At 40.9% G+C, this 251,155-nt stretch overlaps 7 protein-coding genes and 1 long non-coding RNA gene across 21 annotated transcripts in view; 4 read left to right on the forward strand and 4 right to left on the reverse strand.

The window, feature by feature from the left end:
• The window catches only part of igsf9a (immunoglobulin superfamily, member 9a), a 22,578-nt gene extending 7,490 nt beyond the window's left edge, over positions 1-15,088 (forward strand). The window contains exons 4-21 of one of the 2 annotated variants that reach the window (XM_088391634.1): positions 674-820; positions 895-1,043; positions 1,126-1,237; positions 2,601-2,742; positions 3,950-4,095; positions 4,476-4,618; positions 5,296-5,436; positions 6,119-6,235; positions 6,794-6,944; positions 7,603-7,714; positions 8,769-8,959; positions 9,154-9,374; positions 9,683-9,767; positions 10,160-10,327; positions 10,432-10,468; positions 10,712-12,748; positions 12,871-12,944; positions 13,563-15,088. In XM_088391634.1, the coding sequence (XP_088247760.1) occupies positions 674-820; positions 895-1,043; positions 1,126-1,237; positions 2,601-2,742; positions 3,950-4,095; positions 4,476-4,618; positions 5,296-5,436; positions 6,119-6,235; positions 6,794-6,944; positions 7,603-7,714; positions 8,769-8,959; positions 9,154-9,374; positions 9,683-9,767; positions 10,160-10,327; positions 10,432-10,468; positions 10,712-12,748; positions 12,871-12,944; positions 13,563-13,726 (4,337 nt within the window). In that variant the 3' untranslated portion in view covers positions 13,727-15,088. The remainder of the gene's footprint in view (positions 1-673; positions 821-894; positions 1,044-1,125; positions 1,238-2,600; positions 2,743-3,949; positions 4,096-4,475; positions 4,619-5,295; positions 5,437-6,118; positions 6,236-6,793; positions 6,945-7,602; positions 7,715-8,768; positions 8,960-9,153; positions 9,375-9,682; positions 9,768-10,159; positions 10,328-10,431; positions 10,469-10,711; positions 12,749-12,870; positions 12,945-13,562) is intronic. The other variant, XM_088391635.1, reaches the window with a different exon arrangement.
• A 13,359-nt stretch (positions 15,089-28,447) lies between these two features.
• Positions 28,448-47,046, forward strand: lrrtm4l1 (leucine rich repeat transmembrane neuronal 4 like 1). Of its 2 annotated transcripts, none has more exons than XR_015861864.1 (3): positions 28,448-28,871; positions 35,761-37,450; positions 45,509-47,046. XR_015861864.1 is itself a non-coding variant. In XM_088392646.1 (3 exons), the coding sequence occupies exons 1-3, from the start codon at positions 28,868-28,870 to the stop codon at positions 45,572-45,574; spliced, it is 1,695 nt and encodes a 564-aa protein (XP_088248772.1). In that variant the 5' UTR covers positions 28,448-28,867; the 3' UTR covers positions 45,575-47,046. The 2 variants fall into 2 exon arrangements, 1 of the variants encoding a protein (XP_088248772.1); XM_088392646.1 differs by having other exon boundaries at positions 35,761-37,385.
• Positions 47,047-65,560: 18,514 nt separating this feature from the next.
• On the reverse strand, positions 65,561-130,812 carry vav2 (vav guanine nucleotide exchange factor 2). Of its 9 annotated transcripts, none has more exons than XM_088391468.1 (30): positions 129,700-130,812; positions 111,498-111,614; positions 85,121-85,179; positions 81,431-81,499; positions 79,306-79,411; positions 79,195-79,209; positions 78,708-78,806; positions 77,980-78,048; positions 77,685-77,785; positions 75,167-75,266; positions 74,547-74,642; positions 73,429-73,497; positions 73,274-73,360; positions 72,761-72,849; positions 72,567-72,699; positions 72,299-72,313; positions 71,975-72,084; positions 71,803-71,904; positions 71,154-71,242; positions 71,043-71,056; positions 70,917-70,935; positions 70,659-70,786; positions 70,413-70,484; positions 70,278-70,339; positions 69,927-70,043; positions 69,714-69,801; positions 69,512-69,635; positions 68,999-69,085; positions 68,447-68,601; positions 65,561-66,829 (listed from the first exon to the last, which is right to left on the reverse strand). In XM_088391468.1, exons 1-30 carry the CDS (start codon positions 129,901-129,903, stop codon positions 66,818-66,820), a joined length of 2,607 nt encoding a protein of 868 aa, XP_088247594.1. In that variant the 5' UTR covers positions 129,904-130,812; the 3' UTR covers positions 65,561-66,817. The 9 variants fall into 9 exon arrangements, with proteins under 9 accessions (XP_088247594.1, XP_088247589.1, XP_088247588.1 ...); XM_088391463.1 differs by having other exon boundaries at positions 65,561-67,381; positions 72,761-72,846; positions 129,700-130,811; XM_088391462.1 differs by having other exon boundaries at positions 65,561-67,381; positions 129,700-130,811.
• Positions 130,813-133,537: 2,725 nt separating this feature from the next.
• On the reverse strand, positions 133,538-137,216 carry LOC148389457 (bromodomain-containing protein 3-like). Its single transcript, XM_088391471.1, has 10 exons — positions 137,058-137,216; positions 136,387-136,700; positions 136,188-136,325; positions 135,985-136,117; positions 135,869-135,912; positions 135,477-135,785; positions 135,027-135,155; positions 134,791-134,946; positions 134,348-134,606; positions 133,538-134,253 (listed from the first exon to the last, which is right to left on the reverse strand). Exons 2-10 carry the CDS (start codon positions 136,585-136,587, stop codon positions 134,147-134,149), a joined length of 1,476 nt encoding a protein of 491 aa, XP_088247597.1. The 5' UTR covers positions 136,588-136,700; positions 137,058-137,216; the 3' UTR covers positions 133,538-134,146.
• A 356-nt stretch (positions 137,217-137,572) lies between these two features.
• LOC148389458 (uncharacterized) lies at positions 137,573-140,745 on the forward strand. 2 transcript variants are annotated; one of them, XM_088391474.1, is made up of 9 exons: positions 137,573-137,771; positions 138,501-138,882; positions 139,083-139,144; positions 139,214-139,282; positions 139,374-139,442; positions 139,594-139,750; positions 139,823-139,930; positions 140,002-140,047; positions 140,112-140,745. In XM_088391474.1, the coding sequence occupies exons 2-9, from the start codon at positions 138,577-138,579 to the stop codon at positions 140,210-140,212; spliced, it is 918 nt and encodes a 305-aa protein (XP_088247600.1). In that variant the 5' UTR covers positions 137,573-137,771; positions 138,501-138,576; the 3' UTR covers positions 140,213-140,745. The 2 variants fall into 2 exon arrangements, with proteins under 2 accessions (XP_088247600.1, XP_088247598.1); XM_088391472.1 differs by having other exon boundaries at positions 137,577-137,771; positions 139,591-139,750.
• A 478-nt stretch (positions 140,746-141,223) lies between these two features.
• Positions 141,224-144,402, forward strand: wdr5 (WD repeat domain 5). The gene is made up of 14 exons (XM_088392710.1): positions 141,224-141,426; positions 141,953-142,054; positions 142,122-142,230; positions 142,308-142,381; positions 142,457-142,546; positions 142,615-142,704; positions 142,775-142,858; positions 142,968-143,023; positions 143,087-143,133; positions 143,216-143,291; positions 143,379-143,412; positions 143,487-143,561; positions 143,635-143,722; positions 143,798-144,402. The coding sequence occupies exons 2-14, from the start codon at positions 141,980-141,982 to the stop codon at positions 143,896-143,898; spliced, it is 999 nt and encodes a 332-aa protein (XP_088248836.1). The 5' UTR covers positions 141,224-141,426; positions 141,953-141,979; the 3' UTR covers positions 143,899-144,402.
• Positions 144,403-144,523: 121 nt separating this feature from the next.
• rxraa (retinoid X receptor, alpha a) lies at positions 144,524-241,303 on the reverse strand. 3 transcript variants are annotated; one of them, XM_088391695.1, is made up of 16 exons: positions 241,173-241,303; positions 238,420-238,480; positions 213,573-213,704; positions 213,434-213,499; positions 193,036-193,183; positions 192,823-192,980; positions 182,039-182,152; positions 166,021-166,259; positions 158,529-158,679; positions 158,214-158,393; positions 155,769-155,953; positions 151,605-151,734; positions 150,158-150,290; positions 149,102-149,193; positions 148,261-148,366; positions 144,524-148,170 (listed from the first exon to the last, which is right to left on the reverse strand). In XM_088391695.1, the coding sequence occupies exons 6-16, from the start codon at positions 192,848-192,850 to the stop codon at positions 148,023-148,025; spliced, it is 1,506 nt and encodes a 501-aa protein (XP_088247821.1). In that variant the 5' UTR covers positions 192,851-192,980; positions 193,036-193,183; positions 213,434-213,499; positions 213,573-213,704; positions 238,420-238,480; positions 241,173-241,303; the 3' UTR covers positions 144,524-148,022. The 3 variants fall into 3 exon arrangements, with proteins under 3 accessions (XP_088247821.1, XP_088247822.1, XP_088247820.1); XM_088391696.1 differs by having other exon boundaries at positions 155,769-155,938; positions 192,823-193,183; XM_088391694.1 differs by having other exon boundaries at positions 192,823-193,183.
• Positions 241,304-248,012: 6,709 nt separating this feature from the next.
• Positions 248,013-251,155, reverse strand: part of LOC148389461 (uncharacterized) — a 28,867-nt gene continuing 25,724 nt past the window's right edge. The window contains exon 3 of the long non-coding RNA XR_015861721.1: positions 248,013-248,984. This is a non-coding gene — a long non-coding RNA (uncharacterized LOC148389461). The remainder of the gene's footprint in view (positions 248,985-251,155) is intronic.

Raw genomic sequence — 251,155 nt, forward strand, 5'->3', positions numbered from 1 at the left:
TAAATGCGCTAGATGACTCCATTTGTTAAACTGACTTTTCAGTTAGTAGCTTGACTGTATCTTATGTTCTTTCACTTCTTTTATCAGTCACCTTTGTTGCCCCGGCCCAACCTTTCCACCCGTGGTACTACAGTGACCTATTTACCGCACCGACAAGTAAACATGAGAGGACTCAAGTGGCATGTGCCCAAGGTTGCATTTTGAAATCCTGCCTGGAATGAGAGTGTATTTTACCCTGATTGTAACTCCACCCTGTCTACCATTCCCTGTGGACTTAGTTGCCTTTGGCAGCCTGGAAAAGTAAATAGGGTGTGTTATCGTCAATGACATAGCTAACATCCACTTCCTGCTTTTCTCTAAATGGTCAGGATCAACACTTTCTGCAAAACTTTGAATCTGGTTTTAAGCATCTCACACAAGGATATCTTTGTAATCTTTGTTTTAAGAGATGGAGGACGATGTGTCCTTTATGTTTTGTTCAAATGGACAATTTCACTTCTTGCTTTCTATCCCACTGCGCATGAGGAAAAAAAAAAAGCTAACATGTCAAGGGAGCTATCACCTGGCAACTGTGAGATTAGATTTCTGAGGGTGTACTATGTGCATGTGTTATTTATATATACACATATAAATATATGCATAATGTTGTAAGCTGCTGTTTATGTTTTTGTAGGGCGGGTTTCTTTGTTGGACATCAGCACTTTAAGGTTGGAAACTCTGAAACTGGAGGACCAGGGCTCGTACGAGTGCCGGATCCTTTTATTAGATAAACCCACAGAGGAGCTTCAGAACGGCACCTGGATTATGCTTTCTGTCATTGGTGAGGCAATTTAGGTGTTCATTTGATTTATTTTCCATTTTCAATAATGAACTTAAGCTTGTTTTCTTCTCCAGCGGCCCCTAGCTTCACCAAAACCCCGCCTCCTCTCCTGGAGAGTGTGGTCGGAGGTCACCTCTCTCTTCCCTGTGTTGCCGTTGGCAACCCTGTTCCAACCATCACCTGGTTGAAGGATGGAAGTGTGATTCAAATAGGGAATGATCAAGTATGGTTGGACACAACAAATATCTCTCAATATGTAGTTTTACATTCCCACCTTTTTGTATCTGTCAAATCTTGTTTACCAGGAAGAAGGCTTATCTCTGACAGCAGTGAACGTGCACTCAACTGGACAGTATACCTGTCACGCTTCCAACTCGGAGGGAAACGCAACTCTCCAAACAAAAGTCAAGATAAAAGGTCAGTAAGCGGCTGTCTTTCGATCTGTTCTGCCGCCTGTCAATCTGTCTGCCTCCATGTTTCCTTTGGGATGCCTCATGTCTGCACTTGCGCGGCTGAGAGCCGATGCAATTTTTTTTGTTTCCCTCTCTTGCATCATCATAGGGAAGGACTCTCAAGATGAACACTATTATTAGCACTTGACATTGATACCGCCAAGCTGTCATCAGTGACTCCCAAAAAATCTCAAATTTAGTTATATTAGCAAGAAATTACAAATAAAAAGGTTTTCAAATTGCGCTTAGCCGCTATAGTCTATAGGTGGTCAGGTTCAGTCAGTGCAGCCTCCCATCCAACAATTGTTTGAGAACATAGGAAGGCCAATTTGGCTCATCAAGCGTTATGGTAGCTCTGTGCTTCCATGTGGAATCCTGTCGCGGCTGCTCAAGATACTTTCCTCAACTCTGACTTCCTGCCAAACGGTCTTCTCTAATGTTTCCGATTTGCAATAACACAGTAGCTTTGAGAACATTTTCACCAGAACATTTTACGGTGCATAGTGATGTGCAAGCGCCTCTAATTGGATTACACTCCACTGCATAAAATGTTCTGAAAATGCAAACTTTAGAAATTCTTTATGGTCCTTGTTAGGGAAATTCCCCTCCAGGCACGCACGGAACAACACAAATGTTTAAATGGGATTTCATGGGCCTGCATGAATTTTTCAACAAGTATCATAATATACTGCACATTAGCAGTAATGTCATGTAAAATATCAGCCTCATCAGAATTTTTTTTAACCATCATTTTATCCATTATTTGTTGAAAAGCTCACCTATTTGCTCTTTCCTATAGTTGCATTGCTTTGGCGCCATCTTGTGGCTTCTATTGGCAATTATAATACCATCGTCACTCATGTACATTTATCAAGCATTAAATGACTTAACTCAATGTACATATTTAAAAAGATAGGATGAGTCGGACCTCCTATATAGACGCTAAATAATACACACGATCGAGTTTAGAGCTTTGTTCCCTTCATTTAAATGGAGCCATTGCGCAACAGATTTCTTTACTGTTCCCAGCTCCTCTATTTTCATGCTACCGGAGGATTGTAAACCCTTGGGAAGTTTTCACATTGTCGTCCTCAATTCATTTATATCATTATTATCTCTCTTAGTATTCAGATTGAACTTTCAAGGGTACAGTTTGGAGCTTTAATCCCACTGTAGCTTCTTAACATGATGATACTGTGATTTATCAGTCTAATTAAGTCCAAGTGTAGCCACAAATGGATATAACGCATGACTCGGTTTGAAAAAGGGCTTTAAGTACAACTGTGACAACTTTCTTAAGTGATATAATGTCTTTGCTTTTCCTCCAGGGCCCCCAGTTATCGTGGTGCCTCCCAAAAGTAGCTCTCTAAATGCATCCCAGGATGCACTTCTTCACTGTCAGGCTGTGGCTGACCCTTCAAACATGACCTATGTGTGGCTGAAAGGAGGAGACAACGTCTACCACCTCGAGTCAGTTCTAAAATTAATTTAAGTGTGCAGCTTTACTTTTTACTCTCTGTTTTCTTTGTAGTATTATTAAGAGTAAAAAAAATAAAAATAATTTAAAATAATAAATAAATGAAAAATTAATAAATAAATATTATTTGTAATAATACAAAATTGACTGGTGCAAGCACATGAATTGTTTTTACACTATCACAAATTTCAAGTTTTTTTTAAATTTATTTTTGTCATACAAGTACGCAATCCATATTTTATATTTTTCTTTCAGCGACGTGTGCGTGTCAACTCGTACATATATCATCAGACACTTGTGTTCCATTGCGTGTATGTCAAGCTTGTTGTAGATAAGTACACACAGTGGGAATAAGTGTGACAAGTCGGCACTCCCACAAAACGCTCTCTGACAATATAAAACGTGTTTGGCTCACGTCACATCCAAAAACTTAAAACAAAATTGTCTTAAAATCACAGAGGGCAAAAATACACATAGGAAAGCGTTTTACCATATAAGTGGTGGAAAAAAAAAATCGTTGCAGTTCTGCATGATTGTCAGCGCACCACCCGCCCACCACTTTTCACAAAGTGATTGCTGGGAACAAATCCGGAGAGCAGAAAGACTTTTTTTTCATGGACCTGATTTTTGTTTGGAAAGCGTTGTTTTTTTAACTCAATTAATGAGAAACACACCTTGTTTCTCCAAATTTGAAAATATATAACAGCTACGTAAACGTCCCAATTTTCTTTCATTATATTTTCCTGTGTGGCTGCATTGAAGCGCTTTGCTCAGCGGGAGTTTATCAGAGATTATGTGGTGGAAACAGATGTCTGCCGCTCGATAGCATTTTAATGTGAGCACCGAGACTGAATCATACATTTATTTGGTGGCAAAATGAGGCTAAAAAGCTGCTTACAGCCACTGAGTTGGCGGTAAATCTCTGCGTGTTCACAGCAAGGACTAACCGCTTCACATTAGTCATTTGATTCATTGCTCGTATGGGAAAAAAAAAAAAAAACGGTGCGCTCACAGCAGTATTCAGTCACCGGTTAAGGTCCACATCAAAGCAAGCGTGTGTTATTAGAAAAACAACAAAACATAAAAACTCCCACAATGTTTTACGGCCTTGGCCCGCGAATGAAAGTTGAATTTCTTGGTGTTATGATTCTGAAGTGGCTGGTTTGTTCTTTGCGTGTTGAAGAGTTATTTTGTTCGAAGGTCGCTGAAGTCACGCGTGAAGATCATAGTTGATGGAACCCTCCTCATCTCGAGACTCATCCCGGAGGATTCTGGGAACTACACTTGCGCGCCCACAAATGGCCTGCTGACACCACCCACTGCCTCTGCTGTCCTCACAGTCATGCGTATGTATATATATATTTATATATACCGTATTTTCCGCACTATAAGGCGCACTGGATTATAAGGCGCACCTTCAATGAATGGCCCATTTGAAAACTTTGTCCATATATAAGGCGGCTTTTGAGAAAATTGGAGGTTTTTAGGTGCGCCTTATAGTGCGGAAAATACGGTATATATTTTCTTTTCATGGAGAATTGTTAAACCCTCCTGTGGGAAGTTCCTTTCACACTTGTAAAATGTAATACGACTAAACAATCTGTTCTCCAAATTAATCAGCGGTCAGTATGCGATCGCACCAGCATGTGAGACTTCCTGTGTGGATGGAATCATCTGCTGTGCTTATTAAAAAATCATTTCAATTATTATTTTTTTCCTTTCTCAGATCCAGCCCAGGCTCTTGGAATGCCTCGGGAAACGTATCTTCCTACAGGCATGACCGGCATGGTTAACTGCTCCTTAATAGCTCAGCCTCCCCTCCTGCGTGTGGATTGGACCAAGGATGGAGAGCCACTTGACCTGTCCTTGGTGAGTAAAACCACATGAGAGCTCTCTTCCGACAGTCTTCTTGCAAATGATGTCAAATTTTAAACTGTGGGGACTCTGTGCAAGAACCATAAAGAGCCATGACAGCCTGGCACATCCTCCTTACCCTGGTCACACACTGCTGTGAGATGATGACACTGTGCTCCTCAAACAAGCCACGCCAATATGTGTTGGTCAGACAACTCCATTTTTTTCTTTTGCTACTCCAAAATTCAAGTTTCTTTTACATCAGCTTCATTTGCAGTCGCAATGAAGTTTGCGACAATTTTTTTTTTGCATGCACAAACTTTGATTAAATTAGTCCCATGTTTTGCCCGGTGGACGAGACATGCCGCACGAAATGTGATATATTTCCCGCGGTGTGACACAAAGGCATGCGGAGTCACACTGTCGCCAATTATTTCACTTCCAACACCGCTGTCAGAAACGTTCACGGTCACAGTAACACACATGTCAAAAACATGATGACACTGTGACGCCAATGAGAACTTAACACAAGTCACTGACACGATGAAAGGAAAGTTGAAGCCCTTATATATATATATATATAACCGATACTTCTTCTAAGAATTTAGCTGTTCAGATATACTATGATGAATAAATTCACATTAAGTAACCGAGGTAGCATTACGGGATTTCTTTTCACCTTTCTCGCACAGTATCCAGGATGGAGTGTGACACAAGAAGGCAATTTGCTGATGGCCACCGTCAATGACGATGCAACGGGAGTTTATACTTGCACCCCGTTCAACAACTATGGCAGCACGGGACGATCCGGACCGACCCAGGTCATTCTCCAGGTACAAGTTATTTATCATTTATATCAGTGTGAGAAATATTTTCACGGACCGGCCTTTATATAAATAAATAATGAATTAATATTCATTTATAATAAATATATAAATACAACGGAATAAAATGATGCAACTGGCATAAAAACAAGTATAAACAACATAATTTTATTTATTAGTAATTATTTATTTATCATTTATTAAATTTGACGAATAAAACTCACCATTATGTTGAATTGGTGGGAGCACTGAGCTTGTTTCTCAGAAACGAGACGGTCCCATTTAGGCGTAATCGGAAACAATGACACCCGAAGTGGTTAAGGTTTATCTTTTAATGCTTGGTCTCCATGTGATTATGTCATACTTGGATTTTCTAAAAAGATATAAAAGTACAATGAATGTGCCCCTGTACTTTTACAAATAGGTCCTTGTTGACCACTTGATTGTAATCAACCTAAATGGCATCTGTCACACCGAATCAAGAACGACATTTCATTGACCTTTTCACGTCGACGTCGGTGCCCTTTGGCATTAATGAGAGCCGGCTCTGAATCACAACAATAGTTGTGTAATTAGTCGCTTAATTGTGTGGCTAATCCTTTTGTTATTAAGATAATCTTGTCCGAAGAGAGCCATTAATTCGGTTTAAGTAGTGCAAACGATTGCCATGTTTTGCTTTGACGATTCGCAGGACCCCCCATCGTTCATTATCGCTCCGGAGAAGCAGTATAAGCAGAAGGTTGGGAGAACCTTGCTCATCCCGTGTCAAGGCAACGACGACGCCACGGTCCAAGTCAGATGGACTAAGGTAAATTGAACGGACCCCCTCACCCAGTTTACAACAAATCCTCGCTACCTGACATTCAGCTATCGAAATAGAAACTCACAATAGAAGCGGTCGTTAAATGTTATGTAACGGCGGCGCCAAAATCTCCCGCCCGCAGACAGAAACAGGCAGATGAAACACTAACTGGATTGTTTAATTTCCCACTTGATGGGTGGGCAGGCACTCAGAGACCCAAATATTTGTGCATCAAGAATTAAAAAGCCAATTTGCCATAATAGAAATCAGAACATTACAAGCAACTCGACATTCCACTTTCCCCGCAATCTGCCTGGCGCTAATTAACACATGCTATGGGGACCTGGCGTTCTAACACAGTGATCATAATAGAATTTATTGCGTAGAGAAGAAGGCTTTGTATGATAGTGATCACTTATGACCCAATTTTCAATCCAGTCCGCTATTCATTGTAAAATCAGATAGCCGACTCTACGTATCGCTACCGAGTTGGCGGAATTAACGTAGTTCCTCGAGGATAACGCACACTTCAAATTAAAGATAGGATATTCTTTTTTTTCCAAGGTTGGCCTGACTCGCCCTCTGGCTTATTCCGTCACGCCCAACGGCTCACTGTGGCTGAGGCCCCTCACTAAGGACCATCACGGCATTTGGGAATGCAGTGTTTCTAACCGTGTCGCCCTTGTAAAAGCCTTCACTCAAATCTTTGTCTTGGGTGAGTGCTATTTTTATTTATTTATTTGTTTTTTTACGACATAGTGCTGTTGTTTCTTATCGTGTTGACGATAAATGATCCCTTCCGACGTAATGGAATCCAGTTCGGCATCGCTGCAGACTGCAAGCTCAATAATATAGTTTAATGGGCAAAATGTGCAAGAATGGCAGGAAGCTCAAAGAAGAAAAGTTTTTTTTTTACGTTTGTTTTCTCAAATCAACTCCTAGATTTATTTTAGGCCCCAAGTATATACAGTGGAGCCAATAAAATAATCTGTGATCTGTGTTTTAGAATATATGTCAAAACAAACGAACGAACGAACGAACAAACTAAACTAAAAAATTGTATGTGGTTAGTTTTTTGGATGATTGCTGAACTAAGCTTTTGCAAAGTATTCTGTATGCGTGATGGCAATTTAAATTCCCCCTCTGGGTTTTGTGAGACTTTGAGATGTATTTTTCTTGTACAACCTCAGGGACTTTTGACTTATAGGTTCCGCTGTATTAGGTATAATGACGTTTTTTTTTGTGAGGGCGCATGCTTATGAGAGCACCGCTCAAGCCTGGATTCTGCCTCCGGATGGTAAACACGGTCCAGTCTGAGCCGGGTTTTTTTTTTCTCCTCAATTTACATGAACTCTCTGTTCTTCCCTTTACAGGAACCAGCCCCCATGTAGCGACGTCCCTTTCCGTCTCCCCAGGGGTGAAGCGGGCCAACATCTCCTGGGAAGCAGGCTTTGATGGCGGTTCAGCACAGACGTTTTCAGTTTGGTAGGTGCTAAGTCTCCCGATTTGTGCTCGGGCCGTAACCATGGCAACCATTGACGGCGCCGATATTACACTATTGATCTTCGGGATGAGGAATTCATTTACCCATTATAAAGTCACGGCAGCTACTAAACAATGTGACGGCGGAGTTTTATAACTCAGTGGTCACACTATCGCAATGTTAAGTGGTTATTGACAAGACGATGTTACTCCACGTATAGGATCGTATGAATCAGAACTTTATCACTGGTGCGGAAATTCATGCATGAGCTAAAAAGTCTGTTATGGTAATATTGACTTAAAAGGGGATTAGAGCGATCGATCGGTTACCAACCAGCCGAGTCGTATACAAAATGGATGTTCGGGTAAATATAAGTACCGTATTTTTTTTGGAGCACGAAAAAAAAATCAAATATCGGCAGTGCGCCTTATAATCAAGTGCGCCTTATATGTATGGATGTCAAATTGAAGTTGAAAAAAATGGGTCGCTTTAGAAGCTGAAAGTACGGTAAGACTATAATACAAAAGTCTGAGGCATTAAATATTGACGATTGTATCGTTGTGGGCGGTCTGTGTCAGTTAATAGCAACCCATCACACTTTTCCGACTTAAACCAGAACCTTATAATTAACTCCACCACATTAATAAATTCATATTTTAACCTCTCAAATGAAAGAAGACGACACTTAAAGCCAGGAGCTTCACACCTTATATTAAGACTTAGATGAATAATTTTCAAAGGTTTTTCCGTTGTGGATAGGTGAATCATTTCTTTCTTCATCTTTTTTTTGGGGGGGGCTTCAGGAGTCAAATTTTTTTTGCTCTGTATAAAATAGATATGCAGGACCTCTGCTCTGCCGCAGATAACGACAATCGCTCTAATTGGAGTGGCACTCTGTGCATTAGTGGAAATACATCAGTGCTGTCTTTGAAACAAAGATTTCCAGTTGGCGAATATGAATGATTAATGGAACCCACTTTTCTGTCATGTTTCATAAAAGCACACTCCCAGAATTGTCCTCCCCTCTTTTGTTTTCACATCTCGTTCCTTCTGCAGGGTGAAAAAGATTTCAGCGCGTGCTAATGAAGGGAAGCACGAGTGGTTCTCGGTGCCCGTCCCCGCTATCTCCGGCACTGCCTTGGTGGTGACGGGACTTTCTCCTGCCACTGAGTATCAGTTCAGCGTCCTGTCTCACAACAAAGTTGGGACAGGACCTTTTAGCGAGATTAGCACTGTGCGAACCTTAGGTCAGTATCTTCTTCACTCATCCTTTTATTTTTCTGTAGCAGAATTAATATTTCATAAAATTATATTATATTATATTAGTGGCAAAATAATAATAATAATAAAAAGTAATAATAATAATACTTCTCACTATTTTATTGGAGTTTTTTTAAAACGTGCTCAGAGATACTCCATCTCAATTTGTTACATCTGTCAGATCCCGCAGCAAGGAGAGGTCAGCTGCCCAAGCCGCCTTCCTCGCTGTCAGCTAGTTTGGGCTCGGCAGGTGTTGTTCTGCACTGGGCCGCTCCGCTGGAGCAACCTGCACCCATCACGGGGTTTGTTCTTCAGTCCCGTGTCAAGCAAGAGGATTGGATCAATTTGGATGAAGATATAAGTGCCAACAGGAGTGAGATCATTGTTGTGGGGCTGCACAAGGTAAAAAAGTATTTTTGTTTGTTGACCGATTGTTCCGCATACCCTGAAAAATAATTTCGTATATATTGCCTACAAACTTTACATAATACTGATGTCATTTTGACTTATGTAGAATCAATCATCCACGCTACCAGGCAAAAATGACTATTCTGTCTTCCATCAATCTTCATGTGTTTTTTCCTCTATGTGCCACCTTCTATTGCTCTCTTCTAGTCAAATTCAAATCAACTTCATTAGCATTGCAAGCACAGTGGTGTTGACAAAGTGAGGTTTCATCCCCCGTGTGTGTGTGTGTGTGTTGGTCTCAGGATTGCGTATATGAGCTGAGGCTGCTAACTCGCCATGGAGAGCTGCTGAGCGAGCCCGGTCCATCACTCAATGTCTCCACCATGGGTAAGTGCTGGAGCAACCGTGCCCCTCAGGTTCTCATTCAACATAAATATACATACAAATATATATATTTATATATATACAAATATCCAGGTTCAAATTTGAGTCAGGCAACTTTGGTTCAAGTTTGCGAACGAGCCCAATTGAAATAAAACGAAATGGCATTTGCTGTCAAAACCTGCTTTTCATCAAGTGAAACGTTCCGTGCTGTTCTTTTATCCGCCAAGGTAACCCTCCACGTTAATTTCCTTCTTGACATCGATACATTGAAAACGTTTGTAGCTGTTGCCTCTAATCTTTCAAAGGAAACGTATTTTGTCGAGACCGGTTTTCGCTGACTTCTATCACAATTAGCTCGCTTAGATCGGCGTTTATAAACTAATGTGTCGTGACAGGAATGGAGATGTACACCTCTTCGTCTCGACGGCTGGAGTCTCCAGAACCGTTACTGGCTGGCGTTCTTGGTGGAGTTGGTTTTATGTGTTTGGCGCTGGTATTGCTCTTGGGGTTCGCCTACCTCATCAAGCACAGGAGGAATTTACGAAGCCAAAAGACTCCGAAAGGTAAAATTAATAAATTTTAACGCAGGTTAGGGGTCAATTGTCTGAATTCTTGGTCAGTATGATTGTAAGGTTTTGCCCCATTTTGCCCTGCCCCTCCCTTCCAGAACCCCCATCTGCCATCTATAAGTGCTCCCCATCAATGTAAGTACCTCCATCATGTGCTCTCTATGCCTCCTGTTGACCTTTCCATTCCATCTGCTTATTTTTTATTTATTTTTTGCCCAAAATATATTGACGGTGTTAGCGAATCCGTTTCTATACACTCAGTGCTTTTTCTGAGTTGGACTCATTTTCTCTCACCTTGTTATTTTCTCTCCATCTGACACTTCTGCCATTTCTAACTATTTTTTTTCTTCCACCGTTTGTTCCTGCTCTCACTCACAGAAAGATTTCAGGCTCCGGCAGTACAGACAGTGTGTTGAAGAAAAGCCTACTTCCAGCCAATGCCTCTTCCTCTACCATCTCATCCTCCTCCAAGACAGATTGTTCCTCCTTCACCCGTGAGAATGGGCAGCAGCTCCTCTCAAACCGCAGAAGGAGCCTCAATCAATTCCAGGGTCTAAAATCATGCCCCGTTTTTCCTTCTGTTGAGTTGATAACCAGAAGTCCAGATGGGCTCTTTGTAATGACCCCGTATGACACGATGAATGTTCAAAAATCGGCGTCAGAGGAGCAAGAGAGTAAAAATCCACCGTTTGTTCTTTCTGTGGATCTTCTATCACGCAAACAATCGGAATCTAACGCATCGAGGCAAACCTGTGACATCACCCGGCATCTGGATGGAGATGTTTTTGATCATTCTGGGAATTACGACGGCTTTGCCGACTTGAACAGTTTGTGCTCCAACAGTAGCCGATCCAGTATTTGCCTTCACAAAAAAGTAATATCCCCCACATTTCCAGTACTCCCGCATTTACGCTCAAGCCATTACCAGCCTTCGACAACAGCCAGCACTCTGGTTCTCCAAATGGAACACGAGCGAGAAAGAGGAAACCTGACTCACTGCCTGAAATTAGCTAAGGAGAGGGAAGAGCTGGCGAGGGAACTCCAGAAATACAAAGTGTACAAAGAAGAAATAATAAGAGAGACGCCGGTGCCTGAGAAGAGAGAGAATGGCGGTAACAAGATTTTTCACGGCTACAAGAGACATACCTTGCCATGCAGGCACCGACAGAGCTACGAGGACAGCTTTGCTCTGTCGCCAAGTCCTTACTTCTCATCTTCTGTCCACTGGAATGATTTTTCTCCCATGAACACAGACAGAACTTCTTTCAGGCCTTCCACTCCTCCAAATTTATATGCTGGTAAGCAACATCCTACTCCATCCTTAACCGGAGAGCGAGCAGACCATTCTTTCAATAACAGATTAACACCCCCACATGCCTCCCCGACAATGAGACACAAACGGGTACAGGAAACACCACAGGGCGATCATGATGTACCGCAATCCATATCCTTGGAGACAAATCTACCTTCCTCCGAGACACTGAGACAAACCAATCCTCCGTTTCATCAAAAATATAGCCAAAGATCCAATTTGATTCTGGATGCAGGGCCAGATGCGGAGGATGACTTCCCCGAGCCCGTTAAACAGAATGTTGGTATTGAGATGAGTGTGGATGAGCCGGCGCTTGAAACATGTGTCACGAAAAAGCCGATGCTACACCACAGAATCGCTTCTCATGTACGAGAAGGATTCTCTCGCCCAAGTGACTACGAAGAAATGAGAAGGAGCGTGAGTTTTTACTACCAAGATAAATCTTCAGGGCCGCAATTGCGCCGAGCTCTGAGCCAAGGTTCGAAACTCTGCGACTCCAAGCAGAAAAGGCACAGCCTCGACTCGAGAAGACACGAGGATATGGATTTCCTCACCCCTGATGCGTGGATAGACTCTTTAAGCAAAGAAAAACACATGGAGTCCTCAGACTCTTTGCATGCAGATAACCAAAGTTCGCCCGGCAACAATATCTCCAAATATTCTCCAAATGTTCCCATTACTAGCCAAACTACCGACTATCTACCCATTAGCAATCCAATAAGGTCTCTTAGCGACCGCAAAAGAACCGCTGCTTCTGTCTTACCCAATCCTCCTAATTGGCCAGATCAATACCAGGACGTCATCCAAAACGCAACGAGTTACCCAAGGTCTATGATTGAGTTTTCTCGAAACTTTGTACTTCATGACAACAAGCCCCAAAATAATCTAGCCGCGCTGGAAACGGAGGCCGAATCCTACGAGGAAGTGCCGGATTGCGGAGGCAGCTACAGTAGTTTTGCAAGCAGTGGCCGAGGGAGCATGGAACCTGCAAATGGACGCTTGTCTTTCTGTCATGTCTCCACAAACAACACCAGCTCGCCTGAAACTGTCCAGGAGGTCGGCCAGCCTAACACGTACAGTCATCAAATTGCAAAAAATCAAAGGTAAGACTTGCTTGTTTCCCGTGTAAATGATACTTCTGGTCCTAATATTCTGAAACGTATTCCGTACGTGTAGTGGAAAGTGGTGAGATTGAAAAGATTTGACATTCTCTGTCTCTCTCCAGCAGAAAGCCCTCCGTTGATGAGAACTATGAGTGGGATGAGGCTGATACATGTTCACAGTCAGGAGACCATCACGGTGAGGCATTATTTTGGTGCGTGTGTGCAATTTGCAGTGTAAAAAGGTTGGTCTTTTGCAAATTAATCATGATTCATTCATGAAAAATGTAACATGCTATGGATGGAAACAGGACCAGACAGAGCGAGGAGAGGAAAGTATAAAGACTGAGTTCTAAAATCATGCAATGGTGCCTATATTTAGTACCCGGTTGCTAAGCTAGCGAAGAGTATTCTAAACAAGCCTTTCACGATGCAATAAAAACGCTCCGTTTGGTTTGAGCATTTTTAACAATAGAAATGTGGGTCATGGCCATGCATCTTGTTTATCGTCTTCTCCTTCCGAGCAAAGCCTTTTTATTACAACTAGATTTAAAATTAGTAGGAACAGACACCTGACTGTGACCTGTTCAGTCGCTTAGCAACAAGTGCCAAATAAGGACATGCTGGTGCTCGGTCACCTTGTGCTGGCCACAAAAGCTAAGTGCAGTGTGAAAAGGATTTGATACTATAGTATCCAAATTAGGTCATTACGCAGTAAATGATTTTCATCAGTGAGATTTTCCAGATGGAATACTATAAAAGATGTCACATTTGAAGTAAACTGTCATTAATATCTCAAGCGTCTCGCTACCCACAGGCCTGGTGACGCCATTGAACCGACGGAACGCCGCGGCACTTTGTAGCCCTCGCAGCGTGAAGTTTTCAGCGAAGCCACAGACAAACTTCAGTCAGAGCTCTTCCCTGAAGGGGCATCAAAGCAGCCGCTGTGCGTTGCGTGAACCTGACACTGTGCTTTTCTGAAAATCCCAGACGATGACTCCGTCGCTGTTGCCAGTCAATTATTGATTGCACCAAGCGACAAGCACGTGAAGCTTCTGGTGTTATTATTTTATTTTATTTTCAATGTTGTTTTAGTTTGGGACCGAGTACTTCTTGTTTTGTTGTGTATAAAATCAATCTGGCAAGTCTATGAATTTCTAAAGAGTTTACTTACTGGATGATGCCAGTCAAAACATTTCAATCATTATGTTGGCTGAATTCATCCACTCCGTATTCCAATTGCTTCTTTTCAAATGGCACAATTCAGATTTTTTGTTTTTCTCTTCATATTAGTCAACCAAATAAATAAAGACAGAGTGGCATGTTGTAGAAAAGCATTGTTGGGTATGCCTGCTATAATTGAAATTCACAACAGATGCGTTCACTGCAAATCAATGTTTCCTCCCCCCCGTGGACTGCTTTCATTTTCTGCTCTTCACATATTACAAGTCTATAAAAGACAAAACCACATGTGGTACTCAGGGGATTTGTAGTCAGCGCTACTTTAGTTTTATAATCCAAACACAGTGTCCAAAACAAAAAACAAAGAAAAATGTGTTTTCCCCCTTGAATACCAAGTGAACATTAGCTTACATTTTTTCTTTTCCTGTTTGTGTGCAGTCCCGATACAATTTTTTTTTCAAAATATCCAATATGAAATCCTTTTTTTTTTCCCAGGTTTGACCGTATGCGCTCCACCTCGTTTTCTCACATTGTTTTCCGTTTACATCTCAAGCTTTTGTCAGCAGTTGATTTCATTGAGTGATAAAATACTTGTCTTCCATTTGAACAAGCGCCCGGTCCTACTAATTCTATTAGAACCGCAGTGCAAAACGATGTGAGGTCGTGTCACAGTCATCCGTTTTAATCTTCTGCAATTCCATTTATTTATTCTTTTATAGCGCTTGAGCAACGATCGGGCGGGAAGAGCATATTTCTTGTCATATTTCTTCTGTCTGGCTGTGAACGCTCACAGTGGGAGTGCAGCCCATATGGCTGGATTCCCGCAAGTGTTTTTTTTTTGCTCTTTAGTGGCATAAAGGTAGCACAAATTAACAAGCAAGGTTGCAAGTACAATGCAACTTGTCAATCCAAATTTATTTATGTTTTTAAATCCAACAAGACTTTTTTTGTACTTTTTTTTGGTGGTAACATTTATGACCAAAACATTAAAATATTGTCTTCATGCTATTTTGCAATATTTGTTTTTAGGGAGTCAATGCAAAATGTCTTTTATAACATCACTGTCTGTAAAATATCCTGGTAAATTCTTAAAACGGAAGTTTTTGTTGCGTAACTGTCACACGAATATTTTAAATTAAACAATTGTGCTTTTCTTGTCAACGTGTTTTGCATTGAAAGAAAAAAACAAAATCTTGATAACAAACAAAAATCGTAAGTGACAGTTTAAAAGCCTCCACCAGACAGCCCACCCCGCTTGGCTTTCGTCTTGCACATCCAAGCTGGCACTAAACTGCTCAATGAAGACAGAACAAAAACCAGTCGGCATGACATCAAAATGATCCATTGCTACGAGGTTCAAATCAGAATCCACTCATAAAAGTAATCACCGGACTAATTCTATACTATTGTGGAAATGACCTTGAGACATGACTAATTATTATCTCATTAATACGATGAGCTGGTGAAGCATTAAGCGTTTAATTACTTTGTCACATTCTTGGAACTTATCACTGCAGTGGAGCTGAAACAAGGGCAATTTGTAAAATTGCTGGACACACATGGTGGAAGCCATCAATCAGATATCCCTCATCCTTTAGATACAAGCTTATTGAGGGAATTTGTTTTTTTTTTTAATTCTTGCCCATCTTGAAAATATTCTCCTCAAGGGCCATTCAATCAATGACCATACAGAGCTCCAAGCTCTCAGGTTGAAAACCCTCTCTGGAAAATCTTTTTTCATTTTTCGTTTGTGATTGTATTGTTGAGTATGACTCACGTTCAACATCTTCCGTGGCTCCACAGGGAATCTTTTAAAAGCTTTCCAACCAACCCAAGTGCTTCGGTGACAGAAAAGGCTGCCAGGTTTATAAAGAACTTGGCTCAAAAGAGAAGCTGCACGAAAATTGTGCTCTGTCGTGCTTCCATTTGAATTATCTTTTGGTATTATGCAAAAATTAAATTTTTACTTTTGACAATAGGATCTGCAGAACAATAATAATGCTGACATTTAGGGGATTTTTACTGTCATTTTATTTATTTTATCTATCACCAATCTATTGTTCATGATAAGCTTTAGGGATTTTGGAAAGTTAAAGGACAAGGAAAATGTTGGCAATGAAGAAAAAAAAAAACTAATTCCCTTCCTGGAGGGTTGCTTTCTCTTTTCAGGAATTGCCTAAGGTGAAAGACAGAGCGTGGAGACAAGCGAGCGGCAGAGTACGGTGCTTTTCCATCATCTGCCGCGATCAGATCGACATAAGCTATATTTGGTAGAGATTGCAGGGTATTCTTAAAGCACCCACGGCCTTGTCTGGTATTATTAGAATGTATGCTATCTTTTGTACTACAGCAAAAACATAAATATGCTCATTCACTGGAAGCCCACACAGACAAACAACAAGATGAGGCATTAGCATAAATCCTTGTCTTGCTAAAGACAGGAATGGCTTAGAAAAAATGTGATTAAAATTGTTTTCAATTTTATTCATTTCAAAAAAAGACAGCAAATCGTATCTTAGAATTAAAATTAATTGGATTTTCTTAAGGGTGCTTTAGCCCACCGCCCCCCCCAAATAAAGGGCTAGATGCGCCTGTGGTATTCAGCAAAATCAGTGCAGTATTGTCAGAATTGTGTTGCGACCTTAGAAACTAATCATAGACGATTCACAAAAACTAATGACCGTCAACACGCCTAAAAACCATTACGATTTTTTTTATTTATCATGGCAATTTTCTTTTATTTTATTCGTTTTTACCATTTTTTTTTTTTATCATGGCCATTTGGGTGATTATAGTTGTCTTTACAATTTTAAATGCCACACATACACATTACGTAATAACTTTAAATGTCATTCAACCTCACCAGAAGGAACCATTTATGCAATTGTATTAAAATGATTAAAAAAAAAGAACAGGAAAATTTCCAAGGACAGGCAAGAAAACATGGAGGAAAAAAAAAATCAGTTTTTTTTTTGTACTTTATATTCCAGCTTTCTAAAGCATACAGGGTCACCAAATTAAAAAAAAAAAACTATCTTTCAGACACCAAATAGGATTTATATTCAATAACTATCTAGTAGAACATTCTGATTGTACAATGAATGTACAGTACACTGCATTCTGGCCTTGCAGTCATGATGATAATTGCTACGACTCAAACAAACAGATGTTTTAAGTCCCCACACAGACATTATCGCAGCCAGAGTGGAGAACGACCAAACAAACGTGGCTTTCAGCACGATCCATACAAAAGATCCATTAGATGGAAATTAAAATGAGGGAAATTATACCCTTTGGCAATAAAGAATCCAAGTTTGAATTCTAAATGTAGAGTTTCATCTCAGCCCATTCTACTGTTTAGAGACACGGAAACATTCGGGCTAAGATTCTGTTGGTGTCAACACTGCATCATGTTGTCCATTGTCCACACAATGGGTTGTGGAAAACAAATCAAGCCGAGATCCACTTTAAGGGTCAATAATGTTAATTGCCCTGGAAATAAACAGTGAGCGTAATCTTTAAATTAAATCTACCTTACAGCCAAAACAATTGGCAGCATAGATCGTGGCAGTTTCTCAGCGTGCGACAAGTTGATTCACACAAAAATCAATGTGCCTTTAGATCTTTGTTTAAGCAACCAGCAAAAAAAACCTAAACAACAACACAATTTGTTAGACAGAGTAAAAGGTAAAATGTGTCCAAGATGAATATATACAATTAAGAACTCAAGACAAGAGCTTTGGTATAATTTCATGTTTTTGTGGGCTCGCAAGCTCAAGTGCGGCTTTTTTAAAAACATTTCTTTTTTACCTGCAATCATTTCAGACGTTCAGACTATAGCTGCAATTTTATCTAATTGCCGTATGGCGTGTCGTTTCAGTCAGACAAATAACCGTTTGTCCCTGTGATTAGGGATTTAGCTGTGAGGAAAATTGTCAAATGTTTCCAACTGATACATTTGACGATGCCGGCCCCCGATTTGCGTCGATTATTTGACCTCCTGAATGTTGTTGCCTACAGCTTCAACTTTGATTGCACAATACAAAAGCGTTTGTGTTGCCATGTAAAGGTTTGGGTTGTTTCATTATTCCATAATTTAGCAATTAGAACTTATTTAGCAATTTAGCAAAAGTTAAGACAAGCTCTCCATTCTTTTGATTTTCAACTGACCTTTTAAAATATAACAACTTTTTTTTTTATTTTTAAAAAAAGAAACCTTTTGTACTTGAGTGAGTTTAGTCTTGTTCTGTTTTGTCATCCCCGAGGGCTGACAGACTCATCATTAAAATGTTTTGTACATTCACATAAGACAGCTGTTTTTGTATTCCTGTGAAGTGATTTTAAAAAGTGCAGGTCTTTCTGCGGCTGGGATCAAAAAGAATCGTAAAAAAAAAAAAAAAAAAGTTACTGGCTTTAATTCGGGAGTGTTTTATCTTTGTTATTACCTCGGGTCATTTTGCTCTATTTAAAAGTATTGTAATGTGCGATGTTGGAGCCGTTTGCGTAAACATGGACTCACAAACAACCCATAACTGTGCATATGTTACAAGTACATGATGTCCCTCTCTTGTTTCATTGCACAAATGGGCCCATTAAAATTTAATAAACTCTCACATCTTCACAAAACAATTTCTTTAACAATTTCCTGAAACTGATTAATACATTTATACCGCTTTCAGGCAGAAGGCCCCAACTGAGAAATATTTTTTCTTCGTGAACGCTTTCTAGGAGCTTATCCATCTCGTTTCATTTTGTGTCATTTGCGGGTATTGACCGAAAAAAAAAAAAATCAAATGCACTCCAGGCAATGTGGGAGCCAATGAGACTCAAGTCACACAAAGTAAATCTATCAATCTGCTGTTTTTTTTTTTAGCCGTGGTCATAATTCATTAATTTGAAAGATTTGGTCTCGCCTCATGGAATATATAATTTGTGCTAATGAGCCGTACACATGGCGCTCAATCGTAAACAAAATACCAAGCCGCCATTTACTTCTACTCCGCCATTTACTTCATTTACTTTTACTCCGTTGTGCGATTCTGCCGTGACATTTAATTCCCAAAATCCAAATGTACCCATTTATTATTCAGCTCGTTCAGTCAACACAGAACAGTTGGGATGGGAAATATAACATCTTTTTTTTTTATAGCTGATGTAATAACATATATTGATGCTCTTACTGTCCCTGTATCGTCAATAAAACGAGTGGCCAAAACACTAAAATGGACATTTTTATCTTTGCATTTCATTATGGGAAGTAGACACATCGACTTTAGTCAAAAATTGATTCTGAACACGTTTTAGATTATGAAAGTCAATGGGAACGGCTCTTATCATGATTTCACAAGTGGCTAATTTTGCAGCAATTCAAAATTCGAATGGGCAGTTTTACGATTTAACGACGTCGCAAATCAAAATGAATCACTTTCGGGGTTATACATTAGCTGGTGTGAATTTGCATTTGAACATTTTATTTAATTTATATATTCCATGAAAAATAAGATCCACCATCCACGGAAAAATGCCATGGTCAATTTTAAAAATTGCTTCCTAAATTATGATAATTGCTGACAATCTTTGGACTTCCGGAAGCAATCATCAATTTAGAATAGGCTTGTGTGGAAAAGAAAATTCCCCAATTACAAACATATAATAGTATAGAAGCTCTCAGTGTATATCGGACCAACACGCGAATGTTGTTTTTGATGGCCCTCGACAGAAACAAACAAGGGATCGGCTTTATTCCGAATGAGCGATGAAGAGCATCGATTCACCACAACAAGAGGCAGACGCAACAAGACAATGCACTCAGGCTTCATTACTTTTTGAGCAGCTTTGAGGTCCCCAGCGGGAAAAAATGCCACAGAGTTAATAATTTCTTTGAGCTGTGTTAACTCAAAACTTGAAAAACAAGTTTAATGAAATGATGATGATTAACTTTTACTTGTTTTTAAATGCTTTCTCTTCGTGTCATTTGAATCTTGAAAGTTTGATGATGTTTGCTCTTAGTAAAAAAAGTGCTAATGCTGGAAAAGATCACAAAATAACATTTCCCTGTGCGTCGTCCTTTATTTTGCCTGTGTTTTTTTCAAATATTTTTGGGGACTTTTTGAGTCTGTTTGTGTACTTTAGGGAACAACAAATGGTTCACAGACATACTGAACCTCTCCACGTCAAGATACCCGAGATCCAGTCGGACCTGAGAGTCAAATGGGCTCATGGAGGTTATTATGGAAAACATCCGTGTCTACCCTGCAGACAGATGCGGCACCCGGAGACCCTCATCTTCATATCTGGGGACTTGAATCAAGGCCGAGCTCCCCAACTTCAAATGGTATGACCTTTGCCACTTACGAGACAATAGAACACAAGACCTAATATATGCTAATGCAGACACATGCACTCCCCTTCACCGCCTTTGATCGCAACCTTGTCCTTCTGAAACCAACATGATGTACATACCAATGCTAAAGAAAAAAAAAAAAAAAGACTATTGCAATTTATTGAGCAGGGACTATTTTAGCACCACTGGCTGGATCCGACTTAGCTGAGAGTGGAACCCATGCATCCTTGATTGTGAGGAAAAAAAAAAGCGTAGGAAAAACATTTGGCATTAGCATCCGACAAAGCGCATCAAAATAATAATCACAATAATCATTATGATGGGATAACGTGATAATGGTTCGCGTTGGATGTGCCAAAACTAAGTCATGAAAACAATCCAGGTAAACAATTTGCATTTTCAAACATACATTTTGATAATCATCCTTTGCCACAACAATGACTTGAGAAATTACTTGCATGGCAAGACCCTTTATGTGCTCCAGAATTTTTTTTTCCATCTGACTACACCAGTCCATATGGACGGCGAAGCTAAAGTCGGCTTGTCTTATAATAGAAATAACCGCTCTGTGCTAGCTCCGGCCGAGCGTGATTTAAAATAAACGTACAGATGGACCATACTGCTTCTTTGCGGATCCACCAACTGGAGTTGGATGCAAATGTCTCCTCATCTCTTTATGATGTCCAGACTACATTCAGTGGCCGCATCAGTGCTGCTTAGTGACAGCCGAAATTAAAATCATATCTCATTACAAACTGTTATGCAAATGCGAAAGGCACCGAGGTTCACCTCGGATGGATGTTGATCATATCAGTGAAGCTGATGATGACAGCAGAGCTCATTTACTCGTGAGCATAAGCACAACACCTAATGGACGGACAGATATTCTGCCGTAGTAAGTTGAATTAACTGGCAATAAGGCCAAGCATCCCATTCAGAAGGATAATGGCCTTTCACAATCACATATTACGGACAGAACATTACCACTTCTGGAAATTCATGTTCGGGTACAAACGGAAGAGGCTAGAAATGGGTTACATGAAGAGTCCCATTTATAAAAATCAATCCCATCCGATCAATTAGATGTACTGTAAAAAAAAGTACAACAGAGTTCAAACTCAAACTCTGTGCTGCTCTCCTGTGCCATAATTACTCATAGTAAATAAGGTTGAATTATAAAATAACGTAAATAAATAAATAAATAATAAAAATAAATGAATGACTGAATGAATGAATGAATAAATAAGGAGAAACAACCTTCTGTCTATTCCCAAACAAAGTGAATCAATTTGCCTGAAATTAAAATAAATGTAAAGAAACACTGCCACCTACTGTAGTGGATGTGCAATTATAGTTTCTCATAAGCCCCGCCCACTTAGCTTGGTTTGACGCACCACCTTGATTGGCTTCCGTTTCTAATTGTAAATGTCATGTCAATCCCCTCTTAAAGGGCACAATTTTACTCCAACGTCGCAGTGGAAATTTTATTTCCGTTTACAACGTGGCTATTTGCTCGAGTCAATATTAAACTATGCCCTCTACTAATTGGTTCTCGGCTAGCATCGATTGCTCCGAGCCCTGAATTCATTGGCGGGTACTAGAAAGCTGACGGTAAGTTTCCCCCTCCTCTGAGATGCGGTGACACAGTGGCTGCTTTCTCTCGGGAACGAATTCACCAGGATATTCAAGGGTGCAGACTGATGTCGAACAGCGGCAAATAAACCCAAGAAACTATTCCAATTATTTTCATCTCAAATTTCTGTAATTACGCTATGCCCTCAAGCCATTTCCATCTTTTACACTTTAACCTAAGGCAATGTAATGAGAGGTAATGAGACAAAGGCAAAATAATAACAATAATAAAACAGAAATCAATATTTTACGAAAAATACTTTTCATCCTGGTGTTTTGCTTTATAATATTTTTTTTCTCACTGCATCCCACAATGTAAGTGGACCATAATATTAAAAAAATCGAAAAGCCAATCAATGTGTGTTTTGTGGGAGTTTTTGTAAAGGGTATTTTTTGCTTACTGAGTGACTGGCTGTGATGGAAATAAAAGGTACATTCAACATAAATGACTTTATTACCTTGGCAGTAGCACACTCTCATTCACAGGGTAGAACGAGAGAAGTGCTCTTATTCTCCAAGATGAATATTTTCACTCAATAATGACTTTTATCATATGTGGGGGTGGGCTGTGAGTGCGTGATGATTAATGTTAGGGGAGGGGAGGAGGGAGGGGGGCATCAGCACCGGCTCAGAATTTTGACGTTGAAAAATCTGCAAGAGATAAGCTCAAGAAAAATGAACCCTTAAAGGAGAAGAGTACTTTGATTTACATTCCCCAAAATATGAAACCTCCAATCTTGACTGTGGTGATGCGATTTGATGACTGTTTGTATGAGTCACGGAGGAGACATCCATATGCAAACATTTCAAGAGACGATCGATAAAAACCGTTCGGCAAACTGAGAAGGCGGCAAATGGCTTTTTCTGCAGCTCATATTAATATGGATGTAAAGAGTTATTAATACTGCTATCTGATTAACGTCTTCAGAGATTTCGCTATTTTATCACTTTTGTGCTAAGGAACTATGTTGAAGTGAAGGGAGGAGCCTAAGTAAGACAGTCCACTATCCTGTCTATTATAAAAGTAGTGCTTTTGCCGCCATCATGTAGCATTTCAGGAAAAGACAATTACTGCTCCTCCTGGGAGGACTCCGTTCTCAGCCCCTGCAAATTGTACTTACTGCATGTGGTCCGGACTTGATAGGTCCGACCAACTCCTCTACCAAGTATTGATGAGGTAATCATATGTGACATGAAGGTGGTGATTGATTTGCATGATTTTTTTTTTTCCTTAATCATCTCTCAAAGATTGTTATGTCGTGCTGTGTTGAGATTCGCCTTGATTCCCGAAGTTTCTCTTGTGCAGACTGAGTAAATCTTTCTACAAGGCTGCAGAATATAATAGAGTTATCAAATCAGTCACAGCTGAGATCACAAAAGTTCTTCCCTGGAGAACCAGCCAAAGACAAGAGTCATTTTGCTTCAAGTACAGCGCAGCTCTATTGACTGACTTTGCCTTAATTGCATTTGTACTTTAAAGAAATTAGCATAATGCCGACAGAAACAAATGAGCGACTGCTGGAGGTGCCGTGCAGTATTTCGTCCAACGTGAACCAAAATGTCAAATTAATTATAATTAAGTCTGGAAGTTGATCAAAAACTACGTTGCTCTGCGTCATGAATATTTTCCAAATTAATATCGATGAAAGAAACGGTGAAAGTTGATCACAGTTTGTGAAGTAAGAGGATACGTTTGTAAATCAGTCACAATGCCGCAAAGTACAAAAAAAGTGAAAAACAAAGCAGCAGAAGTTTATCATAGTTGATTTATGAAAAAAAGGGAACAATAAGCTCTTCCCCTCATGGATTTGTGCAAAACAATTATGTGAAACCAACCATCTGCTTGTAATCCCAAAGACATTTTAAATTGTCTGTATTGTTAGCATCAATTAAATGCACACAACACCAACTACATTTTCATTATGCTAATTTCGTTGCCGGTTACTATAAACAATTTTAAATTGACCTTATTTTGTCCTCCAAAGAGTGGCTTGTCGAGAAAAACTAATTCTATATTTCCCTTAACTGTGATGGATTTATTGCAGTCCAATTTTACCTGAGGTGACTGTAACGGAAGTTTATATAAAAAAAAATAATAATAAGCTGCTACAGATGATTGGATTGCAATATTTTTGTCTGAAGACATTCAGCCAGATGGCTCCAAACTTATTTTCAAGGCTTTGTACACAAGTTTTGTCACGTTGCTGACTTGCTGTGGAGTGGGGGCAATTCATTTAATTAGCATTTCATTTACGAATCTATAGATTTATTCCAAAAGATGTATTCTGTTGGCGATCCCTTTTATATGGTACTGAAAAACACTTTGAGAAAACCTTCGCTTGGGCCATTATTGTTTCTCCCTGAAAGCAGAAAGTGAAGTGCAACCTAGCAACCGAATTTCTAGCTTCTACCTTTGCATCACGAATTAACTCCTACGGAGATGGAAGTGAACAAAACGCCCAAAGTTATTTTGTCCAACCGATTGTCGAGCGGCCGTCAAACGTTTTCAATTTTTGTCTTCGCTTCTGTTTTCGACTACAAAGATCAGCATCAATTTCGTTTTTATGTCACGGCTCTGACTTGGATTTTGCTCCCTATTGTTTGGGAACTAAAAATAGCTCAGCAAGGAACCGTGGAAAATGATAAGCATGTTGTGTTGAATGCGTCAGTGTGTTTGAAAAGAAGTAATGTCAATAGATAAATTAGGAAAAGTCAGGCCCATATTTACTCAGATTTTTTTTTTGTGGCCATCGGGAATTTGGGAAAATGGCCGTCCAAACGTCCAATTCAATTAACGTGCCATATGGCGACTCGGCCTTTGGTGACCCTCATTCCAAAAATATTTCCCATGACCAGGAAATGAACTGATGGTTCAACTAAATTCGAGCTGTTTGGAATAAAAAAAAAATCCAAAGTCATCTCGACGAAGTCTGTTGGAAAGATGAGAAAAGCCCCCACGGGGTGCTCTTTGTCTTTACTTATTCACACACACACACACACACACAAAGACCACACTCGGTCTCTGTCATACACACAAGCACACACTGAAGATTCGATTAAGATTAGAACCCGCACAAAAATGTACAAATTGAAAAACTGAGACAAATAAAGTACACTATGATGGAGGTTCACATTTTATCAGTTTGTACAAAGTCTTTGATTTGCTATCTTGAACACACCTGCAAATCATACACATTCATGCAAACAACGCCTACAACGTCTTAAGTCAAAACTAGAATACATTTAGACCTACATCTTGAAAATGAGTCCTCCGAAAAACAGACTATGTCTTCTGATCCATTTTACCGCCAATTTCAAGTCGCAACATGCACACGTTAATACATTTAAATAATTGGCATCATACCATGAGATGTTTATTCTTTTTTTCAATTATCTTATTTTTCCCCACCGAGTAGAAGACACTCAATGAACGGATCTATTTTAGAAAATTTCTATTTGTAGGGCACACCACATTAGCGCAGGGAGAGAAACAAGCCAGTCGAAAAAAACGAAACATAAGTGCGCCGCATTTAGGAACAAAACAATGAATGAAGGTTTAACATGACAACATTATGAACACGGAAGCAAAGGAAGAAAATTACCGTATTTCCTCTGGGGGCAAACAAACAGCATTAACTTAAAAATGAACATGTTTAGAGATTCCACCGGATAGACAATATATAATTCACAACAACTGTATGTAACATATCTTATTCAGGGTTTGTTTATCTCAGTTTGTTCTCAGCAGGGTTATGTTGAAACCACCGTGGAGTTTTTTTTTTTCCCCAGGTGAGCCTAGATAAGTATTTCACATGAGCCATAAATATACTGATGTTTTCTTTCCTCAAATGCTACAGTGAACTCAGCGTCTCGCCGATATAATTTTGAGCTACGCTAACTCTGACATCTGGCATGTGTTGTGCATCCTGGGATAATTGTCAGGCGGTAATGGAATGCAACATCAGGAGTGATGTGATAAAGAAAGATGGCTGCCAAGTTGCTACATTTACCATTTGTTATTCACGGCACAATCCCGTGTTGTCCTAGAAATGACAGAAAGTTTTTCAACTTGTAGATGGGCCAAAAACAAAACCGCACACCGATCCTTGACGTCGTGGCGGTTTCAATAATGCAGCCATTTTCTTGAGAGGAAGAAAAAAAACTAATTCATGGCCGCTTCTATTAAAGAGTCATGTTTTTGGCTTTGTTCTGCATTTATTCTTTTACATATTTTACATTCTTGAATGTATTGTTCAGAAAGTTTCTTAAGGAAAGTTGAGGTAGAATAAATTAAACATTCTTTAACAGCGGAATTGTTCGTGGCAAGAAAGCTAACATGCCGTATTTTTCAAACTATAAGGCGCACTTAAAATCCTTTAATTTTTTTTTTTAATTGACAGTGCGCCGTATAATCACCTCGCATGGATGTTGAATTATAGTTGAATATATTTGTTGTGTTTCTATGGCCAAATATTTTGCCTTATAATTATAAACTGTGCACCTTATAACCAGCGTGGCTTTTTTGCATCTTATTATCCGCTGCACCTTATAGTTAAATAAAATACGATCAAATGTTAAAGTTTCTGAAAGTAATAAGCAATTCGCCCTTCATCTGTAAGAATTGTGATGCACATTATGCTCGGGAATATAAACAAGATTTTGTTTTTTGTAATAAATTGCCGAAATGCATAATTCATAAAGTTCAGTGAATATATCAAACATTTCTTATTTCTGTCAACAGACAAAGCAAAAAAATAAAAAATAGTCTGTGCTTGTTCCTTTTTGGTAAACTTGGGCTCTTATATTTTTCCACACTACAACAAATGTTATCAGAAGATTTTAATTCACTAAGTTTGGTCATAAAGCACACAGCTGAAGCTCTTCCGACACAAATGGAAAAATAAATCCAAATCCAGATCACAGTTGGGTCGTTAGGTGAGATCTATCCAAAACACAACAAGCTAGTCCCACACAAACTGAACTGAAGTGACAACCAACGGAGCTTTGACCCGGAAAGATTACTGAGGTACTGTCAGTTTTTTGCCCACGGCTATAACAAACAACCAATTATCTACATACGGCTACGGATATTTCCGCTCATGTCATATTGAAAATCTTTTCGATTCCATATAAAACATGTAAGAAGAACGACACACCTTGTACGCCGTCGAATTGAACACGCATGTTCTTTTATTTTCCAAGAACTGACTGACACCTTTCATTTGACCTCTTTTACGTGGAGAAAAAAAACACATGTTTTGATGCAATGTGATAACTTAAAGCATTGCTGAGGTACTGTCAGCTTCTAGGAAAACTTGAAAGGGTGCAATATGATGGAAACCTGAGAATGGAGTGAGATGTAATTTTGCAAATCCAACGTGACATGTTAGCAAATTTCTCACCGGTGGCTGTGAAAACAGTTGCTTCTTTGATTATCAGGTGATCAGCTATAGGTAACCAATTAGGAGGTAAAAATCATAAACATAATAAAAGGGTGGTTACCATGGAAACAGTTTAAAAAGAAATTTTCCTTTGAGAAAAAAAAAACAAAATCGAAAGGGGGCTCTTGTCGTTTCACACATTTTCATCACATCCTAACTGGTTGTCAATTTCAAGCTTTATCACCTCCGTCTAGTCTGACATCACGAAGGCCAAAGTTATTATTTTTGATTGAGTCTAGATATAATCTGGCGATGAGCAGTGCAGCATTTTTCCGTTTTGGCTTTTTTTTACTCCTGATGCCCTTTGCAACTACAATTTTGTAACACTAAATATCATTTTACAAAAAAATAAATACCTATTTTACATTTGATGTCCATAGTATATATCTTACAATCCCATAAATCAAGTTAAATCCAAAGAGACGACAAAAATGCTGTACTATACACATCTGAGCTTCTCCCAGCTCGTCGCAGATGATCAAGAATATATGACTACGAATGCAGTTATATTGCATGTCCACATGGGTTATATGGATGTTAGCATTAGCGTGAAGCTAACAGATGCTTTAAACAGACAATTAAAATAATTTCTAAATAAAGCTACTGATTTCGTATACTTGCAGTTTTTCCGAGTAGGCGGTCAGACATTTCATATTCTGTCGGCATTTCTGAATTCTAAATGTAAATATAAATGATAAGCATACTTTGGAAGTAGTCATCGTTTCACTTGATTATATCAGATATCTTGGAAGACAACAGCATCTGTTCTTGCAAAGCACTACATTTACCACTTTCAGCTGCAGTAATTATGCAACGTGGATGAAGCTGCACCCACTCACCCCGTAATAATTCCAATCTTCATGCCCCCCCACCCCCACCCCCTTAATACAATCCCGATTCAGGGAGCAAATTGATGATTGAACAAACAACAAATCTCATATTTGACCAGAAGGCGCCTACAGCTGTTCAACAATGCATTGAGTGGAGTCTTGCGTCCTCCTTCGCGCACGCGTACCCCACGCATGGGGAGCGCGCGCGCGCGCGCACGCATCTGGGTAGGCAGAGCACGCGCCCCTGCAAATCCAGCACATTGCTGACGTGCGCTTGCATGGAGCACCTGCTTGGCGAGGAGGCTGCGCCCATCTCTGCGCCACAACCGTGCTCTTCTCTGACTTTGGACACTTTTAAAACGTGCTGTTATTTTTCATCCGTGCGCCTTTTAAAATCATGCTTCAAATCCGAAGATATATTCGCAATTTGAGTTTTGATGACACATTTTCTGTGATGCGCGGAGAGTTACGCAGCGCCAGTGCGCATTGGAACAAACTTTGAACGCTTGAACCACCGGAAGATTTATTTATATTTTTAGGAATGATCCAAGGTGAATCACCGCTTGCTTGAGGGGGTTCCGCCAGTTTTCTGGGGGGTCTGGATTGGACCAGGGAGACTAAGGGAAGTCGTGATCGGTGCTGAAGAATCGCACGACTGTATTAAGGAACGGAACAGACGCGCGGATGAGACAACATGGGTGAGTATTTAAACGTACCAAATGTAGTCAAGTGCATTTACATATCGTGCTCCTGTCGCATCAAGGACGGGAAATGATTGTCACATTTAGTGGAGATGACAGAGGCGCGCGTTGAAGTGTAATTGCGCAGTGGACTCGCAAAATGAGAATTGCACGATGAGGTTTATTAAATGTATACGCAGGGGAGAAGTCTGCACTTTTCCACAGCATTGCAAGCTGTGGCGGATTTGAGTCATTCCTCTAACTTCTGCTGCCCCCCCCTCAAACAGCTCCTCCAATCTGATCCCACACGCCTCCTCCATTTTAGTGCTCAGAAGGTACAGCTCAGGAGCCACAAACCCACACTTCCCTTGCCTTCTGCGGCTTCCAATCAATCTTTATTTTTAATGTGTGGGATAGGCTGGTTAAAATACACCACTGAGTTTGGGATGCAAAATATATTTTTTTTCCCTGGTGCAGTGAGGGGGATCATTTTCCATGTCTGCAAGGTGGGATGACATGACATGACATGACATGTAAATAGCTCCATTTGTCTCTTTATGAAACTTGTTCCATTTGCCATTTTTTTTTTATTTTCAACCATACACATAATTGGCACAAACTATGAGCAACATAATATTTATGACTTAATAAAACATAACATGCTAAGGCTCGTTTCTGTCCTAATTACAGTTGAATTAACAAATATTTTGGTCACCAGATTGCGCAATATCACTTGGCACTGTCAGTCAAAATTGTGCATCATTATGTTTTTGTGGAGGCACATTTGCTGGATCTCATTATATTGCATCACATGTTGTGAGTCGACGTGACCCAAGCAGTGGGCCTTCCACGCTGCCCACACAAGCATGCATAAAAATGGTGTTTTAATAAGCAGTCTAACTAATTCACACCAACAATTATGTACTTTGACAAACATTTGTCAGAGTCGAGCGTCAACTCAAGTTCACCCACCAAAATTGTATCCTACTACAAGTCATTACCCAAATGTGCCATCCGGGAAGAGCATGTCGGAATTGTGTCACTTGAACAATTCATGAAAATCCAGCAGTGCCAATTTCCAAAAATGTGATTTAGCTTGACTGCATTAGGTTGGTGCTTGGATTTGAATTTCTGCCTGGTATGTGTCTCTTGATGGCCATCTACAGCCGCAGTAGTGAAATTTCTGTTATTTTATGCATGCTGTCTAGCCTCCAATAGCAGCAGAACTGTTTAACAAACACAATTTAAACATAATTTTTTTTTTTTTTTAATATAATGATGTGTGACAATAAAAAGTCAGTTCTTCCCATAATGGAAATTCTTTATCAGATTGTAATTGGTCCTCAGAGGAGGAGTAATTATTTGGCAAAGAAAATATTTTGATGGAACATACTAGGTTTAAAGATAATAGCGATTATTTTCGGTCCATTATGTTCCATTTTATTATTTTCAAATGATCCTGAAAGCCACAAATCATTTAGAACGTCTCGGAAATAGCACACAGACACAAATTGCTTAATCACCTTGCCAAAGTCGATTGAATGCATTGGATGACTAAAAAAATTGCTCCTGTATGAGTGCTAGTCGCTTTTAACATAGCAATGAAAAGACTTATTCCTCCTCAAATCACAGCATGCACTTCACTAAGTGAAAATACTTGCTGTGTTCATAAGTGTACTTGGAAAATGGAATTTGGACCAATTTATTAATCACTAGTGTGGGCTTGGCTGGATTCAATCACTCATGGGCATTTCATCACCAAACCAAAAATGTTAAGTCACAAAACACATTTAAAGTATGAGGAGCCATCGATAGTAAGTTAGAGGACTTCAAACTAACCAACGGCATTGGAAACATGACCTCCTTGGCCCAGGTAATTAAATCATCCAGGGGTAAAACCAAACTCATTAACCACAAGAGAGACGAGAGGTGAAGCAGTAGCAGAGGGGTAAAATTCCGATCTGTGACCTCTTGAAAATGATCACGATAGCCGGGAGGAAACAAGCTGTGGAATACCAATCCTACGCTAGCAGGAAGACACAGGCAGAGATTGAAGACTTAGAGCAGAAAGGCACGGTTTGGACTACGTTGGGTCCTTGACAAATTATGTTGACAATCTACTAATACGGTGTGGACATCAAGATCACGCCGCGGATTGATTCAAGGATAAAAATCGAGGACATGATAGAAGATTTCCACCAAACGGAACCTCCCAGGAAATGAGCTCGGAGCGAGGTTCTTCGCAAACGGTCAATATGAGTATCTTGGTGGAAGTAGGAGACAATGGAATGGGGTGAAACGCTGTAAAACGGCAAAATGGGTTTGATTAGTGATTCCTGGCACCGAGCGCACCATTGTGAATCAAGCTTTGCATTAATCATGGCCGGAGAAGACACACAGAGGAAAATCTGATCCCTGCCAGAATTTCTCAGTTAAAAATGTGGCCCTAGTGATTTTACTAAAACAAAAGCGCTAAATGATTCAAACTTAAAATCATTGCAGTAGCATATCTGGCTATTTCCCCAAGTTGTGATTTTTGCGTGAATCAGCATCTCTGACAAAGTCTCATTTTAATTTACTCGAGTCCAAGGGAAGGCTGCAGGCGAGACACAGAAGAAATATAACCAAACGTCAGAAATTCCAGCGTGACGGGGGGAGAGAAACAATGGCACGGAACTAATGACTCCATGTGCATGACAAGCAGATACAGTTGTCTCCGCTCCAAACTAGATTTGGATCTTGTTGTTGTAGCAGAATACCGTACGGTCTCGTTTCCATTTTGATTGGGCGCATTTGAATACATATTGCCAAGCCGAGGCATCGTTCGCCAAGAACTATATTTCACGAGACTTCAATTATAAACAAGACATGAAATACGCTCAGTAATGTCAGAGGCAGTTGATATTTCCAAGATCAGGAAGATGCGAATATTTTCAAAGTCGTTAAATGACAAGAAGAGTCACAGTAAAGTCTGCAGGCTTTCTCAGTCATCAGCTAATAAACTCTTGCCGCATTTTATTTGCTGAGCCCAGGCACTCTCCGCATCGTGAAATTGTTGGATATGCTTTTTCATTCTATCCTCAGTGTGTGCTTCATACTTGGTGGGATAACCCGGAGGAGATGTTTGCCTCTATTATGCAACAACAACAACAACAAAAGACCCCAGCAACCACAAAATAGCGTAGACAGAGGAAAAAAAAAATAGGAGCAAATCAGAGTTATCAAAACGAAATCAACTAAATTGAGCTACTTGCCCTTTAAAAGTCAGCTATGGCGTGCAAGTAAATTGCAACATCAATTTAAAATAACACAAAACATTTGAAAGCCATACACAGCAAATTGTTGGTTGGGGTATCCTAAATTTACACTCCACGACTCATCGTGATGTCTGATATTAGTCCAATTTTCAAAAGAAGATACCATTCGGATTATTAGGAAGATATTTTGAACCCTGCAGTCCACTGAAATAATTTGCCACCACGCCAAAAACTTGTGCATGTGCGGCACTCACGTCTAAATACATCGGACAGCAGTGCTTAGCCTGCCAAAACCAAAACAATAATAAGAAAATCCAATCACCATGCTATATTATTCCCCTGCCCCAGTCAGCAAGAATGTGTGATATCGAGTTATCATTTGGCTCTTTCGGAAGATTCCTTCAACCGTTTGACTGACGGGGTAGATAAGAACAGCTGAAAATGTGAGTTTGTTTTGATAAATTGCAGACCAGCCACCCTTGGGAAAATCATGAATGTTAATATTGTTAGCATAGCTATACGTGATCCTAGGCGTGTTCCGCTGCATATATGTTCGCTTCGGTGCCAACACCCCGTCGCTCATCATGTTGGATAAAAACAATTATGGTCGCCTCCATGGATTATACGCTTCTATTTATTTAATTTGTTTAATTTAATTAATTTAGTTTTTTTTATTATTATTTATTTGTCTTTTTTTTTAAACCAAAAATTTACCCAGATGAACTGGTCAATAAGAATCAAGAGGCCTTAATGACCATGATAAACGCTGCAATCAATAAACATGTTAAACTCACGCAGCCGCGGGAATTTGATGTATGTTAAAGACACTTCATCAATTGAGGACTTGGAGTTGTGCTATTCTTCATCTTCACACTGATCTGCAGTAGATTGTTGAGAAATGTACTACAGGTGGCAATAGGGCTTTTGGAGTGTTAATTATTCAAGTCTTTCTTTTCTGATGAAAGAGTCAACGAGCAGTTGAAGCACAGACCTTCATTTATCTACTCTTATACTTTAGGAGGTCAATACGCTCATGAGTCCTTGGTTAAAACATCCCTCACTAAGCCTCTTCAGCAGAAGTGAGTTTACAAACTCGATTGTTAATCACATGGAATTCTAATGCCTTTTCTTAATCTCACACCCGGCTGCGTTATAAAATCGTGTATTGAAAGATTTCACTTGTCTTCATTGGTTACCATGCACAGCCCACCCCCTCAAAAAAGCTTTTATCATAAATCCTCCACTTTTAAAGTTACATCTGACTTGCAAATTTTATTTAATTGCTTCTGAAATAATAGCTGTTAGTCATGTAAAAAATAAAAAAATGCAATATTGTAATGCTAGTGTGTCCAGTGAATCACCATGGAATAAGATGGTCCCCATGACTTATAATATGTCACATACTTTTAAGTCCCGGGAGTGCTTTTTATTTTATGTGCCCTAAATCTAAGTGCGCATGGTCAGTTATGTCGTAAATCACAATACTAAAGTGCCCATCTCAAATTCTGCTTGCCTAAGCTCAGTCACACATCATACACTTTCAAACTAACAGCTTCTCTGATCAAATGAAGATGAACTTTCGAATAATTCTCAACTACAAAAGTGTTGATGTTACAGGAGATGCATGCAACCTGGCGCCGTTGTGAGCGTGAACACATTTGAGAAACTCATGACCATGAGATGACAGCTCTCATCGGGACAGTGGGAATTTCAAAAATCTAGTCATAGCAAAATGAATCTTCAACTGGTTCATGAAGCTTCATTTTCCCGAAACTGGAGGAGTCATTTTTTTCAAATTTCCAAACACATCAAACAAGGCTTACACTAGCACAACTCTAACATATTCTGCATTTCTTACAGCATATCAACTAAAAGCACAATTCCATAATGGAGTTGATAGTACCGGTTTCCAATCCCAAAATGTCTCTGCAACGAAACGCAAACTATCGTATAATATTCATAAGTTGAACGTTTAATACCAAATAGTGGATATAGTCGCATTTCTGGCTCTCTTCTCATTTCTTCCGAGTGCTTCGGAATTTGACCCGCACACGGTTGGCCAAGCCACTCGGGCACTTTGGCTAATAGCCTTTGCATTGCTGCTTAGAGCTTGGTGCATTCAAATGAAATATCAAGGCGTCGCGATGCCAAGCAACACGACAGCTGACTCTTCGGGGACTGGCACAACCTTCCGTACCCTTCGGCTGGAAAGTCGTCTCATTCTTGGCAGATTAAAAAAAAAAAATCATAACCTTAGGTGACATGAAAAGTGAGTTTCAAGAGCTTCTGGGAATTTTACTGGGTGGTGCATTTGCATATCAGTAAATACAGTTGTATATGGACTTCAGCAATCTACGAGTAATGAGGCGTTGCTTGTTCGATTTTTGGCTGTCCGAAATTGCTTTTATAACGTAAAGGTTAACGGGTCAATAAACTATAAATTACAGACGGCAAACTCTATTACAGACATTACAGTTGCTTTAAACGCAAAGGCATTAACAGTGGGCAAGAGTTATTTTGTAAAAAAAAAAAAAAAAAAATTAGGCGCCTCCGGCTTCAATTGGTCAAGCTTTGATAAAGAAAGAAAAAACACGAGATACAGTAATCAGATGTTCATCTATCCGATTAGATTAAATCTCTTTGGTTGCCAGCTATACTATTTAGTCTTTTTCAACTTTTTACAATTTTTTTTCCAGTTTTCATGAGCATCCCCACAGAGATCAATTTTTTTTTTATACTGTATAACTACCAACAAGTCACTCAAAAAATAAAATAAAAAATATAATGGCAGCATTGAATCTGAGGTTAATCAAACTAGACGAGAGTTCAAATCTCTCCACGCCTCACTTGGGGACCTGATAAACACTTGCTTCTTAATCTTTTGTCTATGCAGGAATCCATACGGAATCAATGTGCGCTAATTAGATATTCAGCCAAGCAGCAACATCAATGAGAAAATGCCTGACCGCCATAGCTCTCATGCATATCATCTCATCTAACGTTTTAGGACATCAAAATCTGTTCATCCTTTCTTTGAGCTTACCAAGTTCATTTTAACTGCTCCAATGAGAATTGGAATCATTTTAATACAACTAATGAATCGGTCCGGTGCATTGAACTCTTAACCACTTGACAGAGCAGCTAATGGATAAGATGGAAGCTGCGCTGCATTTATGGCTTGGAAGAGCCAAGAGATTTATTAATAGAACACATTTTCGCATGGCACATTGTCCCTACTCTCATTTACTCACCGTCACCTCACATCACGTACATGTTTTACCACTCTTCTTAATTAGAGTTTACATTTGTGTGTCATGTGCTTCTCAAAAGAAATTAAGAGACAAACTGTACAAGGGCTTAGTAAGACTATTTAATCCGTTTGGCGCATATGTGATAATTCATCCATAAATAACCACTATATAATACGCGGCTAACATCTGTCGCCCCCCCCCCCCCCCCTCTATAATCTACCTTAATGGGAATTAAGAGTCGTACCGTATAGCCCGTGTTAATGGGGTCGACGGTGCTAAATTTATCCGTGGACAGCGTTTGAACTTTGTTGCAGGTATTCAACGTTACTATTATGTGTTAGATATCACTTATCAAATGATATGTTGTGACAAATGAAATTGTACGGTCTTCTCTTCCAGGTCCGATGTTGAACGATGGACGAGTGACGCACCTCCTCTTTCCACTCCTTCTCCTTTTGCGAGTTCCCTTATTGTTCAGCTTCGTCGAACGCACCTGCCCGAATAGTTGTCGGTGCGAAGGGAAGACGGTTAATTGTGATTCGTCTGCTTTCTTGGATGTCCCGGAAAATATTTCCGTCGGATGCCAGGGTCTCTCCATGCGCTATAATGAGCTGCACACTCTGTTGCCGTATCAGTTTGCTCACTTGGGTCAGCTTCTCTGGATATACCTGGATCATAATCAGATTTCAGCGGTCGACAGTCGGGCATTCCAGGGAGTTCGGAGACTAAAAGAACTCATTATGAGCTCGAATAAGATCACGTCGCTGCACAATTCCACATTCCACGGAATTCCTAATCTTCGTAGTTTAGATCTGTCCTACAACAAGTTGGAAATCCTGCAACCGGGACAATTTCATGGTTTGCGGAAGTTGCAAAACCTACACCTCCGCTCAAACGGTCTCTCCAACATCCCCATCCGAGCGTTCCTCGAGTGCCGAAGTTTGGAGTTTCTGGATTTGGGCTACAATCGAATCAAGGCTCTCACACGCACCACCTTTTTAGGGTTACAGAAGCTGATGGAGTTGCATCTTGAGCATAACCAGTTCACCCGGATCAACTTTTTTCTCTTTCCTCGTCTCGCCAATCTGAGATCGTTATACCTGCAGTGGAATCGAATCAAGGTGGTCAATCAGGGACTTCCCTGGACGTGGTATACGCTGCAGAAACTCGACCTGTCTGGAAATGAAATACAGATCCTGGATCCGGCCGTGTTCCACTGCTTACCCAACCTTCAAGTTCTCAACTTGGAATCCAACAAACTGTCCAACGTATCTCAAGAGGCGGTGTCGGCGTGGATCTCGCTGACCTCCATCAGCCTCGCTGGCAACATATGGGATTGTACCACTGGCATATGTCCGCTGGTGGCTTGGTTGAGAAATTTCCGTGGCACAAAAGACACCACTATGATATGCAGCAGCCCGAAGTATCTCCAAGGAGAAAAGATTATGGAAGCCACAAGGAACCACGGCATTTGCGAGGAAATCGATTACATTCTGACCGAGACGCCCTCGCCGATGTCGGAGCTTTTTTCCGAAGCCACCAACGAGCCGACCTTTGCCCCCACTAGCGGTTCTCCGCTCATATCACCAACCTACGATCCACACCCACCATTCCGACCGCAACCTATTCCTCGTCCTACGTTCCCCGGGCACATGAGTAAAGATCCAAGAGACTCGGTGGCACGTAGTCGACCCACTCACATTCTACCCCCAGAGATAGAACATATGACTCTGCATAAAGTCGTGGTAGGCAGTGTGGCACTCTTCTTCAGCATGTCTCTGATTCTGACCATCGTCTACGTCTTGTGGCGCCGCTACCCGGGCGCAACCAGATTGCTCCACCAGCGATCCATGGTGGGGAGAAAATGTCGCAAAAAAAGTCCAGAGCCGGAGCAGGACCTAAGCACCCAGCTGCAAGAATATTACATGAGCTACAACCCTGCTGCCACTCCGGAGGCATTGGAAGTGCTAGGCAACGGCACTGGCTCCTGCACTTGCACAATGTCTAGCTCCAGGGAGTGTGAGGTATGATCCATCGCATCAGCCTAAAAGTAGAAATCAAATTCAAAATACAAAGCCTCATCAGAAAGGTAAATATATGAGCAAGTATACCCTCTAAAATGACTAATTAACTAACCTTGACTCACATTTTGACTTGCAACATCACTTAATGCCTCCAATTATTCAGGAGTTCGCCTTAAGATCAGCATTTTAAGATGTAGAGGTTTTAGAGGATTATGTGGGCCTTAGAAATAATAAAAAAAGCATAATTGGTTTAATTTACTGAGCTCACAGAGGTAAAATGTAAAAAAAAAAAGGATTTGGACGTAAGGGAACAATGAATAATTGGACACTAACACTAGAAGAAATTATACTGCACCAGTGTTGCATGACTCACAATTTTGCTCAATATATTTTTGTTTTAACAACACTTTTGCTATTTTCTTTGAGACTGAAGGAAATGATTTGATTTTCACACAGTATGAAACTGAAAAAGTTTTTCTGAGGGGTAAAATCATGGGTTTTATTGGGTTGGAATTTATAGATGCCCTAAAGTTGAACCCTGTGGGACACCACACAGAGAAAATGACATATGTAAAGAAGTTTCCAAAGAATTAAAGAAACTTTTGTGATGTAATAGCATATGGCCGTCTAAAATAATTCAACGCAAGGGTTGCCAACATTGCGGCTTTGAATTGTCAGGGACGGAAAATAACACATTTGTCTCTGTGGTCGTTTAATTAAGCATTCTTTGTGTTTGCCATCCTGCGAGTGTAGCCTCTTCCCCTTTGAGGCGACAACGATGCCACACAGCCAGCCGCAGCGCTCGCTTGGCATGTTTTCTGGCTAATTTCCCCACTAGACCCGTTCCACTTGACAGGCATCCCTCCACAAGCCATTTAGAGGAACACTTTCATTTTCCGCTCCCTGTCCCCTGTACAGAGTCACTTTTAAAGAAGGATTAGGCGCTGAGGTGGAAACAGTCGTGCGACTGCCGTAAGCTATACTTACTTTCATATTTTAACCTTTAATTTTCTAATTTCCCAATCTCAGTTCAAGCAATATTAAGTCGACTCCATAGTTCTGAATCATATCAACAAAAGCACTCGCTGTATTTTTTTTTCCTCGCCAACAGATGCACGCACGTGGTGGTGTGAGCAGCTGTTTGAGCGACAAAGCATTTGATAAGGATTTTCCGAGACTCATCACGACAACCTCTTTATAACCGGGAGGCAATTTCATGCCCTCTTCTCTCGATTGCTAGGTCATTCTCAGAATAAGTCCCCGTGCAGGATGAGCCGAACAATGATGCATGCAAGGCTATGCTGTAATCGTTGTTTTTTCACCCAAGGCTGCAGGATTACACGTGCAGAAGTATTGTCACACTCCAAACGAGAGTATTATTGGTAGCATCTGGAATTCAAATGTGTATAACGCGCACTTTGAAAGTGTTTATAAGTACTATATGAGGGGAAGCAGCTCTGTTGCACAAAGGATCAACCCCCGCTACTGGGCTAAATTGAATTTTAGAATCCTTTCTACCTACCCCCATGTTGCTCTTGCCGCCAGCTGTGGGGTAGAATTGTGTTCTCCATCTTTAGATCAAAGCCACCCACCTTCATGCAGAAGAATATTCCCGTGGTAGAAAACGACACTGCCAACACGTTTACGGTGCTAATAAATTAACGCGGCGATACATTTATTTGCTCATTTGTTGCTACGCGGGGGTTGCGACACAAATAAAACTCCGGCGGTGGGTTGTATTTTACACCTATGATGTTGCAGAAAAAAAAAAATGTCAGCTGATTTAGCCCTCAGCTCACACCGTGACCCCAATGAGGACAAGCAGAATACAAAACGGATGGCTGGATCTAAATAAAATGTAACAATCCTCCTACGGGGCCTGATGTTTTCACAAAATCCTGTTTCTATTGTTCCCTCTTTGGAGCTCGCATTCCTCGTTTGCTTTCTAGTTGCGTTGCCCGGTGAGAGAAAAAAGGCCGACTGATTTTAAATGAGGACAGAATAGTGCCTGTGTGAAATCAACAACAGTCAGAGGGAAACGACATCAGCACCATGTAGCCCCGGGATGCTATTTATGGATTTTCTCTTACAAGATTGGACAATAGGAGATAGAAATCTGTCATAAAACAAGTTTTTGTTTCTTAATACTCCCTAACTGGTGTCGTATAAACTCAATAACGGGACCATCACATTCCCGCGGTTGTTTAGTGACACAATTTAAAGTTGAACTTTAAGAGTATTGTTGGTAATTTCCTCCAGCTAAATGCCTTTTTTCCGCCTGTTATTCATCCAAGGTTTAGCATGACACTTTCATTAAAGGCTGACTCGCGCTGTCGTCTCCCCGGGCAAACGTCAAGCGCCATTCCAGTGGTACGAGGTACCCTGCAGCTATTGGGCTTTTTGTCAACATGTTTTATTAAATCAATAAGTCACAGTTCAAGTTAACCTCGTAATTGTTTTTTTTTTCACTGGCGAACAAAGATCCGAACGGAATCTTCCCTATCGGCCATGACGCGAGAAAAACTTGTTTAAACATTGGCTTGAGGAATTAATGAAGCGATGCGTAAAACTGTCAACACAAAGGCTCGTGACTCATTGGTGTATTCCAGACGGCAAAATTGGAGATGGAAACCTCAGATGATTCAAGATGGATAGTTGATACGAACATGTCGGCTTAATTGTTGCTAACGATGAATCCGAGTGAACCAAATTGATTACTCAAAATGGCCTTTTAGCAAAAAGGTCACCATGTTTTCAGATTTGAGGGCGGGCAAAAGGGAATAACATATAATTTGCCCCCCTGGTTGCACACTTTATCTTCTCATGGCATTTACATGTCGTTCATAAAGCTCTAAAAAATGATGATGACAAATGTCAGGAATTAGACAGAAGCCAAATGACGCGAGTGATGAAACGTCGAATCGTTCCAAGGCAATAATTTGCCTTCAGAAATGTCTCTCGTATCAACTAGGGATTAAAATGGTGAAAATGGAACATTGAGTCGTGATTTACCTTTTGGATTAGACTGTCACACACGGTCAATGCATGACTGGACTCTTAATAGGAATTTGAATTCAAGTACGTCAGCTATTCAAATGATTATAATAGTCATCATCTCAATGCAAAATCATAGTAAGGTCATTGTGAATATTGTGAGGTCATTGTCAACAGGAAAAAAAATACCAACAAGCACGCTAAACCTCATCTAACTGAGCCACTTTTACTTTGTCATCCGTATAGCTTGGAGCAATCATCTCTCACTATCATAACACTGGAACGCTCCATATTTTGCCACTGCCGTCATATTTGCTTAAGTGTGAGTCCACTTACATCACAGCCGGAGTGAGTCACGACTAACATGCGTACAAGTAACTCTTCATCACATTCGAGTCGAGGTAGATACTAAAAGCCCGGAGCTTAATTGGATGGTCGAAATTAAAAATGGTGAATGATCGTCTTCTGTGCTCTGCTCTGTATGAAATTGTTCGAGCAACTTTTGTACGCTTGGCTTGCATTTGGAAATGAAATCCCAAAAGTAAAGCAGCCAGATGTGCGGTCAGTAAACACAAATTGTCTGGTTGAGATCCCACAGTAGGAAAGAGACAGGTGGGGGGTTAATTGGAAACAGGAGGAGTTTACAAATGCTTCGGCATTGCGGATACACGACGATCGATTCATTTTTGTATAGTAAGAAGTCGACTCCGATTCTGAATGCACCAACTCTACCGTAAAATGAGACTTATCAAGCATATGTTTGATCATTTGGAACAATGCCGTGTTGATAGAAAGTCACTGACCATGTCATGGTTTCACTCGCCTGATTTGCATTTCAGTTCCCACTCATTGAACGCGAGTGTGAAAACTCTCAATGCCATGATGATCTGTTGCTGACTGGTGCCAGTCTGACATTTGCTCCGAGCCAGCTGGGATCGTTCCTTTACTGTCCTGAACAGGTTGAGCAGTTTACAAAAATGGAATGCTGGATTGCAAAACTAACCAGACTGCGCCACAATTTAAACCTGCTCTTAGATAGTCTAAAATCTAGTCTACTTTTTTCCCCCAAACAAATTAGCAGGTGTTCCAAAAGAGCTCAACCAGCATCTTGGAATGGATCGTGATTGACTGGCAATTGCTCTGTATTTCATCTTTGTTTTACCCTGTGAGGATAATTTAATATTGCATTGACTTGTTTTATGCGCTACCACACAATATACGGCGACAAAGACTTAGAGAGCGTTGGCATGGCCGTAGCTCTTAACGGGCTCATCCATCACCTGGATAAATCACAACCGCCATAAATCACACGCCAAAGTGCAGCTGAAACATGCACATATTCACCCGCGTTGTGTAAATAAGCACACACACAACGACACCTCCCCCAAGACGTGCTGGCTCCGAAGTCTGTCGGATATGATCTCCTTCGGGAAATCTCCGAGCTGTGTACATACAAATCGTTGCTCACTGTTGAGTTTTTTATGATGTTCCATTTAATACGACACATAATTCGAATATGCACTTCGGTATACCTGTCGTTTGAATATTCAAGAATTTATACAGGTTATTATTAATTCATGTAAACTTGCCACATCTCTGCTGATAGCGACGGATGTTTTATTTTATGTAGATTAATTTTCGTGGTCATAGGGAATGTCGGGAGATTCACGAACGGCCGGTCCTCATCGTTGAATGGTTTTCGGAACATGCTGGGCTGTGCGCACAATAAAAATGTTACTTCATTAATCCGTCACTCTAATAGCCACTTTTTAGTTCTGCTACATTTTTTCACTCAAAACACAATTTGAAGCCATATAATTAGTGAGAGTGCTATCATCATTAGCATTCTCTCATTCAGAGAACAAACAACGTCAAAAAGACAATTTCATTTATTCTTTCATTCTGCCCATGCGGCCTTGTTTACTGAATCATAATAGAATGTTAAATGCATCTCGGTCTTTATTAATCAGGAGGTTGAGTGCTTGCGTGTCTGACAGCGAGCACTCCCGTGAAAAAGCAACTCGCTGTGTACCATCCATCAAATGCTGATACAAGCTTCTCTGGTTTTTTCCTTGTAAATTTATTGGGTTTCCTCAGAAAAAAAAAAAAACGAAGAAGCTTAGCGCTGCCATCTTTTGTTTGTATGCAAGGAGATTAACGCTGTTCCCTGTTTTTATCTTTCGCAACAGCCAATATGCAAATACTGATTAAGCATCGTGGATGTTTTTTTTTTAAATGAGTCTCAATGCTTATTTTAATAAAAAAAACTGTTTTTAATAGAGATAAATAAGGCACGATATGAAAAATTAGGACACTCATCTTAATAGTCTTTGCTCACCACTTTGGATCAACCTTGGCACAGGCATAGATTAATTATGTCCAGTGCTGTTTTAAATGTAATATTCATCCTTCATCTGGCCTGAATGATTTATTTTGACCGTGCATGCACACCACTTGTGTGTACCGCTAATGCACATGTTTGCGTTTCATTAGAAGAAAAATGGCCGTGGTTAATTTTGCAATCATCAAAGATAGGGGGAAAAATAATTGAAAGTGGCTGAAAGCAAGGATAATTATTTTCTTGGAAACACAACATAATGAGGATTCTAAAATGTAGTGGTCGTCTTTTATTTTCAGGCCAAATGTTTTTTTTGTTGTGAAATGATCGATTTGACGAAATCTCATGATAATTGTCATAACTTGGAATTCTTATGCATTTTAATATTGACCAGTGATAATGACATCTCTTTTGTTTCATTTGTGCTTGACAAGGAATTCACACTTTTGCATGATATCGATATTACGCTCATTTCAGTCGCCCCGGCTCATTAATTTCAGCCTCATCAGATACGTATTTGGCCCAAAGATAAAGGAAGGTTTGAAAAGGAATTAGCTGTATACACAAGTCTTTTGAAGATTAAAGATGGCTCTCTGTTTTGCCTTTGTGTCTATTTAAATGATTGTGTAAGATCTTAGGACTTGTTTTTTGTTCTGGTTTTGGTCTCACTTTCAAAAACTTGAACCAATTGGCTCACTGTGCTTCCGATAAGACCCGATTAGGATGTCTATTTATGTCAAAGTAATTTAGATTGCGCAACATAATCTTAAAATGTTTGGCATATAACTTTAGTCACATTCATTTGACCATTTTCGTGTACATTCTTGATCTAGTTTCATAAGTTTCATCTTCTATTTAGAGTCAAACTTGAGCATTTTAAATTGAATGAATAAATAATTTGAGCCATCATAGATCGTTAGAAATCATTCGACTTCACTTGCTGCTTCCAACAAAATACAAAAGTGTATGACTTGCAGGCTAGCCCCGCTCAAACATTCTTATTTCCCGTTTGGCACGCCGCGAGAGAATTGGAAATGTCGCTACATTGTGTTGCTACACTCGTGGAAGAATATTATATGAAAGGAAGTACGAGGCGGTCACTAGAATCTCCTAGAGACTCATTTTTTGATCTATGTATGATGTCAGCTATTGGCTTGTCTCGGGACATTACAGTTTTTAAATGCCTCGCTGTGCTCGGAGGCAAAATATCCCTGACATGACCCGAGAACATGATTACGGAGATCATCAACGGTATCAATGGCCAACCAGCTGTCACCTTGTATCGGTGTCACTAAAAGCTTCAAGCCAATCCGGCTTGTGGAGTTTCTTTTGGGATCTTGCCAGCTTGGAAGCTCAACTCTAAAGTTGAGTGAAATTCATCGTCTACTTATGCAAAGATAGCCAAAGTCAAGCGAATCGCTCGTGACGGATAGGAAAACTATAATACAAAGCGGGCAGCCTTCCATGTCTTTATCAATGATGTAACTCAAAGCAGCAGAAAGGGGGCGGGGCAATAATATGAATATTTACTATACGTTGTCATGCAAAGATCATTAAAATTGAAGAGGGTAATGGAAAAATGTTTTCATTGGCTTTTGACAGCTCAATTTGAGATTATAAATACAAGCTTGGTAATGATGTACTGTAAGCAAAACAAATGCACAGTGGAGGAAGTGAAAACAAGGCAAATAGGAAGGCAGCTGCTTCGCTACTAATTGATTCATTACCAGTTGCAAAGCAAGACGTCTATTTTTGATTGCGTCGCGTGGGGATGCTTACTAAGTGGTTAATTTTCTTCCTCGCTCATATCCGACGTCTTTTATATTTCTTCAATTCTGTGTCTGGAGCAACTGAGTACAGTAGTAGCAAAGAAGTGATATTTGTCAGCGAGTTACTCGGATATGTTTGGCACTTTGGCCATTCCTGATGTAAGATATCAATTTTTTATCAAAGCTCAAGACCAGCAGTGGCTGGGTAGTCCATGAGTTGAACTTATGGTATCTGCACGGAAGGAAGCAGCATGTATGCATTTTGTATTACGTATGAGCAGGGGTGTCAAATTTATTTTTGTCACGGGCTGCATCGTAGTTTGCTTCAAAGGGCCATTAAAATTGTCAACCTAAATAAATGTATGAACGTCTCATATTGTATATTTAGTATAGGCTACACAACAAACTGATGAATAACTAAAAACTGTTCAATTATTTAAAAATTAAATATTGAAATCAAATCAAATATTTAAAAATGATTGAAAAATAGGAATGGTAATAAAAATTGCTAACAATATCTATTTTTTTAAAAGTAAATTTTGGAATTGACATCTTCGTAGGCCACCTAAAATGATGTGGCGGGCCGTATCTAGCCCCCGGGCCTTGACTTTCACACCTGTGTGTAAGCGGCACAGGGAAGAAACTGAAAATAAAGAAACTCGCTGAAATCTGCCCGTATTTAGAAGACTAAGTGAATATTGGCTTTCTTGGTCCAAACTAGGATCTTATGAAAAGATGTCCAATTACCAAGCACAAAGAGCTCTCTCAAAAGCTTTAGTCTACAAAACATATCGAATGCATTTGTTACAGGAGTACAAAAAGTGTTTGCACAGAACAAGAAAATAAAATCTTTTGGACAATTGTACAGGTCCAAATGCAGCGTCAAATATCTCTGTCTTGACACTTAGTGTTTTACCAATCTTGCCTGCCATTACCTTCAAATCACCAATCACTGAAATGACTTGAACACTTTTTCCTTTGAGCCACTACTAGATGTTTCTAACGATATCTTTTCCTTGCAGAATGAGTATACATGTCGACGCCCACTACCTGGTGCGTGGCTGGGCGAGCTGCCTACTATCCATTAGAAGGAACCGCCGCTGGGGAACAACACACCAATCCAACAAATACAATCAGAGGGCATTGTGTAGAGAATAGCAGAAGAAACCCATTTTTTTCACTTTCTGGAAAGTCACAAGAATCAAAGATGATATTTCCAATAATCGTTTTCTGTACTGACGGCCTAATAACCACTTTTGCTTATTGTCTCTATGAGGACAACGTGGTTGGATTCCAAGATGGAGACTGTACATATGCAAGTTTTGCTTTAAAACCGATGAATACGCTCTCACAGATGAGTTTGGACGTTTTCGCTGACAGTGACAGTAAAGCGGATTTTGGATTCCATATGAAGCGTTATGTCATTGGGCAAGACTCTACATGAAAAGATTCAAGGCTCAGATGGTGTCCATGTGCCTCACGGGATCAGATTTTTTTTTTTTTAATTTTGCACCTGTTGTTTCAGATGATCAGGCGGTCAGGAAAAAAAAAGAGAAAATTAGCCAGTGCTAAGACTATCCCAAGCTAATGACTTATCTTGTTGTGCGTTTGTAATTCATTTTATTTTTTGTACGTTTCATTTCCAATGCTTTGATTGAATGGACAGAACATGCAATCAAAAGTAAAAGTAGTGGAAAAAAAGAAAAACACGTCATGAATGAAATGTACTTTTCTAAGCGTATAATGTTAATAACGATGTACTTTGAGGCATTTTTTCTCCTGCCGTTTTTAACCTTAAACACCAAATGCACTGCTTTTGTTGCTGGCTCCACCCCCTCGCTGTGGTTCCGCCCCCTCACCGACCTATCATCATTACATGTGATGTGTGTAAAGTAGAAATAATTGTTTGTCCTCCAACCTTTTTTTTTTCCCCAAACAGTATTGATGATAACTTATGGCTATTGATTTGTGTGGACACAAAATGAGAAAATCTCAACATGCGTGGAAAGGACATGCTTTCTTTTGTCATTTCTTCTAAACTTGTTACCCGACAAAATTCTTTTCATTTTCCCTCAGCACAGTTTCAGTTCCCCACTAACTGTGCGTAAAATCGTACTCTGTTGTGGCTCAACTTTTTTGGGGGTTGTTTTTCCCGGTATATGTGCAACTGTGCGTGTTTTTGTGAATCTCCCAGCAAGGGTGTTGACTCAAACCCATCCTGTTGCGATAACCCTTTTCACATCAAATGACTTATTATTCTTTCCCCTAACACAGCCATTCTACTCTCACGCCTCGCGACATCCATTTTGCTCTTTGTGTGCTCGTGTTTTCATCTCAAGGTTCGGTAAATTGAGTTGTGACAAGCCCTTCAATGCACCACCAACCCTTCCCATACAAAAAAAAAAAAAACTCACTCATTTTGTATTGTAAATGTCTGCTTTCCTCGCTGTTGACGATTAGCGGCTGTATGTTTTTTGTTCACTTTCAACTGTGCGTTTTATAAATGAAAATATCAACTCAAACAATATCAATTGATCAAATAAAATATGACTTAGCCATATCCTGTTCCATGTCCATAATTGAAGTTTTTCAGTTTTGCGAATGTGTGCACACCCCCCGTGAAGGCCAGCCGATACCCATGGGATCACCAGTGCCGAAGCTGTGGCATTAACATTAGCCTCATTAATTTAGAGAGGAAGAACATTGATCTCTGCTCAACTATTCTTGTCCACAGCCACACCCGCTGTGAGCTGCAATAGCTTCTTGAGGAATGTAAAGCCGGACACGTGGTTATTGATCCCTCCCCATGTTCACTGTGCTCGAAACAAAGACCCAATGTGCAGATGGTTGCGTTTCAGAAATCCCACAATTGTACCTCTATCTTCCGACCAGTGCCGGAGCTAGGATTTTTTTTCTTAGGGGGAGCTGCGGGGTTTTACCCACCACATTTTTTTTGACAACACTAATAAACATTTATTTTATGTTCCCTGCAGGTGATAGGAAACAATGTGGGGAAGAAAAGTTTTGAAAAAGTCAAGCCTGGCATCTGAGGGGGGGAACATTACTTGGAGGGGGGGGGGGTTAGTGCATTTGTTATATTCTACTCCTACTAGATTCCATGCGGTGTCTTATGATCCTGTGGCATTTGAGTGAGACATCCTCCTCAACATTTCCTTTTTGACATTTGATATATGCCTGCGCTTAGTAGCGCCTCTACACCCCTTCGTTCCTTTTGTGTGACAGTCAGATTTGTTGCCGCTCACCATGATCTCCATAACTCACTCGCCATCAGTGGCATGCGAAGTGGCATCGCAGACAGAGCTGTATGCCTCACAGCAGATAGCATGCATTATTCATGGGGCTTCCGCTCCCCGGCGAATAACAGTTGCCGCTCTGAAGCCCTTCACCAGAGACGCCCTCGGAAGAGGATGTTAAACTATAAGCTAAATGATGACATTAAATTTAGCACGGTAAATTGTGGGGCAAGGTAGCAATTTGAAGGCAGCCACTCTACAGCTACCGGATAATAAATAAAAAGAAAGAACACGGAGATCAGTCAGAAAAGTCATAAATGAATATTTGGTTTTCCTTTTCCTGTTTTGCTTCAAATTTGCATCAATTTGCAAGAAGGGACTCAGCAACGAATCTTTTTTTTTCACCCCCTCACACAAAGCAGCTTAATTTGATGTGACACTTAAATGTGACATTTGATTCAGTTTCGGGGCGGCATCCTGCTCGTCTCAGAAAGAAGCGTTGCCGCTCCAAACCGGTGTAATCTCGACGTATAGCACGCTTAACTCTCGTCTGATGAGAAATTTTTATTTTTTTTTATCAAAAATAATGATGTAACATCTTTGCAACCTACACGAGAAGCATCATCTGCTTTCCCCATGTGCTCCCAACAGGATTCCAATTTTTTTGTGCTTTCTCTTAAAAAAAAAGTACGATTTTTCTTTTCGTGAGTATTTTTCCAGTGAATTATAGCACCCAGTTTTCATCTCAGACATCTCGACTCACAATAAAATAAAAAACTGGGGAGCTTATCTTAAATCCGGCCAATAGTTTCTGTGACTATTTCTCTTCAAAAATTGCTGACCTTCCCAAATCCATACCTGCTCCCTAAATATCCTGACTGTGTCATCTCGCTGGCAAGTTTCACAAAGCCAAACAAAATTGCTGATCCAGCAGCTGCTCGCCGTTCTGCTACAGTTTCCAGTTACACAACTCGGAACGCAAAATTGCACAATATTATAATCGCACGGCAATTATTTCGTGTGATTAGCAAACAACACAACTGCACTGTCGGAATCTTTCATGCATGAAAGTTTCTGTTTGTCCGTCGGCATTCCTATATATCCGTAAAATGGACTCCAGGTAGGCCTAGCAGATGGCGCAACAACATGTCTACAAATGTTTGAACATTGTAGAATATCCTTGAAGCTCTGACATAAAAGGCGTATTTGTAAAAAAAAGAAAAAATGTGTCATCTGTTTGTCAGTGGTGGTGACGAGTCTTTCAAGCTGTTCAAATGGCTCGTTTTTAAATATCACCACAAGCCACTGCAGGTTTACCACATTTCCCTTTGTTTATGGGTTACATCAAAAGCGCAACTTCTGAATTTTGCCCTTCAAAATCCTTTCAACCGAAACAATAAGTGAATCTTTGTCAAATAGCAAATGAAGGCAAAGAGCGTTGCCAGCTGTTCTTTGAAAGTTAAAGCTGGAGATTCTCCCGTCATATTTCACGGCAATGAGTCACTCTGAAGACTGCGGCAATCTCATTTGTCAACATTTCCCAGCTCTCCGCTTCTTCCAACGACAAAGTCAAAGTGATTGCTTGGACGTGCTAAAAGTAGATAAGCAATTTCTTTTCGACAAAAGTCTTTTCAGTCCTCGCCATCCAGCTTGCAAATGGAGCATAATGAGTAGTTAGTGTTCTCTTTTTTTTTGCCATTCCCTGATTATTTCAGATGAAATATGCGCTTTGCACTTCAAGGTACACAAAGCGCTTTTAACACTCACACAGAAAGTTCTCTTTATGAATAAAAACAAATGGACCGGAACAAAAGGGAACTGAATATATTACGTACGCCGGCTGCTATTCGGCTGCTGAATAGATTTAAAAATTGTGCTTGTCGATAAATTGCTGAATGCTTTTAGTTCCGATTACATAAAAGCAATGCGAAAGGATTAAAAACAACAGGAGCCCACAATTGATGGCAAACATGCCGAATCAGCATTCATCTGTTATGCAAACAGAACTAAAATTAGCAGCAAGGGTAAACGTGGCCGCTGATCAATAGTATTGATTTGTGAAAAAATAAACTTCTGTTTTGCCGTCAGGTTAAATATTCCTCACGCAGAGCCCAGTTCGTACACTTAAGTGAGTCCATGCAAACTAATGACTGGAAAGATTTTATCCTTAGTCGACACAACGCTGACTACTGTTGCCTTAAGCAATCTGGATGGCTATTAACTTTTTATTTTTTATTTTTTTACAGACACTGATGTTATCTCAATAGATTGCATTTTAATATGCTTGTAACTCTCGTTCACATCTGTCTGCAGTGCTGCGATTCATTATAGTCATCCATCTTGTCTACCACGTGGCGTCTTTAAGGTGATGGGTGGGATTCGCCGTTTAGTCTTTCCCCAAAAAAAGCCCAGGTTAGCAAATTTACTTTGACAATAAAATGAAAAGCGGCCACAATGATTTTATTGTTAACCTAAAATCAAAAGCTGAAATATTTGCATTGCAAATATTCGTTGGAGTTCAATCAAACCCTTTGAATGGGAACACCAAAGGAATTGTTTTGGCTTTACAAAAAGGACTTTTCGCGTCTCAATATATGCCAACATTTGTTTGATTCCAACACTCACATAGATTCGATAAATCCAGTGCTAAATCATTCAAAGATTCCATTCCACCTACATTTGACACATCCACGTTTATTTTTCTCAGTTTTCATTTGTTTTGCTTTCTTTGTGTCACCGTGCGATGACTGTGGCCTTGAAAATACAGCAAACTCCATTATATTGGTGTCAAAATCTTTTCTCACTCTACTCAAGCAGACATAGTTGAACAAAACCGCAACATGAAACAAGAGCAAGCAACGGACAACACAAGCTGCCAATCCCCCAGATGGCACATTACTGCACGAATGCCGTAAGCTGAGGATGATGCGTAACGTGAGAAGAAATCTCCGAGCGCCACCGAAAAAGCACACTTCATCCTTCCTCTCAAGGGGCGAAGAGGGGAACAGTATTTTTCTAAATTAGAAGTGATGTATTCAAAAACCTCTGATCCATGCGAATCATTACTCCCGAGAGATTGGAAGCAAACAAACCAATGAGCAGCAAATGGTGCAATCACTAAGTTAACACGTGTACGCTCGCGAAAGATGTCGCTGGCATCCATTCAGCCAGGATTGGTTGAAATGAAAGCGGAGAGAATGGAACGTTGCAAAGCAGAGATAACAAAGACAAACCCTAAAAGCGTAGCCTCTCGGTAGAAAATGAAAAGCTTTTGCATCAACTGTGCAATCAGGTGATAGCGATTAACTGGACGTTATCATCGTATGACGAGCCTCATTCGTCGGGATTTCAATGGGTGGTTAAAGCTATTGTGGGGACACGCGTGTGGATCTGCTCCAAGTAGATTTCAGGGCTCTCTGGACGGTAACATCCCTTCAACGTTGAGAATTGAGATGATGAAGGATTTTACAGAAAAACGTCATGCCTACAAACAAACAAAACCAAAACAAACAAATAAATAAATAAATAAATCTTATGAGACCTTAGCTCATTTGGTTTAAGCCACTGGGCAGTTTTTTTTTTTTAATAATGGAATTAGGTTGTCTCATGCCAACCATTATGCAGCTGTGTAAATGCTGCTTTTATTAGCAAGTATTGCTTTTGCTTTTATTGTTGTTTTTTTTTTATTGTCCTCTGCAAGTGTTTTTTTTAATTGCCCTCTGCAAGTGTTTTTTTTTTTCTCTTAAGTTGCATATCTTCATATTTAAACCTATGATCTGAAAGCTCCAGATCATATATTTGGAAGTACACCATGTAAATATGAAAGCATCTCTCGCCAGGGAAAATTGTTCCTTCAGTGGAGGCTGAAGAAAAAAAGAAAAGAAAAATGGAACGACGGAATAAAACAGGATTTCACTCAATCGATCATAAACCTTGCTGGCAATCACGCCGTGTGAACAAAATGGATCTCAAAAGTTTTTGGGTTTACTTTAACTTGTTAGACTTCTTTGCTATTCCTGACATTTTTTTCAACTGTTCTTTAGCCAGCATGCAATCTTGCAGAAAACAATTTATTTAAGTATTTATTTATGTATTTATTTATTGTAGTGTACGCTGGCTACCACACACAGCCTTAAATAAATAATTCAAATACAAACAGCAATCTATTGTTTTATGGTTGCGCTAATAAATTAGTGACTAAGTTAAATTCAAAGTGAAATGAAAAAGCCTTTTATATGTGATACATTTTGTTCACATGAAAATAATAGTCAGCTTCTTTTCTTCTTGTTCCGAGAAACTCAAAGACACAATCGTATTTATCTCCACCGACTGGCTACCTGTGACCAAGCCAATTGTTCTCTGCAAGGGTTTCCATGGCGATAGACTTTCACAGTTGTACTGTGGACTGTCTTGGCATTAAGTGACTAAGACCATAAGGTAATTTTGAGACTTTATGTATAACCAGCAAATCATTTTCTGGCCTTTTAGAGCATATAATAAAAATCCCGTTCATGAAGAGTCCAATTTAATCCTCTCTAATTTGCAAATGGCTCATTTGCAGAATGCACTTAAGTGGTTCCCAACTGGTTCTTTTCTGAGATTCATAAAAGATTCACATTGCAGGTCAGATATGCTGGAGGCAGAGTCATGGCCTGGACATGTACTGGCCTGCACTGAGAAAAGATTTTTATTTTGTCAGTGACCCACCAAAAAAATAAATAAAAACTAATCACAATTTTGCAAGCATCCATGTTGGTGGTGGCCCAGAATTTTTCTAATCATCTGACAGGCTCAGACTTGTCTTCATTACATTTACAGGGTTTGTGTCAAGGTCACAACCCGTCCTTGAGTTTCTTTTTCCTCAACTCCTTTTGAGTCCCGTTATGTAATGAGCTTGCTTTATTCCCCGTGGATTTAATGTCATTAAGGAAATGTATTACCTGGATCCTCCTCCCCACCTCTCACTTTCATTTGTTCAGCTTTGTGCATCCAGAGCAGGCCATTAGAAATCCATTACGGGATATTTTCCGATGAGAATAGCAGTCAGATGACCTCATTTATTTTCTAAAGAAACGGGACAACATCAGCAAGCAGATTTCGATTCAGGGAGCTTCGCAACTTCACAAGTAGATCTTTTTTTTTTTTTTTTTTTTAGCCTTGTTGTTACCTAGCAATTTGCTATTTTATTAGCATAACTGGGACAAGCCTCACAATTAAGCTGCTGTAATTACTGCTTAGTGAAATTTCTCCACTATTGTCTAATGAATTACTCATTGTTAATTTTAGGCCCCTAATTTTAAATAATTTGGCTGTGCTTGGCTTGACAAAATCCAAATCTAGATCAAATTCAGTTAATATCATTGAAGCACTGATACTTCTCCAGATTTAAAATCAAATGTCAAACCACGCATGCTAAAAATTACTCATTATGATACTTTTACTCCGAGAGTGTATCTGAGATTTTTGTTGAACTGTCTGTGAACTTTGTCAGCATTAACATTCTTTTAGTAAGCGCTGATGTAAGGCGAGCGGAGATATGAGCAAAGACGCAGGCTGAATATTTGGTACATTCAAGGTCAAAAAGCACTTATGAGCGACGCATACATAAAATCTCAATCCGATTTCTATTTTCTGATGCTCTATTTACGCAACATGATAATGTAGTTAAATGTCTTTTCATACCATTATTTCCACTTACATTAAAAAGATTGCTCACAAAAGGGAGACTGACTAAGTTGAGACATCAAACATGTTACATTGGGGAAAGTTTGGCAGCAAAATAGTTGCACTTAAAGTGAAATTAAAGTTTTATAACACACATCTGCCACTAAACTACTTACATTGTTTTCATCGTGCATGAAAGAATGTTGCCGGAGGGGGGCTTTTTTGTTTTTTTACGACTTGATCATAGTGGAAATTTTTCCTTTTCTGCCAACAGGACGCCTTTCCATGCATGTTGCTACTTACAGTTAAGTGCAGATTTTAAGCAGCAGGTGAACGACACATGAATTATTGCATAGCGTAACGACGACAGAATCCGAACGGTGGGAGAAGCGATTTGAATAACACGAGCGAGCGCACATTGTGACCGTATGGAGCAGCTGAGGCTTGCCGAGTTGGAAGGAAGAAGAGGCAGATGTTCCAAAATGTGGCCTTGTAAAAAAAAATAATAAATAAATAAACAACAACAACAACAAAAAAACGGAAGGAAGTTGTTATAGCATCTGTGTTTTGATTCTTGATCCTTTTTGTTTTTTATTTATTATTTATATTTATTTATATTTATTTATTTACATTTATTTACATTTATTTACATATTTATTTATTTATTTATTTATTTATTTATTTATTTATTTATTTATTAACCAGCGTTTAATCATCATTCCTCGTCAAAATAGATTAACAGAGAAACCCAATCTCCTCAACGTGTCACCTCGGGGTGCTGGGTGCACAGCCTCTAAACAAATATGATGTTGGAGAAATCTCATAGCAGTAATATAATCATGCGTTTGAATAAATAAAGAGCTGCTGTCTGGGTCAAAAGGTTTTTTTCCAGAGCGCTGATGGAAATTGAGTCTTGGGGAAAATCAAAAACCAGAAGAAGAGGGAGAAGCTTGGGTGGAGGGGCATGACTGTTGTTTGACTAAGTTTTGCACTTCTTCAATGGCACGAAACCAACGTTTGTAACTCTTCCACACGTCTCGTTAAATAATAAATATTTGGACTATCTTGTTCACTTGATGTGTTTGCTGGCATCACAGTTGCCTCATGTAATAATAACACAGGTGAATGTTTCCGTGACCGATGCTTTCCGGCGCCGGTGGGTATTTTTACGCAGCTAACATAAAAACCACTCAGCGGTTGTGTCAAATGTCATATTTCAAATGTTTACCCATTTTCAAGGAATGATGGGTTTTATTCAGATTTACAAAGGATGTTTTCCATTGAGGGAATTTCTAAAGGATCAGGCGCTCTCCTTCATGTTACAATTTTTTAATGACCCTTATACACGTGCTCCTGTTGACCTTTTTAAGCAAACTCGGCTTGATTGCATTCACACTGTATGAGCAGAATGGCACCTTGCGGAAAGCAGCTTTTATTTCACTTGCAATTTGCTGCCTCATTTACGATAGGGGAAAAAATATACGCGAGATTCACTTAGTCTCGTATGGTCATTAAATTGACAGTAGGCCTCATTGAACCCCCAGTGTAGTATAATAAGAAGCCAATTCTCTGAAATAAAAAAACAAAGAACATTTTGGGCTCAACAAAGTTATTTTAACACGTGACGCTTTATGTTAAGATGATGGATGTCGACAATTTCAGCATCGAGACTCATTTCATCAAGCCACCCGGTCCTCATACATGCAAAATAAGTCTTATTTCTTCAAACTTTGTTTCAAAACTGTCTCAAGTGCATGGTTGGTTTTGCAATTCCACTTGAACCAACTTCCAAGAAGAAATTTGGTAACTTGTTCCAAATTTGATCTTCTACAAACTAACTCAAGTGGTTGCAAAACTCTTCCATTAACCTTCAACTTGTCATTGCATTGTTGCATGCTTTGGCTTGAACAAAATGCTTGAGTGGTTTCTTGGCTCTGCATGTATGTTGAACCGCCTGGACTCGTTCACAGCTTGATTCGATCTTAATAATTGATCAATACGTGTCCTGCTGCTTTCTGGCTAACTGAACACTCATATTGTATTTTGAATCATGGATGATTTTACACTAAGCGACCGCAACTTTCGATCCACCTGCAAAATCTGCTCGGACCCGATAAGTCACGTTTTCCTTATTTTAAAATCTTTATGTAAAAAGCGGACGTGGCTTCAGTCTCCACCCATGTCATTTAATCTTATAATTGTATCATTGGCAATGTGACTTGATGCATCAGCCATTTAAAGGTTTATACTGTTTTTTATTGTGTATGCGAGCCTTTTATGGCCACCAACACTGATTTTTAAAGCCAAGTCCCAATCAAAATAGTCAAACGAGAGAGTAGGAAGTGCAAACATATAAAACTCAGCGTATCAAATAAACGACATCTGAGACGTGTTTGTTTTTTTGTTTTTTTTATATGTGGGCGCTAATGATTTTGGTGTTCATTACGGTCGACGCATTCGATTCAACTAACAAGGTGCACGCGCATTCTGTTAATTAACTGTGTGGTTGTAAAAAAAACAAAATGGAAATGAAACAATTAAAATTTCATGATGCTTGAGGCTCTTTTGTGTGATGTGAAAGAGATCAATGAAAAATCCAGGATAAATGAGCTGACATCTGACTGCTACGGTTAACAGTATTTGATGAAAACAATATTTACACCTACTCCGAGTGGAAGGTCGTGTTACAAAATAATCGGTTTTCTTTTTTGCGCTAGCATCGTTGCATGCATGGAGACAATATAAAGTCATAAATTAGCAGACCTCTGCTCGGCAATCGAACTTTGACGTTGCATCAATTACTGACTTATTGTTGGATTTAAAAAGAGGGTTTTGAGAGCATATTTGTTCTTTTAGTTTATGAAAATCGTTCGATGGCTGAAGAGTGCAATCTTCTAAAAAGTAAAGAGGCCAGCAAAGCATTGATGAGATTAGAAAAGAAACAGCATGAGTTTTGTGTACCAGCATTCGTCAATGGGAATGTATTGATTTCGTCTGGAGTGAATAAGTGTTGCATTCTTTCTCTGCCTTTTAGCTTGAGCTCAGCCGAACGAAACAAGTGACATGTTTTTTTTTTTTTTTTTTAGAACAATTACGGCAATTACTGTCAAGGCCACGCAAGCATTTTTTTGAATACTGGCAAAAAACAGCATGTTGTGTGATTATTATGTCAGCTTTATACTGTAAGATAACATGCATGTGATTTTTGTTTTTGTTTTAATCTGAACACATTTCAGAGCTTGCCCACGGCTCTGAAGGATTTCGACATTTGATCAAAGGGGAATTCTTGTTCACCAGCTCGATGTGTTCAAGCAGGCATATCTGGAACTGATGATGGAAAAACAAATTAATGCCTCAATCATTATTTCGCAGTAGGCCAAACCATGTCGGGAATAAGTGAAGTTAGATGTCTACCTTCATAAGGACATAATATTTGACTGGGATGCTTGTAAGTCAGGGAGCCTTATTTGCAAAGCATCCACTTCTCTGATGAGAACCAAATGGTTCATCAGTACTATGATGAGAAGCAGCTCATGAAAAGGAGAAGCGAAATAATCTCCATGATTGCGATGAAGATCATACTGACGAGAAAATGTCAAGTATCAAAACTTTTCTCTTAAACTTTTAAACAACTTTAAAAATGCCAAGGCAAATGAGCCTAAAGCAATGAATGGTAAACACTTTGACAGAAATGGCCCAAAACTAAACTGACAACTAAAATGACAGCGTTGTGTACACAACAGGCGGCCGTGGCTCTTTTTTTGCTCGTCATTTTGAATATTAGACAAAAATCAATCATTGATTTTTTAAAAATAATAATATAAATAATGACATAATAAATAAAAACCACTAATAAAATAAAATTATATTAAGATATCTTTTCATATTTTTAATAATAAAATAAAATTGGTATACACTTGACATCCTGAAAAGTATTTTTATGTGGATTGAGATGTTTGCCTTTTTTTAAAATGCACCAGCATGGAAAAAAAAAAGAAAACAAGATGCAAACAGGTAAAACAGACACGCAGAGGCACTAAGTGGCAGGGATAGAGTACAGCAACATCTGTGCCGACTTCATCTTACATGTTCCAATGGGACGTACACCGGAAAGTAGTTGGGAAGACGAGAGCTTAGATCTTGTGGGGCATAAAGTTCCAGATTGACAAACAGCTGCTGGCCAACCAAGCGAACAATAGCGAATGGTGACAGGGAGCAGAGAACAGATGACAAAAATCCCAGATGTCACCCAAAACCAAAGAAGCAAACTTCATCATGACGAAGGGAACAAGTAAGCTCCCAAAAAATCTCTAAAGTCAAACTCTTAAAAAATGTATCTCTGAAATTTTAACCCAACGCAATAACAAGATACTTGCACAACTTGAAATGACAACTCAATGAAGTCACTCCATTCACGCACCCATTGAACCAACTTTCGAGAGGACTGCCGTTGCCATGGCAGCCTTACATTACAAACATTTGATCAAATTATGTGTACAAATTGACGCTGATTAAAGTTGAAAGCGGTCAGGTCAGAACTATATGTAATGACTGGCAATAATTGCTGTGAGTTGTATTGACAATTTTTCAAAGAAGACTGACCTTCAACTAATGTTTGTCATTATATGGAATCAGCTAAAGGAGGTCAAATATAAATCCTCCGAATGAATAAAATGGAGAAAAGCAAAACAGTTCATTTTACAACACACGTATTTATTCCATAAATTAGTTAGCATGAAATTGAAGGGATCCATACGGGACTATAATGGAGATACTTACATGGAGAGAGTATTGAGGACAGTTTGATTTAAATCCAGCATTTTAAAAAGTCAGTCTAAAAGCTGCATCAAAATGAAGCTTCAAATTTGCTTTATGAACCACTTTTTGTAATTTTGACACTGTTGGTTTCAATTAAGGTGTTTATGAAATACCAAGTGTGTTTGAACAGCCCTCGAGAGGACACAAAAAAAAATACAACTGGTTCACGAAGCAAATTTGAAGCTTCATTTTCACTAAAATTCTCAAAGTCTCCCCTATGAGTGTAATTGGGTTTAAACTTAGCATTTCTGAGAGGTTGGAGAGAGCTATAACCGTGTGAATAGTTAAAAACGGAATAAACATGATAAAATATAGATGATAACTTGACATACAAGCAAGTGCACCAAGCATACAAAGCAGAGCACACCTGCATATCGAAACATATCGGAAAGGGTAGAAAGGATCTTAAACATCGAAAAAAGGTTCAGAGCCACCTTTCTCTTGAGGGGACTGAAGTCTTTTGAGGTATGCTGTGCATTTTATCACACTGGGATGGCCACTGGCACACTTTTTGTGAGTCTGGGAGCCAGCTTGACTGATAAAAATCACAGAAAGAGCTCGATAATGCGCTTGGCGGGACTCCGGACTATTGTAGAAAAGGCCCATGGAACAAACTAAATGCCATAATGGAAACGAGGAGACACCCCCACAGCCTCCTGGACAGGCAGAAGTGCAGAAGGCTCTTCATTCCAGACAATCTGAAGCATACAAAATGATGATGTAATATCTTGGGATGGATCCTGCAAAAACTCAGAAGCCTCCACGCTTGGAATTTTTGAAAAGAAATGGAACACATCTTCATTTGAATGCAAATGTGACCACTCCTGCCTCAATGATGGGTTTTATTTGTCTCTTTTAAGACCTCTTGTCTCTTGTGAGTGATCTACTAAATCCACAACATGTCACTGTGGAATCAGAGCTGCCATAGGAGTCCACACTGCGTAATTCAGCACTGTCTCATTAAAGTTCCTGGCCATGATCCATAGTGCTAAGTATGATGAGGCTTTGTTGCCAGCTAGGTTAAAAAAAAAAAAAAAAAAAAAAAAAAAAGGTACAAGCCCCAATTTACAGATTTAGCCGCCAGGAATAATTTTCAATCCAGTCACGCCATCAACGAACATGATTAATATTGAAAGATCAAATCCAACAAGTCAATACTTACTATTTGAAATTGCTAGATGACTTTGAAATAGTTCTGTTTTAAAAAGCCTTTTTTTTTTTCCTGGTACTCGAAGTACATTCCTGGTTTTATCTTCAACGTGACATTTGAGATTCGATTCAATCTCAACGGTTTGTGTAAGTACTTGTTCTACCAACACGATAGCTTCACGGTAGAAAAGGTCACTATTGACGCACTTCATAGTCCCAATTAGCTTCTCACTGACACCCACAAGCTATGTCCCACTTTTGCCCGACCTCAGACTAATTCCATCGCCCAAATAAATCCACACAACCCAAAGCCACGTTCTTTCCCTCAGCAAAAACGACGGCGACGATACCGAGTTACAGAGACTCAGGTATATCCATAATTTATCCGCATGGTTTGCAAAGTCTGCCAATGTTGTCGTGGATGTGGGAGCGAGCAGGATATTAAACGCATCAGTGAGAATTGCATTTAGCGACTTGACAGACATGCGAGACACACACCGACTGACCTGCCAAATGAGGGAAGGAGGTGACAATCACTCCTCAGAGACCTGCTAAAACATTCAAATAGGAACTAGCAGTTGGAAAATGAAGCTTCAAATGTGCTTCATGGACCTCTTGATGGCTGATTTGTCTTTTCATTATTGCAACCAACCATCAACAATACACATCACTTGACGTAAAACCAAACAAAAGCGACACTGAAGGTCGCTTTGTGCCTCGATGGCCTCTCAGCAATATAACAAAGCAACCGTTGAGGCAGGAGTGACATCGGCCTTCTTTGAGGAGGATCTGTTTCCAAACCAAAGAAGTGGTTATCTCTGTCACACTTCATTACTCCCTGAGTGAGCTATCACTATCCTCTACCTGCCAAACGGCCTCCCTGGACCTTTTTTCAAAAGGAAAGATGCCTCTGTCTGGAGTGACAGATATCAGAGGTCAAGATGGGTGCATGAGCTTGAACGTTCTTGTTCCCATTAGTCCCATCAAACCCATCATGCAATAAAACACCTGGGTGCAGAAAACTCCAACCTGGAAACTGTCCTGTTAAGTACTTAAAATTGTATCACATATATTCCAGTAAAAAATTGACAGGATGAGTTCAGGATATCAGAAAAAAAATATATATATATATATATATATATATATAAATATATATAATATAATATAATATAATATATATAAAAAAAATAAAAATATACAGTTTGTGGACGCATGTGAAGCTGTACCTAACGTACTTTCCTCCCTAGCCGTAAAGCCTCCCGACAATTGAGCTCGTAGTAAATTGGCCCACACAAATGCCTGGCCACAAAAAGGAAACCACGTCGATAGTAGAAATAACGATAATGAGTCACTGACGGTGGAGTGACTCACTCAATCATTCGCCTGACTCCCATCCAGGCATTGTGGATTCACTGGCCTGACTCGGGGAAGCGTGTGAGCTGTTCCTTAAGTAGTCCTCAGCAGAGGCGGGAGCCGCGAGCGTGGCCGCTGGCCAAAGACCAGCCTGTCGGAGAGTCCAAACTCAAACAGAGCGAATGCTGTAATAACAACCCCCCCCCTCCCGTAATGAGAGTGCTCTGAAAAGTTGAATCACACAGCGACCAAAAATACTTTTTGCTGGCTAATCAATAACCCACAGGCATGTTCGTTCAATCATGGACTGCAATGACTCGAGCCTTGATGATTTCCTTCATTATCACGATAGAAGAATATTTCAAAATTAGAACATCTGCTGACCTCGGTCAGACTTACGTTGAGATAATTAGTCGCAATCTAATTTAACAATGAGTCGACTCTTTCGACTCCGCAATGGGATTCGAACAATGCAATCAGTCGTCACGGTGAAATTGTATTTTCGGCCTACCTCACGCTTGATATCTGTAACTCAAAGAGACAGGCTCGGAAACACGGATGGCTTTTTGGCCTGCGGTTTATGAATCTGATAGTAAAATGTGATTTGACATTTTGCTTTGCAATTTGACATTTCACGTGGCGGAAAATACCCTACAGCAATTCAAATTGTCTATAAAGCTCACAAATTGAGAAGTAAACTTTTAGACAAGTTATTTTAGATGCATATAAAGACTCGGGATATATATTTTTTTGACTTAAATCCAAAATGTGAAAACGTTTGGAGGTTGTCTAAAATGTGGATTGTTGGTCAAAATCATTTTCAGAAGGAGATTTTGGGTCGGCTCACCTGGCTTGTTCACAAATGGCTTACGGATCCATCCGGAATCTTTTGTGATTGTGAAATAATGCCGAAGCTACGACTGGGAGAATGAACGTCTGACTTCAGTCTCTTTTCTAATCTCTACGACTGAGTGAAACCCATTTTCACTCTCCTTTCTCCTAAATCCAGTTGGGTTCTTATCTGAAGACTTGAAAATAGTCGCCATTTTTTTTTGAAGTAAAAAATTGAGTTTATTGAGCAGGTTAAAATGATTCCAAGCAAGTTTCAAAATAAAATCATCCTGCTAAGAAACTAACAGAGGTGGGTATTTTTTGAAAGATCTCTACGGGGATTGATGTACATACAATTTGACTCTCGAGAGCAGTCGCTCGGTTTTGACTTTGACTGAAGACCCAGTTTCATCGTCCCTTTGGACCTTGTTTATATTTTTCGTCTTTCGAAACCGTGTGAAATCAAAGCGAGTGTCGCGTATGTGCAGGAATGAGCGAGGTTTAGTTCTCGTACAAGTTGACGCAGATCTTTTGTGATTCGGCTTTTCGAGTAATGAGCATGGCATATTAGCGTCCGTCTGGCCTGGAGGAAATCGATATGCTGCCGTCGCTATCGAAACGTGGATGACTGAAACGGGATCTCATTATGTATTCCGATCTCGTTAGGTTTTGCGGCAACACAAATGAAGTGAATGTGGGGAAACAAAGATGAAATGTTTTTCATCAAATGAAAAGGTCATTTTACGAGAGGCTATTTGTTCATTTGAATATTTTCTTTCTCTGAATACAATGATGTCCAGAAAATGGAACCAACAATTGAAGGTTACACATAGTATCAACCACGAACAAGCTTGCCTAGTGCTGAAAGTACCAAAGACTTTTTGTGTAATACAAAAGACAAAAAAAAAAAAAAAAACACAGCTAAGACTTTTTTTTCTGGATGCAGCATCTTTTTATGACTTCTTCCCTGAGAATTCAAGAAGATGAGGTTCAAACAAAGTCGGCGTTGCTCGAGAACATTTTTCTTCCCCAGTTGCCCACCCGGGATGTATTTCTTCTTAATTTACACACATCTCTAGAGCTCAAATAAGTAATGAGAACATTTCTTAACTCAGAATGTGACTACGTTTCTGTTATGCATTGTTAGCTGTCTGCCGTAAGATGCGGTGGCAAACAATGCATGCGTGGAGAAAATAATTAAGCAGCACAGGTACGGTGTAATCCTCAGCGTTCTAACCTTGTGTGTTACCATGGTGCCCAGCTATGTCCAATTAGTACAAGAGAATATTCCTTGTGGTGGCTGCTTCTCTAATTTTCATGGGATTTGAAATGATGATGTTTTTCTTTGGAGTATGGCCCCGTGAGACTTCATATCTTTTGTATTGCTCAACACTTGTAGAGCGGTTGAAAATATTCATGCTTTTTCCTTTTAGGATTTAGATCAAATAAAATGCACTTGACGAAATAGTAGCGTCAGTAAGCCAGCTAGCAAATCAACTAGCATATATACGTGCTATCTTACTGAAATATTCCATCAGCATACACGCATTTAATATAGTCAGACTGAGTTGCACTTAAGTTCTTTAGACACTGGAAAACAATACATATGAAATCATAAATACGTATACCGTATTTTCCGGACTATAAGGCGCACCTAAAATTTTCTCAAAAGCCGACAGTGCGCCTTATATATGGACCAAATTTCTAAATTTAAACTGGCCCGTAGCATTGTGTCATGAAATCAATCATAAGTGGCCCGCTGAAGACTATGAGTCATGAATCAAAAAAACTATGGATCATTATTTTGTGATTATAAAGTAATTTGCTGCGTCTGAAGTTGAAATAAAAAAGAGAAAATGGAGAACGATTTGGATTAAAAATCTGACATGATGCCTTAATGATGCGCCTTATAGTCCGGTGCGCCTTATATAAGGACAAAGTTTTAAAATGGGCCATTCATTGAAGGTGCGCCTTATAGTCCGGAAAATACGGTAGTTTAAAAGCTGAAAACTTATGTCGACCTTAATCCTTGACGTGCAATGGTAACGGGTAGATAAGTGATCATAAAAGCAATTTAAACAAATGTGAGGTGAGGCAAAGAGAGAGAGGGCAGCATTATACCTTGGGAGGTATAATGGCTTGTCATTTTCGTCCAGACATTTAACAAGAACCTACTGCTTTTGTGCCTTGCAAAGAGGAGCCACGCAGAGTTTGGTGCTGTCCAATAAATAACCCAGTGGTGTACCATATAACGGTCATAACACTTTTTTTGACTCAACATTTGCCTTCCCTGATGGTTCTTTTCTTCATGGCCTTGAAACTGTTTTTTTAATGCACTTCAAACTTTAGAAGCAAATGTACTGTGAAAAATACCTAAACGTTTATAAAACATCTTTCATAAAAGTCAAAGAGATTCTGTCAGGAGTCGAATGTCAAGTATGACTCATTTGCGTTCAAGGAAAGTGACTCCGTTTACGCAATGCTCGTCGGTCTTCTAATGAGTTTTTCCCTTCAAGGTGGAATCGGTACAAAAATAGTCATGAGTTGTCGCCGTCATAACCAAAGAGTCGGTCGGGTTGGAAGGAGAGGAGACGGTCTGAGAAAAGGGTCTGCTCCCCTAAAACACACAGCACAAAGACTGGAAGACCCCCCCACCCCCTTCTCGGTGGAACGACACAGAGTAAGTGTGACCCCTGCTGAAGTCACAATGTTACTACACGTTTCAGAAAACTGGACATCTGGATCCTTTTTTTTTTTTTACTCTTACATCGAAAAGTGTTTACCCAGTGAGTCAGATCAAAGTTCCCATTCCAAACTGTACCAATTAAACTGAATTGACCAATAAAGTCTAGTAGCAACGTGACTCCAGATGTTGTGACCAAGGAACCATTGACGGTATCGTTCTATGGTTGCAGTGCTAATGTCAATTGTCATTTAAAAAAAAAAAAAAAAATCATCAAAGATTGGCAAGCTTTGACAGAGGTTGTGCTCTAGTAATATTCCATTTGAAAGAGAAAATAATAATAAAAAAAACCTGCTCCGTCGAGTAAACCTGGTGACCACCCGAAGAGAGCGCATTCATTTTGGAACAAAGGTGCTATTATATCAAAGTATCTTACATAACCCAAATGTCAAATCATGAAAAATAAACAAGGAAAAAAATAGTACATGTATTTCAATTGCCACTGACTGCGATGGAGAGTTTCAAGCTGGCACTGGAATAACAATGAGAAGGGACGCTGGACAGATGAAAGGAAAATTTGGATGAGGTTAAAGTATTTGATCAAACCGCAAGATTGGATCGCAAATAAACACAACGGCACAGAGGCTGGCTCAGGGGATGCCTTTCTAATAGTTGATCATAAAAAAAAAATAAAAAAAAGGTATGAACCATTATGCCACTTTCTGATTGATGACTTGTTTCTATTTTTTTAAATTCCCCATCCATCCATTTTTGAACACTTATCAGAAGTCGGATAGATAAAAAGAAATAAATACCGTAAGGGGACAGCGGTAACTTCTGGAAAAGTTCAGAAAGTCATTTGGAACACAAAGTAGAAAGACAAAATCCTTCAGGGACAGACAATGTTTTGTCTCTGACCTCTTCATTTTGACATTTACGTGACAGCATTTCTCAATTTGTCAAATAATAAGTGCCCTCCAAGCAAAACAGACCAGAAAAATAATCGGTGGAGTTCACAAGAAGTTGAGAAAGGCCTACGTTCTTCCAACGCAGACATTGAGATGAGCAGCGTGGGAGGACAGAGCTGGCAAAACAAGACAGAAGCAACTCATGCCACCTGTACCATGTCTGTGATGTTGAGGTCTTCAAAATGAGAACCATGACATTGGCTTTTCTCATATGACAACATTTTTTGCGGGTAAACAAATTGAAGCAATTTAGTAACAAATTGAGTCATTTTGATGATTAATTTGAACACATTTTTGCAACCAGCATGAAAAACAAATTCAGACACACACGAGGCCAAACATGACAAAATATGCTGTGTATAAATTTGAAATATTTATTCCATCATAGACCTCATTTAGAAACCATTCAACCAAAAATGTGCACAATGACGTACAGATATTTTTTTTTTCCAGAATGTACTGAGAGGAGTTGAAATATCAATAGCTACATGCGTCGGGCTCTTCTTGTCCAGGGGCTGAATCAAGACAACCTGAAAATGTTCTTTGTTATGAAATGGACACAATTCCAGAAATAAGCTGTCAATAAATATGATGATGTGGTGCAAGTATAAAACCATGTGATACCTGGGGACAGCGGCAAGGAAATGTCACTCACACTGATCGTAAATCTATGCATAGAGTGCTAAACAATCACCAGAGTTAAACTGAAACACTCGGCACTGTATCACACCCCCGCAATTTTCCGAGTGTGTGCAGATTACAGATGATTAGTACGCAAATGCGCCCACACACACGTACACGCTTAGTCATCCACACGTACTTCTTTTATGGCAGTTTAATTCTCAGTTGACACAGCACCGACCAAAGAGGATTTTCACATGTGACAACCGGGAGGAAACACATCTGGTCACCTGATCATCCATAAAAAAAATTTAAAAAATACATAAGGCAGCATACGACGGAAATAAAATTCCATGCAGACGGTAAAAAAAATGGCCAAAGTTGGCGGTCGGTTCAGTTGGTTTAAAAAAAAACAACATTGGCTGAAGGTTTGTTACTACAGATAGGAAAATGAAGCTTCAAATGTGCTTCATGAACCAGTTGGTGTATTTTTTGACTCATCTAGATGGCACTCAGTATTTTCAATCTTCGTTGTGTGAATCAACAGTGGCATCTGGGGAAATCCAAAAATACAACTGGTTCATGAAGCATATTTGAAGCTTCCTAAATTGTTTCCCTTTCATATCCTGCTGATAAAACTGATAATAAAACTGGTGAGCTGTGATTGTTTACTATAAAAAAAAACTACGACTGTATTTCTGTGAATTTCTCCCCCTTAGTTGCATTCAGTGACTCAACTACCGTCCATTCTCGAGTTCAATTTTTTTTCTTCCCCATTTGCATGTGCACAACTTGTCCTTTTATAGATGACAAATGTTCGTTTCCCGGCTGATGTTGAGGTTGGAAGCAGTCTTTGAAAGGCACCGAACTGTACATTGGTGTTTGTGTGGGCTGCGCACGGACGGACACATGCATGCATGAGAAGCCAAGCCAGTCAACAAAGTCTTTTTCCTTCCACTGGAGTCAACCCACAAGGCATCACCATGACAACTAAGGCAAAATCTGTCAATGTGAAAAGAAAAAGAGCATCTGTTTTGTTTTTCTCTCTCGCTCTCTCCTCGTTTTCTTTGCAGATTTCTCTGCTGTTGCGAAATCCCCACAAATAACCACAGTCATGATAATAATCTCTATTCAATAAATTATCTATACTGTACAATTATTCCACCTCGCAGAGGTCCGCAAGTCTTTTTTTTTTTTTTCCAGAGTAAAGCTATCCACAGTCTGTTTTTGCGATTCCGCTCTTATCCGTACAGGAATGAACGAGGGATCCCGTGAAACGAGCAAAGCCGAGGCAAACTTGAAGACGGGGGGGGCGGGGGGGTGGCAAGGTGCTTGCGATCCAGCAGAAGCATCGACAATGACACAAAAAAAAAGTTTCTTTCCTGGAGAGTGAATGAGGCGTTTTCCTCTGAGATCAGCAGATAGATACATTTAAAGATGTTTCCTGATTTTTTCTTTTTTGTATTTATTTTTTTAAAGGGGTACCAGGTGGGCAAGATCCAGCCCTTACTGGACTCCTTCTTCATCCACATAGGTTGAGGGAAACCACCCAATCTGAAAACCAAAAAAATAATTCATACTGGACAAATGAGGCTGATAGACACATCTATCATCTCTTTCTGATCTAGTGATGAACGATGAACTTATCAGAATGCAACCGCCCATGCATACAAAGATATTTGCATTATTTTCAGAAGACTGCATGCTCGGATGGAGCAGCCTCATCCGTCTTCTTTTAAGGCTTCACGTGGAGCACTACTTGAGCTGTTGCTAAGCAACAAAGTTTTCTTACTTGTTGCATGAGTCAAGTTGAATATTGAACACAGTGTGAACGTTGAAAAAAAAAACAGCACAGACGTAAACCGCTATTTCATTATTTAGTGATGTTTGACCATGGAAATGCAACTGGGAATGAATCTCGGACAAGTTATTACTAATTAAAGGCTAAAATCGACCAAATATTTCTCTTGTTGCTTGAATGCATTTAGTGATGATCATGGATTCGGGGGCAGTAAGAACTGTGCGCCACCCAGCCACTAGAGGGGGCTAAGTGTCATTTACTACAATAGAAATGATGACTAAGATAAATAGCGCATGCAACCCACAATGTAAATCAAGGCAAAATGGAAAAAAAAAAAAAAAAACACTATGGGAGAATGCACAGTGACACATTTGTCAGGGTCACGCCTCAAGTGCGAACCTTTTATGAAGTGTGTACACTGAAAAATTTATTCTATAGTCCCCACCGGTTTTAGTCACGTAAAAATGTTACGACATATTGTGGTGGAAAATAATAATAATAATTTAAGATTCCTTAATTCAAACAATTCATATATATACATGAATCAACAAGATGAATATGTGATGCAAACATAATAATAATAATAATAATAATAATATAATAATAATAATAATAATAATAATAATAGAAGATTCCTTAATTCAAACAATTCATATATATATGTGAATCAACAAGATGAATATGTGATGCAAACATAATAATAATAATAATAATAATAATAATAATAATAAAAATTATAATAATAATTGAAGATTCCTTAATTTAAACAATTCATATATACGGAATAAAAAAGATTTTAAGTCCATCAGTTTACTCACCCGTCCATTGGCCTCGCCTTTCCACCATCCTTGGTCCCCTCCAATTTTACTGTATATTTTGACAACATCTCCTTCTCGCAGAGACAGTTCTCTCATGTCTCGTGCCGCAAAATTATATCTGGCCACGGCTGTACTCACAACGCGAGGTGTAAACACTGAAAAATGTCACACAGATAAAAAAGATCAACATCACATGACACTTGAGTTTGTAAGTAGCACGCTAAGCTATGATTTATGAATTTGAAATAAGACCATCTCAGGCTGGCAGGTGAAAGTTCAGACTTGGAGGCACTAATTATTAGCACTGAATATGAATGGCAAAAAAAAGTTCAGTGTCCAGTGTGACCCAATGTAGCCTAACAGTAAATCGTTTCATTACAGGAGAGGAAATTGGTTTTCTTTCCTTGAATTAATGAAGGAATACCACCCAGGGAAGACTGAAGTCTCAGTAATAAAATGAACAAAAGTGAAGTAGCAGAAGTAACGCCTTTCGGGACAAGCGACAACTCGAGGCGAGATAAAAAGAGGCGAGAATCAGAAGTAAGCCGGTACCTGACCAAAAAGGAGCCGAGCTCTGAGAGGAGAAATTCAGGCCCTGCGGACTGAGGAAGGAGAAGTTGTAGGAGGCGCAGGTGGCTGCTAAGAAGAGGAAAGAAAGTGGGAAGAAAACAAAACAAAGAAATAAAGTTGGGAAATGTGTTGAAGTGCAAGCAGAGCTGAAGGCAAAAAAAAGCAGGGGAAATTTGATGTGTCTAAAGTACTCGTGATAGTGCTGGGGCAAACGAAGCTTCAAATGTGCTTCATGAACCAGTTGTATTTTGTCACTCCTTTGGATGGCGCTCTCAGTTAAATATTGAGCTGAAAGCTTTTGATTTTTTTTTCAACCTCTGTTCAAACCAACAGTGCCATCTCGAGGAAGGAAAAATACAACATGAAGCACATTTGAAGCTTCGTTTGCCCATCACTACGTCAACCTGTGGAAGGAGGGTTAAAACAACTACAACTAACCTACAAATGTGTTTTTAACCCACTTTGAAGTGCATGGAAGAATTCAGAAGACCATACCTGGCGAGCGGGAGCTGCTCCGCGTCAACGAACGCTCCCTCGCCTTGTAGGGATATCGCAAGGTGGTATCTAGCAGCTTGAAACTCTCTTTGAGTGAATGGGACTGATAATACTCCACGAGCTCCTGTTGGGCAGCGCAACAAATCAATGCAGCCTTTGTTTTGAGTCATCACGGCGTGTATCTTCAGAGTTGGGTATTTACCAAAAGGCTCTCGAACTTCTTGGCCTCTGTGATGTGAATCCAGCTGTCTTTCTCAATGACTTTAATGTGTTTCACTTCATCGTTAAATCTGTGAGGCGGAACGACAACCTGTTGTGATTCTTCTTCTGACTGAGTGGACGACTTGATCACGAGCGTGTTAGACAAAAGCCATCAAATTGCTAATTTTCTCCCTCATGATGAAATCAAACTTACTTGATGCTGATGGCGAACCTCTCAGCTTCAGCTGTCCGCTCCCTGATGAGGTAGGTCCCGCTGCTGTGGGATTTTAAGAGGTTGTCAGCTTGCTGGCGTTCCATATTTCCCGCAAACCTATCGCCAGGAGCAGAGAATAAAAGCCGAGTCATTTCATGTCACGACTCGAGCGACATCAATCGGTCGCGTCGCAATTCATCTTTTGACAGGAGCCGTCAAATAGTTCATCAAAGCTTGTCGAGGATAATGGAGCTGACAGGATTAAGGATAGAACGCTCATTTCAAAATGGTTCCCTGTTCATTAAGATTGGGGAAAACAAAGAAAAAGAAAATGCAAGTTTCCGGCCTCACCATGGATAGCCGTAGTAGTCGGCGTCCCTTGACGACTGCCTGCTGGATATCGACTGGAAGGGCTGTCACGAATACAACACGGTCAAGTCGTCCAAAATGTCAAAGTTCACCTGTTGCTGAACACGGTGGACTCACCTTTGGGTCGAGGTACGGTTTCACGCAGGAACTGGGGAAGAAGCCATTCTTTTGCGTTTGGATCAATCTTCCCTGAGAGACAAGATAATTATAGATGACTCAAAGCTATTCATTTAACATCAAGTATAAAGCAAAGCGGAATGAACTTGGTGAACCTTTGAAGATGATTATTAATTATACCTTCAACTATGAAAAGGATGCTGTCAGTCATTTTGTGATAATAATACCGCAACGCGTCTGCTTTACCTCCCACCACGCGGTGTCAGGATCCCCCTTCAGCAGCTCGATGTAGTCTCCCGTTTGAAAAGACAGAGCTGTCTTCCCCGGGGGTGCTGGTGTACCGTGGTAGTTTCTCACTGCTACCATCTTGGGGCCTGGAAAAAAAATGAAAATAATTAAATTTCCAAAATAAACCCAGGATAAAAGGGTTGTTAAGGAAATAACTCCCACCACAAGATGGCAGTAAAGAGCTATGCTTCCACAGCAGTGAGTGAGTGCACTTACCAGAGGATATTCCAGGTTCCTACAAATGATAAAAAAAAATATTAAAAAATGAACAGGATAATTACTCAAGAGTCTTTATGGCTAATTTCCACTATGCATAACTGTATAGTATTTCCATCTACTCACCAAGTCTAGAGGATCTGAAATCAATCAAAGAAACGGGAAAGGAAGTCAGAGAGGATGATGCTGATAATAAAAATAAAAATAATAATAATAATAATAATAATAATAACTTACTGATTTTGCAGATGGTGATGACTTCCAGACACTCTTTATGTGCTCCTGTTCCACACCGAGAGCAAAAGTAACCCTGATAGAAGATGCCCCTAACGAATACACACACACACAGACACACACACATACACACATCATGAATGAACCTTATGCAACAACAATTTCCCTGGGGGGCTAAAAAAATGTTTCATGCAGTTTACAGTAAAACTACTATGACACATTTTCAATAAAAATATAGCTCTTAAAGAACATGCTGCATTCCATCATTGTCATTTTGTGCCCCACGAGTAATTGGCATGAAGCAGGTAGCCCAAAATATTGGCCCAAGCCTTTTCGACTGGCTGCGAATCCAGGTCAGGCCGGCCATGAAATTTTTGGGTCAATACACAAAGTGGAGTTTAGCCAAGCCACTGCTCAGTCTGGTGTGGCAGAGGCGGCCACATTGATTCCATGACACGGGTTATCCTCCACTCTTACATGTTTAAAAATATAGCTGTCAGCCTCAGCGAAGCAAACACGTCACACATTCTGCTTCGTTCCCCCAAATTGTCGAGGCTGGATTTATTTCACGTCTGGCTTTGGATCATGGAAATTTGATGAAATGCAAAAACAAGAAAACACTCTTAGAGGATCGCCTCGCTGCGTTTGTTACCTCAGTAGCATCTTGCAGGCTCGACAATTTGTGTTCTTATCAAACGTGTGCATTTGGAAGTTATGCTGGTTAGCCGTCGCTCTCTCCGGTTTAATGTTGGACCTGTGAGGAAAAATATCAGATGATGATTTCATCGATTGAGGTCATTAAGAATAAATGCGCTAAAACTCACATGGCCATTTCAAACTGCTCCATCCATTTCCTCTTTGTATCTTCTGTTTTACAAAAGAATTGGAAGCCCTGCTTCCCTTGCAGGTGGATCAGGTAGAATCCGTAAGACCACTGAAGAAAAAAGTTAGTAGAAGATGGCAATGATGTGAATCCAAGCAAAGGTCGGATTAAATAAAACAGTCCCACTTAACTCATTTATTCATAACTATGTGATGTTGTACATGCTTTAGCAAAGCTTGAGAGTGCATTTGCCACATGACACCCAAAATAAACACCAGCACCATTGTGAAACAATGAGTTCAATGAAAGAGGCACTTGGGCTTACCATTTTTCCACTTGACTGGTAAGCATGCAAAAAGAAAGACACCATAAAAAGACCCAGTTACACATGCCACATGGAAACACATGCAGATTAAAAACAAAAAAAGCCACGTTAGACTGGCTGCCATATGCTCTGATTGACATTTTTATGAATCCTGCCTTTACATGATTTCTCAAGCATGGATGAGCACAACTAGCACGTCCAAGCTTTTCTTCCAAGTACTAAGGCCGTCATGATTACCGTTATAAAAATTGTAAACGAGACTTTTTACCTTTTTCATGTCTCTGTTGTTCATGGGGTCGTCCGACATTTTATACAACTGCAGTTCGATAATCTCTTTGAGCTCGTAGCTATAACCTTTCCTCTTGCAGACAATCACCACTTTATCAAACAGGAATATATACCTGAAAATACACGTTCGTCAATCTTCCATCGTTTTTTTCCTTCGGCGTTGTTCAGACTCACCGGTCTTGTTTGGTACGGTTGACGATGGAGCAGACCTTCAGCTCGCCGTCTATCTTTGGCCTTCCGTACTCCTCCAGCTTCACCTGCTGCTTAGGTCACACACACACACACACACACACACACAGTCGGGGTCAATTCACTGATTGTTATCACTAATGAGAGACTATAAATAATTCAGAAGCACAAGGAACCTCACTGAGAATCCAAATAGATGGTAAGAAAATATATATCTCCATCCTTGTATCGTACAATAAACAGAAGTACAGTAAAATAGTCGAATTGCAACAAAAATTTGCCCAAGGTCATTCATTTGTGGAAAAAAAAAACATATATGCCTCTAACATCGTACAAAAAAAAAAAGGTTGAAGCAATTTGTTGATTAAAACTAATGATGGGCAAACGAAGCTTCAAATGTGCTTCATGAATCAGTTGTTGCATTTTCCGATTCTTCTCGATGGCTTGCCAACTTCTTAATTCAAAGCAGTGTACTGATGACCAAGTGAAAATACTTACAAGATTTTCTATCGAACTTTGGAATTCACTTATTTTCTTCAGTGTCTCATTGTCCCGCTTGACCTCATTGATGTACATGGCCAAATCCTGACAGCACACACAAATAAAACTTAATTTCTCATTTAAAATCAATTCCAAATATTAGGAACACAAACCTGCATAGCCTCCAGTGCCTCCTTTAATTGTTGCCTCTCTGGTCGGTCTGCAGAGTGACTCAGAAGTTCCTGTAAAGGAAAGAAAGCAACAGAATCATCATATATTAGCTGAAACCAAGAACCGGGCAAAATACAATACATAAAATAAAAAAAGAAGATGACATTAGAGTCAGTTGTAAGAAGACTCCAGTTGCGAAATTGCAGTAACAAGAGAATCACAGCTATGGCCTCCCACAGACAAACATTCCGCATCTTTATGTTCTGCAATTGCTTTTTTTTCCTCTTCCACTGAGAGGGAAGTAATTAAATGCTGCAATGATGTATGAAATGCCGTCGAGCTGCAAAGAGATTTGAACCCATAAATCACTGCGAGTGGGGAAAGGAGATGATGGGCAAAATATTCTATTTCTATAAATTGAAATATATCAAAACCGAGGTCATAAAGTCACAACAAACTCAAATTGTACAGGTAAATACCGTCTTTTTATATAACTTTGTGTGTATTTGAGCCATGATAGAATAAAAAATAAAATAAAAATGTTGTTTGTGTCCCGCGGCCGGACACACAACAAGCAATAAACTTGTATGTACGACGCCTTCCTGAAAAGCGACGAAGAGCGGTGAAATGGGCTGAGCTTAATCGCATTAGTTCATGCTTGATTTGACCTTAGTGCCTGGCTGCAACCCAGAATTGCGGGGGGTTTCCATTCACACTGATAGAGAAGTCTCAGAACTGCCTGGACCTTCTATCAGCTTAGCACTTTGCCATTATGCATCACGTCATGAACTCTAATGTGATGGAACACATGTCTCGAATAATCTGTTATTTCGTTCATCAAATATAAATTCCAAGCCGGCACACTTCAAGGTGAGCATCCCACCTGATGCTCATACAAATATTTACTGGTATGAATAAAAAAAAGAAAATCATGAATCATTCAGTAAACAACAACAGTCAGTCCTGCCAAGGCTGAAATATTGCTCGGTGTCCACATACCACAAATACCTGACGTGATTAGAACTACTTAAAGCTGCTGAAATCGGATGAAATATCTAAGCCAGCGCTGGTTCAAAAACTGATTCATGAAGCAATTTTGAAGCTTCATTCTCCTACCTACCTTTAGCAGTAAGTGATACTTGAGTACCCTCTGCATAGGAACCACCAGAAGATCCTGCAGCTTGAATTTGCCTTCCTGCACTTTCATCGTACATTCCTGTAAAGCAGCAACAACAACAGTTTATGACTCGCGACATAAATGTTGTATTTCCGAGCCAATTAAGAGACACACTTAACAATTTATGCGACTCGGTCGCCGTAGTAGCAACGCTTCGGAAATTCCATTGGCAACAATGAAGTCGTTTTCTTTTTGGAGCGCACAAAAACACTTGGCGTGCCAGCTATTTGTGGCATGAATGCAAGCTAACATGGAGGTTCCCTTGACAAAAAACAAATGGCGTGTTTCCAAAAGAAACAGTGAGCCTTTAAGGCTCCCTCATAGCGGCTTGTGTGTTTTCAAGCTTTCCATAACTCTGCCGTAACAGGCGAGGCTTATTCGTCTTTAAACGGCTTTATTGTGAGAAGTGTTTGTATCACCGTACAGAGAGGCTTCTGTGATTTTTATTTAAAACTATCATTTGGCGACTGCTTTAAAACTCACCTATTTGCTGTTTTGTGCGATTTATAACATTCCATACAAGGCAACAAGATGGCGCTAATTTGATTAATGGAGGTGATTACCTCGATTTTGATCTTGACATCTTCCCGTGTCGCTATTAGTTCATCCAGTGTCTTCTGGGCGTTCTCCATGTGGCTGCAGTATTGGCCATAAATTAATAACCTGAAGAGACAATCAATGAGTTTTTGGTTGTCCTTTTAATAATTGCTACAAAGCACAAAATGTTCAATCATAAAACGATTGCGGTGTTACCGATTTTAATTAAATCAAGTAGACTGAGAAATAAAGTGATGGAATCCGCTTAAAACCTGACGCAACATATGCCAGGAAATGTTAATTCTTAAATTGTCAGGAGGGATAAATATCTTTTTGTGGAAACACTCAAGACAAAACAGACGGCGATTATTGCCGCAGAGTAGTTAAGACAATGTCCTACACGTTCATTTTAAGATTTACGACAAAATGTGAGCCAAGGAGCAATTTCCCACAACGGGGAGCGGATGAATGAATATGTGAATAAATGTATTATAATTTGGACTGAATTGTGAATAACATGAATAAGTAATGACTACATTTGAATCCCGGGGCAATATTGGGAGGGGTCTTGCCAATAAAATGGAATGACTGAGGGCCAATAGAAGCCGGGCCTTGATTCTGTTGCTCTTATCTGGATGTGAGCAGGGGAAAAAAATATTAGCTAATTTTGAGCGGTGAGGATATGAAGGCCATGTTCATTAGATTTCATAATGGAACGCTGACATAGATGTAGAGGTTCAACCACGGGGGAGCTCAATGTCAGCTCGACATGGGCGTTCCTCCTCAGCACGTGACACACATTCTACTGAGTTGAAAGTAGGCCGCTGGCAAGGATCGCAACGTTGGCACCCTGGCATGATAATCTAACATGGCAAACTTGAAGTGGAATGGAGACTCTCGAAGATCTGAGAGCGGCTGCAGGTTGGGAAACTACAGTGTTCCGAATTTCAACCATAATCAAAAGTTTTGGCAACACTGATTGACAGTGAAGTGCTGACTCCATGAGTGAAAATACAAAACAAGTAGAGTTAGCGCTACTCGTCGTCATGGTGACAAAAACCAAACTCAGCATTGATTCTGCAGCAGGTTTAAAAGCATCAATAGAAAATATTGACGTGACAAATCCATAGTGCCAATAAAAAGCACTGGTGAAAGTCAAGACTGCTGGAACAAATTCCAAAAAAATAAAACCATTAAGGCTTCAAGCAGTGTTAGGGAAGGGGGCGACTATATTTACAATTTAATAACAGTCCTTTCATTGGCGTCAGAAGCTGGGTACTTCCACACATGTATGCCAGAGGGCTAATAAGCACATTGCGCCATGCAAGACTCTCCTTGGCCCAGTCCATAATTAGTCCATCACATACGCTCCACTTGACACCAAGTCTGAGCAAACCGCACAGTAGGAGGTAACCACTCATCATTTTCTGTTTGCAGTCTCTAATAAGTCACAAAGTCATATTGTAAAGAATTCAACATGTTAGTTTGGCCTCGGATTTCTCGTAATGGAAATGTTGGACTTGTCCGGAGGCGAAGCGCTGAAGGAAATCTCACGGCAAACCGCAAGTGACAAGTTGTAGTGGCGGCTAATCCTCTCCGACACTCGGCATTGGGAGCGTCTCACCTCCGTTCAACTCATGAGACACTCGGGAAATGGAGTAAGTGGTGTTCCGATGCTCTTTGGAGGAGCCTCATCGTGTCGTCGTGATTAGGCGTCGCGAGGAAATCAGGGCGGCAGATTACTTCGGAAATGAGCCCGGGAATGTCGCAGATGAGGATATCAACACGAGGGTGCTTAGACGGCCATTTACTTTCTCGAGCTGCCTCTTTCCATTCCGTTCGGTTAAGAATTGAACGGCGGTCGTGATGAACCGCTGACATTTTCAGCGTGGCATTCAGCTCAATGACAAATACGAAAAAAAAAGGGGCTTTTCATCTTTCGTGCCAACATGAGAGGGAAAATGAATCGAGCACATTGTTGGAAAGGTCATTGAGACTTACAAGCATAGATAAGCAAATTAATTAGCCAGCTAGGTCCTCGCGAACACTAGCCGGATGTCTGACGAGGGAGTTGGAATCCCCTGGTCACCGTTGTTTGCGGCCGCGGAGAGACAAGACGGTGGCGGCCTCATAATGAGGCGGGTTCACGTGTCAATCACGGCGGCCCAGTCAAAGCTCGTGACGCAGAAAATCTGCAAATCTAATGAACTCTTTTCTCAAAATAACCCCGCGTCGCATTTTGGAGAATGTCACTAAATGGAAATATAAAGAACGCCGTTGGGAAATTTGTTTATGAATGGAAGTTGGATTAAAAGTGTTTGTAGCAAATAAATAAGGTTGTGATAAAAATAAATTGTAATAAAATAAAAATAATATGATAAAATATAATAAATATAAATAATGTAATAAATAAAAATAATATTAAATATAATATGCAACAAGCAGTGGGGGCTTGCCCTCAGAGTGATAAAAAAAAAAAAAGGCACATCATGAACGGGTGCACGACCGATCATCACCATCGGTAGAAATCAAACATTTACTAACCGTTCTTTGAAGTCAAGGAAGATCTTCCCCAAACCGTTTCCTCCGGTGACCATGTTGAGGTCGATGGCTCGAAGCAGAGCAAAATGTACTTTGATCACATCCTAAGGAAAAAAAAGAGGTTTTCAAAGTTGTGTGTCACTTCTCGGAAAGCAACAACAACTTGTTTTTGCTCGCAGGCACCTGGTCGACCACCGCAGGTCACCCCGCGGGTCTGTTCTAAAAATACCTCGCTAATGATAGGATGGAGCCATTTGAAAATGCAACCACAATAATTCAATGTAGCATGTTTACTGACCTCAAGGTTGACAAAGATGGCCTCCATGTCCTGCGGACTCACAATTTGCCTCAACGGGATCATGTAGTTCTTTAATAAGAAAAAAAAAAATGATAGAGTGTACTGTATATTTACAAACAAAAGCAGTTTTAATTGCACTCTCGCGTCCAAAAAGTAAACCTGCACGTTGTACACTTTTCAACCTGTCACATTCCATCATGCTAATACTAACAAAGTGCGGAAGGCTTTATTAACCCCAACTCAATTAAGCTTAACGAGTCCTGTGATCATAAGGAGGGGTGCTTAGTCTCATTTATTCTCGATGCCGGTGAGATGCCGGAAACTCAGGATACACATTTTGTTTAATGAAATTAGTCGGGATTGTGATTTGTTTCTGTCCATCACTTTGCAAATGAAACCTGTCAACGCGAGCGAGAACCGATGCGTTAGCAATGCTGATTTCCGAAATGGTGTCGTGATGTGTGATGAAACATCATGACCTGACTAGAAAAATCTTTTCAAGTGTGTCTATTGTGATTTTGAGTCACTGTGTGATGTTTCTCACAAGGCGGCCGATTGCGTAATAACCACTATTGATCCCTTCTTGTGACATTTGTGCTCCCCAACGAAGCTGACAATAGCTGATACCTTCGTGCTGCGAACAAGCCCACACAAGATGGAAATGCACGTCATATTGAGGCCCGAGGTTCGTTAAAAAAACAAAAAACAAACCTGCACTCATCCCTCACCTTCTCGATATCTTCTAGCGTCTTATAATACTTGGCTTCGGTCTCCTGGATCTCTACTAAGCAGCAATTCCGCTTGTCGTCTTCTGTCATGCCCATTTTCTACAAAGCACAGAAAATAAATTATTTTATCGTTAGTAAAGGATGATCAAAAGCAAACTCCAACTGGTTTTAGCATGCTACATGACAGGGAAGGGCTGTGGGAATAATTCTTGGGGGAAATGAGGCACGATAATGACATAAATTGAATAAAATGTACGATATTGACATTTTTTCGTAAATGCAAATGATATCTAAAATGATCAATTTGTTTATGGTGTTGTAGTCATCCCCCTGATGTCATATTTTCTCCCACGGGGACTGAGTCAACATTTTGGAGCAGCTGCCGTGTACATTTAATTACGCCACTAATTGGCACGTCATCCTTGAGGGAGGTCTTTTTGCTTTTTCCGCGGGGGAGGGATTGATCGCAAAACGCAGCGACACTCACCTGCATGTATCTGATCTGCAGCATGAGGAAGGCAAATCAATCCAAAAATCAAAACAGACCGGCGATAAATGACACAAAAAATATGGAAGGCGTCCAGCTCAAAGGCCTCACCATGGGTTGTCGTACTTCCACCTTAATGATGTCCTCGTAGATATCGTCGCCATCGTCCTCGCACGGGACGCAGTCGTAGATGTCATCCTCGCCCAGGTCGTGCTCACTGGAGAACAAAAGTTGGACTTTCTTAGCACGCACATGCTGCTGTTTTTTTAGTTATTAATATTAATGTACATTTCTACATGAATAAAAATGATATGATGAACATATGCTCTCTGCCTTTGCTGGTATAATAATCCCTGAGTTCACTGACTGTGTAAAGGGTAAAGAAAAGATGATAAAAAAGCCTTTCAATCAAATATTCAGCTTTGTCTTCACGCTCACGCAGGGCCCGTTTGAAGTTTTTTAATTGAGGTTGCTCGGTTCACGCAAAATAATGTGCTTCCGCTTGCTTCATTATGGAAAGAAGGCGCTGTTGAATACTGAGAAGGCAGCATGGGGGGGAATAACGCTGTCCCCGACTGTCTTCTCCGTGAACTCTGGAATTATACAAACCTCTTGTGTGACATGGCGGGGCATTCCGAGAAACAAGACAATTGGATAAGAAAATTAAATCCCACAAAAAAATTATTAAGTGCAGATGTAAAACCTGAGGAGAGTCAGACGAGCTTCAATCGATCTTTCCTCATGAGTAATAATAAAAATGGGTGGTCCGTACAGTGTGTACAAAAAGTACCTTAAAAAGATTTCAATTCAATCAACATATTACATGAATAGCAGTAAATCTGTTTTGATTATTCCAAACACTGTTCCTGCATAATATCTATGTGTGCGCCTTTGCCAGATGAAATGATGGAGAGATACATGCATGAGCATTTGTATGCATCACAGTACGTCAGGAAAGGAAGGAAAACCTAAGCACTCATGAATTAGGTTACATTTTCTGTCTGATTACCACGGCGACAAGCCACAGGGTGCGCTGGGTGTTTGCACGCAATCAGCCAAGTCGCTCGATGGCCTTGGCGACACGCAGACGGTGGATTTTAGTCAGGTGGTGGTGGCTGAACCTCTCAGCATGGCACAGTTACTGAGCAAAATTCCCCCCAATGAAAATTCGATTGAGTATTTTGATTAAAAAAAAGTATTTTTGAACAATTATAAAAACAGATAAAAAAGAACATTTCACTTAACAATGAATGCCCAATTTGTTTTGGACATTTCCCCTCTAAATTAAAATTATTTTCTTTTCTAATTGTACTAAATCAGATTTTGGGCACTGCAGATTAATTACAAAACATTCTGTCAGATCATTTATCATCTTCACAATGATGCCGCTGAGCTTTTATGATCATATTCTGTGCAAGCTGTTGTTTTATAATGAAACCATATGCTGCGACTTTTCCTCTTTTTCTCCTTTAAGAGACTCTCGAGGAGTATTATGTCACTAAAATGGATGATTATTACTCAGGAAGAGCATCATTATCCTCCATCTCATTCCACTTCCTCGAAACCATATATCAGTTGGTCACGCTAATTAATACATTTTTGAATGTTGGCTTCCAGCAAGCACGACCGAAGCGCCCAACGTGTCCGACTGTGTTCTGCCCGTGACCTGCTGATGAATCAATTACGTTTGCGTCGATTGATGAAACAAAATGCATACTTGGTCTTTCCAAAAGGTCAAGAGCAGCTGTGGAGCAGAGCTGCATAATTAAGTCAATAAGATCAGATGGTGGCCTTGTGTTTGTGACCATGGATCACATCTTAATAAATAAAATAAAATCTAATTTGTATTTCTTCATTTTTTTTTTACTGCTCGTTATTCACATTTGAGTTAACTGCACTCTAATCCTGTATTAACCTGCTTGGCTGCCGTTCCTGCTCCGTATAGAACATGCTTCCATTTCCTCCTCCCGCACATGAGATCTCGCAGCTAAATATTATAATTTTTTTCCAACTAAATATTAAATCCGAGTTGTCACCCAAAGAAACACTGTCCAATGGGAGTACGACTCACCCACACATCCACGTTATAAAAAGCAGCCAGGGCAGGAATATTGCTGGTGTCGCCATGGCAACGGACAGAGCGACTGAGAGTTTCTCCAGATCGTGAACGGGAGTCACTTTATCATGTGACATATAACCGACATATTTGTGTGTGTGTGTCGGAATGCCAACTTACTCCGCCAGTTCCTCAAGACTCCGGTACACATCGTCCTCATTCAAGGCTGTGTCTTCTGTGGGGAAAGGTCTGCAAAGCAAACGGTAGTTTTTCTCTGTCAGGTTGTCACTCCCATGTGCATCATCACACTTTCAGAGAAGAAGCTATCAATCATCAAAAAACATTTCCAAAATATGTCAGCCAACATCTCGCCAGAGCCAACTTGGAACTGAAAACTGGATGTGAGGAGACGAAACATCCTTTTTTTTTGAAACACTGACTGATTGGCGACGTGTCTTCTGGACATTTCAAGGACTCTCCGAGGCAAAACATTAGAAGGAAGCGGAGATTCCCACGGATCATCCGTCAACTCTTACAGCTCTGCAAGTCGTACAGCCGACAATAAAAGCAAACCGTAAACCGTAAATCATCCGATTCACCTTCTTGTTGACACACCGACTATAAAACGACGACTCGGAAGTGATGGTACATAAAACCTAACGACTTGCGATTAGCTCATTAAACACAGGGACTTTATTTTGAATTTTAAAGATGTGTGCTCTCTGCAAACATTCTCAAGCGCATGATTACATCGCGGTTGCTTTTGATTTGAGCAGATTGCTACAAATCAGAAGCTATTACTTCAATGTCGTAAGTAATTTAAGACGATTAAAATCATTAAGGTGATAATGTGAACCGCTTGTGTGAAACCGAAATGCCAACTGTGGATTTTTTAAGGTTACCACAAAAGTCTAAATTTGTAGCATCAAAGCTTTAAATGTTTTAATGATAGACTATTATAATTTTAGCAGCAGAAACTCAATGTTTATTTTTTTCTTGCTTGGGGGCTTATTAAATTAAACCATAAAGAAAAGCACGGCAATGCAATTACAGATATTCTCCAATAAACTCTTTAAATGTGAAACCAATTTTATTGTTAGCTGCACCATGTGACTTTTTTGAAGGAAATACGACAATTACAGCAAGAGGGACCCGCTGTTTTATCGGAAATTGTTAATATTCCACAATGCCAGGTTGCCTTTGCGATTTGTGGATTTACACAACAGGGGATCACTAGAAGTATTATTGTGTAAACATGCCTCCATCTTTATAAGGTAATTAAACCAAATTTATTATTGGATCATTTTTATTGTCTTGTGCTTTCTTCTTCCAGAAAAGCGCTTGACATTGCAGGTCTTGGATCAGCTCACAATGTTTCATCATTTTAAAAATATAAATTTATTCTCCACATGAGCAGAGTGACAGCTATCAAACTAATGAGCACTCAGCGAGCAAGCCAAAGGTCAGCCATCGCTGTCATTTATCACACGCACTCTCAAGAATTAAGCAAGCCAATCTCGGAATCAGTTCCTGAATGCGGTTCGAAACCTGAGTTGAGAAAATCCAACGGCAAAACTTCACGTGATTTATGCAACTCTCATCACTCGCGTTATGAGCGCAAGCCAGCACCGCGGCGCTTCCTCCCGAGCGCAATAACACACCCACATTTGACGACCCCCTCCAATGAAATGCACACTATATTATAAGTTATTAATGGAGTCCCGCAGGGCAAAATTTAATTACATTGTAGTTTGTGGGGCCACGGCCTTGCATCTATCACCTCAGTGTTGTTTTGCGGAGCCAAGCACTCTCTAATGCTGCTGTTTTCATTTCTCCTAAATGGTGCAACAAGGTGCCATTGGACTATGTTTATAATTTCATCAGATCTCCTCTAACAGCTTGTCTCCTGACTATTCGCCGCCATTATTGGCTAGGCGGCTAGTTGCGGTAGTTGTTTTTTTTTACAAGTCTTCACGTGCGCTACTCTTCGGAAGAAAAGTCAAACGTTTGACTAAAAAAAGCTATTTCCTCTCTGCCTCCATTGGCTTTGCCGCTTTGTGACAGTAAATGCCAGTTGTTTTGTTGTACCCAATACATGTATTGATCCGGTTATATATAGCCTCCTTAAAGAGATTTGTGCAGCGAAAATAAACAAATCCAACCAATCCGAACTTTTGTCAGCTTTGTTGTCCTACTGCTGAGCCCTTTTTGATTAATCCCATAAATTTAACAAACCCCTAGCCATGTTGAATTTTCCTCAGTCCATACGGTAAATTCCGGCGTAAAGGGAATTGTCGGCACGCGTGTGCAGGACACCGGCGCGCTGAGCCGAAGCCATTGATCAGCCGCTGTCAGGGAGCAGAACAGCGGTGTAGTTATTAGATGGGAATTCGGCTCAAATAGGAGACCACGGAAGAAGCTCGGTGTCCCTGGATGCAACTTTGCTTCTGCTACGCTCAATAAATCACTAAAGCTCAAGCCACAGCTTGCACACGTTGCTACTTATTCCCTGTCCTTTCCGGGCTTTTAAATACGGGCTGCTAGTTTCCTTCAAAGTCACCTTTCCTATTGAAGTACTTTTTATGACATGGTTTGGAATAACGGTTCTTGTAGAATTAGCTAATGTTACGTTTTGAAAGCAACATGGCGGAAAATAGTTATGCAGCCAATGGATGAACGTGTAGTTGTTTTTTTTTAAATAAAACCTCAGACGGTTTAACAGGAAGCCTTCCTCACCGAGACGGTGACAGACACATGAACTACCTAGGCCACGTTGCACCGAGCCCACCTCAAAGGTGAGATCAATGGACCTGGACAGAATGTCGATGGACACGTCTTTGGCATTGATACAGGGAGATTTAAGGTAGCCACCGGCTCTCTGCTCACTTTAAAGATCGATGAAGTACCTGATGTGCTTTCTGTAAGCATTATTTCAGACAACATGGGCAATTATCGGACCATACACCTCCCCATCTTAAGTAGCTGGAGAACGTGAAGGCGACATTTTGTTGCTTGGGCGGCTATTTTATTTTAATCCACTTTCAAAAAAATACCTTTGCTTTTACTTTTCATAATGACTTTATGAGTGCCAAGAGACTCAACTGGTTCGATGGAGCCCGCGGGCTAGATTATCAAACATCCCAGGTCTGGGTTAAAGAGAACTTTTGTGTTTGTTTAAGAGTAATTACGAAGATACCTAACACTCTATTCAGACTCATAACGCTTGTGATAATAATACCCGATGAGCATCTAGAGAATTTTCACCTTTGAAACCAATTTATAAATTAATTGAAGGTGAATTGCTAAAATTTGACATAGCTCAGGATTAAAGTTAAGTTTCTGCTGCGGTCATACGTCATCAATTTTATCAGTTCACAGCAAATACATTTATTAATAGCGTGAGGGAGACCTGAGCTCACTTTCGATGTCATTTCCTGGCGTGGCTCCTAATGGGTGCACGCCATCAACTCATTACTCAGAACGGATAAAATGGCTTTTTATGCCGTGCCGGAGCTGCTGAGCCGTTTGAGAAAATGAAGAGGGATCAGAAGCCCATTTTAGGGCTGATAAAAGAAGGGTGAATGATTTTCTCCGTTTCCTTTATTGTATGAGAATAATGGTGCTGGCATACATTGGAGTCGTTTGACTCAGACACTTCAGCACTGTTGCAATCACAGGTGGAAATGAACAAAGGATTTTTTTGGAAGTACGAACAAGCCTTAAGTGTTAATTAATTCTAAAAGAGCAGCCGTAGTGATTAATTAGCACCTCGTTTTTTTTTTTTTTTTGTGAAAGGTGGAAGCATTGAAATAGTTTGCCTGGCAGAAAATCGATGAAGTCAAACGCTAAATGATTAAAAATTAAATTTACCTGATGCCTTTGATTTGTGCAATACTGTGATGGGAGATCCTCGACAGAGTGGAGATGACCTGGAAAAAAAAAAAAGACGATACATCACAAATACTGAACTCGATTGAAAAAAAAACAGTAAGAATCAAAACAAAACAATTTGATTGGGCAATACATTGCAGCATATCATAGATGTTTCTTTTCTCATCCTTGCTCTCTCGCCTCTGATGATCTTGCAGAAAAAAGGGCAATATTGCGAAAACTCATAACAGCCTCATTCAGAACAAGACGTTATGTTCTGCGAGTGAATCAATCAATTGAGAAATTGCAGTGCGGCACAAAAATCACAAAAGATCATTTGGACTGACACATAATTGCATTATTATGAATTATTTTTGTATTGTCATTCCTCAGGGACATATGAAAGGTAACAAAAAATCTTCAGTTTGACTGAAAAAAATATATTTTCTGTGAAGCATCAGGTCTGCCTCTCCATTTCTAATTCAGCGCAAACTATAAATCATAATTAATTCATTTTGGGGAACATTCAATTGTACAGGTTGTAATCCAGAGGGGGTTGATTTGTAGATTTGAGACTTTTACACTCTTTGTTGATTGTCACATTTATTGCTTTATTATATTGATGTAACTCACTTTAGTCAAGTTTTTATGAGATTTCTCTGTCAGGGGACCAAATGTAATATTGATGATGAACTACCGTATGCATATTTTTCAAAAGTTTGCATCGTTCCAAGTAGCAACTACTGAATCTTGTGCAATAATAGACTACCAGCTAATCCTGTATATTTCTAATTGGTGCATTCTTGGTTAGTTTGTGCTTAATTGCTCCAAGTAATTTAGTACACGCTGGAAAATGTTCATGTTCATTTCAGGTGATTGAGTGTGGCCTTTAAATTTCATGCAAGAGCTCTTTTATGGTTGAGGACTACAGATGGCGTTCTTGCACGCTCCAGAGATGCCAAACTTTAGGACTACCGAGGAATCAACACTAAACACACACACACACACACAAACACACACACGCACGGACGCTCCAGATCAGAAAGCCTGCCCCTGACACCTCATTAAGCACTCGCGGGTGTGTTTCGGCTTACAACAGCGTGGCAAGGCCAGATGCCTCCTCAACCAAAAGGAGAAATTTGTTATCTCAACCACTTTGATTTGTTTAACGACTTTTTTTGTTTGAAACAAAACGAAAAACTTGGATGGGACTGACAGGGATTCCATAAAGAATTTAAATGAGTTGGACAGGCAGGTGATCAGATCAAGCTAACCACAGCTGGGCCCTGAATCTCCTGGCGTAGCTCCAGAGAGGTCAGAGCAGGGGCCAAAGAGTCCCTCGCCCGTGGGGACAAGACTCAAGCGTGCCAGCGTCCAGCATGTTTGGGTGACTTCCACAAATTAGCGGGAAAAATCCATTCAAATCACAATTTCACTTATCCAATCAATTTTTTTAGTGTCATATTTCTTTTTGCGATTTTCTGATCCTCCCCTCCTCGAATATACTCTCCACACCCTTTTTTTCCCCTGATCCTCAGCTTCACTCAAAGCCTGGGAGTCTTTACACGTTATTAATTTCCCTCTCGTCTCATTCTCTCCGGGGGGTCTTAGCGCCATAGCTAGCCAGAAACTAAAGCTTCTTTTACCCCTCGAGGAATATAGAAAAGGACACAACGGAGCCCAGAATATTTTATCTAACCCCGTTGAAATTCTCCCTCACCCATATTTGACCCTGTGGATAATTAAAGTCATACGCAAATATGTCAAAATGACGTCTGACTTGAAAATGAAGTTGTGGTGGGCTGAATTTTTGCCAAATCAGGTCAGAGGGCAAAGACATCTAATTATATCTGATTTCAATCCCGAAATCTGAGCAGAGGAGTCCGTCATAGCCACCATTTTTTTTTTTTAGTCTTGGCACTTGCAGCACAAATCAATGCGTGTGTTGGAAGAGATTTCCCACATTGGGTTTCTCTTCCAACAGCTCACATCTTGATAGCGCGATATATTTACCAAGTCTTCACACTTTGCATCGCTCTTGCGTGCCAAAGTAGAATACGGTAAAAGAGGAAAAATAAAGCTGAGAACAGATGGCCGGGTCGGAACCCCGCATGCCCAACATAAATAATCGACAGACAGCGCTCGAGCTTGTGTGTTTTTGTGTCCCACTGTCCCACTGCCTTTGGGAGTTTTGGCTTTTCCAAACCCTCTTGTTTTTTTTTTCGGACTTTGGTCTCAGCAACTCTCTTTCATCTGACTAATCCTAAATTGATTAGTCTCCAATCGTCGGGTCATGTCAAAAGTTGCCGAATGCCATCAGGAGCTTGGGCCTGCCTAAATCCTGATTGCAGTCAGATTGGCACTTGCCACTAAATCCCATCCGAGCTGACCTTCCATCCGCTTGATTACAGCAGAAAAGCCTTCAGTCTGGCCCAAAGACCAAAAAGGACTGATGTGAATCTCAAGACTCCATTTAGCATCGGTGCCGCATGAAATGAATGTTAGCCTACAGAGGGCACTCAGTCCACACTTAAAAATTAAAGACACAACTGGTTTGTTCACATCAAGAAGATGACTTTGGGCATACTTCCTCCAACTAGTTCTATGAATTATTGATGTGATTAAGTGCTGCGGCTCAATCCGAGGCTTGTTCAGCCGTAGGACCTTGAACATCGATTCGATCTTCGAGGCAGCGGTGCCTAATTTGTGTAAATAGTCCTGCATAGATCGGATCGGCCCACACGACATCTGCCGATGTGCCGTGTCCGTGACCTGTTTCGTTTTACGCGCCGTCATCGGACATAAACACGCTCACCTACACGTATGTGGAACACATGGCGTTCGGCCGTGACGGTATCAGCACACGCAAAGGTCAGCGTGAAGAGAAAATGAAAAGCTGTTCAGCACATTAACTCTTGAAAAACATCCATACGATAAGCATAATAAAATAAAATTAAATTTTAAATCTTATTTTATTATTATATATTTTATTTAAGATAAAATGAAATTTAATAACAATTATTTCAAATTAAATTAAAAAAAATAAATAAAAATAAAAATTAGTATGCAGCATTTTAATATGCATGACTAAATTGTTCAGTTACAGCTTGCTTGATGTTCAAGAGTTTGCTCACGAAGGTGATTCAATCACTGACGCCACAGTGACAGCTGACAAACCAGTAGGAGATGCGATGTCAAGCCGCCAAGACGCCTTTCGCAGGGTTACCTTGACTAAATCGTGACCGAAAGCACCCAAACCTCATTTTTGTGTTTCCTCACAAGCATTAGTATGTAATCTAAAATCTTCCGCCACTGCAGAGGTTTCCATAAAGCACGTGCAAGCTCACAGCAGACATCTGGCTGCTTTCAGCCAAACCATTAGCTATTCATACAGCCTCTCTTTGCCAGTTGGAGACAAGCGACAGAAAAAAAAACCTGCTGTCACTACAAGCAAAATGTGTGCAATTATACTACTTAGCCTATTTAACTCAACTCGCAGCAATAATCATCAATTATGAAATGATGTAAATCACTCCATCTAAAATCCAAAGCAGCAAGATGTATTTCAAAAAGGATTTCCGATATGTCCACTGTTGGGTGTCCATTAGAGTTGATCTGTGAGAAAAAGATGGTGGTGGGTCGAAGGGGGTTAAAGTGATAAAGGGCAAACTGGATTTCTTATAACGTGGGACAAGTGTTTTGATGAGGCTATTACTTATGAACTTCAATGTCCTTATCACGTCAAGGCACCTTAGCCAGCTGGTTTTTGCGCCAGTCCACCAATGTCCAAGCGAGAGGATTGAGAGAATAAATTGGATTAACCAAAAGGCGTAATCCAGTTGGCCTTTTTGGGGGGGGAGGTGTTCTGCCCACAAGTCTCTGCTGGAGAAGATAAGGGGATGGGGAAACATAAATCCCCAAATCACAAAAAAAACTTTTTGTGTTTTAAAGACTTAATACATTTGACAAAATGCCAATTTGTCACCTTGTCGGGTGATAACACGGCTAGTTTGTGTTCATGGAGAGGACATATTTTTTACAAGATTAGGTTCTGTGTGCCCACTAGTCTAAAAATGACATTCTGATTAATATATTGTAGTATTGTGTATTTATTTATTTATTTTTTATTTAATTTTGTTTAATTGTATTTAATTTTGTTGAATTTTATTTAATTTTATTTAATTTAAAGAAGAAAATTAATTTGAGGAAAAATTAAACCCCATTAACATATTAGTTGCTTGATGCTTAATTCATTACAGTGCAATTTATTCATTCATTAAAAGCTATTTATCCGGTCGGCGAACTCAAACACAACAGAGTCACAAATATTGAATACACACTAAAACGTTAAAGTGTGATGTAAATTGCAATGCCAGCCCTTTTTATGTTGGTAATGAAACTATTTGTCCATACTTTTCGCCGCTTCGTAAAATCGCCTGCGCTAATAAAGATAAGGCGCTTTTAATGGAGATCAATTCCGTTCCCACTATTGCACATTTAGCACCACTAATGGCAAAGTCTTGAGGGAGTCACCAAGTTGCTCTCAAGCAATAATGACTTTCAACCTCAACTTCATGTTCACTCCTAAATCATCGGGATAATCAACACAAGAAAAAAAACATCGACTCAGAATGTGCCCCAAATTCCGACTTCAAGTCTCTCCAGAGTGTAAAGCTTATCCGTGTCCATTTTCATAGACACTTTCCCTCCGCCGATTACAATGGAGGAGTATTATTTCTGGCGGATGAACCCGCCAGTGTGTTCTAATCTGCAGTTCCCAGATTTATAAATGAATCAAATCCAAGAGTCGCTCATAATTTTTTTAAAATCGCATACATATTTATATTGCTAATAAATCACAGCGAAACACAACAACGCAATCAAGACGGCGAGGTAAAACATAAAATATAATACAAACGAGGGTGCGAGGCAGTCAATAAGAGAACAGATCCTGCTATGCTTTTAAAATATTCATCACGTCTGTATTGTGTGAATTATCGTAATGAGAAAATGCGTCATAATATGCTACATGCATTCTAATTTTTCGCACTAACGACACAATGAGTAGAATCACACATAAATCACTAAAGCGAGAACATTTGAAAGCCTGGAAACCAAAACAAGCTTTTGGGATTAAATTGAGCAAAGACGAAAATGTACCCAAAAGCTGAGATGGATGAGGGGCGTTGGTGACATTTCTCCCCCATCTAACACATCGCTGACACAGACAAAGTGTGAATAAGCCTGCGGTAGGAAGGAGATGGAGAGAGAAACACAAAATTCAACTTCATCTTTTGGATCAAGGCTAGGGCGTGACATACACATCCCGTGTGTATGCTCCAGGCGTTTCTACACCAAGTTCCTGCCAAGTATTTTCATTTTAAAGACTTTTTAAATGCGGTTAGATGATTAGATACCACAAATATAAACATATCTCGATAAAAAGAAAAACTAATGACGATATTCTGTGTAAAAAAAAGTGAGTGACCTGACGGTAACCTTTCACTTCCAAAATGGAATTCAAAGGAAGGAACTCTGACTGGATGACACCATGGGGGGGGTTTGGAGGGGGGGTACTCAGCATGGGGCTGAAGATCAAGCCTGCGGTGTGTGTCTGGATGTGTGTGCATGTCGGAGAGCAAGGGCTTTTGAGGTGAATGTTCTATTCAACTGACAGAATAAGCTTTACACTTGTTATCAATCGGCGGGGAAACATTCGCAATCGAGTCGTACAAAGAAAATCCCGAATAAACCCCGGATAAATCCGCGCAGCTGTAACTTTGCTCGCGGGACGAAAAATAACAACAGCCGAGACGAAAAACAAAAGGGATGCTGTTGCGTGATTTTGGTAGATCATCATATCAGACTTAATTTGTTTTATAATTATCCTCACAGAGGGGAGACGAACCATTTTGCTGCAGGGCAGGGGGGGGGGACTACTTACATATTGTGTACATTACCCTCATGGGGTGGACTGTCGGAACGTTTATATTTCCGCAACATGTGGTTCAAATAGCCGAAAAACATTTTCCGCTCAATTTCTGATTACAAGTGCGAACTTCACTTTTTTTTCAAAGGTCGGCTTGTTTGTTTGTTAACCTTTCGTCATGGCCAATATGGCGACAGTGCGTGTATGATGTTGGAGCCAACCTCCCCCTTCCCCGTCTTTCATTTTCTAACTGTTTCCACTGTCCCTGACTTAGAAAGAAAAAAAAAACGCTGTTAACAGCATGCATGGAAACAAGTGCGAATGAGATCAAGGAAAATGTGTGGCCTGTATACTCGACGTGATGCGCTAGGCGCTCCGGGCGATGCCACCACTGCGCTCAAAAGAACGAACAGACGGAGCGGGGGAAAAAAAAAAAGAATAATGCATGCTGATTGGACCAAGGCTTGAGAGTTAGGTAGCTAGAACAGTGCTTTTTACTTGTGAATAATTCTCTCACATGAGAGGGAATATCTCTACACTAGCCAGCGTGTTACTGAAAGGAACTGATGGCATTTTGTTGTTTTGTTAATGACTTTGAAAAGACGGAATATTTTTAAAACATAGCCAATGATTTTTTTTTTCATACGATAAGACGGAGTATGAATGAATTTTGGGAATATCGACGGCACAGAAGACGCGAATGAGTCAAACTTTATTCATTTATATTCATGCATATGATGCACCTGATTATATTGGTAATTTTTTGAGAAAATGACCCCCGTGGGGAAAAGTGGTACAAAAAATGGATGGATGATTTTAAGTACGCCTTATAGTCCAAAAAGTACGGTACTCCAATTGCTATCAACTCAGATCAGCTCATTTTGACAATCGGTAGTGTTATTTCTTGAGCTCTGTTTAAATGATTAGAAGATAATTTATAACAATGTTCATTTCTAAATGTTTTAAAAGAATTTAAAACATTTTTAAAATCACACTGTGACAAGAAATGTTTTGTTTCCATCATAAGTAAAACAAATAAAATCCAGATTTAGCCGAGTGTGTTTTGATGAGCAAACACACAAAATCCACCCGAGCACATTTTACATTAAGTAAGCGAAGTCTTGCTCATCTTGCTCCTTTTACTTCTCTACATGTGTTTGCACTCAATCCCTGCTCGATGACGTATGCGTGCACACTTGCCAAAAAGATCAGCGAGATTTCCCAACAGCTAGCCCATCATACTTGTCCTGATTTACTCTCAGCAGAACGGTGGGGCAGGTTATAATAAAATCATTCAAATTGAGTTTTAAGTTGATCTCAAATTGGAAAGTACCCTCAGGTATTTTCATTTTATTGGAGGTCCAAGTTAGAATAAAAAAAAAAAAAAACACACGTGTGATGTCCAGGCAACAGAACTTCATTGAAGGAGGTCAGAACCTTTTCCATCCCCCACAGCAGTAGGCTATATTTTGTGGGAGGAATGCCTCTATTCTTCACCCAGACATCTGTGGGGAGCGCCGAGCCCTTCACCGGCGGCACATCACGGCCTCAAACAGCTCTCTATGTCAACTTGAACAGACAGAGGCTCATTATGGAGCCCCGCAACTCACCGAGGGGCGGCATGCGGGAGATTGGCAGAGGAGTGTGAAAGAGCTCAAATAAGGATTTTTTTTTTTTTTTGGCACAGACCGAGAAAAAAGTCCTTAGTGGTTCCACATCAATACTTCAAGACAGTTCCACAGATGGAGGTAAGATAGAGTCAAGGTGGAATGATATTGTTAATTTCGTCTTTTGAGAAGGAAATCCTGTTTGCAATGTTTACATTTTGCCTGAAATTCAGAAGCTGGCTTGCAAAGGCGCCCCGGGGTAATACGATGGATCTCAGGTGAGCACGTTGTTTTTATCCTGTCCTCCGAATGAACCTTACGTTTGGGAAAATGCTTTAAAAATGTATTATGGCTTCATCAAATACAAGTCCAACAATATTGCTTGATTAGATCTTCATACTAGCAAAATCCATTATGTTGCCTGAGAACCACCTTTTGGGTTTAATGTCTAAACCGTGCTCCTTTCCATCTAGTTGATTCTGCTAGGCTGCGGCAACACAATTCCGACTTGAAAGTGGCTATTTTCTTTTTTACAGGCGATAAAGAGCTTTGCAACACCATCCACCGACCCCGTTTTTGTTTTCTTAGTTGTCTGCAAACAAGACAACACAACAATGTCATGTTCTCATCTGATGTCATCAACTGAGAACACCTGCGCTTTGATATTGCAGCAATCTCTAAATCATGAAAAAATAAATCAAATCAGCCGTCTGAAATGGAGCACATCAACGCAAGACAACAAACGCATGTGTGCCAAACAACAATTCTTCACACACTCCTGAGCTCAAACAAAGAGACAATGACACTCCCAATAACGTTGAATCCAGACGTGGAGGAATCTGACAAGCGGTGCTGTCTACCGAGGAGTGTTGGCGGCCACTTGAATCAAAGACTATCCCCGGGCTTTTCAGTCAATGTCCACAGAAATACCTCACAGCAAACCAAGCATGCATGATTTTTGCACCTGCTCTACATTGCGTGCATGGACATAGGTAGAGATAAACAAATAAACGGAATAAATAAGTCAAGAAAGAAATCATATAAAATAAAATTCAATGAAAACAAATGAATAAATAAATAAATAAAACAGGATAAATAAGTAAAGAAATGAATATTAAAAATACAATTGAATAAATAATAAAAAGATATAAAATAACTCAATGCAAAATAATAAATGAATAGATAAATAGCTACACATTGTGCTTGCAATTAAATATGCCTTAATAAGTCACAAAAATGAAATCTGCTGCATTACAACTCAAGTATGAAATCAAATTGACACTTGGAACTGCGCCATGTTGTTTCTGCTGTTTACGTCGGAAAGCAAAAGATCCATCGGCACATAAATAGTGTTTTATTATAGCGACGCTGCATAATGAAACCAACCGTGAATTTAAGAAGATGATCAGGCCACAGGAAACAAAAGACAATGAAAGTAGTTCTTTGTCATCAGAATGGGGATATTTTTTTAAGGAATAGTTTTGCCAGAGGAGGGGAAAATGTAAAGGTTACAATTCCTCATTGAACCTCTTAGTACTTGTCACTATCTACAGAAAAAAGAAGGGAACACCTTTTAAGCAAAAAGCGGTCCATCATATTTAAAAATAGAAAACCGGACTACGCTTTTTATTTGTTATTTTTCTCAGCAGGCCATCAGAGTGGCGGACCAAGGTCGCCAAGATTGTGACGAAGCCACTCACTCAGAGATGAATAATGCAAGAGACATAAAAAAAAAAAAAAAAAAAAAAAAAAAGAAGGGCGTCTTTGTGATATACGTGACATGAGCCGGGAGTCGTCCCTCATTCGGCGTAAATGCACTTCCAGTAATGAGCAGCGGTCAGCGAAAGCAACAACAAAAGAGAATCCAGCCACCGCTTATTAATGGCCTATCAGGTAAATTACAGTATCTGAGTTTTGATTAAATGTGCGCCCTGTTTGGGATGCAGTTTTTGTTCCTCCCCCTCAATCCATTTCCTAGTATTTGAACACTTTTTGCATTTATGAGACTTGATTTTGCATTCTGGAAGAGCAACACATGCGGCACCTCCGAGGGATCGAAAGTAATTTGTTCAGTTTTACTTTGAAGGATCGAACATGCCTGGAAAGCCGGAGGCACCATTACAATAATGTGATTTACTCTGCCTTTTTTTTTTCTTTCAGAAAAGCTGTCATACAGCCATGGGAAATCATAATATCTCATAAAAAAGACCAAATTGGGTTATCAAAATATTTTTCAGTCAAAGGTGCCATATTGGCACCACTGGGGACATTTTTGCTACGTTCATAATTCCCTTCATTGACTACTGATGGGAATAATGAGGTTGTTTCAATGACACACAGATCTGCCATGGTCAAGGACGTGATGACGATGCATATCTTTGGTCTCACTTTTCATTTAACGGGACATTAATTTAAATGCACCTGAGAAGGAGTGGAAGACGGAAGGATTTGCTTGAGGAACCTTGAATGTACCAAAGAGGTTTTGCTATCACCTCTAATGTCACTTGATAGCTAAGGTAAACCTGTTGAAGTTTAGATAATGAAAGTTATTGGTTCTGGTAAATGAGGGGACTCTTTAGATGCACACAAAAGGTCTTGGGGTTCTTGGTGCCCCCTCCCCGCAAAGCTTCCCGAAGCTTAGAGGAGTGGAAAATCTGCAGTGAAATCGTCAAGGGAGAAATGGCGGCTGTTTTTCTTGCTGCGTGACATTTCTGGTCCTTTGAGAAAGACACAATGCTCAGCCAACTGCCCCTAGGCGATGACATCACAGGATTGAAAGTTTGTGATTTAATAGGAAGACAGTTGAGAACTGCTGGGGCTTTATAATGACCGAGTGCCGATAGAGGGAAAAAAAGATCTGTTGCTTCATTCGGATTTTTTTGTGTGGCCCAAGACAATTATTAAAATAACAAGGATGACGTTAATCCAATATTTTGTTGCACACTTAAAGAGTCATCTAAGTTTCAAAGAGCTGGGTGTACCTCTCGGAACGTCTTCAGGGCCCCTATTAAAATAACAACGATGACGTTAAACCAATATTTTGTTGCACACTTAAAGAGTCATCTCACTTTCAAAAAGCCTGGTGTACCTCTCGGAACATCTTCGGGGCCCCTTTTAATTAGCAAACTGTTACAGCTGTGCCTTCTCCAACGTGGTTGTTTCAGGTCATTCAGCAGATGTTGGAGGATTTATATCAGGGTTCACAGAAGACCACTTCAAAACTAGTCTAAGGTTTTGGTCTTGGTCTTTTTAGCTGACCCTGTTTATTTTTGCATCTGTGTACATAGCTTGATCTGACTTGCCCGAAAGTCTCAGTTTTGTACACGAGCATCCACAACAGTAAATAAAAGGTTTTACAATGACAGCTGTATCTAAAAGCACTTTTTCCAAACAAACACACACGTCAGACAATACAAGAAGGGCTTGTTGTGACTCTTAAGCACCCTGTGGTTCTGGAAAGTCTTGGAGGAGCTTGACATATTTGGCATGTTCGAGGACTCGGCAGCGCACGCCTGCAGCCCTGGCGACGGCCAACCCAATAAGCCAGGGGTGTCAAACTTATTTTTGTCGCCGGCCGCATCATAGTCAGGGTTTCCTTCGACGGGCCATTGAAATTGCCAAATGTCTCAAATTATATATAGTGTACGGTACTCAACAAACTAGTCAATAACTAGATGAATAACTAGTTTTCAAAACAGAGACTAAGAAAAACTGTTAGCATATTTTAAAAATATGAATGGTAATAAAAATTGTTAGCAATAGATCTATTTTTTAAAAGTGAAAACAATTTGTCATTTTAATATTGACATGAATCTGATGCACAATTTGTCTTCGCGGGCCACTTAAAATAATGTGGCGGGCCGTATCTGGCCCCCGGGCCTTGAGTTTGACACAAATTCTTTGAATTAGTGTACGCCACCGTCTGCAAGCTTGGCAGCAAACGTAAGCACTGATAAACGTGTTTTTTTTTTTTTTTAACAGCTGGCGAGATTCTCCCTTCCACTTTGGTGTGTATTTGTATCGGAACGTTTCGCATGTGGCTAAGGCAGCGGCTTCAGCTCCTGTCACGGGACTGATGCCAGCTGTACCAATTGGCATTCCCGCTAAGGCGCCAAATTACGGTGAAAAAAAAAAGACATCTGCGCCAGTGAGGAAGACAATGGCATTACAAACACGGCTAATCAAGAGAGCAACGACAATAAATTAAGTCTAATCCGCCTTTTGTACAAATCCAGCCGCTCAAGCATATTAACTCCATATCAGACAAATTTTAACAGAACATATCCTTATTATGTAAACGACTTTAAATAACAGACATTTGGTTTATCGTGTGCTCCACTGGAGCACATTCCACGTCTATTGTAGCCCGAAGCTGTAGAAACCTCTCGACTTATGCTCTCCAAATAGTGACTGCAGCTTGAGCAGTTGCAGAGGCGTGCTTAATGAAAGGACGACCTCAACTTCATAGCATTTACCCTCAGGCCATACGGGAGCGCTTTCCTCTGAGACATAAGACCAAAAATACGGCTCAACGTTGTAATGCCTGAAAGAAAAATGAATCAAAAGTACACACGATTTGGCACCTGTGGAATGAAACGTTTGCCCAGAAAAAACACTCAGCCGCATTTCTGTTTGAAAAGATCAAATTGGTCAAACAGAGAAGAGGGGAAGAGAATTAAAGAGGGAATGGTGGTGGGGACTCCAAAAAATCTCAGGATGGACCACTGCTCGTCTTTTTTTTATCACCTGGCATCTTACATGAAATACGGCGAGTTCATTATTACAATGTAAATGTCCCTGTCGGACAAAAATGAAAGGCCGGGGATTATTTTCATCCCACCATGAACTCCCTTCAATGAATTGAGACTAAAATGCAATTCAGCAAACATGAGCTATCCATTCAAAGGAGTGACTATCAGAAAACGATCAATTGCGATATCTACACTGTTGGAAAAGATTTCATTATCGGGAAAGGAAGCAATTGCAAAAGTAATAAACCCGAGATCCGTTCAAACAACTGCCGTGTTCAGGAGCAGCTGAGCTTCAAACTAAATATATCATTCCGGAAACAATTCCATTTCAGAGAAAGGAAAGACATCAGATTTATCACAAAAAGTGTTGGATTCTATAATAACATGCTATGTGAACTGGAAATTCTAAATTGGCTGGAGATGTGAGTCTGGGACAAATCCAAATCCAGTCCATGTGAATTCCTCTGGTACTGAAAAAGATGTCATCAGACTTCATTAAATCAAGACGGATGGATTTAAAGTGTCTGGGATTTGGATCTGGCCGTCAGAAAAAAATCCAAAGTGTCAGTCTTGCGATTGAATCCATAGTTTCCGAAAATGAAGTCCATAGCTGTCCCTTTTGTGATCTTTAAATTACTCCATCCATCTTCAATTTGAAGCTTAGGCTAAATTGATTTGCAAGAAAAGTAAATCCATCTGCCTGGACATTAACTTGGACTCATCTCAATTAAACGCCTCCGGTGTTTGCAATTGTTCTGGATTTACCAAAACTACCCGCACGGTGCGTACACAATCAAATCAGAAACCTTCAAGACATTTTATGTACGGGTCATGACATCTGCGTGGGTAGCAGGTGAGAGGCGATCCAAACTGCCCCAAAGGCTCGTCTGGCCTATGTCCATCTTTTTTTCTGTCTATCCTGGCTTCTTTCACGAGGGGAGGGGGGTGACATGATAAATCCCTGAAGACTGTGATTCCCCCACCATCCTCTTTAGTCTACGACACAAGTCTTTTTATTTCCCTTGGGAAAATAGTTGTAATTGTGATGTAAAAAAAAAAAAAAAGTTGGAAATTCAACCGATTTGGGATGCACAAGAAGTAGACATTAAGCCACGACTGACCGAGGTTCAATCAAACGATCAAGCTTTTCCATGAGAAAAGTTACGGATGACTTTGCTGATAGCGGGCGAGGCTCTATCTTATTTATTGCGAGACAACTTCTTCATTTTGATATGGGAAATGGCTGGCCCGGAGATTTCTGCTTTCTCTTCACTGCCACTCACTTTTGGGCGAGAGATTGGAGTCTTATCTGATCTCACGGCCATCACGAGGGTCCAGAAGCATAACAACAAGAGGAGACAGACCTAAGCCATAAAGAAACACTACAAATTACAAATAAGCTATTTATAGTCAAGATATTTACCATGCAATATTAATTAATGAATTAGCATTACAAAATATCCAATATTGTCTCCAATGTGCTCTTGAGCTGAATAATTTAGACATATTCTAGTATTATATAAGACTTCATTAAGGCCCAAGGGTATATCTAGTTCATTTTCCACAACTGGCGGTCTATTAATGAGCAAAAAAAAAAATCTAAATAAAAACTTGACTCATTTGTCCGGAAGGGCTTTTCGCACAGGAGTTACCCGATATTTGTGTTGCCACGATGTCAACGCGATGAGCTCAAGTCACTCTTAAAAGAGTGTAAATGACCTCCTGTGCAAACAAACTGCACGGAGATCCACTTAGTGACACACACACACACATACACACACTTGTGTGCCTTACGGGCGTGCCTCAAGGAATCCACAGAGGGACAACACTGCTTTGTCGTATTGCCTACGGTTGACTGAGCTGAATGAGCTTGCACGAGCCTAAACACATCAGAACCTGTGAATTCCCAAAACAGAGTAAACAGATATGAGACAAAAGACACAACAATTTCATCTATATTCAAAAATCAAAAATTGAGGGCAGGCAAGGTTCTATTTATTGATGCAATACTGAGTCGGCATAAATCACAGCCATACAAGTGGGCTGCAACAGAGTGATGGATGTTACTTATCACTTTTCACTGGACTCCTTTTTTTCAGTATCGGAAGCTCTAGCTGGGGGAAGAATCCCTTTAGGCGCTACACAGTAACCCGACATACATTTCATATTTATACCTTATCATTTTCATTCTCCCTCCCATACCGAGAGGGAGAAATTTACTGATGGAATATGGAAGGTGTCGCTTAGTGTGAGATAAAGATGCCTGTTCTCCTGAAGGGAGGAGGGAGGGAAGAGGGAAGCTATTTCATTTTCAGGCACTGGTTGACTAGCTCATATGATGCCGTATTACGATTCCCAACACGGCGGCGTAAAGATGTCATGTTACGGTTTTTGAGCTTTAAAAAGGTTCCAATGTTGAGATGGGCCAGTGTGCGTCTGCTTCGTTCCGCAGTGACATAATGTTGATCCATTTCCCAGGCGCCATCCAGAGCCAAGATGTAATTCATCAAACCGCATTTTGTCTGACCACATAAGTGCTGTCATTAATTATATTAGACATACAACCTTCATTAGCAAAACGAGCCTTAGAGAGGGCGGAGCAACAAAAAAAAAAAAATTAAGATGAACTCATTGGACAGCGAGCTTTGTTTAACACACACGCGACATTAATGACTCAAGTAAACGAGGGAGATCAACAGACTTGTGGAATCAATAAAATATTCAGCCGCTGTTTGCGCACTTAGCCGAACAATGGAGCCGCCCTTGTTGCTTATTCTGAGGAGCATCGGCTTGTTTGTCCTTAATGAGCTTCCTCATTACGCTACGGAAGGAAGGATGTGTGATATTGGAGGGCAGGTGAGAAAATGGGTGAGAGAGAGAAGTGTGAACAGGATTTAAATGAGCACACATTCACTGGCAGCACAATTTAACACGGCAAATAAGAAAGCTTCGCCGTGATTCCATCCCAGCATAAGTTGAAGTCAACAAATGTGTTTTGTAGAGTCAACAAATGTACTGCGGTATTATATGAAGTCATCAATGACTTCATTTGGTGCATTAGCACAATCTATTAAGGTCCTAGACAAAAACTGTGTCAAGAAATATGACGTACAGAGGCGGCGCTAAAGGAGGGGCTGCGAGGGCACTGCCTCCCCTTGAAATATTCAAATGCAGATTGTCTGTAAATATAACAGAAACTAAAAAAAATAGATTTCAAATTGTTGTTGCTATTCTTAAAAAAAAAAATCAACTTTGGGGGTTTTTTTCTGCTTTTTTGGGGGGGAGGGGGGTAAGAGACCACCCCATTCCCCCAAGGGAGAAAAATCCTAGCTCCGCCACTGATTACAAAGCCCAAACCCATACAGATTCATTTGGTACATCATAAAATCAACCATGATGATATCTGTAGTTAAATATGATATAAAAAGAAAACATGCATGGGATTTAACTGTTGTAAATAGAAGCTTGACTTTTAGGTCTTGGTGGCTCGAGAATGGGAATGAGGCAAAACAGCAATCAAATTAATCATAGAACTTAACAGACCATAACTATCTTGCTTGGCTGACTTTAATTCCGTCCATTTGCATTGACTGGCGTGCTTTTCTAATTTGCAAGCATTCTAGAGTTGACACATTCACTGTCGATTTAATAGGAACAACCGGTTCCTATTTATAGTCAGGCGTGAATTTCATGCGGGAAATGAAGCATGTTCCTCAATTTACAATGTTTTTAGGTTTTTATGTGCGACCACAGCAATGGCATGTAAACTGTTTGACGTTTTGCAACATTTAAAGGGAAGATTTGTATGTGTCATCGAAATAAAATGAAAAAAGTTTAGCATCTGGGGAGTTTTTTGTTTTCTTGACTCACCATCCATCCATTGGCCGACCTCCAACTGTCTCATGAATCATCCTGATGTGTTTTGTCTGCTAAGAGATGACGCGATGCCGCATTAACCTCGCCGTGGCTGACGTCAGTGACTCAAAAGCGCGCCAGTAAAACTCAACTCACATTTTTTTAATTATCTTCGATACATACCAAAAGCTTAAAAGTCCTTCTTATCTGAACTGGGTAGGGAAGAAGAAATTAAATCACAGCATATTAATCAAAATAGGCTTTGTTTTCCCCCTAAACTTTCCCAATATTATTTCAAAAACATAATTGTTCAATTAAAAAAAGGGCAATTTAATAATACAAATCCAACATTTAATTTGATTAAAAAAATCTGAATATTAGCATTTTTTTTTTTCATTTCCCACCCATTTTTCTTATGATTAAAGTTTTTAAAAAAAATCAAACAAGGGCACAGACAAGAGACTACAAGGATAATCCAGATTTTCTTATTTTCATCAAAGTATTAGAAGTGACGGATAAATCAAAGTGAGCTGGATCGGCACCATCATGCTAATCTCTTAATACCTTTGCACAAAACCTGTCCTGAGTGATATTAAAGGAGCGCTGATCCACATAGACACCATTTAGAACAACATCAGGGGAGATAATGAGGCGTGCATCAAAACACGACTCGGATTCATTTCTCTCCAGTCACGTTGAGTCCTCTTCTCTTATTAGCTTGCATTAATGACCAGGCCGTACTGCGGCAGTCACAAGCGCTTTTGTTCACAGCGTGAGATAAAATCCAGCCCGCCACCTCGGCTTTCATTACAGATCAAAAATGTTCAATGCGTTTTCCAGTGGTTGAAAATATAGCCTTCATTTGTGGTGGGAATGAGATAAAGACAGAGAAGCTTTGTAGAGAAGATGCCCTGAAGGGGCATTTGACTGCCTTAAAGAGATTGATCGGCTCTTAGCGCTTCGGACTGATGAATCATGACATTATCTCTGGATCAAAAATATGATGGCAAAGGCAAGTCATAAAAATAACATTAAAAAAATACAACTAGCAGCATAATAAGAGGAATCAGGCCATTAAATTGTTGCTGTGTGTCTCAAAGTTATAGCATCAAATAAACTACCCGCTATGAATATTTCACATAATAAACTAGAACTTGTCAATTCTGCCCTTCTCAACTCCAAATTTGAATACCTCCGGATACCCGAAAGACGCAAAATCGATAAATCACCCTGAGCCGTCTTTTCGTTTCAAAACGTGGCGTTAATTAGAAGTCGGAATATGTCGGAGGCTCAAACTACGTAATCTCCTCAAACACGTGATTGACTGTGATATTTTAAGGGTTTGCATCTTAATTTCGGGATTTACCGATTACTAAACTAACGCAATTATCGCAACATTCGCTAAGACACAATCTGTTATCACGAGTGCAGGCATACAAATCGTCTCTCTGATTAAATACAAATAAGCCTCGCAAAACACTTTAAGCGGGTCATGTTTGTATTTGTTTATGCGCCTGCCCATGTTGAGCAAAATTTGTTTTATGGCTGTATTAGCCTAATTGGCCACATTCTTATCGTCTATTTACAAGGTTATTGAAGTGTCGAAACCAATCAGAATGGCGACGGGTAAGCGATGGAAGCCATAAAAGCTGCTTGGATTTCTCTCTCTACAGACACTGTGAGTAAGTTTCGCTTCCAGCAATTAGAATTTTATGATCGTAACACTTTTGAGCACATCGTGATGTCGGCATTATTTCGAAGTAAATCTCTTGACGTGCCGGGACAAGCCCCCAGGCAAGCAGAATTATTACATGAGTACATTTTATGTTGAAAAACTATATAATGCTGTTGTGGTCCTAAAATATAAACGCCTTGAGTTAAGAGTTTCATTATACCGTGATTCAACACCCATTTTGAAACCAACGGCAATTCATCCATTCATGTCTCGACCTATTTGGAATCGTCTAGAAGGACCCAGATGGCCCGCTTTCATAGCAAGAACCAAAAATGATCACATCTTTTCTCCAGGCTTCAAATTAAAGCCCGTCATTGATTTACACTTTATAGTCCTGCACGGATGGCGAATCCCTTTCTGGAGGACAGATATAAAATAAACAAAAACAAATGCTGCCACTGTGCTGAGGTTAAGCCTGAGGTTATTACTTCACAGGAGGATATTTCTATTCATCTTTGCCGAGAGGAGGACGGCGGACACAAACATCCACTCGCACACAATCCTAAATCGGCACGCACGCAGACGAGAAAAGACCTGGCCTATATTTGTCATCTCAAAAGATCCCCAAGGCGTATAACCGAATCAATATTTAAATGACAGACTTCATAAACAGAATGAGTTTTCACCTCGGTCAAAAAATAATTTCCTCAGACGCTGCAATGCATCAGAAAACTACATTATGACCACTGTTGACTGCAGCAAGTATCTTCCAGGAGAAATCTGTGCAGGTAATTAACGAACAATTATCACCGTAACGGCTTTGCGACAGCTAATCCTTTTTCGGTCTCATTAAAAGGGGTCTACCTGCCATCCTGTGATTACATCTATGTACGCTAACAGTCTAAAGGCGAGTCTTAACGGCATAGCCTTTGCCACCGTTCTCAGCCTCATTATCCTCCAGAATTAGAAGGCCAATTACAGGGCATTAGTTTGACAGCAGGATAGCCACCATTAGCTTACACATAAAACTCACCACCCAGCTAGCTACAAACAAACAAACAGTCGGATACTGGATGTTTTTCGTTCGCCGATAAGCTTTGCCGAGTTTCCAATAATGTGGCTGGACATAAAAAAAGATGGAAAGGCTGAAAACTTTTGTGTTTTTTTTTTTGTAAAGGCAGATGTTCCTTCTGTGGTTTGGGACTGAACTCCCTGAGACTAACTGCAGTTATCTTAATCAAAGATGGGGATAAACAAAGTAACAAAGAGCAGATTCTGGCAGTAGGAGAGGTCAATGATGGCAGCCAAAGTCTTCATTAAATCCTGACTTCCAGGAAGAGATGGTGTGGGGGAGGTGTATTAGAAAAAAAACACGACACCGGGTAGCCATGTCCCCTGGGAGCAGTATTATTAGACGGACAGATGAGGCGAACAAAGGATAACGTGACTGCTCTGGTAAGATGAGGTCACGGCATAGACAACAAAGGCGTCCCAAGGCAGGATGAAGACGCTGGCTTCAAAGTCGACATTCAAAGATGACTTTAACGCGATCTTTGACCTCTGAATCACAGAGCGTTCGAATCATTCCGTGTCACGTTGGAGGCAAATTCAAAATTTTGTCTCGTGGTCTTATTTCAGACCCCAGCTGGGATAGGTTTTATGTATGTGTGTGTCCATGTGTATCAGGGTGTGTGTGTGTTTGGTTGCCTCTATTACCTCGACATTTGCCGGGCAATTTGCCTACAAGGTTCCCGTTTTTTTTTGCCCACTGTCAGCTGGGACTGCCCCCCCTTTCAAGGCCTTTCAAGGGATAAGTGGTTTTCGAGATGAATGGACGGCTGGATGGACAAACACATAAGCACTGAAATTGTTGTTGAGCGTCACAATAATGAGGGCGATTACCAAAACCAAAATAAGCATTTGCTGGAACACGTGACAAAACATCTGGTATAATATTTTGTCTAAAGATAATAATGTATACTCTTATTCCCTCCCAATTATTACAAGTTTATTCCACCACCAAACAATATTGACACGTAAATGGGTTGCTGTCATTTTTTTGATTATGACAAACTATTTGAATACACTAAGAAAAAATAATTCATCCACCAATTCATACTTATATTTATATTATAGTTATATTTATTTATAGATTGTGTTACATTTACATAATAGGAAATATTCTATCTAAAAATAAAAAATATAAAATAAATATGTAATAAAATATAAAAGTTATAAATACAATATAAAAAAAAATATATATATATATATAAATATGATAGTACTGCTTGTATTGCGATACAATAACAATCTAGCGAATAACTCCAACAATAACATAAAATTAAATTTTGGAAGGACTCTTACCCAGCAAATATTAATGGGCTGTTGCGTAAGCGACGCCTGAGTCCCTTAATGTCTTCTGCTACAGTCAAATCATTTGTGCTGTCAGGTCTTATCAGTAATCTGTCAGAGTAATAATAAAAAAATTCAATGATTTCTTTTTTTTCCTCATGACTGCCCACAGAGACGGCTCACTAGTGCCAAAAATTAGCTTGATGTAAATGGGGGCTGCCTTTCTCCGCACCAATTTTGTCTCCCTCCTTTCACAGCAACCGAGTTGTGCTAATGTGCTGCGGCAGATAAAGTTGTATCGCCGTGGATCGAGCACCGATGTGGCCCGGGCCAATCGAGCCGCTTTGTGTCTGTGTAGTTTATGTCGGAGGGACTATAAAAAAAAAAAAGAATTGCTGCCTGCCTGTCATGGACTGATAAATGATTCCCTGTGAAATATCTCTATTAAATCTGCCATTATCAGGAGAAGAAAAAAAAAAAAGCCTTTTCAGCCACGTCATTAGCATTGTAATTTATGAGACAGCTCCCGAGCTCGACAAAATCGACCCCCTTGTGTACCTGGCTAATTCAAACCAGATTAGTGGAAATTAGGTAGGGCGGGTATTAATAATGCATCGGACTGGGATGGCCTCGCTTTTTGCTGTTTCATAAATCCACTTCTGGGCATGACGTACTCTCTCTTTTGTGTTGTTTTTTGATGCGTCAGACGATTTTTAAATCAAACAGCCGCAAATATTGCGACTCAGCATTTGAGAGGAAGGAAGCTCCATGTTTTTCTCGACACAATTAAACTGCAGATTGGCAATTTGTAATCTCTGACGGTTCCGTTTTGAGTGAGATTGAAGATACCGTTCAGGAATGTTAGGATGAGGTTGATATGATGCGTTCCGATTCGCGCGCGGCAAGAAAAACAGCCTTCGGACAAAACGGACAACGATTTGTGAGTCATTATGCAACTGCAGCCGGGAACCGGGGGAGGGCTTTGCTAACCCAGACCATGCCAAAAGCATCCAGTAAAGCAGAGGAGCATTTGACCTTAAAATGGAGGGATGGCAAAGGGCTCCAACGGGATTAAAATGTTCCTTTCCAAAAGGAGGCAAATACAGGACAGGAGTATAAATAGGATGCCGGCCGTCCCTCATCCTGCAGGAAGGGCAACATCCTGTTTAGCTCTCGTGTGACATCAAAAAAATAATAATCGGACTTGTAAATAAGTCACAACAGAACATCCTCTCCCCTAGAGAGCTTTGGTCCTCTTACATGACATGACGGAAAAAAAAAAAAAAGGTCCTCAGACGGCAATCACACAATCTCGTGTGACTTTGAGAACTTTCCGGGTGCATTTGTTGTGTGCGATGGCCCCGGCCACAGCCGCGGGGTGCTCCGCTTATTGGATTATATATCTCGCAGTAATACAAAAAGTTGTTTTTAAGGTCAGGAGCCCGGGGTAGAAGATGGGAAGCTGAGATTTAGACACTGCTGTCTTTTGTTGTCGTCACGAAGGTCACTGCGATGAATTTCGGAGGAGAAAATTCGGGCCTCAAAATAACTATTTTGAGGTTTTTCCAGTAACCTCCACTGCGCCACACCAACGGCGAAATAAATACACATTCCCCAAACATGAGTGACATGCTAAGCGACACGTTATCATTTCCAAAGAGAGCACACACAGTTGCTAATTTATCAATTTCCCGCTAATTACAGCCCATTACAAGCGTTCCTCGGCATTTTCCAAACGACCGCAAACAAGCGCCGCTGCCGAATGTCTGTGGCCGTCGCTGTCTCTTGTGAATGGCCGCTTCCGCCGTCATGAAAGCCATCCAGTGTGATGAGTGTGTGCGCGTGTGCGTGCGGACGTCTGGGCAGTTTTAAAAAACCACACGCACAACCGCCGCACTGTTCTCCACAGGGTGGAAACATGCTGTACCAGGAAAGCCCGAGTGTGCAAGCAGACTAACAAAGTATGCACTGTGTGTACGTGTGTGTGTGTGTGTGCACCCTCGGTTGTCCGTATTGGCGGATTTCTGCAGGTGCGGTCGGTAATGTTGTTCACAGCTTGCCGCCTTTTGCTGAACCGGGGCAAGGCCGAAGTTAACAATGTTTCTCTTTTGGAGAGGAAACTGGAGCACAACCAGAGTTATTTTAAGTCCGGTAATGGTCTGACCTCAAAGTCTCGTATTCTGGGCTAATGATTTGAAGAAAAAGACTTTGGGGATTTTTTTAGTCTTGCAAGTTTGCTGTGAAAATATTGAGAGGGTCAGTATGATTGGAAAACGACAAAATGATCCATGACACACAAAAGTCGATGTATAGAAAATCCTCTGATGGGAAAAGTGAGAGTAGGCGTGCTGTGCGTGGCATTTAGCGAGCGAGCCTCCCGGCCACGCTCTTTCATCACAAAGGGCGGCTGGCGTGTCCCCAAGCTAAGAACCTCTTCATTGCTAGAGATGGAGAAGGCACGCCAGATTATTAGGAACACTCGTGTACTTCTTCATACTTGATTCGCTTGTCGTTTCTATTTGACTCCTCCTTTTTTCTCCTCACATCTGGCTTCCTTTGAGGGAGGATCCAGCGGGAAACTCATTTCGCCGCTATCATTGAGCCTGTCTTGGTCCATCACCCCCTCCTCTCTTCCCCTTTGTGTCAATCTTTCAGCCTGATCTCCATAATGCCGTTTCTGGCAGGAGGGGCTGGATGGGCTTTGTCCAGGGCGAGGCTGGAGCAGGTATGGCTACTCGCCCAACCTCGACTGGCAATTTTGGCTGACAGCGCAGCGTGTAAGGCCCTCACACACATGCACACACACAGTCAGAGGTTGTGGAAACTGTCAGATAGAGTCAGTCACTAAACTCCCAAATTAACAAAATGTTCCCACCCATTGTGCGTTGATTCTGTTACTCTACATTCTTTTATTCTTTAACGTATTATTTTTCCCATTATTTTTTTTAAGTCAGAATAGTCTGATAATATTTTGGTAAGAACTAATAAATATATAACATTTTTTTAAACATATATATTTTTTTTTTAATTCCGAATAGTCTGATATTGAATAATAAATATATAAATTAACATATAATAAATAAATAACCTGCAAAGGAAAAGAAGACTAAATGCAATAAGTCCTTGATTGTTTCCGTCTTGTTTGCTCGTGGTTGGTGCCGCAGCACCTCACTAGGGAGGCATCAGAGAAAAAATGCCCGAGGCTCCTCAATCGGTTCCTATTGTTGTGGTGGAGCACCTGCTACAAAATAATTAGGTCATATCTCAGTCAGTCACGCAAGTGTCACAATCAATGTCTCTTCATCCTTTATTAGTTTTCTGGGGTGATGTTTACAAACGCTAATTAGTACTTCAAGAGGGGAAAGTTTGAACTTTAGTCGTCCGCTCTACTGCCCAACACGTGGGGAAATTAATGACAAGGAGCACGGAGGAGGACCTCAATTATGTGTCCACTGCAGGGGGGGTGTTAATAACGCAATAAGGAGCCTGACTGTAAGCTTTTATTGATAATTGAATTACGTTACGTCAAGCGCAACGCTCCACGGGCGGGGGGAGCACAATGTTAATTGCATTGTGGAACATTGAAATCAATTTCAAATGATCAATGACAAAAACATTTGGGGATCAGAACTAACCTCCGTCCGTCATCCTTCTCTAAAAGCATTCTATAATGCTTTCCGCCAGTAATGAGAATATCATGTCATCCATTCAGTTTAATTTCCATTTTACAGCCCTTTCATCGACTCCAGCCGAGACTTGATGGCCCGTGGTTTAGCGCGAGAGGTGGCGGGTTGTGTACGTGTGTCCATCTGCCTACCTCCAGCATTGAGATGTGTCCCATCTCCATGAACACATTTAATGGCAGCCCTGATGGTGCGCTCAATGATCCGATCGACTTGGGTGGTTATTTCCACTCTAGTCACAAACATCTGACACTGTGACTTTTGTTTAATTCGATTTTGAGACTCCAAGCATCATATCTCAACCAGCAGATCTGAGAATCCGACGGATTGCTCAGCAACCACCTGTGTCTACATGAATTGCCGTAACAAGCTGTGGGGATAATGAGGTCATGGGAGATAGAGATAGAAGGGGGGTATAAGCACAGAAGGGAGAGGAAGTCGCCATTTATAATTCATGTCAAATGAATTATCATCAGTACTGTGGCATTTGGAATGAATTATTGATCATGTCTAGGAAGAACTTGCAGCCGAGGGTCCTGATGGACGTAAGAGGGCAGAGTAAGCCGACACTAAAGTGTCTGCTGGCGCTGGAAGGATGTCTTCCCAGTAGCTAATGAAGATTTAGTTGGTCTGATGAGATTCCCAGCGTAGGGCGAGTGGCACGTTCCAGATGTTGGCCGTGCTGGATAGGGATGCCGAGTTTTTTGTTGCCACAGAGAGCAGGGCAGAAATGAAAGGAGCGAGGTTCGGTTTGGAAACGATTAGGAGAAGCAGAAGGAGTAATCAAACATCTCCAAGCAATTGTGATCTCAGTAGCCTCACATGGTGGTGGCTTTTCCTGCCTCTAGCTTAGCCCGACTCGGAGTCGGTGTGAGATGAATGAGTGAGGAGCAGTGGAGATCAAGTGATGATGAAGAAGAGACGAATGGGGAATTTATTTGGTGGATTTTTTTCCTACAGCCTCGTGCCGATTTGGAAGGAACTGACCTTCAAGCGAATTTATTTATTTAATTTTATTGAATTTCATTTTATCAAATTATTATTCACCTTCGTACACTTGAACGGACCTTCACAATCGAGTCTCAAAATGAAAATTTCCAAATATAGCACTCTTTAACTGAGGCGGGAACTCTGACAGGAAGTTACCTCCCCTCTCCGGGTTCCAGAATAAAATTACCAAACTGTTGATCGATGCCTAACAGGTGCAAGGCTAATTATGCTAATCACGGCAACAGCCAAATAAACTGATTGCCGTGTTCATTTAAATGACAGCAATGTTCCTTCGGTGGCTAATTAAAATAGGTTGGGAGAACGGGAAACGAGGCGGCTGGGTTTGGATGAAAGGGGGGTGTTTAAATAAAAATGTTCTCTGGGGTCTACTGTAATACGCTGCATTTCATTGGTTTAATGATGTCATAATGAATTTGTAATGATGGGGGCTGGCTTAGGATGCAGAAAACGTAGCAAGGTGATACCACACAATATTCGCTCGTTAGGGGTCCGAGAAGGCTCCGAATCGATCCCGTGGGAATCGGCAATTGCATTTTTTGCAAGTTGACCCAAATCTAGTCATCATTAGAGGAAAAGGTGGTGAACAGAGATCAGGAGATGTGAACTCTGACACCCACTGTTGAAGTATTAAAAAGAGGAACCAGAACTGGCTGATTGTTTGGAGATGATTCTGCTATAATTCCATCATTGTGGCTTTTCTTCACAGTCCTGCTTGCATAATTTAGTAATTCCAGATCAGTAAAATCCAGAATATATATAAATTAAACATGGACGCGTTTGAAAAAGATGGCTATCATCGCATCGCTTGCCACAAAAAGTAACAAAAGAAAGATAAACAGCCCGATTTTAACATTCTCTCCGAGTCATGTCCTCACTTTAAATGTAAGTCACATTAGTCGGGATCTACTCAGTTCGATATATGAAAATGCGATGTTTGGCTTTAATGAAAAATCAATAGTGAGACAAGCCCGCCACCAGCGAGACCCAACAAAAGCAATTTCCAAATTGACGTACGGAAGCCCGATGTGATTGATTCTGACTGCTCCTTGATTTTAATACCATTCACTGTGAGCTCATTGACTGCCAAGCGTCGTCTTGCGGTTTATCTACAAACTGCCAAGAGTCCTTGTCTGCTTTTTCTTTCTCTCCCAGTTTATTTATCAGGCTTTTCGTCACGCCAGGATGGAAATGTTCTCTGATATTAGACAACTCACTGAAATGAGGAGATAAGAGGTTTGTACTTGTAATTAATCACGGTGCAATCTTTATGGAGAAGGCACCTCTGGAGGAGTGGAATCCAAATTTGTAGAGCCTCGTCTGACACGAGACTGAATTAACTTTCTTACCGCACGGGAAACATAATAACCAGTCGTCAAAATCAATTTAGCATCACAATCTTTGCTTTAACTAGAACCGAAAATATGAATGCTACAAACCAAATACTGTGAAAAAGTTGCGTCCTGGCATGTCTGACGCAAGCATCTGGTTACGTAAACGGTAAAAAATGCACTCACCTTGCCAAAGTCTCTGACATCAAAGAGGTCGAAAGGGTCAAACAGCTCACTGTTCCGCAGGCCAAATTTGTCATGGCAGATCTTGAGGAATGTGCGGATGTTCTTCAGACAAAGGAACTAGAAAAGACAGACAGTTTGGATTAATTGCTTGGTGTGATTTGCTGTTGTGTCATTCATTCATTTTTCTGTTATGTTATGTTATGTTATGTATTATTGTTATGAACTTCAGGGCCACTGTACAAAACAGACTATTGAAAAAAACCAAAATGCTTCCTCCTAGACAGCCGAAAGTTTCATCTAAACACATTCCTGAAGTTTGCACTTGGATTCAATGAGTAAGACTACAAGCAGCTTTGGTCATCACGCCTCATGCTGGGTTTAGTACCCGCATGCCTTTCAGATAGCAACCATTGCACCAGGTGAAGTATGCTCCGGAGCATCAGGCGTTGAAAAAAATACACAATGTTCTCCGGCAAGCTTAATGAGATGCAAGGCTTCCTGTTGCTCCAATTGACCAAGCGAGACATGTTACGTGTCAGCCTGCTGAACTAATTAGCTTTCATAGTTTGAACCGAGGAACATAATCAAGTCAAGCTAAGGCGCCGCTTTCATCTGATACCAGATCTGGATTCCGGGATTTTGCCGGGCCACACCTGAGAGACTCGCTGATTCATTCTCATTCAAGTGTGCACATCTGCTCAGTGCCAGTGTCACGGGTGAAGACACCACGAGAGGTCCGCCCCTTACGCCGCGAAAAAGAAACGTGATTGGTTGGCCGCTGGACTGACATTTGCGGATCAGTGGCAAAGGTTATCGAGTCTGGGAATCCTCACCTGCAGTGGGGGGGTTGTTCCAGCACGTATATGAAAGGGTAACATTTGCTGAAGAGAAGAAGAATGTGTCTGACATTCTAATGCGTGTTTAGAGATAAGAGCAGAAAAGCACCAGGCAGAATTGCGATGATCTGACTGGCGGGAAGAAAAAAAAAATGGGAAAAAACTGTGGGCAAGCGAGAAGGTGCATTATATTGTAAAAGAAGTTGAAAGCGCCTCCAGACACTATAAAATCAGCGGAGACTTTTTAGGTTTGGAAACTACAGATTGGATCACGTCTGCAATACTATTTAAATTTAGTCCATTAATCCAGTGGCGAGCTTTTTTGGTTTGGAGCCACATTGTAAAACAGCCATTCGTGGTTTTTACGTGTTACAATAAAATTCAATTGCAAATTAGAAAAGTGAGCAGGTGTTTTATTCTTCTTTTTTTTAGATTATTAACTGGTTTTGTGGCCGTTTTTTTTTTTTCCTGTTTGTATGGTGAATCCAAACAAAGACAGATAAGTACGGATGATAGAATGTTGCCATGGGAGCCGATATCAAGCATGAGAAGATTTTCTTTTAAATGGCTGCTTAAAAAAAATATGACACTGCTAACAAGAAAAAAAAAAAACATCTTCAGAGACACCCACCTGTCAGCCACCTTCACGACAACAATTGATACCACAAAATAGACTGCTGCAGCAGAAGTCAAAAAATAGAAGCAGTCTGGGACAACTCCAACAAAAAAAAAAAATCTGTTTATCCTTAAACTGACACATAAACACACAGCTACTCCCAGAAGTGACTGACTGAGATGCTCAAACCCCGCCCAACCTGCTTCCAGGTCAGCCAGATCTTGAAGTCCGTAAAGAGAAAAGGCCACGCTCCGGCAAATTGGAGGAGACCATGCATGAATAATTCATGGCAAAGCATGCAAATGTGTTAATCTTATCCTATTAGCCCTAAAAGCCTGTAAGCAGCCGAGGATCGACCACACTTTTAAGTCTTGTACAACAAGGAGAAGACAAAGCCCAACCAGCTCATTAGCGAGGTGTTAAAATATGCCCTTTAAATAGGACACTAGCATTTTTTTTTTTTTTTGGAGGGGTTAATCTCCATTACAGAAGAAGATAAGTCATCTGCGAGGATGAACTCCAAAGGTGTTGACCACTGTGATGACTACATGATTAAATTAGGTCCACTTTCACCTTTTCTCGGGTCACTCCAAGAATATAAATGTAAGTCAGATGCCATATTGGGTTGTAGCTAAAAACAAAAACTTCTTGGGAGAGAAAAGCTTTGTGAAACTTCAAGATACAGATCCCCGACTACGGGTTAGATAATTAAATCTTTGTTTGAGAACAGAGGCAGAGTAGATCTGTATTTGCAGTATGAACGATGACTTTAAATGGCCGCCATTAGTGCTGAGCCAAGGGTTGAGACTGAACATTTAGATCTAATTAATTACCCCACCAAAATCGACCACATCTAGATTAAGACTATTTACTTTGGCTGTGCAATTAGATTTTAAATAATGCAACGAGGGACAAAAAGAAAAAAGGGAGTTAATGACAAAGGTGAAAAAGAAAATATTCAATACGATTAACTACAGCAGAACATTTCGATTCAGGCGTGTCTGGTTGGAACTGTCTGCGAATCTGCTTCTTGGCAATTTGACATTGATGAAGGTGATCCAAAACCATTTTACAAATGATTTGAGGTCATAAAACAGCTCCAATGAAAGCTGCATGTGCATAATGCCCCCCCGATCCCCAGCTACCATCCACGCCACAAATCGGTGTATCCAAGCAACAGGCTTCCACGACTAAAGTGAGAAATTTCCACTCGGGTCCATCCTACACCGAAGGCTTGATGAATGTAGGAAGGTCCGCAGAGACAGCCATGGATCAATGACCAGGTAATTTATGGCATCAGACAACAGAGTCGAAGACTACATTCATCTTTTTCCCTAGTGTCTTCCCCTCGCCGCTTAAACTTGGCAATCCTCTCATGTGAAATGTTACCGCTCACTTTTCTCCACATAAATCCTTCAAGAGCAAATATGCACGCGAGACATTACGGTGACAAAGATCGCAACTGGGCATAGCGTGGTGGTGACACACGTATGAGTCAAGCATGAGTTAGCTCCTTGACTGATAACCCTTGGGGATTTCCCTACACAAATATTTCTTTTCTGCCAAATGCCCGAGGGGGCTGATTGGACACAATAGACCGGGTCGACACGTAACGTGAAACCGAAAGCTCAGATCGTGACACTCCCACTTGGCCCATTAGCAAAATTCTGATCCACAGCTCAAATGCCAAGAGGACCAATGAGTACATTATTAGCACAGGTTGCTTTACCTTTGTTTTAAGGAGCCATTATGTACAGCTCTAAGCTCTTGATGGCCGTGATTATCTCCAAGGTGACTAATGCTATTAACACGGAGAGCAGCCGATTAATTACCCAACTTGCACTGGGGCTCGCTATAATCAGCATTGCTGCAGCCCGGATGAACATTCAATCATCACATATACAGAAAAAAAAAATCGACTCTTTTCTAATTACATTACCGTGCCCAAGATAAATAATTTCATTTTCCAGCATTAAATGGAAACTTGTACAACTGAAGCTTCAGACTTATTTATCCTTGGCAAATATGATTAAATTAAAATCGCAACAAAACTGCAGCAGATGAAGTCAGACAGAAAAAAAATGGAAGCAAGTTGTACAGCACGCCTAAGGATGCGGTATTACATCCTGTGTTGATATATTTCAAGGTTTTATGAAGAAATGTACTCGCTCATGATTAAAACAGGGTTCTTGGAGTCGGTCGGGACAGCTTCGTCATTTTTATGGCATGCTCATAACGGTTGGAGGCTTTGGGGCATTGTAGGCCATTTTAGAAGGAAGGCCTAGCTGGCATTCAAACTTTGTGGCTACAATATATAATACATCATGAAAGCTATATGGCATTGGTGTCAAACATAAGGCGTGTGGGCTGGATTTGGTCCGCAATATCATTTTATAAAATGCTGTAAAACTATTATCCACGCATCCTTCTATATTTACAAACTGTGATCCAGGGGAACCTGAATTAACTTCTCATTTGTGACCCGTCAACCGCCTGGGCTCGACTCGGCTAGACCTCGACATCAAGCAGTACAAAAGCTTATCTTTTTAAAAGTAAGAGTGTAGAGCAGAGGAGCCGGGAAAAAAAAAAAAAAAGAGATACTGAGAGCTTTGTCAGGCGGATATAGATGCAATAGAGCGAAGGCCGGGATCAAACGTCCACTTTCTGCCGGTAATCCACCTTGAGAGGGAGGGCGGGCGGGAAGGTGGGAGATGGCAACAGCGGGGAGTATTGCAGAAGAAGAGAGGTGTTGCTCGGAAAAGCTAAAAGGACCTTGCAGTAGAAAATCAGCATCAGAATTTTTTTTTTTTTTATTGCCGACCAAATTTCTGAACTGGAATTATTTGCCGAAATAACTCCATTATTTAATCCATGATCTGAAATAAATTCAAACACTCTCCAGCAGAAGATCCCAAAACGCCGACATCAGCAGCCAAGCGAAGCTCTGAGATATGATTGCTAGATCATCCCGGAGGGCAGAGGTGAGACTCAAAGAGGCGAAAACAGCTTGATAGACCTTTTCTCCTCGCCCCTTCTTTCTCCCACGCACTTGGACTCCGCCTGCAGCACCTCTTTAAAAATAGGAGGCTGAAAAAAAGCTGTCACTCTGGATTTAGCCTACTTTCCAACGTGGCCATTAATTTCAAAGCAGATGGCAAAAAAAAAAGATGGAGGGTTGGGGGGGGCAGGGGACTCCACACGGCTGCTGAATAACAAAGTGGAGATGGGTGACCAATGAAAAAAGCCTTGGCCATTATTTGAAAGCACATTATCGTCTTTATGAAGGTGATATTTCCGAGAAGTTTATCGCTACTAAGAGTGAGCGTGACACTAAAGTCATCAAATCGAGGTTATAAACTAGCAGACATTGGGTGATGAATACTGGAGGTTATCATATTTTCCTCGTGGTATGTAATCATCTGTCATCGTACCCTCCTAAACCTTTCCAACGGGAATTTAGAGGTGACATGTCCGGATTTAAACCATGAAACAAAAAAAAAAGCCGACCGGACGGACTACAATGATGTAAAAACAGGTTGCAATAAACAGCAGTGCCATAAAAAAAAATTGACAACCCCACGTGGCGCTAATAAAGCCGTTAGCCTATAAAACCTATAAGATGTGATGAAGCAATCTCCTCATCTGGTAATTAATTAACATGCCGGCGCCTAGCAGGTTAAGATAATGCACGCCATCATATCACAAACAAGGCATCCTCAAGGACGATCATTAATCATGACATCAGCCGTCATGATCAACGTCCTTGAGGCGCTTCTTTGAATTCGAAAAAAATAAAAACCTTATGGAAAAAGTTAACACGCTGACGAGAAGAAAATGCAAATAAAAGCCGGTTCATATCTTTGGATAGCTTACACACTTGGATACAATCCCTGCAACATGCAGCCCCGAAGGCAACGGGATTCTTTAATGACTCAATAGAATGGTCGATAGAGCAGGCGAACGTATACTCAGGTGAGCTGAGCTGGCATGCCCAACACAAAGCTTACTTTATAGCTCTCGGTGTGATAGTTAATGGAGCGGAACCTGAGGTAGAATACTGGCAAATGATCACCTCTACAGTTCAAATCCGAGGTCCGTGACATTTGCGTCGACATAAAAACGACATCGTAAAAAGTCAAATGCGGAGAAGTTTTGTATGAATTGAAAGGGATTCCGCAATCCGGATCGGTGCTTTATTTCGGAATAATGGTCTCGTTGTAGCAGGCAAAGGCTGCACAAAGAGGTTTTGTCTCGTCTCGCTTGGCTCTGATGTCGCTTGGTATGAAGCAAGACAGCCACAGGCCGTATGTAGCTGACAAAATAAGCAACGTACCAAAATAGCTATTGACAAAGAATGTGCTACGAGAGTGCAAATTCCTCAAAGGAAGCTGGAACTTTGCCAAAACGAACAAGTTCAGGCAAGGAAATCTCAGGTTTTAAATCCTGACATTTACTATGGACTGAGTGTCTGCCTGGTATTTAAATCAAAAGATCATTAGAAAGAAATCAACAATTCACGTTATTGTTTGTTTGTTTCGAACATTAAAGAAATACAAGAAAAAAAGTAAAACAATACAGAAATTGATAACTTCATGGTACAATAGAACATAAAAAAAAGAAGAAAAATAAAGATATTGCATTATAATTTTCCCTTTATCGTAAATTTATGTTTGTTCTGGCTCACTCACCCAAAAAATGAATCTTTGACGTCAATGGTAGTGAATGAGTTATCATTTCCGATCGGGTAAATTGAAATTTTTCTTTGGTGGAGCACAGAACGACTGGAACATTGAGAGCAAAACTACTACAGGGACTTTTGGCAAAACAAGTCGTCGCGTCGGCACCGCCTAACAGCGGGATTTTAGATTCGCTCATAAAGGTGTTGCGCTAGTAATAAGAGGGCCCGGCTATTACAAATGCTTTTCCTCTACAGGAGGCAAATGATTATTAGGCAGATCCTACTGTCCGTCCATCTATCACACGGCAGGGAGTGAAACATTAAGGCCGAGCAATGTCCACTTAGGTGAAGACACTAAAGTAGACTAACATAGAAGGTCTGAAGTGCTAAGGGAGAGCAGGAGGAGGCTGGATGAGACTCAGATGTGGCCGTGGAGCGGAAAACTTGCAGACGAATCGCCTTGGGTGGCTGTAATTTAAGTTACAGGATTGAGTCTGCCAACTTTTTTTTTTTAATCTCCCAGCAATTCATATTTTGGAACATATGTTTGGGATTTTTGGATGTAAAGCGTTGCACAGTTTGAGAGCTTGACTTGCATTGCTCATATTCTTGGTGGTACGTTTTTTTTTTATTCGGCGCCGTTTTGAATCGTGGCTCCTGGGTACCGTGGCGATATTACAAAACAGCATGGTGGCACAGCATTTACGGTGGGAAATTACACATTAAGCCGCTGTGTCCCATAAGATAATTATTCAATTACACTTTCATTGCATTTTGATGATGCAATTTTGCTTGGAAGTGAATCTCGATGGCTGTTAGGAAGGGCATGAACAGATGGAACTTAGTGCTACGGAAATTAAATAAGATATATGCTGGGTGGGCTTTGGAGTCCATCACCGACCCGGAAGGATAAAATGATGACAGCGTCTCAAAAAGTCGAATCGATTTGTAAAACTCTGCACTTAAACCTTGACCGTGCATGTTTGTGCGATGTTGCCATCAATCCATTCCACTCCTTTCAAGCAGGCCGCTCCCCAGATATCTGGATTTTGCCGAGCTTTATAGAACAGACTCTTTGCTATCAAGTCTACTTATCAGCCTGTCACACTGGACGGTGAAGATAAATCTAGCCAATTAAAATTTAAATTGCTGGCTGCACTGCCGTGACTTGGCTTCTTTCCGTGAGGATTTGAGTCTCTCAGTCAGAAGCAACAATCGGCAAAGATTAGACACGGTCAGGGTTAGGTTGAGAGAATGAAAATATTTACGATTCAGTTGGTTTAAATAAAGACGTCTACATGTGCCCTACTGTTGTGTCTCTATTCAAACAGGGTCGATCAATAGCAATAGATCGAAGCCCAGGGCTGCAATCGCTGTTATCAGTACACATATTGACAAGTTGGTGGATCACCAGCACGAGCGACCAACTCAAACCCAAAAATCCACATTATCAACCAGTTCCAGATAAAAAACAGTTTTTTCCTCCTCCCTGTGGCGTTGAAATAATTTGTCCTACTCTTGCGGCACAAAGCGGGCTCTGTCCTCGGACCATGCAAACGAGCAGATAAGCCAGGCGTGATAATCGTGCGGGATTTTGATGATGCAAAGAACCTGGCACAAAACCCCCACACTGGCTCAGGCCCACGTGAAGCAAGAGATATGGTGACGATCAAGTCTCAGAGGTGCACTGGAGAGATGTGATAATAGAGAGGCCACACCCTGGAAGAACAAATGTAAGCTTCAGCTTTGTGTTCTTAACGTCAATGTGGTCCACATCACACTGTGCTGCTGCAGATCGCTCAGATGCAGCAAATGCTAATTGTAAACACGGCGAGTGTCGTCGCCACGGTGACGGTCGCTGGAGTAGTCTGCTCGGAGCGTGACTGCTTGTACGCTAACCTCAATTTAAACACGCAAAACTGTCAGCGTGAACTCCCTGATCTCATCAGTGCACAGAACAAATACGGAGCGAGTTCTACTGACTTACCTTGCAGTAATTCCGGATCTTTCTATTACAAGCTAAGCTGTACTTAATTGCAAATAGGTTTGGAATGTGCTCAAAAATACGTACTCGCAAATATATTAAAAAAAAAATTTAAAAAAATAAATAAATAAAAAAATAAAAAAATAAGAATAATCAAAAATAATAATAATAAATAAATAGAAATAATATATATATATATATATATATGTTGCACATATGTGCTTGATCCCTGAATTTAATAATCCGAATCAGACTTTTCCAGCGCCCTCAGCTGCAAATGGGGGCTTTCCCAGAGCGAATATGCCAATGCAAGCTTTTTTCCAGCCATGCTTTAATGTTCACACTGCATTTCACCATCAGAGGCCAAGACATGAAGTCATTTATGGGATTTCCTTGTGCTCTTTGACTGAGGAGGAAAAGACCTCCCTGCCCTTCTAATAAACAGCATTCTATCCAGACTTCCTTTGTGTCCGCGCAGCACTTGAGTAACAGTCAGCAAGTTCGTAAAGCGGCTATTTACGCCTTCCGTAACAATAGCTACAATCTGGCTTCTATGAATTCATTCACTGCTATTGACAGAAATAAATCATTTTAAGTGGGTCGAATGAGTTCAGTTGTATTGGGCTGCTACAAAACAGGACCTCACCTCCTGGTTCAAGACTTTATATTCCAATACTTATATACGACCAAGAATCCGTCTGAACATTTGCATAGCTCTACACACTTGTTCATAAAATATTTGATCCCTTTTTTGCTTAACAATAGTCTTCCTTCTACTTAAGCATTACAGACTGTCAGCGTCTTTTCAATGCACGTCCATTAAGACTCGGCAGCAGGGGACAGGAGTGAGGGTCTGAAATTTCCTCGCATTAATTCACAGCAGCCACTCTGTGTTCATAGAGTTCACAGAGGGAGCCGTTTGAAGTGAGAGAAGAAAGCGAAACTTAATTTTGAGTCAAATCTTCCGACATCACTGACTTCTCATGTCGTAATGAACAGCGGGGAAAAATTCCCCCAGAAAGACTCTCCAAAATTTTTATTTACACAAGACTGTGAACTGTTATAGTTGGAGGGTGACCAAAATGGAGCTGCCTCCATCATGATTTCCACATTATGTCGTTTAGGTTGTGTTCGAACACATGGACACTCCTCAGGAAGAAAAACACTCATTCAGCAGATCAGATGAAACGTGTTGGTCATAAAGTGGAAGAATATCAGGACAAACTATAAAAATACTTTTTGCCGTTGCCCTTAAATTTTGTGTGTGACGGTCCGGCGGAAAAACCAAACACCGAACATTAATCCAAAAGACATTAGTCATTTTGACGCATCACACCTTAAACAAAAACATGTTATTATTTTGTGTTCTTTTTCACCGTGTGTATTTATAGCGGAGTAAACACATGTACCGGTGCTGAGTCATCATTCACATTTAAATTATTCATTAAACTGAGAGCTGGATCCTCCTGCTCGGGCCCTCCGATCAATTTCTGTGCAGTAATAATGCCGTGATCCGCCTGTTCGCATCCCTTCGACCAGCGCTAACCAATCACGCCGTTAGCTTGAATCCTACAAACCATCCATCAGAATGCGACAATGGTTTGGAGAGAAATACTCGGATGATTTACAAGAAAAAATGTCCAGGGTGTGCTTTTGAAAGCAGCTAACCAATTATTACATCTTGAAAATGTTTGATGGTCGTATATTAAAACACACTACAAAAAAAGTTTAAGCTAGCTAATGTGCGCGCATGCTAACCAGAGACTGAATGTAAACACAAATGGGAGTTCATGAAGAGCAACTGTAAATGTGTTGAGGTTCATGATTAAGCTCCATTTACATTGACTTGGAGGTGAAGATGCCGAGTCGCGAATTGGTCATTGATCTTCACATTGAACCCAAGCAGAGCAATTCACTCCACATTTATCACACCATGCTCTGCATGAGGCCGCCGCTGACTAATTTTCTTTTGCATTATTTATTTGCAACTGATAAATGAGAATTGAGTGTAAATAGCTCACAGTCCGACCGAGTATCAAATTTCCATAGCAAATAGTCACTTAAATGATTCAAGGGACATACGACGAGAATGTGTCCATTAATCTGTCGGCGCGCACTTTGCAGATCATCAATCATTGGGTGCCAGACAGTTATCAATCAATATTAATTATGTTTAAAACTAGCTCTTCACCTCACCCACATGCAAACTAGGCAGTGGAAAAACTTATTATTTTTCCAGCGCCTGACAAACCAATTAAATAAATTAGCTTTAAAGCAATTTTCTATTACAAACATAAATTCAATTTATTTTGCGACAATCTTACATGATAATGTAAAACTATTTTAATTTTATTACGACAAATCCAGTATTATGGGGAATTATCACAAAGGCTTTCTAAGAAGAAATCAATAAATTATGGTTGAGCTATAGATAAAACTGCAAAGAAGAGAATCTATTTTTACTGTCGACATATTGTACAGAGCCAATGATCTCAAAGATGTGAATAATTCAAGAGGCAGATGCCGTCGAGATGGCTTAAGCTGTTCAGGAGACAACTTTCTCTTTGGGGAAGCAGCTGTTGAAAACGCGCCATTTTAGAAACAAAATCAAGCTCAAAGTTTTAAGTAGGTTACAACGGGAAAGTTTGTGCAGCGTGCAAACTTAATCCAGTTAAACAGGTGCCTTGTTAAAGCTGTTATAAAACAAATGGTGAGGAATTCTCATCACATTTGCGATTGTTTTCCTCATTATCGTGCTCCCGTTTGTCCCGAGGCGAGAGGGGAACATGTCATTAACTGGCTGGGAAAATAGAAATGTTCTCTTTTATTCTGCTATTCTTTTTTTTATAAGATGCTGTCGAGGAAGTTATGCCAACGATGTCTGTTTCCCAAGTCTTATTGTTTTAATTAGAAGGAAGCACTCAAGGTTACAGCGGCATTAAAGTATGTTGTCTTCCCACGCACTTTTTGCGTTTAATCCGCCCGATGGAACGTACATTTGCATTTTCTATTCCTGCAGTGGATTACAGGTTGCTTATTTTGACTAAAATATAAATAAAAGGAGGGGGGGGGCATAAAAAAGAATTTTAATTGTGCTTTATCGTCCCAAAAAAAATCATTAAGCATTCAAATTCTCCCCAGATATCATTTACCTACGATAATGTGCGAGTACTCAGCAGGTGATATATTTAAATAATCTTTGCTCTTACAGCTAGCAAAAAGGAACCGGGTCGACTCTAATTAATGGATGAGCAAACGGAGGCGACAGCGGTGTCAGCAGAAGTACAAGCGGCCCGAGGCCCGTGACGTCCAGCTGTCTGCTCTCATAGACTTCCTCCATGAGCGATCTCTCATTGTCGTCGCCTTGGAACACTTCACGCCCCACCTCCAGATTCCGGACTGATCTCACAGATGCGGGCTGACACCTCCTCATCCTCCTCGGAGCGGCCTTCCTTGGGGAGCGAGGATAACATGACCACGGTTTCTCGTGTTTGTACACGCCTTTTTGAGCAACAAGGAAAACAATGCTCGTTGTTTTATTTTCCTTAAAGCCGATTGACTGATTTTGTTTTTGAAAGGAAAATCACTAGGTTTTGTGGGGAGGGGGCTATAAATCTATAAATGTAAATGAAAAGACGGTTATTGATGTTATGTTAAAATGCACTGGGGCGTAGAAATATGAATTAGTTTTGCCAATTAAACACACAATATTAGCCGGGCACTGCAAGACATTAGGGAAGGTTTACTTTCAATTTGTGGCGCTATCAGTGGTCACAGAACAAAAATGTCTCCGGACGTAAACAGAGAAAATGAAACTCGAGGCATGTTGCGGGCAAATTAAAAATTTGGCATTGTGTACGGAGTTTGTTGGTAGAGATAGCAACCATCCATTCACCTAATTCCATACAAAGCTTCTGATTAGAAAGGGGGGTTGCAAAGCTACAAAAACAAACGTGGCGTTGTGAGCGGAATACAAATGAATGTTTCGGTTTTTACGTTTTTCTTGAAAGCAGGTTTGGAGTGGAAAGCAAAAATCGAGAAAGATGAATGACGGTGACAATAGCAGTTCATCAACTCTGAGGGGAGCGGTCAGGGAAAATGTCACTCCACCTACACTCCTCCGTCAAGGTCGAGTTATATTGAAGAAGAAAAAAAAAGACCTTTTAGGGGAGCAGACAAAAAAAATATGTGGACATTAGTAAAATAACATTTGCAAAGGTGTCTCGTCTGGCATGTTAAGCTCACGTTGAGCCCCCCCCTCAGGAGAAACAAAATAACACTTAGCACAACACAGTGAGAGCAAAACCACAAACGAAAAGAAAGCCGCGCACAGATTTCTCCGAAATGAGCTAAGCCATGAGAAGAATGTCAAACTTGTGCTTAGTTTGCAAGAATAACAGCAGGGGTGTCCCGGCCAAAAAAGTGGTGGACTTGCTCAAGGTGGGGAAGGGTGTGTTTGGAACTCTCTGTTCTACGTCCAGATGTTTCTTGTTGTCTGGTCGAGTGCGGCAAAACGGCGGAGGAGAAGATTATGAAACTCTTTGGAAGCAGGAAGTGGGAGACTAGTGGCGGAAAAGAAAAATATGGATTTGGGGGAACTTGATCAGTCGCTTATGATTATACCTTGATATTCATCTATTTAATTTAAAAAATCACGTGTATCACTTTCAGTGCAATTCTCAATTACAGTACCAAATTCAACCGGGCTGAGTGCGGCTAATCTGCTGACTAATCATTAGTAGTTGAATAAAAGACTGCATTAAAGGATTTTGAGAACCTTAAAAGCACAAATTAACAATACAACTGAAACTTATTTACTTTGTATTGACTCAATTCTCAAATTTATGTGTTTTAATAGACACCGCGCCTATTAATTGCCTCAACTTGGTCCGACTAGCTAATGTGGCTAACAGCGCGGTTAGCCTGGTTTGTGTGTGTCAGTAAATCTTTCTGGTTCTCATAGTGTTGTGTAGTTAAACATTGGTCTGCTAATGGAGCTAAGTAGTTGTGGAGAACCAGACATAGTGAGAGACATGCTCAATTTCACCGGTAAAACCCGCTAAAAGCTTCGTCGCAATCAGATTCAGTAGCGCTTTTTTCCGTCTTTAGAATTCCCCAGGAGCCTTGACCATTAAATCTGAATAGTTTAACCACATTCTCTTTACACCCTGTTACTTTTACAATCCGAACACAAAACTAGTGGCGAGCCTAATGGGATTTTTTTTTCTGAGAAATGCCCTGGCTTGACTCTCGCCGGGCATCGAGAAGAAATCACATTTCAAGAAGATCATCAATCAAAACCACAAGTGTGGAAAATAAACAGTTGCATCGTAAAAATAAAACCCACTTCCCTCTTATTTTTTTTTTTTTTTACTAGCTACACCATGATCCTAAAGAGCAGCTTACTGACACAAATGCGTTTTTGACAGCTACGCTGAGTGAAACGAATATCTAATAAAAAAGGTTTTCCCCACACAAAGAGAACGAGCCGTGCCGTGAAAGACGGGCCCTCACACAGCGCCGAGGCAGCAGACTAAACAACTCTACAAATATAATTTCGGGGTTACTACAAAACGCACACTCAGCACTCTTTCCATCTCTGCTCTGTTTCCATTCGGCTTGTTTTCTCCTTCCAAATACGAGTTACCGGTAACGGCCGGTAATTATTGAACCTTGACTTTATAAAATCAAGGTAGACCTGGTACCTGCTGGAATGTCAGCCTCGACCGTTTTCTAATATTCCAAGATAAATAAATTACATTGAAGAAGACCTGTGACAGGAATTTTACCCAACAGATCCGACCGGCTTTTGTTTACCCCTTAAACAAACCCGATAAGGAAGGGGGAAAAAAAAAACAAAGAAGCCAACCGTGAAGAATTTGACCAAGACAACATCTCAGAGTTAGCGGGGGAGCAAAAGCTGGGCCATCAGGAAATGACCTCTCCCGCCCTCTGCATCCGCGCATTACACTGTTCCACTTTGTACGTTTGATTAGCAAGAGACGGAGCGATCAATAACCAAGTGTTTTTTTTTTTTTTTAGAGTGAGCCTAACATTGCAACCCAACCCGTGTGTCCTTCCTTTTCCACAGCCAATTATGTGATATGATCAATACGCGTCAGCAAAAAAAGATATCCGCTCTTCTCCATTCCGTGGCAAAGACCCGAAAAGCTCCAGCTCCAAACAAACAAACACACAAACAAGACTCCCAAGTTTGCTCCCGTGCGTCATAGGAGTGCATATTATCTGTTTCCTTTGGAAAAGAGAAAACATGAAGCTGCTTATCTTTCCTGCCCGGAAGAGGTTGTGCATTTTCAAGTCTGTGTGTGTTGGTAGCGCTGAGGTTGGAGGTGTCCACAGGGGGATGGGAACTGCTTCGCCTCTCCTCGGAAGTAAAGTCCAGATCTTAATCTGGCATGGAAGAGCTCCAGTTGGTTTAGCTCATAGGTGTCAAACTTAAGGCCCGGGGGCCAGATACGGTCCATCACATCATTTTATGTGGCCCGCGAAGACAAATTTTGCATCGACTTTGTGCCATTACTTAAAATTATCTTCAAGAAAAAAAAAAATTGATATTGCAAAAAACTGATCAGTAAATTAAGAGCAAAAATAATGACTAGAGAAGAAATAAAATAGTCTTCTGTTGTCTGGCATGAGAGGAACTGCAGGGGAGATATTCTGCCATCTGGCTGGTCACAACTTTTTCATTTGGTGATGGCGCCCAGCAGAGCGTGGCTGGCTCCGCAACGACGGAGGCACTCCAGTTCTCCGTGCCCATGCTAATCAGCCCAAACAACCACGATGCAGATGGAGCCTCTTGAAAAATCAGATGGCGCTCATAAGGCTCCGCGACTCCTTCGGCTAGTGAAATAATAAAAAAAAAAGGGCCAGCGAGTGATGAAGCTTCTTCCAATTGGAATTCCTTTGCAGGGGTGAAATTGAAGATATGCCACAAAATGCCTCCAACACGATCGAGAAGCTTAAAAAGTTCAAAAACATTAGCGCTAGCTTCTTGGCGGAAAAGAGATGTGGCAGCAAATCTGGGATTTGTTCACTTGTCTTTTTCAGTTTACTAAATCGAGACATTTTGTGTCCAAATTTCTAAGCTCCGCCCACTGGCACACTGGCAACTTCAGCATGACTGCAACAATTGCTTTCCACACATGGATTTAGACAATCTTCAGTTCAAACAATGTCTCCAAACGATTACTCGATTATTAAAATACGAGGCGATTAATTAGATCATCGATTAGTTCTCGATTCAATTAATTCTGGCACCTCTTGACCTGAAGATAACTATGAGCTATTAGCCAAAGAATGAATAGTGCAAACTCAGCATGTTTATTTGTCAATTACAGCAGCTTCTATCATTTTAATGGAAAGACGATGAAAGACGTGATAAGACTCGATTCATATCACGCACGCAAGCAAGCACTTGTCCACAAGTGCACACTCGTCAAGATTTTGTCACTTCTCAGCAGAGCTTCACTTGTACTTTCCGGAAAATAACATAAAAACATCCAAGTATCTCTTGACTTCCGAGTTTGTCCCGCTTGATTCTGAGAGCATCTTTAGTTTTACTTCCAGGTCAAGTGGAAATCAACAGCGGGACATCCATTTTGTCACCCCAAGAACAAAAACACAACAGGTATGAAAGGTCAACACACCGATGGAAGAATTTAAAGATTCCGATGCCATCGGGAAGTGAATTTCCTCACATAAAAGGTTTAGAAAGCTCTACCTTCGTTTTGTTCTCTTCCCGTCAATCCCATTAGCCTCTGGTGACACAGTCCCAGCTGCTCCATCCAGGAAGTGTCCCTAACAAGGTCCATTAGCGGTATTACCTGCATCCGGCTAGCACTTGGGTCAAGTGGTCAACAGTCCACCAAAGGCTGAGATTAAATTACCCCACGGGAGGGGGGGGGGGTCGACAGTATGGACCTCCCCATTCCCTAATAGATATTTTAGAGAAGACCGGGTGGTCCATTTTGTTTTGTGGAGCTTGATGGCCTTCAAAGTGTGACGGTTAATCAAATGTGACATTTAAGAGAAATTTAAATGTGGTGAGAGAGGTAGGATCTCAATTCTAGCGTATAACTCGGCGCCCTGTGGCAGACACGGTGACAACGTTTTGACTACACGCAAGCGAGTGTGCAGGAGCAGAAACAAAAGCTCGCATCATCCCAAAGGGTTTTGCAACTACCTAGCTAGCAGAGAAGAAAAAAAAAGGATGAGAAAGAACCGGTGGAATATGAAGATGGCCCCCGAGGGCTTCGGCTTTCAGACAATGAGAACAACTACTTAAGAGTTTTGATGCATCTCCAAAACATCTGAGTTCATTAGGAATCCACGTAAAACCTTGAGGGTGAGATTAATACTGCCTGGTAGAACGCAATCCGGGGATTTAGCAGTCCGTCTCGCCTGTGAGCTTTTGTTTCGGAGATTCATTCGGATATACGATTTATTGAATTTGCTGGCTATTATTACGCTAAAATTACGAGACATCACCTTCAGTCGCTTTGGATTTCAGACACGTTGATGTGCGGCTCACTGCTCACGATTAGCGTCATGAATATCACAATGGTCCTTCACTTTGAGTGATGCATGAATGGACAATTTGCTTTTCAGTCCCTGGAATTCACAATTGCAAATATCTATCTATCTACCGTGCACTTTAAAAAAAAAAGTTTCCGTGGAGAAGAAATAAAGCCAAAGCTACGCCTGACCTCTTCTTCATTCGGCTGTGTCAAAACTCAGGCCTTGACCTTTTTCCTTTACGATAAATCACGAAGTGCTTCTGTTGAGCTGCCAGATTTTTGTTGAACCAATTTGTCACCGAAGCCCCCCACCCTTGCTGTGGCTGCATCTCCTCATCGTGGGATTAGTGGGAGGATCAAAGTATGCCAGCTCGACCTCTCGCTCGCCTTGTAATTAAAGCAGTCCAAAGCTTTGTGGATCAGATAAGTTGAGGCTAATTGTGGCTAGCAAGAGAAAGATAGCAGGCAAAGCTAGCAACCTGGAAGTCCAATAATTAGGAGCTTGGGATAGAACTACTCAAGGAACACAAACGGACTTGTACAAATTGGTTCAGTACTATTTGAGACTAGAACAAGAGGCTGCCATTCTCCTTCGACCACTGTGGTCAAATGAACTTCCTTTGGCAGCCAATACTTCCTCACGCTGGCTGTGGTAATGTAATTCAGATGAAGCAGAAAGGGAACACTGGAGGAAAAAATAAAATAAAACTGGCTTTATGTCATTTTTGTGAAGGTCATAGAATGACTGCAGCATTTAGCATTTTGCTTAAAAGTATGCAAAAATATTTTTTAAGCAGGATCTTCAATACCAGAATTTCATTGAACATCTGAGCAAATATATTTTCTTTCTGATGCAGATGATAATTTTCTGATGTATGGTCACATTTTTTTTGCTTCAAGTATCGGTGACTGGTATCGGCACTTTCCATGAAGTCTCGATACCTTAAAATAAGGCTTTCTGGCTGATTGTTGTATTTTCATAACAGCAGCAAGACATATTTGGTATCAAAGTACAAATCCCAACATTAGAAAATTGTTGTCATGTTATCACACCCACACAGTGCTGGCTCTCCAGCATCTTCCCCTGAGTTGCCTCAAACACGCCACACCCAACTGCTCCTCCAAGAAAGCCATTTATATCTAAAAAGGAAACACTTCTATCTTCTATCTCAAGATGCTCCTATTTACTTGCACTTACACAGCATTTTTTTAAAAATCTCCAGCTAACATGTTTTCCATCACACGTACTATAAAAATATCCATGCAGATGCGCGTAAAACAGTAAAAGAGTGCAAGGGTGGGACGTTTTTTCTTTTCAACGCATAACTCGAATGACCCTGTGCGTATTTTAAGCACGGATCTGCACAGTAAGGGGTGCAGCTCTGTCATTTGAACTGCGGCCAAAGAAGTGGGTGTGTTATGGCATTGAAAAGTCCAAAGTGGACTTGCTTTGCGTGAATTGCGCAATAGTTTATATCGTGCAATTTACACTTATGTGATATTGTGCAAGAGACATCACCTGGTGCTCGGTGGGGGGGCTTACAGACTCACCTGTGACATCTGAGGTCTGAAATTGATCTCCTTCAGGTCCACGGATCCAGGGGAGAGATTGTGCAACATCTGGCACAGGAGCACCCCGTCACGCAGGGCTTGCGCTAGATCGAACACGGCAGCTGAGGGCCACACGACCCGGTGGTTCTGGGGCAGAACCTTGCAGTCGATCAGCCATCGTCCGCATTGCCTCCATTCCTCCATGTCTTCAGTTTTTCTTTTTTTTCTCCCTCTACTCCACTGCAAATTCGCTCAATATGTCACGAACGCAAAACGAGTCCACAAATCGTGCTGATTGCACACAGCCGCTTCTTATTTCTCATTCACCGTCAGGCGAATTCATAACTTTTTGTTGTGGTGGACGCAGGTCAGCCATTTGATCCAGTCAGTGGAGATGCAAATAAAAGCTGGAATAACGCCACCCTTGTGGGTCCACTACACGGCGGCGATGTCACTCGAAAACAAGCGTGGGATTTTTCTCCTCTTCATCGTTAAAAAAGTTCTCCAGGTAAATAAAAGCATGAAAACGTCCTCTAATAAAAAAAAAAGTCAGCGTGCTGCCAAACAAAACAGCTGATTTGTCATGTAGAGCAACACAAAAAACGCGCACGCGTCTAATTTAGTTGCTGGGTCAAAACGAGGAAGCCGAATTCATGTAAGAAGGGATCACGCTAAGAAAAAAGAAATTCTTGGACCTCACGACCATTCTGTTCGAGGAGCACACTCCAAATCATGCTCGGCTCCAGCGGAAACATCCAAGCGGGACTGAAACAATGACTTTATCCGGTTTGCGTGACGTTGCTCGGTGCATGAAAAACAACGATCGGATCTCCTTCCTTTTGCTCTGCTGTGATCGCAAGTCCGTTCTCCTTTCTCGCTCCACGTTTTCCCTCAAAGAGATGTTTAAAATCCACAAACTCCCGTGCAGAGCGACACAAACGCCAGGACAAAGCGTGCGCTCTTGACCCGAAGGTCTAACGAGCTTGTGCGTGCCGCCGGCACTTCACTTCGGATCACCCGTCAGGATGGTGTTGACAGTTTGTTAGAGAACCGACACACGCCGTGCACGGATGTGTGCACTTCGAATCTGCCCATGTTTTTCTTTCTTTCTTTTTTTTCTCCCTTCTTTTTTTTTAAAGCGGCGCTACATGACGCGCCTCCTTGTGGTGGAGTTTGAGCACTGCATGGGCAGGGTTTAATGACAAGGCTCTTCCCATTCATAATTTGAAATGTAGTCAGGGTACTTACAAATATGACTTGGTAATCTACTTTTTTTTTAAATGATTTTTGTTTGGAAATTATTCATCATCTTTACCGCTCGCTCTTGTTAATGCAGCTGTCATGCGGTCAATTAAGAACATGATTGCCACCATCAACATGTCACATGCCGTTCATGCCTTTTTTGTCACGCCTCATTAATTTATCAACTCAAAAGCCATTATGCTTCCTCCCACCTGCAGATTTCCTCTGGGACGTAATGCATCGGATGAGTTTATTTCTTTGCTTGCCTATTTTGACAGGAAGTCTTTTGCTTCTTTAAGTCTAGCTGAGAAATATTCTGGCGATTCAAGCAGGTTGGAACTTGTCCGAAAACAGCATATAATGGGTGCTGTATTTTCTTTATCAAATCTATTTGGGGTAAGAAGCAGCAAAAAGTCTTTCAGAATGAATCAAGACATCTCCAACAGTCAAATTGAGGACAATTCAATAACCAGACTTGCCATCCCTTGACGTTTTATGCAAATATTCTCCAAAAAAAGCTGTGGCCGACAGCAAATGTGTCACGTGAGAGCCTTTTCTTATCCAAAACATTACACTAGGGACTTGTGCGCTATAATTTTATTGCCCTACTGAAAGCCCTTGAAGGTCCTCTTAAAAATCCTAATGTTCCCATTATTTTGCATTTCTTCTGCATATTTGTGGAATGTCATAAAACAAAGTCCCCATTCTACATTTATTTGCATTGTTATTCTCTGACGCTATTATGATGAGGCGGAAATTAAATATTCAAAGCGGGATATTTCTTCCCTTTTTCTGTTCTTGACAAGGCTAGTTGCGCCCTCAAGCATTTATTATGCCAGGCCTTCAGGTCATGAGTCTTCACATTTTTATAGGGACAGTGCTTCATTCATGGGCAAACATATTATTGTCTTCCACATAGCTGAAGCATGATGGAAGGATATAGAAAGGCGCACGAGGCCGTGAGCGAGAAACCCGTGCTGGGTTGCAATAATTCATGAGCAATGTTTGGGGAATGTCAATGGACAGGGTAGGTCGCTTTCCTGCAATTTTCTTTTTTATTGTCGTCTGTGACTGTGTTGCTTTGCTTTGGCTCTTTTACTCTTCATCATCATCATTTAGCGTGAGTCATATTCGTGCCGTAATTAAACGTGCCCTATTACCGGAGCAACTCGAGGGCAGCTGTTAGCGCAAATGATACAAATGCAAGCATCGGCACAAATGTCGGATCATTTAGCAAGTCACAGCTAAATGGAAATCTCCTGGCCTTGAAAGTTGCAGTTACATTTGTGCTGGAAACTTCTTATTGCTTGTGTTCCTTTTTTTGGAATCATAAACAAAATGAAGCTTCATGAACCATTTGTTTTTTCTCTCCTCTAGGAGGCACTCTATTAAACATTGATGAGCTATACTGTACCTTTTATACTCTCGATCCATAGATTATGGTTTTATAAAATCATACATAAATCAAGATATTTTCAAGATGTGACATATGCCTGAAATTTGGAAGATCATTTTAGCAACCCTACCGAGGGAGTGATGTCATCAGCACTGGTCCCAGTTACTAAGTCAGTAAATAAATAAATAATATACACCATTATCAGTCTTTGAAGAGTGATTTAGAAAAAAATAAAATACGATTTTATTTATGCAGACATAACAAATGTTGCCGATTTGAATCTTTTGACGGTAATGTATATGAATGAGATTCCGTGCTGCAAGAGTTCATGCTCAGCAATTTTCTACCAGATGACGAATGGTTCAAAGATAGATGAATCAGATGTGTCATAAACGATGCGGATAATTAAGTATTCCAAAAAAAAAGTATGCGTAATGAAAATCAATTGTTGAACAAACGCGCCATCAAGCACGCCCAACACGTCTTGTATTAAATTGACATTGGCAAACCACATGAAGTGGATTTATACTTTCTCCTCCCCCCTAAATGTGAGGCAGTAGAAAAGCAAAAGTGTGAAGTTGCATGCGTGTGGTCTTTTTAGTATTAACCTCATGGTCTGTGACTGATGCTCACTGGTCCCGTAATGACGACTTGTCATTGCAGTTGTGGCACTGATCAATCATGCCCTCGAGGTTGTGTTTGTGTGGTTGATGCATGAAGGGAATGCGGCCCGTAGTCTGACTGCAAAGGAGTCAATGATGAATGCATCTGCACGCAATCCAAGCTCTTGTGTTGGAACTCGTGACAGTTGACACACTTAATGGCTAATTTGGACTTTTGAACATTTTTAAAAGAAGTCATAGAAGTACAAAGGCCAAAATGAAGCCATATCTGATTAAAGATTTTGCACAGGTAATTAAAATTTAAAAGGGTAATGTATTTTTCAAATTCCAACACGGTTGGCCACTATAGTCATTTGTAACAATAAAAATGTGAGACAATATATACTGCCTGCAATTTTTGAGTTTCAGGTGGGTAATTGCGAAAGTTGGTGCTGTACTGCCACACTGTGGCTGACTCCAGAACTGCATCTCAGCTTAAGCACTTATTCCTCGCATTGGTTTAGCTCAAAAAGCAAACGAGACAAACTAGTGGCGGTCTTAATAATAACAATCATAATATTATTAATAAATACTAACATTTTTAAGTATTGTCTTTAATTTTTAGTGGTAATCTGAAGAAGGCACATAAGAACAAATGCAGGCAGGTCGGGCCAATAAAAAAATAAACATTATTGCGTGAGAAAACAAGATCCCCGGTAACCAAACATAGGTGCAATTATATACAAGTAGTGAAAAGTAACATTGCTGAACAATTCTACTTAACGTCGATAACTGAACGGGCCAGCTATGGTCAGCACATATGGCTAAATGAATAATTGACTAGTGGAAGTCATTTTCAAGTCAGACCCAGTATTTTATACTTTCAGTATCTTAAGGCATTGGGGGAAAAAAAAGTTGAGCATGAAGTGCAACATTGAGATACGATAATCCTGAAGCGTAATAAAAGAAATTCAGAGTCATCATTAGATTTCACAGCAGCGAGTTTGCAGTTTGGTCTGCTGAGGTGGCCTGTTGTTTACTTTGTCAGCCTACATTTATATTTCTTTGAGAATACAATGTTTAGAAACGCAAGCTCTATTTGAGAAAAAAGATTCACGATATAAAAAAAAAAAGAAAGGTAAGGACTTGGCCTTAGGACTGTACCGTATGTAATCTGGAGACGTCAAAGGATGGGAGGGGGTCGCTTTCACACGTCAGTATTTTCAGAACTGGATTCCAAAGAACTGTTGACGTCGGAATCTGAGGAGCTGCTGCTGCTTTCCATTTGAAAAGCCCCGACTTGACACCTCTTCTCTGTTAATGGAAATAAAATTCCAGCAGTTACTGATTTGCATTTCAAAAAAAAAAATCTTGACGTGAGCACCTATCAAAACCATCATTCACTTACTCTGAAATCTCTTGAACTTCTTGTACAGGCAACAACGCACGTATTGCTGCAGTGCGCGCAAAGTCGACGGTTTGAGAATCTCAAAGTCGATCTCGAGCTCGTCAGGGCTGGCGTCGCACACGGACGGCTCCCGTTTCTGAATGATGCGTACCACCTGGCCCAGCTTTATGCCCGATAGTCGGTTTATGTCCAGACTCAGCTGGTGCTTCTCGTGGTACGTCAGTTGCAGGGATTCTTCGTCATAGTTGCCACCTCCATTCTTTTGCGTCAAACAGATTAGGAGTTACAGGGCTTGACACGTATTAAAGATGCTCAACAATATGCAGCAATAATGAAGCTTCAAATTAGCTTCACAAAGTATTTTCTACATCCTCTAGATGGCACTGTTCATTAGTCAGTGCACTTTCATCAAGAGGAGTAAAAAAATACTACTCTTTACTGACCTGTTTTTGGAACTCAGCAAATTGTGAACCTTGTTCATCCGATTTAACCAAAGTGGATGAGGCTGTGGTCAGCCCACCCAGAACCGGACTGTGGGCCACCGGCGAAGTGCTGATGGGTTTGTCTAGAATGGCAGCAAATTTCCTCTCAAACACGCCCTAAAGCAAAGGAGAACCAGGGAATCAAAGAGGTTGACGTACAGAGAAGGTTGTGGAGTGTGATATTTTCCTGAGAGTACCTGAAGCTTCTTGGCCAGGGCGACGACGTCATGGTACGGGGGGTTGTACTTGTAACAGTTGGAGAAAATTAACCTGACGTCCTCAGCAAATCTTTGCGCATCTGGGTACTCTCGTCTGTTCAGTTTTGCCTAGTGATTAGTAATAGGAAAATGAAGCTTCAAATGTGGTTCATGAAGCAGTTGTATTTTTTTCTCCTCTAGATGCCAATCTCAGTTCAAGATTGGGCTGAACACATGATGACTTGCATTTTCTTTGATTAAACTAAGAGTGACATCTAGAAGCACGATAAAAAAAATACAACTGCTTCATGAAGCACATTTGAAGCTTCATTTTCCCCATCGCTAATGTAATGAAGTCATTAGTGATGAAATGTGAGAGATGACAAGACAGCCTGCTGAAATCGAAAGCCCCATTTGATGAAAGTAAAAAGTAAATACGTGACTTATTACCTTGACAGTACTAAGATCCATTGGGCACTGGATGATGTCATGATAGTCGTGCAGCTGCAACGCTTCAACATCCACAGGCTTGTAGAAAGGCCAAGCGTAGGCTGCGTGCTTCTTGGAGAGCATTTCCTTCAGAATCTCCTTGCAGCATCGCAGTTGTTTGCTCAGCTGGATCGTCTCACCGTCTTGATGTGTTAACGCTTTTTCGCTGGCAAAAAAGAGGCTGGAAAGCTCGGTGATTTGCCGTCTTCTCTTGCTTTCTGGTGAGTCACTCAATTCGGTCGAATCGCGCCGCTTCTTCAAGCTTTTCTTCTTTATTGGTTAAATTAAACAATACGGTTAAGTTCTCATGATGCAAACAAGTTATCGTATGGTGGAGAATCAAGAAGACGTACGGTGTTGGCCTGTGAAGAATTTGTCTGCAGGGCCTCCAGTCCACCTGTGCGCATACATCAAATACTTTTGTAAAGTAAAATCACCTCCGATACTACTAATCTGAGACCTCCATTACCTGAACTTTTTTTTTTACTTTTCCCTTTGGCAGGATGAGACACGAGCTCGACTTCTTTTTGGGGCATCTGTGCAACTTTTTGCAAATAAATCTTTTCCAAGCTGAGAGCCATCAGCACTATATCATCTGTGGGCTAGATGGAGCGGAGTAAGGGCACGTCTGAGGGCACTCAAAGGCATTGATGTTCTGTGTGATCCACCCACCTTGTTATAAACGTAGCAATTGGTGAACATGGTGTTGAAGTCCTGCAAACATTCAGTGGCACTCCAATAGTAATTGTTCTCGAGTCTTTGTTTGATGGTTCCCAAATCCATAGCGTTGGTTATTATGGTATGATAATCCTAAATTTATAGGAAGTATTAGGAAAAAAACGATTGGAGAGTATCCGTGCACAGTACTCACTGGCAATTTCAGAGCCACAGCATCGACAGGATGGTAAAAAGGCCAAGCAAAATGGTGCTTCCACACAGCCTTCACCACGACACTCCGCAAGAACTGAAGCTGGTTGGTTCTTCGCCCTAACTTGTTGGCATTGGTGACCTCGGGCGGCGGGGGGTTCTCCACTTGTGGTGCGGGTGGCACCGTGTTCGATGCCATGATCATGAGTGGAAGATCAGATAATGCCAGTCTGTATTATCTTCTGAGAATTGCACAAGTGCTGTCTTGGAAAAAGAAACCTGCAGCCATTTCTTGCATTGTTGTTTACACAGTTAAACCTAGAGGAATGGAAAAAAAAAAGTTTAAGGCAATGTGACTGATGAGTAAAAATCAACAACCATCTGCACAATTATTTACTAATTCATGTAAAAAAAAAAAAATCTGACGTGAGGTTAAAGCCATTCGAAATCACATAATATGTACTTTAATAGCAGTGTTAGCATGGGTTGGCTACAATGCAAACCATCCAAAACGTTTTCGATTTGTCATTTAAAAATAAACTGTATGTCGTCAGTAGTAAACATTGCGAAACGGCCTACCTGCATACCTGCACATTACGACACGCATATCTCGCGTTTACTGGGAAAGTCACTTTCACTTTCAAAGTAAAACGAAACCTTTTTTGATAGCATTACCTCAAAGGCAGGATGGGGGAGCAGTTAGTTCGTTACAGGAACAACGGGCATAGTCGTTTAAAATAATTATTAATGTCTGAATATACTTGATAATTGCGACTGGGATAGTTTCGTGTTTGGCTAAAACAGCGACAAATAGCTGCAGGAGTTAGACATTAAAAGTATTATAGCGCCCTCTTTAGTCTCGGAGGCTCAATACACCCCTCACCTTTTCCCCATAGCTTTGAATACAACAATTTTACCTCATACGATTTTAGAGCACATATAAAATGTCCGATACACAATTTTATTTTTTAAAACGCTTCAATTTTGTCATCACCTCATAATCACACGACTCCAACACGCAAAACGCATCTTAGAAAGGATTGATACGCTCTATTAATACGTTGAAATCAAGATGGAGCAATGTTGAAAAGGTGAAAGCGCTACACAAATAAATATATAGTATGTTGCATTGTAAAAAAAAAGATAATAAAAAATAAAAAAAACAGGAAGCGGAAATCCCCGAGTGGTTGCCCAGCAACGCATATTTCTATATACGTTAGTTAGGCTTTCATATGAGATTTAGTTCTGTCCGGTGTCTCATTTTAGGAGCACTATACACAAAAAGTCGGTTGTGGGCCGAGATCCCACAAATCCTCTCATGCAGAGAAACTGACACACATTGGGGACACCTTCAAATTGGGAGAAGATGATGCGCCGTTGATCACAGTCGTAAGTAGCGCAACTTCTTTTAACGTCTTTCAAGTGGTCATATGGCTGACAGTCAAGTAAAAAAAAAAATGTCAGCGTTTAAACTGTCACAATTTACACAAATTTCACACCGCATCAATAATTAAGAATTTCATTTAATTTCCCACGTCTTAATTTCAACAGACGTATTTCAACTCTGTATCCAAGCAACGCGATTTCTGGAGAGTTCTTACTGTACTTAACCTTGATCCCACGTCAGGCCATCGAACTTTTTTTTTTTTAATTCATATGGGTCGAATAAGGCTTTAGATAAATTATTAAAGTCAAATTCTGTGATTTGTTGTGTTTGAATCGAGGTGCGTCAGAACCTCCGCCTGCCACAAAGGCACGTTAATATTCCGGTTGACTAGATGAACACAACGTGGCTTTATAAAAATGTTTTTTTAAAACATTTATCAATAATAAGGATTATCTGATGGCCTTTTGGCTGGCATGGTCCAACCATTTTATGGTATAGTGTCCATTTTTTTTTTAAGTTACCACTTGTGGTTCCTTGCTCTATGAAGAGCAAGGCTGCCATTTTCTTTCCATCATTGCCATTTCATTTGATATTCATTTTCTGCTTTTTATCATTATCTGCCTTAATAATGATTATTGTCTTTGAGTAACACAAGCACACCATTATCTGTGATCTATGATGTGACCCTTCAAAATGTCTGAAAAGCAGCTTCCCGTTAATGTGTGTCACAGGGGCCCAATAGTCTTCAGCCGTTGTCGTTCTTCAAGAGGGCGAGGAGTAGGGTCAGAAGGATCTAGTTCTGACAGTATGGAGCAGCTCAGGGCAGAATTTGAGAAAGTTGTATCAGAACTCAAGTGGGAGGAAGTTGTTTCGACTCTCCTGGAGGTGGTCAGCGGCATGGTGTGTACCACGGCAAGCTGTCCACCTCCTGTGCCTTCTTGGCTCAGGTTTGACACACATTGCCAGTTGGTCACTGGTCACAGCAGAGGCTACGGTGGGTGCGTCCCGCCCAGTTCAGCTTTTGTGCAGCCAGGTCAGATGATGGCAGGACCGCAGTCAAACCCGTACGGCATGCACGCGTTTGACCTCAAAAGTCAGGCAGGTGGCCCTCAGGTGAGTTCCGACAAGATAGTAAGTAGTCCTCGTGAAGCTGAACGCAAACGATTGTGCAATTTTTACCTTTTATATAGTTTTCAGATAGGGGAAATAATTGGAATTCTGTTGGAAAAGAGTATCCTACCTGAAATGGAGAGGGGCATGTTATCTACTGCAGGCACGTGATGACTAATTTTTTTCTGTATTTGCACAAGCAGAACCTCTCTGTGCCCGGACGGTCGCTTCCGGAAAGCTCCAACTGGTGTCCTCCTGGAATGCTGTAAGTCACATTGAAATCCTTAAAAGATATTCAAATCCTGTTTTAAACACAACACGTAAATCAATACAGAAATGGAGGAGACATGTTTCAGATGACAGGCCCTTCGGTCTACGCTGGTCCAGTGAGCTCCAACTCAAAGTAAGAAGCGACTTTTCAATCAGACAGACGCCATCAAAGCAAATCCAAAATGTGTCCCCTCTCCCATGTGATCAATTGTTTGTCTCCTTAGGAATGGTGGGGTGGTCTATCACATTGCTGGCCCTCCTGTCTTCACTGCACCCCCAATAACGTGCACAAAGTAAGACTCATCATCTCGGTGCGGCCATTTTGTTTGTCGACTTAAAATGACATCACAGTTGCTTTCCTGAGCCGGGATTGGTTGTTACCTTAGCGCCTAATCACCCATTCATGTCAAACAAAGTAAAAACAGTTTTTCTGGTCATTAGAAGAAAACGAAGGCGCCGGCGCGTACGGGATGCGGACCAGCCATACGTCAAGAAGCCACCCAACGCCTTCATGTGTTTCCTGAAGGAGCAGAGACAACATGTAAAAGCACAGATGAATTTAAAAGACAGCGCTTCTGTCAATACTGTCCTGGGCCACATGGTGAGCTTGCTTGCTACCTTTCCAAATATATGAGCATAATTATTCAGTACAATTTTTTTTTTATGTCTGCAGTGGAAGTTGCTGACTGATGAGGGACAGGCTAAATATTATAAAATTGCTGATGCTGAGAAAAAACTCCATTCCCAGATGTATCCAGAGTGGTCCAGCAGTGACAACTATGTGAGCCCCACCTCCAACTTTTCAGATTCGCTAGTCGTAGACAATAAGTCTAAATTAATATTTGTCTCCAGGGTAATAAGAGGAGGAGACGCAGCGTCACATCCACCAGTATTGCAGGTGGGAAATTCACAAATCACAAAGTAAAAATGGAATTCATTTATTATTATTATTTTTGTTCCAGATCCAGATTCTCCAGGTGAAGCTCCAACTCCTCAAACCAGCGACGAGTCTGAAAAAATGCGAATTGCTGACAAAGTCTTACATATGCTGGGGTGTGCCTAGTCGACTTTTGATGCTCCGTCATTAAGGTTGCTGGTGCTGCAGGCAGCCCTTTTCTATCAGTATTTATTTAAAATATGTAAATAATTCCATTCAGAAACATTTTAAATGTGCAAAAAAAAGAAAAAAATATGTTTTAGTATTTTATTGCATTGTTTTTGATTAGAACACCAGTTAGAACAAGAATAAGGAAACATAAGATGGAAGTGTGTGAGGACATTCCAAATAAAACTGCTAGCCATATTATGCACACACCCCAAAAACAAGATGTATCCCCGTGGGATGCCAGATATTCACAAAGTGAATGAAACTATTGATTCAAAACAGGCTTAACATTAGCAAGCTCGTCACGCTAATGCGGGTCTTGGTGTCTTAGTAGCAACATGTGCATCTTTACAATGTTCATGGAAAACAGTAATTAGTAGCTAAATAGGATGTTTGTCAATTGTTAACCTGAGCCATTGTTTGTGTAACACGTCATGATTATGACATAAAGGCACAATGAACAAAAAAATGAATAAAAACGTTGGAAACGATGGATGGATCTTGTTCATATTTTATTAGGGGTTTGGGTCAGACTTTCAAAAAATGCTTTTGACTTTCTTCTGAATTTTGCAGTTTGCTTCCAATAAGGCCAGCACTCAACTCGCCTCATTTACTTCAACGAGGAGACTAATGATGACATACAACAGGCTGGAAGACAGTTGTTGCCACTTAATTGTGCAAAAAGAGAAATGTTTTGATCAGATGGTTGATAAAAGTATTTAAGATAGTCGAACTGTGATTTGAGCTGATTTCAAAGTATATGCTGTACTTGTGATAAAACAAGAGTTTTATGTAGACATTTTTACAAATATTACTAATATTTGCAAAACTAATAGTTACTGTATAAAGCACAAAATCAGAGCAAGAGAACAATTCACACAATAATATATATTTAATATATTTACTCATATTATTTCTGCAACTCTTTGAACCCGTGCAAGACCTTTATGTCCCTCCTGGCATTCCGTATCTCATGAAGTTTTCGCGCATGCGCTGTAGGCAACGCTGCAGCAGCACATTCCCCGCTTTCCACCGCAGATTTTGCTAGCAATCATCCAGCGGCGAACCAATTCGGCTCTCCCTAATTGTCCCAACTCTAAAATAAATGCACATAGTCTGAGCGGTGCTTTATGAAGAGCAGCAATTGGACACCCAAACTCCGTTAAATCCCGGTGAGTATCGATGTTTGTACGACGCCTCATTGTGTGCAATGAGGGCCCCTCCATACTGGCTAACTCAGTTTGTCAACAGCAGCAGTCGGCTATATAACCACTTGCAGCTCTTGCATTTAATTATAAATTCTGAAAACTTCCAGATTGCAAAATTGTTGTTTCTGTGCAAAACGCCGAGTAATATTGTTAAAAGACTGTTGCGTTAGCATAGCCTGTCAGCTTGACTATACGAGCTGCATATGAGGGTACCGTTGCAGCTCTTTGATGGTATCTCCGTTTCCATCCAAAATTTGAATAATAAATCTGATCACCAATAACAATGAGGTAGTTTTAATTAATGATAATAAAATGAAGCACATTTTGCTTCATGAACCATTTTTTTACTCCACTAGATGGCACTGTGTATTGGGAAAATGGGAAAAACAGTCCTAATTGTACTTTTCGTGACATTTTCCACCACATTATCTTTGAGTGAGTAATTCTTGTTTATGTTTTTATGACAAATGCCGCCGCTCCACACTGACAGTGCACAGTTGATGCTCGCTCCATTGCCATGGCAACAGAAGACAAGAAGCCGGAGACTGACACAAAACCTCCTGTGGGGACGTCAACATCTTCTCAGAATAAGGTTGGCTGATTAAAAAAAAGAACTTGACTATTATTGTCTTGATATTTGGCGTTTATCTATTTTACAGTCCACTCCCGTCAAGCCCAATTACGGACTGAAGTTCACACTCGCAGGTCACACTAAAGCCGTCTCCTCTGTCAAGTTCAGTCCTAGTGGAGAGTGGCTGGCCAGCTCCTGTAAGTTCTCCCACCATTTTCAAGCTCCTCACTATTTGTATTCTCCCTAAATCAACCCTCTTTCTTTCTCTTTGCAGCTGCTGATAAACTCATTAAAATCTGGGGAGCTTACGATGGCAAATTTGAGAAAACCATATCGGGACACAAACTTGTAAGTTGGTCAGTGCCATAACTCAAATTACACAGAAGATGCTTAATATGAGCATATTTACCTCCGACTCTCCAGGGCATCTCCGACGTGGCATGGTCGTCCGACTCGAACCTCCTGGTGTCTGCGTCCGATGATAAGACCTTGAAGATATGGGACGTTAGCTCGGTAAATTCTCAGGCCTCGTTCTGAATTGGGTGGTGGCAGTAATAATTTTTCCCTTTCTGTGTCCACAGGGAAAATGCTTAAAGACACTGAAAGGTCACAGCAACTACGTGTTCTGCTGTAATTTCAACCCGCAATCCAATCTCATCGTGTCGGGATCAGTGAGTACACTTTTTTTAAGGACCAGGAAGTGAAGGAATCAGTGCTTAATTTATTTTAACCTTTCCCCAGTTTGACGAGAGCGTGCGAATATGGGACGTGAAGACTGGCAAGTGTTTGAAAACATTGCCCGCTCATTCGGACCCCGTCTCTGCTGTAAGGACCTCGACAAGTTTCTGCGTCACGACTCACCCCTCCCCTCTGTGCTCAGTCAAGAAGGAGAGAGAAAAAAATAATAATTATTACCTGTATCTCTTCCTTTTAGGTCCATTTCAACAGAGACGGCTCCCTGATTGTGTCCAGCAGTTATGATGGACTCTGGTAAGAATGAAAAACATTTTAATTCAGAATTATGGACCGTATGACTTTGTCTTTTGTCTCCAGCCGAATTTGGGACACAGCATCCGGGCAGTGCTTAAAGACACTAATAGGTACAAACGGGGGGAGCAATTTTTTGGGGGGGGGTTAAATGTCACAATTGCCGCAAGCCTTGACTGGTGTTGTTGATGTTAGATGACGACAACCCTCCCGTGTCCTTTGTCAAGTTTTCCCCCAATGGGAAATATATCTTGGCGGCGACGCTGGATAAGTGAGTAGCCAATCTATTCCCTTTTCAATTTATTATTTACGCAATTTTTGTTTGCGAATTCTTGAACTTTTGTATTTTGACCCTCAGCACACTGAAGCTGTGGGACTACAGCAAAGGAAAGGTGAGGTTATTATTTTTTTTCCTGGAATAAATTCGCCGCTAAATTGTTCGTCTGCTTGGCTTCAACTCTTGCAGTGCTTGAAGACGTACACGGGCCATAAAAACGAGAAGTACTGCGTGTTTGCCAACTTCTCGGTCACAGGTGGAAAGGTGAAATGAAATTTTTGGATTTTTTTTTTTCTCTTGTTCTCGTTGGGCGAGACTAAAACGTGCTCTCTCGCAGTGGATCGTGTCGGGCTCTGAGGACAACATGGTGTACATCTGGAACCTGCAGACAAAGGAGATCGTGCAGAAACTGCAAGGCCACACGGGTACCGCTTCATCTTTCCAAGAAAATCAAAATGCTCAGTTTCTAAAATGTTACCTGTTTTTCCCCAAAATTCCAGACGTGGTCATTTCGACCGGCTGCCACCCGACAGAGAACATCATAGCATCAGCAGCTCTAGAAAACGACAAAACCATCAAGCTTTGGAAAAGCGATTGTTAAAGCTCCACCGTTCATATTTCTCCTTTTAACACTTTTTTTTTTCTATTTTTTTATATATGGAAAAAGGACTTTTTCTTCCCACTAGTGAGCTTCTGCGTGGTGCAGAACTTCCAGGGAAGGAACTTTAACAGTGATGCGACAAATAAATCCCCTTGGTGAAGCAACAACGAAAAAAAATCAGTTTGGCAATTTATTCTGCGTGACATGTAATTTCTTCATTCCACGTGGTTTTGTGTCCTGACACCCCCTCCGCCTGCCCACACACACAATTTGTCGTTAAGCAAAATGGATGACTTGTGTAACAAATTAATTTCACCATTTCTAGTGTTTCAGAATTATTGGGCAGAACTTTTAACCTGGATATCAACACAGTTCACGACAATTCATTTATGTTCTGTGAAACAAAATAAAAGGTTGGAATTTTTTGCCTTTTATGTAATTGTTCTTGTCTAGTGATGTCAACCTTGACTTTGGTTTTCTAATAAACAAGTTACCAATGCATTACATTCCTTGCTTTTTTTTTCGTTACTACTGTCATTGAAACATCTAATTAAATTGTTTGGTTTCTCAGTTTGAACACTAGGGGCGCTATGCAAGTTGCATTGAGAAAAATCCAGCAGCAGTGTTGATTTTGATGTTTTTTTTTTAATAATTTTTTTGTTTCTCTGTCCATGAAATTTCATTGGACAACACACAAAGAACAGATGACAAAAATTTCATCTTCTTAAAAGTCGACACAAAAAGTATGACGGGACAGCTTGCCACTCGGCGGCGATAAGTCGAACACAGCAAAGTAAAAGCCACAGTTTCTTAACAAGGTGCTGGCTCCTCCTCAACATTATTGTCCGCGTAAACATCAGCCCACAAGAAGAACGGGACAAAAACAATTACAGAAGCAAGGGATAAAATTTACTTTTCTACAAAAATAGATCTTCAAGTTTTTTTTCTTTAACTTTTACATTGTCTTGAATTGTTTACTGTCAGCACCAAACAAAGCAGTGATTGTGTCACAAGGTCAGCTTTTTTTTTTTCCTGATCACATTTTTAAACATACAATTGCCAAGCAAAACACATTTTATGGAGGGTCACATCCTGACACCCTAACCATCTTTTTTTTGTACAGTTTAGAGGTCCCATTAATCTGAAAAGCTGGTTTTTGTTTTTAATAGTACACATTTTGGGCTACTGGGATTCTGCTGGTTGTTTTTTTTTCTTTTTCTTAGAAAGGCAGCAATGCATAAAATTGCCCTTCCTTGATAATCGCATAAAAACACCAGAAAACTCGTGGAATTATTTTGGTCTGAAAGACTCCTCTCTCACTTTTGCTGCTGGAAATACTCAAGGAACAGATCTGCTGATATATTTATTTATAAATATATACACATATACATATTAACAAAATATAGTTTTTTTTACATTATGAAGTGTCTATGAAGGTTATCATTTGATGTCATGTTTGATTTCTTGTTGGGGGCGATTTTACATGTCATCCACATTTTTTTTATGGCTTACAAGACCTGCATGTGTCAACCATCACAGTCATCAAAGAGCACCCCCCCTCCCTCCCATTCTAAATTATTTCTGGGAAATTAGCGGCTAAAAATTCCGACTCAAAAGCTGCAAGACTCCTCCCCTAAAAATGGATTTTTTCAATATACAAACTATTCTTATGTATGCATAATTATTATATAAATACTGTTCTGTAAACTGAGCTCACACTGGCAGTCAATACTGTCACCTGGATAGTTATTAGTATTAATATTAATAATAATAATACAGGCCACCTTGCTTGCAGAGACGTGCCAATAAGTCATGAATAGTTATTGCTCTTTTCTCTTACTCTCTCTCTCCCTTTTTGGCGATAGCAAGCACAAACTGTGCCACATAAACCCTGTGAGAAAGTGCCGCCTCTGAAAAGATGGGGGGAATTAAAAAAAAGGAATTAAAATGTTGCAGTGCAGATATTTTCCGCTAGAGGACGCCAAAAGCTCGCCTTTCGTTTAAACAGGCTTTATGAGAGGCTTGCTTTTTAAAGGGGGTTGTAATCCGACCCGATTTTTTTTTACCCTGCTGAAGGCCTTCTGTGAAAGTGGACCTTAATCAAAAGAGATTTACACGCATGTGTCCAGAACTTTCTTCGGGACCAACAACAACAAAACAAATAGACTGAAACCAAACCAAACATGACGTCATTGGTGTCCTGGTCAGAGAGTAGCAGAGTCTTCAGGTTGCCACAAGAATCATTATGGACTGTTAATTGCTTTTTTTTATTTGGGAGTATTTAGGCCATGTTGACAATAAAATAAAATTAAAATTAAAAAGCTTAATTTAAAATTGAAATGAAAAACACTACAATTATGATTTGATGATTTTCTCCCTCCCATAATGTTTTTTGCTTTAGAGCAAATGCGATTAGCGTGAAGCTCATTAACCTGAAGATCAGAATGTGGGTTGAAGTTTTTATAATCCAAAAAACTATCTGAAAAGTTAATAGATCGTAATTCAAGTGGCAAAGCCCGGACTCTGTTACACCTCCAAAGTATTAACACAACACAGTGCTCAGGTCCTGACTGCTTCAAAGTGCTTATGAAAGAAAGAACATGCAGATAAGAAAAAAAATTCTAGTGTTCTTTTTTCCACTCTCATATGTTTCCTTGACTCCATCATCTATAGATACTGTATATACAAAAAAAAATGTAAAGCCAAAAATGAATGAGTGGGGATGCGAGGAGAGCAAAATATTTGCATGGTCAACTTTCCATCAAGCCAAACGGCGCGGGCAAAATGAACGCTACCGCAACAGCAGAATATGAGCGGACATATGGAAAACATTTCATATTTCATCGTGGACCAATGTTGCCGAGACAGAGAGGGGAAAATAAGTGGGACCGTCCTGATTGGGCCACGGGCCAGATTCCCACCCCGGAGGTCAAATGTGTTGACATCGGCTCTGTCATGAGGTTAAGTGCAAAGTAAAACAAACAAACAAACAAAGCGAGAAAGCGAGCGCTCGGCTGCAATGACAAGCGCTTCTCTTTCTATGGATGATGTCAGCGGGGCGAGCCCGGATGAGGAGGCTCAACAAACTGAGGTAATCGTGCTGATCTGAAATGGAACCCCAAAAAAATAAAACAAACATGTAAATACTGTTTCTGGTTGTAACTTCCTGCGTAGAAAGAGATGAGGTGATCTTGAGAAGCTAACAGCTGCAGTGTTGAGAGGTCGGAATTCACATCAATGAGGGGGAAGGGGGGGGGGGGGGGGGGGGCTGGTGAAATGAACAAAGGTGACACTTGCTACCTTGCAAAGTTCATACGCCATACAAAAAAAAAAAAAGGCAGAATGCCTTGGCTTCTTCCTGTGTGCACAAACAACCGTGCGGATTGTACGTACATGACATAAGCCCCGCCCCTTCCCCGCCCATTCCCAAGATGGATCCAAAGATTGTTCCTGCTTAGGCTGATTGGTAAACGTTGCCCTGGCCGATGTTTTTGCACAGTGTTGTTGATACAGTAAGACATGGTTGGATCGGTTTGGAACTGGGCCAGGACACCTGAGGTTCGTGAACACTTGCAGTCTTTGTAGCACACCTGTTAAGTTCCACATCCCGGAAAGCTGACACCCCCCCACCCTCCCTCCTTTTTCTTGAAACAACTAGTGCAAGACGTGTTGAGTCCAGTCGGGGAGGTTTGTTTTTTTTTCCAAAAAGCTCCGAGTGTCTGTAAGATTGTCCTGCTCACCAGGCTGAGGGTCTCAACATGACGTCCACACCATGTTTTTGTGTGCACCCACCCTGAAAGGTTTTTTTTTTTTTTTAATGTGTGAAGATGCTCAATCATCTCGTCAAGATGCTGGGAAAATGCTAATAATGGCTCAGTACATTGCTTTTGTCTTCTCTCCACCGCGTGCTCTTCTGAGATATAGTTCTGATTGAAAATTCTTTACAAGGTATAAAAACACACCCATAATGAAATTGTTGTTTCCGTAGGGGGGGGAGGATGGGGATGTTCACCATCACATGATGTGTCTTAGTCAAGGTGGGACATTTAAAAAAAAAAAAAAAAAAACAGGACCCTGCTGGGAAAGAAAGAGGAGGCAGATGACGAGCGCCGTCCTCTCCGCTATTATGTCATTTGATGCGGCGCTTCCAACATTTCCATGAGGAACGTGTCGATGGGCGTGTCGCCTATGAGCTTGAAGAAGAACAAGTGTTCCAGACACTTGAGGCCGATGGAGCGCAGCGCCGGTAACCTCAGCAGCAGCTTGGCGAATCTGTCACACAGCCGAGTCGTTAAGTTACAGACCCGAAATTGCTTTTACTCGAAGGGATCGATTGAAACTGCGCCATTTTGAAATTGTTACCTGCCGGGCTGCTCGGGGTACTTGTGTTTGCAGTAGGCCTCTAAAGATGCGTAGACTTTTTCTCGGAGAGCTTCCACCTCACTTGGGTTTGATAGACCTTTGGAGTCTGGGCAAAAATAAAAAACAGCTGCAAGTGAGAGATGATGCTAAAAATAAACTTTATCATTTGAGATGGCAATCAATTTCTCACCTCTGTGCACAAATGCAGGGTGGGAATTCACGAGAGGCAACAAGTTGCACTTTAACCTCGCGGCCTTTTACGGACCGGCGCGTATATGTTTGCTTTCTGTGCAATTAGCGCTCCTCTTTAACGACATTGTTGATGAACAATCGAGTTGAACAAAAAGACGTTTTACCCACTAATGGCTGAACTCAAGATGACACACAGTGAGAATGAAGCGCTCCCTTTTTTTTTTTTTTCGCCGTCAGAACAATCCGGTGAACTCTAATTAACAAGGACTCGGGCAAAGGAGCGAAGCGGGGCCGGCGGGCTCGGCGGAGTCGCAAACAAAAGTGGAAGACAGAGGATCAGTGTGTCTGGTGCGGAGGGATGGAGGATCCCACACTGGGTCGTGTTGGCGCTTTGCTTTAATGCCTTGCTTTGGCAAGACGGCGGCGTTCGTTTGTGACGAGGCGCAAAACACCAAACGAAATAAATAAAAAAATCACAACAAGGAACTAGAGTAGAAAATGAAATTCTCAAAAGTAATGAAAAACTAGATGCAAAATTAAATTTAAATAAATAAATAAAAAAAAAAGACAAAATAAAATAAAAACAAACTGTCATGTAATGACATCAAAGCAAGGATTAAATGACTGAAAAAGCTCACGGATAGTTTACCTGGGTTGAAAAGGACGATAGCTCGAAGGCACCCCAGTTCTGTCTTATCCATCTGCATATCCCGCATTTTAGACACCAGCTCCGTGAGCACTCTGCACAAGACAAAAAAAAAACAAAAAAACGGTGGCGATGGAATGAGTTTGCATCTCTCATTCCCCATCATGACTCTCAAAATCATGGATGCATGCTAATTGTCTGTCACAGCAACCCCCCCTTCTGTTTATGTGTGCTAGCGGGTGACATCACTAGACATTCAGTCGCTGGCACTCCTCGCCTCCCCCCTCACGCTCTTTCTGACGAGTCAATCGTGACGCTGAGATCATTGTCATTCAATTTGCTACAAGACCGAGATGCTTCATAATAATCCGTCTCATTCAAAAGAGGACCAGAGTGATAGAGCGAGAGAGAGTGAGCTTTAGATAAATAAACATTATCAGCTGTGTGTATCTTTAAGTACGCCTCACTCATTCCGAGGATGCGATACATCCCGAGGCGGTGACTGGCAATGATATTGACGGATGACTCCAACGTAGTTATTAATCCAACTGCCAGGATGAAAACACGGGCACTCATGACGGGCCACCTCATTAGATGTGCTCACACAATCAATTTCCAAGAGGTGTGGTAAATATTTATAAACGATCATCTGCTTGGAATATTTAGTATCGGGTCTCATTGAGATGCCGGCATAACTCAGCTGCTCCTTATATGAGTTACCGTATTTTCCGGACTATAAGGCGCACCTAAAATGTTCTCAAAAGCCGACAATGCGTCTTATAGTCCGGTGCGACTTATATATGGGCCAAATTCCTAAATTTAAACTGCGCCTTATATAAGGACAAAGTTTTAAAATGGGCCATTCATTGAAGGTGCGCCTTATAGTCCGGCGCGCCTTATAGTCCGGAAAATACGGTTGTCTAAGAGTTGAGTTGAGTAAATGCTACTTGGGAATATTCAGCTTGACAACTTTGAGGCTCAAAAAAATTCCGTATCAAGATGCACGTCTCAAACAGCCGAGTGAAATATGCTTCAGTCGATACGAAAATCCCCACCGACCTGTCAAAGATGGCTCCCACTCCAGCGCTGTGGGCGCTGTTCCGGTGTACGTGCAGCCCGGTGGCCAACAGAATCCCGTCTTTAACGGTGATGGAACGGTGCGAAAACGACGCGATGAGCAGTTCGTTCCAACCTGCGGCACAGATACGAAAAAAAGTGTGAAAACAAGCAAATCCCGGTACAAAAGTTCACAGCGCTAGCAGGCTAAATCAAAGTGACAACAAAGGGCGGGCACCGCAATGATTCAATTAAGCGGCGTGGTAAAAGCGCTCGGGGTTCTCAAGCGCCGCCATCGGGTTATTACCAAGACATTGGATTCATACTTTGGGAGGAGACAGGCGTGTAAAAGGGATGAAGCGCGGCTGCCAACACGATCAAGACAACTGGCTTGACGCGCCAAAGCAGGGGCTCAACACACACACATGGGACGGCCATCGTTGAGCGACGGGGCTCCTTTAACACTTCTGCCCGGCAACACTCGCCTCTTCTCCCCGCCGGAGTTGAGTCGGGTACGAGAGGTTTTCTTTTTATCAGCGGTACGGCAGAACTAAAGCGGTTATTTATAGAAAACCTGAGAGCTGAAGGGAGACGAGCTCGCCGGAATAACGTCTCGCTCGCTCTCCTCCAATGAAGTCTTTCCATCACTCGGCGGTCGGTGTGTGTGGCATAAAAGAGCGATGGGAGGATGCGTTTTGATTCGCCGGGTGTGTAATAGCATTTCTTTTCCTCAAGGTGGATTAGGAATATAATGGCGTAATTTGGAGCGACAGGCAGACGATGTGTTGGGGGACCCCGAAAGACCCTCCCGCGTGTGATGTCGCTGAATGGGGACGACATGACAGACGAGTCACACCGTTTTAAAAAAAGGCCCCCTTGGATGATTGTCGAGAATATCAGAAAGGCGCCATTGACAGGACAGCGAGAGCAACACGTGGCGATGATGAGTGACAAAAGTATCGGGACACATTTAATCTTTGTGCGGCGTTAGCTGTGAAAAATAATGGCCGACATGTCCACACACTATTAAATACTACTATTGGTAATTATAAAATTGATTTTTGCCATCAAAAGCACATTTTCATTGTTTTTGTTGGACTAGTAGAAATATTTTTTTGTGGTTTTATTTTGATAAAATCAAATGTATTCCAAACGGAACCACTGAAGTCTCGTCAAACTGTTTTTTGTTTTTGTTTTTTTCTCTGTAATCGAAACACACATTGTTCTTATGAATCTAGTTAACTTCTTGAAACTTCCTGAGGAATCTTTCTGTGGTCAAACTGAAACCATTTACGCAAGATTCAACCTCAACTCATTGATGCAGAAAGTCTCCCCCGAGATTTGCCTCTATTAACAACAGACGATATAATCTGTTTTTATTTTTAAATGGAATAATAACAATTGTCAGTGCGGATAAGTTGGTGGGAATTTGAGTGGATTGTGAACAGACCTGCTCGTAGGAGGATGACCTGGTCATCAAGCGGCAGTTCTGAGAAGTGAGGAATCCTCTTGGCCCACTCGACCAACGTGAAGAGCTGCTTGTCTGCAGCTTGACAGATATTTGTCACCGGGTCATTAGGCTGCAAGGAAAGAAAGACAAAAGTACCTAAGTTAATTTAAAAAAAAAAAAAAAAGCAAGCAAAAAAAATAAAAAATAATAATAATAATAATAAACTGCAACACTGCATGCAAAAAAAAAATCCCCCATAAAAACTGCAAGCAAAAAAAACAAATAATAATAATAATAAAAAAACCTGCAACACTGCATGCAAAAAAAAATCCCCCAAAAAACTTTGCAGACTTTTTTTATGTGCAGCTGTAGGGATGGTGAATGGAGCTCAAGAGGCCCAAGGTGACATTTCACAACAGGGCTGAGCCGCTTTAATGTGACCCCATCACTGGTTTGGTCACGGCGCCTCTCTTTTTATCCATCCTTTACATATTGATAATGTCAACATATGAGTAGTGGAAAATTGGATAGATACGGAAAATAAAACCAGGCGTTTCTAAGAATCTCACTACCTCGTGCATTTTGCCGATAAAATACAAACACTGGCTAGTTTTTCGATGAACTGCCCGCATGAATCAAGCATCTATTGATTTTACGTCATTAGAGCCACTCAGAGATGGGCAGGAAAAAAAAATTGGAGAAAAGAACGCGGAGATGAACGCTGCTATTATTTTTTCCAAGAACGTTATGTAAAACACGTTACCTCGATTTATTTTCGGAGTGTACTACTCATGAAAAGTGTGCGGTAATATCTTTTAATGAAATTCAACATAGAAGGTAAGTCACATGAACATAAACCTTAATTATGTGCTTTTTTTAAAATAATGAACAGAGATGAGATTCACATGGTGGCGAGGAAACGTTTTTCGTTTTTGAACTGGGACATGAACTCGTTAAATGCGAGAGGGGAAAAAAAAATCCGGGAAATAAAGTTATGTTCGGAACTTATTGGATAATGACCGTTTTTATGATTTTTGCTTTTATACCGGAACACAGTCAATTTAAAACATGAGGCTTCGATTTAAAAAGCCAAATTAACTGTGGAACACATAAATATGTTCCACAGTTAATTTGGTCCTTTTATATACTCCCGCCATTTACGGGATATTTTAAATATGCTGACATAAGCAAAAATTGTAACAATAATACTGTTCATACTTGTCTAGCGTTCAGTGACTTTAAATTTTGAAACCAACTGGAATTTGTTCAACTCAACAACTGGAAGTACACAAATGTCTGTTTATTTGTGTGCACCAGGGACGTGAAGTTTGGAACTTTCATATTATCTGAAATCATCAGAAGTTCCAAAACTGACACCATCTTTGTTCTTCGCTCCACAGCGAGCGTATAATACAGTGCCGGGATTGCAACACAACACGGAACCCGTGCCAGCTAACTAAAATGTAAATCCACCCGACAATCCCAAACTCCTTTGCCCAATCTCTAATGTGTAATCTCCTTCCATCCTCAAACGACAAACCTCTGTAAACAAAACAATGAGGTAAGTACGCTTAAGTTGGAAGTATCCCCGTGTGAACTCCAACATAATCGGCAGAACCTGCCCGGTTTCTTTCCTCCAAAGCCTGTTGATCGATTCTATAAAGCTCGGAGGATCCAAACCATCAGCCGCACCTCTCAAGAGGAGATTAGTTCGGGATGAAGGAGAAAGCGAGCGTCACTCCGCTCACGTCTTCCTTTTGTAACACACAGACCAGAGAGACATCTCCGTCTGTCCTCCGTGTTCCCTTTCCTTCCCTTCGGTGTGAAACTCACACCGACTGCTCGGTATCGCACATTGGAAACAAGCGAGGAAAAAAAATAAAAGCCAGCAGACACAAAGCGGAGAGACGACTCATGAATATTGCAGCGTCGGATCTCCTTGGGAGATGCGGTCGGTGGAGTTGGGTATGACGGATATCGTGAGATGTTCATCCTCTTCATAAGTATTCATTGGGAAGAAAAAAAAAAGGTGACCGTCACGAGTCTTGATACTGGTTGATAGTTGTGGAGGCGAGCTTCATGAATGTTGCACGACTATCTGTTTACACTGACCCGCTTTCTTTGACTCTGTTTGTGGAGATGACAGCGGAGATTTTCCCGCAGCACTCCTCGGGCATCTCAAAGCGGCATTTAGGATGGAAGGGAAAACCTCAGAGAAGTCTTAATATTCACAATCTGTCCATTGCAAACGTCAAACAATATGTTCAGTTTTAATTCATGAAAAAAAATTCTAACTAGCACATTTATAAAAATATCATCGCTTGAGGAGAAAGATTTTTCCTTTCAATTTTTCATGATTCAGCTTTTGCTAGCCAATAAGAGCGTGATAAGAAGGAGAAAATTGGAGGCTCATACATCAGCTTGGAAATAAATTACTCAAGTGGCCCACTTTTTGGAAACGTACATCAGGCGCGGGGAATGAATCATCAGTTAATTATCATTGAAATAAACACAACACTGCTTGCTTATTTTTTTTTTTTCGGAGGGATAAGCGACAACAAAACACCTGCAGGATTAGATGACTAAAGCCTCCCCGTCCATCTTAAGAAGAGGCTTCTCCTTATCTGACTGGACACGCATTACTAACGCATGTTTAACTTCTGTTCTAGGTCAGGATGAGATAAACACACTCGATTCAGTTTGGACAGACCCAGGCCATTAGACGGTGGCGCTGGTGGTCCATTCATGCTTCTCGGGCCTTGTGATTAATTACAGCACGGGGCAGTGCTTCTCAATGGAGGCCTTGCGGGGGAGGAGGTTCGAGAAGAAGAGAGAAGAGAAGTACAACCTGCGAGGTTATTTTGCTAACAGCTCAGGTCAACTTTTATTTAAGTAGCCTGTTAGGCAAAATTGTCATCCCAGAGATACATTTGAAGTACGGCACAGCCTTAAAGTTTTTTTTTTTTTTTTGCTGTCATGCAGAAAGCAATGTACGAATATATTTTGATGAAATATGAAATATGAAATACAACCGAGGCTCAATCAGCAACGCTGTGAAGTCATTTTTCTTTATAAGATGAAAATACTGATATGTAGTTTTAGGTCTAAATAGGTTTTAGTTTGGGATAGGCTCTCAAAAATACAAACTAAACGAGTCCAAAAACCAAAAGGTGGACCTGACATGAACACCAACACAAGCAAAGATCCAACCAGATGTGAAGAAAAGCAGTGAGCTAAATACAAGTCACCTGAGGAGACAACAAGGATCACCTGGACGAGACACGAGTGGCCGAGCGAGCTGATTGGTTAACACCAGCAAGGTGAGATCAGGTAGAAAAAAAAAATCTACCAAATATAATCGAAACAACCCAAACAGAATCATGACAATTTGACTCTTGTAGGTTTTATGAACTTCATTATATATACCAGCAATAATAAATAAATGGAATCAACCAACAAATCCAGAGCAAAACAACAACCTGCCAAGGGAACTTCCAACGTCGCTCGAAAAAAAAGGCCACACTAAGCTAACGAGTGAGTCAGAGTGTCCGCGCCGACACCCGAATGTCAACGCTCATCTCCTACACGTCTATCCAGCCTCCGAAAATAGCTCCATTTACTCACATAACAGCCTTCACATCTCCACTTTCACTTCACAGGACATTTCCCTCCTCCCCTGAAGCAGACGAGTCCCACAAGAACCCCGCCCCCCCCCCCCCCCCCCTTTGCTCCGCCACTCTTGCCCCAGCTTCTTCTTCAGCCTCACCTTCCCTCCCTCCTTCACTCCCAGCTCCCGTGTTTCTCATGCTCCAGCAGAATTCCTGAGAAAGTCGAGACTATGCGAGGATGCTTTCAAGAACAGTCTGCTTGTTGCATTATTCATCACTATTCGTCTCCGCTATGTCAAAGACGTGGCCAGCTGTTGCAGAGAAGATACCACATTCGAGGGTAACGAAGATCGTGCAAGGTGAACCCTCCTGATCACAAGCAGTCCTTGTCAAAGGAATTCCAAACTTTCTTTCAAATGGAACAAGAAGATAATATCATCTGGAAATTCTCGTTTTTAAATCAAGACCACCATCTGAGTCCACCAGACAATTATAAATAAGTCAATATCGTTACGGTGATCATTTACGAATAGTGACGATTCGTTTCAAAACTCACCGAGTTGGACGGAACCCCGAGGTTGGTGTCGATGTAGGTTTCGGTTTTGGGTTCCACCGCCTGCTCGGCTTCCAGGATCTTCTCCACGGGCATGTCCTCGTTGGCGCAGCTTGTGGACTCCACCTCGTTCTCGTTCTTTTCCTTGGCTCGCTGGCGCTCCTCCTGAACGGCTGCATGTAACAACACTGGTTCCGGTCACTACTGCCGTTTATTAGGTTATCCATAATTCAAAGTAGAAATACGTTGATGGTTTCAGTCTCTGAATATATCAGTTTTTTTTTAAATTATATTTGATTTTTTCATTATTTATTATTTTTTGAAATACGTTGATGGTTTCAATCTCAGAATATATCAGTTTTATATATATTTTTTAATAATATTAGATTTTTTTATTATTTATTATTATTTTTAGATTCTTTGACAATTGTCAGGCATGAATAATTGCTCCAACGCTTTACATTTTGCACACATGCTCAAAAACCTTTTCATGCTCTCCTCCAAATCATTTCTTAACACAATAACAATGTACGTTCTGTCAGTGACGTGCGGTCGCCAAGCAGTCTCAGTTTCAATATAACACAAATCAATGAGGACTATTTTTTTTTTTTTTTGTGAGTGCATAACTGTAGTGGTTCTGTCATCTGATTGGCTTGGCGAGGAGACACAGGAAATGGTTTGTGTGCTCAGCAGACACCGAGACTCACTGCGGCTAAGGCAAGAAAAAAACCACAACTCCACCCTTGAATGGAGACGAAAAGAGGCATAAGTGTGTGTGCGATTTTTTTTTTTCAGCAGAGTATAATTAACTTGAGTCAAAATACCACGTTAAAAAAAAAAAGCGGCTATTTTAAAATTTATTTCGGTTTTTCATTCTGCGTCATTGTGACGTTTCACACCTGGAAAAGCGACACGATGACTTTTCACAATGAAGCAGTGGAGGAGGAAAAAGAAGGAAAGGGGCCCCACTTTAGAAGATCTGCTGTCTGGCGGTGGAGGTCAGCCCAAGGGTAAAATACTTGTGTTGGAGTCACAGAGGGGTGAAGAGGGCTGAAATCATGTTAACTTTCCTCCCCCCCCTCCCCTTTTTTCTCCCCTGACTGCAGGAGTATAAATTTATATAATCCCGTTCGTCTTTCTGCAGCTTCGCTTAGCCTTTCGGGCTACTAGCGCCTTGTTCTGCAACTACTACCCTCGGGGTGTAGTGGGCGGCTTAGGCGGCACCCCGAGTGATACTAAACGATAATATCCTTGAGAGAGTCCTTCGGTGGTGGAGAGGAGGCCAAGTAAAGGTCAAGACAAACTCAAAAGGTGTTGAAGTGGCGCTCTCAGGTACACAAACATATGCTCTTGGTTAACACCCTTCAACATCATCGCCCATATGTGTTGCTGATTCGGCCTATATGCGTATTCGGAGTGATCGTCGGCCATAATTGCGATCGTTGCGTTGAGAGTGCGAAGCAGCTCTGAGCAGAACTGCCGACAGCGCTAATACTTTTAACACTCTCGCGAGGTGTTAAAATTCACACCTTTGTGTCTGGGAGCACGAAAAAAAAAAAATCTCCTTTATATTTACTGGATTCTTTCATAACTGGTGAGCTATGAATTCAATTCCGAAGACACACAAGAAGGAACTGCGGGAACATTTGCAGGAATTACGCACAGCTTCTTAGCTTCGATCAATTTCGGCGATTTTCGGACATAAACGCACGCATACGTGTTGTGACGGTGAAAAGCTGGTACAAGCTGTTCCAAACAATTTTCTAGCTTCTAAGAATCAGCAGGGCTGCGATTGCAAACAGTCAGAAGATGTAATACAAGAAGTTCACACGCCTCCTTTTCTGTTTCCATATCTCCGATCAACATAACATCTCTCCCTCAGGACAGTCGATTCTCATAAACTCAGTACAGAGTTTCCATTTTCAGTAAGGATGAGCTTCTTTGGGTTGTAAAAGCAGAAATCCTTATTTTCCCTAAAGTATTGCTTGAAGTAGGATATTTTCGAATGGACCCATAATGTTCAACAGATTGTGGCAAATGAGATAAATATGATTACCATAAAGTGCTTTTTATAAGTTCCTGAAAAAATCAAAATAGACTTTTATAGTAATCATTATAATTATAATTATAATAAAGAATATCTTAGTTCCTGAAAAAATCAAAATAGCCTTTTATAGTAATAATTATAAATATAAATAAGAATATCTTGCATTAATTCTCAGGACAATCTTTTTTTTTAACGCATGTTTACCGTATTTTTCTGATAATGGGCACCTACAATATTTTTATTCTCTCAAAAATTAACATGGCGTCTTATAATCAGGTGCGCCTTCACAGAGACTGCGCCTTGCAATCTGGTCCGTCTTATAGTCCAAAAAAAAAACAAAACATGCACATTGTTTAAAATAAGTTATTAAGAGTGACTATCCTCAACGGTATGTGCTTTACCTTCTCTCTTCATGCCCATGGCTAAACACTTTTGGTAGCGGCAGTACTGGCAGCGGTTCCTCTGGCGTTTGTCAATGACGCAATCCTTGTTGTCACGACACGTGTAGGTGAGGTCCTTGCGCACCGTCCTTTTGAAGAAACCTTTGCAGCCTTCACAGCTGTACACGCCGTAGTGTTTACCTGAGAAAGCGACGGAGCAGCTCATCAACAGTCCTGATACTTTTCTGACGCTTTTGCCAGCAGCAGGTGGAATCTTCTGGAGTAGGCGAACATGCAATTTGCAATGTGTATAATGATACACATCAAGCGTCTTACCTGAGGAGCGATCCCCGCAGATGGCACAGATGTGTTTGGTGAGCGACAGCGCCGTGCCAGAGGGTTGAGCGGGCACTTTCATCACCCCGTTAAGGCCCAGCGGGGGCTTGATGTCCTCCGTGCTGCTAACCGAGTTCATCGGCGAGTTCAGCTGGAACATCAACATACACAAACACACACAGCAACAGGTCAACATAAAATTGATATCAACACGAGATTTTGGGTAATTAGATGACGGAACATAAGGTAGCTTCGAATTTGTTTTGCACAAAATGGACTAGTAGATGAGAAAAAAAAAATCAGCGAGTTTATATTCTACTTCATTGTCTCTTGTGAAGGTGACCCCTGTTTGCCTTTTGCAAAAAGTAAGCTAGGCGAATTACTTTAACTAGCTACACTCTGTTTCGGGGAAGATAAATCTTAGCGGGAGCACTGAAATTATCCTAAAACACAAAATGTTCTGAGCGGAACAGAAGCTACTGCAGCCCACTATTAAGCAACACTGCAGGAGAAAAAAAACAAAACATCAATGTGTTGACTAAAGTCAAGCAATTTAAGAGAGAGGACCATTTTATGTGGGAGGTAAAATAAAGTGGACTTGGATTGTAATGTGCTGTAGTTTCTCTACGAATAAAATATACAAAATATATCCTTTGCACTAAAGAAATATCAATTCACAATTTCTATGAATGAGAAAATCTCAACACAACACCCAAAGCAGTAAAAGATAAAGAAGGCATCAAAATTGATGCACAAGTCTAGACATAAACAGGACTTGCTCCTGGCATGACATTTTTCAGCTCTTCACTTAACTCTTCTTTAACAACTTCAGAGTTAGACAGAAAGAAAAAAAAAGCAGCACTGCCATTCTTGCTGGAAGCCATAATGTAGCGTGTCGTTGTACATTTACATATTCCAAGCCAGATGCTTTACCGTCAGGATCAAATGGAAAATTCCAGAGGACCTCTGCAACTTTTTAGACTCTATTTTACAGAATTCAGCATGACATGTGTGGTGTCATGGGAACTCCAGTTGGACTAGAAAATTAAAAGCTCATGTGGGTTTCGATATTTGGCTGGTTCAGTCGGTTCAAAGGTTTAACCCCCACCACCACCCCCACTTGAAAAATACACGTAGGCAAGAGATGACTCTCCAAATATAACACTTTCATTAATTTCAAAATGTGTTAATTTCAAATCTGGTCATGTGTGACAACACGAGCTGCCTCTGCCTACAAAACAAAGTCACTGTAAGGTCTTTTTTTTTTTTTTTTTTCTCGCTGCAAGGCATGTTGAATTCAATGGCACAACCGCATTGATGTCACAGAGTCCAAGTTACTTCATGTCTAGTTTGTGGCGAGCCAAAGAGAACTGAGAAACCTTTGTCAGTCTTGGGATGTGGAAATATATAAGTAAAAATAAATAAATAAATTAAAAATAAATAAATTAAATACATTTAATAAATAAATACATTTAAAAAACAAATAAAGGAATGAATGAATAAATAGGGATTGGTTACCAGGGATACAATATGTGCGGCCTTGCGAAGCCATTCACTTTACCCCAACGCTCGTCGCCGACGATCGGCCGCTCACGAAAACTAGTTGCAGAATGACACGCACGATCTTACCTCACTTGAACGCTTGTGTCTAGTCTTTTGCCCCGCAGCGCAGCACTAACAACAGAGCCGTCTCCTCGACTGGGATGGTTTCTATCAAACCCCCCCTGCCGCCTGACAGAAAAGACTCTTCCATTCACAATCTATTTTCAGTCAACTTGCAACTCAATCCCAACAGTGCTGCTAACTGCTGCGGGGCGGGCTGGCTAGGACCTCTTTCTCTCTCCACGGTGATGGAGTCAAATCTGGGGGGATTAAAGTAGCTCAGAAATAGAAGACATGCTCTCTGAACATATACATTTGACCCCACACAGAAAGGTATGCCAGCTGTGTGTACACTATTATCATTTTAGGAAATCCCTTGACGATCCCATATTGTATTCATCTGGGAGGGAGGGGCAAAGTTATGTTGGAGGGGTTGGAATGCTTACTTTGAAACTTTTACAGACTTAGCGAGATAAACAAATTAGGGGCATTTAATCTCAAGGACTGGAAATGTAGGACGTAGGACTCCCTGCAGTATAACATGAGTGGATGTAATACCCCAGATGAATAAGTTTCATGTGTTACGTAATGGAAGGAGAACATTTGGTTGGTACATTGTTTATGTATAATTGTTGGTGGAAGATTTATAGAATATGGCAATATCTGAGATACCAACTGCATTCAGCCAAGATGGAATATGCGATGGAGTCCTGAAAACTAACAATAACGCCTTGGTAATTCCGCTAACGGGCAATAATCTTTGAGCTGAGTCGGTCCTACAAACAATTAGTATGCGACGGAAAACACGTTGCTGAAAAAAAAAATGAAAAGATCCATCCCTGGAGTGAGCAAAGGAGAAAAGGGAAAAGACTGGAGACAGTTGAGGCCTCCGCTTAAGAGGGGCTTAGTTTGATTCCGAGCACAGACTTTGCTCAGAAAGACACTTCAAAAGCAAACATCAAATCCGGGCGTAGCGCGCTTCAATACGTAAACTCTCTTGTGGAACTCTAGTTGCTTTCCAGTTCAAGGGCACCTTTTTTGAAACTTGCGGAAAGTTATCTCCACGCTATTAGGGTACCGCAACCATCTCCGACGTTCTAGTAATAATAAGAAAGTTTCTCTTTGGATTTTGTGAAAACTTCCACAACGTCGTTATAAAAAGGAATTTTACGCAACGTGTGGAAGAATGTTAAGAGGAAGTGGACAGGATTTGAAATCTCCTGTTGACAGCTGCCTTCACAGAGGTGAGGACGGGGATGAGGTCATGAGGTAACCTCGTGATAACCCCGTGTCACCTTTCACACTAAGGCCACTTCCTTCTAAAAACAACTTACCTGAAATATCCAGCAAAATATCCGCTGGATTGACTGAGAACTTTCTTCTCGCTAATTAGCGTGTGTGCTTTTCAGTCTAATCTGGACACGAATCAGCAGAAATGGAGGCTCGGGTTTCACACAGGAGAGTGTTAATGGGCTCGCGCTTCTGTGGCCTTCGGGGTAAGCCGTTCGCTAGAAGACAACCTTTGGGATCAATTACACTCTCATATGTTTGAGAAACACCTGTTTGAACAATGCATGCTTCACAAATAAGAACAAATCAAGCGACACGGCGGGTGAAAGCATAGCCGGCATGCTGATGGACTGTGGAGAACATCTGCAAATACTTCGGTCATATAAATAAAATATTCCCGTCTATACACTCCCCATGAATAATATTTGGGAGAAGTAGACTAGACAGCTTGGAGGTTGCTCAAATTTACCCCATGCTGGGCCACGCCAGATAAGTCAAGATTCCTCACAAGCACCGCTGGCAAAAATATAGATATGAATAAATAAATAAGCATTTCGCTCTATTCTGTTTTGAAAAAGTGAAAAATAGAAATGAAAGGAAGCAAGTCTTTTAGTGATGCCAGGGCATATATGCATCGTAAATTGCAGCTTTTGGCAAATGAGTTGACACAAAGCTGACATTGACAAGTTTTTGTCAGACTGAGTGATGAAATGATGGAATAAATCTTTTCAAAGAACGATTAATCTCCCGGCTGTAAAACGCCTTCGTAAACTTGTAAACTGACATAAAATACCCAGTTTGAATCTGAGGCATAAAGATAGATGTTTCTCAGTAAGTACGGATACATGTTCCTCTAAAAACCAGCAAATTAAATATGGAGTTCCCCTCGGTTCTGTTTTAGGCCCACGGTGATGATGATTAAGATCCTGAATTCTAAATCTCTATAACAATGTCAATCAAGATATGTATGAATTCGGGTAATATAAATATATCCTACCCCACATTTTCTATTTTCCGCATTAGAAATTCTGCAACTAATTTTGCTCAATTTTCAAAACAAGTTAGAAAGACACAAAGTAAAAAAGCTCCAAGAGCAGAAAGAAAGTAGATGTCATTGACATTCCTAAATTGGTATGATGAATAAAAATGGCTCTCAAGAGTTTTTTTTAGTTCAATATACGTTCTTATCCCCGAAATCTACTTCTCAGGTCTTTCATGTATTTGGCTTCAACTAATCAAAGCAACACCTCCTCTACAAAAGTTTCTCCATGGATGCCTTCCAAGTTGGATTTGTTTTAAGCATTGCGTTTGCCTTAACAGCAAACAGCTGCAGTAAACACCAGAAAATGGGAGCAGAGCAAGAGAAAAAAAACTTTCCAATTCTATAAAATATGCAAGTATGCTCCAAATACAACTTCAAAATAATTTTGAGTACTGCTAGTGGGACTTTGTTAACCTAGCTTCGGTTGGGGGTGTGTGTGATGCGAGCTGCTTTTAATTGCCACCTGGAAACAACTTTGGCTGTGAAAACTCTTGTCCCCTCATCCATTTGGGTCTTGATTGACATTAGAGAGTCTTAACTGTTCTCCAGGGAGCCAAGACAGAGCCCCTTTGTGCAGCCAATAGAGCCTCGCAACCATGATGTCATGCAGAGTGACTGCAGCAAGGCCCATCAAAGACAGGGAATGGACCTTTATGACTCCCACACAGGAAGCCCCCCCCCTCCCCGCCACCTCTCTGTCATTTGCTGTCTCTCGCTCGCTGCCACTTAACGCTTTCTGTCCGACATGTTGTGTTTCAGTTGCCAAGCGACCCTTGCGAAAACATGACATATTCAAAAAGTGCTGCGTGACATCATCGTGGCTGCTCATTTATAACTCATTTGGCGCGAGCGGCGTTTCTTGTAAAACATTTACACCATCGGCAAATGAGTGCCCTTTCTGTGTTTGACTGCAGGAACGCTTTTTAGATGTATTTATTATTTTTTTTAAAGTCACGGCATGGTCTGTTATTGGTTCGACTATTCACAAACATTATTATTTAAGTCATATACCCGTATTTTCCGGATTATAATATGCAGCGCTATTTTTCTATTTAGGGAATTTTGCACAAATGGGACCAACTGGCGTAAGGGGAAAAAAAACAGTACACGAAATTTTATTCAACTTCAACATCCATCCCAAGTGCACCTTATTGTTGGAAAAATACGGTCGAGCAAACTATGAAATTGGTCAAGATTTAAAGGTCCACCTTTTCTTGACACGTGTAGTTAACTATCATTACGTTCCATGCTTAATAATGTCTTCCAGATGCTTTGACAGTTCGAATGTCTTTAATGAAGGGACAGGGCGTACTGCCAGCGAACGAAAGTCCCCCCCCAAAAAAAACCTGACCACTTGCTTAATGGGTTGTGTTCTGGCGTCTCCTCCTACGACAGGATATCCAGCGACATTGTGCATCTACAATGCTGATACAGTGTTTTCCAGACCAGGTCGACAACACCCCGGCTAAAAAAAACCAAATTGAACAAAGTACATCTGTGTTTCTGTCTATTGGGTACACAAGAGAAAATAAGTACGATTTTCTTTGCATTTATGTAAGACCTGGCTGATGTTGAAGGTCTTTCTCTCAACATGTGGTTTGTGCTTTGAGAGAACACAAGAAGCGAGTCATAATGGGAGTTTAGTCATCCTTTCCCCTTGCTTTCATCATGTTGTCATTGCTGCTCATCTTCTGCAGGAAAGGCTGTTAAAGCTCGATAAATTACACATCGGGTAGACAAGCGAGCATTGTATTGTATTTGCGTGGACGACGTATATTTATCAATACCGAATCTTGTGACCAATCATGTGAGATCCCGACACAACATTACGATTGTTCTTTTGTTCTCTGTCAAATACGATGTGTTGGTTTTCTCAAGCGAGCCTACAAAAATTCTCATGAGAACTGGCGGTGTGCGGTTATGGTCTTATGGAAAAACGACAGACCCCTTATCTGTGACTTTTCAGTTAACTCCCAGAAGAATCGTCAGGCGAGTGTTTTGATCAAACTGCAGCCGTCGCCTGATGCAATTCACGCGGCGTCGCAGTGCGTGACCAGAGACAGCGTGGCGCCATCGCAACCCTCCGAGTGACATTCTCGCGTTGACGTTCCCCGCCCTCAAAATGCAACAGTGTAGTCGAAGCTATGCAAACATTCACGGATTAAAGGCTCAACTCATCAAACATCAGACATGGGGTATTGTGTCAGATGGAGAGAGGACTTTGCAGAATTTCAATACATGCTAATAAATGCGTGTGAATTTGTGCAATAACATCATTGGAAATTTTAATTATAGACTTCCCTGAAGTGTGGCAGGATAAATAATGTACTGTATATCAGGGGTGTCAAACTTATTTTTGTCACGGGCCGCAACGTAGTCATAGTTTGCCTCAAAGGGCCAATAAAATTATCAAGCCGAATAAATTTATGAAAGAATATATAGTATTGGCTACACAACAAATTGATAAATAACTAGTTTTCAAAAGTAATAAAACCTGTTCAAATATTTAAAAATGAAATGTTGAAATCAAATATTTAAAAATGAAACTTATTTTGGAAAAAAATAAATGGTAATAAAAATTGCTAACAATATCTCTATTTTTTAAAAGTGAGAACAATTTGAAAAATTTAGATTTGAGGCACAATTTGTCTTTGCGGGCCACCTAAAATGATGCGACCGGCAGTACCTGGTCCCCGGGCCTTAACTTTGACACCTATGCTGTATATGGATGTTTTCAACTTACAATGAATGGTTAGCTACAAAATTAGTTCAAAAGTATGAAAATGCATTTGAAAGTCTCGCTATGCCTTTCGAGCAATTAAAAAAATTGGTCGCCTTTCGCCCGTAACCGTACAACACGCAAGTTTTAGCTCAGAAGGCAGCGATAAGCCCCAACAATGGCATGAATACACTCCATCCAAATAGTTTCACGTTACACAATTATTAGCGACCACAAAAAGAGCAGCAACTGCATTTTAAAAGAAACTTTCAATTTGAGATATGGCTCAAGGCGGAAATTGGGCCACTGCAGACTTTGATGTCTTAATTATGTGTGTGTGAGAGCGAGAGTGCCCTCGTCGTATAGCCAAGTATGTATGTGTGTTAATTCTAAAGAAACTCGTGATGAACAAAAATGACAGAAAGAGGAAGATGATGCAAAATAGATGAAGACAGAAAAAAAAGCTACCACAGAGAGAAGAAGATTGAAAGGATAGAGGCAATGCGTGCAGCGGGATAGCGGCAAATGCGCCTCGGATACGGCGGGAGAGTGACAGAGCTAAAATACGGCGGAATCCCAGTTGAATGGGCCTCGATTAACCGCGTCACGGGGTCAAAGCAGAGCCTCAGCCCGATGGGGCCTACTTAGGAGCATTATGTGGGCGTCACAGTCGGCATGGGCAATTTGCACTTCTGAGACGCGTCAATGCAATTTGTGGCGATAAATTAAGAGGCTAGCAGCGGTTTCATAATTTTTTTCCCAGCGTGACAAAAAATTATAGCATTTCAATAATAAATAAAATACATACAACCTGGCTCGGAATCTGTTACTGGCCTCACCTGGGGGCTGACGCTGGGACCGTAACCCATGCCGGGCGAGGTCATGGAGTGGGGGCCCATGGGCGAGCTGATGACGGAGAAGGGCGAGGTCAGGCCGTTCATGGGCGAGCTCAACGTGCTGATGGGAGAGTGGAGAGACCCGGACGGCCCCATGCTCGTGGGACTGAGCAACGAATGGTGCATCCCTCGGTGGGAGGTGGGCGAGCCCAGGGGTGAGGAGCCCATCTGACCCGATGAGTCTGTTCAGGAGGAAATAATACATTTTGAGTGTGTTGTTGTGACCACTCCCACAGCGGCGCAGCCCTCGTGTCTAACTTGCCCCCCCCACACAGAAATGAGTTCTTTCACATCACAGGATGACTATTTACTGTAAAATCGCACTTGCATGTTTTTTTCCAATCAACGTATTAACAAGCGTGCCAGATCATGATAGTGTTTTACAGTTAACAGTTTACAGTATAAACACATTTAGCCTGTTGTTATTCTCTGCGGTTATGTCTCATTCCAAAATTTTCCGTACTTGCATGAACAGGTCTACTTTTTTTTTTTTTTTTTACAAGGGCATTTTGCAAAAAAAATCTTTGCGTCACTGTGTTGTGCCTTTCTCAGCGCGGCTCGCTGGCTGCCAACTCAACTCAGCCAAACATTTTCCTGCACATCCTGCTTGCCTCTTGAGCACTTCCTGTGAGCAGCACATACACACATACACACACAGGCCTCATCCTTTTGAAAACAAACACACATCCTTCTTAATAAAAGGCCAAACAACAGCTCTGCATCAGGCTGTATTAGTTCAGTGTATAATCCTTTGACTGATACCCCTCAGGCTTCTTTTCCTCCAATTACATTTTTTCCCCCTAAAACGCGCCCACACACATAATTCCCGTAAAAATAAACAAATAAATAAAAGAGCTCTTCATGAGCCAGCAATTCCCACAAGCCCTTTCCAATTGGGGTTTTAATTCAAGCAGATAAAAAGAGCTGCGGTATTAGAGTTGCCAATCTGCCATTGTCGGTCTCGGCAGGGGGTGCGAGGGAAGCTTTGGGGAGGAACTTCCATTCCCAGCCAGTTTCCACGTCTATTGGAAGGTAGATCTTGTTCTGTCTCATTCATTCCCCAATATCCCCTCCAACCCTCTTGGAGGAAAATGGAACATCTATACAATATTATGACAACATCCTCTGATAGGCCATCTACTACATTCACATGAATCAAAATGATGTTCGCAAGAAAATGTCCGACAGTCAAAAACAAACGCTCGTGTGTGTTAGCTTGCTAATTCTCGCCTGCCAGAGTGAGATTAGAGCAGAAGGGGGGGAAAAAAGTGTTCTCTTCATTTCCTGCTTTCACACTAGAGAATGGAAGGTCAGAGAAAAGGCTAGGAAAGTATCCTCAAATGACGTTTTTGGAAGTTGTTAGAACATCTGAGACGAGAACGCTGGCGTGGATGCCAACGCTCACAAATGTATTTAAAAGGGGGACAATATCAAATGGTCGTTTTTTTAAGCCTGTCAACTGATGGAACGGAAATAATAGTCCGCCATCTCTCCAGCAGCCAATAGCAGATTTTTTTTTGTTTACCGCCTCCGTACTCCATCCCATCATCTCTTCTCTTCCCAAACAATACTTCTTCGTCTCATCGTTCTTATCCTCTGTTGTTTGGCGTGAATGTGCAGAGGAAATTTGCCAATTTGTGTCCTGCTGTTGCGGTTTTGGATGTTTTGTATGAATGGATGATTGAGAGATACGGCATGTTGCGGGGGGATAAAAGCCGCCTTCGAAATTACGCCATGTGCTATTATGATGAAACACTCGCAACACAGTTGTGTTTTGTGGATGGTTGAGATTTTACAGTTGAAAGCTGGTAATGGGCAGGAAAAAAAAAACAGCTCTTCTCATTTGCAGTTGTCAACTTTTGGAAGTTTGAAGTTTGGTGTGGATGACTCAAGTTAGTGCAGGCGAAATAGAGTTTTTCATGAAACTGACAGAATTCTCTTCTCTTTTTTTCCCCGTCTTTTTTACCGTATTTTTGGGTGGGAGGCAACCGGTATGGAAAAAAATACGATTAATAGCTTTGGTTCCTGGTCAAAAACTGTTTGTTTTTATTTTCCTCTTGATTCAAGGTACCAAGTATATATTTTTTTCACAAGGACTTTAAGGAGAGACAGGTGAGTCAGTTTTGAAATACACAGAGCTCCACAGCAGACTGAGGATAAGACGCTCGTCATTAGCATTTCCCCACAAGTCTTCAGAGTCAGTAAAAAGGAAAGCGGCGAGAAATTCAACAAAAATCCCAAGCGAGCCAGACAGTTGCGTAAAACCTGCAGCCCAAAATAACACGGGAGTCGCTACTTCATTTTGGGGGAGTCTTTATGCTGATATCTATATCACCATGACAACAGAGAGCTGATATTTCATTCAGTCTTCCGTGGAGCCCCGTGGTTCACTGTTCAGTCAATGTCACGCTACGTTATCTCAAAATAAAAAGATTGGACCTCTCTAGTTGAATTCGGTAAACCTCGATACGGTTCGAATTTTGTCGGAAATATACGGCAGGTGCTTTCTTCGCATGGCATCCCACCTTATGACGCATGGTAACCCAAGAATGAGTAAGTGCGGAAAAAAAAAAAAAGCTCCTCACATTCCAACATTCACAAAGTTTAAGTTCCTGTCAAGACACGTTGCAATCACACAGACTGGCGAAAACTACAGCTGAGTCTTGACAGCTCCAATCAAAAGTATTCACTCCCTTTTTTCGTCTGCTTTTGACGCCCCTATCTGCTGACATCCATGATCCAACTTGCAGACTCCGACTGTCGACAAAATGGCAGAAAAGAACCGAAAACAGGCCACCCGTAACTTTACACTAGGTGGGCCGTAATCATCGGATACACCGTGTTGATATAACCCCAGTCGGCCCTCATTAAAGACTTAAATCTTCCCCTCGCCCTCCTTATTAGTGTTTTCTCTCTCCCTGTAGACTTTTATTCCCCACCCCAAATTCTCATCCATCGCCCAAAAACGTTACGGGTGAAAGCACAGGCTCTTACCCTGGGTGACTTTTGAGTGTCTGAGGAGGTTGGCCGTGGCTGGATGCCAACTCCGGCCGCTATCGCAAACACGTTGACGAGTGCCGGCACTCCAGTCTGCTGATATGGCCTAATTGTTCTCTTCAGCCGTGAAGTGTTTTACCTGCCTCTAGCCGGGGAGCTCGGAGCAAGGCAAGTTTGAACAAATACCGCAGAGAATAAATAGCAGCCTGTAAATACCCTTAAAAGTCATATTATGAAAACGGATTGATCTGGTCTAGAACTCTTATTTATTTATTTATTTATTTATTTATTTATGTATTTATTTATGTATTTATTTATTCACTGCTCTTATTTATTTCATTGTATGTGCCTTCTTGTTTTTACTGTTTGTATTGTTTACTTGAATGTTTTGTTTGTCTGTGGACCAATATAATATAATATAATATATAAATGTATATATATAAAATATGTCTTGTCACCATGGGATAGTAGGAAACGCAATTTCGATCTCTTTGAGTGTCTTGACATGTGAAGAAATTGACAATAAAGCAGACTTTGACTTTGAATGACCTTTAACCTAAGTCGGTAGAATGAATTTTAAGAGGCTATGTGTTTTTATGAAACATTATTCTGAAGCTATTTAAAGAAAGATTTTCAGAACAGAAGGTGAGATTGATTTGGAGAATATGACGTGAGGCATCAGCCCGAAACGGCCTCACAGCAGTAAATTTGTCCATACCGAATCACCCGCTGTGTCTAATTTGTACTCCAGATACGCGTCACTGAAAATAACTAGTACATCTATTATACCTCATCCGACTTGAAGCGGCATCACTACTGAGAAAAAGATGCGATATAAAAATAAAAAACAGCCGGATCAAAGAACGAGCAACACCGGCAGTCCTTCGGTCAGCAGCTTATAATGGAAACATCAAATGGACAATAGTATTTTCATCAATGAGAAGACAGGAGAGTAATAATTTTCTCTGCGGCCTGTGGAGCAGACGTCAGAGGATTACATTTCCAACAGATGTCCCTTCTGTTCTTTTTGAGGACTTGTTTCATGTCAACAATGATTGAAGAAATGATCTATTTGTGGAATTCCATTTCTATATAAAATATATTCGTGAGTGGCACATCCGTACCAATCCACATCACAGCGGTAGTCAGGAAGCTATGATTCATCAAGCTTCCTCTTTAAGACGAAAATTACCACCCACGCCCCTTATCGGACTCTCTTACTGCCAAAATACACTTGAAGTTTTTTCGATCCAAAATATACATACGTATACGTATGTCGAGATAACGGCAGCTGTACGAAATCTGATCTGGCTGTCACGTTTTGTTGCTATCAGATAGTTGACAGCTTGATTTGATCAAATTAAATGTGGGCTGAAAAATGGTAAGTATCAGGTTGCGGCTAGAATACAGGAATCAAAAGAATCCAGATCCAAACAGGAATCGTCTTTATATTTCGTAACTCCGCGATCATATATACAGGATTTGTTTACGATGGGCCAATGGTTGGTATATTGACAGAGTGTCTTTAGTGGAATCAAGGGAGACGTGTTTGCTCGCTTTGGGTCAATAACCTGATCCAAAGTACACTCAACACACACGACATACTGTACTCCCTCCTACATGCATCGATTCGTACGTGCGACTTCCTGACCGAGACGTGTTCGCGAGTATCCTTGGCCTCTTCCTGCAGCACGTAGACACATCGTTCCAGCCCCGGAAAGTTTCTGAAGTCGCATTTTCTTGAACTGCTCCACCGTCTTATAAGGTGCGGTATCCAAAACCGGTACGACAAACGAGCTTCTCCGAAATGTTGCATTTAAAGTATTTGATTTTGAGTCAGGTGCCAGATCAAACATGGACATGGGGCTCTGTCGCATCAATAGAATTGCAGTTCCTCAGGGGAGCTTGAGCTATGTTTTGAAAATAAATTAATACATAGCACAAAAAAATGAGTCAACCATGAAGGTGGTCAACAAAAGAATAGTAAGTACGAGCAGACCTCTGCGTGGACCCGCGAAGTCCGTGAAGATGAGAGGCGAGCCTCTTTCATCTCTCCCACATTTCATTTTCCCATTCTCTCGTTCTCATCTGTTCCTACTTCTCCATTTATTCCCACATCCTTCCGGTTGCATTCTCAGAGGAACTCCCAAGAGATGGGCATAATCCCAGTTCCAAGCATGAATCTTTCATGTTCAAGCGAGAATACTGGCATCAGCTACCTGGCCTATGTTCACCCCCCTCCGATTCTTTTTTTATTACAGAACAATCAGTTCTGCAGGGGGGACGGGACTAACTTGTTTACGTTCAGACAGCAGCGACAACACAAACACACTTTGTATTATTCAAATTTTCTATGACAACTATTCTTATAATACAAATTGTCCAGACTATCGAAGGAACTCACGGATGCAATCTTGATTACAATCCAAAAAAGCCGTAAAAGGCAACAAAAGCAGAAATCATTCTTGAACGTTGAACAAACATCCCTCAGTGCTGTCAAAGGGTGAAGAACATTTTTCCGATGATGCAACTGTGCTTTGACAGTTGAGCTGGGAAAGTCATTTTCGGGAAAGTCTATTTATCAACGATAAAATCCATATATATATATTTTAGCTCGGCCTCCCGTGGGTTGGATGTCGGTGAATTATGTGTTGGGGTTGGCTATCCGACAGCGACCAAATAAAGAAGGTGTTATGACTGGCATGGAAAGACACAAGCGTTCATTGCTTCTAGTTTCGCTAGGACGACTTTCGAGCTAACGATGCCCGACGCTTGGCTGGCTCAAACTGCCAAAAAAAAAAAAAACAGAAGGGAGGGCGTAACGTGCCACCTCGACAGCTGACCTGACAGGGTCAATCTTAACAGCAGTCAACAGAAGACGGCCAGTCTGCTGACTTCCCTTCTGTTTCATTTGCACTGGCGGCCGTCCAACAAATACACTCCGTCGTCCAGCAAGTTTTTCAAAAGGAACATAGACTTGGATTTTTCCACTACAATCCATCTTTTTTTTAATTGCAAAACCAAATGAAAGAGAGTTGAAAATAATACACATTCACCCGGCATTGTGATCAACGGGCAAAAGTTCGTCCATGCCACACAAGACGAAATATTTTCCAGCTCAAAATCACGTCTGTGTCTTCTCAGCTTCGCTCTGGGAGTGTCAGTTCGGAACTGGACTCCCACGGTCACACATTGCCTCTGGAGATAAGTCACGGATCTTTTACAAACACACATTGATATCCCACTCACAAAAAAACATGATTAACACGCCAATTAAACCAGGAAGCAACAGGCCCACGGGCTTCCCTTCTTTGTGGTATAAATAGCACGCTAGCATACATGCAAACACAACTTGCAAATGTATGCACAAATTACGCATGAATGCATTAACATATACCAAATGGAATGATCAAATGATTCTACAATCCAGTCTCAACCTTTATCCACCCACACACCCAACCCACACATCTTTCCACTTTGATAACAAACACAATTAAGAACAGAACCGATTTCACCGTTAAATATCAAATATTGGATGGAATATAACCGGTGAGTTCTCGTAAGATGAAGCCGGCTGTTGCGCCTGGACTTGACTGATAGCTGCCGATGCTTCCTGAAGGGCACGGTGAGTTTAATCACCTATAACCGCAATTACCCACATACACGTCAGACTCATAAAGCACTGAAACAAGATGAGAGTCTCCCTCCCATCCTCCCCCTCGGCGCGCATCAGCCAAATTCCACTAAAGCCAGAGGAGGAGCGAAAGAGCTGAACGCATAAGCCTGGAGTGAGAGCTCAACCTAAGAGGGAGAACCGATTCGCATTAATTAGCGCTCTTAATACACTTACGATCCATTAAACAAGTCCTAATGAGCTGATTGTTAAGTGTCTTGTTAGTTGAGGGAAGACTTCTGTGTTATTTCTTTGCGATTATTTATTTACATTATACCGTACTGCAGGGGTGTCAAATTCATTTTTTTCGCGGGCCGCATTGTAGTCATTCTTTCGGAAGGGCCATTATGACTGTCAACCCAAATAAATGTGTATATATAGTAAAAGCTACAAAACAAATAACTCGTTTTCAAATCAGACAAGTAAAAACTGGTCAAATATTTAAAAAAAATGTATTATTAAAAGTGAAGACAATTTGCAATTTTGAAGAAAATCTAAGACTTTTATCCGCGCCTTATAATCGTGAAAATACGGTAATATTTTTTATTTATTATTATATTATTCATAGAGTTATTTGAAGATCTCCAGGAGCCTTGGAATAGAAGATTCAAGGTGTTAAAAATCGAAACAAAAACAAATATATAACGTATACCTAAAGTGTCCGTAGTGAACGCACACACCCTTAATGATCCCATAAAAAGCTCATCGTACACAGTAAGACGGGCCTAAGGATGGATTAAGATGCAAGCCTTTATCAGCGGGTTCCCACAATCCCCTGTGGAATATCTCGGCTCTTCTTTTTTGGTGCGTTCCCTTCTTCCCTTTCCTCCGTATACCTCGGGATAGTGCTATGAGAAAACTAGACAAGAGGGGTACTTGAACACAACCTGACAGACAGCCCGCTGATGGAAGGTCAGCTGCATTTTTTTTATAATATTCATGCCGCTTGACGGCTTAGCAACAAATGACATCCGACGTCATCGTTATGGTCTTTGAAAGTCAAGCGTATAAATTTATTGTGAATAGCACTAGCTGGCAGGGGGGGGTCACCCGGTCAAACGGTTGTCATCTGCTGTGATTGGAGATAATCGAAAAAGAGGAATCACATGGTGGGGAAGATTAACCCCTTTCCGATGGCTGAGCTTCGAACGCGACATCGACTCGGGTTATCAATCAGGCGTGAGATCTGACGCAATGCAGAGTTCGGACAGCAATCATGGAATGAATCACGGCCAATTGAAGAAGATCTCGGATGATATTTTCAGTTAGCTGGATTTGTTTGGCTCTGTTTATTGACGTGTACGCTGTCAGGGAAAATCCACGGCAGTAACGATTCTTCACTAAGATGCCACCGATGCGTTGAAAAGGGAAATAGTAAATATACACTATGTAAACTGTAGTACCTCCGATTAAACTGATTTGATGGCCGAGTGGAATTCCAGTCATAGAGGGCTTCAACAGCATATTTGGAAAAAGATCGAGGGTCAACCTTTGAACTCCACTACAGAGTAGAAGGACCGGCAGGTCACAAGATCACCAGAGCGCTTGATTCATGAGATGGTGACTGCACAAGGAAGTCTCTGTCTTCCACACATGGACCTCAATAAATAAGCCCTTGGCCAGGGGCGATGAAACTATATGGACGGAATCATCAGAGGAAAACATCGCGTTTTCTACCACTCACACAGACCTGAGTATTTTTTTTTTCTGCTACCGTCAACAAAATTTGCCGCGTGACTGGCTCCAATTGAGTCGTCAGCCGGGCACTAATGTGAGGTAAAAAGGGTGAGTTGCCCTGTGTGTGAAAGGTCAACGTCTCCATTGGGCAATGACAGGCGGACACTGTGTAAACAAGACAGGCTGAATGATCAATCATTGGGACCATAGAAACTTTTGATAAATTAAAAAAATATTAAAATAAAATAACAAATACAAAAATTAAATAACAAATAAAAAACAAAGTGGAGTAGAATAAAATAAAATAAATAAGATAAATAAAATAAACTAATAGGGAGAAATATTACAAAGTAACACAAACATGGCACAGGACAAAAGATGGACACAGATGTGGAGCACGGTTGATGCTTTGACTGATCATTAGCATTAGCGTTTGACTAAGAAATTGCCCTGCAATTCAAAGTGTGCCGAGGGAAGGAAACAGTCCGTCCCATTAAGCAACCCTCACAAAAATGACATCGGGAGCTGGGAAAACATTACAGCGGAGTCCCGAGTCAAATCACTCGGTGAAAAGGTCCCTTGTCATTTATCAGCGGTAGTTTGTATTTTAAAGTAAATTTGAATTATGAGCATTTGAATGTTCAAAAAGTTTTGTCTTTGGAATATGAAACACGCAAGCAGCTGACTGGTCAGAAATATTTGACATAGTTTTTGCATCATTCCAAATGTGCAGTGAATGGAGGAGGAATTTGCAAATCGTATCAGTGTCAACTCATGCCCCCTATTAAAGATAAAACAAAAGCGATGTTACACACAGCCCGAAGCCACAGCTCCAAATTTAGTGCCTCTTTCAAGGATATTTTCTATAAATATTCCAATTAGAGAAGTGCTCCTTCTTTCTCTTGTGCTCATCCACGGAAAGAATTATTTTCCCACATTTGTTCAGTTGCTTTTAATACCAGTAATACATTTGTTTAATAATGATGAATAACTTGAGTGTCACTCAAGTGCCTTTTATATCTTCGTGTAATCTGGCCTATTTACTGAATGAATACTAATTAGCTGGGTTTTAATTAAGTCAGACAAATTGAACCTTAAGATGCACCATACAGCAGAATGTAAACATGGCAAATAATGATGCAACTTCTGCAAAGGATAATGTACCTAAGCCTATTGTTTACTTTTTTGCAAACTTTCAATTGGTCGGATTAACAATCACTCACCCACTCCCACTCTAAATACCTTCTGTCCATCAAATGGACACAAACCCCGTTCGTGCAATTAAACAACATCACACTTAAGGATTTTAAGTGCGACTTATAGTCAGAAAATTAAATTGCACGAAAAGAAAACGTGCACAGTCGGAGTGTCGATGAAGTAATCTATACCTGAATTCTGCTGATCCAACACATGAGGTAATACACAGATAAATATAAGTTCAGCTGACATTTTACAATCCGTTCAAAGTGGACAAAGTCAAACTTTCTCAGATAATGTGAACCGTATAAGTGATAACACGCAGTCAGATAACAGAAGTCTTTTAAAGCCGTTGTTCTACCACTGGGAGCAAAAGGAAAGACTCGTGTGCTAATGTCATCGTTTTTTTCTTCAACACCAAGGCAATCACATTATTAAAACGGATCTTTAACGTCTATAGTCTTCAACGGGAGTGAATGAGTTAAAAACATCTGTACACGTTTTTCAATTAACGACTTATCCGACCTTAGCAGGTACACGCAAAGAGTCTGTGATTTCCTCCTTTTTATATGGTACATGTGACTATCTGTCTGCTTGTTTTGGTTCTTGTTTTCAACTAACGAGCTAAGTTTGAATAATGGAATTGGCGGCGCATCAGTGTCAGCCAACGCAAAAGTAAGTCGGCTCTTGTGTAATCATCGAGCTCAGACACACGTGCCCTGCTTGTGTATCCCAATACACCGAGCAGATGGCGGGGAGGGTTGTTAAATAATCACAAATACGTGCTCGTTAGAAACTTAAGTTACAGGCAGCAGCTACTGCTTACTTTCTTTTCCTTTAGGCCGATGAAAGTCGAACCTAAGAAAACAAATGCCAAGGAAAGACAACTAAACAAGTCGTTAGGAGGATTTGAATCATGCCGAGGCTCGAAATTTTATTTTCTAATCTTAATATGGGACACGATTGAGGTTAGCATGTCGTTAACGACTGCCAACTGTTCCAGTTTCTCGCATGGCCTCTTTGGAAAATTAATTGGCAATCCCTGCTCAAATCAATACTCCCTTTCGGTTACTGCCAAAGTCAAAGAGAATATTAAACTGGCCGTATCGACGTGTTGGAAACGTTTGACCTAACGTGCGAGCTTTACGAAGTTTGGACCGATCTTAAGCCTTGAAAATGTTGGTGGTTGAAAAGAGATGATTGCCGAGGTGCATGAACTCTGCCTAACCCCTCGCGACCTCTTTAATTACTGAACATTTCGAATGGTAATTTATTTGGAATTATTGACAAACGTTATGAGGGTTTTTTTTTTCCGAGATGAAGTAATTAATTTCACATTATCTGTAGAAGAAAATTAATCATTGCTGTAGTGTTTAAGCCTTGCAATTATGTGTTTGGTATTAGAAATAAAGCAAATCCTAGACTACATGTACGCTCGAGAAAAACGTTTCAAAATTGCTATAAACAAAGGAGGAAAACAATTTGAAATAATTTTGCAGGAAAAGAATATTTTATTTGAAGGACCCACTTTTATACTTCAAATTGCAGCAGAAAATGTGATGGGAATGACTTTCTGGAATGAACCTCCTTATTGTCCCACATATACTGAATGGTTTCATAATATTTTGTGCAACACTCTCCAATTTATCTTTTACCACTCCTTGGAAAAGTTTCAAGGCAAAGGTGGACAAGTCATAACTGATCAGTCGTCAGGGGGGGAAAAAAAATCAGCACACTACTCCGACTTTGGCTAAATAAAGATTATAGATCGAATTCAAAGCGTCAGTTTTAACATTTGGCTTTGCGCCTATTCACCGTCATCCCTCATTGTACTCAGCCCCTCCTCTCTCCATCCCTCATCCTTTCCCTAACCTCATTTGGAAGTCATGTCACCGTTGGTGTACGACGTTGACACGAGTCAATTAGCTCAATGTCAATGACTGCCATGGAGTTATGACGCCATGTCCCAGAGGCGCCTGCGCGGCTTTTAACACAGCCTTTACACCATCCCGCATTTCCATTTACTCAAAAGGTCGACTCTTTGCGACAATTCCCAAAACGACGCCTCAGGTATTCTTGCGTTGACTATGACCTAGTTCCATTTTGTTGCAGGACGATTAATACGAATTTTCACTCATGTTTTGGGCTTTAATTTGACTTCTCACCACAGCCCGAATCTCCTCCAACAAGATATTTCCATTAGCCGCTACCTTAGCACCACTCCGCTGTGCACCTCGGCTCGGAAATCTCTGTGGAGAAACCAAGTGGGGGATGCAAACACTTTGCTCATTTGTACGGTGCGTGCTAGCCTGCATTAACACACTCGGGTGGGCCTGTTGCTGTGCAGCAGGGACATGTGACAGTCTGAGCGCGGCACTCTGTCACCCAACAATATCTCACACACACATTCAAATATCACACCGTTCGACCTTGAGCGGCCAAATTCCTTGTTTGTCCTTCTGCGGGCGCAGAGGTGGAAGCTGGCTACCTTTCTGACTTCCGGTCGAGAACATTTTCTGTGACATTCTGATCAAGCACTCTGTTGCGCTTCATCACCCTAGCCCTGCTGCCAAGCCAGCTATAATGCCAAGTATGTCAAACCACTTTAGTGTCAAAATACACAAAGAGTAGCCCCCTCCTCACTTCTTCTCTGGCTTCTCGTCCTCTGGGACGGACAGAGACGCAAAGGGTCAGATGATCTTAGCTAGCTACCAACAAATGAAACCTAGCTTGATCAGGGGTGTGCGGACTTATGCTATCCCGTTTAGAGAAGCTAACCTAACTGCTCTTTTCTAACAGTAACTTACGCTCCAATGTTTATCTGTGGTTCGAGGAGGCTCCTGCCCTTCAACACTTAGTCGCCCTCACGGATATATAAACACGGCACTTGCGTTCAAGTCCTGAAAGCAAGACTCGAAGCACAGCGAGTAACCGTCATTGTTCTATCAACTGTGAGTGAATCATCCAGACGTCTACTACATTTTCACCTAATTATCTCATAGATTTCAGGAGCATAACACAATTTGCCGCCATGAACATATTGTTCTGCGTTAGCCGACGTGGGACTTGAAGAATAAGAACATTTTTAATTTATGTGGATAAAAAATGCAGCAGCAAAAACCCCCCTTCCAGATGTAAGCGCTTCACTGTAAAACTCTGTAAAAGGGTCAGGTTCAACTTAGACACACTAAAATGATGACATACTCTAAATTAAGCAGATCTGTCTATTACCCATGCACCGTCTGTCCGTTGCTGTCTACTGCCCTCGGCCCCTGCTCTGGATTTGAGCTGCAACAATGAGATAGCATTTCATTGTGATGCTGCTGCAGGGGGATTAGAGGCTCAGGGAGTTATCAAAGGCTTAGTCGCTATGATTTCTAGTGACCCGCCGTGGACGATAGCCATCGCTCTGAGACCTTCACCTCTGCAGATGTTAGCATAGGGTCAACCGTGGCCACCGGGACCCGACACACAAAGGGGAATCAAAGGAGATGGACAAAGATTACGGAGATTTTTTCACTCCCTGTTGGATTGCACAAAGCAAAGAGCGCAACTGGAAAGTTTTCCTCAATGTCTGCTGAGTAATACGAATATAATATATACACAGCTAATCAAAACAGTACATTTTGGCAGCTGTTGTGCCAAATCTCAGTCCCCTTAGTCTCAAGTCAGCTCCCGCTCATTAAAAGAATGAGATATGATAGTTGGGGCTTTTGTATGAAAACAGTTTTTGCCGTGCTGATGATTGGGCCCATCATCTGCAGCCAAGCACTCTCTGGCCCCTCTGGCTTCTGACCTAACAGGAAGTAACCAGGGAGCATTGACTCAGGCTAGCCAATTAGAGCGCACCGAGTACGTCGAGGCTAACGAGGCCCCTCTCGGTGACCCCCCTCACCTCCGGAGGACCCCGCGATGGGAAATATGAGGAGATGGAGGCCGCTTTAACTTCATGCAATCCTTCCCCCCTCGTGCAAGCCTCTCTTGGACGCCCACCCACCTTCCCCGAGCTCGGGTCTCTCAAACCCTGCTGTGTGGACCACAAGGTCTACGAAAACATGCTGCCTACTTCAGGAGGCTCTCCACAATGCCTCACTTGAAATTCATTTTTGTCTGGTCCTAGATAAATGTGAGATCCGAAATAATTGGGAAGATTTGAAACAAAGCGGGTCTGGTGTAAACATGAATGCGCTGCGTAATTGTTACTTATTCAACGCAAAGAAAGAGGAACGAGAAGAAAGCCGAATAGCGAAGACTCCAAGGCTAATGAAGGTAAAAAAGAGGAGCCGGTAATAATCATGTCCACCCGACCAAAGTCCCAGCCCCTTTTCTCTCCAGGCAGAATTGAGTCTGTCAGTCGGACCCTCCAAACAGGGACCATATGTGAATTCAGCCCTGGCAATCAGACTGCATTGTGAAGCAGGCGGCTGAGTTCATCAGGAAAAAATTAGCCTGCCGCTCTGCGGGCCTCTTTCCTATTGGCCGCTCGTGCGGCCCGCTCTGTTTGAGGGCACCCCAGACATTCCTGCGGATAATCTTTTCCATTCCTCCACTCCGCTCGATGAGGACAGACCCGATCGGAGTACAAGGCCGGCATTGTGAGCGCTTTCAAGAAGCCATGTTTTTATTGTCCTTTCTTTGACGCCATCCCTCTCGCTCACCTCATTCGACACAACTCCAGAAAGAAAGTGATTCATTTTTTCTGGCAGGATCATTCGATAACCGGCGATCCCCGTGTAGTGCAAAATCCCGTTTTTTTTTTTTTCTCACGGTTCCTTTCCAGTAAGTTTGTTTTTGAAGCGCCAAAATAATGTCAAACCTCTGAAACCAGAGCTTAGCCACATCAGTGTGCGGCCCGGAGTTCAGCAAATCGCCGCCGAATCCGGCTCTCGGGGCGAGAGCGATCCTTCCCAGAAACCTCCTGCTATCTTACCGCTACACGCCTCTCGCAGCAGCTTGTCATTGTGGTTAAAACGGGGCCACTGAAATGTTGAGATTGGAGCCCAATCACTCAAACTCAAATTTATAGAAACACTTTCCATAATTAGACCCGTGATTATTACAGGCTCGATAAAGTTCGGCCAACGGAGGGGTTCACCTCAGTTTCTTTACAAGCGGTTTCTCAATGAGAATCCCCCGAAACATATTTAACACGGCCAAATGCTGAGTGAAAAATGTAGCCATCGCTCCGAATGTAGAAATAGAAAACAAAGCTTGGGCTAGGAGGTGAACTCTTCACTGATCATGCTCAAACTTGTCCAGTAGCAAGCAGCTGTCGTGAAGAAGAGAAATAAAATATCCTCTTGACTTTTTAGGCTTCGCATTTGTAATTCAGGAGCCTGGTCCAGATCAAAGTGAGAAAGATAGAAAATGTGCGCGTTTGCTCTGGTTCGCTCAGGGTTCACATTTGCATTTCTAGCAATAGGAAAAAGCTTGAAATGGAGTCAAAGAGCAATTTTTGTAAATGAAAAATGCTGTCTGCTGGATTGAATATCCCGAGTTGATATTCTACAAGTGGTTTTAGCCACTTGTAGGATGGAAACATGTCTAAATGCTTCAGGGATTAGATTCGACATATTATGGATGTTGGCTATCCCATTTTTCATCTACTGGGCTTGTCATCTTGAATGAAATTCAACAGATGAGATAAGAAAAATGACAGCGCTTACATGATATGCAAGATATTGACACGGCGAGTCACAGGACATTGCATGACTTCACTGTGGAGTGATAAATGTGTCAGCAATAACTATGTTCAAAGCTGGAACGTCCTCAATGACTAGATGCAAAACAGACATTTGTGTTTGCCATGATGTCAGAGCGAGCACGCCGATGGTGATGACTGAAGTGCATTCAGGACGAGACCGTTTTCAGAGCACCTCTGTTAGCGCGTCAATCACGAGGCCTTCGCATGTAAACACGCTATAAATCATGCCAAGCAAGAACGGCGCTGTCTCCAAAACGGCCCCAAGGTAAACCTTTCGGGCAGGAGAAACACGCAACACTTTTCCACTTCCAGCCTAAAACACCCATTTAAAAGTTGATTTTATCATCTTATATTATCTGATTTAAAAAGTGATAAATGCAGATTGTATCTTCAGTATTTATATATTATTTATATATATAATATTTTTAATTACAAAAATAATTATATTTTAAAATGAATTATATGATTATCATTTTTACAATTATTTATAATATTTATAATTATATTAATATAATATTAATTATATTATGCTTTGAAAATGCTAAAAATATAATTTTTTATGTTGACAAATACATATTTTTTATTTACTGCCGGCCAATTTATCCCCAATCAACACATTTTAAGGTCATTCCTTATTTGTTTTTTCACCGAGGGCTTTTTCCTCTATTTTATCTAACCAGGTAGAACAGGTTGGTGGGGATGGACAACTTTACCTGAGGACAGGCGTCGTTGATGCAGGGAACACATACCGCTGAAACAAGAACATGCTTCGTTCGAGCGGCCTCGCTGCATCGGAGGAGCTAACGAGCACTGGGGCTTCAGGAACCCTGCGGAAAACAAAAAAGGACGATTATTACACCCACAAAAAGCATTCCACATGTGTATCGTAAATTACAGTAAGTACAGGGCATTACTTTGCAAGCCTTGAGCTAAATGATAAAAGAGATGTGCTGTCTTCAACATGTACGAGCCGGTTCAGCTCCGGCTGTCATCACCGGTTTAGCGGGTAAAGTACCGCCCGTGCATTAAATCTTATCTAAATCACAGCTCTGTCATGAACGCTATCGCTGCAACAGGTGAGAAAATGTTCAAGTAGCTGTCAAGATCGGTATGGTTGCTACACATCCAGTCATTAAAAGAGCTTCTTGGCATGGGATCATTAGACGGTACGTTTACCCGCATCAGCACGACCATGATTACAGAAATGCTTGATCTCTCTTTTTTTTTTTTTGCATTTCATTTCTAAGATCCTGTTAGCTTTAAAACTGCATGACAGAAACTTCCAGGGACAAGTTCTAGGAACTGCATATTCATAGATTTGACATGAATGTACATAGTCAATAATGATTTATCATGAACACATCAGTGAAATTGCTTTCAGATTTTACAAGACTCCACAAATTCTTTCAATGAAATCCAGTACACTTAGGCATTTATGAGAGTCGAAGGTATGGCAGTTTTGCTCTTGTAGTGATTGTTCTTCCGTGTTGCCAAGGAGATCAAGCCCAAGGTCAAAGTTCACCGGGGTCTTAATGTATCTCTGAGGTGCAATAAAAAAAAAAAACATTCCCTATATGGACTCCGGGGTAAAATATTCCGGTCGGGCTTAGAAGGACAGCAGAGCCATCAATCGCCACAGTTTTCAACTCGAATGTCATTGGACATGGTAGAGATTCCATAGCGAGCCTCTTTGTGACGAGACAACTTGTGAAAAAACAAGTTTGTCCTTCCTTTTGTGTGTCTTGTACAAGAGACTCGAGCGTTCTCCCACACTTACGCAATAGATTTTACTCGGAAGCAACCCTGAGATGGTTGGGAAATGAAATATTTTCAATGGTCTTTTATTTCACTTTGTGTTTGCAACTACACACAAAAAGCCTGTTTTCAGCCAGGCAAAACTCTTTAAAGTACCGTATTTTTCGGACTATAAGGCGCATCAGGTTATAAGATTGGGTCATAAAAATCTTTAGGCCATATCACACTCTCCTGTGGTAGAATTGGGAAACCTGACGGTCTCTTTAAGTCAAAGATATAGACGAGACATAATAAAGAAAAGCAGATGCCCAGACCTTGGTTTGAAGACACAATTGTCATCTTCAGACCAAAACAAATCACTTTCAAGATTGCGTTTCTCTTCACATTTGTTCCTGTTATTGAAATCTGCTCTGGCAATTAAAACCTACAAAGATTCATGGAATGACTTACTATTTTCGTGACGGTCTTGCAAGAGTTAAGGTGTGACACTTTTGAAACGACCACAATCACCTTTCTGCACCAACTTCTCTACAATGTTGGCTTTGAGTCATTCAAAGATACAAAGTAACGGAATTGGCAGTTGCCGTGGGGTGGCAAACTTTCCGCAGAAAACCGAACACCACCCATTAAACCGCAGCCTGAGGACTGTTATTACTGAGCAGAGCAGCTTAAAAAATACAATACACGCTAAGCGGACGGCAAAATGATTTATCCTCCGCGTTCATCACTAAGAAAATTTCATTGTGGGTAGATGAGGGTATACGTTGCAGGAAGAGAAACTCAAAGAGTGTACCAAACGAGGTCAGAGGGGAAGGAACAAAATGGGTCAGTTCAAAGTCTGCTTCCGCACATCACAACCTTTCTCGGGGGCAAATAAGCCAACGAGGGGGCGACTCGGCGGGCCCGCCGGCGCTCAGGCGAACGACTCTAATCAAATTTGGGTGATTGGACTCCCGAAAAAGCCACACGGGCACAAAGAAGCTGCTTTGATTCGGGAACAGACAAGAATGTTGAAATCAAGGGCGGTTCCTTGTCGAGAAAATATCAAGTCCTAGTCTAATGGATGGCCATTGGATATTTTCTTATAATCATCTTGCATTCAAAGTGATAACTAGCATCAAAAGTCATATTTTCTCTTTAAATATGCATTGCAATTAGTTTCGGCCTTCATCATAGAGGACGTTATGAAGCGATCAAAGAGAATTACCTCCAGCGAATCATGTTTGAAAATAAAGCTCGACTCGCACGGCGAGTGAGATGGAACACATTGGTGTCGAGATGCTCTGAGGTGAAAATGCTTTTGCGACCTGTGCCCGATTCATCTGCCTCATTCCCACCAGATGGTTCAGGAGCACGCTCGCTAAATGGGCTTTGCACGGCCAAGTTAGCATCTCTACAGGAGAACATATTCTTCCATTCATTAACCCCCCCACTGCTACTTTAGCACAGAACATCTCAAAATAACTTGTTGAAAATGTAAATAAATACAAAAGACCTAAGAACAGCACAACGAAGAATCTTCAATCTTGCCTTGGTAGAATATGTTCAAAAAATCTGACCCAGATTCATCAATCAAATTTGAATCATGCCTAATCCAACATGTACAACATCGTTGACCCATTCTGACAGTTTTCGTTCATATTCTCAAATAATTAAACTTTGTCCAAGTTTCTATCATAAATTCAGATTTTAATTATTTTATGTTTTGACAAATGAGAAAATCCAGACTATAAAAAAAAAAACGGCCAAACATGGTGACTCGCACATCACGGCAGTGAGAATCATACGTGATAGAAGTGGTACATAATTTAAAACATGAAACACAAACATCTGGTGCTGCACCTGTTTTACATCAACGTTCACTGAAAGCAAAGACAATCAAAAATTGAGTATGAGTCACATCACCAGCCGGATTAGAAAGAGTATATAAACCTCCTCTGCGGCTACAATTGCCTTTAATATGGATACATTAACTCCGAATGGGACTAAGAGGGTTCCAACGTGTAAAGCTCCATTAGAGAAAAATATCGTAATCATCTTGTCAAGGGTGTGAAATCTTAAAACTCAATGAAGGTATTTTAATGTCACGGTAAAATAAATACACAGCATTTCAGCTCCAACTTGGCTGCTTCGCTTATATTCAAAGTCCAGAATAAAAATGGCTGATAGTTAACAAAATAAAAATCAAAACAATCCGTCCAAAAAAATAGCCTGGAGAGCCATAAAATGCGCTACGTTATTCTTTTCACTTTCACAGACAGTTCAGGTTTTCTGTAGGTTACAGTATGACTCCAGAAATGTGTGCTCGTCAAGAATGAACACATACCACACATTCCGAGGGGTCAGCACGTCATCGAACCGAAGACTTTGCCAAGAAACCTGTTCGACCGAGTTTTCACAGCTTCTCTTGCAGGAAAACCTAGCCAAGTCAATGTACAGCACAATATTTTAAAAAAGAGCAATATTATATTTGTTTTTCAGAAAAAAATCATAGGACTAGCTGAAATGTCAGACCGGCAAAGGAATGTAGCACGTATTTTAAAGCAACAAGTTTTTATGGTAGGTTGAATGATGGATTGACCTGCAAGTCAAGGGAAGGGCATGACACCAAAAACATGAAAGTCAGCAGAAAACTGACGAGGTAAGCCCGGGAGTACTTAGCAGTGCTACAAAGTCTATTCTGAAACCGAAGCATTATAGTCTGAAAAATACGGAACGTGCCGAAAAACGTAGAGACGGAATATGGAGAAACAAATCAGTTTAAAAAAGTGAAAGGGCCAGAAAGAGAACGAAACGAGAGACAGGCAGAGGGAGGCAAACAAAACTAGGTCAAGTCACATGACTGGGATCGACTGCAGGCGGGATTAAATATCCTACAGCATGTGGTCATTTACACAACAAATGTAGATTTCATTTTATAAATTATTTCTCTTCCGCGGGGGATGAGGCTCAACATAACTAGTGTGATGCGTTACCGTATTCTGGTGGGATGTACGGCTTTTCAGTGAGCACAAAAAACGGGAGTATTAAAGACTAGAATGAGCCATTGCCTCTGAGACGTGAAACAAAGCAAAAGCCTTAGCGTGAAAAAGATCATAACAGGAGTGAACACACTGAGTGTGAGACAGCCTCAAAACAGAAGATTATAATAAGCGGAAAATATTCTGTCCATTTTCCTCCGTGATGGCGTAGGAGAGTAAAATGTTAAAAAAAGAGGAGGTTTGATTTTGGGGGGCTTAACGTATTTTCCGAACTACGAGGCGCACTTAAAATTCTTTAATTTTCTAAAAAAATCAACAATGCATCTTATAATCAGGTGCGCCTTATGTAGTATGTCGAAAATGTTTTTTAATTTCCTGATTTGTTCCCCTTAATATGCGGAAAGACAGTGAATGCTAGTTAGACAGTGAGCTAGCTGGCTAGCTAACCCAAACAGTAGAGTCATCCAGTATAGTGAGCAAAGTTACATCAAAGGTCAATTTTTGGCCACATCTGCCAAATTTCTGCCTTCCAAAAATTCAAATCTGAATCAATGCAATCCTTTCACTGCGATAGACTCCGAGTCAAGAGGTTAGTCCATTTTTCAGGTCACATCTTGCCGACTCCTTCCATCGAAATGTCACCGATGACATCAGTGCGTATTTACCTGCCAATGCTGCAAGAGGCACTGAGCCATTGTAGCATAGGGCAGATCCAAAAATACAAACGCTGCCTGGAGGGCTTAAATCTCTTAACTCAAATAACAATTACTGACCAAGCGAGACAAACTGTCAGATCGCTTTAGAGCTCAAGAATGGTGCGCCACTCAAAATATATGGTCCAAAACAACAATTGGATCAGAGAGATACACAGCTGGTCAAGTGGATGAGCGAGAGTGAGGTCACACAATAAACTGAAGGCACAAGGAAAATATCGCACATTGGTGGAGGGCCCACATCTGTGGACTTAGACAACAGAGAAGAAACCCAATCTGCATTTCTATCTCCTCCATCATGTCTGATCAGTGCCCTCTACCCAAGCAGCGGGCACGACGGTTCCCTGAGGGGCCCCGTCGTCAGTAAACGTCAGATCAGCCGGAGACCATCAGACATCTCCTTTTGATCTCACCACTCGCATTAGCATGTACCTCGATGCTCTCCCGCTTTGGCTTTCACTCAAAGCTACTTGCCCATCAGCAACACCAGGGAGCTCCTGAAGGGCTTCACCCAGGTAAGGCGGGAGGTGCTCGGAGCTTGTCGAAATCTTCATCGCTAATGAGCAGGCGGCGAGCGGAGAGAGAAGTGCTCCTGTGATCTCACGGCTGAGGTTCATCTGTGCCTCTGCATTTTCACCTTGGTCAAATAAGCTGTTAATATAATTTCACCATGTCTTAAAAATAAATATCTGACAGGTTATTTGATTTTGAAGAACTGCACCAGAAGTGTTTTTCATGCAAGGGTTTACTGTCTGTGGAAGGTGGGGAATTTTTCAAGTCTTCCCCCCCTCCATTTTTATGAGGGCTGGTGCTTGGCCCATGTCTGGAAAAGGTCTAAATTCACAGCCCAGTGCCACTTAATTAGCCGGGCCCTGGCTGGAGTTGGTCACATGGGTCCAATTTGAGTCACTATAAAGTCTGCATTGGCCCAACATGCATTTCAACGTGAATATTTACGTGCTTGCGGGATCAAGGTGCAAGACTTTGAAGAAAACCGGATTGGAGGGGTTGCAAAGGAAAAAACATAACCGAAAGGAGGGGACCCTAAAAATTCCAGGGAATTGTTCCAGATGTTGCACAAATATTGTGCTGAGGAAATCCAGATGTGTCCATCCCATTTATTCCTTTCACTCTTTCCTTTCACCAACACAAGAACCCCTCCTTCCTTCATTTCTCTGATTTGAAGTCAAGACTTGAATAGCCCCCCAGAGCAACTTAGCATGCACAAGGATCCTATTTTAAGGAGCGGCAACATAATACGCGCTCAGCTGATGAGGTGACTCGTATTCCTCTTCACAACAATTACCTCCCATGTAACGTTGGCCAGTCAATGAATTAAGTACCGAGGGAAGCTAAATAAAAACAGCTTCTGACTTCCGTTCGCAATCTCGCTTTCCTCCTCGGCCTCTTCGCTGTCATGTCTGGAGAGGCTGCCGCGCTCCCACAGAGCGTGACCCAGCCACAACCTCCCGACCTTGCCTCTTCCAGACAGCGTATTCAGCTTCTCAGCTGCTCCACAAGCATAACGTCATGACATGCATGCAAGCTCCAGAACTTCTCATGCAGGTGTCATCTTCATACATGTACAGTAGCAGTCTATTTTTTAAAACCAAGTTGCAATGATGCCAGTGTTTTTCTGGCCCCGCCCCTTGCACCTTCCTGAGCTGGAGAACATTCCTAAAACCAGGCGTACTTGGCAAGGTGTCTAACCATAGGTGACAAAAAAAAAAAAAACTCTGGATCACCGCTCAGACTGTGTGTCTATGTATAGGTGAGTGGAGGCCACACAGTCTGGGCGGATGTATGAACATGTTAGACCAGCAGGCGTCAAAAAAACAGTTCATCAGGTTTTCAGACTAAGCGTTGGAACAGACTCCATAAGGAGACTTTGTTAGCTCACGTTTTTTTTTGCTTGGCAATTTGTGAAATACACAAATAGGTTTTTGTTGCAGCAATAAGGTTGTTGTGAGAAGTTGAAGAACACTTTGCAAGAGAATAAAGATCAGGTTGAAATGAGATACACAGCGGTCTGAAGAACAAACGAGGCGAGCGCTGATGTGGAAACGTGATCTCTGTGTCGAAAGATGGTTTGAAACATTTTTGCTGAACGTGGCGGTGGATTCCGCGCAAGAAACGAGAACCATCGTGATTTACTGTACACTCAAAACATACAAACGCAACGTGATACTTTTCAGCTGTTGGATTTTTTTTTAAAGCAGGTGTTAGCAAGGTTTGAATAAAAAAAAATAAAAACTTATTAACTTCAAAACTAGCCTAGCTGTTATCATACCATCAAAAAAATCGATATACTAAGAATACATCGATATACAGAATATCAAATTATCAAAACATCTGGCAAGCTATATTATTTATATGTCACTTGATATGAAGTCATTCGACCAACTAAAGGCTTCAAACGTGATTCCGGAAGGCAAGAAACAGAAGTCGTCTTCACACATCCACGCAATCCAAGAGGGAGATTAGACACTTGTTTTTATTATCTAAAATATGCCAAGATGAGGAATGTGGAGGAGTAGAAAAGAGGAGAGGCTCCTGACAGCTACTGATTTGATGCTTTCTTGGCAGCATTTGAATGTCACAACACAACTAGATCATATTGTGCATTGGCTTTTTACACTTCTTTCTCACGTATGTGCTTGATGTCCCTTGTCGCTTTGGCTCATCTTCCAGTAAGAGAGGCGAGCACTGGCTCAAGAGGAGGGCGAGATGACCTTCCTCTCAATGCGAATTACGGGTGTGATCTGGTCAAATTCCCACAGAGACTGTGCTTCGACTTCAAAAGATTGTGCCGGACGCACCCTGAATACTGACAGTGCGAAGACGAGGCATGCAGACTCTCGAGGAGGCGAGAAATAAAAACCTCTACGTCCTCGGGTGACTGGTGAAAGAAAGCATTGAGAGCGCCCTCTAGAGGAGCCAAAAAATACAACTGGTTCATGAAGCGCATATGAAGCTTCGTTTTCCCCATCACTAAGATTCAGACTCTTTGCATGCTTCATTTGTTGACTGAGCTAACAGAACGAATTCTGTCACATCTGGACATTCTCCCAGAAGCTCTCTGGCTTGTCTATACAGTACATACATTTTGGGAAATTCCAGCCTTGTCAGACTCAGAGACCACAGTGTTTTTTTTTTCCCTTTACCGGAAAGGTACCAACAATTTTGACCGTGTGAATAAACTTGGTGCTGGGTGAAAAAAATAATGAAACACAGCAGCAAGGTTTCACTCATAGTAGCAACAACGACATCATCAAGGATGTAAAAATTATTGATTGTGTCTTTATTTCCACAACACCCGTGACGAATACAAAAAACAAATAAGGAAATCTGAGGTCCAAAAGAAGATGAAGCAAAACTTTTTAAAGTCTTGAAGCGCTTTAAACAACAGGCACGACGCTAAAGGCAAATTCCCCACATGATAGAACAGATGGGGAGCAAAGGTCAAAGTTTGAGGTGCAAAGTTCACCGCAAGTATTATCAATAAAGACCTCCTGTGAAGGCCAACTTTTTTTTTTTTGCACAAATAATTAACGAGCTTTTGAGTCGATCAGTGATTCTGCATCACCGACTCGTTCGACCGCTAAGCAAAGCGACGAGTGCCTAATTGAAATGGGCACATTGTCTTTATTTTTTTATTTTTCATTTAAATCGAAAGCCTCACGGGTGAAATTCAGACGTAGGGGTTTCAGGAGAGAGCTGTCACTTTAAACCATTAAGTCTTGCTATAAACCGCCCCCCCTCGCCCGCCCCAATAAAAATGACAGCTGCAGCCCTGTTCTCTCAAAAGGGAAGGGGGGGGGGGGGTAGACGAAGGCATCACATCAGGAACACAAAACTGGACGGCAATAAAAGACAAACTTGGCCAAATGCTTTGGGCGCTGTAATTCCATGCAACACACACACACACACACACTAACACACACCCCTCCCGGAAGACGGACACCCTCTCCCACTATTACCTTTGTTCCTGAGTTACAGCCAGAAAAGGAATGTCACACACACACAAATCTCACTTTCCCATCAAAGACTATGAACTTCATTGGGTTTTTTTTTTGGGGGGGGTCATGCATGTCTGAGTGTTTGTATGCCCCCCCCCAGTAAAAAGTAAAATAGCATCATACACAGTAGCTAATATTGTCGAGGGGAATTTGATTACAGACTAAAAGCCTCATTAGTCGGTGATAAAAGAAGTTTATGGGGAAGCGGGGACAGGCTGCCGTTTGGTAAGAAAGTGTTTTGTTTGGCACTGGCGAAGGACAAGGCTGATTGGTAAGATGACAGTGGAGGTGACCTTGAGCAATTTTGAGTCGTTTGAATCCGGGAGAAATTCGGTGAATGCATTGGTATGCACATTTTTTTCCCTTGTTCATTCACATTTCCATTTATTTTATTAAAGGAACTGTCAGGAGAGCCTTGAAAAAAACCTCTCAGACTTGATATTTGTGAACTTGCCATTTCAAAACGTCCGAATCCACTAATGCCGCGTGACAGATAATAACCAAATGAGCGGCTAATCAATACTCCCAAGGACTTAGAAGATAGCTGCTAATTAACAAATCACCCACCAAGTGGGACCTTTGATGGACCAAGTTGAAATAGAAATGGCGATATTAGCACAGGGCGGATAAGCACCGGAAAGCTGCTGATACAGCATGTGATGTATCTTGAGGGAAAATATGAGCGCCATCACGTTAATAATGGCATCAACCTCAGCTTGCTTTTAGACTACTTAGATATGCTGACAGGCATATCGATGGACTACTTTGATAAATTGAGTCCTTTTCCGTTCTGTGTGGACACTAGATACAATGTCCCTACAATAAAACAAAATAAGGGGGGGGGGGGCTGCAAAGCGTAACTGAAGAAGGCCGCCCCGAGTCCCACAAGTCCCGTGAATGTCCGTGACGCGTACAGGCGACTGATGATACGTGTCGAGCTGTAACACGATGCTTTCATGAAAGAGCAGCAGACAAAATAACACAGTCGGGCGTTCTGCTGCATCACCTCTACAGGGGACAAGGGTCACTTTGACAAGCGTACAGTAGCATACAGCTTTAATGATTTACAATGCAATGCGTGGAATCCTTCAAAGACACTGATGCAATACTTTATTTTAATATTTGAACGGTTGTATGATTTTACTTCTACGGGGACGATGCGTTCAAATCAGCTTGGATACTTGTAGAGTTTAAAGCTAATTCTTAACTCCAGTCCCCTGCTGGGCTCTTCCACAACACTGCATAATAAACTGTCAAGGCCGTCCCACACGATTTAAAAAAATGAATAATGCAATATCCCTTTCCACACAGAATCTCTGCCCTAAGAGTGAAGCAACTTTAAGTCGCACAAAACATTTTTTTAAATAATGTTATTATAACCTGGGTAATGTTTAAATTTTTTTAATAAAATTCCCAAAATTATTGTATTTTTTTTATTTTTTTTAGAAAACACGCAAACGCCGCAGCATCAAACTAAGCGTAGTGTTACGTAACACAGAACCCAAAATTAAAAGCGGACCCTGCCCACTGAGTTAAAAACTCTTGGGTGTTTCATAGTGACTAAAACACAAAGATTTGATATGAATCTTAATTTCTGTCATGATAATTAAAGTGCGAGAATAACAATTGTTTTCTTTTTGATATAAATAAACTTCATCCAAGAAGCGCACGCGAGAAGCGCGCACATCTTATCCCGAGCGACTCTGTCACTCAAAGCGGAATGTCATCAGCATTGGAGAGCGACTCTGTCATTTTTTCTTTTTTTGCCCCACAAAATACACATTTCACATATCCAGAAGAAAAAAAACAACGGTCATGCTCGAGTTCAAGGCGTGCGGACGCGCTTGGCAACTCGCTGTCATAAAAAAAGAGCGAGTGAGGAGGAAAAAAAAAAGCGAGAAACGAACACACGACAGAGGGGGGGGGGGGGGGGGGGGCAACATTTCAAGCAACCCCCCCCAAAAAATAAATCAAAATAAAAGATACGTGCATGCATTTGCAGAATAAACAATGCAATTTCCAAACTCACCCAATGACAAGAACGGTTTGGTTTCCATTTCTGTCTGGTGGGTTCGGTTAGCTCATGCCAGCTGAGACGGTCGTTCGGGACTTTTTCACCGGCGGCTCGAGTACACCGCACCAGGTGTTGTTGTTGTTCCTCTCCGGTGCTCCTCTTCGAGTTGATCGCTGCAAAAGTCAAATAGTCTCGTGCGATGTTGCGTTTCTACCTCGACTTGCTCACCCCGCCGCTGTACTCCTCTCTTCTGCCTCGCGTGTTCTCGACACAAGTCCAACTACTGGATCTGCACTGCAAAGGGACCCACGCAGGGGGTACTCCTACAGCCCAACATCACACTGCAGCGACGCCATGCGAAGCCTTTGCGTGAACCCTTAAATCGGGTAAAAAGAGTGAAAATCTTTCAGGGTGGGAGGGAAATGCATTTTACTGTTGATATTAAAAAAGATTCCACCGCAGTTTAAGTTTTCCTAACAACTCAGAGACTTCCAGCAGCTATTTCTTCTTCTCACTGCCTATCTGGTGTTATTTTAACCTGGTCACACATCTGTTGAACTAAAGTTGTGGGCTCACTGCATAGAAGTTGAGATGTTCCTGCATGTTGGAATCTTTGTGTGGAGATTCTGTATATTCTTTGTGGACTTGGAGAAGGTGTCCCTCAGGGAGTCCTGTTGGAGGTTCTCGGAGACTTTAATCCAATAGAGAACTTGTGTAATGATGGATTTTTTCTCTTTTTTTCTGAGTTTCTTATTTACAATTAAGACAGGAGTGTAGTGGCAATTGGGAAGTTCAGTAAAAAAAAAAAAATGTCTGGATTGTCCTGAACGACTGATTGGTCGAATCAATTGACGATTTGTTTTAATCGATTTTCTATTGTGAGGCATCTGAATTTGCAGAGCCGATTGTACTCGATGTAGCGAATCGTTCTATTTTTTTACCTCGAGGAAATCCACTTCATTAACTCGCTAATCTGCTAACACGGCATAAATATCTGAATTTATTCTGGATGCCAAAAAAGTTTGGGCAGATGCACACAACCTCCCGCCCCCTCCCCTCGGCAAAACCCTCAACAAGAAGCAGCATGTTGACTTTGCATAAATCTTCCTGCATTACACCACTGCCAACTCTCCACCACTTAACTCGCATTGTTCTGCTCCCTCCATACATTCCCACCACGACAGTTTTCTTCCTAATTTAAACCCCGTCCATCTCGCCCGGCATCTCCTGTCCTTTTAACGCAGCGGTTTGCCCACAGACAATAAAAACACTTATTGAATCCGAGAATTACAATTTGTAAACCGTGCCCCCCCTCCAAGACTAAAACCACCTCTGCTGTGCACGCAGAAGCAATGTAGGGCGTCCACGTGCCTCCTCCAGCCATCCGCCATTCCTTATGATGAGCATGCTGCTGTTAAGTTTGTACTGAGGCGTGATACATAATTAATGCAACGCACGGCACTCCAAAGATCAAAAGAAGGTTGTTTCAAAAAATATTTTAAAACCCTCATTCAAGGTGAGTGTCATTTTGGAAAACTCTTGGAAGCCTTTTCCCTTCATCCATCTTGAGAATTTTAAAAGTACCGCAATGTTTGCAATGTGATGTCAAGTGACACAAATGCTCATTAGAGTCGGGTGGGAGGGGCCAAATTTCTCCGCTGCGTAGCCTCGGGGGCTCTCCACTCTGTAATAGAAGACAGACGCAACCATTTTTTTTTCAAACCAGGTTCTCTCATCGACCCGCTAGCCCGAGCTATTTAATCCTCATCGTGCGTGATGATTAATAGCGCCCTGACCTTTCACCTCTATCCATAAATTCTCCAGGGGATGTTTTGGTGCTCCACAACACCCTTCTAACCGAGGTCTCCTGTCTGTGTTTAACTCTTATTGCATTTTATCTTTTACGCCGTTTCCTCTCTTGTCTTATTCCTCCACTTGGTCTTGAGCCTCGGGGGACGAGAGACCACCACTGTTACGGTTAACTCTGCTATGGTTGCTTTGACAGCCCCCCCCTCTCTCTGCCTCTCTTAAAGTGGGTGATAAATGAGACAAGGGCCTTTTGGTCTCCTTTGTACTTTGAGCATTCATGACAAGCTCATCCGTAAAAGTGATTATGGGCGTTTTGGTGGCAATGACAATGGTTTCCCATCCGGAGGAATGTACAGCAAAACACATGAGAGACTTTAAAAGCTGAAACGAATGTCTTGATTATCAGTCTAAAGTTTTGGCTTTTGGAAGTCAAAATAAAAAATACAATTAAAAAAAACACAATAAATTGAATAAATAATTAATTAATTGGACCAAACTAAAACGACCTTCCCAATATTTTTTATTCCAGCTCAATAAAAGTAACCAAAACAATTTTGGCTCATCAGGGATTGGTTGCAAAAATATGCAAATTTTTTAATTACAAAAAAGTCCCTTAAAAAAAAGCCAATATTTAACTCATTCACCGCCAATGACGAGAACAGACATCTCATATATATATATCTGCTGAACTGGCAATGAATGAGTTAACTGCCTTTATTATCACCATGCAAACATGGAGATCATTTAAAATTGCAGGTCAAGTGTTCCGTGTCAAAAAGAGAACCGAGGAGCATACAATCATGTGAGATCATTCGGGTGTTTGCTGAGGTGTTCAGCAATGTCCGCCCCGAGGGAAAGTCTTGATCGTCACAACGTTGGGTTCACATTCCTTAACCCCTGGGTCAGGGCTTTTGTCTGTGGATAACACTGAGGCAACTTCCTTTACGGAAGACACACTGGACACTGGAGGCAGGAAGAGGCGACCAAACAGAAGCACAAATGTTTCAACCAAAACGACTGGCGTTCAAATATTTTCACTACTTATCAATATTGAACATTACATCAGCGGGTATCAGGAGCGCACGCTGGCTTCAGAGCGGGGACTCGCGAGACAAAGACATGCATCATTCTTTAATATGGTATTAAAGTGAAATTGGCTACATTTGAAGAGACAGTGCAATAAATCTCATCAGTACTTGGAAGACTTTTATCGCCAAGGAGAGAATCGCCATCCTTGCAGAGTATATTTGGACTTACAAGTGAGTCCGGTATTATTGCATCATGATGGAATTGCTGATGCCAACAGACAAGGATGGTGAATTATTTGTGTAGAAAGAGGTGAAACGTTTTTTGGTGGGTGATAAATGGTGATAAATATAAAACATAAACAATCTGTCTCTATGTATTTAAAAAATAAACTATTGAACAAATTCATATTGACGTACCATTAAAGTAGTGTTGTGACTCCTCTACTCATAAATAAAGCTAGAATAACGCTCCAACTCTGCTGATGAAATATGTTGAACTCACGAACAGCAGACCAACTCCAAGGTTGAAAAGTTAAAAAAATGTTTAAAAAATATATAATGTGCATGCAGCGTGTTTATTCAACTGTGATTGTTGACTGTGATTGGCTGCTGTCCAATCCTTGGTTTATCGCATCTCTCGCCCAAAGTCCACCACGCTACATCCAGGAATAAGCAGGATTGTATGATAACGTGCCAAAAAATTATTATTTTCCCCGAAACTCAAGCAGTCAAATGAGGAACTCCAATACAAACTAAATGTTATTCCGCAACACATTCACTACCAATGACTCCTACAGATGTCAAACATCGATTTTAACAGTATAATAATAATAATCACTGCGGGAAATATAATCATACGTGATCCAAGTTCCTATATGACGCCGAACATGTGATTTCCTGCCACATACAGTACATACGTGAGGGAGCGCACCACTTTTGAACTTCAGCTGAGTAAACATTGCCCACTGAGGCCTTGTGTACACACTGTACACATTTAGCAAGAGGGGGCTCTCGTAGTCACGGCAAGGATGCGTGATTCAATCAGGTCAGAGTCCAAGCGGGCACAACCGGGGGTGGGTGGGGGATAACCTCTGGCAAACACATGAATGAAAGCGAGGATGCGCCGCTTAGATGATTCCACCCGGTGCAAACGTGTGCAAGGTTGCACGTTAAGCGATCCCCTGATTACCTATGAGGGAAATGGACTTAATGGTCCTTGAAAGAGACTGAGAGAGTCATTTCACGGGGAGGAACATGAGAGTGAAGAGGAGTCTTGTGATTTCCTCACTTTGGAACAAGGGGTGACAGTGGGAAGCGCGGTTCATAAAGAATAATTGATTCCAAAAAATGTGTTTGCTTGTCTCCTTGCTTTCAAATAAACAGCCATTTTCAAACGATCCTAAAGTTTCAATCCCGTCATCAACCCGCCCTTCCTTCTCACATGTCCTGCTAGCATAAGGCTGGACGTGTTTGTGTGTATGTCTGAGCCACACTCTCCATGTGATTTACGGTCCTTCTCACACTCCCCCTCTGTCTGTCTGCTGGTCAACCGCCATGGTGAAGGCGGATACAATAGCTGACTACTAAGCGTCATAAATCTGGACGCTTCCTACCACTGTCTCCTACTTCAAGGGGGAAGCCTGTCCTGTTGCAAATGTGATGAACCCTCTTCCTCTCTGTCTACACACCCTTCTACCACTATCCTTTGCCTTCAAAAACAGACCTGCTCCAGGGTATGAGCACTTACCTAACCCTAACCCTAGCACTAACCCTAACCGACTTGCTCCAGGGTATAAACACTTCCCTGCTCACCTCCGAGGCATTGAATCAACCGCAGTGACTGATCATTTTAAAACAGGCCAGCATTACTAAATCGTTCATCGCCATTGATGGCTATAGACGTCAAAGAGCCATTTTGACTGGGTGGGCGTTGAATGAGCTAAAGAAAAAAAATCTTTTGGTATTATATACAACATGCTCCTCAGTGGGCTCTTCTGACAACATTGGAAAGAATGCAATAACTCCCCCCCCCCCACACTTGTGTGTGAAAACTTGCCGAGGTCATTATTAATAGAGTAATATCAACGACGAACTCCTTGAGCAACACCTGTCTGACGCAGCCTCCGGGACCGAGTCAGCAGACGTTTGGCTTGTTTTATTGATGTTTTTTTGTGTGGAAGGAAATAAATAAATGACAAGAGCAACACTCTTTATGCAAATCTCATTTCACATGGATCTTATGTCCTACCACGCTTGCTTGACAGCCCACAGCTCCAATTGCGATGCAAATGACAGCGCGAGAGGCTTAATAGGAATGATTTTCTCTGTAATAATAATGCGATTGAACACAGTTTGCGAGGAGTACAAAAGGGCACACGAACGAGAGAGATTTGCAGCTAAAGTGCAAGACAATCAGAGACTTACCGGCCCAGTTCTACCTTGGATTACATGCAGTTTTACTGGTGGAGCCTCTTTTATTATTTTGCAATAAGACCAACCCCGCACCCTTGAGACACTTTTTTAATTAGACGCCATATTTGCATGAAAGTGGCGTGGGTGGAAAACTCCAATGCCAAACTCTCTAATACAATCAAAATAAGGTTAATATTTCAAATCCCTTTTATTTTTTTTTAGCTTCTGATTCCGTCTAATCATCAAAGTGTATCTAATTCAACGTTAGTGAATGCAACTCCGCAGCGTTGCATTAAATGAACATCAAACTGTGACGATCCAGGCAAAAAAAGAAAAATGTCAACATCAAAGTGGATTCAGCCGTCACATGAAGGCTTGTTGGACAGTTAGCTACATTCTGACAGCGTTGTTGTCATTTACATAGCATCAAAACACTGCCAAGAACCCCCTTCCGTTTTATTCCACCTCCTCCATTGCCCCAAAACAACAACCAACCAGCTCAGTACATCACTCCTGGATATACTTCATCAGGGGGTCACCGATACATCGCCTAACTCCATTGTACGAAGGGGGTCAGGGGCGGGTCAGCTCCCAGGATTCCAAGACAAGACCCCGACTATGCCCCTCCGTTGCCCATCTCTGTCCACTCTCCACCCTGCCCCCTCCAGACCGGAGGCACTGTGGAGGTCAGCAGCCTATTTACGAAGACACTTGGCTCTCCACATGGGGTGAGATATCCTTTACAAGAGGTCCCGTCATCTGGACAGTGACTAATGAATCCGGCGAGAGGGTGACAAGTACAGATGAGCGGCCCAAGGCTGCTTTGGGTCGCGTCGCCCCACTCACTGCTAATGACACCAACGGCGGTTCGGACTCGCCAACTCCTGCCTCAGCAAAAATTTTTCAGAGTCTCAGAAACTTAATTCTTTCCTTGGCATCCACAAAAAGCACAGACCGAAATATTCTATGATGACAAAACAAGTCACAATCGGACCATCTGCACACGTTGATGTAAATATTTCAACAGTTATGGACGAAGAGTTCCATCTGCTTATCGTTTCCGAGTCAACTACCCTAGTTGTTTTTTTTCCCCCTCCATAACATGATTTATCAGGCATGGAATTCAGTCTTAAATATATATATATATATGTATTTTTTTTATCTCTTCATGGCTTTAGTGATGGGGGTTTTGTTCTTTAATGTGCATATTTCTAAATATATCCAGTTTCCTAGAGAGGCAAAGGAAATGAGCACACTCATTCTCTCATTCCTCCCCCACCCAACCTGAAGCGCTTATAGCTCAACACCAAGGATGAGAGAGAATATTTAATTCAGAAAAAAAAAAAAAAATCTCAGACCCTGAATTGAGGATGCATCAAGGGAGGCCACAAAATACTTTTTTTTTTAAACTCTTGTGCTTACCTGCTGTGTAAACAAACAGAATTGTTTTTCAATCTTTTGTTTAGAAATAATAAAATCAAAATATGCAAAAAAAGATATATTCTCGAAAGTATTATTTTTTTTGCTGTACCAACATCTGCATAATTTATCCCTTCATTTCTTTAGTGCATACCAAATGCAAATTCCTGGTAAGATTCTCAACGAGATAGAGCCACTTAATACTATAAATTTTTATTTCATCCATCTATTATTTAAAAAAAAAATCCTCCAGTTTCAATGTAAATGGAAGACAAGCTTGCCTATTTTCCTCCCCGTGATAATTCACTCCTTTGTTTTTTCGATGGGAAAGAGAAAAGAAGCTTAGCTGCAAAACGGAGGAACAATATTGTATGCATAAAGACTTGGAGAAAAACTAATCACGTTTTCCACCTTCGAATTGAGCACACAACTCAACTAAACACAACCCCCGCTGCATCTTTCTAAATATGGCTCAACATGGAGGCAAAAAGAAAATGGACCCTATAGGACCCCCCCCACTTTGCAACATTTCCACTTGGGCCTTTGAATGTTAATGCACTCACCACGAAGCAGAGTGATATTTTCCATCCACTTTCACGCCAAGTGACGCCACCCGAAATCACACTTCCAACATATGGAAAATCCCTTAAAAGTATGACAGCAGACATAAAATTGACCATGAAAACGGGTGCCAGTGAATAAAGCGCAGACAAGGCGCCTAGTAAAATCCTAATGTCACATACTACGAAAAAGGGGCCTCCCCGAAAATAGATCATTTTTCAACCAAGGAGAAAAGAAAATGTAGCAGGCTGCCCACTGGGAAGTTTTGACAAGCGGGAAATTCATGTTTGTGCATAACTCAAATAAAATATGAGCGGTCCGGTTGTTGTTTTTTGTCCGCTATCATAAAAGGTATATTGATATATATCGAGATCAACTCAGCTCATGTAATTCCAGGTAATATATCCCCCCCCGCTTGTCGGACTTAAGCAAAACAAATCACCTTCCTGCTGGGTTCGGAAAAGTAAGCATAATAGAAGAGTGGACATTTTACTACTCCTCGCACAGTTGGAAATGCTAACAACATGACACATCGGGGACTTTGTGCATAATTACGCCCAAGATGGATGGCCCTGGTCCTGTCCGCGCCCAACGGCTGCTGTCCATTTGTCTTGCCGATAAACGAGAAGAGAGACGGCACCCTGTCATCAACCGAGTCTGAAATGGAGTTTGTAAATCTTACACCACCGCTGGGTGGAAATTTATTTTGAAATTTGGATTTTTGTTGTTGTGAGAGAGTGAAAAGTGTTGAGTGTGTTGTTGGCTGTACAGTTGAGTAAATGGCCGACATGTTTTCGCCGTTTGGGATGACGACATGATGAACGCAGGCGGTATTACTTACTCACTTACTTACCGTGTTTTATTTTTTAAATTTTTTATATAACTTGGATCAGGTAGCATCTAAGACTTTTTTAGTTGTTGTGGTTTTGTCTTCTGCTCATTTCCCATCCTGGATTGCACATTTTCCACACCCAGACCTAACTGGTTCTTTTTCTTTAACACACCCGCATTTTTTTTCCCCATATGTTGTTGCTTTATTTCTCAGTTAAAAAAAAAAAAAAAAAAGCTTGTATTGCATTCTGAGGTCCCAGAGGACTAAGAGATAAAAAATGCCTTCCTCAGTCTTGGGGGTTCTGTGAAGGTAGCGTAACAGTTTCTTCTCTTGCAGTCACAGCTCCAGGCGCTGAGAAAGGATTCCTCTGCCCATCCTCCCCTTTGCATTCGCTCCCCTCCTCCTCCCTCTCGTTTTCACTCCGACGAGCACCGTAAGCTGATGGGAACGAGATGTAACAGTTGACGAGGAGGTAAAAGGGCTGTCGAGGAAAGTGGGACCTGACTGCGCCGGTTCAGCACTGCTGTCCGAAATAGTCTTCTCAATAACGAAACAGTTCTTACTGCCTCCTTGGAAATATGTTCCCCCCCGCAGATGCTATGTCAGCTAATTAACTTGCGGGTTCATTTCTGGGAATTGTTTTCCGCATTCCTCCATGTTTCTCATAAAGAACATAAAGCGCTTTCTGAAGAATTCTTTGGGTTTCCAATTTTTTTCCTTTAGCGAACACCACCTTGACCCCATGGCCCCCCCAAAAGAAAAAAAAACCTAGCTCCGCCACTGGATGATTAGTATTTAGTGATTAGATTAGTGATTGTCTTGATTCAACATTAATCGACATTTGATATGTGGCAATAGTAAAGACGACAATGACTAATACCGTCAACTGATCCCTAAAGTCTTATCTCCGTGTGGATACCCTCAGACTTGAATTATCGTCCCAGCGATGCTATCAGCACCATGTTTATGGACGGTGGCATAACAGAAAGACAGTAAGCAGAAACACGTGGCTCAGCTCAAACTGGATATGACCCATTAAATAAGTTTTGTGGATATTATACGGGACAATATTTTCAAGTGGATTGACCACGCTGCTTTTTTAAACCTTATCAGGAGTTGTCATCCACTCAGGAAAACCCGATTATTAGCATGGTGTGGAACTTACTCCCTCCAGATTTCAAACGATTACTATGAAAACAGTCGCTGGTCTGAAGCTCTGTTTGTGCAGATTAGAAGTTTATATTCAGGTTATGTAACGGTATATTTTGCCGCACCCGTAAAAAAGTCTATTTGCTGTAAAATTTTGAACGGTATGCTTTGGAAAATGAAAATCTTTGATTTATTTTTCCTGTCTCCCAAAAGTAGACCAATAAATATGAGCAATTAATGAGTGTTGCGAAACGGGCGCCATGCAGTTTATAAACATGGCCACGCATTGACCGTCTGCAAAATTCAAGGCTAACCATGCGCAGTGAATAGATAGTTTGATCTCCACCCCGCCTTCTTGTTTACATGCTTTAAAGATAGTTTAAAGCCCCCATGCTTATTTTATAACCTTCCCCGGAGTCTTTGATTTGATACCATTCACATTCAGTCCACAATATCTCTCGTAAACTCTTACAAGGCACGACAGCTCCTCCCGGACGCACGGGAAAAGTCTTTGCCCTGAATGAAATCATTTAAATTCTGCAGCGAGACATAGTTCAGACATAATAGACACACGCCAGAGCTGAGTGGGATTTGCTGACAAGAGTCGTCACTGTTCCTGAATTTGATTTACAATGTTGGGTGATTGTAAGACCTGCGGTGCAGTCACACGGGGACTCGTGTCATTTCGTCTGACAGAACGCAAGATACGGGCCAACTAAGGCTTAGCAAAAACGCCGGAAACAAAAAGTGTGAAGCATGGTAATTGTATTTTCATTTATACTCTGCGATTCTCCACCCCCGGGGTGGAGACTTGAATTTGTTTTGTTATTTTGTTTTGTTTATCGAATATAAATATTATATGATCACCCAAAATGAAAGAAGGGGGAAAATTGGGCTGGAGGCATGAAAGTCCTCGTAAAAAAACAAATGCAAACAGAAGAAAAAGATTCCTTGGGGTAGGTGACATGATGATGTTTACTTTCAAAAAGTCCAAAGAGAATTACTAATATACACGGAGAGGGTTTTTTTTTTTTTCATGGTAAAAATGTTACTCTTCACTGCTCTGTCAAGTTCTTGACACTGTGTTCTTTCTTCATAAGGTCACAAAAATAAGTGTGTCAAGGTCATGTGGGCTCGACAACAGTCGTACGGAAAAAAAGCCAGCTGTGTATCCTGAGGAGCCGTCGTGTTTACGTTGCCTTGCGTAAAAGTTACACAAAAGCTTGTTATTCAAACACAAGAAAGTGAAATGTTAAATGTGCAACTTTTTCATTTTCTACAGCTACTGTGTTCTTCTTCTATGATTTTTCAAGGCTGCATCATTTATTTAATTGGAATTCCAGGTTTGGCATTTATGTCCTGTAAAGCAACTGAATTAAAGTTATGTTTGTGTCCATGAGTTTCTACAAACTACAATGCTTACTTGAAAATACTTTTGATTTGATCAACTTTCAAAACTATTTTAATCATTATTTATGGATTTATTTTTCTCCTTTATATTCAAAACGACACATGAACTATTTAAAGATGTCTCAAGGTAAGAATTTGATTGCTATTTCATTATTTATTTGTTTATTTTTCCCTTTATTTAATAAAACAAAATAAAAGACCTTGAATCCTGAAGACGGTCATATTTCTTTTGAAGTCAAAAACAATTTGCAAAGCAACAAGACTTGCTGTGGGGGAATTAAAAAAAAAAAGATGAGACAAAGCCGCGCGGATAAATTGTTGATTAAACATAGCAGAAGAGAAAACTGAGCCACAGATAAGACGATCAGACGCTTGGCTTGTTTAAGGGAGTGTAATCACATCCCAAATAGGCTCAAGTTTTTTGTCGCCTGAGGTGACATCACTCGTTGGCTATTGTCACTGTGAGCTACGAGCATTTGTTTTGGGTTAAATAGGCACTTGTTGACTCAGGTTTGTTTGACCTCTTTCCTGACCATCCCACTATTCGGGGAATACCTGTAAATCTTGTTGAAATGATATCAAACAATGCTATTCATACAATAATATTTTCTTTGTTCTTTTTCCGTCTTTAGTGCTAAGTGGCCAACGTCAGGCTCTCTCAGCGTACCGTATTCAGGATGTGTGAAACAAGTTGGCAAGAGAAGTATAAAAATCTATTGCACAACGGCATGCAGTCATGCAGAGTGCAGGAGGTATTGGTTTCGCTTCATTTTCCCTCCTGGAAATTTCACACGACGTGCTAAATTGTCGTCCGTGTGCTTTTAGATTCGTTGGAAACCATATTAACCTGCTGTGGTGCTTCAATGTCACATGAGAGACAAATCGTCAATCATTTGATTTGTTTGCAGGTTTCTATTTTTAGAGGTCACATTTTCCACAGCACTTTCCGTTTCTGGCTTCCTGTTGTCCTCACATGATATCTAAAAATATGTATTTTAAGGAATTACATACTGAACACCAGTTGAACTGAATACACTCCTTAAGTGTCTCGTGGGGGACGTACTGGAACCAAAATTTGGCTTGAGAATTGAAAAAAATCGTGCAAATCAACGGTGTCAATCAAGCCCCCGTTGTCACAGCTCGGCAGCAAAGCCGTTTTCAATCGGCTTCCTGATGCATTACAGCAGCAGATCATAATCTGGTAAACAATCCAGCTCCCCATGGTCAAATAGGGAGGTGTCGCCCGTGTGTGTCAAAGGCGTCACTCGTCAGCCATCGGCCATGTGCTTTTGTTGACTACCTCCGACCGAGGAATTCCGATAAGGCTTGGCGGCGCAATCTCCCCTGAGCTCTCCGCCTTGAGCACATGAGTGAAGATTGGTCAAAACATATGTGAAGTGGCTGATTGAGAGCGTGATATCCTCTCCTCTGGTCTTCATTAAACCGAGACACGGGGGGAAGGCAGGGGGGTTTCCCCAGACAGCTCGGAAAGCGCCGTCCTCGGTTCCTGTCAAGCTGAGAGATCGCTTTTCAAATCAACTCCAAAATATATCAATACAAAACTCCACAATCAGTGGTGAGTCACTCAAGAAATGGGCCTAATATGATGACAGGCACAAAATAATCAATCAGCAGCAATTAGGGCACATTTGGAAAAAGTATCCAGATGGTTCCCTATTTCATGTATTCATCACATGCTATTCTGATCTGATTCCAGTGAGATAATAGCAGAAGTTAATCTTCTAATGACCACTCATGTTGCATAAACTTGGACGGAAAAAGTAGACACTAATGGTTAAATGAATGAGTCGGCATTTGTTGCTTGTTAAAGTCCGAAGAATTTCAGGTGGCTAATAATATTTAATTGGAATCAGTAACCCCCCCCAACCCCTGTGAAGGCCAAGTTGAAGTGTTGGACCCTCGCAGTTGACCAGATGTCCCTGGGCTCTTTTCATGTCCTGCGGTTTTGCGGTACTCCACAGCAAGTCCAGTTGTCCATTTGTCTCCATAACAAGTCTGAATAAACAGCAGTTTGGTGAGCCCACCTGCAGGAGCCCCGGCGCTGGTCACGGCTCACCGCGGGCCTCCCAGGACTACCCGCAGAGGAGGAGGCAATTAAGGACCTACGGAAGGAGCCATAAATCTCCATAAACTTCAACCAGCGACTCCCCCCAACCCACTTTCGCCGGACACTCAGATAATGCATCTCCTCTGTATCTGCCACCAGACAGATTTTAAAGATTTGACAGCTTAGCAGCTTTTGGGACCATTCCACTGTGTGGCCAATTGAAGTTTTATTTTTGACTCACCAGGTAAGACTTATAATAAATCAGCCGAGATCAGGCAATACAAAGCAGCAAAGCCTCATGACAATTTCATGATGGAGTGCGTGCTCCATAACGGATCGTTATAAATTATACAAGGTGCTTTCCACTTTGGCGAAACGGAGAGCATTTTAACAACATGCTGTTCAACCTTTAAACGCGTTCGCGATTGTTTTGCGGTAAGGGGAAAGAGGCGCTCGTCTCGCTAATCAGACAGGATGTGCTACGGAAAACATTTGTCTTGAGGAGGAAAAGGCCTGCTTCCCTTTTATCATATTCTTAAGGATGCGCCCTGCCGCAAAGCTGCCCATCTCGGTCTATAAAACACGCTCGTTTTATTCTTGTCCACCATCTTTGAACTCAATCGACCTCGTCCGTTGACATCTATCCATATTTACATTTTGTTTACAGCGTTAGAAAGATCACAACGGCTCTCTGGCTGCGTTCCAATTTCTAGATTCACTTGATGAGTACATTGAAAATGTAATCACGGCTTTTTCATTTCAGTCATTACTTTGTCCTATGCTGTATTTTATCATAATGACACATCATTTTGCCTCGTCACAAACTCGTCTCCGCGCCCTACTTTGCACTTTTGATCTTACGAATTGGTTTTATTCGATGTCGGAAATAGACGAGTGTTCATGTTGACGCTAAATTAATTAATATTGTGTTTTGCTGAAATGATTTCAGGTTCTTAAGACCTGCGAACAGAATTTCCTGCTCTTAATGTCTTCTCTTCAACGATCTGGGTTACCGGTTCACCGGATTTACCAAAGTCACACATCGGTCACCTTATCTTGACCTCTCGATAAAAGACGTTTTCCCTGCCAGCTGTCATTCTCACCTCGTCCACAATCTTACAAGGTGGCCAATGAGAGGAAGAGCTAACAAACAGAAACAGCGTTGATAAGCTGCACCAGCTCATCTAACATTAATGGCGGAGTAATTGGTTCCTAACAGTAACACTTACTCGGCCGTCAATAATGACTCGGCCGGGGGGGAGTGTTGGGTTACTTGGTCGGGATAAGGAGCCATTGTAGCCGCAGGATCAGCTGAATGGGCCTGCAGTTATGTCGGACAAATATTTAGACAGGATCGTGTTACCGGGACATTCTAACCGGTGGAGACAAGAATAGGCAGGGTGGTTGAAAAGTTAGATACACATGTTCGACTTTATCGAAAGATCTGGCGTTGGGTCGTACGCTGAACAAAGCTGAGGAAATATCGTTTTGGAAGCCGAATGAGATTCGATGGATTTATTTTGGACTGCTATCGGATGTTTGCATTCGGGCACTATTTTGTTTATATTTCAAACTGCTGTTTGTCACATGACCACAGTTGAGCGTAACACAGATTACGGAAAATTCCGACAAAAATCTGCTTGGCATTTTTCCGGGCAGCCAAGGCGGAAAGCAGACTGAAGACTTTGTCTGGTGCAAATCCAATTAAATAAAATGGAAATGCTGTAATACAGTGTCCCGTGTCTGTATGTGAAGATTTGTAGAATTTAGGTGTGCTTAACTTAATCTGAAGTCAAAGAGCCGAAGTCTCAGGGAGACGAAAGTAGAACTTGATATTTCAAGTGGATTACAAACACACCACGATGACGAAACGTCGCAAAATTTTCTTCAAATCTGCGGCAATGCCTCACGCTTTGAATTAATCTTTTTGCATCAATGCGTTTTTCACAGCTAATCCAAAAGCTTTTAAACGAGTTTATTTATCTTCAAACTAAGACTGCTTTTTTTTTTCCTCCGCTAGAAAAATATAATCTTCTGGTTTACAATTCAGGCATACAATGCCAGATACTGTGGATTAAAAGGAAATTGTGAAAAATTCGTGCCACCATTTGTGGCTTTGTGATCAGATTGCAATCAACACGAGACCTTCTCCTATATTCCCCCAAGACTCACAGCTGCGGCGGACCTCTACGTGAACTCACAGCAGGAGTGCAACATGGCCGTCCGGCCTCCGAGTTGCCCCTTCTCTTCACTCCGGCCTCAACGTCTGTAACCGTAACCCGCCTTGTACTTTCGAAACAAGGCCAAAACCTTCCACAGCAGCTGCTCGCCTTGTAAACAGATCCGGCTCAGGCGGATCACCTGAGAGCACCACTTGGGGCCGGATCGAGCTGAGCTGAACTGCTCATGTGTCCCGTTTTGCAGATGGTCAACCAAAGCGAAGAACTTTGAGGAAGAGAAAACATGCATAGAAAAATTCAATGAATGATGTTCACAACTTGTTGCGGCGGATCCACCGTGCGTAGTGACCATCCTCCATCTCCAAATTTGGTGCTCTCGATATGTTCGGATTAAGTGTTCTCTTGGCTGAGAAAATCCCCTTACAGTACTTTTGATGCTAAACCATCTGAAAGAACCAGTGGATTACCCAAAAGACCTCACCACAAAGCTGAATAAATGTATTTTTTTCTTCTTGATAACGCACAGCCTTTCAACTTCTTCAGCTTGCTTAACCTTGCATAATAATCCTTCGATATCAGCGTCGGGAATATTTAATGTAATGACTTTTAAATTCACCTAATTCAATTGCTTCTATTTTCCTTACTTGTGGTGACTGGACTTTAAGATTTACTCCGTGTTATATTATAGGGATCAAAACATGTTTCTGTTTTATAAAATACATAAAAGAGCTGTAAAAAAACTGAGCTCGTTACAGCAGCTAAAGTCAAATTACTTTTTATAGGCTGGAATTGGTGGAAGTTGGAGGGGGGGGGGTCGAGTCTGCAGGTCAGCAATCACACAAAACACATTTGGAGATCATTATGGAGTCAGTCATGCTGTGTGAGTCTTAACGGGCTAAAACACTACGTACAGTGTGTTTCAAGTGGATTGGATGAAAGCTCTCATTCAGTGCAGCTCATTAGCCGGAGCCTTGGATAGCACACGTCAAAATATTAAGAGGGAGGGCAGAGGCGGGGGCAGTTCCTTATTTATTTATATGACATCAACTACTCCATAAAAGCACGTCATAAATTACAACTAACAACTCACTGTTCTGAGAAAAAAAAAATCCTCTCTCTGCAATTAAACTCACCTTATCAGCCGCAATTTTAATTCGATGATGCCATAGTATGACAAATAACGATTCAGACATCATCTGAGGTTGTGTGTTTACTAACATTGGCACGAAAGTACAGCCGTAATTATTAGGTAAGGTTTTGCGAGATCTACTGTTACTAATCTTTGTAGTGCCACGGCGCCCGAAATGCTGAGGGAAAATTTTCCCGTTTTTATATTCCAGGATCGGAATGACCACAATAAGCCTGAAGTCAAAAGCATTTACTCATGTCAAAAGCAATTAACTTCTGGGCTGTGTGTTTGTCATGATTCCCTGTAATCCAAACGTTGAGCGTATTTCCCATTAAAAGTGTTTACCGAGGTTTATTTTGAGAGTAACGGCGAGGAGGCGATGTTTTGACTTTTGTTTGTGTGGAATACGTAGAAGCTACTTCAACCAGTTCTCTGAAAATGTGTACAGGGCTGCGACTAGGGACAACAAAAACAATTTTCTTGTGGTTTCAAATGCTTCAAGATACGGTAAATATAAAATCAACAAATCCAGCATGGCGCCTGTTGGTAGGTCGATTGCGCAATCCCCCATTTAAAGACAGAGGTCATATCTATCTTCCACTTGTAGCCACATCGCTGCCATCTGAGAGCGTTCATGCACACGAAGGGGGACACGTGCCTTCGCCTACGTGACCCCCGGACCCTTGCAAACCCAAGTCGGAGTAGGCTCCAGTCTCGGGTCGACACGGTGAGCTGTCAAATCCCATTATTGTCACACACTCTTGAAATCAATACCGCACGGCCTCCTGACAAAGTGTGTTAGTGCAGCACACTGCTGTTAACAGTAAACTCCACTGAGGAGTGAGTAAGGGGAAGTGGAGTGCTTGCTGTCGCAGTTGTTGACAACTCATTTATCAAAAGCGTCCAGTTTGCCGGTTAAAATTTGTTACATTATAAGGACATTCAAGATGTTCTAGAATTCCTACAATGGACACTTTTACAAGTTGCCTTTCAAGGAGAAACTATTTTGCCATGTCAGTGTTGTAAGTATACCCAACAGTGCCATCTAGAGGATTAATAAAATACAATTGGTTCGCGAAGCAATTTAGAAGCTTCATTTTCCCCATCAAGACAAAACTGTCTCATTTGGTCTCTTGCTATATATGAAGCCTCTAATAAAACAATAGCAGCATCTAATTTACAGAAATTAAAACATAATTATGTTTTTTTCCTTTCATTTTCTAAAAACCCGGTGCACCTTAGAGCTGGAAATTTCCAAAAATAGACCTGCTCACTAAAACTTCTAATGTCCCTTATGGTAAAAAAAAAGGTGTCTTACTAATAAATGCTGGCCACAGATGCTGACATGCCAACAAAAAGAGCCCATAAGGGGGGGGGGTGAAGATTTATGTTTTATCTGTCTATAGCAACTGCCCCTCGAGAGCAAAACAATGTCTCCCCTACATTTTTGTCCGACTCCAAAATCTTTACTTTCTGCTCAGTTCATTTATGAAGAATGGATAGTCCCTTGTCGCAGATCAATCTGTTGAGAGGTCTCCATTCTAGGCTGTAGGAAATCCTGGCTTTCATACATTGGGTTGCAGTCAATCCAAAGATTGTCCAACCAAACAGGACATTCTCATGCTTGTGCTAGCCTCGAGCACAATCAATTTTCAACACCACTTTTGTTTCATATTTGTGTTTCGATGGGCATCATTCAAGAACAGGATTTCACATGAATATTATCAGGGCTTCACATGCAGGTAACCAAAACACCGTTTTTATTTTTAATTTTTTTCCTCTTGCTGAATATAAAGATTTTTTTTCACATCATGACCCACACCGGGGGACATGTGAAGTCTCATGGGCACATCATTTGTCACCGAAATCCGGTAGCGAGAAGAGATCCATAACATCATTCCATCACATTCACACTGACATGAGGCCATGGGCATCTCTATGAAGCTATTTGATATTTCGACATCTCAGGGCTAGCATTGAGTCCCTGAACTGTAATGGGCCAATTCGGGGAGTTCATAATGTCTTTTTGCCACTCATGTTCATTGTCGCGCAGCTCATTTTCAGTTATTTTCAATATTCAAGTGAGATGTGCTACAATTTTTTACTCAAATAAAAAAAAATAGAAAAACCTGGGCACTCAAAAGCTAAGGGTATGTTATTTTGTGCTAGCCAATTATATTTAATGAACGTGACATCATCAAACAATTTTCACGCTATCCTCAAATTGAACCCTGGCTTAGCGGCTAGCTAATAATATGGCCCGCACTCTCATTAAGTGTAATTTTTATAAACATTGCGAGTTTAAAGCAACAATCCGAAGCGATGAAATGAATCATTTTGATCGTATTTTGTCCTATTTAAAAGTGTGACTGATGTATCTGTCTCGGCGTTCACGACTCCAGACATATTTTAAGTGGTCCATAAAATTGGCGAACCAGCCTGGACGCCTCACACGTGTTAGTCGAGTAAGGTCGGAGTTGTGTGCAGTCTTTGTTACATACGGCTCATGAATATTTACTTTTAAATTCCTTCAGTATTTCATTCCACCGAGTACGAGGTTACATCATGCTATCTCATAAATGGGTAGTCTTCATATTTCCACACCTATGCCGCCCACATCCGCACATCCTCACCTCCAGTTCGACCCAAAGGTTATACACGGGGCAAATAAATATAGTATTTCCTATCTGACTCATCAGAAAGCTCTCGGTGGGTGGGACCGACTGCTTATGGATTTCAGCGGAAATAAGAAAGACATGTCGGGACAGACAAATTAGGCAAGAATAGAATGAAAAGAAAAGCTGGTTGTGGGTAGACAAGCTTGTGTTTGGCAGGGTGAGCATGTTAAAAAGAATGGCTTGGGCGAAGGGGTCCATCCTGGTTTAATTAAATCGTTTGGCCTGGAGCCAGGGGCGTAGTTAAGGCGGGGGTGGGGGGGGGGGCTACCACCCCCATCCTTATATTGATGGGTCTCATTCATAGCAGAGTTTAAAAACAACAGATTGAAAGTTGGATTATTTAATTGTGAAAGTTTCCCTGCTCCTGAATCTTCTACTACTTTTGAAATGATGGCTGCTAGGCTGGCGAAAGGGGAGCCCCATTACCGGAAAGAATCGTTCTCGGACTCAAGACTGCAATATTGGTCCACTTATTTAATTGTAATAAAATATCGTTCTTGCTCTTCTGAGAACCAAGTGAAGCTAACAAGCTGCTCGTCTGCATCCAGCAGAAATGCACGTGTGAGCCCCAGATGGTCAGATGTAATAAACATGGCCGCTGTTGTTGGCTAACATCAAGGGTATGGTGTTTTATTTCATAAGGGCCTCGGGGCATGAATGTGTTCACCCGGTCTCTCAAGTACACTTTACAAGGCTGGAGAATAAAGCCTGTTACCACCGTGTTTGATTTTTATTTTTTTTTACTTTGCAATGCACCAATTGGGAAGTGGTGGAATATAAAAAGAGAGAGCGTGGGGAGCATATGGCCTCCCGTCAATGCCGGATGTTGTACGAGAAGACAACATGGCTGCCAGGGCCTTGTGGCTGCGGTGTGTTTCACAAACTCCATCAGTGTACAAAGTGAGCGGCCACATCTGTTTTCACTCAAAACAATCAAGGGCCGGCACTGCAGGCAACTTGGGCCTGTTATTAAAGGCTTTCTGGGGCCTGCTGAGGGACGAACCAGACGGAGTGATTTATCCATTGGTTGCTGAGTGGACAAGGATGTGATGTATATGGACGTGGAATTCCAATCAGTCATCCTCTGCTGGGACACCTTACCCAGAAGGGATGAACAAAGGCAACAGAGTCACCCATCTTGGATGAATAAATAAAATGGGTATTAATCCTTATATTGTTTCAGATCATTTCAAGCTAATGAATAGATCTGTCTACCATGTCATTTCCCTCCACCTGTTTTGAGTCATTAACAGCCTCGCCCTTTTCCATTCTGTCAATCAATAACGTCTCCCTTTTCATTTTACCCAGTTGTGTCCCCACTTGTGCAATAGCAAAAATGTATGTATATATACACCGTATTTTCCGCACTATAAGGCACACCGGATTATAAGGCGCACCTTCAATGAATGGCCCATTTTAAAATTTGTCCACATATAAGGCACACCGGATTATAAGGTTTTTGAGAAAATTAGAGGTCTTTAGGTGCGCCTTATAGTGCGGAAAATACGGTACGTGACCCAAGTACATAGTTTTCAGTTCAAACTGCTTTCCATCTTGCCCAGATGAGTTTCTATCTTTAGGACATGCGTTTTTTTTTTTTTTTTTAAAGCAGGCCTGTTGCTGTTAAATCACAAATTTAACTCATCCTAGTCTCATGTGGCTACAGAGGCAATAAAATAAATATACACTCCTACGTTCCAGTCATCAAGATCAAGCATCAAACTCCAAAAAGATTTTCTCTTGCTGCATGTTGTCTCCTCGTACATGCTAATTACCTCGCCGCATTTATAGTTAGTGTGTGAAATGTGACCCGTGTGACGACCTGTCAAGAAATACTGACTCATGCTTTGCAAGAACTTGACAGTTCATTTCAGCCTCACAATGGCATCTTGTTCATCGGTTACTTAATATGGACATTTTTCCATAAGCGTCACTCATCATTCAGACTAACCTTGCGTGCATTCTCAAGGGCTTCGCCCAGATCACCAAGGCCCGTCTCCTTCTCGGCAGATCGACCCTGTCAACATTCCCCCTGAGTGACGGAGTGGCCACCTTGTGTCGCCGCTCGGCTTCATTCATAACATCATCACCTTCACTTGGTCATGACGTGCCTCTTGCAGGAGATGGATGTTGCCAAGTCAAGGCTAGTTGGATAATGGTCCTCATCCAGACCTCAAATAGTCTGTATGTTGATCGTCAGTGGGTGGGAATCATAAATGAATCTAAAACAGAAATAAATTGGTGAGCCTGGAACACAAAAGTGCACATCGGCGTTTTGTCCTGCATAAAAAAACGTGAGTGTTGCTCGATTCAAACATTGCACGAGTTAGCCTTGACCTTAGACTCCACACAAATTGTAGCACTTTCTGTAATCATCTGTGTCCTGAGTGAACAACAGGCTGAATGAATCAGTTTCTAAAAAGAGTGATGACATCATCACTATTAGGCTGAAAATGCTAATGTCAGCTTGTCCACTAAGAAAACAACGCACAAAAACAAGAAGACAAGACGATTTTGATTAAATTGTAACGTTTCTGTGAGTTCTTATGCACTTGGCAAAATGATAAATCTCGGTTTTGCAGAGCATGCAAACTCAGCTCCGTGAAAAGATTTTTCTAATTCTCTTATAGAACCAAATTTTTTTTTTTATGTCTGGGCGGATATGCTTTGAACAAATGCAGGCTTTGTGAAAGGCAAACTGCTGCCGATAAATCGGTGATCTCTATTAATAAAAGCGATGACGGCATATCCATGACTAGGGGCACTTCCTCTTTTGGAAATTATGTCTGAAATCTCATAATCCATCACCAGTTAGCTGTTTTCTAAATAGCCCCATAGACAAATGAGGAGGAGAATTTCACTCTAGTCTGGTTGAATCCATTTTTGTCGCTTATATCAGACTGCTCATAAAATTATTTTGAATTTTGTTTTACTTTATTAAAAATAATTCTTAGCAGCACAGTCAAAAGTGCGAGTTTCAGTCACGGACATTTGAAATAGACAGAAAACGTCCAGATGGATAAAAATTCAATAAATTAAAAACATAATATAACCATAAAAATTCCTCACAGAGTTCCACAACAGAAAAAAAATATCATTTTAAATAGCCATGCGCACCTTACTAATATGAAGTGTGCTTTTTCTTGTGGAAACAAAATTAATTTTAGATTTTTCGATACATCTCTGTTGGCTCTCCCTCGACACCCCAAACCAACCCCATAGTAAATATTTGTTATTGTTTTAGAGAATGAAATAGCTGAGATATTAAAATGAGTAAGGGGGGGGGGGGGTCTGGCATCCTGCAATGTTGCTAGGGTAGAGGCACGTATAATTAGCATTCCCAGAAATCCTGAGAGGGTCTTCCACGGGGAGGTGTGTCTTGAAACACCAGCCCGACGGTGCAACATGAAACAAACCATAATAATAAAAATAAACTAAAAGTAAATAATGTGCAATAGACATCATGAAGTGGTTTTTGTTTCTTTTCCATTTATCACCTTAGTGCATGTGAGTTATGTCGACAATGTCATCATTGATTCAAAATTGCCATGATGGGATGTGGTCAGAATCAAAATGGAGTACAGTAGCTCTCCAGCCTCACAAATCAAACAGTTGAATCATTATTGCGTTGTGTGAAATGTTACTTTTCTGTAAACTCCTGTTTTGACTATGTCTTCGCTTGCTACGGTTAGTATCGACCTCAGGCATGTAAATGAAAGAAGCTGGTTTCTGAGGTATTGGCAGGCTAACGGAAATTGTATAAAAAGGAACATTGTGTCCAGAAAGCAGTGGTACATAAAAAAAAAATAAAAAATATATGCATGTGTTTCCAACAAGAGAGCCATTTTATAATGTGGCCTTGGAAATTACATTGAAAGTAGAATAGCTTGGTTTGTGGCTGCTCGAATAAACGTGTTTTCCAGATGTAAAAAAGCATCCGTCATAAATCTTCCCAGAGTAGGCAGCAAAACTTACAGTATGTAAATAAGTACTTTGATGTGGCAAAAAAAATGAATCTTAAAGTTATAATTTGTCGTTTTACCTTAAAATAAAAATGGATAGTGGAAACGCTGATAATAGTGTTTATTCCCCGCTCGGATTGGACATCAAGTCTGGAGGATTGATTGGAACCAGGACTGATTCCTGGAACCGTTCATGTTTGAAAATTACCGTTTCCCGTTCGCAATTTTCACAAATAAAGCTCTCTTCTCAAATTCTAATTCCTTTAAAATAAAATGAATAGAATTGTTGTCGTCTTGTGGCTTTTTTTTTTCACACTACTTGCTGAGGCTTTTTTTGGGAGGGAATATGTCAAGAAAAAAAAAAGTACCCAAAAAAAACCCTATGAGGACATTATAATTATACGCAATCACTTCGTAGTGGATTCAGTGTTAAATATAAATTTCCCTTTTGGAACGAGGTCTCACTTGGGGAGCTTTGTCAGCCTGTTACATGTTGATTTCTATTTACAAAAGAGGCTTGCTGGTGGTTGAAATGTGAGATTTGATATGATGGGAGACAAAAAGTCAGGCCATAAAGTTGCTCCCTCACATCTAAACACTTGGGAATTAACGTTTGTAGATCAATAAGTGTTTGTTGTACAGTGCAGTATATGCACATGACAATCATCTTCACATATACAATACAGTAGTTTGTATTTCTTCTGAGGTTTCCACTTTTAGGTGCTAATGAGTCCTCGTCTCGCTGGAAAACAAAGGCGGGGTGAGGCGCCATAGCGAGATGCGCGTCACTGAAAACCCTTTGACGGTATACGTCGCTCTCATGAAACGATGAGACTTCGCCGAGCTGCTGCCAATTACCAAACGGAAAAAGTCTACGTAGATAAGCAAATGGGTTTTTGTTTTAAATGCTCATTTTCTTGATAATGGATTCCAGGAAGTTGCTTCACCAAGAACCTGGACTGTGTCCTTTTTAACCTCCAATGCAGATCATGGCTCTTAATTTGGCCAACAATGTTGTCTATAAAAAGTCCGAGATTATCCCGAGGAACGTTCCGTGCATCCGCCCCCCCTCTTCCGCATGAACCACATGTGTCGGCCTGTTGTCTGGCTCGCTCCACATTTGCTTAATGGGATGATGGTGTGCAGACCCCCGAGTGCAGTAAAGAGAGGGGAGGCTCCCCACTCGACTTAAATAACCAAATAATTGGAATTTATAACAACAACGGCTTCCTGGCCCTTGCGTAACCTCCTCACCTTATCATTTTCGGGTCACGGGGCCTAAACTTGAACCTGGAATTTCTGGCGAGCTGCCACCTCAGGTTCAACCCCCACAGCCTGCAGCCTGCTGCAAGACGAGCAGGCTCTCCCCGAGCGCAACTCGACGGATATGGACTGCTGAGATAAGACGGCAACCCCCCCGGATTGCTACGTGCTGCTTCCTTCTGGTCTTTTGCTGTGATGTTGGAAGCCTTATATTATTAGCATGCATCATTTGTGAAATACAAAAAAAGATTTCGCTGGAAATTCGACCCCCTCCCTTCCAAACAAAACAATATATGGCGTGATCGTTAATAATTGCCGGGAGGAAAGATAACGCTGACATATTGCCGATTTTAACATGCGCTGCTGATGCACCTTGCTACCATGGTAGCATCATACAGTTACCGTGGTTACAGAGCTCTGAAAATCGAGGCTGGAAATGGAAATGTTAGTTGAATTTCCTCATCCCCTTCAAAAGATAAGACTAGTTTAGAATCATTTTGAAGTAATTAAATGAACGCACCCATGAGTCAGGATGTCACACTGTGACTTGGCTTAATTAAAAGGCTTTCACTGTTGCTCGCCTCTGGCCGCGGGCTCTAATGTGGAAAGTAAAGTGAAGGGTTTGTAAAAACTCTGACGCAAGCGGCGCACAATGAAAGAGCCAAGTGTGAGAGTGTTGAAGAGCATGAATTCACATGTGCTTCTCTTGTTCAGAGAGCTCACACAACACATGCATACACATGCACACAAATATGAAATGTAAAGAAAAATATGCTGGATATTGCACCCAGTGGTTCATGAATCACATTTGAAGCTTCATTTGCCCATCCCTACAAACAATTCCAAATTTCAAAGTTGGACTCACAGCTACGAATGGATTGTTTGTTCAACTTTTTGCCAAGAAAACAATCCCCCAAACAACTTTTCTTTCAAACATCAAAACTGAAGCAAATCTGACAGATTCAGAGTAAGACAGCATGCAGAAGAGCCAAGGCCTGAAAAAGGAGAGAGCCATTAAAAATTCCATCCCCACTTTGCCCAGTCCACAGAAGCAGCAATTTTTGCAGCTTTATTAAGCTGTCACTTGTAAGTGTGGCGCCACAGACTCCAAAAAGTGGGGCGGGGGGAACCAAATGGAGACTGTGAGAATGAGTGGAGCAAAGTAAGATCTCACTGTGCCGTGTTGGAAATGAAAAAGATGAATAATTACTCCACAACAATTCAATTTTTTTTTCACAGCATGCTCCAAATAGCACTTTTCACGTGTCTCTGGAATTTATGTAACTGTTGCTTGTCTGTCTGAAAGCCGTCTGTTCTTTGTTCAGCGAGCAGACGCTGCCTATCAGCTTACCCCTCTGCTTCTTACATAAATAAATAAAACATTAATGAGGCCCCTATTTATCACTCCTTTCTTTCTCGCCTGTCTCTGACTCTGATAGCAACTTTCTCTCGTCCTCTTGTTATCTGGAGTGTAAAAAAAAAAAAAAAAGCAGACAGAGTCCATCATCAGGCCAGAAGTAATTCAGGAGAGAGAAAAACCGGGCTAACAATTTTGGGAACACTCACAAAGCAAAATAGAGGCAGCTTTGTGAAAATAGTATGCATATATTTCTTCTGTAATTAAAATTTGTCGTACATCTGGTTCAGAAGTATGGGGTTCAATGTGTGGCCCCAGTGGCAATTATAATAAAAAAAAAATGACGTCACTGAACTTTTAGCAAGGAATCTGTCTGCATTGGAGCTGCTCAAGTTCAGCTTCACCAATGAGACACTAGTGACCTCTTGTGGATTTATCTGCAAAATGTCTCTGATCTTCAAAAAATCTGTTTAATTATCCAACATTATTATTATTTAATATATTAGTATAATATATATTAAAAATATACATGTGTTTTTTTAAAATAGTCACTATGAAAAAAACTACCAGGAAAAACATACACTTGACATTTCAGGAGACAAAAAGCCTTTTTGACATTTCATAACAGCAACTGGGAGGAATTTACTGCAATATTGATTGGCATGGGCGCTGAGTGAATTCATAACACAAAACAAAGCAAATTGATTATTCAACCAGAACCGAATTTATCTGTAATAAACAAGTGGAGGTAAAAAAAATTGCCTTGTGGTTGAATGCCAATATAGTCTCCATTATCCATCCAATTATTATTGGCATCTCCTCTGTCTGGCACAAATGCATGTCGACATCAAAACAGTCTGATGGAGACAAAAATACTGAACAGGAGATGTAGGATGATTGCAAATTAAGATTTTTTTTTTAGTAATCATAGGTTCGCTCCATAAATACATCTGAAATGTGAGACACATTTATCTCAAGCTTGGAGTTTTATAATCAATTTAAACCAACCAGAGGCTACACCCCCCCCCCCCATCCTCACCCCAGAATAATAATGATTTTTTTTAACTGCAGGTGGCACTGTTGTTCTGTCTTTTCTGAAATATAGTCAAATCCCAGTGGAACGGTAGGTGGCAGTGTAGGTTCATTACACAACTTTTTTTTTCTTCTTCCGCAGACTCTCCAGGGGCTTGCAAACTCCATCTTCAGACACATGGTGAAAATGATGGGCGAGTAGAAAATCACGTCATAACCCGAGATGGCACTCTTGCCGCACGTGTTGCCTCCATCTGATTGAACGGAACGAATTGGGGTGTCAGAGGGACTGAAAGAGGGATGCGGGTTGGAGGTCAGACAGAAGGGCAGAGTGTGTGAGGCGGATTAAAAGTGTTGGAACACATCAGGCGGGGGGCATGGATAGCGGCGGAGGGCAACTATCAAGCAGCTGAAACTGCAAGAGTCAACAAGGAGTCATATTTGCTCTTATCTCGGCCTTAGACCGCTTTAGCGCAGCAGGTGTACACAGCAATCCAATTTAACTGCATTATTAATGTCCTTTGATTGCATTGTGAATGTCACACAATCATAATCGGGCAACCTCTTCGCCCTTCCCTTGATTGTATAGTAAAAATCTAAGAATAGAATTGTGTACGTTCCTATTGGCCAACACTTGACACTGTGACACTTCCTTTTACGCACACACGTGACAAATTGTACAATGACAGCCGAATCTAAAAACGATTACGACCCCCGCATTGCTTTTATTAACGTGCCTCACGTGAGCTACTGCTACCCCCCCGTCACCTTTGCCCCCTACGCTAAGAATCGGATGTGTGTGCCATTTTGCAATTAACCCAATTAACCCTTTATCATGTCATCTTGCTGATGAGAAGACACAAATGGGCTAATTTGATCACTAATATTAGACAAATCCCCCACAGCAAGAATCTACAAAAAAAGAGGTGAGATTAATGAAGTGTATTGAACGTTGTTATTTTATGATACTTCACATTAAACATACAAATCTACTGAACTAAGTAAAAGTATATGTATTTGTACGTACTGTAAATTTCGGACTATAAGCCGCGACTTTTTTTCGCAAATTTTTTGTTTTAGCTGGTGCGGTTTATAGTCCAGTGCGGCTTATAGTCCGAAAATTACAGCATATAGATATGTATACATATATATACATTACATCAACGACTTTACCAAAACTGCTCGACTTCACCAAACCAAATGTCATATTCAAGCATTGGGTAGATAGTTTTTTTCGGCGGCGGATGCTATTTTAGCAATAGCAATAATGTGCATCGATGAAGGGAGAAGTCTCTGTATTTGTGTGCGCGGTGTCTTTTGAGCGGGCCATTAATTTTCATTAAGTGCTGTCACTAAGGACCATTAGCCAGGCTGGAGAATAATCACCTCCCCAGAGAGTTGGTGGCACAGGTAAGGGTTAATAGAAACAGGCCACCTTAGTGACACAACACTCATCATGTCCGCACACACCCAACCACACACACATTTACCTGTTAGCATTGGGCAATCACTCATTTTCATATTTCATCATCGACGGCAAACTCGAAAGCCCTCAAGTGAAAGGCCAACCGATATGGTTATTTATCACCGTGTCCGCATGTTAGGACATAATTGATATGACACTTTAGTTTGGGGAAGGCTTTTGCTTACCATACAAATTAAATCAAGAGAGCATCATTTATCAATTCCCCAGAGTGATTTAATTTTGCATTCTTTTCTTGCGTTTAAAAAAAAAAAGGGGGTCCAGAGAGACCACACGCTCAAAGTGAGACGGAACTTTGTTTTTAAAAATGCCAGTTCATAAAATCCCAAATACATTTTTGAGGTTAGATTTCCACCACACAAATATACGGAATAAACGCTTGGGGGAATTTTCAAGAGAGATAGATGGAGTCATTCATGCCATATTTGCTCTCTGGTTGGTATTAGCATCCAATGGTTACATCCAGTCATTATTATCCATCAATGTGTCAAGCACTTTGCAAGAGAGCAGCTGTCCCTCCAAGCCCAGCCAATTGGGTTTGATACCGCTGAAAAAGAAATCGCCTTTGCACACCTCTCGCTCTCTGGCAGCCTCATGACTTTGGCCAAGGGAGACGAGACCCATAACAGACCTTGACTCCGTTTACTCTCTGAGGCTTTCACCACGCTTGTCTGGCTGGCTTTGGCTAGCTTTTCATACGTTGATGACTGACCTCCCATTTTTTCGTCCTGGGAAAACACAAATACACTCAGAAGCTGTAGTGCAATCCCGTCCTGAGGTTTTTTTGTCAAGGCTCCAATCTTTGGGGATAACCGATTGCTACATTTAATTTTGAAAATGGAACAATAGCGCATCATTTCGTGTCTGCGGTTAGAAAGTTTTTTTTGTTCCCAGTTCGGTCTTGACTGACTGACATCGGATACGGGGGCCAGAATTTTTCAGTTGTTTGCAATTTCATTTTGTTTTGATGTTTTCGCTGCACGGCTCAAGCCCCTTCAGGCTACAAAACAGCGATGTTTTTTGGTTCCAAATTAAAATGCATTGTCATCATTTAGATGTTTAACGCTGTGTGAGTTTGATTGAATCACAACGCCATGACCGCATGCTTGTTTTACCCCCCGCGCTTCTGCAAAGCTATAAATTCCCAACTTAAGGTTATCTGCCAACATTAAAACAGACAGACCATAGAATAGAAAGCCCGCTCTGTTGCTTGCATCGCTTTGTGTTTGAGTAAGATAATGCCGTTGTCTCTTGGGTTCAGCGGTGGAAAGAAAAAAAAACAACAGGATGCAATTTTGATTCCTAGTCTTACCGTTTTCTTTGATTCAGGAATTTGTTCGCATTAAATGCTTTTTTTTTTTTTTTTAACAACTAGCAGTTCATTTGGTGACATCCGACAACCTTATTTGCTCGGTGATGTTAGAAAAACAAGATTGTGGCTTGATTTGAAAGGAAGCAAGATGTTGGAAGAAAGTGCTTTGTTGAGCTTTTGAACCTCATTTTCTCCTTTCTTGTCATCGGCGCCGAGCGCTTGACGAAGCCTGTCAACATGGGCGCTGTAGCAATTATGCAGCTGCTTGTGTCTTGTACAGTAGATGTACCCGTATTTTGTTAAGTAATGTTAAGTATTGTTGCGTTCCATTCAAGCTGTCAAGCTGTCACGCCGTGTCGGTAATTATTTTGTCCTTTATCTTTCGGAACAGCACAAACGCTGAAAGAAGCGTCAATAGGAATATTTTTAAAATCTATTTTGTTTTGTGACTACAAAGGATTCCTTTTCCAGGCCTGATCTAAAATTAAGTAAAAATTATTTCATGTATTTATTACACCCCCACCTCTAAAAATGACAACTGTAGTTGCTAATAATATCGCTTAGCCCAATAAAATAAAATTAGACTGAAAGATTGGGTTCAGATAAACAAATAAAAGTCTACTTTGCTTTTTAAATCACATTCATTGTTTGAATTATGTTGAATTCTAACATGTCTGAATTGATCAAACTTGTGGCTGGTGTCATTGCAAAAAGGTCAGATGTTCCATCCAATGCGGGAGGATTTTTCTCTTCATCTGTAGATGTATTTATGAGAAGAGGTTTTGCAAATGGCTGTTGACAGGGCAGCGTGCATTCATCAAGAAAACAAGCCACATAAGCAGGGACCAGAGTTAGGGGCTGGAATGAATCTCATCGAAACAAATCTAATACAAGCTCTGCCAGAAAGCCCATTTATAATGCTAAGATCACAACATTAATCCAAAGAGAGGAAGCAAAGAGGAAACAAGACAGGGGCCGGAGAGAAGCCGATAAATAAATGATGTATACAGTTTGAAGTGATTTTAGACCTATGTCTGCTATCCAGTTGCTAAGCAATAAGAAAAAAGGCTTATGAAAGTTACTTTTCTCAGTGGAGATTTGAAATTCGTGCCGGTTTTAGGCCGTTACTGTGCAAAATAGTGCAGCAATGGAAAAGATCTGTGAAAAAAAATATAAGGCAAACGGAGCAGCTGGCTAGTGGATGTCACTGCTAGCAATATGCCTTTTGAAATATAACAAACTTTGCCATTTGAAATGGCTTATCAGTGTTGGAACATGTTAAATAATGATAATAATAATAATAATGATAATGATAATAATAATAATGATGATGATAATAATAATAATAATAATTATTATTATTATAATAATAAGAAGAAAAAGAACTGGCATTTTAATTTTTACAGCAAAAATAATTCCAAGTCATGGAAATGCTAATTGCTAAACTAACTCACAACAGCTACTGGGAACTGGGAATGTGAGCTACTAATGCTCGCCTCCAAAATATTTGGGGCTATTTGAAAAAAATCTTACAGGGCCTCTCCACTTCAATGCAGAAACTGAAAATAGTATTTTTAAATTGTCTTTTTCGGTCTTTTGCCGTTTGTCATCACTTTTCTCGCCCTTCTGAAGTCATCCATCTGTATCGATAGTCTTGCAACGCTTATTAGTCGTCTACCTGAATTTGTTCATCGTACACAAAAACTTGATATTGCCTTTAAAGAAACACAGTCCGCATTTTTTGTTTGAAAAAACTTGCAAGATATCAACAACAGCCTCGGCCAAAAAGGCAATTAAAATAAAATGTAACACCCAATGGACTTCATAGGTACATTTCAAAAGAGAGCTTCTTCATTCTTTGCGCTTCAAGGCAAGTTTGGATGAGGCACTTCTCGCTTCAACTCGACTGATTGAAAAATTGGCGGCCTTGTAATAATCCACTTTTGAGCCTGTACGCTTACTCCTCAGCTTCACATCAGAGCGTACGACTACCTCGGGCGGCTCGGCCGTGAGCGCTCTCGGGCCAAACGTGGAGCCTTCATCGTGGCGCGTCCTGTGTAATCCCAGATCAAAGGTCCCGGAGAAAGGGGAATGGATTCTCCGCTCTAACAAGCACACTTTCTCAGATGGACGAAATTGAACTCATTTTTCTTTATCGGCCTTCTCCAGGCTAGCCCGCTATGTGAACTCCAAAGATAGACCGTGCGATGATAGCAGGGGCCTCGCTCGTAGCGGAGCGGACAAGAAGATGGGCCTTGACACCTTTGAGATTGCTAGATGTCTGTTTTTAGGCTTTTTATTTTCATGCAAGAACACACAAATCCAGATTCCACTAAAAGAAAGCACTATTTATAGTTTGTCTGGCAAAAACTGAGACAAAGACAAGATGTGTAATTGGAGCCTGAAAATCCGGCTTGTTTTTGTTTCTTGTCCAGAACCTTTGAAAATTTCAAATGATGACTCGCAGCCAGATTTGAAGAGACTGGAGGTCGGATATGAGTCAGAAAACAAATGCAAGAGGAAGCATCAGATGTTAGTCTGACTAATCTGAAAGGCACACAGACTCGATGAGATCAATCGGGGTTTGAAATGATTTGTAGTACACTGAATAAATACGACAGGTGAATGGAAAGCACACAGTACGAAGATCTCATAGACGACCACGTGCAATTTTGGAGTTAGAGAAAAAAATATGTAAGATGCCTTTCCTCGCTCAGCTTTTTGATAAATCAAGGCTGACTCGTCTCATCATTTTGTAGGATGCTGCCTTTTGATGAATCAAAGATCTATAAAAGCTCTCCACCTGGTGAGTGGAAAGTGACCCCATCAGAGGCTGGTACAGAGTCCATGTAAAATCCTCAGATTTCAAATTGAAGAGAAGGAATAAACAGCAAACAACGATTAAAGACGGTATTTTAATCTATGAAAGATGTTTGGTTGAATCTTGACATCATTCCAAACGAATCGAGTTCTTATTTCGACATGGGACAGCCATCTCGGAAATTGTGAACTTGACCTGGAAAGTGCTGACAAGTGACCTTTACGGAGGAGACAGACAAAGGTCAAATGTATTTAGTCTCGTAGCTTGGGTGGAGACTACATTAAGAAAATGCTGAGTCAGGGTAATCTCCATTTCCACTTTGTGCGACCTAACGCAAAGAAGCCAGGGCACCGATCTTGACATAAAATCCCCGGCGACATGACACGAACTTCAATTATCACCTATGCAATTCCATCACTGACAGTCGGTGTCATTTTTTTGGAGGACAAACCTCAACGTCTGTCATATCGAAGCTCTTGTAATAGTTCCGAGGTTAACATTCGAAAATGCAAATGTCACTCTGAGAAGAAAAGCGTTTTCTGCTGAGTCGGAAGATAAATGGCACAGCACTCGCTCTTTTTACGACAAATGTGTGTCGAGGCTTGAGCTGTATGACCTTCCGTGTGTGCTTTGAAGGAGATGCCGACTTTTATTATTCCAAAACCATATCCCCCAAAGTCTTTATTTTCAATTTTTATTCAAATTCCATTTTATCATGTCTGTTTAGTCTGCGCAATTAACATCGACACTAACGCGGGTAGTCCCATGAAATGAAGCTTACTTGGTATTTGCTTATTTATGGTAAACGGGAGATCTACCACGATTAATTATTCATGGCTACCCTGGCGGATTATTTAACGAGTGCTGACAAAAAAAAGGAAGTAAATATGTAATAAAACGCAATCTGGCGTTTTGCCTTGTCTCATGACGTTAATGAAGATGTGCTCACGTTTATTTCTATATTGCAATTGTGGAGTTTTAGATCCATGTTTTCAATGCCTTTCAAGGCTTTTTAAGGATTCACAAGACACTTATCAATTAGCCCTACAGCTCGGAGCTCAAGTTACATAACTCTCTTTCTTATAATTGATCCATTGTTGAATTTTATCCTTGCCGTCTGGCAATTTTATTATGCATTGACTGTTAAAATCCTACAATTCAGATAAAAGATTGAGTTGAAAGTGAGCCGGGGCTGTTTTGCTCCACTAGCCTTTTTGAAATCCAGCCATGCAAAAGCTCAGTTAATTATAAGTGAACAAAGATGAGGGGCAGGAGAAAGAACAGTGAGGTTGACAGACGTTTTCTTGCCTCCCAAGAAACAATGATCTGTCATGGCTGATGGTTCTTTGGTGTAGGGGGATGAAAGGTATGATGACACAAAGTGATAGAATGGGGAGTGATATCAAGCGCTATGTGATCGTTTGTCAGTAAGAATCTCGCCCAAACTTTATTGCGATGAAAAACGGTAAGGATGCATTTGGCATTGCAAATGAGAATTATTCAAATACAGTATCGAAGGTGCAGTCTCAATGAACAAGTCTGTTTGGGGAAATTCCATATCTAAGACGCATTAACCCGTTCAGTACCATTGATGGATAAAGACGTCCAAGTTTTATTTTAACTGGGCTGGCAGTGAAGGAGTTACGGGAATCAAAGCAGGACAGAAAATAATAAGTCATTAAACTTTAATTGAACATCCTTTGATATGCTTTAAAGGCACACTATAGTTTGAAAAATATGATTTCATATTGAATTCAAGTTTGTAGCCTTTCAAAGACAGACGTTTTTTTACGTGTGTGTTTGTTGTCTTATTAACGAGGATCTAAAGCATTTGCAATCTAAATCTAAAAACAGAAACTTGAGTGTCTGATGTCATATGGTGGCCTGGCTAACAGTCCACTTCTGACATATTGTATTCCGATCACCAAAGGAACCGATTTCAAACATCGGGCTCAAAGCTAAACGAGATTATAATCTTATCTGTTGCCAGAGAAAAGTAGATTATAAAGTAACAAATCTCACTCCACTGTCAGGGATAGGAAGCAGACATAGATAGGATGCACATTAAGTCTCACAGACTAAAATCTGGAAGTAGAAATGAAACATGTAGTGAAGCAAAATGACTAAATTAAAAGACGGAACCACTGTTGAGCTTTTTGATCGCACACCCCAGCTGATCTAGCCTGCTCAGCATGGTGACTATTCAATCAGGCAAAGGGCAAGCTCAAATCCATCCCGCGTCAAATTGTGCATGATAGATGTTTTGGAAATCAGCTGTCCTGTGTTGATGGACTTCAATGATCTAAAACCTAGACAGTCCTCACTAAGCCAGCGATGGAAGCTTCGTATTTCCTTGCTTTTGATTCGGGATTGTTAAATTAAAGTGGCGGGCTATCTGAGATTCATTCAAATCCGATGGCTTTGATATAGACGAGCTGTTCCACGTAAATTACAGCTCACATGCCAGACTTGATTGTCTTATTCGCCGCAAATGGAGAAAAAATTACCCTTTCGGCTCGAAGGGAATACATTTTCCAAATGGCTTTTTTTGCAAAGTCGATGTCTCGCTGTGTAGCTGAACATGAAAAAGGCGCTGTTGTGTTTTGGCTACAAAGCAAAGCGTTTGCTAGCTCATTATTGCTTTTCGCAGACGCCGCCGTCATTGTCTGCGGGATAATAAGGCACACAGGGCCACCTGAACTCAAAGGCAACTTTCACCTTTGGTGTCTCGAGGAAGGGACGCTCATTTATCACCATCAGCATGCAAAGGCTCCGCCGCTCAGTCCCACATTACCTTAATTAGGATTTTATGAGAGGTCATCTCCTGCCTAAAGCAGTGCTGTGTAGATATAGAAAAGAAGCAAAACAAATCACATTTATTATGAACCCAAATCCTCAGAGGTTTAAATGGCGTCATTTGGAGCCGTACTGTAAAATTGGAGTGCAAATGGACTCCCAATTGCACTTTAAGATTAATTTGTGTGTTACAAGCGATGCCGCGACTCCATCGTCAACAAGGCTTTTAACCTCCTGTTACAAAATGCACTGCAACTTTGTAAAGTCATGCAAGTACAATTTTCTAAATGTGAAAGAAGACCAGAAATAAAAAGTCGCTAACCTTCTGACGGTTAATTTTGTTCTCATTAGTTATATCCGGAATCTGAGACACGGCGGCCTCATACACGAAAAGTTAATCAACTTTTCATTCATACTAAATGTCAAATCAAAGCACTAAATCTAGGCTCCTCATCCATTTATTAATATTTTATAGCCTGATTTGTCTTAAACAAGTGAACCCTCATCATGTCAGAGCCATATCGTCCTCAGTTGTTCAGAAAATGAGCCCCAGTTCCCTTAATAAAAAGGGAATGAATAATCCAACCAGCAGATATTGGATCTGTTTTATTTGGAACGCTCTAAATTTTAGAATAGAAGAGGCGAAGTTATTCAAGTGATAATACATTATTTTTTCTCAGCTCTCGGCCGAACAATGCGGAACAAACAAGTCCCTCTACAAGCAAAGCATCGTGGTGCACATCATTAATCAGAAAGCAGCAAAATAGAAGTCGCTGCACTTTTGCCGACATTTCTAAGAAATACCAGAGCCGGAGAAACGATGTATGCTGATAAGCTTACAGCCGAGGCTGGGAATGCACCTTGTGTTTATTTTCACCCGGTGAACTGCATAGCCTTATATTTGCCATCTAATATATATATCCCTAATATATATATTTATATACATATAAAATATAATATAATAATAATAATAATATATATATTTAAAAATATATGTATATATATATATATATATATATATATTTTTAAATATTCTGTCCACCGCGATCTGGGTTAAACACGCGACAATCACTTTTACCGTAAATCAGAGCTTTCCCTGTGATAGGAGTCAGTGTCTGCCAAATCCATATTTATAAGCAACAGCCAAGGCGACATTCTTTGCCCTTAGCCAGCTATGCAGAGCAGTAAATTGAATTTTGCCGTGCGCCTCTCTCTGACAGAATGCTGAATAAGTGAGCGGATTGGTGCTTTAGAAAAATACATGACTGGTGACCCGCATACACATTAGAATAACTACACAATATGTCAGATGGTAAACTCTCGTGGCATTTGACAGACAGTGCAACGGAACCAAAACAGGTATTTTAAAACGGACAAACTGTTTTGATTTGTTGACAGCGGAGATTCAAAGTAGAGGAATTCTTAGCATCAAAGAAATCATGACGAATTTAGATATTAAAACTATAACTCAACCTATTTTATTATCCACTCAAAACCTCTCCGATTGAATTTTCTTCAGGCAAGGAGACTGGTAATTACTCCTCCGGGCCTATTTTCTCTCACGCCGTTGGCAGTCTCGCTCTCTCTCTTTTTAAGAAAATCCAAATTAAAGTCGGATACTACTGCAAAGTGGAATATTATGCATAATTAATAACAACCACAGTAGACCATTATCAGCCTTATGCTATTTGGTTCTGAAGAAAAGTGAATTAGAATATTAGAACCTAACAAATGTCAGCATGGGTTTGCATAAAATATCCTGTTTGCTATGTAGATCAAGACATATTGAGTCCAAAAATATTTCAGTAGCATTGCTTTATGGAGTTCTTGTGCAAACGCAGGAGTGAGCAGCAAAAATAGCATCCACGGTTGAGCGGAAGCCAAAGAAAAGTCACCCGTGCCATCGAAACTCCCAGATCCACATTGATTTGTTTGCGCCTAAAAAAAAGAAAAACATCTACTGAAAATAAAGTTTTAAGAGTGAATTTGTGAAGGCTGTCTATATAAGTTTCTGAAGCAAAACGCGGTTTGAGCATCTCAGGCCCTGACATGTACATCTAAAGGAAGCGTCAGTGACGAATATCTGATCCCCCTTTCAAGATGATTGCATGATAAGAACATTTGATCTCTTAGCTGGAAACACCTTTTGAGGCTATTTTGGTTTTTTCCACTCATTTGCAGACCAGAATGTTGCAAGATCAAGACATGGAGTCACAAAATGTCAGATGAAGCCATGACATCAAACACTATTTTAAGACATTTGTCATTACTAATAGAATTTAATGATAATAATTTAATCTATTTTGCATATTTTGTGATTTTTTTTTATGTATCTTCTAGATCACAGGTGTCAAACTCAAGGCCCGGGGGTCAGATCTGGCCCACCGCATCATTTTATGTGGCCCGTCAAAGCAACTCATGTCTGTCATGACTCTCGCTAAAATCTTTACCAAAATTAGTCATGTGCAATAAATAACTGAGATTTATTTTTTTTACAATAAGTCAAACCTGAGTGTGTTGTCTCTCGTGTGACTGTGCAGGTGTGCCTAATGAAGCGACTTAAGTCCAGATAAATGATTTCACGGCGACACACAAAAAAAGGAAGACTTTTATATAAACGGGTTGCGCTTTCAGTGATGATAATGTATGTTAAAATAAAAGCACGATTCTAGTTTGCTGCGGTTTACAAGCCGGATGGATATAATGAAGCAATAAGCCAGAAGCATCTGTGCAAATTGAGGGAGGTTACAGTTTACACTGTGCCTGAGTCATAACTGGCTCTAAGGGATGAGAGGCTAAATGAGCTACCTTGCCTGTGACTGTGGTAAATTTGAAACTATTTCTGTTGCGCTCCGAGGCCTTGAACTTTATGAGGCGTGTTTTAATGCAGAAGCATCCAAACGCTTGCACACGGGGATCTGCTTATTTTTATTTATTTAAACAAAAGAGAAGAAACTGCGTTGATTCCGGACGTATACGTTCATGTCGGATGTTTAAAAGTTAATTTGATTCAAGTGAAGGAGAAAATCTTGCCAGACCATTTAACAGGCTTGTACATGTACAACAAGATTGGTCGGTTTCAGAGCTTTGAAGTTCTTTGGAGAGTTTTTTTTAAATAAATGATGAAACATTGAGTTTATGTAGCACATCACGGCTTGTAAAAACTGTCCTGCTCTCTTTGCTTTAATATGCGCATTTAAGTCTTCAGATGCTTCGTTTAAAAAACGATTTTTATAAGTTGCTGATGGTTTTTTTTCTTTGGTGTCACGTCTTCAGTGAGGTAGTGCAAACTGAATCTTTATCAGCACTTCCTGACTTTGAACATCCGTAAAAGAATTCTCATGGGCTAAGGTAAGGTTTCTACAAGAACATGCTATTTGACATGACCTTTGGGTAAAAGCTTGTTTGGATCCCAAGGGTGTTGAGAAAAGCCAAAGTCAGTGGTGTACATGGTTGTATGAAAACATGTACGAATTTCGAAATTACTTTTACAGTTACCCATAAAACAGTTTTGTGCAATATACATTTTAAAAAAAAGTGTGAACCCCTTGGAGTTAACTGAATTTCTTCATAAATCAGTATATTATAACTTATGGTTTTAAATAACTGTTTGGGAGCTTATATATACTGAACAATAAAGGACTTAAAATAGAACCTTGAGGCACACCACACGATTTACATGTAAGAACAGGAGTTTATCGTTAAAGTTTTGTCTGTGATGTTTGATAAAAAAAAATAAAAAAATTCAACCAGCAGCTCTCTTAGTCATAATAAAATACTAAAGCACAAATTATAGTAAATTCCAAATGTGTCAAACATCTTTTTCAGCATATCCTTCTAAATTCCATCGCCCAGCCCAGACGGACAATCCATATGATAGTTGCGATGCGAGGAGGCGGCAGCAGAGCAGCAAATGAACAGATGGTAGAGGAATTCAAAATGCTTTATTTCAGGAGAGTTCAGTCGTTATGGCTCATATACTGACTTAATTATGAGACAGGGGGAAGATTGAACCCCTTGGAAGAACCATTTGAAATGGTTGGGATATCTTCATTAGGACTACAAAATTTCCAGCACTCTGATAAAATTGAGTGCATGCCAAAAAAATCTTAAACAAGAAATGCTTTTCCATACAATATTTAGACCCAGTCGCAGAATCCCATCCCAGTAATATCCAGCTGATATTTATGATTCAACCCTTCACAATGTATCACTTGTCACATGGTGTTATAATAAAAAGTAATATTCACTATGGGACCCAGCCCTAAAATTACCAGAGCAACCATAATGGTCTGTTAGCGATCGAAGACTGCATGGTGATAAATGTTCTCACATGCTCACTCATTAAAGCAGCTTTCACTGAAAAGTGCCTTTTACACTTTACCACAGTCTGAAGTACTTGCGATACACACGGAATATTAATAGTGGAGAAAACAGTGGACTACTTGCTCTGTACATACTTAAGTGCTTCTCAGGGTGTTGCATTTTTCATATATATACAAAAATCAATTTGCTGCATTTTCATCTTATCTCTTTGAAACAACCAACAGGATCTTTGTAATAGGGAACAATGGCCTCTTCTACAGTGTTTATGTCTGGAGCTTGCCTAGGAATTTACAACACGGTGCTAAAGATGGACCGGAATAGAAATTTTTTGTGGGTTAAAGTGGATCTGAAAATGTCAATGCTGGTACAAAGAATGAAACTGTTTTGGGTTTTGCTTCTCTCACGCTTGAATTTTAATGAAGGGCAACCAGTTTTATAAATATATAATTTTTTACTTCTATATAAATACATATTTTAATTTATTTTTTATATATATTATTTTTTAATTTTTTATATAAATAAAGGAGTTCTTTGACCCTTCTTTACTGAACATTGCAGATGGTAAAATAATCACCTAAATCATTTTCAATTTCTCTTTCTGTTGAATTCTGATGAAGGGCAACTAGTTTTATAAATATATATTTTTATTTCTATATAAATACATATATATTCTAATGTATCTGTTATTTTCTATATATTTTTTATTTATTTTAAATGTAAAAGAGTTCTTTGACCTCTCTTTATTGAACATCGCAGATGGTAAAATAATCACCGAAATCATTTTCAATTTCTCTTATCACATTGGCAAATTAGAGAGAACCTTGACTGAACAAGATGACACTGATAGTCCCCATGAATTTTAAGTGTCATTCCCCCTCTTTGAAAGAGATGAGCCGCAGGTCACCTCTTCTAATATCGCAAATTTCTAAGGTCTTTGGTTCAGCTCCGACAAACTATCAGCTACCGAGGGGGATCTGAAAGATTAGTTATACAATGTCAATTACATGAGTCATCAGTTATGCCACGGTGAACATTAGATCACATCTGAGTGATTGCCGGGGTATTCTCCATGACCTTCTGCAGGTGGAATCTTTTTTTTTTCATTCCCTCTTAGGTTGAATCAACGAAAAGCCCAGAAGTGGGGTGAAAAAAAAAAAGAAGGTTTCCGTGTTTAGGTGGTACAACGTCAAGCCCTTTCGGATCTTCAGGGACTGAAAGTAGAGTGGACAGCTGCCGATGTCTGAATGCTTCAGCACACAGGAAATGACTAAGAGACACACACACACACAAATGTCTGCCGGCATTAGCATGAGTGACAGTCTCGCCACCTTCGGAGTCGTGCAAACATGCATCTTCATGTCAAGACAGGAAATGATACTTAGCTGCGGGCTCACAGGAGGAAACTGTGGCTTTCAGGTATAGATGTGTCCTCGTGGGAGGTAACACAGAACATCCAAACAATATTAACCATAAATTATCCCAAAAATGAATATGCTGCTGGTTGTCAGTGTCCCAAGGGTGACGCTCTGTCCTGACACCGCCACCTCAGAGGGAAAGGTGTGTCACACTTCACAGATCACCGGCCACATTCACCTCCACAGCCACAGCTAGCATACCCGGAGGAATTTCCAAAACCCGGACAAGCCATCGCTGTCGCATGCTTGATCTCACCTACTTTCAATTACGATTGATATGTTCTTTTTTGGAAAGTGTCTCGTTGGCTTCCTTGCAATTTTGTTTCCCGCTGAGCTCGGGAAATTTCAAGAAAGAAAAAGTGAAGGATGGGGTATTTAACAGCAGATTGATGAGTACATTTTGTACATGAATACATGCTGGTCCCTAGAGTTTTGAAACAAAGCTTTTTTTGCATATTTATGCAACAGCGCAGAGCAACAACACATACAAGCTTGTTTTCTAAAGCTTGAGCTGTACAACCTCCAGCTTGACACTTTTTATGACCTATCTCGTTATTATGTTGTCTTTAAAAAATGTACAAGCTGCCTAACAATTTAAAAAAATATGTTATTATTTTAATTAATATATATTTTTTGATTATTATTAATTTATGTTAATATATTATTTAATTTTTTTTTCTTCATTTTCAGGGGCCTTTGATTTGTGTCAGGGACTTCTAAACTTTTGTGGTACCATTTAATTTTGGTACCACAATAAGGAGCTCGGTACGACCTGACACCGTTTAGAAAAGAACAAATGAACACAATATCAGAACATAAAACTTATCAATTTGACAAAATATGCAACATGTTTACGAACAAATTAAAATTCACCTTTTCAAAGCCATTAAAACCAAATGCTGACTTTGTCCGTTGTCTGAAAATTCAATTTCTGTAACATAATTGCACGCCGCAATGGGAATGTCAAGTGTAGCCCGTGGACATGTGCGGCGGTGTTGCTATGAATTGCTTCATGGTCGTTTTAAATATGCATTTGTGATATTACGTCCGCCGAGGAGGCACACTGCACAGATCTGGCAAAAAAAAAAAAAAAAAATCAGCATTATGAAACCTATTGTGGAACATTAAATTAGTTTCATTGAATTGTTTATGCTTGTTTGATGACCATCATTATTGTAATATTTTTCTCTCAATTGACAATTTAATCATTCTTATCTGCAGTGTTTGCGAATGAGAAGATTTCTTTTTTATCGTACATATAATACAAATTATAATGTTGATCAAACAAAGGAAGATGTACGACTGGAAGGATTACAACAGCGTCCTCGGTCCTTAATATGCATGCTTTTTTGTAAATAATGTATTGGAATTGTGACAATATGCAGCAGGGCCATTAGCCAAAGGGCTGCAAATTAATGGGAGGGGTCAGTGCATAGCCTTGGCCTCTTGCTTGCATCACAAGCTATAAATTTCATCTTGAAACTACTTTGAGGCTTATGTTCACAAGAAGATGAAGTGGGCGCGAGTGAATAATACAAAAGGTGAGTTGACTGAGCGTGGGATGGCGTTGATTTTTATGAGTGATAATGATGAGTCACAGAAAGATACATCTAATTGTTATCAATGCAGAAATGAGCACTTTAGATTTCAGTAACAATGAAGAAAAAGCTGGCATTGTGGTTTTCAAAAAAAGGGAAAGCCTCCCCAATGCCCTCTCATCTCAACTTTGTCTCACAATACTACCAGCGAAGCTCATTTGCATGAGATGAGGCAGTAAATAACTATGCCCTGAAAAAGCGTAGCAAAGGAAATTCCTGTGTGGGTGAGCAAAATGTACATCAAAATATAAATCTTTAAAATCAGTGATCGTAAATTATTCAACTGGATAAAAATGGCTTAAACACCTCAGAGGTCCAAAATGTTCAGATTGTCATTTTTTTTTTTTTTTTAAAATAAGAACTCAACTAAGATCACAGGCGGAGCTAGGATTTTTTTTTTCTTTGGGGGGGCCGGGGGGCAAGTATATCCTCTATGGGGGGATGGCGGAAAATGTAGAAAATAATTGCCTCATCTGAGCGGCCTTGGCTAATGCCAGTGAAATTGTTTGAAAACTGTTTCAAGAAAGTTCCATGATGACTCATTCTCTTCTTCTAACCTCGCCTCCACGAAGAAATACAATTAGTTATCTGATCGTCCTCTTTAAAACTCACTCCCTGACCCCTTCAACATGTTTCCCGTGGTGCCTTCTGCCTGGAGGACAGTTATAAAGATGCTGAGTCAGGTAAGCGCCGTCGGTGACAAGCTTTTCTCCATTGAATCTGTACACATGATTTACAAGCCCAGTTAACTGGCGGAGCTCTGCCAAGAGAGACTGGATGAGAGTGAGTCAGTATGTGTGGGCAGATGAAAGATGCATTGGAGAGTAAACATGTATAAATCATTTTGACATTTCCTTGACTCAAATTGACTATACAGGGATTTAAAAAAACATTCAAAAAGATGCATTAAGTAAAAGGAAATATAATGTAAAAGATGTATAGAAAATTGAATGGATGTCAAACTGTATGTCACGGCACAGTATGCTTAATTTGCAGCTAGCCTGTTTGAAATTGCATTTTCTGTGCAGTTACAGTATCGGAAAAAAACCTTGAAAAAAATTATACATTAATTAATTTGGTACAATTAGGCAGTAAAAAAACAATATGTCATGCTGACGCTAGCATTTACCTCCGTACTTCACACAAATGGTGTGACCGACCTGCCCTATAGCGTGTAAATGTTTTTCAAGGTTGCTATTTTTAAACCGAACTGAATCATCCCTTGTTGGGAATGCCACGTAATGTCGTTTGAAATAGAGTAGTAGGGCTAATGCCCTTCCCAATGGGTTGACCCTGGAAAAGTAAAAACAAGAGTCTATTTTCTGGAAATAAAGCTGGTAAAAAGCTTTTTTTGTTGAATAATATATGAAGTGGCGCAAAGAGAACAACAAGAGACTGAAACAGAATATCTTATTTGAGTCATGCCTTATGTTTAATTACTTCATTAATAAACTTACCAGGGACATTTGGAGGCTATTTAACAAAAAGTCATTAGTTAATTTCCAGCGAAAGCGCGCGCACGCACGTCAATTCCTGCGAGGCGTCTTTAGATGAAATATTCAGAAACAATGACTTTCACTTTTCCAGGCGAGTTATACTCTATTGCAAACAGAGGTGGCACAAAAACTCATACTTTGCACTATGAGTAAGTGTGCATGAATAAAAATCACCTGAGAATGGCGAAAAAGCGCTGGAGGCATTACAAGATGAGACGGCGAGAAAAAATATCAATTATGGATGCATGTTACAAATTAAGTACGAGGTGCAGTCAAGGCCAATGTATCTTCTAGAGGTGGAATTCATAATTATTGACAAACAAGAATGATAATGCCGATGACTCATCTATCCTTTACTCCTCAATTCGTCCTTTTAAATTTACTGTTTTGCCTTTGAGGTTTGTTCTTTCCGGGTTTATACTGTGCCCCAGTAAAAGAGCAAAGTTCAAATTTTTGTTTCCACGTAAGAAAAAAATGTGCTTTCGTGCACGATTGGTTCACCCAGCTCTGTTCCCTCGGGGAAAAATATGACTCAGACTACAGAAACTTTTGTGATTTTAGCACAATGTGCTCAGGTTGGCCGTCTTCACAGGTGTCGGCGCTCATTTTGGCGGATCGGTTCAGGTGCGGCCCGTTTCCGAGCATTATGTGAGGTCAGTGACCTGCGAGAACAATATTCATCACAGCAGCAGGTGCAGCCATGCCGACAGCGAAGGCTCAGCGTGTGTCTTAGGAAAAAAAATCAAATTTCACTGGCACTGGGATTTTTTCATCATGCAATTAACATCTTCATTATGACCTTTTTCATATAAGGCCAAAATGTCAAGTCGAAAGAAAAACTGCATCCACCGTCAAAACAACAAATGTTGCAACTCCAGTCACATAGACAGCCTTATGTTTTACATAATGCAGCGTCTGCAAAAGTGACAGAATGAATAAATGCACATTCATGCAAAATAAATAGGCAACAAGGCGTGACACTAACTGTACATAACATGAGTATGCTTAATGGGGCCAAAATGCAGTTTCACACATGCTTGCAAAGGCCCACGGAGGAGCACAGTGTGTCACTTCCATAAATCACATTCCTCCAGGTCTGGATTTAAGAGTTGAGCAGTTTCTAAAATCCATTTTGATTTCCACAATGTCATGAGGTAATAAATCATTAAGCACACTCCCGTATGCATCCTCTTAAAGAGCGCTGAACATTGCCTCATAAATCTCCTGTGACTTTGCCATCCCCTTTGCTAAAGTCTTGTGGCGAAAACAAAAGGCTAGTCTACCTCTAAGTTTTTTTTTTTTCATGTCAAGCTTTTGTTGTGGTGTCATAAAACGATACTGTACATTAGAAATTCTGACTTCATCTTCTGGAGTTTCAATCCTTTCTCAGCGTTATGTTCTTTTCTGCTACTAAATAAAACATGGAAACGATGCGATAAAGAATTTTGGCTTGACGACAAGGTCAATAAAGATCAACGGCAATGCTCTAAATGATGTGTTTTATAATAGGGAGATAATGAAGGATGCAGGAAACAACTTTTTTATGACGCCCCCCCCCCCCCCTCGGGGATACATTTACGGCGAGATCATAAAATGCTTTTGAAAGAAATGCAACACTGTATCGCACTTGTCAAAGTGGCGGCCATTGGCGGAGTTGACGGGTCAATCAAACTGTGGGGAATTGTTAATTTTATCTTTGTTCCCTTTCCTCTGATGGCAGTATCATGAGCAGACACCTGCAACTTGGACAAATTTCAAGCACAGTCAGAGAGACGCTCTAGCTTCCGACGGGGATTTGAGTCAAAGATTCCAATCTGCACTGGCATTATCCGGGCTTGCAGGTGTCACCACGCGGAACCGTTCTGTTTATCTTCGGACTTGGCTTCATGCACCACAAACCGCGTGCTTCTTAGAGACTCGACTTGTCGACAAAAAACAACATATTATGTTCCTTAAATGACTGCTATTTACGTTGAGGGTGTAAAGATACGTGCTTAATTTACATAGAAAATAAAAAGCAGCAAAACAGAGCTGCTATTAAAAAAAAAAAGGGAGCAATCTCATTTAACTACTCACCTGTGCAATGTTAACGACATCCTCTCTTTTTGCGCCGGTTCCCAAATTGGATTAGCCATCCCTGAAAAGCCAAACACAGTGTTAATAGGCACAGGTCAATGAATGTCAATGTTTATTTAGTTGTATTTTTTTTTTTTTTAAGTAGTTTTTCAACTCAAGCAAATCTCTTTTTGATTGTTCTACTCAACGGCCAATTAAATGTATGCAAAATGAAATTACGGCAGTATAAAAGCAAACGACTGCAATAACCTTCTCATACCTTTTCAATTTTCCCTTTCATGGAGAAACACTAAAATTAACAAATGAGCTGCTGTGACAAGGAACTTTGCTCAAAGTATAGACATACTCAATATACTTTAGACAGAGTTTAAAGTAATCATATCTTGCGGAGGCTTTCATATTTAATAGGATCATAAAAACGATAGCTTACATTTTCCCCACGCACTTATAATAAAAAATATTATCTAACCACTCCTCTGCCCGATTGTTTCTGTTCTGAAATGTTATTCACGACATAATGAAGCTTCAAATTTGCTTCATGAACCAGTTGTACTTTTTTTTTTCAGTCAGTTTAGACGAAAGATAAACTTTTGAAGAAGATGGAAAAAAGTCATTTAAATGCAAATTGAAAAATGTCCGCAGAAAATCTCTTTAGTTTGTATTCAATTTTATTCTAATATGTTCAAATTCAGTAGGAGCAAGGTTGCGCAAGCTTTATGGACGAGCTGGAACGGGCCGATAAGGACGCTAGTTGTCGTGGAGATGTGCAGCACGCTGGCCTCTTTTGGTGTCCTTTCCTTTTTACCTGTCAGATTTATCTGGAGGAAACCAGAGTTCTTCTGTGTGGGTCTCAGCCACAATACCCACAAACAGCAGTTCAATAAAACTTTTTTTTCATAAGGTGCAGAGTTGTTTACTCCAAAAATTGCCACAGACATAAGCTCAGTTAAACGCAAATAATCAAATCACAAGCACAAATCAAAGTCAAATTAATGCGTTTGCTTCCCTCTCTGACAATATATTTTTTTTAGTGTGGAAGGGAGGATTAATTTTGCATTCCTGCACAGGTTATACTATTTTTAATTTATTTTTTTACTTATCATTGCTCATTAAATCCATCTACCTACCATGTGCCTTACAAAATCAAAGTAGTAATTGTATTTGAGTCTATAAAACTATTTCATTTAGCGTCATTAGTTCCACCGCTATAAATAAAACAGCTCACTCTGAAGTGCTGCAAAAACATTTGGCCATTAAAAAGTTTAATTACAGAATATCGCCGACACAGCAGAAATGTGAATAAACAGTAGCAAAATGTTGCCTTGCCGTCATGCGTAACTGCTTGTTGTTTTTCATAGCGTCAAAATAAGCTTGAAAAATAAAAAGATGAAGTATAGTGGACAACCCATTTAAGATTAAGAAAAGGCCAATTAAACACAATTTTCACAAGCTGGACATCAGAGATGCCACAAAAACTCTCCCGGAAAATTAGTACAACTCATTACGGCCCATTAATAGATTTTAGAGATTTACTTTTAATAATAGAGTTTCTTGTTTGCATGTTTTGTGTTCAAAATATTTTTCTGCCATATTGTCAAGGCCTTGTGTTATTGTCACCCTTATGTTTTGTTTTTCACAAAAGTGGCATCATCTGCACCGAGCCTGGAGGAAACACGAAAAAACCTTGTTGAGTACGTAAGTTATGATGATCTTATCTGTGTATTTTAATGAACTCCACGCACACACTCGCACAGGCACATTCTGGAAGCCATTTCCAGCCTATTAACAGAGAAGCCGTCCAGCGCTGAGGAGCAAACGACCTGCTGCCGTTCGAAAAAGTGAAACAAATAAACAAGCCATTATTTATCTCCTCGAAACTCCTGATGTAAATGTCGAGGTGCTTTTTGCAGGGAGAGAAACACACTGGAATGAAGACTGCAAATAGTTGTACTTCACAATAAATTGTGCAAAATTGCTTCAGCAAGTATTCAGGAGTGAATTTTATCCCCATGCATGGCTTGTCACTCAAAGTCTCCTAAAACTTGCTTTTTCAAAACTGACAACTCCATTGTGGGCCTGTTTTTTTATTTTTAGAGATTTGGCCAACAAAATCGCAGTTGGAATTGTCCAACTATAAATAAGATTATTAGGTGCACTATTGATTTTCAAAAAAAATAAAATGTTTGACTTTTTATTTTTGTATCCACCTCGTGAAATAATTTCTGGGAATGTGTGGGGTTTATTTGGCAACCTTTACTCCTCATGCTCTTGTCCTTAAAGCTCCATTTGGCAAACCCCGAGCAAGCTGTCATATGTCATTTATTCAGCAGCAGCAGCTTCTATTGAGCCACTGCAACTTGAGGATTTGACAGACGGAAAGGATCGCTCTGTCTCTATCTCCATGCAAAAACATTCCTCAATGGGTTTGATACATTGTGTCTTGGATACATCGTGTCTTGGATGTCTTGGAATTAGAGCAACTTGGAAGGCAACATCACAAAACGGATTGTTTAATAGTGGATATTATTTTGTGACATTTCAAAATACTTAAATCAGACTAACTGCAGAATGTTAGAAACCTAATTTGGTTTGCATGCATGGCATTGTGATGCATAGTGAGTGTGGTGGCAAATGTTGCATCTGGTGATCCTTAAAGTTTGCCCTTTCCACAGCTAAGCATCAGTGCATCTGTTGAGCTATGCAACGGCTCTGCATGTGGTCCTAAAATGTGAAACGGAAATTAAAATACTCACTGGAAAGTTGCGAATGACAGCTTGAAACTTGACTAAGTTGCAGTTACAGCATGACACAGCACAATGACCTGCTAAAGACTGACTAGGAGGGCAGCAGGAACTATATATAGACAACCTGAAGAGGTAACGAGGAACACCTGGACAGGACACAATTGGCCGAGGGAGCTGATTGGAAGACGCAAGGGGCGGGGCTAATGATAATTGGTTGAAAAAATGATGAATAATGAGCCATGCATAAAAATAGGAACACAAGGAAAACATAACACTGGCAAAAGGGAAACGAAACATAAACCAAAATCAAAACCAAACTAAAAACATTTTTCTTTCTTTGAGATGTGGGTGTTCATCTCTGCAACTTGTTGAGTTTGATCTTCAAAACAACTTTTGCTTTCCCAGAGCCTATTAGCTAGCGGATCTATCACTTTTCTATCCGCATGACTTCCATCTACCTGTGACTTGGTAGGCCACCGGGCGTGGGCGAGGAGTGACGAATTTCCATCATTGACGTTTTTCTCTTTCATATATAGTCACAGGTCTAAACACAACCCACACAAGAAATCCTTGAATTGGCAATGTCGTCTCCGATTAATACCCAAGGATCTTACGGCATGAAAAAAGGAAGTGCGTCTCGATAGCCGTCACATGGCATTAAGCGTTTTTCTCTGTAGTTACTCATGTTACATTTCAAAGAGCGCTTATTTGAACAAACCCTTGTTCCTTTCACCTTCCATCCGACTTGTTGATTTTGTTCTCGAGTGTCCTTTTTGCCAGGACAATTATTCTTCAAAGTCCTTTAAAGCAGGCATGAGACGCTTCTGCCAGGATTATTTTCCTTTCCGAGGTGTGATTGAGTGGACGGCGTGTCTCCCGTGTCCTCCATGTTGTGTCAGTCACCGACAGCTTCACTGCCAGTTAATAAGCTATTCCACCACAGGCGGCGTGCATGTACACCCTCGTAAAAAATTGTCACTCATCCGTGCGGCGGCCGCCTCGAGGGCATTTCATCAGTTTTGCATATGCTTTGGAAATATGCAAGAATCACCCTTAAGGTGAGACCTCCATTAAAGCCCGCCTCCTTTTTTGGTGCAGTTGAATGTTATGATTTACTAAATAATAAATCAATTTTAATGTGACATTGTCAAGATCCTTTTATCTTGGATCTGGAAAAAAAATCTGGTCAATGAATCTTTCTATTGAGCTGATTCGAATGATTCAGTACAGCTCTTCCATTTAAGGTGTGTTTCGATATAATCGTTTTTACCCCCCGCAAAACAAAGTCTTTCAAGACTTTGTTTCAGAAACAGCTGTAATAATTCACCCACCCAGATAATCTTTTAATTACAAACGACATGAAGTCAGATGACTCGCAGATGGCTGATTGCAAATTGATGTTGATTCCAAAGGCACCTGCAACACAATTGCTACCTGGAATGGAAGCGTTTGGGTCGTCATGGTGATGGGAATAACCCGCTCTGAATCAATCAACAAGCACATGGCAGGAGGGACTCGAGAACAGTCGCTCTCGGTTGTCTCGGAAATAGGCAATAAGATGTCACAAACATGAGTGGAAGATTCACCGGCAGGTTAGCCGAGTCAAAACTCGAGTGCGTAAGGATTTATTCTTGTAAATTGAAGCCCGAAATGAATCTAATGTTCTCGTAATACCTCCGGCAGATTGCTATCCAATCTCTTCTGTACTTACCGTTCTATCTGGAATAGGCATTCTATTGATGACGATGATAATAATAGATGATCATTTGATTTAACTAGAACTTCTCAACTTCCATCATCAGTAAAGAACACAATGGCAAACCAAAGATGACCTCCTTGCGTTTAGTCGGCTCTTGAGCAGGTGCTCCAACCAAAATATTGATTTAATTCCAGAGCCTTCTCTTCTCCTGAGCTAATGAATCATTATTTTCACATCCAGTCGCTGGAGGAAACATAAGGCGTTCGCTCTCCCTCCCTGGCCCGTTGCATTGGATGATTAGCGCTCTCATTAAGATGAGGCTCGGGGAGTGGAACTCCCACAAGAGCTGCAACATTGAAAAGAGATGTTCAAGCACATTGTAGAAGATTACGTACATGCTTGTAAGGACGGGAAATGCTTTGTTTGTTCTCTTCCTATTGTTTGTTTTGTACTTAATTAGTGTATCGTCAGTAGTTGTTGATACATCAATGAATCTTCTGTTCATCAAAGTAGCGATTAGTCTTTTTTTTTCTAATTCGAATTAATAAAGTGGATGGCAGCATGGCCAATGGATGTGCAAAATATATGTCGTGCATAACATATATTCAAATGAGGATTTTGTGACTCGTAGAGTGTGTATTATTTTCACACCCGACGAACATTTAAACTGCAACGGTTTTCGAAGCGAATCTACTCTGCTGATGACAAGATAAACCAAAGTCCTCTTGTCTAGCGATTGGCCCTGTAGTGGCTCAATATTGGTCCACATATATAAGGCGCACCTGATTATAAGGCGCACTGTCGGCTTTTGAGAAAATTGGAGGTTTTTAGGTGCGCCTTATAGTGTGGAAAATATGGTATAAAAAAATCCAATATAAGAAATTTTCCAAAATAGATCTGGTCATTAAGCCTGCACATTATCATCCCAAAATTTATGATACATTATTAAACATGAGATAATGTAGTATTCAAGATATTTAAGTTCAATTTACTTGATCAATTCAATTTGACTCCAACTCCAACATGATGAGTGACAGTGAGAAGGATGAAAAAAATGTTTTTCCCGTGCCTGCAGAGAGAGCAGAGGGCATCGAAACAACGAGGAGCTAATCTGACTTACCTACATGAAGTTCTTTGATCTTCTTCTGTGACCTGCTTCAGCGCTGACACGTTGGCCTTTCTGCGAGCACATCTATCATTCGGTCCACCCTGTCGAGGACGGTTTTGTTGAACCCAAGTGGGCGGAGGGCTTCATTGTCATGTTTTCATCCAAGCGACTCTATCCACTGTAGAAAAGAAAATGAATTTATATTTTAATTTCCTTTCATGAATGACTTCAAAGAAACCATTGAACACAAATTAAAATTGAAATTAACCTTTGCCATGCTTGTGTTATTCCACCATTAGTAATTTAAAACTTGTGGTGAGAAGTGACTGAATCTTTTTCTTTTTCTTTCTGCAACTTGGTTTGACTCCAAATAAATCAGAGCCGGCGAGTCTTTAACGAGGTAACTAATGCTCAAGTCTCCCTCGAAACACCATTAACATGTCTGCATAAAAGGACACAGGAAGAGGGACCATTGATTGCGACCTAATCTCTTATTTCAATCTTCCGTCTAGCCACTGGCCTAATTGAACCGATGGCCTTGCTCTGCTTCCTAAATGAGCATCTTGTTTACATTGTGAAAGGTCCCCAAACCCAAATAGATATTTATTTTTAGTTGCTGTAAATCCAATAGATTCTGAATTGATCTCTCTGTGCATTCGTTTGCTCCGTTCAATTATATCTCTCTGATTTACTCGCCATTTCATTTAGGATCATCATACTTTATATTGCTCAGGGTTGATATGTTGCATTGATTCGACATCAGGCAGTCCATGACTCAGTTACCCCGAGAGGGAGTCTGTGGTCCAAAAGGACTGGAACATTGACTAATGATGGCATGCCAGATGCTCTTTGTCGGGAAGGATATGCTATTGTGGCTCTGGAGCTCGCCCTGTGCAATATCATCATTATCCTTCTAGCGCAAAACGATCGGGAAAGAGCTCGTGAACACGATAAATAGATGATATGGTGTGAAACCGTAATCTTTCAAACTATGGTTGGTACATTCTTAGCGGGGCAGGTAGACTTGCCCATGTGATTCAAAAAGATTGTGTTCTTTTTATCTTCTGAGAGGCAAGTCAAGGTCTTTCATTTGGTTGCTCCAATTTGTTTTTATTCCTCTGTGAGTTCATTACGGTTCGAAATACAAAGCTTTTGCATTCCTATGTAGTTTTCAGTTTTTGTTTACTTTTTACAAGTTTATAAATAACGCAATGGAAAAAAGTTATAGCGGGCTCGACGTGGATGAGGGAAATCACTTTTCAAACGTTGTCAATAACACGCATGTAAGATTTAAAGCACGCTTGACCTCCGCATGGTTTTAACAGGTCTCTCGATAGCAGTCATGTTGTGAAGGACACTGTAATGACTGCTGGGAAGAAGGTGCGGCTGGATCTGGAAGATATAAAAAGTCATCCCCCCTTCCCCACATCATCTTCAAACTTCCCGAGAGCCCACTTGACAACGCTTTGGGGCTTGATATGATGTATGATCGTGCTGGAAGCTTTTTTTTTTTTTTTTGAACCATCCCGGCCGACGGCTCCATAAATTGTGTCATTATAGTAAAGAAGAACTGACTGATGCGCAGGTAAGCAATTGTGTCTGGTTTAATAAAATATCTCAAAGGAGAAGAATAGATTGTCCAATTAGGGTATGTCACATGGCAAATTTCAAGTTGACATAAATCTTGACACTGATTGTAATTAACCTTTCGATAAAAGGGAAGAACACGCACCTCGTTGAGATTTTGCAAATCTGCAACAGCAAGTTTTCTAAAGTTCAGTTTTTAGTTCTAAAAAGCCTTGGAAATGTGCCACTTTAGAATACCAGACATAATAATTTTCTATTATGTGGGCTGAGGGATTTTTAAGCAAAAAAAAAAAAAAAATCAAAATGTTCCGATTGTTATGCTGTTCTCTTTGAATTTATTCTGCACCTATTAATATTCCAGTGGCAGACTTTGAACGAGAAGTCCATTACACTGCTTGTCAGGTTCCCAAGAGTTAGCCAGGAGCAATATTAATACCCTGAATTATAAATGAGAGAATGGCAGCAGGTACGGTCGAGCCGTTACATATAATACAAGTGGGTGAACACTTTGTGACAGAAGTTAGCTATTGCTCCCCGGATGCGGCAATTAAACTGTTCATCGGGCTCACAATATATAATGAGGGAATCTTCCCGACAGATCTGCACCAGTCATCGTGATATATCTCCGCCGACGCCGACGAACACTTTTGGTACCCTCGGGCGGATTAACATGACATCTATATTAATGACAATGTTTCACATGCAGGTTCAAGTCTTTTTTAAGATAGAAGAGTGATGTCCTGAAAACGGGGCTGTCTGAAATCTGAAGGAATTTCTGATTATGTTGCAAGACAAGATTTTTTTTTTTTTGTTGATGGGTTTGAAAATTTTTTCAGTGACTGTAGGATTGGGTTACTTGAATCCTTAAATCCCCCCCTCCCCAAATAGATAAATCTACTATAGAAAAAGGTCAAATAAATTGCTGACTTTGTGCTGTAGAATTGAAGCAAGAGTAGAGTAATAATAATAATAATAAATAAATAAATAAATAAATAAATAAATAAATAAATAAATAAATAAATAAATAAATAAATCGACTATAGAAAAAGGTCAAATAAATTGCTGACTCTTTGTGCTGTCGAACTGAAGCAAGAGTAGCTGAGTGGTGTGCTCGCTTTTGGCAAGAAGCTTACTCACGCCACAAGGTCGAGTCTGGACAAATACATAAAGGAATAACCTTCCTTCGGGCCAATCGATACGTTGTATTATTTAAGTGAGACCCTGCTCATTTTTTTTTCAGTGGACATTGTTGCCGCAAGGAGCACAAGCAACTCACTTGGTCAAATTGTAATATGAGTCACGCTATACTTGGTTTTATACTAGATCACGTTTGTCACCCCAGTTTGAACCGAATGTGCTCCAGCAATAAAATGCGGCTCTTGTTTAACTGTGTGATCCATGCATGAAGACTTACACTTGATGATGAGCGATGTTCTTTACAAAAAGAAAAAAAGGAAGCCATAACGAGAATCCTTCGCTACGATTTTCCTCAAACCAAAATGAGGGCAAGATGTGTTTTTATAGCAATGCAGATTTTCTCGCTCTTTGTTGCTTCTCTGAAGATGAAGATATGGCAGTGCCAATTATTGCCACTGCTGGTTGACAACAGTACAAAAATAACAGGTGAAACTAGGTAACCGGGATTTGTTTTGCATCATCACAAATAGATTATAGTTTCAAATTAACATCATCGTGAACAAATCACCTCTTAATTTAGTGTGACACCTCCAATTCTTTGTTTACCGGCATGTTGTCCTTTCGAGCAGCTTTGTATTTCCTTTTTATGCGCCTTATAATTAACGATACCTTCCATGATCCGATATAGCACAAATTTGAAGCGATTGGTGAGAAATGCAATATAGATAATCTAGATGAATGCAAAATAGGTATGAGATTAAATTGAGACATACAATTGCATTCACACATTCTGACCTGGCAGGTTTATTGTACAGCCGGCAAATTTAATAATCATAACTACGACTGAAATAGCCTCGGAATGAAAACCTGGAATTATTTAATCTGAAAATGAATTCATTTCAGATTGTGAGTCATTTAAATGTTGCTCTCCCTGCCTGAAGGAATGGCAAGTAAATTGCCAACCGATTCCAAATCACCATAAGAATTTCCTCTCATGAAACTTTCATTTCCTTCAACATTACAGCTGCTTGGTGCTAACACGAATTTCAATGTCCGCCGTTCAACCTTGATGACAACATCTGCACTTGCGTGTTGAGGACAAACACTGTACTCCGACGTAATGAAGACAGACTGAGACGAAGCACTCGGTCCGATCGGCTAATTGAGTATTTGGCCCCGAGCGGGAGACCTTTATAAAACGCCCCCGTCCTGGTCCTAGTGGAGGCATCACCTACTTTTCTTCTATCCCTCCGCCTCGGCCAGCTGTGCGCTGATGGGACACATGCTTTTGTCACCCCTGTTGCTGTTTACCCCCCACCTCCATCTCATCCATCACGGCAGAGCGATGCCCTACCCGACCCACGGAGAAGTGATGAAGACGCTCGCATGCCTGCGAGGGCCACAGCAGGACTCTCCGACTGGAGCTGCCCGCTCAATCAGAAAAGCGCTCAGGGTCAAACCGCCCTTGGGCGTATCAGACTATCCAACCCCCCCAATCTCTCTCTCGCGGATGTAACCTTTGGTGTCTTCAAGATGGCCACTAATTGCAGTCGCCGCGTCCTATCTGGCCTCGTTTATTAGGTTTGGTGCAGTAGGCGACTACTTAATCTTTGTTGAGAGTGGTAATTACAAAGCCACCAACGTGTAATCAGAGTGAGTATCCCGGCATCCTGAGCGTCTAAACTGTTTTGCACTCTTCTCACTTTGAACAGCTGCGACTCCAGCAGTGCTATTGGCAGGCTTCATTTCCCCGTTGCCTCATTTACTTGCAGACGTAGGGAAATTTGTTTGAAGCTACACTTTGTACTCCACAAAACTGGAAACGTCATTCTTAAAATCAACTTTGGTATTGTAAACTGTGAATAGTATGCTAGACATTTTGCATGATTATGTAATTTTTTTTAAAGCACATTTCATCCATATCACCCCACCCCTTATGTAGAGAACATTCAGTAATTATATCCCCAAACAGCCTCAAGGTTTTGTGGATTTTTATCATAATGAGACACAAAACGAGTATGTTTTGCTATCTTCGCATCGTGGGCTTGATTCAGAAACCGTTCGTTCCTCGAGGTTGAACCGCTGTGAAATAGTTCAGTGAAATAATTGGTCCGGCTAAAATAGAGCAGATATGCAAAGTTAGATGTTGTAGTTCAAAGCCTGGAAATGGCAAGCATGGGATGTGTCATGGAAGAACGCTGTGATGAAGACTGCAACTGGAGCCTCAGAGGAGACGATGAGAAGTCTGTTTGGTTTGTCATCAGACGTTCGTCTTCGTTAGTTGAATCGCCTGGTTCGGTGCATGGCGTGATTACAACCCTCGTTAGGACAAAATCTCAGGACACTCAAAGAAGTGACAGATTGACAATGTTATTATATTTTGTGCACAATAGAAAGACAATAAATAGATAAATCTGAAATCATTATTTTTGGACCAATATAGTGAGATTTTAAATTTTCCAACAGCACACCTGATGATATAATGCACTTCTAATAATCCACTTCTAAAAAAATCCAATCTAATTCAATTCCAAAGATTCAAGAGTTTTTATTCGCCATGTTTGAGCGTGCCAAACAAGGAATTTGACTTCGGTAAATCACAGCCTCTGTTCAAAGCAGGTAAAACATCTTCTGAGGTCTTCCTTGGTATATGGATTTGAACAATCTGACACCCACCCACCCAGGCCGCCATCCTCACGAGTCTAGTGGCAGCGGACGAGGGAGGCTTTTTGGCGCCAAATAATAATGGCCGCCCGGACATGTGACGTTAATGCATTTCGGCCTCACGACACCCACCCAGCCCACCATCCTCACGAGTCTAGTGGCAGCGGGCGGGGCTTTTTGGCGCCAAATAATAAAATTGCCTTGCCTTGCCTTGCCTTGCCTTGCCTTGCCTTGCCATACCTTGCCTTGTACTTGCCTTGCCTTAAACTTGCCTTGCCTTGTACTTGCCTTGCCTTGCCTTGTACTTGCCTTGCCTTGTATTTGCCTTGTACTTGCCTTGCCTTGCCTTGCCTTGCCTTGCCTTGCCTTGCCTTGCCTTGCCTTGCTATGCCTTGCCTTGCCTTGCCTTGCCTTGCCTTGCCTTGCCTTGCCTTGACTTGCCTTGACTTGCTTTGTATTGCCTTGCCTTGCCTTGTATTTGCCTTGTATTTGCCTTGTACTTGCTTTGCCTTGCCTTGCCTTGCCTTGCCTTGCCTTGCCTTGCCTTGCCTTGCCTTGCCTTGCCTTGCCTTGCCTTGCCTTGCCTTGCCTTGTACTCGCCTCGCCTTGTACTCGCCTCGCCTCGCCTCGCCTCGCCTCGTACTCGCCTCGCCTCGCCTCGCCTCGCCTTGTACTTGCCTTGCCTTGCCTTGCTTTGCCTCGCCTTGTACTTGCCTTGCCTTGCCTTGCGTTGCCTTGCCTTGCCTTGCCTTGCCTTGCCTTGTACTTACCTTGCCTTGCCTCGCCTCGCCTCGCCCCGCCCTGCCCTGCCCCGCCTCGCCATGCCTCGCCATGCTTTGCCTTGCCTTGCCTTGTATTTGCCTTGTATTTGCCTTGTACTTGCTTTGCCTTGCCTTGCCTTGCCTTGCCTTGCCTTGCCTTGCCTTGCCTTGCCTTGCCTTGCCTTGCCTTGCCTTGCCTTGCTATGCCTTGCCTTGCCTTGCCTTGCCTTGTACTTGCCTTGCCTTGTACTTGCCTTGCCTTGCCTTGTACTTGCCTTGCCTCGCCTCGCCTCGCCCCGCCCTGCCCTGCCCCGCCTCGCCTCGCCATGCTTTGCCTTGCCTTGCCTTGTATTTACCTTGTACTTGCCTTGCCTTGCCTTGCCTTGCCATGCCTTGCCATGCCTTGCCTTGCCTTGCCTTGCCATGCTTTGTTTTGCTTTGCTTTGCTTTGCTTTCGCCTTGCGTTGCCTTGCCTTGCCTTGCCTTGTACTTGCCTTGCCTTGCCTTGCCTTGTACTTGCCTTGCCTTGCCTTGCCTTGCCTTGTACTTGCCTTGCCTTGCCTTGTACTTGCCTTGCCTTGTACTTGCCTTGCCTTGTACTTGCCTTGCCTTGCCCTGTACTTGCCTTGCCCTGTACTTGCCTTGCCTTGCCTTGTACTTGCCTTGTACTTGCCTTGCCTTGCCTTGCCTTGCCTTGCCTTGTACTTGCCTTGCCTTGCCTTGCCTCGCCCCGCCCCGCCCCGCCCCGCCTCGCCTCGCCTCGCCATGCCTCGCCATGCTTTGCCTTGCCTTGCCTTGTATTTGCCTTGTATTTGCCTTGTACTTGCTTTGCCTTGCCTTGCCTTGCCTTGCCTTGCCTTGCCTTGCCTTGCCTTGTACTTGCCTTGCCTTGCCTTGCCTTGCCTTAACTTTGCCTTGTACTTGCCTTGTATTTGCCTTGTATTTGCCTTGTACTTGCTTTGCCTTGCCTTGCCTTGCCTTGCCTTGCCTTGCCTTGCCTTGCCTTGCCTTGCCTTGCCTTGCCTTGCCTTGCCTT

This window comes from Syngnathus floridae, chromosome 12 (assembly GCF_059516105.1).
Source record: "Syngnathus floridae isolate MCC-2025c chromosome 12, RoL_Sflo_1.0, whole genome shotgun sequence".
Lineage (NCBI taxonomy): Eukaryota > Metazoa > Chordata > Actinopteri > Syngnathiformes > Syngnathidae > Syngnathus > Syngnathus floridae.

What these genes read in the sequence shown, in the direction of transcription:
- lrrtm4l1 (XM_088392646.1), top strand. An exon ending in CTAGCTCCAGGGAGTGTGAG is followed by an intron (nt 37,386 to 45,508) that starts GTATGATCCATC and finishes TTTTCCTTGCAG; the next exon opens with AATGAGTATACATGTCGACG.
- vav2 (XM_088391462.1), bottom strand. Translation starts at nt 129,903, where the DNA reads ATGGAGGAATGGAGGCAATGCGGACGATGGCTGATCGACTGCAAGGTT. An exon ending in GCACAAATCAAAGGCATCAG is followed by an intron (nt 81,500 to 85,120) that starts GTAAATTTAATT and finishes TTTGCTTTGCAG; the next exon opens with ACCTTTCCCCACAGAAGACA. An exon ending in TTCCTTGACTTCAAAGAACG is followed by an intron (nt 75,267 to 77,684) that starts GTTAGTAAATGT and finishes TTGTCTCTTCAG; the next exon opens with GTTATTAATTTATGGCCAAT.
- LOC148389457 (XM_088391471.1), bottom strand. Translation starts at nt 136,587, where the DNA reads ATGATCATGGCATCGAACACGGTGCCACCCGCACCACAAGTGGAGAAC. An exon ending in CTGTGGCTCTGAAATTGCCA is followed by an intron (nt 136,326 to 136,386) that starts GTGAGTACTGTG and finishes CTATAAATTTAG; the next exon opens with GATTATCATACCATAATAAC. An exon ending in ATTGCTACGTTTATAACAAG is followed by an intron (nt 136,118 to 136,187) that starts GTGGGTGGATCA and finishes CGCTCCATCTAG; the next exon opens with CCCACAGATGATATAGTGCT.
- LOC148389458 (XM_088391472.1), top strand. Translation starts at nt 138,577, where the DNA reads ATGGAGCAGCTCAGGGCAGAATTTGAGAAAGTTGTATCAGAACTCAAG. An exon ending in GGTCCAGCAGTGACAACTAT is followed by an intron (nt 139,931 to 140,001) that starts GTGAGCCCCACC and finishes ATTTGTCTCCAG; the next exon opens with GGTAATAAGAGGAGGAGACG. An exon ending in CACATCCACCAGTATTGCAG is followed by an intron (nt 140,048 to 140,111) that starts GTGGGAAATTCA and finishes TTTTTGTTCCAG; the next exon opens with ATCCAGATTCTCCAGGTGAA.
- wdr5 (XM_088392710.1), top strand. Translation starts at nt 141,980, where the DNA reads ATGGCAACAGAAGACAAGAAGCCGGAGACTGACACAAAACCTCCTGTG. An exon ending in AGAGTGGCTGGCCAGCTCCT is followed by an intron (nt 142,231 to 142,307) that starts GTAAGTTCTCCC and finishes TTCTCTTTGCAG; the next exon opens with CTGCTGATAAACTCATTAAA. An exon ending in TTGGCGGCGACGCTGGATAA is followed by an intron (nt 143,292 to 143,378) that starts GTGAGTAGCCAA and finishes TTTGACCCTCAG; the next exon opens with CACACTGAAGCTGTGGGACT.
- rxraa (XM_088391695.1), bottom strand. Translation starts at nt 192,850, where the DNA reads ATGGAAACCAAACCGTTCTTGTCATTGG. An exon ending in TCGGGGTTCCGTCCAACTCG is followed by an intron (nt 151,735 to 155,768) that starts GTGAGTTTTGAA and finishes CTTTCCTTGCAG; the next exon opens with CCTAATGACCCGGTGACAAA. An exon ending in GTGGGAGCCATCTTTGACAG is followed by an intron (nt 149,194 to 150,157) that starts GTCGGTGGGGAT and finishes TGTCTTGTGCAG; the next exon opens with AGTGCTCACGGAGCTGGTGT.